Source organism: Hypanus sabinus, chromosome 9 (genome assembly GCF_030144855.1).
Source record: "Hypanus sabinus isolate sHypSab1 chromosome 9, sHypSab1.hap1, whole genome shotgun sequence".
Classification (NCBI taxonomy): Eukaryota; Metazoa; Chordata; class Chondrichthyes; order Myliobatiformes; family Dasyatidae; genus Hypanus; species Hypanus sabinus.
The window spans coordinates 44,474,906-44,763,263 of record NC_082714.1 but is presented as its reverse complement, the minus strand read 5'-3'; the positions used below and the strand labels follow the sequence as shown (position 1 = coordinate 44,763,263).

General features: G+C 41.9%; 1 protein-coding gene and 1 long non-coding RNA gene across 3 annotated transcripts; one reads left to right on the top strand and one right to left on the bottom strand.

The window, feature by feature from the left end:
* Positions 1 to 48,217: 48,217 nt before the first annotated feature.
* On the bottom strand, positions 48,218 to 73,699 carry lfng (LFNG O-fucosylpeptide 3-beta-N-acetylglucosaminyltransferase). 2 transcript variants are annotated; one of them, XM_059979588.1, is made up of 8 exons: positions 73,112 to 73,699; positions 59,805 to 59,853; positions 58,640 to 58,742; positions 56,381 to 56,534; positions 56,048 to 56,133; positions 55,113 to 55,278; positions 54,926 to 55,011; positions 48,218 to 50,200 (listed from the first exon to the last, which is right to left on the bottom strand). In XM_059979588.1, exons 1-8 carry the CDS (start codon positions 73,574 to 73,576, stop codon positions 50,134 to 50,136), a joined length of 1,176 nt encoding a protein of 391 aa, XP_059835571.1. In that variant the 5' UTR covers positions 73,577 to 73,699; the 3' UTR covers positions 48,218 to 50,133. The 2 variants fall into 2 exon arrangements, with proteins under 2 accessions (XP_059835571.1, XP_059835572.1); XM_059979589.1 differs by having other exon boundaries at positions 58,640 to 58,739.
* A 79-nt stretch (positions 73,700 to 73,778) lies between these two features.
* Positions 73,779 to 223,974, top strand: LOC132399335 (uncharacterized). The gene is made up of 4 exons (XR_009513965.1): positions 73,779 to 73,848; positions 78,439 to 79,512; positions 223,120 to 223,218; positions 223,314 to 223,974. It is a non-coding gene; the product is annotated as an uncharacterized LOC132399335 (long non-coding RNA).
* The last annotated feature ends 64,384 nt before the right edge of the window (positions 223,975 to 288,358 follow it).

Below are 288,358 nucleotides of genomic sequence, written 5' to 3'. Positions count from 1 at the left end.
CTGGCTTTGTTAGGGTTGTACTTTCTTTCCAATGCAGAGTGCCATTGCCGCTTGACATGAAAATGTGTCCCAGTAGACATTCCACCTTCTCACCCTCCAGCATCCTGGGATGGCTGTGTTCTTTATTTATGGAGATACAGCACGGAATAGGCCCTTCCAGACTTTCGAGTAACACCACCCAACAATCATCCAATTTATTCCTGGCCCGATCACAGAAAAATTTACCGAAAAATTTACAGAAAAATGATTAATTAACCTATCAACTGATACATCTTTGGAATGTGGGAGGAAACCGGAGCACCCGGAGGAAACCCACACAGTCATGGAGAGTGTAGGTTTTTACAAATTAAGTGGCGGTGGCATTTTATGTTTAAGAAAAATCCTAACAGCTCATTTATTGAATGTCAAAAACTGAGCACAAAGCATGCTAAAAGTCTCTTACATAATTACCTCATCACATCAGACCTGCCTCTAAAAGTGAACCCCAACACAGTGTCGGTGGTTGAAAATTTGGTACATTTCCACCAATTACATTACCCTACTCCACCCCAGAATTCGGTAAAACTGGAATTGTGAGCCTTTCTGGGGGGAGGATCAGCAGGTGCCTTGGGCTCGTCCAGAGGTGTGTGGACACGCTCATGGTGATGTTGTGATGGCAGGGGCATGGTAGTGGAACCCTCCAAATCTTGGAGGGTTGGTTTAAGGTTATCTACTGAAACACATTCGGGCTTATCCTCTTATCTGTGATCAAGGTCTTTTCTCTCCGCTCCAGAGTGCAGAGCAGGCCATTGTAAGGGGGCTTAAGGGATGTTGGTGTGCCTGATGGTGGACACAAACAAATGAGGTAGATGAACAGGAACCCAGGAGTGTGATGTAGGAATAGGTGCAGGAGAATTGAGGTTAGTGAGGAGGGTGGAACACTGTGATAGGTCGACCAGGCAATTGTGGTATCAGGAATAAAATCACCTGGAACTCATAATGGCTGCCCGTGTACCAATTCAGCCACAGAAAACTGCAGATCCTTTTTTGGAGCTGTTCTGAGACCCAGCAGAACCCATGGGAGATGATCATTGGTCAGGGAAGCCCTCAAAGCAGCCTTTATGGACAGGCCATTGGACTGCAGGTGATGCGTCATGTGTGATATAGCATAATGTCGAGTTCCAGGCCATCACAGCCCAGAGGTCTGAAATGAATTGGGGACCGTGGTCAGAGGAAGTATCAGATGGGGTGCCAAAAGGTCACATGGTTCTACGGTCTACCATGGTAAAGGGGTACGTGAACCATTGTGAAGGGGTAGAGGACCAACAAGGTCTACATTGACATGGTCAAGCTGTTGCTCAAGGATCTCAAAAGGTGCCAAAGACGCCTGAACATGATGGTTAATTTTTGCCCACTGGCACTTCACACAAGCTGCAGTTCAATCACACACATCCTTTCTAAGGGCGCGTCACACAAACTTTGGTATAAACAGCTTCTGTAAGGCTTTCTGCCCCATATGTGAGAGGTCAAGCATGGAATCAAAACCAGTCCATCTCCAGTTTGCAGCACCGTGTGGCGAGGGCCACTGATTGAGACATCGCACAGCAGAGAAACCCTAGCTTCCTTGAAGTCAGCCAGCTGCAGGCCCAGCTCTTTGGTAAGCCTAGACCTCTAGGTCGGTAGCTTGGTCGGGTGTTATGTAGGCATAATCAACCCCTATTGTGTATGGCCTCAATGTCTGACCATGAGAGGCAATCGGCCACAGCATTCCTTTCCCCCTTGATATGTTGTATATCAGTTGTGAACTCGGTTATGTTTAAGCCAGTTGGTGTTGCTGCTGTATTGACCAAGGGTCTGATATTTTGGCCATTGCATGGATGAGGGGTTTGTGATCAACAAACACTGTGAAATGACAACCCTCAAGGAGAAAACGGAAGTGATGGACAGAGAGATAGAGACTAAGAAGCTCATGGTCAAATGTGCTGTACCTCCAACTAGCTGTTCATGCATTGCACCCACCGTATAGTCTGAAACATCAGTAGCAATGGCTATGGGTGCTTGGGGAAGTGGGTGTACCAGTACGGTCACGTTAGAAAGAGCTTGTTTAGTATCATGAAATGCCTTGGTTATGCCCATTGATCAGTCAAGTATGTGACTTGGGGTATTGTCTTTAAGTGTACTATACAGGAGAAGCATGAATTCAGCTGCTCGTGGAATAAAGCGGTGATAGAAATTCACCATGCCTTAAAAGCTCCTGTAGATTGTTAGTAGTGTGGACAGGTGGGAAATCCATAATAGTGGCTAACTTTGATGGGAGGGGATTCGCACCTTCTGCAGAAATGCAAAGGCTGAGAAAGTCAACGGTTGACAACCCCAACTAGCATTTAGCATGGTTAACAATCAACCCATGTTGGCTTAAGCATATAGGTAGTATATACGTAATGAGTGGTCTGAGGCCACACAAAATATGACACCGCTGTGTATTAAGGCATTGAAGCAATGCTTTCACTTCCTGGGTTCTGCCTATCAATATTATTGTTATGGTATTAGTTTATTTATTTTATATAGAGCACAGGTCCTTCTGGCACAATGAGCAACAATGCCCATTATCCATCTATTTAATCCTTGCCCAATACGTGATAACTTACCTGACCAGTTAACCTACTAACCTGTACGTCTTTGGACTGTAGGAAGAAACTGGAGCATCTGGAGGAAAGCCATGCATTAATTGGAAGGACCTACAAACATCTTACAGAGGATGCCATAATTGAACTCCAATTTCCAGAACACTCTGAGACGTAATAGTGTTGTGCTAACTGAAGTGTAACAGCTACAAAGAAAGTGCAGTGCAGGTAACATAGAACATAGAATAGTACAGCACATTACAAGCCCTTCGGCCCACAATGTTGTGCCGACCCTCAAACCCTGCCTCCCATGTAACCCCCCATCTTACATTCCTCCATATACCTGTCTAGTAGTATCTTAAACTTCACTAGTGTATCTGCAATAAAGGGTAAAATCATAATGAGGTAAATTAGGAGGTCAAGAGTCCATCTTACCATTCTAGAGAACCATTAATAGTCTTATTACCGAGGGGAAAAAGCTGACCTCGAGTCTGGTGGTACATGCTTTCAAGCTTTTGTATCTTCTGCTCAATGGAAGAGGGGAAAGGAGAGAATATCTGGGGCAAGTGGGGCTTTTGATTATGTTGGCTGCTTTATTGAGGCAGCGAGAAATGTTGATAGAGTCCATAGAGGGGAGGCTGGTTTCAGTGACGTGCCGAGCTGTGTCCGCAACTCTGCGGGTTCTTGTCGTCATGGTCAAAGCAATTGCCACAACAAGCCACCGTGCATCCAGATAAGGACCCTTCCTGTGTGGGTTCATGGTCAGTTTGGAAATCTGATGGCTGAGGGGTATGTTGAGTTTTAAGCCTTGAGATGAGTAGCAACAAGAAGGGGGCATTTCCTGGGTGGTCAGGGTCGTTAATAATGGATGCTGCCTTTAGAAGATTTACTTGATAGTGGTCACGGCGGCAGCACGCTGGGTTTTCACTGCAGGAGCACACTGAATGGCTTCAGCCTGTGCTGCAGCAGAGTCTAGCTATGACGAGCATCTTCCTCCTGGATGCAAAGTAGAGGATTGTACCTGCCCAAATTTTCAGCTGTTGTAGCCTCCAGTTAAATAGGTAAGTGCATGGCAATGTCATACACTGTGTTTGATGTGTGGGCATACCATAATTGCATTGATGGCAGTCTGCTAAGGTAGTGGGCTGAGGATATGAGGCATTTTGACTAAGTGAATGCCATTGGGAGAAATTGTTGATAGTTGGATGATGCTGGTGTGTTGGAGTCACTAGCACTCTACAGTATTTGGAGATGCATTTTCCGACCTTGATTGGTCATGAGGTCGTTGAACAACTTCTAGCTCTTCAGCTCATTCCTTGTGTCATTGACAGCCATGGCTATCTAGCACCAATGCACACAAAGAAATCTTTCAGAAGGCCATCTGACCCCTGTGAGCGAAAGACACCCCCATTTGTCTTCAGCTCCCCCACCAAGCCATGCAGCACAGTGAGAGGAAGCTCCTCTGCCTTTCACCTTTGCTGTTATGTTCCCGGTTGGGAGTTCCACCGCCAGCTGCAAGCACAATGGCACTCCCCTTCATGAGGAGCAGGCAGCCTTTAATAATTGTAACATTTAAAAAATGTTTCAGGCCAACCGCATTGTTGGCCCCCTGCTGAAGCATGCCGCCACTCAACAGTGTGGTAAGCACTAGCTGTACGCAACAATCATGTCCTTTAGCAGATGGAACAAAGTTGCAATTCTGATTGCTGTTGGAAGCAAATGATATAATTAATTTGTGCCTGTTTTGGAGCTAATTCCATTTCATCCCCGCCTGTGAGTTTCAAAAACAATCTGGCTTTCTGTCTACATTTTTCACTTCGTCTTATTTTTCCCGATTCTGATGTAAAATTGTCATCCTGTTCCAGTTTATTTCCATCAATTAAAGCCTTTCTATTAAAAAGAAGGACAATTATACAGGAAATGCTAAATATAATAGAACTGTTCCCAGTTAAAAATTATAAAGTCATTCCTACTTATCACTAAACAACCATTTATATTTTTCATTAATTCAGTATGATTAGAGGATTAATGTTTAATTTTAAAATCAGGGTTTACCTAACAATATGAATAAGTGTTAAAACCTGAGGAGAATTAGAATTTATAGCATTCAAACAGATGTTGGTGTGGAAATTTTTTTGTGCAATGCAGTGTCTTTGTGTGCTATTTCAGAAAATCTACCCCAGCTTTAAATCTGATCCGTTCCTCTGTGCACACACTATTAAGTTCAAAGCACTGTCCTAGGTCTTATACTTTCATGAAGTACTTAATCACGGCTACTCCTGGCCTTGAGCAGAGATATCAAATGGTGCAAATACCAAACGCTCCCAATGAAGGAAATCTTGGCTGGAGAGCTAGTGTCTGTTTTAGTTAAACTAACCTTCCTAGTCTGTGGCTAAGGAATCCAAGATACTGATCTTCTAACAGGAATTTTGCTCGGTTTTCCCTTCACAGGCCTTACATTGCCTACGTTTTCAAGTGCACAACTTTGTCTCGGGCACTGTCTTTCCTGGGTCTTGGTCCAGTCAGGTGGCCGCTCCCCACCACTGCTCAGTCAGCTGTTATCCCATCTCCCGTCCTTCATTCCTTCCATTGTCATGGTGCCTCCCTTTCCCTTTACCACCAATCCATTCCCCAACCCCTGGCTCCAGTTCCAATTCCACTTCTCCAACTCCACCTTATTAAGTGATAACAAATCAGCCATTAGATTTACTAGAATGTTACCTGGGTTTCAGCACCTAAGTTACAGAGAAAGGTTGAACAAGTTAGGTCTTTATTCCTTGGAGCGTAGAAGGTTGAGGGGAGACTTGATAGAGGTATTTAAAATTATGAGGGGGATAGATAGAGTTGACGTGGATAGGCTTTTTCCATTGAGAGTAGGGGAGATTCAAACAAGAAGGCATGAGTTGAGTTAAGGGGCAGAAGTTTAGGGGTAACATGAGGGGGAACTTCTTTACTCAGAGAGTGGTAGCTGTGTGGAACGAGCTTCCAGTAGAAGTGGTAGGGGCAGGTTTGATATTGTCATTTAAAAAAAATTGGATAGGTATATGGACAGGAAAGGAATGGAGGGTTATGGGCTGAGTGCAGGTCAGTGGGACTAGGTGAGAGTAAGCATTCGGAATGAACTAGAAGGGCCGAGATGGCCTGTTTCCCTGCTGTAATTGTTATATGGTTATATGATGGAATGACAGAGCTGACTCGATGGACCGAAAAGCTTAATTTTTCTTCTATGTCTTATGACCTTATGGTCTAGACTACAACTGACCTGATTTTCTCTGACAGCTGCTGTATGGTGAGGCTAGTGGAGGAAAGGTCTGCCCCCCCATTCATGCTACCCCACCCTTGACAGCACTGATTAGTTGTTCTAATGTCTTTGCTTACCTGTTTGGAAGTTTACGTAAACTTAAAGTCCATATTGAAAAACATGTATGTTTTTTGCTGTCCTTTCATGACAATTTTCAATATTTTGAAGTGGAATCATCCTCAAACTGCTTTATTAACCCATTTGTCCTGGGCTCGCCCTGCTAGATATATCTTTTGTCCAGTCTATTCTTACCAACACCTTCCCTGTAACTTTAAAATTACATTCTCATCTCTTTCCCAGTCCTGTCAAAGGGTCTCATCCTGAAACGTTAATCTTGTTTCCCTTTGCTCTAATGTTTTCCCCAATCTGTAGCTTCTCACTGATTTTTACTCCGTTCAGCATTCATTCATTTCACAGCCACATGGTGGCGCTAGAACCCAATCAAACTTTCAACAAAGTATCAGCTGAGTTGCATTGGATTTTAATTGATTAGAGGAATATTTGGGTGCACCAGTCAATAATTTTCTTAGGAGAGCTGCTGCAACATGAAGAGTTCTGTGATTTTTCCTTTTATTGTGTCTGATGTTGAGTAACTTGTGGTGTTGCAACTAAAATGGCTTTCTCACAGTTCATGTGACCCAGATTCCTGTTAATTGGTGCCAGGATGGTCTGCAAATTCTCCCTAGGGAACGACCACATGCGTTTCCCTGGGTGGACTGTTATCCTTCCACAATGCAAAGGTAAACTGTCTTTAGTGCATAGGCGATTGGTAGAGGCTGGGAAGAGTCAATGAGTAAGAGCAGAGGATTAAGTGGAGTGGTGTAAAGAAGTGACTGATGATTGGTGTGGAATCTATGGGCTGAATAGTGTAGATCCATGTTGTCTCTCTCTCTGTGACTCATTGGCTCTGGCACTTTACCTCATGGAAGAAAGCAGAACGTTCCTGTTTGAGCTACATCTACTGAGCCCTGCTCCAGATACATTGGATGTTCTTCTTGACAGTGCTGGCCACAGTTGTATAATTTGTTGAGGCTCAGTGTTCAGAGTTACTAATAAAGTACGGGCTAATAGAATGGTGTGGGAGTGAATGGCTGCAGGGCAAGTCCCAGTTCCTGAGAATATAAAACAGCCAGAGACAAAGAAGGAAAATGAAATGAAAGTGAGTGGGTTAATTTGAATATAGCGATCTCTCGGCTTCTAGATGCATTACCAGAATGAAATTGACCATCGGAGGGATCTGCTGAATAATCTGGTCTATGAATAGTTTCCCTTTTATGGATAACGAAGTAGCATTTTCTGTACTGGGTCCAAAAATAATAAAAATTGAAAATTTTTCCATTTCTCACTGAATGTGTTACAGGCAAAGACATGTCACTTCTATCTTTACCCTGTTGTATTTTGTAACATCTGACTGCCTGGCTGGGAAATTCCTCCAAGAGCTGCTTGGATATAGAGTTACTTTGGCAGAAATCCTGATTTCCACATGTGTTTACTGTTGTGTACTAAGTTATATTCCTGGTGGAATTGATGTAATTCCCACTTTTCCATTTATGTTGTTTAAAACGGACATCTTTGCAATGAACAGGTGAATAGTATTCCTCTCTCTCATCCTTTTAATGCCCTAATGAAACCCAGAGCTGCCTGTGGACATAGGATAATTGCTGAGTGTTAGGTATTAGTAATGGCAGAAGTTAATCCTTAAAGCTGCCATGCTATGATAAGTATTTCTCAGCTCTTATCAATGCTCTGTTGCTATGTCACTTCCAACCTCACTCTCTCAATCTCCTTTCTGACCATCTGCAATAGATAGCCCAGTCTTTCTACACAAGACCAGGGTTTCCACTGCTATCAGTTCATCCAGCAGTTTGTTTGACTTGGGCTGGTTTTAATCTCTGAGTTCTGAGACAATGATATAAAAATGACATAGTTATTTGGCCTCAGCCTCCACATTGTTAAAATGTGGAAGTGATCTTCTCTTTAAATAATGCTTTTTATGAATAGCAACAAACTGAGACTTGTAGGTTAAAAGATCCACTGATTTAGTACTGTGGGGGCAGAGATGTGAATTTGGGACCCAATGATCTTGAATTGATTTTACACTCAACTGAAAGTGAGGAGAGTTTCTGTGTCCTTGTAACTCAAAGCCCAACCACAGAAATGCTAGGTCTAAGCCAGGGTGTGATTCTTCTTGTGAGTTACTTCTTACTTGAGAGTTAAAACATGAAAGAATGCCTCCAACCAGGCTAAAGCTGATTGCCGCTATGTCCTAGCCACGATTAGATGAAGTTAGGAGGACCAGTCTGCCAAACTACAATCTGGTCACTCAAAGGAAGGTCCAACTGCATCAAATTTATGAATGGAAGGGTTACAATCCTTGAACCTAATATCTTTGGGTACTTTTGACTGGAAATGTAAAAGAAACAGATCTTGAAAGTGATTTTCTTTTGTGAGACTCAGATGAGGTGTGTTGTTGAGGGAGCATGGAAGGAAATTGCAGACAGCGGAACATAATCTTTCAAGCCCTGATAGAGTCAGAGGATTGCAAATTGGAAATGTTAAATCCCTGATGAGAAAAGGGATGCATGTACCGATGCAGTCACAACAGACAATCAGCTTAACCATGGCTTTGGGAAAAGTCTCACGACCAACAGAAATAGCAATCACGTAGTCAACTAAAAATTGATTAGAGAAAAGCTGCAAATTGTGTTTACTGACTTGATTCCTTTAAGAAGGAACATCTGTTGTATGAGGGAAATTACATTTTCAAACTCATGAAGCCCCTGACCACAAGGGATAATTTCACTCAACTTCACTTGCCCCGCCACTGAGCTGTTCCCACAACCTATGGACTGACTTTCAAGGGCTCTTCATCTCACGTTCTCGATATTTATTGCTTATTTATTTATTAATGGTATTCTTTTCTTTTGTATTTGCACAGTTTGCTGTCTTTTGCACACTGGTTGCCTGCCCTGTTGATGCGGTCTTTCATTGATCCTCTTATGACTATCAGATTTATTGAGTTTGCCTGCAAGAAAATGAAGCTTAGGGTTACACACGGTGGCAATAAATTTATGCTCAACTTTGAACTTCAAAAAGAAACTTGATAATGTGCCACATATTAGGATTGTCATTAAGATTGAAGGGTGAGGATAAAGTAGGCAGCAGCATCCCTGGTGGAAAATTGTTTAAGAAACAGGAAAGTGAGAGTGGAAATGAAAGGTTGTTTTTTTGTTGTTGTAAGAACTATGAGATTATCTGAGTCATAGTTTCACCTTGGATTAGTCTTTTATCATTTTATCATCACCTTATTACCTTACTCTCCATTGAAAATTTCCCTGAGAACGTTCTTTTTGGGAAATTTCCGTAAAATAAGACAGCTGACTACAAAATGTAATTTCCCTGGGGATTCCCAAATTTGTAACTTGCTAGCTGGAGGAGGGATTAGGTAGCAGCACCAATGGATATATTAACCCCTTTGTAGATGTGAAATTATGATACTGAGTCTGGGAAGGTCATGACATAGTATATCCAGCCAGGGAAACCCCTTCATGCTGTGAACTATTGGCAGGCGACCTTGGAACTTCCAAATCTCTCTATAGTATGTTACATTGTTTAATTTCCTTAGATGGATGGTCAAAAATGAACTTTTCTGCCAAAGTTTGTCACCTGCCACATACATTTTGAGATTATTTCAAAGTATGTATGTAAACTTACCTTCATTTTCTCACAGGCATTTAGAGCAAAAAAGAAATATAATTGAATTTTACGAAAAAAAGAACATACAGGAACAGACAAAGCCTGAACACACCAAAGTGCAAGTAAAGATAACACTGAGAACACAAGTTGTGAAGAGTCTTTGAAAGCGAAACTGTAGGTCACAAAATCAGTTCAGAGTAGTGGCCGATGAAGTTATCCACACCAATTCAGGAGCCTGATGGCTCTAGGATAATGATTGTACATGAACTTGGTGGTGTGGGACCTAAGGCTTTTGTATCTCTTGCCCGATAGTAGTAGTGAGAAGAGAGCATGAACTGAGTGGTGGGGGACTTTGACGACGGGTGCTGATTTCCTGTGGCAGTGCTCTAGGCAAATACACTCAGTGGTGGGGAGAGTTTTTTTTTCTTGTGATGAACTGGGTTGTATCCATTACCTCTGTAGCCTTTTCCATTCCTGGGCATTGGTGTTTCCATAGCAGGCCAGTTAGGATACTCTCCACTCTGCATTTATAGGAGTTTGTCAAAGATCTCGGTGACATGCTGACTCTGTACAAACTTCTTTTAAAAAAAGTAGAGACGCTGTCATGCCTTCTTTGTGATGGCACTTACGTGCTGGTCCCAAGACAAATCCCCTGGCAAATTGATACCGAGGAATTTAAAGCAGCTGACCATCTGCCCCTAATGAGGACTGACACATGGACCTCTGATTTCTTTCCCCTGCAGAGGACAATCAGTTCTTTGGTTTTGCTGACTTTGAGTGAAAGGTTATTGTTGTGGCCCCCCTCAGGCAGATTTTCACCTTCCTTCCAATATGCCAATTTGTCTCCACCAAGTGGCGTCATCAGCAACCTTAAATACTGCATTGGAGCTATACTTAGCCACACAGTCATAAGTATAAAGTGAGTAGAGCAGGGGGCAGAACACACAGGAGCACCTGTGCCGATGGTGAGTGTGGGGGTGATGTTGTTACCAATCCTTACTAGCTGGGGTCTGCCAGGGAGGAAATAGAGGATCCAATTGCATAGAGAGGTACTGATGCCCAGTTCCTGTAACTTAATGATGAGCCTCAGTGGGATGATAGTGTTGAATACCGAGCTGTCGTCAACGAAGAGCATCCTGATGTGTGCATCATCATTGTCCAGGTGCTCCAGAGCTGAGTGAAGAGCCAATGAAATGGCATCTGCTGTTGACCTGTTGTGACGGTAGGCAAATTGGGGTGGATCCAGATCACTCTTCAGGCAGGAGATGATATGCTTCATGGCCAACCTCTCAAAACACTTCATCAGAGTAGATGTAGGTGCCACTTTCCGATAGGCAGGTTGCCACATTCTTCTTGGGCTTGCCTGAACAAAATGGGTACCTCAGACTTTGAAGTGAGAGCTTGAAGATGCCTGTAAACAGTCCAGCCAATTGATTAGCATGGGTCTTCTGGGCCAGTTGTTTTTCATGTATTTACCACCCCCCCCCCCGAAGGATGCTCTCCCTCAGCCTCAGAGACTGAGATAACAGGCTCTCAGGGGCTCATGAAAGTGCCTCCTTGTTCTGTCAGTCAAAGCAAACATAAAAAGCATTGAGTTAATCTTGGAGCAAAACCCTGTTGCCATTTATATTGCTTGGTTTTGCTTTGTAGTAGCTGATGGCATTCAAGCACTGCCAGAGTTGTCGAGCATCATTCTGTGTTTCAAGTTTAGTCAGGAATTGCCAATTTGCATGTGAGACATACTGCCAGATGTCATACCCAGACCTCTTGTACTTTCCCAGATTGCCAGTCCTAAATGGCACAAATCTAGCCCTCAGCAGATTGTGGATCTTATTCTTCATCCAGGGTTTCTGTTCTGGGAATGATTTTGTGGGAAAATACTCCTCCATGTACACCTTTATAAAGTCCATGCCAACTACGGCATATTCATTCAGATCCCCTGGTGAGTCCTTGAACGCAGCCTGGTCAACTGACTCAGAGCAGTCGCACAGCTGTTCCTCTGATTCCTGTGAATTCCCTTTATTGTCCTTGCCTCTGGTGCTTTGCTCTTTAGATTCTGACTATATCCAGGTCTGAGGAGGAGAGTCAGATAGTCAGACTTGCTGAAGTGTGGTCAAGGGATGGAAGAGCAGGCATTCTTGACAGTAGTCTTTTGATGGAGTGTTTTGGGTCCTCTGATACTGCAGGCAATGGATTGGTGGTAGTTAGGCAGAGACTTCTTTAAGCTACCTGACTGAAGTCCCCAGAAAGGATGTGAACGGTGATAGGGTTTTGCTGTTTCTTGCTTGTTTATCATGGCATTCAATATGTTGAACACTAGCTTGACAGCCATCTTTGGCAGCATGTAAACTGCAATCAGGATCACTTACTGTGTAGCTTACAGCATCACTTTGTATGGATACTTTTTTTTCTCATTTTCATGGACGGACTACCAGCCAGTACAATTCTGGCCTCTTCCTTGGACCTACCTAGATTTGGATTTCTGTTCCCAAATTCCATCCAGTTCATTACCTTTCTCTATTCCTTTCAGGCCTTCATTTAATCTTACTTACCTAAAATTTGAGTTATCTGTCCCAATTTCTCCTTGGCATTGTCTCAAGTTATGTTTGATTTTGCCTTTGAAGACTTCTGGAATATTTGATGCCATATTAATGCAAGTCATTGTTATATTAGATTGACTAAGTCTCTACCAAGTGCATTCTGTTTTATTGCACCAATAAAGAGTCCACCTACATTCTGACCCCTACTTTTCTGATTGTATAACATTTCACTGGCTACTGTTCCTCATAATCTTTGTCCAAGTATAATATTTTCCTGCAAATTTTCCCATATCACTATCAGTAACATTTAATGTTTAATTCTTTCCTAAAAATGACAAAACCCAGTATATCCAATTATAACACAGTAACAGATGTGGCCTCATAGCCAGTGTAAGAATAACATGCTGCAGTCCATCACACAACAGTTTACCCTGAAATCAGTATTAGAAATCACTGAAATATCGATAGCAGTAATTTAAAATAAATTAAAGAGTAACATATTTAAAAATAAAAAGTCAAATATTCCCCATTGCTTCCATTCCTCATATTTATAGAAATCCATTTTATTTTTATGTGTCTTTTAATCAGGGTAGATATTAAATTCTTGCTTTTGACTATTATTTGGAATATCTGCATTTTCACTGGATATATTTTGCAGATAAAATTTCACCATATGAGGAAGCGCAGATCAAAATCTCATCATCGAACATTACAGCAAAGTCAGCTGGAAAGTAATGTAGTCAAGTGCAGTGGAAATGTGGACCTGATTCAAAGATAGAGGTGCTAAATCAATTAAGCTCATTTGAAACTCAAGAGACTGAATAGCTAATGCCGTCCTTCTGAAATGGTTACTCTGCTGAACTTGGATGAAGGTCAGATGGTTGATGGTCCTCTTTAGATTGCAGCTTATCTCCAGTGTTTTTTGCTCAGTGCTCAGGATGTTTTCCAGCAATGGGAAAATTTAGGATATCATTGCTAAAAATAGCTTATGCAGAGGGCAAACACAATATGCTGGAGGAATTCAGCTTCATCAGGAGCCTCAGTACAAAATATTGACTGTTTATTCCTCTCCATAGATGCCGCCTGACCTGAAGAGTTCCTCCAGCATTTTGTGTGTGTTGCTCTGGATTTCCAGCATCTGCATCATACAGAAGATGTATTGGTGGCAATGCTGCAGCGCAGGGAGTCTGATGCAAATCATTGCAACTAACCGGCACTCTTGCAGCAATTTCTGCTCATTGTCCAGATGATTCCTACGTGGGCTGGTGTCGGGAAGGGCCAAGGTGAGCAACGCAAGTTCAGGATGGCACCCTGCTCGTCACTGCCGTGCAGATCAATTGCTGGGGATCGGCAACAGCAGCACCCATGGACAGATTGATGACCGAGACTGTAGGATCCACATGGACAGTTAACACATGGAACAGTTGTTGCCAATCCCCATAAAGGCTACATCCTCTGTGATGGCCAGTGTGAAGTCCTGAGCTACACTACTAACACCTCACACCAGTTCACATGGGCAGCCTCGACACACCGAGCCATAGACAATTCTCCACTGGAGGAAGACCAGTGAAGCATAGGGTTCATCAAGGTTTCCATTACAGGATGACATTACCCAATCCAGTGATTTTATTAAGGTACAGCAGGCAGGTAACAATCTGCTGGAAGCCGAGTAGCATCTGAAAAGCAAAGTGGATATTAGCAGTCAGAGCCCCACATCAAGACCCAAGGGCAATTCTTTTCTTTCCACAGATGTTGCTCAACCTGCTAAGTTCCTCCGGGAGATAGTTTGTTATTCTAGATTCCAGCACCTGTAGTATCTTGGGTTTCTATTGTACCTCTGAGCGCTTGGTCTGTAAGACTGAGTGCTCTGTGATGAACTTGTGCTTTCTAGAGCAGCGCTTTAGCAAGCTACCAATGTACGTTTTGGAATGGGTCCTTCAAAAGACAATGCCTCAAAAAGGCGGCATCCATCATTAAGGACGCCCATCACCCAGGAAGTGCACTTTTCTCACTGTTACCATACAGAAGGTACAGGAGCCTGAAGACACACACTTAATGTTTCAGGAACAGCTTCTTGCCCTCTGCCATCTGATTTCTGAATGGACAATGAACCCATGAACACTACCTCATTATATTTTTTCTTCCTCTCTTTATGCACTACTTATTGCATATATATATTTCTTATCGTGATTTATAGTTTTTTTATTATTATGCACTACAATATGCTGCTGCCATGAACAACTTTCTTCATAACCTACGCCAGTGATATTAAACCTCATTCTGATTCTAATTCAATATTCTTGCACTGCTGTTCCAAGCATTTCTGCAGACCCCAGAGTTCAGGTGCTGCCTGTTTTTTGTGACGATCAAATATGCTTTTTGACTGGGAGCTACGTAGAAGATCCCAGGTGGTGCTCCGGAAACAAGCCAACACCTGCTCCCTCCTGAGCAGCAACAGCACCAAAACTTTGTTTTTTTGGCGGTGGCATTGTCAATGCTGTGATTAAAAAGCCCTGGATTTGAGTAAAGCATCAGATTCTCATGATCCTTTTCATGAGTAATCCTTCTCATGACTTTTTGATATTTTTTATCAGTTTAGGATGACATTCATCATGCAATCTCAGACTTGTTTGGTCTGCAGGCTCTGATAATCTAAATAATGCAGAGAACTGATCAAACTGTTCCATCTCACAGAGATATGGCAGAACTTAAGAGGCTTTTTATATGCTGACTGATGTGGATGATTCATACTTTCCCCTTTCACCCCTGTGGCCCAGATTTGGTTACATCCCCAACAGATATTGTTAGTCTAGACCCCAATGCCTAAGCATGTAGTCACACTGCAAAGCTCAGTGGATAGGAACCCACAAATAAATCAATCCACAACTATGTACTGAGTTCCATGTAAAACAGTCAGCAACCCACACAAAAACAAACCCTTAACGCATGGCAGTAGGGTGAAGTGAGCCATGTCATAAAGAAGGGAAATTTTACTACATGGTCCATCTGGTGTTAAACCGTACAGAATCCCAACATGAGATTAATTCTGGTCTTTTGATTTAAGAGCAGGTTTACTTGTCTGGATGACAGAAAGGCAAATGTTCATCTAGAATGATTGTAGGGGTAACAGGATCATCTAATTTGAACCTTAGACCTGAGAGGTGATCTCATTGAGATGTAACATTATAAGGACATTTTCCCTCATGGGGAGCTCAGAAAAAAATAATTTGGTCTCTAGATAAAGCAACGACCACTTTAGACTGGATTAAGGAAGAGTTTGATCTAGGAGGTTTGTAAATCTTAGGATTCCCAGCTATTTTACATTAGATATACTCAGACAAAGAGAAATTGATTTTTGGACTTCAGCAGAGTTTATTGACTACAGTTGATCAACACAATCATACCTTCAGTTCCAATCAACAAAACCTGGGCTTCTGTACCTCCCTCTGCAACTGGATCCTTGACTTCCTCATTGAGAGACCAAAGTCTGTACAGATCAGAACTAACTTCCTCCTTGCTGACAATCAACACACCTCAATGATGCGTGCTTAACCCCCTGCTGTACTCTTTCTACATCCATGATTGTGCAGCTAGGCACAGATCAAGGGCCATCTATAAATTGGCCGACAACACAGCTATTGTTGCAGAATTTCAGATGGTGATGAGGCGTACAGGAGCAAGATAGGTCAGCTAGTTAAATGGTGTCACAGAAAAGGCCTTGCACTCAACATCAGTAAGATCTTTGGGGGAGGGTGGGGGTGGGGGCAGGGGAATTTGAGGAAGCAAACACCGGTCCTCATCTAGAGTGGGAAGAATGAGTAGTTTCAGGTTCCTGGGTGTCAACGTCTCTGCGGACCTAACCTGCGTCTGACATATAGATGCAATTACAAAGACAGTGGCTATATTTCATTAGGAATTTGAGGGGAACTGGTATGTCAACAAAGACACTTGCAAATTTCCACAGCTGTACTGTGGAGAGCATTGTAACTGGTTGCATCACTGTTTGGTATGGAGGGGCTACTGCACAGGATCAGAAAAAGCTGCAGTAAGTTATATACTCTGCTCAGTCCATCATGGGCAATAGCTTCCCCTGCATCCATGGCACCTTCAAAAGGTGATTCCTCAAAAAGGTGGTATCCACCATTAAGGACCTCTATCTTCCAGGACATGGCTTTTTCTCGTTGCTACTATCAAGGTACAGGAACTAGAAGATACACACTCAAAGTTTCAGCAACAGCTTCTTCCACTCCACCATCAGATGGACAATGAACCCATGAAGACTACCTCAGTATTTTTCCCTCTCTTTTTGCACTACGTATTTAATTTTTTCATGTACACTTATTGTAGTTTTTATTATAGCTTTTACTGTTATGTATTACAATGAATGCTGCTGTGAAACAACAGATTTCATGACATGTGCTGGTGACACTAAACCAGATTCTGATTCTGGTGTTGTAAGACTACATAAGCATAAGATATAGGAGCAGAAAAAGGCCATTTGGCCTATCGTGTCTGCTCCACCATTTCATCATAGCTGATCCAATTTTCCTGTCAGCCCCAATCTCCCGCCTTCTCTGCTTATCTCTTCATGCCCTGACCAATCAAGAATTCATCAACCTCTGCCTTAAATATACATAAAAATTTGACCCCTCTATGGCTGCCTGAGGCAAAGAATTCTGCAGAATCACCACTTCTGGCTAAAGAAATTCCTCCTCCTCTCAGTTCTAAAAGGATGCCCCTCTATTCTGAGGCTGTGTCCTCTGGTCCTAGACTATCTCACCATCTGCTCTATTAAGGCCTTTCAACATTCGATAGGTTTCAATTAGGTCACCTCTCATTCTTCTGAATTCTAGTGAATACAGTCCCAGAGCCACCAAATACTTTACGTATGACAAGCCCTTTAATCCTGGTGTCATTTTCATGAACCTCCTGAGAAACACTCTCTAGTTTCAGCACATCCTTTCTCAGATAAGGGCCCCAAAACAGCTCACAATGCTCCAAGTGAGGCCTTACTTTTATATTCTCGTCCTCTTGAAATGAATGCTAGCATTGCATTTGCCTTCCTTACGACAGACTCAACCTGCAAAGTAACCTTCAGGAAATTCTGCACAAGGACTCCCAAGTCCCTTTGTGCGTCAGTTTTTTTTTGTATTTTCTCTCCTTTTAGAAAATAGTCAACCCTTTCATTTCTTCTACCAAAGTGCATGACCATACGCTTCCTGACTCTGTTTTCCATCTGCCATTTCTTTGCCCATTCTTCTAATCTGTCTAAATCTTTCTGCAGCCTCTCTATTTCCTCAAAACTACCTGCCCCTCCACCTATCTTCATATCGTCTGCAAATTTTGTAACTAAGCCATCAATTCCATCATCCATATGACATAAAAAGAAGTGGTCCCAACACAGACCGCGGTTGAATACCACTTATCACTGGCAACCATCCAGAAAAGGCTCCTCTTATTCTCACTCGTTGCCTCCTGCCAATCAACCACTACTTTATCCATGCTAGTATCTTTCTTCCAATACCATGGGCTCATAACCTGTTAAGTGTGTAGAACTTTGTCAAGGGCTTTTTGAAAATTGAAGTACACAACATCAACTAATTTTCCTTTGTCTATCCTGCTTGTTATTTCTTCCACAAATTCCAACAGATTTGTTAGGCAAGATTTTCCCTTGAGGAAACCATGCTGACTACAGTCTATTTTATCACGTGCCTCCAAATACCCAAAAACCACGTCCTTAACAATTGACTCCAACATCTTCCCACCCACTGAGGTTAGACTAACTGCCCTATAACTTCCTCTCTTCTGCCTTTCTACCATCTTGAAGAGCGGAGTGACATTTTCCAGTCTTCCAGAACTATTCTAGAATCTAGTTATTCTTGAAAGACCAATACTAATGTTTCCACAATCTCTTCAGCCATCTTTGTCAGAACTCTGAGGTGTAGACCATCTGGCTGAGGTGACTTATCTACCTTCAGTTTTCCAAGAACCTTCTCCCTAGTAATGGGAACCTCACACCTTCTGATCCCTGACACTTTGGAACTTCCACCATACTGCTAGTACCTTCCACAGTGAAGATTGATGCAAAATACTTAGTTTGTCTACCACTTCTATGTCCCCCAACACTACCTCTCCAGCATCATTTTCAGTAGTCCAATATCTACTCTTCTCTCTCTTTTACACTTTATGTATCTGAAGAATCCTCTTTAATATTATTCGCTAGCTTATTTTTGTATTTCATCTTTTCCTTTTTAAAGACTTTTTTGTCGCCTTCCCACAAGCAAAAGAAAATCTGCAGATGCTGGAAATCCACACAACACACATAAAACGTTCAGCCCAAAACGTCGACTGTACTCTTTTCCTAGACGCCGCCTGACTTGCTAAGTTCCTCCAGCATTTGGTGTCTGTTGCTTTAGTTGCCTTCTGTTGGTTTTAAACAGTTTCCCAATCTTCCATCTCCCACTCATTTTTGCTGTATTATATACCCTCTTTTTGGCTTTTATGTTGGCTTTAGCTTCTCTTGTTAGCCACAGTTGTATCATCTTTCCTTTAGAATACTTCTTCCTCTTCGCAATGTATATATCCTGCGCCTTCCAAATTTCTTCCCGAAATTCCAGTAATTGCTTCTGTTGACTGCAATTTTGTCCTAGAGTCCCTGCCAGTGTTCTTTTCCGATCAATTTTGGCCAACTTCTCTCTTATGCGTCTGTAATTCCCCTTACACCACTGTAATACTGATACATCCGACTTCAGCTTCACCTTCTCAAATTTCAGGGTGAATTTTATCATATTATGATCACAGCCCCTAAGGATTCCTTTACCTTAAGCTCTCTAGTCAATTCTGGTTCATTGCACGACACCCAATCTAGAATAGCTAATCCCCTCGTGGGTTCAACCATGAGCTGCTCTAAAAACATCTTGTAGGTTTTCTAGAAATTCTCCCTCTTGGGATTGAGCACTAATCTGATTTTCCCAATCTACGTGCATATTACAATCCCCATGACTATTATAATGTTGCCATTTTCTATTTCCTGTTGCAATTAATAGACCACATCTTTACTACTGTTTTGGGAGTCTGTATGTAACTCCTATCAGGGCACTGTCCTTGCAGTTCCTTAGCTCTACCCACAATGATTCAAAACCTTCTGACCCTGTCATCTCTTTCTAATGATTCGATTTTATTTTTTCCAACAGAGTCACACCACCCCTTTTGACTACCTGCCTGTCCTTTGTGTATCATTGAACGTTAAGCTCCCAGCTATAATCTTCTTTCAGTCATGATTCAATGATGCCTACAACACTGTACATGCCAATCTGTAACTGTGCTATGAGTCCAGTTTGTACTTTATTCCATATACTGTGTGCATTCAATTATAAAACCATCAGTCCTGTATTCACCCTTTTCAATTTTGTCCACCTTTACCATTGCAACTCATCCTGTTGACTGCAATTTTGTCATACTCAGCCTCTTCTTGCTAGGAATTGCACTGCACATTGCCTTTGTTTGTAAACCAAATAACTCGTCTTCAGCACTATCACTGTGATTCCCTTCACCCTGCCAAATTAGTTCAAACCCTCCTGAACAGCTCTAGCAAACCTGCCCACAAGAATAACTGGACCCCCTCGGGTTCAGGTGTAACCAGTTCCTTTTGTACAGGTCACTCCTTTCCCAGAAGAGATCCCGAAGATCCATTATTCTGAAGCCCTGCCCCTTGCACCAGTTCCTCAGCCTTGCATTCAACGGACAAATCATCCTATTCTTACCTTCACAGGCATGTAGCGCAGGCAGCAATTCAGAGGATACTACCCTGGAGGTCCTGTTTTCAGCTTTTTACCTAGCTCCTCTCTTCAGGACCTCCTTACCTTGTCATTGGTGCCAATATGCACCAAGGCTTCTGGCTGTTCACCCTCACCCTTGAGAATGGCATGGACCTGATCCAAGATGTCCCTGATTCTGGCACCAGGGAGGCATTGTCACCTCCAGGACTTTGTACAATAAATCAGCCTTAATCATTTTTTGAAGTGTAAGAAATGGAGTTCCTGCTATCCTTGAAGTGGCCACTAGATGGGGTCAGTGAGAAGAGTAAGCGCAGTCTTCCACAGCATAAACACAAGAAATTCTGCAGATGCTGGAAATCCAAAGCAATACACACAAAATGCTGGAGGAACTCAGCCTGCAGGTAGCATCTATGGAAATGAACAAATAGTTGACGTTTTGGACCGAGGCCCTTCTTTGGTACTGGAAAGGAAGGGGGAAGACACCAGAATAAAAAGGTGGGGTGTAGGTAAGGAGTCTGGCTGGAAGGTGATAGATGAAACCAGGTGGTTGGTGGGAAAGGTAAAGGGCTAGAGGGGAAGGAATTGGATAGGAGATGAGAGAGAACCATAGGACACAGGAGAAGGTGAGAGGCAGTTGAGAAGATGTAAGAGGCCAGTGGAGGGAAGGAGAACCTTACACCTCCTTTGGTAGAGAAGTATCCCCAACCCACCCTTTGGTGCTTTGATAGTTGACAAAAAGTTAAGACTAAAAATTAAGCATTATGTAGCTTAAAAGTAAATGGAAATCAAATATACTTATGTACTGTAGTGCAAGTGGTTAGCACAATGCTTTAAGTACAGGCAACCTGGTTTCAATTCCCGACGCTGCCTGTAAGGAGTTTGTATGTTCTCTCTATGACCATGTAGGTTTCCTCCTACAGTCCAAAGACATACCGGTTGGTAGGTTAATTGGTTTTTGCAAATTGTCCCATGAGTAGGCTCAGGTTAAGTTGGGGGATTGTTGGGCGTTGCTCGAAGGGCCCGATGGGCCTGTTCCATGTTGCATCTCAATAAATAAACATGCAGCTGCTGGAAACCTGAAACAAAAACAGAACATGCTCAAAATTCTCATCCCAAATTGCTTCAAAGTCAGTGAAGTACTTTTAATGTTTTCTGATGCATGGAATATGTACACACAAAGCATCCACAAACAGAAGTCCGGTTCTGATCTGTTCTGTTTCTTTTTGGCGATGTTATGGAATAAATATTCACCTGGACAGTAGAAATGTAAGTAAAGGCAGTGCCCAGTGGACACATAAAACAAGATAGACGGATTGATACCTGGCCAGAGGTAGGTCAGCTGATGAATAAACTCTTCTCAGTTTTCCAGCCAGGTACAGGTATCGCTTATAACCAACATTTTGATGAGAAACTGTACCATCTTCATCAGGAGTGATGCCTGGGCATGGGCAATACCACCAAACTAGACATGCGAGGCATCATCTCTGATGAAGATGGCAGAGTTTGTCATCAAAACAGTACCTGTACCCAAAAGAGTTTATTTGTCATTTAAGCTGGGAAAGCACAAGATACTTTTTTTTATGTCAGCTGATGTCAACACAGCTGCCAGTAAAGAATGCAAAACTTCTCTGAACTCCTGTACTTAATTATTGTACTATGACAGCGGCCGGATTGGGGCGAATGTTGATGCCCAGATTTGCAGTGATGTGTCTCAGCTATCGGTTCATGTGGACAATGTGATAGTACACACGCACACGCACACACCCACACACAGAGAAAGCCATTTCACAGAGAGAGAGAGAGAGAGAGAGAGAGAGAGAGGAAAGTACTGTTCAAAGTAAAAAAGATAGATCATATAATTATCTGATGAAGCAAATACTTGAGGGTTGGTGGTGAACTATTTTTCGTTAGGTTGAATGGGTATGTTGACATTGCATTGAATAAAGACTGACTGCATAAGAGAGAGTAAAACATATCACAATTAGTAGGGCAGTCCATGATCAAAATATAAATTTAGAACCATAGAACACTACAGCACAGTACAGGCCCTTCAGCCCTCCATGTTGTGCCGACCCATATAATACTTAAAAAAAAGTACTAAACCTACATTACCCCATAACCCTCCATTTTTCTTTCATCCATGTGCCTGTCCAAGAGGATCTTAAATACCCCTAATGTTTTAGACTCCACCACCATCCCTGGCCAGTCATTCCAGGCACTCACAACCCTCTGTGTAAAAAAACTTACCCTTGATGTCTCCCCTAAACTTCCCTCCCTTAATTTTGTACATCTGCCCTCTGGTGTTTGCTATGCATGCCCTGGGAAACAGGTACTGACTATTCACCCTATCTATGCCTCTCATAATCGTGTAGACCACTATCAAGTCCCCTCTCATCCTTCTACGCTCCAAGGAGAAAAATCCCAGCTCTGCTAACCTTGCTTCATATGACTTGTTCTCCAAACCAGGCAACATCCTGGTAAATCTCCTCTGCACCCTCTCCATAGCTTCCACATCCTTCCTATAATGAGGTGACCAGAATTGAACACAGTACTCTAAGTGTGGTCTCACCAGAGATTTGTAGAGTTAAATTTGGAGAAATTAGATTTGGAAAAACATTTGCAAAGCAGTGTGCTGTTCCATTCATACAATAACATACATCACAGGATGATGTAGTAGAAATAAAAACAGAGAATGTGGGACATATTTAATAGGTCAGACTGTGTCTACTTCTGAGCTAACTGGAATTAATGCTTCAGACTCGTGACCTTTCATGAGAAACAGAACTAGAAATAAAATAAGTTTCAAAAACACAAGAAAGGGGAAAGGGGAGGAAAGAACTGGTGTCCAGGAAGGACTTAATCATGAAGAAAGATGTTATGCTTAGTTGTTGTTAATGTTGGAAATGGTTTGTGGCTGTTTTGCAAAACATTCACCAATATGTGTCTGAAGGAAGAGGAGACAACTACCAGAGGAGAAAATGCAGTGCATTAAACTGAAAATGTGAGCAAATTGCAGTTGTCCCACCAAAGAGTGCTTGGCATTAGACAGAGCGGGGGACCTGCGATATAACCGAGTTGTTTAAAATTGTGAAAAGAAAGAGGGGGGTAGACTAAAGCAGGCTGTTTCCATCATCAGATAGGGCCAACAATAAGGCCTATTGATTTAAGATTAAAAAGTAGCAGATTTTAGAAGAGAGAACAGGAGAAATTTCTTTATATAATGATTTGTGAAGCTCTGGAATTCATCTCTAGGGTTCATAGTTGAGTCAGAAACTATGTCAACATTGGAAATTAGTTTGGAGAACTGGATGAAAGACAAGGGGCTAAAGAGATATGAGAACAAGATGAGTAAATGTGATTTGAAGTATTTTCTCACAGACTGATTGGGCTGCCTGTGACCTGTTCTGTACTTTGATGCTTTGTCACTTCATATTGAATTTTCTCTTGATTATGCTTCTGAAGTATGTTTCCCTATGGTATCTACATTACATAAATGCAGACCGTTGCAAGTTGAAGATAACATAGTTGAAGATATTGTGGGGCCATCAGTTACTTTGCTTTAATATTAATTAGTTTGGGATCTGCATTCATTGCCCATTGCTTGTACCCATTCAGACTTAACCACGTCAGGAGACTGAAGTTACAGATAGGCCAGATAGGGATGCCACACGCGGAGATGGTAAATTTATTTCCCTGAAGGGTGTTTGTGATCCTGATGGGTTTTCACAATGTAGTGGCAATTTTCATTACTGCGACTGCAGATTATTAAATAAATTTAAGTTCTATAGTTGCCAACATCAGACTTGAACACCAATCTTTGAATTGTTAGTCCAGGCTTCTCAATACTAGTCCTGTGACATAACCACTGAACTAACACTATGCACAACAGGACGGTTTCTTAAGGGAAATAATTATGTAGCTTGATTTAGCATGAGAAATCATTCTATGATATGAATTCAGTTTATAAACCAACTTAACATATTGAGGCACCACTTAACTTCAGCAAAGCTGCTGATAACTACTAACTGTCTTACTGAAGTAAGTGAAGTTACCAGCAGTGACCCAATATGCACCAACTCCTGGGATATAGTCAGTGCCAGAACATTTTAAAATCAAAAGCTGGGCAGAAGTGCAATTCTAACCAAACTTGTAAAGTTCAAAGTAAATTTATTAGCAAGGTGTGTCAATCATATACAATCTAGAGATTCTGTTTCTTGCAGACATCCACAGAGAAATACAATAGAACATATGAAAAAGCACACACAAAGACTAACAAACATGCAACGTGCGAAAGAGGACAAATCATGCAAATAATAAAAAAGTAAGCAAATAACGTTAGGTGCAGCCTGCCTGAAAGTGAGTCCGCGGTTCAGAGGTGAGTGAAGCCGGTCAGGGCGAGGGCCGCTCCCGATCGTGGCGGCGTGGGACCCGAGACTCCTGAGGTGAGGGAGATGGCTCAAAAGCAGGCAGACAGCGTGGGCTCAGGTGATGGAACTTGGCTGACACAGAGTAGCAGGACTGTTCTAAAATTGTTGCCGGGGAGGCTTTCCGTGAGGACAACTTTGAGTTCACGCTAAATGCAGTATAAAACCCCGTCCATACCAAATATCATGATACATGCCGGTGATAATAAAGCTGATTCTGATATGGTGGTATGGTGGACCGTGAAGAAGATTGTCTAAGATTGCAACAGAATAAAGTTCTGGAAAATAGACATTTATTTGGAAAGAAGGAATTTAACTGAGACAAATCTGAAGAGCTGTATTTGTGAAGTTAAATCAGTGAATGGCAGAGCCCTGGAGAATACTGTTGAGTAGAGAGAATTTAGGATACAGGTACAAACGCCCCAAATATATTATCAGCGATAGGCTGGTGAAGAAAGTATGTGGCATGTTTATAATAAACATGAAAAAATCTGCTGATGCTGGAAATCCGAAGCAACACACACAAAATGCTGGAGGAGCTCAGCAGGCCAGGGAGCATCAATGGAAATGAATAAAAAGTCCTTCACCCCCACCCCCCATCTTTTTAGTCTGGCATCTGCCCTCTTCCTTTTTAGTCCTGAAGAAGGGTTTCGGCCTGAAACGTCGACCGTCTATTCATTTCCATATATGCTGTCTGACCCGCTGAGCTCTCCCAGCAGTTTGAGTATATGGCAAATGTTCTCATTGGCCGAGGCATGTAACTATGTGAATAAGCTAGAGTAGGTGGAGAAAAATCCACAGGAACATTACTTGAATTGAAGGGCTTGAATTATAGGGAGCCCTAGGATAGGCTGTGAATAAAGAAAGGTGAGTGGAGAAAGAAGCTTGTAAAATTATGAGAGAAATAGATGGGGTTGACATTGTCTTTTTTCTCAGGGTGAAAATATCAAAGGCTTGAGGCCATAGATTTAAGATGAGAGGGGAAATGTTTAAGTGAGATCTGTGAGCTATTTTCTTATTTTTACAGAAAGAATGGTGGGTGCCTGGAATTAGATACGACCGTGATGTTTAAGAGGCATATAGACAGTCAGAGAAGAAGGAGAAATGGGTTATGGCAGAAGACATTTACTTTAATTTGGCATCTTGTGGGCTGAAGACAGCTTGTTCCTGTGCTTCACTATTCTATGTTCCAGGTCTTCCAACACTGACACATAGCAGGACAATAAAGAAATCCCATTGTTGTAACTTTGGCCTTACCTAGGGCTCTGAAATTTTAAAACTAAATTGGGCATCTGGATTCCTTCTCTAGTTTTCTATCTGATAATAAAAGGAAATCTCTAAAAACTATTCTCAGTACATCATACTAATGGCTATCAAGAGACCTTTGCACATGTTAAGCTGGTCAGAGTTAGCGCCCTGTGGTAAACCATGTGTACCTGTCTGGACACGCCCCTCTGCTGACTGCTCTTTGGCTCCTCCCACAGACCCCTGGATAAAGATGATTGGGTCACTGCTCCTCCCTCAGTCTTCAACATGGTCGTGCCAGTTTTCGCTGTTAATAAAAGCCTATCATTTTGTACTCTTCTTCCAGTCTCCTAGAGTTATTGATAGCGCATCATCCCTTTATAGAAAAATGTTGCTGATTTTTCAATACTCAGTTAATTGATATTGTAAAATCCATAGATGATTTCATAACTAGACTTCACATGCAATCTAGATTTTGTTTTCTGAACTATTTAAGACCTGTTCCAAGTGCCATTACATTGCAGAGATGAGACGGGAAATTAGTGTTATCAAAATGATTGGACAATGTTTAATCTGTTTTTAGCATACCCCTCTGATCATTATTTTATGGTGGAGGTTAATTTATTTATACTGTTAATCTATTTTATACCGTAAAATACTGGAGTATTGAATACTGTGGATTTGTTATTTCCTAACATCTCCTGGAGGAATTTCTAAGCTTTTATTTTCAAAAAATTATATAATTTGAGAAGCAATTGTTAGGTTCTTTTCTCTGCTACCATTCTGCTACCAAAGCACTTTAAGGACAGTCATTATTGTGTTATTGCTTGTCTCGTGATTATTTAGTGTCAGTGCATTGAAGTTTTTCTTTAACATTGACATTCAATATTATCAAAGTATGTATACTCTTTACAACCCTGTTTCCCTTCAGGCAGCCACGAGACAAAGAAACCCAATAGAACCCATTTTTAAAAAGACTGTCAATGTGCAAAAAAAAACAAACAGTGCAAACAATAAAAGTCAGTAAATAACATTCAGAACTGAAGTTCACAAAAGTGAGCCCACAGCCGCGAAATCAGTCACAGTAGATCCAGGAGCCCGTTAGTTTCAGGCCACATCCTTAGTTCAGCTCAGAGAGGGGTAAATCCGCAGAGCAGCAAGCTGAACCAGCCCATCCCTCACCACCAGCCCTGACAACCTCACCTTCTCAGTCTAGCCTGGTGCTTAAATTGTCCAAAACTTTGGATCTTTTCTCGCTCCTGGACCTGGGCACTGCTACCTCAGTACGTTCCCAGGCCTGGCCCCTGCTGCCTCGATTCAACCCTTTCCCAATCTTTTCAATTCAGTCTGGCGCTTTAATTGATGGACCCTCTGGTCTTCCCTTGCTCTCAGACCCGGGCCCATGCTGTCTGCCTTCACAATTGCTTTCCACTGAAGTTATGTCATCAACTGTTCAATAGTAAAAGAACCATTCAATGCACCTTCTCCCCTGTTAACGAAAAAAATTGATTTGTCTGTTGTGATTTGTCATTATCTGGCAGATTATAAATCTGTGCTTCTTTGCAAGTGAGGTGTCCAACAGACTGCCTTTTTTTTGGCTTCACTGTGGAGATGTGCTTTGGCTCTTCTCACCGTGTCTTTTCCATAACTCTGCCAAGAATTATAAACTGCTCTCTGAACGACCGACCACAGCACAAAGACTTGTCCTTCTATAATGTTCTGAACTGGTGCCATTGACAGCCCATTTATATTTCTTGAGGAAGAGTCTGGCATTGGAATGAAAACACTCTCTTTAATTCCACGGCCATTTTACAGGCTTTGTGAATCCAAGTTAATATAAAGAGGTGTACTTTCTTTCTGCTTGTATAATTTCTGGGACACTCACAGACGAAGGATTCTTCCTGCAAAAATATCAGTGTCCTCAGTGTGAACCTGATGGTGTCAGGGTAGAACGCTTGTAATGAACACTGAGTGACCATTGAACGGGATGCAGAGCTTGAACACGGACTTTCCTGAGGAAAGTTCCAAGTTGTCACGGAAGTCACTGCTTAATTCTTTCACCCATGTTCTGCTTACTTACACCCAGATAGTTCTATTGCAGAGAAACTTAACTGTAAAGAATACAAAACACGGGGGAGGGAAAGGAAAGAACCATTTATCTTTTTTTAAACGATTTTCACTCTTCATCGCCTTGGTAACTGCTTTTTACTCTTTAGGACTATTAAGAACCTGAATCTATTAAGTTTTTTTCATTCAACATTGAAACGTAAATCTGCAAATTAAGAAAATTGTTGCTTTCACTGTGCACACACACTGGACGGCATTGTACGAAAAGTAAACTCTGGCAACCTGGCCTGAATTTATTACCTCACAGATAAACAGACGCCGGAATTTCCTTTGACCAGTTTATATCGTGCTTCAGTAAGAAACTGAATGGGAATTATTTACGCTTGAAGGTCGTCAGCATCAATTCGGCTCTGACTCTGCCGCTGCTGAGCGCTCAAACAAGGCTCTGATTGTTAACTTTGCTGGATCTGTTTAACAGTTCCACAACTGCATTAGAGGGTGATTTCCTTTTAATGCCATCCTTGTGCTACGTGCTAAGAACTAATAAAATTCCACAGAGTGCCCTTGAATACTCCTGTGAGGTTGGTCAGAACCTCCAGCACAAGTGCGCGCTCATGCAAGTGCAGAATTGTAAGTGTAAGAATTGAGACCCCCTACTGTCTGCCTGTGAGGACGGTTGAGGAGCTCTCTGGTTTGGAGAAGGCAGCTCTGCTCATGGTGGAGAGAAGTCAGGTGGATTCCATAATCGTTTCACCTGAACTTTGTTTCTGGAGGTACAGGCAACACCCCAGCATACCATCTAGTGATCATTCTGATTCTGATCCTTATAGGTGCATTTGATTGTAACTTCACACAACATACACTTTTAAATAGTGGCCCCGGAAGGGAAAGGAATGTGGATGACTTCCCCTTTTCTTCTGTTTGTCTCAGGAATGGCCATTTTTTCTTGCCATTTCTCTCCATTTTTCTCTTTTCCTTGATATATTTCCTCGGAATATACAGGCCTCTCCTTCACGTGTTCAATCAGTTTGTTGTCGCCAGTACAATCTTCTATGTGGTGGTGTGCTGGGGCAATGGCATCAACATGGGTGATGTCAACAGACTCAATAAACTGATTAGAAAGGCTGGCTCTGGTATAGGAATCAAACTGGATACTCTATAGGCTGTGGTAAAACAAAAGACCTTACGGAAAATCCTGGCAATTCTGGACAACGTTTCCCACCCCCTAATGCGAGGAGCACTTTTAGTAATAGACTAAGACAAATGCACTGCTCTAAAGAGCATGATTTGAGGTCATTCTTAGCCTCAGGCATTAGGCTCTATAATCAGTCAACCTATGGCCCCCTCCCATTGGACTGTTCGAGGTAACTTATTTTTTTTATTCTTTCTTACTTCTCTTCCAATATTTGTATATTTGTATATCTGTGCAATCGTAATTTCCTTTGTGATCAATAATGTATCTGTCTATTCTATCCTAGTTTATCAGTCTGTACAACATTATACAACGTGGTTCATATGATCCTTTCTTCCCATTTAATGGCTACACTCCTTTACAGCCATTCCCCTTGTTCCATGCATCTCCCTCCTCCACCTTCTCTGTTCCCTAGATTAAATTGTTTTTATCTCTTTCCCAGTTCTGGTGGGTGCCAAAATTAATCAGCAGGTTGAGTAAAATTGCTGAAACATCGAATATTTGTTCTTTTCCATAAATGCTGCCTGATCTGTTGAGGTCAAATGATTGGGTTTATTATCAGAAAATGTATACAACCTGCAGACATTCATACAAACAGGGCCCCAAATGAACGAATGACAGAAAAAGGTCAGAACGCCTAAGCCCTCTCTCCCCCTTCACCCATGCAAGCGGCAGCATAGATCAAAGCGTCAACCCCCCCTCCCTCTGCCCACTTCAGCAAAAAGCGTTCATGCCCACCACCCACCAGGCAACAGCAAGGCAGCCAAATAGAGACTATGATTCGTAGTCAACAAAAACTATGGTTTACCCGGCAGTTCAACATGTCACAGGCTCTCCCTCTCTCTCAATAACAAGGCACAGAGAGACATCACCCATTTTCACAGCGAAACGGGGAGACTAACAGTTGTCACAATATTACACTTGCGCGTCACTTTTTATTCCAAGATTCTCCGACTCGAGAATCGGCAGCAAACTCTCTCCAGCATCGAGAGAAAGAGAGAGAGAGTGTGTGATCACTCGACTACAGAGACCTCCGTCTGTACATCCGCTGCAGCAAAATCCTGATGTTCCTTCTCCCACAATGCCTCAGTCAGCAACATCAGCCTGGAATTGGACCCTCCAGCCTCTTGTGTGAGTAAAAGAGTTATGCTGAAGTTGTATGAGATGCTGGTAAAGGGTGAATTTGGAGTATTCTGCACAGTTCTAGTCAGCAGCTACGTGAAAGGTAACAATAAGCGTGAAAGAATGCAGAAACAATTTGCAAGGATGTTTTCAGGATGTGAGAAGCTGAGTTACGGAGAGAGATTGAAGAAACTCAAAGGTTATTTGTTGGAATGCAGGCGAAAGAGGGGAAACCTCATAGAGCTGTGCAAAACGATGAGAGTTATAGACAGGGAGAACACTTCCAGACTTTTTTCCCTCAGGCTGGATAAGACTGCAACTAGAGGTCATGGATTTATGATGAAAGGGGAAACATTTAAGGGGTTCTGAGGGGTATCGTCTTCACTCCGAGGGTGGTGTGGATGTGCAAGGAGTTGCCAATGAAAATGGTAAATGCAAGTTAAATTGTAACATCTAAGAGGAATTTAAGATAGATACACGGATGAGAGAGGCAGAAAGGGTTACGGTTGGGGTGCAGGTACCTGGAACTAGGCCCAGGACCAGAGTGGCATGCACTAGATGGACTGAAGGACCCATTTCTGTGCTGTAGTCTTCTAGGGATCTAATTAACTGTGATTCTCTTTATATTGAAGCTGACTGGCTTGCTGGATTTTTTTTCAATGTTTCAATATTTACTAAAGGATTACGGTGCATGGTTCACTTTACTCCTCCATAACCATTAGTTCAATAGTTCCATTTAATATCAGAGAATGTATATGATATATAACTTGAAATTCTCGATCCGCACAGACATCCATGCAAGGAGAAGGGTACCGCAAAGAACAAGTGACAGTAAAAGCGTTAGAACCCCAAAGCCCTCCTCTCCCCCCCATGCACAAGCATCAACCCTACCCTCCTTCTCCCCTTTTCTTTCAGCAAAAGCATCAGCACCCTCCACCCACCAAGCAAGCAATAGCAAAGCCCCCAAGAGAGACCATGATCTGCAATACAGCAAAAACTAATTGTTCCACAGGCTCTCTCTCTTTCCCTAATAAAGGGGCAGAGAGGTGTCACTCAGCACGAAGGGAGACATAAACAAAAGAACTCGCTGATTATGATGTTAAAGTCTGCTGCATCGTTTTTTCTTGAGTTCCCTGACTCGAGAATCAGCAGCAAACTCTCCCCCACTAACAGAGTGAGAGACACACTGGCCAGGAATCAGTTCGTCCACAGGGCCGAACCAGGGCCTGAAGTCGATTGTAATGCCACAGGCTGGCCCTGATTAAGATCCATCAATTTCATATTGACTGGGATGAGTTTGATGAAATGATTGAACAGAATAGTATATTATTCATATGTGTAACAATGGGAGTCAAAGCAAAAAGCAAGCTTGTTTTGACATGTTATGAATTGTTCAAGGTTCCCTTTCATCGATCCAGTCTTCAAATATCCAAGTTGAAAGACACCTTATCAGTCCCATGTGGTTATTATGGTGTTTTGTTGTTCGTTACTGTCGGTTTTGTTCACTTTTTTAGTTGAAACACATTGTTTTCTGCATCCAAAATACCTCCCAAGTGGGTTGCTTCTAGATTCATGCAAACATGAGGAAATCTGCAGATGCTGAAAGTTCAAACAACACACACAAAATGCTGGTGGAACACAGCAGGCCAGGCAGCATCTGTAGGAAGAAGTACAGTCAATGTTTCGGGGTCTCGGACAGAAACGTTGACTGTACTTCTTCCTATAGATGCTGCCTGGCCTGCTGCGTTCCACCAGCATTTTGTGTGTGTTGCTTCTAGATTCAATTGTATTTTTTACTGAAAAGTAAAAGCATGCATACACACTAGTTGTGCCTCTCTGCCAGCTCATTACAGCATAAAATGGCTTATCATGAATGTCCTGCAGTATCAAACAGCTACCATTGTTAATGTTTATAAATCCTTTTGATCCAATAGCTGATATTTTACAGCAGTTCCTTTTTTACCTGAAACAGCAATCCTTCCTACTTCTGTCTCCAAATATATCCAATAATAATGGTTAATATTTATATTGAAGTGTTGCAAACTAATATTTTACCATTGTTCAACTGCAGAAGACAGGACCTGCTGTGACTACCATACTTAACCATTGTTCTACTGCAGAGGGCAGGACTTGCTGTGACTACTTTATGTTTAACAGCTCACTGACACTATACTGCCAGCCAAGAACTAGAAGGGCGTTTCTTGATAAAGCAATTGAAGAAAAGGCATTATTAAAGCTATGAATGGGTATAATTTTAAATTGGAGCAAGATCACAGAGCCGAAGTATTCATACAGAAGTAATTTATTTATTTTATTGATCTACAGCCTGAAGTAAGCCCTTCTGCTGCTAAGAAATCCCCCAATTTAATCCTAGCATAAACACAGGACAAGTTACAATGACAATTTACCTACCAACCAGTCTGTCTTTGGACTGTGGGAGGAAACTGGAGCACCCAGAGGAAATCTGCGCAGTCACGGGGAGAATGTACAAACTCCTCACAGGCAACGGTGGGAATTGAACCTGGGTCACCTGTACTGTAAAGCAAGCAAGCAAGCTTATTTATATAGCACTTTTCAAACACAAGGCAATTCAAAGTGCTTTACATAGAACAAGATATAAAAATCGAACATCAAATTTCAGACAATATAAAAGAGAATAAAATCCCACAAGAAATAGATATGTTAAGTAGAAGTTACAGTACAGGAGATTCTAATTAAAAGTTAAAGAGGAGTTTAAACCTTGATTTAAAAGAGCTTAAAGTTGGAACAGACTTCAGATCTGCTTCAGCATGTTTCGTTTTGACTCTGGAGATGGTAAGCAGACCAGTTGACCTGAGAGCTCGGGAAGGTTCATGATGCAGCAGGAAATTGGAGACATATTTTGCCCCTAGACCATTCAGTGCTTTATAAACCAGTAAAGAGTCACACTTACCATTATGCTACCGTACCCTGTTATGCAGCAGGTCAACTTGATAAAGGCATTAAACTACATTAGGAAGGAAACTGGTGCCAGAAAAAGAGCACTGTCACACCTTGGCTACTTCCAAACAGTTGTATGCCTATCAATAAGCATCCCTCGAGCCAAGTCAAAACTTGGCAGTTCTGCAAAAGTACTCAATTGACCGTAAAATCCTAAGGTCATGAAAGATTCTAGGCCAATGCAAATCTTTCTGGCAGTGCATGGATGCTGCTTCGATCTCTCTAAATTGGATCACATAGCATGAAAGCAGATCAGCTAAACTGTGAAAAATTATTGATTAGGTCTTTGATGGAGTATTGTGTTCAAGGAACTACACATTAGAAAAAAATGTCAACACATGGGAATGATGCTGAAGAGATTTATTTTCTTGATACATGGGATGAGAGACTAGACAAAACATGGTGTACTCCGTAGAACAGGAAAAAGTTATTAGCCAATTTCATAGAACTCTTTGTAATTACAAAAGCCGTCATAGTGTATGCCAGCCAAAAGTCTTCCACAGTCATAAAGGTCAGAAAGAAGAAGATTGTTGGAGGTACTGAGAAGAAGTGTCAGAAGTGAGATAAAGATATCTTTTTTGCAATGACTTACAATTATTTTCAATGCACCTTTTGATGGTGGAAACAGACTTAGCAAGGTCTTCCGTCTTTCATGAGGTTGAGTGGGATCCGGGACCGGCCATGATGGAATGCTGGAGCAGACTTGATGATCTGAATGGCCTAATTCTGCTCCTATGTCTTGTGATCGTATGGTCTTAATGGAATTGAATAGATACCAGGAAGAAGTTGCAAGAATATGGAAAACATGAGTGGGAGTGGGGAGTTGCTCTTCCAAGGAGCTAACATCGGTTCTCTTTCTTCTGCAGACTGTAAACCACTCCAGATCTGCGAGTGCTGATGTGTGACTGACAGGAAGGGTGGGTGAATAACTTGAGAGACAGTACTACAATGATGGGCAAACATCCTCCTCCTTCTGCTGTAAAAGCTTAAGGTGCCGTCAAATCCCTTCAGAAAGAAATACCATGACTGAAGGAAAAATTAATTGAAGATCAAGGAATTGTTGCTAAGGTTCACTAGACTTCAATATTCAAACATACTTCAGAGACTAGTCATAAATCTTTTCATTAACTGTTAAAAATAAATTATATATAAGTAGTACGTGTCATAGGCTTAAAGATTTTTACAGGATTTTTGGAGAACTGCAAAATGAGGAATTTGATTTTAAAGAATTGAAAAATATCTGCACTTGTATTTTGTCATTTTCAGAGCTGCTTCTTTGAGTAAGTAAACACACAGGCAAAGTTACTTTAATCATTCTAATCTTGATTTTCCATCTAGTGCAAAAAGATGATTGAAGTTATAATTTTATTTTTGCACCAGAAGGGCAGGGTTCATGTAGCCAATTTTAAGTGAGTTTCTAAATGCTTTCGTAAATAAGACTTTCAAGTGATGATCAGCCAGCTCCCACTTTGACTAAAGACCGAGTTCTAAACAATGCACCTATATCAGTCATGATGAGCAACCACACCCTGACTCCGTGCAGTTAGTTTCAGTCCTATTAATAGGAATCCTATGTCCTAGCCAAAAATAAATGGCAGTTTTGCAGGCTTAAATGAGTTTAAACTATCCTTAAACAAATAGAGGATTTCCCTCAGGGAAGAGTGAAACATGGAAGATATCTCCCAATCTCAGTTTTTCAGGATATCCGGTTCTTTGATCCCCCATACACATTTTACATGGGAGAAAGAAAATAAAGCCGAATTGTACAATAATCAGTACTTAGTCAGGCCTCATTAGGCACAATGTTAAAATCAATTGTCCTCAAATTTCTTGCAGCAAGAGCTCTTTTTGAAAATAATTTGCTATTTATCTTACTTTTCCTGATACTGTGCTTTACAAGAACCAAATAAGAACATAACAACTGGAATAGGAAAGGCTCAATCTACTCTTTGAGTGGGCCTTGGCAGAACTGTGGTTACATTACTGAACTATTACTCAGCGAACAGGTCCGTTGACACAGAGGCATCAGTTTGAATCCCACAACAGCAGCTAGGGAATTTAAGGTCAAATTAATTAATTATGTCTCTGTAATAATAACCATGAAATCACAGGGTTGCAAGTAGAGGACAATTCCCACCCTTACCAGATCTGGCCTATTGGTTACGAGATCACCAACATGTTTATCACTTACCTTGAATTGGAATTGGAGTTGGTTTAATATTGTTGAATACTGTTTATATACCGAGATACACTGAAAATCTGGTCTTGCATGCTGTTCATACTGCTCAATTTATTACACCGTGCATTCAGGTAAGATAAGGTACAGCAGTTACTTTAAAACAAATCAAAACCACTAAGAGACGAAGCAAACACGAGGAAATCTGCAGATGCTGGAAATTCAAACAACAACACACACAAAATGCTGGTAGGACACAGCAGGCCAGGTAGCATCTATAAGGAGAAGTGTCCTGACGAAGGGTCTCGGCCCGAAACGTCAACAACGCTTCTCCCTATAGATGCTGCCTGGTCTGCTGTGTTCTAAGAGACTAAGCATGGGGGTTTGACTCTGTGTGATTCGCTATCCATCAAATAACACAGAAAGTATGTTCGATCCTTTACTGAGAGACTAGCAAAGGCAAACTATCTTGTAATGATAAAACTAGTGAATCTAAGACTAGCAATATAACAAAGTAAGCAGTCTAAGCATATTCAAATGTACTTAAGCTAAGTGTTCTTAAATGTATTTAAATGATATATGAAGCGAAGTGTAACTAAGCAAAGTGGTTAACAAAAAAAAATCTTTTCCAGCACCTTCTAATTCTAACCAGACTAAAATCTGAACTGAGGACAAAGCCTGAATACGTAACTATACTTTTTGCTACCACCACACCCCAACCCATGTGACAAATTACCCGTAATAAATGTGCAGCACAGAAAACAATGCAGGCAGACAGAAAATAGACACGTGGCTCCTACATAAGGTAAAACAATAACATGGTATAATATGTAACAGCTACAGGCAAGGTGCAGTGCAGATAAACAATGAGGTGCAAGATCATAACAAGGTGGTTTGTGAGGTCAAAGTCTATTTTATACTGTAGGTTTTCACAAATAAAATGAAGTGAGGCGTTTTATGTTTAATGAAGCCCATAACATATTTTATTGAACTCCAAGACCTAAGCAGATAAAACTCTTTATCTGATAACTTCATCACATCAAACCCTAACTCAATGTCGGTGGTTGTGAATTATGTGCATTTCTCCCAATTACGTTACCCTTCACATCCCCCTACAGAGTTTACTAGAACCAGCATTGTCTGGAGCTCAGAGGAGAGGTCCGTGTTCCATGGGTGAAGGAAAAGCGGGTGAATCTGGCTTGTCCAGAGGTGCGTTGACTTGCTTATGGCCATGCAGTGACGGCAGGGACATGGTAGGAAAATCCTCCAAAGCTTGGTGGGCCAGTTTGAGGCAAGCTACCAAAATATGTTCAGGTTTACCCCTCTTATCTATGACAAAAGTCTTTTCTCCCCATTCCAAAAAGTGGAACGGGCCTCCGGAAAGGGGGGGGGGGTGGCCTAAGGGGATGCTGGTGTGTGTCATGGCGAATGAAAACAAATGAGGTGGAATGTCGATCAACAGGAACCCAAGAGTGCTGTACACTCTTGGTGGGAGGTAGGAAAAGGAATCCAATTTACTGAGGAGGGTGGAATACTGTTGAGAGGCTGATCAGGCGGTCGTGGCATCTGGAATGAAATCACCTGGCCCTTGTAATGGCTGCCTGTATATCAACTCTGCCACAGCGACTGCAGGTCCTCTTTTGGAGCTGTTCTGAGCCCCAGCAGGACCCATGGGAGATGATCATGCCAACACTCATCAGTCAGGGAAGCCCTCAGAGCAGCCTTTAAGAAGTGGTGAAACCGCTCGTATAGGCCGTTGTATCGTGGGTGATACACTATGGTGTGCTGTAGCCTAGTGCCGAGGTTCTGGGCCATTACAGCCCAGAGTTCTGAAATGAATTGGTGTCCACGGTCAGAGGAAATATCGGATTGGGTGCCAAACCGAGCAACCCAGGTGCTGATGAACGTCTGATCTCGAAAGATGTCAATGGTGCCTGAATACGATGGTTAATCTTTGCCTGCTGGCACTCTACACAAGCTGCAGTCCAATCATGCATGTCTTTTCTGAGGCCATGCCAAACAAACTTTAGTGCAGCCAGTTTCTGTGAGGCCATCCAGCCCAGATGAGAGAGTTGAAAACAGTCTGTCTCCAGTTTACAGGCATGGTGGGGCAAGGGCAACCAGTTCAGACATTGCAGAGGAGAGAAATCCCAGCTTTCTCAAACTTAATGTCAGCCAATTACTGTTCAGTAAGCCTGGACCTCTGGGTCATTGACCTGGTTGGCTGCCACAGCGGTATAGTCAGCCCCTATGTGTACAGCCTCAACAGGAAATCAGCTACGGCATTATTTTACCCCCTGATAAGTTGTATATCAGTTGTGAACTCTGATACGTAGGCCAGGTTGCATTGCTGCCATGCAGAATGATGGTTTGATATTTTGGCCATCACGGGCATAAGGGGTTTGTGGTCACTGTGAAATGGTGACTCTATAGAAGAAAACAAAAATGGTGGACAGCCAGATAGAGTCTGGGAAACTGACAGTCAAACGTGCTGTACTTTCTTTCGGGGGGGGGGGGGGATGGAGCTGCTGGGTGAAGAAGATGAGCAGCTACCACGCACCCCTGACCAACTGTCCGTGCACAGCATAGTCTGAACCGTCAGCAGCAATGGCTATGGGTGCTTTGGGGGAGTGAGGGCACCAGTAGGGTCATGTTAGAAAGAGTCCATTTGGTATCATCATATGCTCTGGTCATGTTCACTGACCAGTCAAACACATGACCGGGGTATTGCCTTTAAGCGCACTATACAGGGCAAGCACAAGTTTAGCAGCTTATGGAATGATGCTATGATAGAAGTTCACCATGCCTAAAATCTCCTGTAGGTTTTTAGTGGTGTGGGGCACTGGGAATTCCTTAACAGCAACTACTTCACACCTTCTGTTGAGGTGTGACGGCTGAGAAAGTCAATGGTTGACAACGCAAACTGTCACTTAGCAGGATTAATGATGAACCCATGTGAGCTTAAGCACCTGAAAAATGTGCGGAGATGAGATACGTGTTCGGCTTTGGACGCGCTGGCGACAAGGATGTTATCCAGGTAAACAAAAAGCAAAGCAACATGCTGGAGGAACTCAGCAGACCAGGTGCCATCAATGGAAAAGAGGAAACAGTCAATGTTTCAGGCCTAGTCTCTTCACCAGGACTGGAAAAAAAGATGATAAGCTAGAGCAAGAAGGTGGGAGTAGGGGAGGAAGAAGTGGTAGGTGATAGGTGAAACCAAGAGAGGTGGAGAAGTGAAGTGAAGAGCTGGGAAGCTGATAAGTGAAAGAGATAAAGGGTTGGAGATGGGGAATCTGATCGGAGAGGATGGAAGACTATGGAAGAAAGGGAAGGGGGAGGAGCACCAGACGGAGGTGATGGGCAGGTAAGGAGGGAAACAGGAATGGGAATGGTGAAGAGGGGACAACTACCAGAAGTTCGTGAAATCGATGTTCATGCCATCAGGTTGGAGGCTATCGAGAAGGAACACAGGGTGTTGCTCCTCCAGTTTAAGTGTGGCCTCATCGTGGCAGTAGAGGAGTCCATGGACTGACATGTCAGAATGGGAATGGGATGTAGAGTTGAAATGGGTGGCCACTGGGAGATCCCACTTTTTCTGGCAGACGGAGTATAGGTGCTCGGTGAAGCAGTCTCCCAATCTATGATGGGTTTTACTGATATACTGGAGGCTGCACTGAGATCTCCAGATACAGTAGATGACCTCAACAGACTCACAGGTGAAATGTCGCCTCTGCTGCTTGGGGCCCTGATTGGTAGTGAGGAGTGAGGGAGGAGGTGTCGGGTCAGGTGTGGTACTTGCTCTATGGAACCAGGTAATGATCGGGGGGTGGGGGGGGGGCTTTGTTAAGGCATTGGTAATCACCACACGGGCAGCACCACCATCGGACTTAGGGACCATATGAGGAGTGAAGCCCAGGGGCTATTCGACCAGCATACAATTCCAGGTCTTTCCAAATTCCCGAACTTAGCCTTCACGGTTACCAGCTCTTTTGGGTCCATTAGCTCCAAAGGCCAAGCATCGGTGAGATCGGGTAAGGAGAGCAAATGTTTGGCGCACTCAGACTCTGATAGGCCAAAAGTCTGTAAGAGATGAATTTTCAGTGATTAGTATTTATCATGTTCAGGCAGACTCAGCACGCTCACTGCTGTGGAATTGCTGAGTGACACTACCATGCTGTAAAATTTGGTGTCGTCGCTGGGGATTTCTCGCAAAGCAAATGGGGCCTCAGCTTGTACAAGCCAAGTGACGTCATTTTGTTCCCAAACCTCCAGCAGTTTCAAAGTGACTGCGTTGGCTGACACGTTCAATAACTCTGGAATGGTCCTGGAGCATCACGGTCAGCAGTACAGTTTTTCTCAAATAAAACGAAGTGAGACATTTTATGTTTAATGAAGCCTCTGTTCGAGTGAAATTTTGGGTTTAAGTCATTCACACTTAGCAAATGGCTTGGCCACCAGTCTCCTGTTTGACAAAGTACTGTGGATTGAGTTCATAACAATGCATTTCCTAAAAGCTGTGAATACCAGATGGTGCTGACACCGTAGTTTGGAGATGCTGTAGTCTCGAAGACAGTATTACCTATACTTTATAAATATGAATTGTCCTCTATGTTAGCACGTAAAACACCAAATAAATGTATTGTAGATTTAACTTGCATTCCTAAAGGCTGCGAAGACCAACCCAGACATGTGGGCATCAGGAGGAAAGGATGAAGTCAGAAGGTGGTGATGTTTTGTATGTAGCTTCAAAAGCTTCAAATTGTCTATGCATTGTCTATACTTTGTAAATACGGATTGCCCTTTGTGTTTAGCAAATAAATATCGACCCCACATTGGGCTAGCAGACCTTTCCACCAAAGGGTTTCTGTATGATGCTTGCTGTACCTTGTTGTGTCAAATAAAGAAGCTGCTTTGTAACTCGCTCTCCCGTGATTTCATCCACGCTACAACATTAATATATAGCACGTTTTCTTGAACTCGAAAACCTACAGGTAACAGCGCGCTAAAACACTTTACGTAAAAATGTCAACATGTCAGACCAGCCTCTTAAAGTGAAACCCCAACTCAGTGTTGGTGGTTATGAATTATATACGTTTCTCCCAAATACATTGCACTACAATACTACTAAGGGACCATTTAATAACCTTATATTAGCAGGTGAGAAACAGTCCTTGAGCCTGGTGGTACCTGCTTTCAGGCTTCATGGAGGGGGAGAAGAGAGAATGTTAGGGTTGCTTGGGGTTTTTGATTATGCTGGCTGCTTTACAGAAGCAAGCCAGAAATATAGATGGAGTCCACAAACGAGAGTCTGGAGTACAGGATGTGATGAGCTATGCTCACAACCGTCTGCAGCCTCTTGTGATCGCATGCAGAGCAGTTACCATACCAAGTGTTGTGCATCTGGATAGGATTGATAACATTTCTATGGTGCATTGGTAAAATTGGAAATGGTCAACTGGGACATAGAAACATAGAAAACTTACACCACAATATGTCCCTAACTTAGAAATTACTAGGCTTACCCATAGCCCTCTATTTTTCTAAGCTCCATGTACCTATCCAAAAGTCTCTTAAAAGACCCTATTGTATCTGCCTCCACCACCATTTTTGGCAGCCCATTCCACGCACTCACCACTCTCTGAGTAAAAAACTTACCCCTGACATCTCCTCTGTACCTACGCCCCAGCACCTTAAACCTGTGTCCTTTTGTGGCAACCACTTCAGCCCTGGGAAAAAGGCTCTGACTATCCACACGATCAATGCCTCTCATCATCTTATATACCAGATTTCTTTAGCCTCCTGAGGAAGTTGAGGCTCGGTCAGGTTTCTTGGCCATGATGTCTACGTGGTTGGACCGAGAGAGGTTACTAGTGATGTTCACACCTAGGAACAAAGCTCTCAACCCTCTCCACCTCAATGTCTTTGATGTAGACAGGATTCTATGCAAATACCTCTCTTCTTGAAGTCAAACACTAGCTCTCTTCCTGACATTGGAGGAAAGATTTTTGTTATTACACCATAAAACATAGGAGGAGAATTAGGCCATACAGCCCATCGAATCTGCTCTGCCATTTCATCATGGCTCATTTATTAACCTTTTCAAACCCATTTTCCTACTTTCTCCCATAGCCTCTGACACCTTGACTAATCAAGAACCTATCAACCTTTGCTTTAAGTGTATTCAATGACTTGCCTCCACAGCAGTTCATGGCAATGAATTCCACAGATTCACCACCTTCTTGCTTTGATTTCCTAATTTCTGTTCTAAGTGCATGTCCCTCTATTCTGAGGCTGTGCCCTTTGGACCCCACTATAGGAAACATCCTCTCCGCATTCACTCTATCTCGGCCTTTTAATATTCAATAGACTTCAGTGAGATCCCCTCCCCTTTCTTCTAAATTCCAGTGAGTACAGGCCCAGAGCCATCAAATGCTCTTCATATGTTAATCCTTTCATTTCCAAAATCATTCTCATGAACTCACCTGGACCTCCTTCAATGCCAGCATAAGGTTCATTAGATAAGGAGCCCGAAATGGCTCACAATACTCCAAGTTGGGTTGGGTCTGTTATCTAGAAAAATTTGGAGATCTCTAAGGCCCTCCTGATTGGGGAGGGAGATGTATAGGGATTGGACGTCCATGGCAAAAACAAGACAATACTCCCTTATAAAGTCTCAGCATTACATCCTTGCTCTTATATTCAAGTCCTCTTGAAATGAATGCTAATGTTGCATTTGTCTTCCTTACCACTGACTCAAACTACAAGTTAACCTTTAGGGAATCCTGCACAAGGACTCTCAAATCACTTTGAACTTCTGATTCGTGAATTTTCTCCCTGTTTAGAAAATAGTCTATGCCTTTATTCCTTCTACCAAAGTCCATGACCATGCAATCACCTACACTATATCCTATCTGCCTGTTCTTCCATTCTACCCAAGTTCTTTTGTAGACTCCCTGCTCGCTCAACACTAGCTGTCCCTCTTGCATATCTTCACATTGTCCACAAACTTGGCCACGAAGTTATCAATTCCATCATGTAGATCATTGACATAAATTGTGAAAATGAGCGATTCCACAACAGTTCCTGGCAGACAACCAGAAAAGGCCCCCTTTATTCCCACTCATTGCCTCCTGCCCGTCAATCCATCTTCTATCATGGTATTTTATTTCCTGTAACACAACATGTTCTTAACTTGTTAGGCAACCTTTGGTGTGGCACTTTGTCAAAGGCCTCCTGAAAATCCAGGTAGACACCATCCACTGATTCTCCTTTGTCTACCCTGCCTGTTATTTTAAAGATCAAGGAACTAAGTGTAACGGGGAACTGGCACAGAAGATGTTAAGACCAGCATAGATCATACTGAATTGGTGGGGTAAGACTGAGGGCTGTCTCAGCTTACTCCTGCTCCTTATCATAGAGTCATAGGAAACTACAGCACAGAAACAGGCCCTTAGGCTTATCCAATCCACGAAGAACCATTTAAACTGCCTAGTCCCATCGAACTGCACCCATACGTAGTCCTCCATACCACTCCCATCCGTGTTCCTAACCAAACTTCTCTTAAATGATTATATCGAAATTGCATCCACCACTTGTGCTGGTTGCTTGTTCCACACTCTCACCACCCTCTGAGTGAAGAAGTTTCCCCTCATGTTCCCTTTAAACATTTCACCTTTCACCCTTAACCCATGACCTCAACTTGTAGTCTCACCCAACCTCAATGGAATAAGCCTGCTTGCATTTACCCTATCCATACCCCTCATAATTTTGTATCCGGCTAACAAATCTCCCCTCAGTCTTCTATGTTCTAGTGAATAAACTCTAACTTATTCAATCATCTCCTTATAACTCAGGTCCTCAAATCCTGGCAACATCCTTGTGAATTTTCTATGTACTCTTTCAATCTTATTCTTTCCTGTAGGTTGGTGACCAAAACTGTGCACTATACTCAAGCCTCACCAGTGTCTAATATAACTTCAACATAGCATCCCATCTCCTGTACTCAATACTTTGATTTATGAAGACCAATATACCAAAAGATTTGCTTAGGACCCCATCCATCTGTGACAACAGTTTCAACGAATTGTGGACCTTTGTTCTACTGCAATCCTCAGTACCCTACCGTTCACTGTGTAAGACCTCGCCTGGTCAGTCCTCCCAAAGTGCAATACCTCACACTTGCCTGCACTAAATGCCATCTGTCATTTTTCGAGCTGGTCTTGACCTGCTGCAAACTTTGATAGTCTTCTTCACTCTCTGCTACACCCAAAATCTTGGTGCCATCCACAAATCTGCTGATCCAGTTAACCACATTATCATTCAGATAGTTGATACAGATGACAAACAACAATGGACCCAGCACCAATCCCTGCAGCACTTCTCTAGTTACAGGCCTCCATCCAGAGAGGCAACCATCTACTGCCACTTGTTAGTTTCTTCCATAAAGCCAATGTCTAATCAAATTTACTTCAATCTGGAATGCCTAGTGGCTCAACCTTCTTGACCAACCTTCCATGCAGGACCTTGTCAAATGCCTTGCTAAAGGCCTGGACATCCACAGACTTGCCTTCATCTTCTTTCCTGGTAACCTCCTCAAAAAAGTCTATAAGATTGGGTAGACATGACCTACCATGTACAAAGCCATAATGACTATCAGGTCCATCTAGTCCTGAGAATACCTTCCAATAATTTCCCACTACTGATGTCAGACTCACTGGCATATAATTTTCTGGTTTATTCTTAGAGCCTTTCTTAAACAACAGAACAACATTTGCTATCCTCCAGCCTTCTGGTACCTCACCTACAACTAAGCATGACTTAAATAACTCTGCAAGGGCATCTGTATTTACTGCACTTGCCTCCCACAGAGTCAGAGGGAACACCTGGGGATTTGTCCACCCTAATTTGCCTGAAGTCAGCAAACACCTCCTCCTCTGTAATCTGTATAGGGTCTGTGACGTTGCTGCTACTTTGCCTTGCTTCTCTAGCATCCGTGTCCATCTCCCTAGTAAATATAGATACAAAAACTCCATTTAAGGTCTTCCTCATCTCTTTTGGCTCCACGCATAGATTACCATTCTGATCTTCCAGAAGGCCAATTTTGTCCCTTGCAATCCTTTGACTCTAACATATCTGTAGAATCCCTTAGGAGTCCCTTTCACTTTGCCAGCTCGAGCAACCTCATGCCTTCTTTCAGCTCTCCTGAATTCTTTCCTAAGTGTTCTCTTACATTTCTTATACTCCTCGAGTACCTCATTTGTTCCTCCCTGTCGATACCTGCTATGCACCTCTCTTTTCCTTAACCAGGACCTCAGTATCTTTTGAAAACCAAGGTTCCCTAACCCTGTTATCCTTGCCTTTTATTCTGACAGACACATACAAGCTTTGTACTCTTAAAACTTCGCTTCCGAAGGCCTCATGCTTTCCAAGTACACTTCTGTCAGAAAACAGCCTGCCCCAATCCATATGTGCCAGATCCTTTCTGATACCATCAAAATTGGTGTTTCTCCAACTTAGGATCTCAATCCGAGGACCAAACCTATCCTTTTCCATAATTACCTTCAAACTAATGGCATTATGATCACTAGATGCAAAGTATTCCCCTACATAAACACCTGTCGCCTGCCCTATCTCATTCCCTAATAGGAGATCAAGTATTGTATACTCTGTCTTTGGGACTTCTATGTACCGATTAAGGAAACTTTCCTGAACACATTTGATGAACTCTATCCCATTTAGTTCTCTTACATTAAGGGAGTCCCAGTCAATATATGGAAAGTTAAAATCACCTACTATCACAACCTTATGTTTCTTGCAACAGTCTGTGATCTCTCAATAAATTTGTTCCTCTAAATCCCAGCAGACTGTTGGGTGGTTTATAATATAGCCCCATTAGTGTGGTCATATCTTTCTTATCCCAGTTTCACCCATAAACTTTACAAGATGAGTTCTCCAGTCTGTCCTGACTGAGCACTGCTGTGACATTTTCCCTGACTAGTGAAGCTTTCCCTTTCATCCCTCCCACTCTGTTGTGTCTAAAACAACAGAACCCCAGAATATTGAGCTGCCAGTTCTGCCCCTCATGCAACCAAGTCTCATGAATGGCTACAGCATCATAATTCCATGCTCTGATAATCTGCCTTCCTACAATACTTCTTGCATTGAAATATATGCAATTCAGAACATTAGTCCCACCATGCTCGACCTTTTGATTCCTGACATTGGTTGAGGTTTTAACAACATTTGTCTCCACAACCACACCACTCTTTCCTGGCACCCTGGTTCTCAACCCTCTCCAATCTAGTTTAACCACCATTCCATGCAATGCTAGCAAACCTTCCTACTAAGCAGTTTAGGTGCAAACTATCTCTTAGGTACAGGTCCCACCTTCCCTGGAAGAGAGGCCAACAATCTAAAAATCTGAAGCCCTTCTCTCCTACACCAACTTCTTAGACATATGTTAAACTGAATGATCTTCCCATTTCTGGCCTCACTTGAGAGCACAATCCTGTCCTTTAACTCAGCACCTACGTACTCCCAGAACTCACTTTGCAGAACCTTGTCCCTCTTCCTACCTATGCCAGTGGTACCTGTATGGACCACAACTTCTGGCTGCTCACCCTACCAGTTAGGAATGCTGAGGACTTGATCCGAGATGTCCTGGACCCTGGCACCTGAGAGCATTCAGAAATATCCACGTCCACAGAACCTCCTTTCTGTTCCCTTAACTAATGAATCACCAATCACCACAGCTCACCTCTTCACCATCATTCTCTTCTGAGTCAGTGCCGGAGATCTGACCACTGTGACCTTCCTCTGCTTGGTCATCCCCACCACACCCCCTCTCCTAAGAGCATCCAAAATGGTATACCTATTGTTGAGAGGGACGGCCACAGGAGTAATCTGCCCTGGTTGTTTGACCCCTTTCACCCTCCTGACTGTCACCCAGTTTCCTATGCCCTGGACCTTGGGTGTAACCATCTCCCTAAATGTCCCATCACCCCCTCAGCTTCTCAAATGGCCCAGAGTTCATCCAATTCCACCTTCAATTCCTTAACGTGGAGTGTTAGAAGCTGCAGATGGATGCACTTCTTGCAGGGGAAGTCGTCAGGGGCACAAAATCTCCCAGCCTTCCCACATCTCACAAGCGGACCATTCAATTATCCTGCCTGGATAGCTATCATCCCTACTACTCTAACAGTGCAATTATATTGGAGAAAACAGTAAAAGAACTGAAAAATATCTACCTACAGCTTTTTGCCTTCTCTCACTCAAACCTCAAATCCCCACTTTAACACTATTTATTCCAACAAAGGCTCCTTATTTTCAATTACCCTTGAATCCTGATCACTTGATTGGCCACCACTCAAACACTGAACCTCTCGCAAAGCACCACTTTTTAATGGACACTCGTTGACCTGAGGTGCACCTCTTCTCGTGATCCCAATCAGATTGCCAGCTGTTCAAACCTGTGCAGATAACTTGGGGACTTTGTTCCCTGGTTCATTCTCCTGGATGAAGCAATTGAAAACAGCCAATATGGATATAATCCTATGCTGTACCAAGTACTCCCTTAACTATAATGGAATGCCATTGTTTCATTATAAAATCGACTCATTTTGCTCTATCTTATCTTTCCCTCCTTAAGTGAAAGGGATCAATTTGAAAGGTGTTTAACAGAGCTGAATCAAAGATAATTAAGATTACGGCCCTCAGACCTAGCTTGAAACTTTAGTAAGCATGGGCATCAATAGTAACAACTGTGATTTTTAAACCCCATTTCACCACCTTCTCCCCATAACATCAAGCTCTTGATCAACCTTTGCTTTAAATATACCCAATGACTTGATCTGCAGTCATCTGTGGCAATGAATTACAGGGATTCATTACCTTATAATGAAAGAAATTCCTCCATCTCTGTTGTAAAGGGGTGTCCTTTTCTTAAACTGTGCCCTCTGGTCCTAGACACATTCAATATGGGAAAATCCTGTCCACATACACTATCTAGGATTTTCAATATTCAATAAAGCTTTATGAGATCACCTCTTCATTCTTCTAAACTCCAGCGAAAACAGGTCCAGAGCCATCAAAACCTTTTCATACATTAAACCATTTCATTCTGGGATAATTCTCAAACTTCTTCTGGACCCTCTTCAATGTAACATATCCTTTCTTACGTCTGGGTCCCAAACTGCTCACAATACTTAATATGGTATACCCAATGTCTTAAAACCTTATGTAATAGCATTACATTCTAGTCCTCTTGAAATTAATGTATTTCTTTTCCCAACTCCACCTGCACTTTAACATTTAGGGAACACTTTGATTAAAATCCCTTTGCGCCTTTTGATTTCTGAATTCATTCAGTTTAGAAAATAGTTTACACCTTTATTCCTGCTACCAAATTTCATACACGGTATTCCATCTGCCACTTCTTTGCACATTCTCTTAATATGCCCACGTCCTTCTACAGACTCCTTGCTTCCTCAATACTACTTGTCCCTCCACTTATCTTTGTATTGTGCAAATAATGCACATTAAAGCACTGGGAAAAGTATTGGTACGAGGCATTCTGTTCCAACCTGAAACTACCTTCCAAGTTCAGACCACTCCCAGTAGGTGAAATGCTATATATTGTCACACCAGTAGGAGGAGCTCCAATGCAATTCCATTCCACTAAGTATAAGAGTTTGAAGACCAGCTTCCAGAGTATTGCTTTAACTGGAAAATGTAAAGAAATCCTCCTGGTCAGGAGAGTGGATGCCCTTCCCGTTAAACAATGTCATCAGCAATAATACATCTGTTTATAATTTCTGTGCGGTCATGTTTAATTATAACGATTTCCCACAACAGTTATATGAAATGTTTATTTCTATACACAAAGTGTAATTTTACTATATAATCCACAGATGCTGGACCTCAAACAACACTAAACAGCAAACACCATATTTGTGTATGGTTTACCATATCCTGAGAGAAGACAAACTATCCCCTGCATTATTCCAGAGATATTGTAAACACAGCAGAAGACCAAGGATATCTTTTAGAGACCATCTCTCAGAAAGTTAAAAACAAAATCACACACCTACTGCACGTTTCACTTTAAGCAATAAAATCCTTTATTAGAAAGGAAAGGATGGGTCCCCATCAGCTTTCACTGTAACCATTCAGGTTCCATCCCTGAGTATCAGTGATTATATTTACAGTGCTTTACAATATTGTTTCCAGATGCTGGAATATAAATAAAAGAAGCAATGAAATCTAAATTCAAACATTACGTTTTTACAGATCAGAACCATTTCTGAATATTAAGGAACCATTTCAAATATACAGTAGTACAAGAGAACAGAAAATACTGTCCATATAAATATACACATCAGAAATAACCCAGTATGGGTCACTGCCACAGAGCATAACACGACTGACACCTCCTGCTCAAAGTGCTACAAACTTGATCAGATAATTTTATGCTTTTCATTTCCTTCCTTTATCGTGAATAAGGAAGAAAGATAGATGGATGGTCACAAATATGCACCATTAGAGGCGAGTGAAAATGTTAGCAAAATATTAAACAATGCTTCCCTGGAGAATAGATTGCCCACTGGAAAATACTCAGGATTAATCTGTGCGAACTAATTGCTCAATTGTGAATTTATCTCGAACTGGAGGAGATATCGCTACAAATAATCTCAAGGCCCTCAGATATGGATGGGAAAATGTAGCCAGGGTTCCAGCTGCTGATCTCCAGCCAGTGCAAGCACAAAAACAGGAGTGAGATCATCTGAGATGCTTCCCCTGGCCAAACGGTCAAATTTAGAGTGTGGTATCCAGAATGCAGCTCAATGACCATGTAACTCTACAATCTACCCAGATCTCACAAATGGTTTTCTGCAGAACCACTGATTTCATTTGGAGAGGGAAAAGCAGAGAAAAGGAGTAAGAGATATTTTCCAACATATAATGCTAAAATTCACTACAGTTTCTTAAATTTTTGTAATGTCTTGTATTGAAAATGTGGCCTTAACCTTTAAGTCTTAAAGTGTGAATGTGTATTCCAGTTTGTAACTCTGCATTTCAGTTAGTAACACTGTTTTAAAGCTACTTTCAAATGTCAGTTTGAAATATTAATCATTACTATCAATAGAATTAAACAATTTTTCATCAGCTAGTCATGCATTAAGTATTAGCACATTTTCTAAATTAATCCCAGAATTGTCTCGAGTAGCCAGCTACTTTGTGCCATTAATAATCATAGGATTTTAATAGTAGGGAGGAAAGTGCTTTCATGTACAGACAGGCCTCAGGAAGAATCAGAAGCCATGCCTGAGAGCCCCCAGCAGCCAGCCTTGAACACAAGCGTTATCCATAATATTCTGAAATGTTTGATGAACACAGTTGTTAAAAGATTAGAAACCCTTACAGGATATCTCAATTATTTTTAATCCTATCTGGCATCATGATAGTTTTGAGGCAATAAAAACTTCCCCAACTTCATAAGTTTTAAGAATGTTGAATCAGTTCCAACATATCTTGTCTGTCATGGAATTAGCTGAAATGGAACCTTTTAAATATTATATTGCATAGAATCTGTATTTATGGTTTAACACATCAGCTTGCTTAACAATACCTTCCTGATGCATGGTCTGAAAGTCACAAAGAAAAAATAGCAAGTGTTTAAAACTGGCTTGAAGAGGAGAAGCTTACATTCTAAAAGATTCACTGATATATCAGCAACACTTAATTTCACACTTGGGGAAAATAATTACATGGCAGAAAGAATTGTTCATTCTTTGTGATGTCTGTCTTCTGCCACTTCCTGTTCTGAATCAGAATTAAAACATGGCTCTGTCCCATAAAAGACAAAGAACAGGAGGAGATACTACAAGACTAATTGATACATCCAGGCCGCACAGCAGCCTTACCACCCAGCAACAAGCTACACAAGAGCCAGGTGTACAGTGGTCCCCACAACCCCTTCAGAACCTGGGGTTACTTGGGACGAGGTTAGCAATTAGTAAATAACAGTTCGAGGACACCATGGCGTATCAGGATATAGGAGACAATGAATCGATCGAAACCTGGAGAAGACAAAAATAAATTATTTGATTAGTTGGCTTTGGCATCAAATAAATTTCAGAGTAAAATAACCTGCAGTTATATCAGTATTGTTTCCACTTTAGGCAATGAAGTTATCCTAAAAGAATGCGGAGCTTTATAATCAAATGGAATAAAGCTTTGTTTATTTAACCCATGTTGCAATATGAACATTTCAATGCTTTTAAACAATTGGAGCAAAGTTTTCAATCACACTAGTTATCAAGATCAGTTACATGGGCAGCAACATTACCTAAAGTTCTTATCACAGCACAGGTATTTGTTTTCTTCCTCTACTAATGTTTGACTTGGTTACTGTGACAACGGCTGGACAGGACACTCCCTGGATTCCTCCTCCTGTGGTTGCTCACGTTATAAAATAATTACATTTCGGAATAACTGTTACTCTCCCTTTGTGAGTCATACTCATGTCAATATTTAGTTAATTGGAAACATAACTGCCTCTGTCACCTTCTATTCTAACACTGTTAAAGAGCACAACTAAATACTGTCAATTTTGTGTACTGATATTGTCTTGGATAAAATCTAATAAAAAGGGACATTTTGAAACATTTCTATCATATTAGTGGATTAGCACCACACATGGCCGAAATTCAATCGTATAGAAAAATGAGATTGTTCTACATGCTCATTAACCATCCAGTGAAAATAATTCCTCCTTTTTAAATGCACATTACACCTTCCACATGTTGCAAATCCACACGACAAAGGCACAGAGTAAGGCCATTCAGCCCATCATGCCTGCTCTGCCATTCCATCCTAGCTGATTTATTATCCCTCAGTCCTATTCTCCTGCTTTCTCCCCTTTTGACTCCTTGACTCATCAAGAACTTATCAGCCTCTGCTTTAAACATATTCAATGACTTGGCCTCTACAAATGTACATGGCAATGAATTTCTCATGTTAAAGAAATTCCTTCTAATCTCTCTCAATGGATACCCCTGAGGTTATGCCCACCAGTCCTAGACTCAGCCACTAGAGGAAGCATTCTTTCCACATCCACTCTATTTAGGCCTTCAATATTTCTACAGGTTTTCAATGAGATCCCCCCTCATTCTTCCAAACTCTAGTGAGTGCAGGCATCAAACACATCTCATATGTTAACCTTTTCATTCCTGGGATCATTCTCATGAACCTCCTCTGGACCCTTTCCAATTCCAGCACATCTTTCCTTAGATAAGGGGCCCAAAACTGCTCACAGCATTCCAAGTGCAGTCTGACCAATGCGTTATAAAGCCTTAGCATTACATCCTTCAGGTCCTCGCCTGTTATTTCCTCAAAGAATTCCAACAAACGTGTCATACAAGATTTTCCCTCACGGAAACGCTGACTTTGGCCTATTTCATCATGTGACTCCAAGTACTCCGAAATCACATCCTTAATGATGGATTCCAACATTTTTCCAACCACTGAAGTCAGGCCAACTGGCCTATAAATTTCTTTCTTCTGCCTCCCTCTCTTCTTAAAGAGTGGATTGGAGATCTAATTGGAGGGCAGACAGTTCTACCTATAGTTCCTGAACATCTAGGTACATAATTGGGAAATGGTCTGGTCAAAAATTCCTCTGGATAGAAACTTTTTGCCTCATTTGAAATCCTTGCTCTCCATCTTCTCTGCATTCTCTTCCTGAAAACAATTACTTCTTACCCACATTTTCAAACTCCAACTCAATTTATGTTCTCCATTTAATTTCCTTTGTTCTTAAGACTTCCTGAATATAAATCTCAACCTATATTAAAGTCTCACTTGATCTTGCTATGCCACTACTTCCTTCCACTTAATTGCAGAGAGGACTGCCTCAGGCTACACCTTTCTAATCAGACTTCCCTTTGAGTCTACTCCTGGGTAAGGCAGCTTCCCAATTCATTTGGTCACACTTCTGCAATCTAAACCAACTGTACTAATCACATCAGTTTTCTAGTCACCAGTCTGCCCCACTACATTACTGTCTTCCCCTTCCACAGTAGAGCCCCATGAAAACCACACTCACTCGAGCTGTCAAAATCTTGAATGAAAATAGCAGGCAAATAGCTTAGCCACTTATCACTTTTAAAGTGAATCTGTAATGAAGAGTTAATCACTGGGTTATGTTCTGTGCTGCTTTTTAAAGGGCATACTCACTTCTCCCTCTCCTCCACCCTTGGCTCCACCAAGTGAGATGCCATCTGGTCAGTTGTCTTTGCTACTTCCTTCTTCAGATCAACTAAGCCAAATTACTGAGGTTCCTGTTCTAAGCTACATCTTTCTTACTTCCCTTTTTCCCCTTCATGCTCCCCAAACTAAATCCGTCCACATCTCAGCTTTTGCACCGCCATGCTTCCCAAACTTCAGACTGTCTAGTCTTTCCGATTCTTAAGATTAAGTTTTCTCCCCTCAGGTATTGACCCTTTCTCCTTATATGCCATTACCCCCATCCTCAAATACCATACATTTGCCCTTGAAGATTACCTTCCTGTCTCTTCCTCCCTTTGCTTTGCAGTAATGACTATGACAACCTGTTTCTTTTCTATCCTGCCTGACCAATCTGCAGCCTGTTGTCAACACACTCCATCAGCCCTATCATCGTCAGAGGCACACATCCGGCTCGCCTCTTACCCAACCAGTCAAATCTGAGAATTGATTGCAATACCTCCTGTCAGCCTATACCATCCCGAAGACCTTTGCTTACCTCCTCATGTACAAGTTAATAACCAGCACCTCTCCTGATCACCAACTGCAAATAGACTGCTTAATTTTCTCTAAATATTCAGAAAAAAAACAGAACAAAACCCTTGGCTCCCTTCCCCAACAAGTACTCCACTCAGATCTCCAGGTCTATCCCTCTCCCTGACAAAATGTCTGATTCAAAACACGTGCAATATGGATATTGTATTTGATAAACAGAAGTAATTCTGTGGATGCCTGAAATCCAGAGTTACACAGACAAAAAGCTTCAGCGTCTATAGAAAGCAATTAATAATATGACGATTTGGGCCGAGACCCTTCATCAAGACTATTCCTTTCCGTAGATGCTGCCTGATCTGCTGAGTTCCTCCAGCATTTTATGCTACTATTATACTTGATCCCAAAATGAGATTCAGACCACAGTTTGCATCTTCAAGAGTGCTTCAAAGCTTGATCACTGCATTTGTTCATATCTAGTTTCCCTTGGTAAATTCAAGGTCACCCAAAGACTTCTGCCCTCACCTTAATTTGTACTTGCTCAGTTATTGTTCATTATTATCCTGCATATTAGCATACATTTCCTCTTGGTTAAACAAGATCCCAATTTTAAAATTCAAAGCTTTGTTTTTGAATTACTCTCCAGTCTAGGCTTCAGAGTTCCTCCTCTTGGCCATTTTCATTTCCAGTTACATCCCACCATCACTGGGAGCTTTAGAACATAGAACAGTACAACACAAGACCAGGCCCTTTGACCCACCGTGTAATGCAAAATCAGCTAAAAAAAAACAAAAAACGAATCCCTCTTACCTATACAATATCCGTATCCCTCCATCATCCTCATTCATGCCTATCTAAATCTCTCTCAAATTTTTCTAATGTATTTGCCTTTACCACCATACCAGGCACACACTCATCCCCTTTGAACCTGTCCCCTCCCACCTTCAATGCATGCCCTCTGGTATTAGACATTTCAACACACGGGGGAGAAAGATGCACCCTGCCTACTCTATCTATGCCTCTTAACCTTATAAACCTCTATCAGAGCTCCCCTCAGCCTCTGCTGCTCCAGAGAAAACAACCCAAGTTTGTCCAGCCTCTCATCCCCTCCAAGCCTGGCTTCATCCTGATCTCAGTTATCAAGGTCTGGAGCCTGTGGAATTCCCTCTGCAAAAACTCTTCAGTAGTTTCCTTGAAGACACACATTACATCTTCTCAGATTAAGTTTTAGATACCTGCCATAATATCTTCTCATGGGGCTGCTAGATTTTGTTTCATAACAGATCACTGGAATAGATTGGGTGTATTTGGCCATATTAAACTTTATCTACATGCTTAAGATTTTATCCAAAAACACCTTTTTTCCAGACAATATTGTTTGCTGTGTCAGGCAAATTGTGCTACAGCATCAGGTTGCCCTGTCTACTCCAAGTGCTTTGAAGGAAATTACATTTGATTAAACTACCAAAAAAACTGTTGACTCTTGTATATTCACTGCCTGAAGCAACAATCTACGATCATATATACAGCGAATTCAAACAAGCCTGCACCTTGGAAAAGAACTTTGCCTAGAGGGTGCATACATTAGAAATTAGAAGAGCATTGTCTACAACAATCTGATTGATTATTTTAACAGGAAAATCATGGCCAATGCACAATGTTTTCACTTTCTAGGGCTTTTATCAAAGAGAATGAATGCAATTTACCCCAAATCACTTTTCCATTCTTCCATTAACCTGCATAATCAGACTATAAAACAGTAGTAGTCAGACACTTGATAAAGTGCCTCAATTGAATGAAAAACACAGCCCATGATCTATCCTAAATATATGACATCACAAATTGTTTCATACAATTTCTACATTTCCTTTTATTAGCTTCTCAGTTAAGTTGCAAATTGGAAATATAATTTCCTAACTGTTTCGTGCATGCTTGTGTTGCGTTGTTGAGAAATCAGAAATGGACCCAGAAAAATCTTAATTACCAATATGTCCACCTAGACAGTGCTGGATGTGAAGAACTCTTACCTAGATGGATCATCTTCAACAGAGAAACCCCCCTTCAGATTAATAGCATTCCTTTTATTTTCAAATGTGCCATAGCTCAGTGTAACCTGAAAGGAAGACCAGTACATTCAAGTTGCTGTTAATCCAAGGGGTAGGTGTGTTACATTTTAAAAATGTCATCAAGCTGTTTCCTACTTATGCGGCTTACCTGGTTGGGAATGTCAGATCTCATTACTTGCTGCAGGTTCTCCAAGTGCGAGTGAAAAAGATTACTCCGGATCAATTTCACTCCCAGTACTGCCTCAACTATGTAACCAATGGTGCAGTCATCAGGGAGACGAATTTTCTCTGCAGTGCTCATGAAGTGACCTCCGCTGTGGAGAGAGCAAGCAGCAATTGAGTGCTGGACTCTATTCATACAGCACACCCCAGCATCTGGCTCAAACTAAAAGGATTGTGTGTGTACATTATATTTAACAGAACCATTTAGATTACATTGCGATTAAGTTCTTTGAAACTTTCAGAATATTTGTAAGTTTGAAGTGGAGACCGGCTTTACCCATCATCAATCAGCTACAACTCAAACCTTACACTGATCCCTCTATTCCTTCAACATCCAATCAGATTCTAACACTCAACAAACTAATGGTCAATTAATCTGTTAACACGAAACATGATTCTGATTTATCTCGGAGAACTCTAAACAAATCAATACACATGTTTGATTTCATTTAATAGAACAGGGTGACTAATTGATTATACAAGACTCCCAAGGAGAAAAAAAAATTGCAGTTAAAAAGCCAATTCACCCATCATAAAGTCGGAAAATTCAGCATAGCAGCAGGCCCTTTTCCCCTCTAAATCCATGCTGACCATCACATTTTACCTTCTTTTATTCTCCCCACTTTCTCATCAACTCCCAGATTCTACCATTCACCTACAATAGGATGCCAATTAACCAATCAGTCAACACGTCTTTGGCATGTGGAAGGAAACCATGTAGTCACAGGGAGAATGTGCAAACTCCACAAGTCAGGATTGAACTCACCCTGCAAAGAAATGTCTCCAGCAGCTGTGTCACTGCGCCACCCTTATTTTCAATGACAATAATCAAACAAGTCCAGTTGCTGTCATAACCCTTACCTTGCCCACGGACTCATCTTCAGTGCCAGTCCTCGGCTGATGCAGAACCCAGCTCCTCCAGTTGCAAACCAGAAATGTACGGGCCGCTGAAAGGAAACAAATTACAGGTACATCGTTAATCACCTTTTTGCCTGAAGGATGCCTGGACTTTCTTCTAGTCTCAACTTTGACAGCTACTTTGTGTACAGCACGTAACAGATGCACAATGCTAAGAAACTCCGTCCTAAATGGAAACCAGGTATTTTGAAACTATACCCCATAGTTCAAAACCCCCATGAAGGGAAATATTCTTTTTTTCCATCACTATATTAATCTGTCCATCATTATACCTACCACTTTATTATTACTGATCCTTTCAGTGGCCTCAATAGGGCGATCTAGGCTCGGCTTCCCAATGTAAATGTCCTGAGTGTGTGGGTACTGCGCCAGAAGCTTCACCAAGGTGCGGGTGTTCACATAATTATCATCATCCACATGACAAAACCATCTAAAAGGTGAAAGTGAACAAATAAACATTTAAAGAAAAGGTGTGAACCTATCGCACAAACCCTGTGGTGATGCCACATTGACACTCATTCGTAATCATTCAAACTCACCCCCACCCCCCTCCCCATGTTCCGCTGCAGTTGCAAAACAACAACATTGATCTGTAATGAAGTTTTTTTTCTGGATTTTGAAACAATGTTGTTGCAGAATGGAAATGTAATTCTAATCAGAGCCGTACTATGTATAATTTTCTATTAAACAATGTTCACCATTTCCCTAGAGTGGAAATCTGTGTCATTTTCATCATGATTGGTATTGGATGCCCCAGGCAGAGCTGGCTGACCACAGGTCCAACTGGCCCAAAACAGTGAATGAGCTTACTTGGGATACAAAGGCACACCACCCAGCCACCCCAGTACCCAAGATCGATGGAAAGATGATCCATTCGCTGACACTTTGTGTTCTCGGGGTTGTGAAGCTGAGTGGAGGAGAAGCACAGCAGGAAGTGTAACCTAAATGAAAATGTTTATCCTGCGATTATTTCCAGCAGATTGTTGATGCTGTACTGTAACGCATCCAACATGACCGTGATGTCTTTCTTACCAAAGCAAGTTATTTCTAACATTGAGGTTTAATGTATCCAGATGCACTACAAGCTAAACCACAAAATTGCCTCCTTTACTTCTGTGTACTGGCTCTCTTCCCTCTCCACTCTCAGTCTTGGTACAGGGTTTCAATATGAAACATTAACCATCCATTTGCCTCTACAACTGTTGTGCGACCTTCATTTTTAAAAAAATGTAAATCGCTAAGGATTCAAATTCTCAGATTCTTTGCCGAGATTTTCGTTCTTCTCTTTCATTCCCCTTGCTGACTCTCTATTTTATTGATGACTTCAACCCTTTAGCATTCTGGCAGTGAAAATTATTACTTACGTGGGCCTAAACACACTTACCTGGGAGCTCTTCTTAGCATAAGTTGAGGAGTTTCTCATCTTCCACACATAATGGAGTCAGTTTTTTTTTAAATAACCAGAAAAGATGGCGGCGCAACGCAGCTTGCAGCGGCCACTCCGGAGCTGATTATCTGTTATTTGTGAAGTGGGGTGCCGTGCGCAATCATAATCGGATGAAAAACGGATGTGGGAGCACGGAGGAACATCGGGAAATCTTCAAGAAGACCTTCTTCGTTGCTGATGCTGCTGTGAGGTCCAGTACTCTGCTGGGAAGAACAGGCCCCCACAGTCCTCGGGGTTGTGTTGCCGATGGCCGTTGGTGGGGCTCAGCAGAGGATGGTGCTCGGAGAAGCTATGCCGGAGGGGATGGTCATCGGCTCGGAGGTTCGACGGAGTCCGCTGCGGTCAGGTTGCTTTCGGTGTCTGCTGCATCTGCGAGGCTGAGTCGGGCGGCGCCATGGAAGTCCATAGCGGGGGTATTCCCTTCTGCCGCTGGCATGGGATGGCGAGTCTGTCGGGACCGTCGGGACTTGTGGAAACTGTGTGGTGATTTCTTTTGAACTTATAGTCCTTTAACTTCTTTGGACTATTTTTACTGTGCCCATGGTCTGTTTTTTTTTATCAATTATGCTATTGTTTGCACTGTTGTAACTATATGTTGTAATTATGTGGTTTTGTGCAGGTCTTGTAGCTTTAGTTTTTGGTCTTGTTTGTCTGGTGGCTTTGGAGCTCCTTTCCAGGGAACGTGCTAAGATGGTAGCGCAATATTAATACGCAGCAGCCTCTCCGGACTCTGGATTAGGGATTGCCAAACATTATGTGGATTTCTGGTGTAGTCTGTTTTGTCATATGCTTTTGTGATATCATTCTGGAGGAACGTTGTCTCATTTTTTAACTGCATTGCATTTGTGGTTTCTAAATGACAATAAACTGAATCTGAAATAAAGAATCCCCACTGGCAGCATTCTACCTTCCTCAAGAACCAATAATAACATTCTAGATATACTACTGATTGGAGATCACATACAGAACGTGAATTTAGGGCCATTGAATCTACATGGCCCAGCAACGAAAGTAATCGGGTTACTTTATCCTTCCCCACCACACCCCCACTCCACCCACGTGACTTGCCTTTCTGCTTTGGTACTCACTTTCTCCCCGATTCAATAAACTTGTCATATTCCACTGCCATCTTGCAGGAAAGCGCCTGTCGACTGTGAGCAGCCGAGCAATTCGTGTTGATCATGTGGCCTGCTGGTGAGAAAGTGAATGCTTTAAACAACAGCACACTTGGGAAGCAGCTGAAGAACAATGAAAACAAACATCTGAAATGTGCATTGACTTCAGAGGAAAGGAGGAGTCAACAATCCCATTCGAACAAATGAAAATAAAGCTTACCAGATCATTTTACAAAAAAAAACTCAGAATAGTCTCATCCCAAAACAGAAGGAAAACTTACTCCACCATTTTTAAAAGGATTTCCAAGATCCATACAAAATGACCCAGGGGTTAACGGGCTTAAAAGTATTTAAGCTGTTGCTTTTGATAACAACATAATTGAATTTGCAGACAGCTGCAGCCTTGTTGTAAGGGGGTTGGGTCAGAGCTCAGCTGGTCTGTGCATTGAATCACTTTTGATGTTCTTCCTCAGGCCCGGAGTCAAGTCAGCCACAATCTCCATGGCAACAAGTCCCTCTCTTCTCTCTCAATCAATTTTATTCAAGGCCATCCCATGCAACAGGTGGCTGATAGTGGGAAAGTATTAATTGAATAGAGACTAAGCAGTAGTAGTTATGAAGCAGTGGCAACCAAATACACTTCAAATTTCAAACAGCAAATGCTGGTGATCTGCTAGTTTACTGGATGATATTAAGAAATCTCAGTAATCCACCAATATAATCCAGATTCCTTCACCGAACCACAGCTTTCATTTTCAGAAGTAACTTTGCACAGGTATTTAATCACGCCTCAACAATTATTTGTAGATTACTTGAAGTGGTCCTATTTAACAAAAATGTCTCATTCCAATCTATTCTTTTTTGGTAATTCAGTACAGATGTACCCTGGGAATACTTCAGTAATTAAAGTATTAGATTGCCACAGTTGCTTACAATCTTAGCAAACTAGATATTGCCATTTAAAATCAAGGGCCACTTATGCCAACATTGCCATAAAATCGCAGGTAACAGATTAACACCGAAAATACCGTGGACATAAGTATTTCTAGACTCATTAATGATTCTAGGACTCCTTCCAGACTAAGGTATGGGAAAAGCTGAGACCTGATGTACCCCATAAAATGATCCCATGGCTCACCTGACTTTTTCTTTAACTCTTCATCATCTCCATCAGTGAAGATGTATGTCTGTGAAATGAAAAATAAACAAAGTTTATTTGTGCTGTTTCTAGTTCCTTTATTGCTTCATGTAGAGTACTGTTGATATAGTTATCACTTATCAGTAACAATTACAAAGAATACATAACAGCAGCTATATTTCATCAGAAGTTTGAAAAGAATTGGTATGACACCCAAGATCCTTGTAAATTTCAACAGATATACCATGTAGAGCATTCTAACTGGTTGTATCACTATCTGGTACGGCGGGGCAACTGCACGTGATTGGAAAAAGCTGCAGAAAGCTGTTAAATCAGTCAGCTCCATCATGGGGATGAGCCTCCACAACATCGAGGCCATCTTCAAAAGGTGGCATCCATCAAAGACCTCATCACCTGGGAATTGCCCACTTCTCACTGCTACCATCAAGGTGGTAGTACAGGAGCCTTAAGACTCAACTTTTCAGGAATAGCTTCTTCCATTCTGCCATCAGATTTCTGAATGGACAATGAATCGAACACTACCTCAGTATTTTTCCCTCTCTTTTGCATTAATTTATTTTGTATTATACTTACTGTAATTAATAGTTTTATTATGTACTGTAATGTAAAACAACAAACTTCACGACATATGCCAATGATATTAAACTTTATTCTGATTACATATATCCTGTGTCTATTATGTTAATTAGACCATCTGCATGATGAATTATCATTTCACTAGCAATACCATGGAAATCTAAAATACCATTATTTAGTGGGCACGTTACACCAGAGAAAACCCGTGCAAGGCAACTTAGATTCCTTCAACTAACCCCACCCCCACGTTAGCAGTCTTAGCATCTTTGGTTATTCTCATTTCCCTCCACTCCTTATCCACCCCCTCCTCTTCCTAAACTTTTCTTCACTGTCTGAACCAGCATAGTTTCCACTGGCTCCGATTAAAGCAAAATTTATTCCAAACTGCTGCTTAAACAAGTCAAACAAGCTTAAAACGTGAAGGGTGGGAGTGGTGGGAGGAAGTTAAAAAAAAGCAAGCCTCACCACAGAAAGATCTGCTGTCTTGCTTTCTGCATTTTGCCGCAGCCTTTCCATAGCAACCGGTTCTGATCTCCCCAGCATCCCAGCCTCACAACTAAAGCGAGACAAAGAGGGTGACCCCTGGGCTCCTTCAACATTGGGGCCATTGTAGTGTAGCCTGTCACCGAGGAATGATGCCATTCGGCAAGAAATAACCCTGCTACTACTGTTTAAAAGTGCAAGCACGTTAACCGCCAAACGACAGGTTGCAATCAAACCCTCTGATCAAGAATATAGTTTTTAAAAAAACAAAGTTCAATCATTTCTCTTTATTCTGGACACAAGAGGTTGAGTTACTTCAAAATAAGGTGACGCCAACTTGAGTCCTGTCACTACTTTGATGTCATTAGGGCTTCTTCAGCCTTGAAACACATTCCTTTGAGACTATTTACTTTGGCTGTGTTTGGAACAGCACCTGGAGTCCAACACCTCAGGCAGTGGCACGGGCCGCCAGCCACTCAGCTCCTTACAGTCAAGCCGGGCATGTTTATACAGCTAACACTATGCATATTTACACAGTGACACGGCCTTCAGAGCTTCTGAATGTCCAAGTGCAGGCTATAAACTAGTTTTAAACTGAGCCCAACTTGCGTGAACCCAATCCAGACGGCCAACACGTTGCAGGTGGGAACAGGGAGAAAACAGAAGGTGCAGTAAGGTAGGGCAGGCCAAGATCCAGCTCCCCAACAGAGTAGAATGCTTATGAAGAATAGGGAGAACCTGTGTTATAGAAACAGCTGTCGAGAACAATGGGCAGAACAATTGGGGAAGCAGGAAGGAACTACCCAGGAAAAAACAAAAAGCATAATTTCTGCTCTACTGCCGCACAAGTCTGTGTATTCAAGGCATGCCGCTACCCACCCGTGTTAAGCGCTCCTCACAATAGCAAGGATTCCGCGCTTGAATTAAGTCGCCAAGCAAAGAAACTTTAAAAAAATGTTTTAACCAATTAGCATACAGCTGAGCAATTTAAACAAAGGAGGGGTAGGGGTAAGGGTAAACTTAGTCTTTAGTTAAAAAGACTCCTTCTGACCACCTGCTGGCTCCATTAACCAGAACACATTTTATTTTGGTCAATAACTGTGCAAGAATCATCATGTCACTCAGCTGCCTTCCTTTAATGGTGGGGCCGACGGAATTTGAAGGCCAACTATTTAAAAGCGTGCACAGATTTAGCTGTTTATGGTCCATTTTCATTCCTGAAGTGCACTAAATAACCCAAATGTCTGCTGCCAGTTTTTCTCCTCCAAAATAAAGGGTTGCCTGTTAAGCTTTTCACACCAGACATAAAATTGCAGAAGAATTACTTAGGAATACAAGATGTCTGCTGGTCATTCACAAGTATTCCAGGATAATAATTTCAATGAAGTTAATGTTGCACTGTGCAACTAGATCTTGTCACAGAAGAACTGGATTACACTAGAGGGAAAATGAATTTCCACAACTGTTTGCCTGTCTCCATAGAATTTGGAAACTTGCAGTGAGACGGCATCAGTAATTGACTGACAACCAGGGTAAGTGGCCAAGGCCAGCACAAAGGGCATCATTACTGAGCCCACATCCATCTTCCCAGCAGTCTGCCTACATACAACTATGTATGATACATACATCCAGCAACAGATGGGGCAGAATTTTTTGAGTGTATTTAGAAAGGTTTCTCAAATCAGGGAATATCTGTTTCCCAGGGTTGAAATGTCTAATAGCAGGCCCAGCATGCCTTGGAGGTAAGGAGAGGGGGCTAGGTTTAAGGAGGATGAGGGGCAAGATTTTTTTAAACCTCAGTGGTGGATATGGTGGCAGAGGCAAAGGCATTAGATGCTTTGAAGAGACATTTGGATGCAAGGATGATGGAGGGAGGGATATGGACATTGTGTAGGTAGGAAGGATCAGTGTTTAGTGTCAGAGTTGGTTTTTAGCTGGTTCAGTACAACATTGTGGGCCGAAGGGCCAGTTTCTGTGCTGTACTGTTCCATGTTCTAAGTATCAACCAGTGCAAGTCTAGCAGAATTCCCAATTGCCTACTGGCTTCTAGAGGTAAACCGGCATTCAAAAACTCATGGCACGTAGTAGCACAGGAGACTATTTGGCCCTATGTAAGGGAAATCTGGTGAGTCTCTCTCCCCAGAACACTATTTAAGTACCTATCCAGCTATATTTTGAATACCAAATTTAGAAATACCTCTACTCTAGCAGCACATTCCAGACCTTAAGATTATTGTTTCTCATATTTATTTCACTTTCACTTGACGTCTCCTGCCTCCAGACGCCTCCAACTTCCTTTCCATTTGCTTTGTTTTCTTCACGACTTTGAATATCTCCATCAGATCCCTTCACAGTCAGTTTTTCCAGGAAAGTAACCCCAGCTCCTTTGGTGTACTCGCTTAAAAGACTCACGTCCTTGGAGATCATTTTGGCAAATCCCTTCTGCCTTTAAGAAACATTTCTCCTGAAGGGTGGCTCCCTACTCTCGGCTTGTGAACAAGTATTCTACAAAAGCTCATCATGATTTCCTTGTTCTTATATTTTTGGCTTCTATTTATATAGCTCAGGATACTCATTTCCTAAGCCACTCTCAACCTCCCCTTCCACGTCCAATGATATTTTTGCCCTTATGGAAATGTGCTCACTCGCTTACATGCTTCACATCCAGCCTAACATTTTGCATTTGTTCGCATTAAACCACACAGACCAATGATCTAGCCTTTATCATGTATGCCAACTGTTGTTTCTGCAAAAAAAAGGCAAGGTTTTCAATGGCATTGTGCAGAGCAAAAAGGAATCCAGCTCAACCAGCAGCTTGTATTAACTGATCTCTTTTGGGTAACAAGGCCTCAATGCACCTTAAGGGGGGGGGGAGGGGGGGGGGAAGTAGGAGAGAAATAAGTCATTTCTTAAATACTAACCCACAACTCCTACTGCAAATTGGAAAACAAAAACTGACAAGGTTGTGATGCACTTCAAAGCTGAATCGTCAGCTTGAAGTCACATAAAGAACATCAAAATTCGGGCAGATCCGTCCGTGTGTGCATTCTAGCACTTTGAGGGAGGGGGGTGTGCAGCAGGCGTAAGGGAAGGAAACAGTTCAGAAAATCTAATTGATTTCAACGCTCTTTAGTTTGGATGAGTTGTCAGAGAATGTATTCCCATTGCAATTCAGAATCCTAGGATGGGCAGTATTCAGGTTTAAGATAGATTTTAAAATGTGGGATAACCAAGGTAAACAAGCCAACTCCACTATGAGAAAGAATTAATCCACACAAGCAAATAATATAATGACTTTCATCCATGTGTTTAAAGCAGTAGGGAGCACTGGTCTCTGACACTACTAGACTGCAGCTCGAATTTAAGGCAGCTGTCTCCACTGCCTATTTTGCATTGATTTTCTGAATCTCCACTGCGGAAGCCAGCAGTCGGGCCGGCTGTCTCTGCCTCGAAAAGACACTCAGCAGGAAAGGCAAAGTCAGCCCCTTTGGAGCCAGTATCTGAGTCCTGCAGTTATCACTTTGCACACTCCCACCCTTCTTCCTGCTCAGGCTTCACGGTCTCTTCGGGCACAGAGCCAGAAATCTCACAAATAACAGCCTGCCAGCTCATTTGGTTTTTCCATTGATACGCACCCCCCCCCCCCTCAGCCACCCACCCACCATTACAAGTTTAGCTCAGTTCTATACCATACAGTCCAGCCTTGCGCCTGGTGAAACACCCACCTCAAAAGCAGTATGGCTAACTCTCCAGTTAATCGCCTGTAATTAGCTCAACTTCAGATCAGTGCAGAGCTTTGTTCTGTTCTAACACTTCATGTTCTGATTCTCAAATACAGGGCTTGATCAATCACGAGCGTTAGAACATCTGTGTGCTTATAATGCTAATCAACTGCAAGGAGGAGACCCGACCTCTTCATATTATGCAGCACTGCCAGCAATTAAATTAAAATTATAAACATACCTTACACTACTGAAGGAATGAACTAAGGGGTATTTTAGAACATCTCAAATTGAATGGAACAACTACACTGAAGTGCAGTCACACACATTATCTTGGCCCATTGTATAATAAATACCTTTACAATTTGTGACTAATATCATTTTAATCCAGAAAGTAGTTTCGTTTCAGCACAGCTCCACCAATCTAGCTCCTTCAAAATCAATCTCTTGTATCACACAAATCCACTCGTAAGATACCCAAATTTTGAACTAAGCACTCATTGTTTTCTGGTCCCATTGTCTCTCCAAACCTATTCTTTTCTTTCAACTGGGAATTGTCTTTGTTTTCTGTCAGCATTCATTCTGACCAACACAGGAAGGCAGGCTGGAGGAACTATGAACAATGCAGTCCGCCAAATCTGAGAAAAAGGCAGGAAACCATTTTCTATTGATAAGCTAAGTAACACAAGGCCGGGAAAGGAATATAGGAAGCTCAGTAATGTTAAAATAATAATTTGTATAGAATTTTAATTTGAAGTATTATTTTAAATGGCCACTACAGCATTGATCAGAAACAATGCATTAACATTGGAAAGAGATTCAGTATCTTTTTAGTGGGCTAAAGACCCCCAGTTTTCAGCCCCTCTCAGATTTGTAATTCTGACCGATAACTGCTACTCCATTCAGTAAATTAAGCACGGGTTACCATAAACCATCAGGATTGTAGGATGTGGAAAACCTATAATTCCAAAATTCAAATTGCACCATGTAGCTATCGACCTCACGGCAACCCGACAAACTTTATTTTTGAGAGTCCATGATATCCAGTCTGAACTCCGGCATGAAAATTATGCTCGTTTTGTAATGGCAATGATACCAGTCGAAGGATGGACAACTAACTCGAAGGTACGCATCAGGACACAGGGAAGATAGTCAACTAAACAGCTAATTGTCCCAGCACAAACTGCAAACGCACCTGAAGTTAAAATGAATATTAATGCTTAAGTGTGTGACCAAAGTCAATTCTTCACCCCTGTGTGACCATTTGACAGCTGAATCATTTATTGTAACAGATTTCAGAGTCTAGAAGAATGTGGAGTGCTTTAAAAGACAAAACATTATATGCACCAGTGGCTGCTTTCACTTGCTGTTCCCAACTTGCTAACACTTCAGTGTGCCCCAGGGTGGAGAGCGTGCCTGTTGTAAGCTGAGACGATCCCAGCCCAGTGCAGCACACGCCAAGCCTGGAGCTGCATGCCTGCCCTCGTCCCCATCTATGACAGGTGAATTGATAGCTCCAGAAGGGAGGCTCCAGATGCTGCCACTCTCACTCAAACAGCAGTCAGCTAATATTCCCTCATGTTTAGCACATTCCAGAGTCCACAAGGTAAACACTGAAAAGAAATTGCCTTTCTTTTGTAGTGCTTGCTCAAGCAAAAAAATCTGTTGCCATTAACCAGTTGGAACAGAGCAAGAACCAGCTCGAACTGGCTCAAGGTGCATTTTGGCTCCTGAGACAGCAGATCAGTGTTTATACTGTAAACTGAATACAGTGGTCCAGCAGCCAGACTTTGAAGAACAAACCAAGAGAAGAATGCAACATCAACAGAAATGCAGTTGGGCTGCAGATGCACATCTTAACAAAAGCTGGTGTGAGGTCAGAGCAATGAAAATATTCAAACTGCAGGTCCTTGTGGGGAGAATAATTTCAAAACAAACCCACAACTTTCGCAAATAGCTATTGCTGATCTGTCTGCACTGGCCATTTCTGCCAGTCCCACAGTCTTCCCAAACAACAGTTTCCTCCATCTCGGCCTCATGCTCCCCATACCCTATGATCAAGCACTGACAGCTCATAGCCCCGAGTTCCCAAAGTCTTCACTAGATTCCTCTTTGGGGATGCATTTACTCCTTGTGTCACCTTTTATCCACTCTAAGAATAAACAATGAAGAATGATTCTTTCTAAAAGTTTCAATCCTTTTATTTATCCTGCTCCTCAGTTTACAACCAGGCCCATGAACCATTAACTTAAGCTCCAGAATTCCTAGCAGAAACTCCATCTTCTCAGTTTCTCTTTAAAATGCACCTCTGTAACATATCCCATTACAATCTCCTTTACCTCAGAGTCACATTTGGGCTGCTTATGATCCCACAAGAGCCTTCAGACTTTTCTGCAAGAAGGGTATACGAGTTATTCATGCTCTATATTGCAGGGATAATTTAGACAGTAAAACATCTGCAATTTAGGGGATGCAACTCCTGTTTACTATCCATTGAATCCTGATTTTAAAAAAAGTCTACCAAGTAACCCTTTCTCATGCCATCCCAATTTCCTGCTACAATAAAGTAGCTTTGTCTAGGTTCACACTTAAGGCCACCTAGGGAGTTACTACAGAATTCCTGGATCCTATAAATCTGCAGAAATGGAGAGAAAGGACAAGACGTGCTCAGCACTTCACATATTCTTTCTGGCACCATAAAGTTCTTTAGAGTTAATCAAGAACCGGCTTATCATAGTATTGTAGGAAATGAGTTTTGCTGACTTGTGCAAAGAAAGCTCCCACAAAAATCTGATAATGACCTGTCAAGGCATATCATCTTAAGATAAAGAATGACTTAGGCACCAATGCTCCCTTGTTCTTCTTGGAAGCAGCATTGTTTTTTCCATTCACCTGACAATGGAAAATTGTCAGTTGAATGGAAATGTTATGATGCAAAAGTTGCATTTCCATGTGAAGCACTTAAACAATTCTGTTCTTGAGCACTAGATTGGACTTTTATACTCCTGCCAATGGAGAGGGATTTTAATTCACAATTTTCTAAGTGGCAAGTGTGCTACCAACTGAGCCGAAAAATCAAATGTTAATAGGGACAGAAGCAGAGATGAAGAAAGGCAGAGACACTGAATAGTGCAACAGTGCAAGGAAAGGGGCATTCACCTGGACATCTACTGCTTATTTTCATAACCACACCTCTTACCCTCCCAAATCTTTGTCCTTTGCTATTTCTACCAGCTGTTTCATCCCAGCAATTTAATCCTTTGTCTGCTGGCTAAGCTAAAATTATCCAGTGCAATTAGTAAATTCAATGCAGCCACAACCTCTCTTCTGGTATTAAACTGACCATTGAGTTTGCTTGTTGAAGGGGAAGGGGAGCACTGAGCAAAGAGCTATAGATTTTCAGCTAACCAACCTCCACCATCCTCTCCTCATCTCCTCACTCCACCCACTTAGTAGGTGCAAACCACAGCATCTTTTACAGAGCAGGGGCTGAAGAAGGGAAAGAAGGGAACAGAAACCAAAATGGGAGGAATACATTTTGTTTGATGAATAGAATGCAGAAATACTTGACAGATGCTTTATTGTTAGATAGTAGAGGAGGCGTTCCCTCAAAAACTAAACTCCATCCCAACACCTGCCCGCTGTTCCAAAAAAACAAACTCAGTTAGCACACACTTCCTGCAGTGTTTTGTTAAACATTGGTGCACAGAAAAAATGCTTTTTGCCTGTACTTTCAATAAAATTAACTTCTGGTTAACTTAAAGTAATAGCTAAAAATAACCTGGACCCCTGCCTATTAATTCCCCTTTTGACTCCCAATACCACTTTAAAAAAAGGGGGAAAAAAAACATTTTTGAACAGAAGTCAAAAGAAACAATACGGCAGTGACTCAGCTGCTGCAGACACTGTATAGATGATACACAGGGGACCACAGGTGGCAGCTGCAAGAATGTTTAGAGTTAGCCTACATGCTAATATTTCACTGGGATTCACTCCACTCTTGTTCAGTAGGTCACTCCATGCGGCTGCTTATGCTGAAAACAGTCATGTGATAAGACTTGCAATTTAGCCCCTTTCATTTATTGGCAACCAATGCTCAAAGTCGAAGTATGATTTCAGGCTATCAAGCATGTGTCAAAATTTAATTAAATCATGGCTCATCGTTGCTCCATATCCCTTAATATTTCTTTTTCTGCCCATTCATTTAGGCCCTACAGCTGATGGGACAAGTTGCCTCCAGCACCTTACTTCCAAATTTAAGATTTGCACCAGTCTGGAGATGCCAGAGGAAATAGTTTCTTCCTCTTTCCTAATTCAAATCTCATTTTGAACAACACATGCATTGGGTTCCTAAATCCAAGCAAGTACAAGTCCATTACCCTGTCAGTCCCTTTGTCACTCTGCTGCATGTACAGTGCAATCCATTTTAGACCAATACAGAGGTGTGGCACGCAGTACTTTGTAAAAGGTCATGTGCAGCAAACCTTTTATTCTCCTGCCCTTGAGATAGATAACACTTCATTAGCTCTTTCTTGAGTTTTGTAACTATCCACAAATTTTAATAATTTCTGTATTGAACTCAGCAAGTCCCTCTGCTCCTCTCTATAGTTCCTAGCTAATCGTATACAAACCCTTCATATCACTTTCTTGGGTCCAGACTAGATGTGCTCAAAATAGACAACGGGAAATCCTTCTACCACAGTCTGCACAGAACCCTGGCAGAGGAACAACATGAGCAGAATGGAGTCAGAATGCTGCAAATATGTAGCAAAGGCAGATGACATCTTTAACTTAATTACCTCACTGCTCAATCAATTTACAATATTTCAATTCATTGACTAAGTTGCATTACAAGTAGATTACTAACCACAGGCTGATAAATTTACACCAAGGCAACGTTAAACACATGGGAATAAGGCGACTCTGTAGAACTAACATTTATTGCTGTCATCATTATTTTTGTCGTTTTACATGTACATTATCCAATTATTTCACAAGTTGACTAGAATGCTATCAGGAAACCCTAGGAATGTTCAGCAGATCAGGCAGCATCTGTGGAAGGCGAAGCAAAAGTTAATGCTTTATGTCGGGGGTTCCCAACCTGGGGACCACTGACCCCTCAGTTAATGGTTGCGGTCCATGACAAACGAGGCTGGGAACCCCTGCTTCAGCTAGCTGGCTCTTATAACTTTGTTTCTCATTCCACAAATCCTGTCAATCTGCTAAGTGTTTGTCATTTTTGGCCTTTATTTCAGATTTTCAGTATTGGATAGTATGATACATTTTTAAAATTGAATTCATGAAGCACAATATTTATTTGGCATATTATATGGCACTGTATATTGAGCCCAAGCTGGGTTATGTGTATAATTCATTTTATAACAGCTACAAATATTATCTCAAACAATAACCAGAGGAAGGTTGATTTTCTGACCAGCATACCTTGTAAAGCCTGTGCAGGAAACTAAGTGCCACTGATAACCATTCTGTGCATTTATATGTTCTTAATTTCTCTAATAAAATGTATGTAAAAAGACCTGACAACCTTGTGTTTCTCTTACAGGATACAATACTGTAGGCTTGCATCTTTTATGACTACTGATATTAAAGCCATCAGCAATAGCTGGCTGTGAAGAGCAGAGGAGGAAACTGTCACTGTCACTCTAAAGATCATAAGCTGGGAAACCTTTCCCATCGCCAGGCAACCTGACCTCAGCTTCTCTTCTTTCCAAATCCATAGCTTCATCCCTTATGTTCCCATGGAAAGCCCAGCACAAGAGGCCGGGGCTCCATTCTCTGGTTTCAGAAAAGGGCTTTGTTAGCCTTCAAGGAGACAGCGTGAGAGCTGAACTACGGTCGCTCAAGCTTGGGATACAAGCTGAACGACTACAAAGCTACAAGCATCACATACAATTTACACCAAGAAAAAAATCTATCACAGGATTAAGAGAGAATCTTTTCAATGGTGATGTCATATCAAAGCAAAGAATCTTACTTTGAGTGAATTTTTGGTTGATTTAGCATGCTTGGATAGTTTCAATATCATGAATGAAAATCAAAATGTGTTAGTTTCAGAAATTACAAGATCAACATTTGTGGGATCCTGCAATATTTTGGGACTAAATGGTTCATCTCTACAGATGTCACTAACTAACTCTGAAAAGAAGCCTGGTCACCAGGTGTCAGGGTCCAAATGCCCAGCAGTAATTCGTTTTATGTGAGCTTCTGTTGATAAATAAACCCCACATACTAATGTGATTACTTTTCAGGTTTTGACATGACTTATAGGGCATCTCAATGACATCAACAGAAAAGCATCCCTATAGCAAGCTATCCCCACATATCCCATACCAGTTTAAGACTAAATTTTGGTAACATTAAAGATTTAAATGCATATGTGCTAGCAATTCAGAAAGCAGAAAACTAATATATTAGGTTTACTATTTGGTTATTAAGAGTTCAATTTACCTTTTGATGTACTTCAAAGCAACTGTCTGGACAATGTTTCCAAATTTGCTACTGAGATATTACTATCCTTAAGGATTTATCTGGTTTTGTATTGACTATGTGATTCAAGTAATTTTCTTTCACCTTTTAAGAAGTGTGCTTTAAACGTTTCGAGTCTGCATGGTTTCTGAATGTACCTGGACTTTGCGAGAACAATCGTCCCACAACATCTTCCCACGGCATGGAAGCTGTTCAAATTCTACCGCCTTTTTCCACGAATACTAGCAGACTCAATGAACAAGAATCTGTTTTACAACTGACAAGTGCGGTCGAGTCAAAGAGTGAACACCATCACTAATCACATTACATGGCTCGATTTTCCAAATTCCCAGGAGGCTGGGAGAGGAGGGAGTCAGGATTGGGGGCAGGGGCAGAAGTAGAAGCAGGGAGAAACAGAACTACACTATGTGGAGGGTTCACCCCAATGAAACTAGTTAGTGGGCATTGATTTTATCTTATTGGGAAAAATCAAAACCATTTGGTAGAAAGTCTAGGTAGACATACCATTGGGATACCAAATTCTCCAGTTATTTTCTACTGCTTCATTCATGTAATCTTCAATTCTGGAAAGTTTGATGTTTCTGCCCTAGTTAGTTGAAATGCTCACTTTCTTTAACATTTCTCTCTCTCTTCCCCCCCCCCCCCCCCATTGTTGTCTTGTTACTGCTCTCTGGGAACACATGCCCAAAAGCTCTGTGCTCCCAGCCTAATTCTGTATTCTGCTCAGGCAAGCTGGTTAAAGCCTCTGGTTTCTGTTAAACCCTCTATTTAATCAGACTAGGGCTGACAAAGCATGGAAGCCCTTGTTTCAAGGCTCCAGAGGTCTTGCAAAGGCAAATATTGTGCTCTCTTTTCACACAATCGCATTAACAAGAACAAAAAAAATTAGAAGATGGTCACTCATTTCCCTACACCCATGAGGCAATATAATTAATGATACAATTCTAATTAGGCAATATAATTAATGATACAATTCTAATTAGGTCAACAATATATCAAAGCAATACATCACAATTGTACGAATATTGGCGATTTTTGGTCATAAAATTGAACATGAAGTTTTTTTAAAAAAAAGACTGAATAACTCCTCTTTAAAGATGTTAATTAAATGATAAAGATACAAGTTAATACTCCAATAATTGTGCATCGCGAGCATTTCAGCTTAATATCCAAGAGCACTGAAAAATCTCAACCCTGAGAATACAATCAGTAAATATTTATAGCCCTGATTCCCCAAACCGGGAAAAACACCTTCTAGCCCTAGAATGACCTGCATAACCTGCAAAGTGTTATCCTCCATACCCGCATGAAATCAGAATGTGAGAAGACTCGGATTATTAACCCGCCCCTTCAAGAGCTCTGAAATCTCACTACAGAAATGAAGGTCTTCAGAAACGCAGTCACTGCCCTTAATGCGGGAAAAGCAAAGCAAGCGCCCACGAACTGCAATGTGATCACGATCTGTTAAGCGAGAGATAAAGACTTGCTAAGACAGCGGGGTATGTCGAACCAGCTGCAATAATCATAATATGACCGGAGCATGGAGAAATGTGAAACGCAAACAAGCTATTGGTTAGGAGGCAAAAGCAGAGAGGGAGCGGGAAGAAAATGCAAAGAGAATGGAGATGCATGTGCGTGTGTATGTGTTTGTGTGTAAGGCCGATTTGGAAGAGCGCCTGCGCCCGCGGAGCAGCCGGCAGGTTCAAACCTTGGGCACGGCGGAGAGGCGGCAGTGCGAGTGCCAAGACCCGCTCTGTAGCTATACCTGTCTGGGCAACAAAGCGAGGGAGACCCCCGCTGACTGCCCAGCGTCTCAGGGAAGCTGAGACCGGCGCCGCTTAATTTGAATTAAAGGAAGCCCTACAACATATATTGACGTTAAGAGACAGCAGCGCCAGATTTGGAAAACTTATTTAGTACAATTCGCCTAAATTACCCATCCGGTTACATTTTGACCGCAACAGCCCTCCTATAGTGTCCCGGGTTTTCCCCTCTCACCTGATCCCGATTGCGGGATATCCAAGTATCGAGCAGCAGCTCCAGTCTGGAGCGGTGGAATTTCTTGGTGGTCTTCACCGCAATAAACAGGTCACCGATAGTGATGTCGTCCCGGAAAGGTGTGGGAGTGACGGCCTCTTCCGAGAGTTGCCGCCTCGGCTTCAGTTCCAGCCCGCCGACGGCTCCCTGCGCTTTGGCCCGGCTCAGATCACTGAAATAGTCCTTGTAGCTCCGAGCCGGTGGATGGACGCCGCCAGGCAGCTGGGAGCGCTCGGTCGCAGCCTCCTCTTCCTCCTCGCCCTGCCCGGTGTCCCCCGGGCTCTGCCAGCTCTGGAGCGAGCGGCTCCGCAGCTCCAGACCCCGTTGTACGGGCTCCTGCCGCTGGTCTACCATCAGCACCAGCAGCCAGGTGAACGAAGCCCCCAGCAGCGAGGCCAGCAGTTTCCTGGTACAGCCCCGCGGCATCGTGATGGATCCTTTGCACCTGCTGGGGGGGTGGTGTGGGGGAACCACACCGGCAGATATCCGTGCGTGAAGCCCGCTGTGACTCCCCAGTCACTGGCTATCCGCACCGCTCCTCTGCCTCTTATAAAACATACGGCTGATGTCAGCCGCGGAGCCCCGCCTCCCGGTCGCTAACGACGCTGTAGCCGCGGCCCCAGTAACGGGGAAACCAGAGCCCGAGAGCGCAGGCACCGCGCGGTCCTCTGAGTGAAGAGCTAAGCGGCAGTGGACAGGTTTGTAATGCGAGGTGGCAAATGCACCGTGTTAGTGTAGCATGAGATTGGTGAAAGCACGCAGAGAGAATGTGCCTTGCGTGTACGCTGGCAGTGAGTGGAGTTGTGTCACCGTGAGTGAACAGAGGAAGACTGTGGAACGAAATTTGCTCAGTAAGTGTGCATAGGGTGCAATTGTGAGACAACCCATGCCATTTAAAAACAAGTTTTTACTTACAATACTTACAATATAGTTCACTATTTATAAATAGAAGCCGCACTTACAAAACATATAATCACAAAGCATTTTCATCTGGTTATTTCTGCCCTGTTTTAGTATCAGTTCTGGTCTGTTAGCTCTTCATTTAATGGCAACTCTTCTGACTTCGAGTCTGAATCCAAACAGGAATGGTCCAAGTATGGAATTTAGAGATTACTCAATTACATTTAGTATTTTCTTCTCTTTAGATTTCAGTTATGGATGTTTGGGGTGTCAAGGGAGGGCTAGCACCTCTAGTGAAGGACTTATCATAGGACAGCTCACTCAGCTTTGGTCCTACTCCACACTCAACTCTCACCTGTGGCTTCAAGTAGCATATGACAGCAGTCGCACCCGGGTACAGTGCTTCGATAGGCAGACTCAACCAGGTGAAGGTAGCTGGTGGATCTCAGACCCCATTGAGTTAGGAATGTGCTTGTTCTAGCATGTGAAGTCGACTCTGGCAGATGAGATCAACAGTGAGATTTAACTGCCAGGAAATCAGTTCTGCAACATTTTGTGGAGAGTGAATGGCACAGTAACACACATGGATCATTCATCGCAACCAAGAAAGGACCCAGTTGTGACGACTACCTGTACCACTGGACCGGGACTAACAGGGTTAAGAGAGTGGAACTGCCCTAGTACAATGGCTTTTCCATTTTAAAAACTCTCCCACATAAATCTCCTGTTATCATTGGATACAACAGACAACCAAAAGATGCCGGTTATATTGAATAAATGATCCTCCAGCTGGTTTGACAGGCTAAGAAATCCTGACAATGTCAAGATTTCCAGTGTCAGTTTTATTTTATTTTTGCTTTCCAGCTATTACTAACTGCACCATTTTGGGATAATCTGTTCATTATTTGATTTTGTTTTCTTTGTCAATGGGGATTTCAATAAGCAGGTAGGTTGGGAAAGTCAGGTTAGTGCTAGATCCCAAGGGAAGGGCTCTGTAGAATACCCATGAGATGGCTTTTTAGAGTGGCTTACGGTTGAGATCACTAGAGCAAAAAGGCAAATCTGGATTGAATGTTGTAAGAACCAGATTTGATAGTGGGTAAAGGATCCCTTAAGAGGCCACGATTATAATATGATAGAATTCATCCTGTAGTTTGTGAGGGAGAAGCTAAAATCAGATGTATCAGTATTACAGTTAAGTAAAGGTATCTATAGAGGCAAGAGAGAGGAGCTGGCCAAAATTTATTGGAAGGGGACACCAGCAGGAATGACAGTAAAGCAGAAATAGCTGGAGTTTCTGGGAGTAATTCAAAAGATGCAGAATTGGTTCATCTCAAAGAGTAAGAAGCATTCTAAAGGGAGGGTAAGGCAGCTGTGTCTGACAAGGGAATTCAAAGATAGCATGTAAGCAAGAGATAGGGCAAGACAATTCAAAGACAGAATGAAAGCAAAAGATAGGGCATACAATACAGCAACATTTAGTGGGAAGCTTTGAAAAATCACCAGAAGGCAACTAAAAAAGCAGTAAGGAAATAAAAGATGAAATTTGAGGGTAACCTTGCTAATGATATAAAAAGAGGATACTGAATGATTTTTCAGATTTAAAAAGAGTAAAAATGGGGGAGGAGTGGACAGCTGGAAAATAGTACTGAAGTGATAGTAATGGGGAATGTGAAATGGCAGATGAAATAATTAAGTATTTTGCATCAGTCTTCACTGTGGAAGGCACCAATAGCATGTCAAAAGTTTGAGAGTATCAAGAGGCAGAAGTGAGTGTAGTTGCGATTACTAAGGAGAAGGACACTGAAAGGTTTGAAGGCAGATAAGTCATCTGGACCAGATGCACTACATTGGAGAGTTCTGAAAAGGAAGCTGAAGAGATTGAGTAGTAATCTCGCAAGAATCACTAGATTCTGGAATGGAAAATCACAAATATCACTTCACTCTTTAAGCAGAGTGAGAGCGGGACCGGAAGCTTTAGCCCAGTTAGCCTGACTTCAGTGGTTGGCAAGTTTGCATAGTCCATTATTAAGGATCAGGTTACCTGGTACAGGGAGACACATGATAACATTGGCAGAGGTCAGCATGGTTTCCCTAAGGGGAAAGATTTCCCCTTAGATTGCCTGACAAATCTGTTGGAATTCTTTGAGAAAATATCAGGCAGGATAGACAAAGGAAAGTCAGCGAATCTTATTTACTTGGATTTTCAGAAGGTGTTTGACAAAGTGCCACACACGAGGCTGCTAAACAAGATAAGAGCTCATGATATTACAGGAAAGATACTAGCATGGTTAGATGATTAGCTGACTAACAGGAGGCAAAGAGTGGAAATAAAGGGAGCCTTTTCTGGTTGGCTGACAGTGCCAAGAAAATAAATCTCAGTGTTTTATATACACATATATATAACATGTAATATAATATATAATATAGATAAATAAATAAATAAAATAATAATATAATATATATAACATGTATGTAATATGTACTTTGATAATAAATTTCCTTTGAACTTTAAACTAGTGGTGTTCTTCAGGGGTCAGTGTTGGGTCCTCTGCTTTTCATGTTTTTTGTTGATGATCTGGTTGACAGAATTTGTGGCCAAGTTTGTGGATGAAGCTTTATAAAAGCAGTCTCTCCAGACTGCAATTGGTATTCTGAGCAGTTTTGGGCTCCATATCTAAGAGAGGATGTGCTGGCATTGGAGAGGGCCCAGAGGAGAACTACAAGAATGATCCTGGAGGGATCATTCTTGCAGAGGGGGGTGGTAGAGGGATATCACTGAAACCTTTTAAGTATTGAAAAGCTTAGATAGAGTGCATGTGGAGAGAATATTTCCAATATTGGAAAAATCTAGATCAGAGGGCAGAGTCTAGGACCAGAGCTACAATACAATACAATACAATCTCTACAATAGAGATCAGGAGGAATTTCTTTAACCATAGGGTGGCGAAACTATGGAATTCATTGTCACAGATGGTTGCGGAGGTGAGTCAATAGGTATATTTAAAGCAGATGTTGATTCGTTCTTGATTAGTAAGGTTACAGGGAGAAGGCAGGAGAATGGGACTGGGAGGGAAAGTAAATCAGCTATGATCAAATGGTGGAGCACATTCTATGGGCCACCTGCCTAATTTGTGTTCCCATGTTTTATGATTTAAGTAGCTAATCACTGGGAAAGCCTGTTTAGTCAGTAGGGGACTTTGGAAATTACTTTGATGGTGGTAGTCACAGAATTTTGTAAACATTTATACATTATTCACAGCTTTCACTTAGTAGAGCTTATAGAAGAAAAGTTCGGGTTTACACTGGACTTTTTATATTCTTAGGTCATTTCAAAACAATTTGTAACCAATTACTTTTGAAGTGTGGTCTCTATTGTAATATAGGAAATACAATCAATGTGTATACAGGAAGCTCCCACAAACTGCAGTGTGTTAATGATAAGGAGATTTGTTTTTGTGATATTGTTTGAGGGGTAAATATTGGCTAGAAAAGTTAAGATTAGTAAGTGATTAGAAGGCAAATGGCATGCTGGGCTTTATTATGAAAGATGTCTTACTGCATTTATCTTGGACCATACTGGCTCTGTAACATTGTAGTGTTGTGTACAGTGTTAGCCTTCTGACCTAAGAAAGGATGTACTTGCCACAGAGTGAGCAAAATGAAGATTAATTTTTCTAACTCCAGTGTAGAAGAAGAAATCCAGATCTCATTGAAACTTCCAAAATTCTTACAGGACTCAGCAGACTGGATGCAGGGAAGTTGTTTCCCTGTGATGAGGAGTCTTGAACTAGGGAATGCAGTCTCAAGTTCCAGGATATACTAAAAGACTGAGATAAGGAGAAATCTCTGCAGAGGATGGTGAATCTTAGGAAGCTGCCACCTCAGAGAGTTTTGGAGTATCAGCAGTGGAACTCCCTTAAAACTGAGACTGATAGGTTTTTTGGGGATAAAGTCAGAGTAATGCAACACAGAAAAGGGCCCTTTGGCTCACTGAGTCCATGTCAGCCATCAAAGCCTAATCCCATTTAGCCTCCCCACATTCCGGCCAATTCCCCCATGATCCTACCTCACACATCAGGTGATAGTGATGCTGACTGATTAACCTACCAACCATCATATCTTGGTGATGAGGGAAGAAACTAGAGGGAAAACCCATGTGGTCACAGGGAGAATGTGCAAACTTCACACAGACAGCACCAGAAAGGAAAATTGAAATTTCATCACTGGAGCTGTGATGTAGCAACTCTGCTGACTGTACAACTGTGCTGCCCAGTGTGAAGAGAATCAACAGATAGGAAAGGGGGATCAGGCCCGATCTTGATAGATGTGAAAGTGGCCTTGAATGGTCAAATGTCTAATCCTCCTCCCAATTTGTTTGACTCTAGAATAAACATATGGGATCAACCTGAAAATCAGACAAGGTCACTGTTCCATTTCTCAGATGAATGATAACATCTCTAACACCTCGACAATCCTGCAGGACCACACTGGAGTAATAGCCTACATTTTCATTTCAACCTGGATTGGGACTTGGGCCACAACCTATGAAAGCAGAGATGGGACAGAGACACAGCTGACATTTTTATGCATGATATCTTCCTAATTAGCCTTCTACCTCTAAGAATGGAATGGATGAAAGACTATCTCGTTTCATTTCAATTGTGGATACGAGGGAGATTGTCAAACCCAGTCTACCATTGCTTCCACTTGGTATGAGCATTCCACTTAGTTTTCTCTCTGTTGCTTTTACTGAAACAGTGAAGGTTCTTAATACCAACATTAAATCTGAGAGATCTTGACAGTGGTGCCGAGCATGGCAGCAAAGAGGCACCGAATGAGGCTAGTAAGTTTCTAGCTGCAAATTTACTGTTTCCTCTGGCATCCCAGGCTGATCAGTGTGATGTACCAGTAGAAAAGCAGTTGAATTAGTTGGGGGTGTCAACAATAATGCTTTGCTGGCTTCAGTCTCTCCCAGACTCTGAAAACATAAAGCTGAAAATCAATTAGGTTTTCACTTTCTGTTCACTATTTTATGATTCCTGCTCAAAGACGTACAAAAACAAACATCAACCAAAGACATGAATGGACTTGGCTGTGATTCCATAATTGAATAGATTTGGGGCTGGTAACCACTGTGGAACATCACACTAGCGCATATGCTTGTCATCAGGGCAGGAGCAGAATAGATTGAAGGACAAGCCGAAATTATATTTTCTTGCAAAACCAATTTATTGCAATTACATTGAAATATCTACAGATGTTATTAAACAGTGGAAGAACTGTTTCAAAGGGCAGTGAAACATATGTTGATGAGCAGCAACAATGCTTGTCTTAAGTAATAAATCTTCCACCACATGTGATTCATTCATTCCTTTCAAGGAGTTTACCAGAACTGTTAAAAAAACAAGCATGAGAAACCAGCCTGGAAGCAACACCCCCTGCTGCCTTGTCTTTTTTGGGTGAGTGGACATTTTATCCTTATTATTTTGTATTCCAATTCCTCCCTCCCCGAATAGTGATCAGTGACTGATCCTCGCAGTATGTTGACAATAGCTCTTGTTAAAGCTCAGACAGGTTGGTGGTTCATTTGCTGTGTAGATTACATCATGTGCATCTTCCAAGGGTCATTGCTGAATTTTTTTCTGACCAGATAAAGGGAAGGATAAATGGCTTTTCCTCAGTGGCACAGCTCAAAAAAATTGCTCCAGTCGTGCAATGACAACAACATATTTGAGAAGGGCAAGGCAAGGATTACACTTTAGTCATTTTAAACTGTTTTTATTCACATATACTCAGTTTAATATAAGTACAAAGAAAATGTCATTACGAGTTTTCAATAAGTAGGGAATCCTTTGTCATAGAGCTATACAGCACTGAAACAGACCCTTCAATCCAACTTGTCTGTGCAATCGTTACTGAGTTAGTCAATTTGCCTGTGTTTGGTCAATGCCCCTCTAGACCTTCCAACGCCTTATATCCAGTTTACCGATTCCGATGCTTTTTAAATGTAGTAATGGTGCCCACCTTTGCCACTCTCACTGTCTGTTTGTTTCATACATTCACCACCTTCTGTAATAAAAAAATGCCCTTTAAATATTTTCCCTCTCACTTTAAATCTATACACTCTAGATTTGGGCTTCACTAGTTTGGGGAAAAGAAGGTTATTCACCTTCTCTATGCCACTTAAGATCTCATCAACCTCTGTAAGGTCTTCAGTCTCCTGTGCTTCATGGAAAAAATTCTAGCCTATCCAGCCTCTCCTCATAACCCTGGCCCTCCAGATCCGGTAATATGCTCATAAATCTTTTTTGCACCCTCTCCAGTTTAATGATATTCTTCTTATAGCAGCATGAGCTAAATATTCGCAGTACTCCAAATGTAGCCATACTTGCGAGAAAGAAAGAAATGGATATGAATTTATTTAGCATGCTTTACAAATTCAGGGTGTCCCAAAGGGCTGGACTGACTTTTGCTGTATAATCACTGTCGTAAACCTGGAATTACTGGATCTGGTTGATTTCATGAACCAGGTTTGTGAATTATAAATTAGACATGAACTCACTATTTGTAATCTTTTATTAAAGGATGAAATTTGACCAGAACAAAATATTTTGCTTACTATCCGGTTGATCAGAAATTGTAGTATTTGCTCCAACCTTCAGATCTTTGTGGCTAGAACTGGATGATAGAAGTGTCTGCAAATTGAAAGCATTTAATACTTAAGCCTGGGCAAGAACAGTTCATTATAAAAGAGGTAGGCTATTATGTTCTTTTCTAGTTAGCTACATGTAGAGACATGCAGTGAACAATGACTGTTATCCATACAAGTGAACCTGACAATGTCTACTATAAACAAGGCATTTATGTCCAATCTTTTGAAAAATGTGAAATTAGGTATATACATGCATGTAATGTTGTGGAGTTTTCCTTGGATTTCATCTCTTGTAAGGATAACCAAATAACAAAACATATCATCAAAAACTTCCCATCTAATTTTTATTAGGACACATGGCCAGAACTCATATAGCGACAACAGGCAAATTAAACCCAGGTCCAAAACTGCACAGCAGCATTCAGATTGCTACTATGGTCATGTGAATTAAAGATCAGGAGGCAGACATGTGTCTCAACTAACAAGGTTATTTCCATCTTGCATTGTCTTCCTTTGTTCATTTTCTGCTGGCAGCCCCAATTCTCTGGAAGATCCTGAGATCTTCTGAACCCATGCATGAGTACACACACACACACACACACACACACACACACACACACACACACACACACACACACACACACACATATACACACACACACACACACACGCACACACACACACACACACACACACACACACACGCACACACATACACACACACACACACACACACACACATACACACACACACACACACATACACACACACACACACACACACACACACACACACACACATACACACACACACACACACACACACACACACACACACACATACACACACACACACACACACAGTAATGCAGCATGAAGTTAGGCTCTTCTAGTTAACTCAGCCATGCTGACCTATATGCCTGATTAAGCTAGTCCCATTTCCTCAGTTTGACCGATATCCTTCTAAACCATTTTATCCATGAAACTGTCCAAATCTCTTTAAATGTTGTGTTTGCATCTGCCTCAGCCACTCCTCTGGCAGTTTATACCTTATGTTGCTTCACAATCTGTGTGCAAAAATTTGTCCCTCAGGGTTACCATTATATCTTTTCTTTATCAACTTAAGCCTATGCCTTCTAATCCTTGTGCTCCAATCCTGGAGAAAAATTATGTGCATTTACTCTAGCCATGCCCTCCGTGATTTTATGTACATCAGTAAGATCACATCTCATTCCTCTAGATCCTAGTCTGTCCAACCTCTCCCTATAATCCAGTACCTCAAGTCCTGGTAACATCCTCATAACTCTTTTCTGTGCGTGTGCGCGCGCACACACTCACAAACATACAAACATGCACACACATACTTCTCTGACAAGCAGGTTATTAGGACAATGATTTGTACATGGGGTCTTTCTTCTGAGTTCATTCAGCATCAGCAGTACAGGAGGAACAATGGAGCTGTATACAAACTGCTTCAGCAACACAGAAGGTCAGGCAGCATCTGTGGAGGGAAATGGACAGTTGGCATTTCAAATCAAGACCTTTCATCTGGAATGAAAGAGTAGAAAGGAGATAGCCATTATAAAGGCTTGCAACAAGAACTGGCAAGTGACAAGTGGATCCAGATGAGAAGGGAAGTGTGGGATGAAAGGCTGAGAGGTGATAGGTAGAGGCATCAGAGAGTCATGGATATGTGATCTGATGGGAAAGGGAAGTGGAGCATGGGACCAAATAAAGGAGGTGGGGTAGGCAGATGGGAACAGTAATGGGAGGGGTGGAGATCAAAGGAACACAGATCAAGTGGGTGGAGGAGTTGAAAGAAATAGGATAATGGGGGGGAGAAGCTGAGGAGTGTAGATGTAGGAGGAACTGCATAGATCGGGAGGAGAGGGAAAAAAGATGGAAGGGGGGGTGGGAGGGAAGGAAGCAAGTTACCTGAAATTGGAGAATTCAATATTCCTGCAGTCATTGGAAAACACATCTCCATTTCTTCCCTATCTTATTCAGGAAAGACACTTCTCTCCCCAAAATAGCTTAAACATCTTTGTTATCGATGTTTCCGACCCAATGGATCTGTGAAATGGTTATTCAAGTCAAGTGCATCCAATGGAAAAATTGTTGCTTCTGAAGAATGCGCTGCTGTGAAGATTCTCTGTTTGCCCTTATTTACATGAAGCTTTCACCTGCTCGTTAGCCCGCAGTGACCGCTTTCAGTACTTTAACCTCCAAATGTCTACACTTTGCATTGTGATGAGTTATGTCCACACTTGTCTGCATATGATAAATTAGTGTTTAAAATTTTATTTAAACATAACAAATATTCACCACAGAACATACGTCATTAAAGATATTAATTGCTGATAATATGATGTTGTCCTAGTTTCCATAGAATTAATCACGGATACTTTTATTTCTCATATTAAGAATTGACATCAGAAAAATTCCAAAATATAACCCAAAATTTATTGATAAACAAAATTATGAATAAAGCAAATAGGAATTTCATGCTAACTAAATCATAAATCCATCTTGGTGCAAACAAATGCTTGGAGTGTTGAAAACTGAAGGACAAATTCCTTCATCATTGAAGAATGGGAAGTAGCCTGAGACAACAATTGGGATGCTTTCTGCTGCATTGCCCAGATTTACTGCTGTTACTATGTCCTCAATATTACTCTCAGTCATTATCCATTACTGGGGGAAGATGGAAAGGAGGTGCTGAAATGAATACATTCTGAGAAGAACATGCTTATTTCAAACAGCAATACTTTGTATCAAGGGCATGCAAACAGGAAGTATATTTCTACAATGGTCTCATTTGTTGTGGTCACATATTACTTTAGATTCTAGGAACTACCACCATCTATCTGTTTGACAAAATGCCTAAAAGCAGAGAAGTTAAATATGAGAGCTTCACATTGTATTGCCTCGTAATGGTCTACTGAAGTTGCTAAGCCTGCTATACCACAGTTTTTTAAATTCATCAAAACCACTGCCATTGTCAAAACATTGTTAAAATATTTTGCAGTGTGTATCATGCTTATGTTGAATGAAAATAGCTATATATACTGCAGAATGGGAACAAACTATGGTAGTTATATGCACTTTTAAATAAAATGCTGTGGAGTAAATTCAAGATTGTAATTTAATCTGAGTTCAGACATAGTTTATGATGCAAACAATATCTCAAGTCAAATGAGAGTAAACCCTCTTTCACATTGTTTCCTTCTGCTATTGCTTGCTTCATTTGAAAATGCAATAAAGAGGCTTTCAATAAGATGCTGTGGGGTGCATGGTCATGTCTGGTACTGCACCATATGAATTGCTGAACAATAAGATTAACTAAATGAGACCATGCGTTAGATTTTAACCAGGTGATGGTGGGAAATATTCCCAGCCAGTGAGAATTGGGTCTTTTTTTTTTGGTGACTACTGCTGAATTGTGTGCAAAGTACCCACAGGTTTCTAGTTTGGATGCGGAGAGAGATGATGAACATAGGATTGACCCACTGGATAATGGTTTATTTAGTAGTCTACGGTGAGGATCCAGGCTGATCTCACAAAATGAAAAAAGAGGATCGGGTCCATGGATGTACACATAAATATAATTCACTGACTCACTGATACTAGGAAAGGTTTTAACCTTCCAGCTAGCCTCCTTCCCCTCTCCCTACCTTTGTATGCTGGCAACTTCCCCCTTCCCTCTCAGTCCTGAAGAAAGCTTGCGGTCCAAAGTATCAGCACTGTTTATTCATTTCCATAGATGCTGTCTGACCTGCTGAGCTCCGTTTGTGTGTGTTGCTTTGGATCTGCAGACTTTCTCGTGTTTATTCTCTGAAATTGATGCCCTGTTTGCCCTCTCCAGCAGATGCAAAAAACTTCATCGCACAATTTCTTGGAAGAGTTTCGAAGTTCTGTTGAATGTTATGGCTAATTTTAAGCCTTCATTCATCACAGACACAAATGTCCTGTTGTTTATTGGACCTTACTTTACTAGGTTTGCTGTCAGGCTTTCTATATTTCAGCAGTGACTGTAGTTCATAAGTCTGTAAAACCCTCAGGGGCATTTTGAAGTCATAAAAGACACCATACAAATGCAAGTCTTTCTTTTGGTCATATCAAATGATGTTACCAGGTCTGCGAGTGCTCAACTTGCTGAAGTCCTGTTAGTTGTTTGGAACTCTGCATTCTTCCTTGATATGGTCACAGTTGTTAAAAAGCTTTGGAATTCACATTAATTGAAGAGACAGGAATGCTACGGCCCAGTCACTGAACTCACTAAACTCCTCCTTGTAGAATTTCTGTGGATTTCAATTCCCACAATTATAGTGCTGTTATCATTCAAAGTTACCTGCTGCTGTTGGAAGTGTGCTTTGTTCTCGGTGGGACTGGCAGATGGCATCTCATTCTGGGAGAGGATGCTACATCACAGGAGGGGAGAAGAATAACTAATCAAGCAATCTCTGCTTGCTGCATCCTGAGAACTGATGGTGCAGTAATGATTGTTGCAGTTATTACACAGAATTATAGTTCTGTTGGGACTCCACAAAACTAATTGTTCAGCTGGTTACAAAAGCACGGTCTATGTGAGTTGTGATTTTCTTTCATTCCGTAGTTACTCTAAGAATCATTAAAACTGAACTCCAGACCCAATAAGATGCACTGAGTTAATCTATTTTTACTTAAAAACAAATAAACAAAGTAGTGAGCAAATGAAAGTTTTCTTTTCTCTTGATGGTTTAAAGGGTTTATTCGTCACTAATTCATTAGGCCACAGATAAACGATTGATAGTCTGCAATGAAAAGAACAGTTGTCGTAGGTTATTCCAGAATATTCTTCATAGTTTTTGGGAAGACTGGAAGGCTGAGGTTTGATCTTTGAATTGTGGTGTTTGCCTCCATAACAGTGGTAAAATATGAGAAGATTAAAGAGATTAGATTGAATTGTCACATGTATATTGAAACATACATTGAAATATGTTTCCTTGCATCAGCAACTAATGCAGTCCGAGGATCTGCTAGGGCCAGCCCATGAATGTCGCCATGCTTCCAGCACCACCATAACATGCCCACAACTTACCTTAAAGTCTTTTGGGAATGTGGGAAGAAACTGGAGCACCCGGAGGAAACCCACGTAGTAAAGGGGAGAACGTACAAACTCTTCACAGACAGCAGCAGGAATTGAATCCTAATCATCGGTGCTGAAAGGCGTTATGCTACTGTGCCCCTCTCATAGTCGCTTCCTCACAGTTCTAGAGATCCGAGTCCAATCCTGACCTTGGATAGTCTCAATGTGAGGTTTACTCATTCAACCTGGAACTGTATGGGTTTCCTCCAGGTGCCCTGGTTGTAAGACCATAAGACATAGAATCAGAATTAGGCCATTCAGCCCATCAAGTCTGCTCTGCCAATTTCTCCCAAGTTCTAATAACGTGAGTTGTTATTTAGATTGGCTTTAATGTGTAGCATTTCTACAGGTGTTGATGAGAATCTAGGGAGAACAAATTAGGATTGCTGTAGGAATAGTTTAAATGTATGATTGATGGTTAACAAGTTTTACAACATACGCTGGTGATATTAAACCTGATTCTGATTCTGGCTTGGACTCAGTGGACTGTAAGGCCCGTTTCTGTGCTGTTTACCTACATGTCCTTCTGCATTTGAGGACGCCCTCATGATAGTAGGTTGGTCAAAGCTGCTCTTGCTGAATGTTAACAAGCCTGAACTTCTAAAGCAATGCACGCAAAATGCTGGAGGAACTCATCAGGTCAGGCAGCATCAATGGAAATGAATAAACAGTCAACGTTTCAGGTTAAGCCCCTTCTTCAGGACTGAGAAGGAAGGGGGGAATTGCCAGAATGAAAAAGGTGGGGGGAGGGGAACGAGGTTAGTTGGAAGGAGATAGGTGAAGCTAGATGGGAGGGAGAAGTCAAGGTCTAGAGAAGAAGGAATCTGATAGGAGAGTGGACTTTAGGAGAAAGGGGGGAAGAGGAGACCCAGGGGAAGAAATCGGAAGGTGAGGAGGTAAAAAGCTCAGAATGGGGAACAGAGAAAGGGTGGGGGGGGCAGGGGGAAGAAATTGGAGTATTGGCAAAGAAATTGATATTCATGCCATCAGGTTGGAGGCAACCCAGACAGAATATAAGGTGTTGCTCTTCTTGGCACAAGAGGAGACCATGGACCGATATGTCAGAATGGGAATGGGAGTTAAAATGTTTGGCCACTGGGAAGTCCCGCTTTTGGTGGATGGACACAAGCCTGAATTTCCAGCTGGGCTTGGCTGAAATAGTCTCTGTGGTCAAACAACACCATTCATACTTTCCGCTCCGATTCACAGATGGCAGCTTGGAAAGATAACTTGTATCAATAATGATCTGGCCCAGTAATGAATTTCTGAGAGGAATTCAGAGGGAGAGGAAAACAGCAAGAGAAGTGAAAGAATGATCTTTCGCTTACTCATACTCTTTTCATGCATTTTGTAATCTCTTGTCTGCTGGACTGCAGCCATGCCCGCCAATGTGAGGTCTAACAAGTCAAGTCTCAGAATGTGTATTGATTCTGCAGTTGCGTGATTCACCACGCACCATGGTTTACTGATGATGTTTGCAGAGCAGCTGTAGAATTTCCTGATAATCTCATCATGGTGGTACAGGATCTTTTATATGAATTTGAGCATCAAGTTCATCCAATATCCAGCAGATAGAAGATTGGCTGACTGGCGGGAGGCGCCAAGTGGGAATAAAGGGGGCCTTTCCCGGTTAGCTTTGCCGATGACTAGCGGTGTTTTGCAGGGGTCGGTTTTGGGACTGCTTCTTTTCACATTATATGTCAATGATCTGGATGACAGAACTGATGGCGTTGAGACCAAGTTTGTGCGTGATACAAAGATAGGTGGAGGGGCAGGTAGTGTTGTGGAAATGGGGTCTCTGCCAGAGTGCTTGGACAGATTAGAAGAATGGGCAAAGAAATGGCAGATGGGATACTGTATAGGGAAGTGTCTGGCCATGCACTTTGGTGGAAGGAATAAAGGTGTAGATTATTTTCTAAACAGGGAGTAAATTCAGAAATCAGAGGGGCAAAGAGACATGGGAGTCCTAGTGCAAGATTCCCTAAACTTGCAAGTTGAGTCAGTAGTAAGGAAGCAAAATGCAATGTTAGCATTTATTTTAAGAAGACTAGAATATAAAAGCAAGGATGTAATGTTGAGGTTTTATAAGGCTTTGCTTTGGACTGTGTAGAAGCAGTATGAACAGTTTTGGGCTAAGAAATAGCTAAGAAATTATGTGCTGACATTAGAGATGGTCCAGAGAAGATTCACGAAAATGATCCGGGGAAGAAAGTGTTACCATATGAGGAGCATTTGATGGCCCGGGCCTGTACTCCCTGGAGTTCAGAAGAATGGTGGGGATGGGGTGGGGGGGGGGATGTCTTTGAAGCCTATTGAATTTTGAAATACCTAGACAGAGTGAAAATGGAGAGGATGTTTCCTATAAGTAGGGGAGTCTAAGACCAGAGGTCACAGACTCAGAATACAAAAACAACACTTTAAAACAGAGATGAGGAAGAATTTCTTAAGCCAGAGGGGGAATCTGTGGAATTCGTTGGAGGCCAAATCATTGGGTATATTTAAAGCAGAGGTTGATAGGTTCCTGATTAGTAAGGGTGTCAAAAGTTATAGGGAGAAGGTAGGAGAATGGGATTGAGAGTGTAATGAATCAGGTATGAAAGAACGGTGAAACAGATTCAATGGGCTGAATGGCCCAATTCTGCTTCTGCGTCTTGTGGTTTTAAGGTTAATTCTCATGGCTGGGCAGCCTGGGTTTTAAATCCAGAGCCGAGTGGGTATAATCAGTCAATATTCTGAATCAACCTATGAATCAACTAAGCCAAAAGCTGATGTTTGGAAGCAAAACATTTTAAGCCTCAATACTCTTCAGAGCTGTGCTGTAATTGAAAAGCTACATGGAACCCCACTGCTGCAAATCCCCAAACTCATGAGGACCCATGTAATATTCCACACTACTCCCTTTGCACTACACATCCAGTTTATGCCACAGCTGACTGGAAAGTAGGATGGAACCACTAGAATGTACTTTCCTTTGGTTTTTAACACAAATAAAATCACCTGCTTGTATGCACTTTGTCAAATGAGCAAATCAATGAAAATAACAGTACTGTAAGTTTTTTGTTACTAATTAATAGTGCATTCATATGATGTTACTGAGACACAATCACCGTTACTACAAAGTCCCACAAACTGCAAAGAGATGAATGACCATGTAAACTGATGTTTATTTATTTATTGCTGTATGAATGAACCTATTTTGCAAAACTGATTTTTAAAAAAATCACTCCTTTACTAACTAGCTTCCGATAATTCATCTTTATCTGACAAGAGTATGGAGTACTGTTTGTTTTTGCCTTATAAGTAAAACCATTGATTTCTCCCTCCATTTAGTTTCTCCAATCTGTTACAATTAAGTTGGACTGAATCTTCAGTCTACACAAAATGTTACTGTTAAATGGATCTAAGATCAATTTCTCAATTACTATTTTATCCTTTTTGCTCTAGTGTTACTTGGCCGGTTGGTTATAATCTCCTGAGCTGTTTCATACTGTTCCTGGTACTGTAGTTTCAATGTTACAGCGTGCCAGAGTTTGATATAGTACGAAGTACAGTTTTGAGGATTATGTTGCAAACTTTAAATATCAAAGCCTGACAATAAAACACTCACTGACCTCCCTGATAATTGTATTCAGCTCATCTTTATGTGCTGTATAATTGAGGGGCCTGTGTGGGTAGAAAGCAAATCAGCCTGGGCCTACACAGTCTCACTTGTCATCTGATAATGGGTAAGCTGGAAAGATTTCCATTCTTGCTATTCTGTGAAGAGGTTTTACCACTGTACCTCCCATATTAGATGTTCATCCCCAGGGAAAGTTCTATGTCTCCCTTTGTAAGGTACCTCTGTGGGAATTCTGCAATACCGTATCTCCAAACAATGTAGGTTTAAGCCTCAATCTATCACATCCATTCATTGAGCAACAATTAAAGTGAATGTCCCAGAACTACTGTAACATGTCTGTATCAAGGGAGTGAAGAGACTGGGTTTCAGCTTTGGCTGTTTATTCTCAATCTACCTTTTTGTGCGGGAATGTTCTCAGTGTTCTGTTATACATGATCTGCTACTTGCTGAGTTTCTTTTTAATGAATAGATAAGACTTACAAAGGCCTGAAACTTCTAAGATGAAACAGTTTTAATCGATCATTCAATGCCGTATGGCTGAAAAGTTATACTCTTTTTATTTGGTGGTGGTTAAAAGTTTAAAGTTTTATTGATTTGACTTCCTTCCTCTTTTGCTGTAAACCTCCTCCCACCTTTCTACTGACACAGCTGGCAGCAGTATAACTTTATTGGTGCATCTACAGCAAGGAAATGCTGCTGTAAGATTGTGGGCACAATTAGTGTGCGGTTTTTAAGTCCTTGCTGTAAGATTTTTCAAAGTTCTTTAAAGAAAAGCCCCGTGCAGATGAGTGAAGAGGGAAATGGAAATAGCAGCAGGTGAGAGGACATGATCTTGAGAAATAGGGAAGCCCACATGGAGATTTCTGCTCCAAGACTGTAAAATATAGAACAGAAAAACAAGGAACAGGCTCTTCAGCCATCGTGACGGTACCATGATGGTCTTGTTCCACTGAGCCATAGGAAAGATGATCTGTGTAATGTTGGTAAAAATAATTATCATTAAGCATGATGGATAATAGTGTAAGGCTAATTACTGTGGTTTATCCAGTTAAACATGAAAGTAAATGGAAAGTTTGCCATCAGTTACTTGTCATTGCATTTTTGATGATATGACAAACTCCAAGAATTGTACCTTTTTAAAAAAAAGTTCATGCAGTTCAAACTAAAACTTAAAGGGCAGTAGAAAGAAAGCAGAAGTGTGTTTCTGCCACCCACTCATTAAAATATCAGCCTGTTTCTCCACACTGCTTGTACTCTCTTCTGTCCACCCATTAAAATCCCTGTGACTCGGCTGTATCTATGCTTTTGCTAAACGACATTTCCTAATTCAGTCCAGATTAACATGGTCGACCAAACCTTTTCTGAACCAATTTACAGGAAGCACAATATTTGTTTCCTTATCCATCTCTATCCCCTTTCAGCATTTTCTATTATACTGCCTACCCATGTACATGATTTCTTGTCCCATACAGTTATACTGTGACCATCAGAGAACACTGAACCCTAGAGCAAAAATATTGTATATCTGTCTTTCAACTATCATACAAAGATTAAGTTTACATTCTCATTAGGTACATGTCCCTTTCGATAGACCACCAACAGAGTCAATTGTGTCTTGCACTTGAGGGAAACCCACAGTCCTAGAAAAGCCCAGGGTCTGACTTGCTGCTTATAGAATTTGAGGGCACAGAGATACAAGAAGGAGCTGTAAAATGCACCTTTTAAAGCCTGTGTTCGTTCAGAGGCATTTTGCACCATGTGAAGTATTTTCTGAAGTGTAGTGACTGTTGCAAGATTTCAAGTATGGAGCTGACTCTGTCTCTCAAAGTCCAACCCTACATCCCCATCGTGAGAAGTAGAAACAAGTAAGGCCAATGAAGCTGCATAGGCCAGTCCCCTGTATAGTGGATACAACAGATTACAGAAACATTGATGAACTCCAACCATACCATCGACTTTGGACATCGAAGATGGGAGGTCATCAATGGACCATGCTCCACTGGGAGCTAAGAGCCCAAGAAGGAGAAGGTAAAGCTTTCAAGCAGCTGCAGTCCAACACTGCTGCTTTGCTGGCTATGGAGACATAACCTCCATAGTGTTGAATGACTGCAGCACAGATGTTCAAGGTCACAGTAACTTTAAGAGCCATTGGCAAACATACACTCAATTGCCACATTTTTACATGCACCTGTACACCTGCTTGTTATTGCTAATACCTAATCAGCCTATCATGTGGCAGCAACCTAATGCAGTAAAGCATGCAGACATGGTCAAGAGGTTCAGTTATTGATCTGACCGAACATCAGAATAGGAATAAAATGTGATCTGAGTGATTTTGACCATGAAATGATTGTTAGTGCCAGATGGGCTTGTTTGAGTATGTCACAATCTGCTGATCTGCTGGGATTTTCATGCACAACAGACTCTAAAGTTTATAAGAATTGTGTGAAAAGCAAAAAAAAAATCCCGTGGGCAAAAATGCCTCGTTATGGAGAGAGGTCAGAGAAGAATGGCCAAACTGATCCAAGCAAAGAGAAACTCAAATAACCACAAGTTACAACAGTGGGGTGGAGAAAAGTATCTCTGAATGCACAACACTTCGAACACTAAAGTGAATGGGCTACAGCAGAGGAAGACCACGAGCACAGACTTAGTGGCACTTTATTAGGTGCAGGATGTAGCTAATAAAGTGGCATTGGACTGTACTTCTGACCTTGTGGTTGTCTGCAGTTATTCCTGCAGCAGATGATGTTGTTCTCCACACAAAGTGCAGCCTTCCTATACACTAATTGTCACGCAACTATTAACAACAGCTCATGGCTCTGTTCTCCACTCAGGGGTAAGAATTTCTGTGAATTCTCTTGCATTGTATCTTCTCCATGGAGCTACAACTTCCTGGAACCCCTCTGATCTCCACAGCAGCCTCAATGAAAGGGCAAGCATCAAACAGTTCAGTAGAGGTTTGGTGGGAGCCACTGGACAAAACCTTTTCTCTTGCATTGTCACTTCCACAAATTTTATCTATCTGTTCTAGCACCAACACTCTTCCACAGCAGCAATATTAACAACAGCAATAATAGTAATTCACTGGGCTCCATTGCCATTTGTTTAAATAGCTGCTCGTGCCCATGGTTTGCACGGCTATCTCTACTGGCAAGCAGCATGCAAGGGCAATTGCACAGGTAACTGGTAATTGATTAACTTGTCAAAGTTTGCTTATATGGGATTACAACGAACACTTAAAAATGCTGGATGAATTCTGTAACACGATGTCAGATGGGTATTTTATGAATATAGATTGTGTTTTCATAAGTTAACAAGTTTTCTTGTCTTCATATTCTGCTCTTTTTTCCTTTTAAAACATCTTGTGTTAGACAAATGCCAGTTAATTCATTGTTTATCTGGTAAAATAATTTAAGCCAACAGTACAATTCAGCACAATGTCTGACAGGGTTTGATCACCAGTAAGCAAGATCAATCCTTCTGCTGCTTTCCAACATGGTGTTGGTCTTCATTAAACCTTATATTGTAATGCAGTGTAACCATAATTCCCACATAAATCCCATGGAGTATGAGAGGTCCCATACAGCTGGCATTAAATAAAGTTGCACCCAATATTCTATATTCTATGCATTCTATGTATTTTCATAGCATGCATTAATTATTACATGGACTTCCATTTCCTGTGTTCTGAGATTAAACTAGCACCAATGACCTTTATCGCTTCTACTCAATATTGAACATTTACATTAATTGGTACGATCTGAAATACAAAGAATAAATATCCAGTCAATGAAACTGTCCCTGTGATCTGTGGTAACCAAGTTCAACTTTCAAATCTGAAAATACAAATAAATAACATCCAATAATTCTTCTTTGTCTATGTTGCCAGTTATTTCTGTTGTGCACTTAATATTTCAGTAATATTTGAGTAATATTGTGGATATATTTTTTGATTAAGCATTCTTCATTGTTTGCATAATCCATTATAGGTTATATATAAAAGTATGCAAATGGCATATGTTATTATGCCACCATATATAAGTGCATGCTTTATTTAAAGTAAAGGAACTGGCATGTTCTCTTGATCTCCCAGTATTTTTCTTTCAATTAGTTTCATGTTTTGGAGTTGCAGAACATAATAGTACTGATGAAGGAGTTTTAAATAAACCTGAGACCACGGCTCACCTGTTGAAATACAGTGAGACATTCAAGTTTTAAAAAACGCAGCAAATTGTTTGAGTTAAAAAAAACACAACACATGTTTCTTCAAAAAAGGACAGAGTTGGATGAGATAAAAAAGGATAGAAAATGGATACATTCAGTGGTTCATAAACAGAAAGTACCTGGCGATAATAATCATTAATATTAAAAAAGCTGAAGTAGCTGGCTACATCGGAAAGATAGATGCATTTGACTGAACAAGATATAACTGAAATAGGTATACTAAGCAAGCTGCGCAATATTTTGAAGCAAATAAAATAGTCAATGTAAAGCAAAACCTTTTCTGAGTACATTAGATGGAAAGGCATTGAGTTGCTTACTGCTCTGACCAAGTTTGCCTGTTCCAAACGAAACCAGCTGAAATGAGCTTTGTTGATATCGTAAAAGTAATGTAAGAACATTTAGAACCAAAACTAATGTTGATTACGGAATACTTTAGGTTTCATAAATGCAATCAAAAGGAAGGGGAGACTTGTTCTGTATACGTGACTAAATTGAAGAGGTTGCCTGAACATTGTCAATTCACTGATTGGCTTAATGCTGCATTGAGAAATATTTAGTTTGTGAAATATTAAACAAAAGCAACCAAAATGGCTCCTATCTGAAGCATAACACACATTCAAAAGAGCAGTTGAAATCACTGCATCAATGGAAACTGAATAGAGAGATGCAATTGTGATGCAAATTATGTTATCATTGTGGCAGGGGTTCACATGCATCAGACCAATGCTGATTTAAGGGTGAACCTTGCATAAATTGCAACACATTAGGACACATACAAAGGACATATCAGGCAGACAGAAATAAATGGACTGCACAGAGAAAAGAAAAAGATTGAAAAGTCCAGTTGCAATTTCCAAAAGAGCACTAATCTGCATGCTGTTGATGAAAATATCTGGTAATAATGAGAATGATACAGGACTGAGTATCCTTGAGATTTACAATGTAAAAACTAATCAGAGACAAGCAGTATGGCTTATATCAGAAATGAACAACAAATTAATTAAAATGGAATTGGATGGTGTCATTTCTAAGATACTGAACTAAACCCTGCAGATATCCAACAAAGAGCTTATACTGGAGAAAAGATAACTCCTTTGAGAATGACATTTGTAACAGTGAAATACAACAACCAACAAGGCAAATTGGGTTTGTATGTGGTGAAAACAGGAGGGCCAGCATTGTCGTGAGTGGCTGATGGAATTGGAAAACTCAAACATTAAAACGGTGTTCAATGAAAATGCCACACACTAGTTTCACAAAGCCAATCCAGTTCCTTATACCATCCTTGATATAGTAGGTAGTTAGCTAGACCACATGGAGGCAGAAGGTATTATCTCCATGGTTGAGTGGAGCCCATGGGCAATACCAGTGGTGTTAGAAGCCAAGAAGAATGTGTTGTCAGGATCTGTGGTCATTTTAGGTCACCATGAACCAAGTATTAAAGTAGATAAGTGTCCTCTGCCCAGGACAGAGGATATCCTTGCAAACTCTTTTGGAGGGAAACACTTCAGAAAGTGGACTGAGCTGAGGCCTACCTATAGATGGGTAAGGACGAAGAGTCCAAAGTGTTTCTCAAATTAAACACAAAGGGCTTTATCGCTATGATAGGCTTATTTTGGATACCACCTGTAGGCCCAGTGTTACAAGGCTGCCCAGGCACTCAGGATGAGTGTTACCTGGATTACATCATTGTAGGATTATCCAATAGGATGACAAGGAACAATTCCAAGACAGTGTTGAGAAGACTAGAGGATTATTGTCACATTATGAGTGATGGAAGTGAACACCTGATATCATTGCATTGCATTCCCTTACCGCTGCAGATTGGCAGAAAGGTGTTGAGTCTAGTTTGGGTGTAAAGCATTTCAACCAGAAAGTTCTTTTATGTGAAGGGTTTACCCTCATTACAGATCATCAACTACCAGTGTCCATTTTCAATCTACAGACCACCAGACAATGGTGCTCCATTAAAAGCAGTAGTATGAATACAGGTGTAAGCATCATTTTTTGGAGGACACAATTTCAAGATTGTATCAAGAGTTTGACTAATCGTGGTAAAGCTGATGGATTGTCCTGTTTATGCTAGGAAAAGGAAATACCGGAGCAATTTACAAAAGAAGACACTCCTCTTGGTGTATTCACCCTCATGCAAATCAAAAGTCTCCCTATTATGGCAGAGATGATTCAAATGGAAACCAGCAAAGACCTCACTTGTGTGAGGTCTACATGGCCACACAAAATGGATGGAATGTGTAGCAGAAATTCCACTTACCCCATTTTTACCAGCACTGGGATGAACTTGCTCTTGACAGGGTTTGCCATACGTGGAGATTGAGAATTGTTATACCATCCAAGCTGAGAGTTGAAGTTCTGGAGGAGCTATATGCTGATCATTAGGCAAGATCAGAATAAAATTATTGGTTTGAAGCTTTGTCCAGTGGCCTGTGGATAGATCAGCAGATCAAGCTGCCTGCCTTGCACTGTTGGGGGTGCCAAACAGTAATGTGCCCAGCTGTCAGGGCTACTTCCTTTAGTCCAAGAGTATAACCACACAGAGGGGGCCCCAGAACCTGGGATCGTTTCACAACCAAATGTGTCTCCTGACAAACAGAGTGAATCCAACCTCACCAGTACAGACACTATCCCACAAGAATAAGACATCTTCCACAGTAACAAAATCTTTAGGCCTGAATGGGGAAATTTAATATTTACTTTGCTATGGACATACCGGCTGGTGGCGTAGTAGCATCAGTGCTGGACTTTGGAGCAAAGGCTCCCGAGTTCGAATCCAGCCGGCTCCCTCGCACGCTTTATATCTGTGCTGGGTTGGGCATCAAGCTAGCAACTTGACCTAGTAAGAATAAGAAAGCCATCACGATGGTTTCCCAATGACTCCACTCGGAGCTACGGGCTTTCTTCTTCTTCCTATGTATATCTACATAGTAGTTGTATTATATAGTATATAATATATTTATATAAGTTGAGATGCATTCTTTATTGAGTTGGAATTTATAGCTAAGCAGAGTGGAGTGTTGTGCGTTTAATGTCTCAGTAAAGTTTGAGTAGTATTGTAGATGTATTGTTTGATTGAGCATTCTTTGTTGTTGGTATGGTTCATTATGAGTTATATGTAAAAGTATGTAAACGGCTTACGTCATTCTGCTACCATGTCATAAACGTGCACCTCGCTTAAAGTAAAGAAATGAAGTGTACATGCTCTCTCAGTTTCCATATGTTTTCCTTTCAATCCGCTTCATGTTTTTACACAGCAAGTGATGGGTGCCTGGATGCACAGCCTGGGGTGGTAGCAGAGGCAGATACATTTGAGACTTTTAAAAGACATTTGGATAGGTACATGAATGTGAGGAAAATGGAAGGATATGGACATTGTGTAGGCAGAAGAGATTAATTTAGTTAGCCATTTGATTACTAATTTAGTTGGTTTGGCACAACATTGTAGGCCAAAGGGCCTGTTTGTTTGTTGTACTGTTCTATGGTGCCTCTCCTCCTCCCGTTTCTCCCACGATCTAATCTCCTCTCCTTTCATATTTCTTCTTCTTCAGTCCTTTACCTTCTCCGCCTATCACCCCCCAGCAAATTACTTCATTCTTCCCTCTCCCCCCCCACTTACCATTCCCCCCTCATCTTGCTTCACTTAACACCTTTCAGCTTGTACTCTTCCCCTCCTCCCTCCTTCTTATTATGGTTTCTTCCCCATTCCTTTCCAGTGCTGATATACTGAGTTTTTCCAGCATTTTCTCTTTTTATTTCAGACTCTTTATGTGTTGTACATTTCTATAACCCCATGACAGGAAAAATACACTGCTTGAAGCACAATTAACTAATCATATTTAGATGAAGTTTGCACTTAGCTGAAACCGGAACAAAACTGAATGCTCGAGAATGAGAGTAACTTCAGTATATCAGTATGTCTGGCACAGCATCCACACCAGGACCAGTAGACTCAAAAACAGTTACTTGCCCCAAGCTGTTGCTTCCACCCATTAACCCACCCCACCACTACTAGATACACATTACCCGGTGTCACTTTACATACAAATAATCCATCTATATATATATAACAATTACTTGTAGATTTTATTTTATAGAATTAATTTATATTTGTGGTGACCCACTTCCTAGCACACTCAAACCGGCTCACAAATAGCCAGCGCGCAGGCACAAAGGCCAGGTCCGCAACAAAGGGAGAAAAGCCTGTGGAGGTTTGTGAGTACGTGTCTCTTGGAGCATCCGCGCCCAGGGAGGGCGGGATGAGGGAGGCTTTAAAGCAAGGCTGTAACGTTCGAATAAAATTATCTTTGACTGCAGTTTACCGACTCCGCGTTGTTATTTTAGCGCTGCGTGTAGCACACTGCTACAATTGGTGACCCCGACGGTCCAAACAATTTTGGACCGGAGATGAACGACGCCGCATCTGTTCATGCGGTTTCGTTGAAACTGCCAAGCTTCTGGACGCTACGACCTCACCTATGGTTCCAGCAAGCAGAAGCCCAATTCCACGTTCGGCAGATAACCTCAGAGGACACCTGTTACTACTACGTGGTGAGCTCCCTCGACCAAGACACAGCGGCCCAGGTTGCGGAGTTCATACAGTCTCCCCCGGCGGACGGCAAGTACACGGAATTCAAAGCCCTGCTCCTAAGGACTTTCGGACTCTCACGGCGCGAGCGAGCTGCCCATTTACTGCACCTGGATGGCTTGGGCGACAGACCTCCATCAGCTTTAATGAATGAGATGTTGTCTCTGGCCGACAGACACACACCCTGCCTTATGTTTGAGCAGGCATTCCTAGAGCAGCTGCTCGAGGACATACGCCTGCTGCTGTCCGACATGGATTTCAGTGACCCCCGGAAGGTGGCAGCCCGGGCGGACTTGCTGTGGAATGCCAAGAAGGTGAGCGGGGCATCCATCGCACAGATCACCAGGCCCCGCTCCCAGCAGCAAACCAGTCCAGGCCCGGCCGCAGAGCCCGCTAACCCCAGAGGCAGGGGTGGGGAACCCAATGAACAATGTTTCTACCACCAGCGGTGAGGCGCAGAAGCCCGCCGTTGTCGCCCGCCCTGCCGGTTCCCAGGAAATGCCAGGGCCAGCCGCCACTGATGGCTAAGGCGGCTGGCCTTCGGGATAGCCTCCTGTATGTGTGGGACCAGCGGTCAGGACACCGTTTTTTGGTCGACACTGGTGCCGAGATCAGCGTCTTACCTCCGACGAGTTACGACACCCGCAGCAGGGCACCGGGTCCCCCCCTGAGGGCCGTGAACGGCAGCACAGTAAGGACCTATGGCACCCGTCAGGTGCAGCTACAGTTCGGCTCCAGCCAGTTCACGTGGGACTTTACACTGGCTGCCGTAGCCCAACCGCTTCTGGGTGCAGATTTTTTGCGGGCTCACAGCTGACTGGTCGACCTGCCCAGGAAGAGACTGGTCGACGCCGAGACCTTTCAGACGTTCTCCCTGAGTGCAGCCCAGTTGCCAGCCCCTCACCTTGACTCCATCATGCTGTCCGACAATGACTTCACCAGGGTCCTGGCGGATTTCCCATCGGTTCTGGCACCACAGTTCACAGCGGCCATGCCCCGACACGGCGTACAGCACCACATCCCGACCCAGGGACCACCCCTCCACGCCCGTGCTCGGCGGCTTCCCCCAGACAAGCTCCGACTGGCGAAGGAGGAGTTCAAGAGGATGGAGGAATTGGGGATCATCCGGTGGTCCGACAGCCCATGGGCCTCCCCCTTGCACATGGTGCCCAAAGCGACAGGGGGCTGGAGACTGTGCGGCAACTGCTGCAGGCTGAACGAGGCTACCACGCCAGACTGCTACCCTGTGCAGCACATTCAGGACTTTGCAGCAAACCTGCACGGCGCACGGATCTTCTCCAAGGTAGACCTCGTCCGGGGATACCATCAAATCCCGATGCATCCGGACGATGTCCCCAAAATGGCTCTCATCACCCCGTTTGGCCTTTTTGAGTTCCTCCGCATGCCGTTTGGCCTGAAGAATGCCGCACAGACATTCCAGCGGTTAATGACGCGACCTGGACTTCGCATTCATCTATTTGGACGACATCCTCATAGCCAGCAGTAGTGGTCAGGAGCACCTGTCCCACCTCCGTCAACTCTATGCCCAGCTGAGTGACTATGGTCTAACAATCAACCTGGCCAAATGCCAGTTTGGGCTCGATGCCATTGACTTCCTGGGCCACAGGATTACTAAAGACGGTGCAACCCCTCTGCCCGCTAAGGTAGATGCGGTCCGCCATTTCCCCCTACCCCCCACGATCAAAAGCCTTCAGGAATTCGTAGGTATGGTCAATTTCTACCATCGCTTCCTCCCTTCAGCTGCCCGAATCATGCGCCCCCTGTTCGCCCTGCTGTCCAGTCCGGGCAAGGACATTACCTGGGACGAGGAGTCCGCCGCCGCTTTCGTTCAAACGAAGGAAGCCTTGGCGAACGCTGCGATGCTAGTGCACCCCCAAATGGACGTCCCTACCGCCCTCACAGTGGACACATCTAACACGGCAGTCGGTGGGGTACTGGAGCAGCTCATCGAGGGTCACTGGCAACCCCTGGCGTTTTTCAGCAAACACCTGCGGCCACCCGAGCTCAAATACAGTGCTTTCAACCGGGAATTATTGGCGCTATACCTGGCAATCTGGCATTTCAGGTACTTCTTAGAAGGTAGGCCCTTCACCGTGTTCACGGACTGCAAGCCGCTTTACCTTTACGTTCACGAAGGTGTCCAACCCCTGGTCGTCCCGTCAGCAGCGCCATCTGTCCTACATCTCTGAATACACGACGGATGTCCAGCACATCTCGGGTAAGGACAATGTCGTGGCGGATGCGCTCTCTCGCCCTACCGTTCATGCCCTTTCCCAAGGGGTAGACTTTGAGGCACTGGCAAAGGCACATCAGGCAGACAAGGAGATCCCGAGTTACAGAACCGCAGTCTCCGGTTTGCAGCTCCAGGACCTCCCCATAGGCCCAGGTGAGAGGACCCTACTCTGTGACGTCACCACTGGCCAGCCCTGTCCCGTCGTCCCGACAGCCTGGCGGCGCCGTGTTTTCGACTCCATTCATAACTTGGCGCACCCCTCCATCCGGACAACTGTCCGGATGGTCTCCAGCAGGTTTGTTTGGCACGGACTCCGTAAGCAGGTCAGTGAATGGGCCTGAACGTGCATGCACTGCCAGACGGCCAAGGTGCAGCAGCACACCAAAGCTCTGCCGCAGCAGTTCCACCCCACCTACCGGCGTTTTACCACATTCATGTGGATATCGTGGGCCCCCTGCCAGTGTCGCGTGGAGCGCGGCACCTCCTGACTATCGTGGACCGGTTCACAAGATGGCCAGAGGCGATCCCACTCACCGACAACACCTCCAAATCTTGCGCCCAGGCACTGATCGCTACCTGGGTGTCCCGCTTTGGTGTGCCGCCCCACATTACCTCCGACAGAGGCGCCCAGTTCACCTCCAGACTGTGGTCAGCTATGGCCAGCCTTTTGGGGACTCAGCTGCACCACACCACTGCCTACCACCCACAGTCGAACGGACTAGTGGAGCGTTTCCACCGTCACCTGAAGTCGGCCCTCATGGCCCGCCTGCGAGGAGCTAACTGGGCGGACGAGCTTCCCTGGGTCCTACTCGGCATCCGCACGGCACCCAAAGACGATCTGCACACATTGTCGGCTGAGTTGGTGTACGGCGCACCCCTGGTTGTCCCCAGCGAGTTCATACCATCCCCAAGGGGGCAAGAGGAAGAACCCGCAGCAGTCCTGGGCAGACTATGCAAGAGGCTCAGTGACCTGGCCCCCATACCCAATTCGTAGCATGGGCAGAACCCGACCTGCATACCCAAAGACCTGCAGAACTGTAAGTTTGTGTTTGTATGAAGGGGCGGGCATCGGCCACCTCTGCAACGGCCCTACGAGGGGCCGTTTACGGTGCTCCGGAACAATGGGTCCACGTTCGTGCTGGATGTTGGGGGGAGAGAGAAGGTTTTCACGGTGGACCGACTCAAACCGGCCCACGTGGACCTGGCGCAACCGGTCGAGTTTCTGGCACCGTGACGCAGAGGCCGACCTCCTAAACAGGGTCCGGCCCAGACTGTGGACATTAGGGGGTGTATCGCCGGTTTTGGGGGGGGGGGTTATGTGGCGACCCACTTCCTAGCACACTCAAACCGGCTCACAAATAGCCAGCGTGCAGGTACAAAGGCCAGGTCCGCAACAAAGGGAGAAAAGCCTGCGGGGGTTTGTGAGTACGTGTCTCTTGGAGCATCCACGCCCGGGGAGGGCGGGATGAGGGAGGCTTTAAAGCAAGGCTGTGAACTTCGAATAAAATTATCTTTGACTGCAGTTTACCGACTCCGTGTCGTTATTTTAGCGCTGCGTGTAGCACGCTGCTACATATTTATGTTTATTGTGTTTTTTATTGTGTTCGGTATGGTTATTGATCTATATGGTTACTGCATCAGTTTCAGAGTAACAATCATTTTGTTCTCCCTTACATTCATGTACTGAAGTATGACAATAAACAATCTTGAATCTTTTATTATTTTTGCAGCTTGTCAATCAAGAGTGTATCTAAGTTTGGATTCATCTGCAGCCATACTTTCATGCAGTGTGTTCCCTTATTCATGAAGATTTTCTGCTCATCAATCTGAATGTGTTCAGTTGGAGCATACCATGTGAGTGACAGCTACTTTACCAAACTTCAGCCAACTTCTGTACACTCCAGTACCTTTCCTTTAATACCATGGGCTCTTAACTTATTCAGTAGCCTCATGTGTGGGACCTTGTCAAAATCCTTCTGAAAATCCAAATAAACAATAACCACTGACTCTCCTTTGTCCATCTTGCCTATTACTTCCTGAAATAATTCCAACAGATATGTCAGGCAGGATTTCCCCTTAAGGAACCATGTTAACATCTGCCTTTTTATTCTATGTTTCCAAGTAACTAGAAACCTCATCCTTAATAATGGATGCAAGCATCTTCCCAAAGTCAGGCCTACTGCCCTATAATTTCCAGTCTTTTGCCTCCCTCCCTTCCTAAAGAGTAAAGTGACATTTACAATTTTCCAGCCCTTTGAAACTAATTCTTGTAGGATCACTACTAATGCCTCCACAATCTCTTCAGCTACCTCCTTCAGAACTCTGGGATGTAGTCCATCTGGTCCATGTGACTTAACTGCCTTCAAAACTTTCAGGCTTCCAAGTACCTTCTCCTTAGTCATAGTGACTGTACTCAGTTCTGCCCTCTGACACTTGAGTTCCTGGCATCTTCCACCGAAAAATACTTCGTCAGTTCATCTGCCATTTCTTTGCTCCCTGTTATGACCTCTCCAGCATCAATTTACAGCTGTCTGTTGACCACTCTTGCCCCTCTTTTACTCTTTATACATCTGAAAAAAATTGGTAACCTCTCTTATATTATTGGCTAGCTATCTGGGGGTAGAAGGGTGGGTTAGCAAGTTTGCAGATGACACAAAAGTTGGTGGTGTTGTGGATAGTGTAGAGAATTGTCGAAGATTGCAGAGAGACACTGATAGGATGCAGAAGTGGGCTGAGAAGTGGCAGATGGAGTTCAACCCGGAGAAATGTGAGGTGGTACACTATGGAAGGACAAACTCCAAGGCAGAGTACAAAGTAAATGGCAGGATACTTGGTAGTGTGGAGGAGCAGAGGGATCTGGGGGTACATGTCCACAGATCCCTGAAAGTTGCCTCACAGGTAGATAGGGTAGTTAAAAAAGCTTATGGGGTGTTAGCTTTCATAAGTTGAGGGATAGAGTTTAAGAGTTGCAATGTAATGATGCAGCTCTATAAAACTCTAGTTAGGCCTCACTTGGAGTACTGTGTCCAGTTCTGGTCGCCTCATTATAGGAAGGATGTGGAAGCATTGGAAATGGTACAGAGGAGATTTACCAGGATTCTGCCTGGTTTAGAGAATATGCATTATGATCAGAGATTAAGGGAGCTAGGGCTTTACTCTATGGAGAGAAGGAGGATGAGAGGAGACATGATAGAGGTATACAAGCTATTAAGAGCAATAGATAGAGTGGACAGCCAGCGCCTCTTCCCCAGGGCACCACTGTTCAAGACAAGAGGACATGGCTTTAATGTAAGGGGTGGAAAGTTCAAGGGAGATATTAGATGAAGGCTTTTTACTCAGAGAGTGGTTGGTGCTTGGAATGCACTGCCTGAGTCAGTGGTGGAGGCAGATACACTAGTGAAATTTAAGAGACTACTAGACAGGTATATGGAGGAATTTAAGGTGAAAGGTTATATGGGAGGCAGGGTTTAAGGGTCAGCACAACATTGTGGGCCGAAGAGCCTGTGCTGTGCTGTACTCTTCTATGTTCTATGTTCTATCTTCCTACTCAATCTTTTCAATCCTTGTTGCCTTTTCAGTTCCCACTGTTGGTTTTTAAATGCTTCCCAATCCTCTTGCTTTACAGTATTTTTTTGCCATATTGTGTGCCCTCTCTTTTGCTTTCATGCTGTCTTTGGCTTCCTTTACACCATCCTTCCATTAGAATGCTGCTTCTTTTTTGGGATGATCTAATCCTGCATCTTCTGAATTACTCCCAGAAACTCCAGCCATTGTTGCTCGGCTACCACCTTTGCTAGTGTCTCCATCCAATCAACTTCGGTCACCTCCTCTCTCGTGCCTCTGTAATTATTTTCACTCCATCGTAATACCAATGCATCTGATCTTAGCTTCTCCCTCTTAATCTGAAGGGTGAATTTTATTATACTGTGTTATGATCAGTTTTCCTTAAGGGTTCCTTTGCCTCAAGATCACTAATCAAATCTGGTTCATTGCATAACATCCAATCCAGAGCTATCTTTTCCCTAGTGGTCTGGATCGCAAACTGCTATACAAAGCCACCTTGTAGGCATTCCATAAATTCCTTCTTTTGGGATCCAGCACCAACCTGATTTTCCCAATCTGCTTGCATTTTGAAGACCCCTGACCATTGTAACATTACCCTTTTCACATGCCTTTTCTATCTTCCATTCTATTTTTTACCCCACATCTGGCTACTCTTGGAAGGCCTGTATATAACTCCCATCAGGGTCTTTTTATCCTTACAGTTTTTCAACTCTCCTCACAAGGATCTGCATCTTCTGATCTTATGTCACTTCTTTCCAAGGATTTGATTTCATTTTTTACCAACAAAATCACTCCACCCCCTCTGCCCACCAGCCTGTCCTTTGGATATGATGTGTATCCTTGGATGTTAAGTTCCCAGCTGAGATCTTTCAAGCATGACTCTGTGATGCCCGTAACATCATACCTGCCAATTTCAAACTGGGTTACTAGATTATCTATCTTATATTGAATACTGTATGGCTTTCAAATATAACACCATCAGTCCTGTATTCACAACCCTTCTTTTCAGTTTTGGATCCATGTTGCCTGAAGTCAAATTCTTAATCCTTTACAAACTTCTCTTTTTATTCTTTAGTCTAAAGACTTCCATAACTTCCCCTGCTCTTTCCATACCTTCCAGTTTTATCCATAAATTTCCAAGCTGTTGGAAAGCTTGATAAAGCCCTATCCAGGCTCATAATTATGAGATTTGCCAGGACCCTGGTACCAGCATTTTTCATCTGGAGCCCATCCCATCAGAACAGTTACCTCCTTCCCCTATATTGGTGCCAATCTTCCATGAATTCACACCAATCTCTGAGCCATGCATTTAGTTCTCCAATATAATTAATCCTGCGGCTATTTGCACCTGGCTCAGGTAACAATTCAGAGATTATTATCTTTTTGGCTCTGCACGTTAATTTAGTCCCTAGCTGCTCAAAATCCCCTAGCAGAACCTCTTCCTTGTTTTTCCTACGTCATTGGACTATGACAACTGGATCTTTCCCCTCCACTTCAAATTCAGCTGTTGGTCAAAGTCTATCCCCCTCACTTTTGACTCCTCTATTAGGGGGAGCGGACCGTGGCTCTCTGGTCTAGCTATGCCTCTCATAGTTTTATATACCTCTGTCATGTCACCCCTTGACCTCCGTACTTAGCCTTATCCAATCTCTTCAAGTTCTACGATCTAGAATCATTCCATTCTTGCAACGTCCTCAAAATAAATGTCACAAGATGTTTGAGATGAGCAAGGATTGCAGGTAGAAAACTACTCTGATTGTCAGAGAGCTTGCCAGCCTTAACCTGATTTTTTGAAGCAAACAGCAAAAGAGAACCGAAAAAAATATATGTTGAAAATAAAAAATTTAAAAAAAGAACAATTGCTGGAAATACTGGAGGATCAGTGGACTCAGAAACAGAGTTCGCATTTCAAATCAATTACCATCCATGAAAAGATATTTTCAAAATTGGACAGGGTGACAAGGAGAATTCCTGAGAGTGAGATTGAGGTTGGTGATAGTTTGCCAGAACTCAATGATTTTCAGGCACTGGGAATGCCATGCGTGCCAGTGGCCACTGCTGTTTTATTGTTGAATTACAGACATTGTACCAAGGGGACTTAAGGGAGAGTTAGGAAGTAAGGGCATTTAAAGGAAAAGGAGTTTGAGTTGAGGTACATAAAGTGGAAGATAGGTAGATTGAAGTAATGTTTTAGGGAGATAATTGACAATGACAGTTAATAAGAGTTGACTTGGGTTTATATCTGAGCCAGCTGCACCACATCAAAAGTAAACATTCTGGGTATTTCCAGTGGATCAAAGGACAGTGCAGCTGAGAAGATCTTAGCTGCTATTTGCTCTGTCGTGACTGTGTTGGTTAACCTGTGTAGGGTGACAGTGGAGTTGTTATAATTGGTTTGTTGTTTTGAATGGAAAATGTTATTTATGACTGAGATGATGTGACCTGATTGTGACCAAGATTTGATTGTGGAAGGCAGACTGAGCAAAAGCTGAAGATGTTTCCATTGGTAGAAAGGTGGAAATTGTTTTTTGTTAGTTTCAGCTGGTAAAACCACAGCTTGAGAAGCAAAACTTGTATAAGGCAGAGACTTACCTTGTTTCTGTACATTGTTTTTGTATATTGTCAAAATTCAGACCTGCTTTCAAGAGATTCATAAATGTTGTAAAAATCAGCTGACCCATATTACCCTCAGGTCATGCTACAGCAATTTTTCTAATACTATTAGATTAAGACAATGCCTCTTTAAAACTTTGTAGGAAATAGATGATCCTTGTTGAATTGCTGTCCTTCAGTCACCCAGTAAATTTAGTTAGTCTAAGTGAATATATAATTAAAGTACATGTGACAGCCTCCTTGATACATTATTCTGTTATTTAAAACACAAAGAGCATGAGGGTCTAAAGTTTAAATAGAATCAGGTTTATTACCACTATCATGCAGTACAGTACAATACATAAAAATACTATGTTACAATAAGAAATATAAAATAAATACAGTAAATCGTGCAAAATGAGACCAAAATAGTGAGGTGTGAACACTACTTCACAATCTGAAGTCTGAAGGTGGAGGGGAAGAAGCTGTTTCTAGAACATCATTGGAATTCTTACTAGAATGTCCCATACTGATCATGTCAATTTTTATCCTTATCGAAATGCTTTGCTCCCTTCAGTTTCAGTTGTACCTCTGTGTATTCATACATGCCTCTGAACCTGAAGTTCCAGGTTTTGAGCACAAAAATCTAAACCTGACGCTTCTCTGGCATACTGAGAGAGTGCTGCACTTAGGAAGTGCTGATGTTCAGACTTTAAAATGGACCTGTCTTCCTTGTTAGATGGCTGAGGCAGATTCTACCTTAGAGAAACACGAGACATAGTCCGTGTTTCACTAAAAGCCAAATAACTCGATCATTATATCGCTGTTTGTGGAAGCTTCTTGCGTGCAGTTTAGCACCACCTTTTCTACCAACACATTTGGGACCAAACCACAAAACTGCTTTATTGCCTGCACTATTCATTATGAAGTCATCAGTATGTGAAAGGCAACATATAAATCCTTTTTTACTTCTGAAGATCTTAGATGCATTTTAGACTTGATTCAACAATGTGACATGAATAATGTAACGGTCTCCCACTGTTTGTACTTTTCAAAGGGAGAAAAATAAAATGGATGCCTTCACCAAACGTTATACAGAATTACACAGGCAGAAATTTCATTGTCACTGTGAGCCCTGCAGGCCCATAATCAAAAGACTAATTTTATTTTGTACTCCCGTTTAGGGCAGATGGGTGGTGATGATCCTAGGCTAACCTTTAGCATGCAAGGATGGAAAATTTGTCTGATTTGTCTCCTAGTAAGGAGCTTTACAAACAAAGGGTTGAACTTCAAATGGAACATAGTTTATTACTTACATCCTCGATTGAAAATCAATTAATGAAAACTAAATCTGATTTTTATATACATAGTGATAAATCTGGTAAACTGTTAGCTAGTCAATTGAAGAATGCTCTGGTTAAACGTCAAATCACTAAGATTGGTCAGCAGAATGGGAATCTGACAGTTAATCATGATGAGATAAATAAGGCATTTCAAGATTTCTATACCTCCCTGTATCAATCTGAATTTCCTCAAGATTATAATACCATGTCTGATTTTCTGGGGAAATTAAATTTTCCAAGGTTATCATCTGATGATCTTTTGATATTGGATACTCCTATTACGGATGTAGAAATTAAAGGGGCTATTTCCTCAATGAATTCTGGGAAAGCACCGGGTCCAGATGGTTATACAGTTGAATTTTTTAAATTTTTTTCCGCTACTCTTTCCCCTTGGTTAGGTAAGGTTTTTGAGGAGGCCATTAGATTAGGGAATTTGCCACAATCTTTTTATAGAGCTTCCATTTCTCTAATATTGAAGAAAGATAAAGACCCTACTAATTGTGCTTCTTATAGACCTATATCTTTATTGAATGTAGACTCCAAGATTTTTTCTAAGTTACTGGCATCTAGATTGGAGAAGGTATTACCCAAAATTATTTCAGATGATCAAACTGGCTTTATTAAAAATCGTTATTCTTTTTTTAACATTAGGAGATTGTTGAATATTGTTTATACTCCCTCACATGATACTTCAGAATGCGTGATTTCATTAGATGCGGAGAAAGCATTTGACAGAGTTGAATGGCCTTACTTATTTAATGTGTTGGAGAAGTTTAATTTTAGTCCGATATTTATATCATGGATTAAATTGATTTATCATACTCCAGTAGCCTCAGTGGTTACCAATAATCAAAGATCTCCCTTTTTTCGCCTATTTCGGGGCACTAGACAGGGATGTCCTCTTAGTCCATTACTATTTAACATTGCCTTAGCACCTTTGGCAATTGCCATCAGACAATCACAGGATATTTTGGGTATTAATCGTGGGACAGATATTCATAAGTTATCTTTGTATGCAGATGATTTATTACTATTCATTTCTAACCCAGAGAAATCCATTCCAGCAGTTTTATCATTATTGGCTCAATTTAGTGAGTTTTCTGGGTATAAGTTAAATCTTAATAAAAGTGAATTGTTTCCATTAAATAAACGGGTCCCAATTTATGGAAATTTATCCTTTAAATTAGTTAATGACTCTTTTACTTATTTAGGGATCAAAATCACAAAGAACCATAAAGATTTGTTTGGATTTAATTTTTTACCCTTAATTGATCAGATTAAAGGTTTGTTTACTAGGTGGTCACCTTTGTCTCTATCTCTAATAGGCAGGATTAATGCTATTAAGATGGTTATTTTACCTAAGTTTTTATATATTTTTCAAGCAATACCAATTTTTATCCCGAAATCTTTTTTTACTAATGTTGACTCTAAAATTTCTTCATATATATGGCAGTATAAAAATCCCAGGTTAGGTAAAACATATTTACAGAAGACAAAAAAGGAAGGCGGGTTAGCATTACCTAATTTCAGATTTTACTATTGGGCAGCTAATATTAGATATTTGTTATGCTGGTTGAAAGATGGGGGTGGATCTTTTGGCCCTCGTTGGGTGAGTTTAGAAACTAAATCGGTATCAGCTTATGCTTTGGGTTCTATTTTAGGGACTTCTCTCCCTTTTGCTCTTTCTAAATTGCCGAAACGAATTGACAACCCGATAGTTAAACATACATTGCGTATATGGTTTCAATTTCGGAGATTTTTTGGGTTGACTCAATTCGTTTTAAATAGTCCTATTGTATCTAATTGTTTTTTTCACCCTTCCATTATAGATCAAGCTTATTCAGCTTGGAAAACTAAGGGATTACTAAGATTTTCTGATTTATTTTTAGATAATTGTTTCATGTCTTTTGAACAATTATCCAACAGATATAACTTGCCGAGATTTCATTTTTTTAGATATTTACAGATTAGACATTTTTTAAGTTCTGTACTCTCTACGTTTCCAAATTTTGTGCCTTCAGATACTTTGGAGAGTTTATTTGAATTAGACCCTTTTCAAAAAGGGCTTATTTCAAAACTTTATAATATAATTATGAAGATACGTTCAGAGCCCCTTTATAAGACTAAACAGGATTGGGAAAGAGAGCTTAGTTTTAGTATTTCTAGTGAGAATTGGGATAGAATTCTTCAATTAGTTAATACATCATCGTTATGTGCCAAACATTCACTAATACAATTTAAGGTTGTACATAGGGCCCATATGTCCAAGGATAAATTAGCTCATTTTTACTCTCATATAAGTCCTATTTGTGATAGATGTCATTCTGAAATTGCGTCTTTAACTCACATGTTTTGGTCGTGTTCATTTTTGGAGAAATATTGGAAAGATATTTTTGATATTATATCTGCGGTTTTGAATATTGATTTACAACCTCATCCTATTACCGCAATTTTTGGTTTACCAATGTTAGATTCACAGCATTTATCTTCTTCAGCCCGTCGAATGATTGCATTTCTAACTTTGATGGCTAGAAGATCTATATTGTTGAAATGGAAAGAAATTGATCCTCCCACTGTATTTAATTGGTTCTCTCAAACTATGTTATGTTTAAATTTAGAAAAAATTAGAAGTGGTACTTTTGAGACTTCTATTAAATTTGAAAAGTTATGGAGACCATTTATTCAACATTTTCATATGATGTAATATGACCCTTTGCCAAGTACATTTGATTTCCCAGCTTTTAGCTTATGTATTTTGAGAGGACCGGAAGTGACGGCATTGATGAATACTTATTTTTGTGAGATATTATAAACAGCCCACTTTTTTTTTCCTTCTCTTTTGTTTGTTTTTTTTTCTTTTATATTACTTATTAGCTATAGTTATTAGATTAGATTAGTTAGTTCTGCATTATATAATTTTTTTTTGTTTTTTTTTCTTTTTTCTGTTTTTTTTATATTATACATTATGAAATATTTAGATTTACTATGTCCATACATATATCTTATGGCTTATGTCTTGGTAAACTCATTTATATTGTAACTATTATGTATGTTTTTTTTTCATATGTAATGGAATGTGTATGTTGGTAATTTCTTTATCAATATATCATCTGTATTCTGTCCATATTATTAATATTAATAAAAAGATTTAGAAAGAATGATTTATAATTTACTTGCATAGATTTAGGGCACTGAGACCAAACATTACTTGCCATTCCTGCTCAGGGTAAGATCAAAGATGACATTTTCCAGTCTATTTGATTTAATACCAGACTGGCCACTTAAAGAAGTGGGAATATCTGTTTTTTTTTGAATAGGCAAGGCAGTTATGCTAAAACATTCTCACATCGGATTTCAGTTCACACTAGATTTCCCAATTTTGTTGTCCGGGATTATAAAAGGTGGTGACACATCAGTAGGATTACTAGAGAACACCGTGTATGCAATTCACTCAGCCATTTTCTGAAAGCCTCTCTCAATATCGCACATCATTGCTCGTTGAAATCCCACAGTCTGGTCACAGATCCAAATGTCCACACTGTATCTTGTTTGCCTCCTAGTTTCTGAAAGGCGGGGCAGCCTATCCTATGTTGTAATGTAGGTGCAGTGGAGCATAAATTGGTCTCTTTTGAGTTTGTTAAATCTTTTCTGACAGGCTTAATTGCCCCTTTAAATTGAGTTTACACAAGCACTGTCATTTACCAGTGGGATCTGTCCTCCTTCACAGTCACATTCTGTTCAAACGTCAGAGGGACTGGCAAAATCAGACCAAAGCTTCGAATGACTTAAATTTGAAGAAATAGATTTCTCCATGTAATCTTACAGCATGAACATTTTCATATATAAATCATCATAAACCAAAAAGCAATGTGCAGCTTTGTTAAATACCAAGTGGCCAAGCAATAAATATCAGTCATGTTGACCACCAAAGGGCATTGTTTGATGAGTCTGATTGTGTACAAGTTCTGCTCATTGCACACAAATCAGCTGCAGGATCAATCATTGAATTTGCTTCTCCTCTGCTCCCAAACCACAGCACCAAATCCAACTGCAGAAAATGAGCAGATGGTGCAATTGCAATCAGTTTAAACCCGAGGCTTCTAGTCTGTGTGGTTTAATGCCAGGTTTACACACTGTTCATAGAGGAAGAGTGAACAGTTCAGGTTAATGAGTGAAAGATGTCCTTCTAGTTTGCCTTTTATCATCCTAATAGATGGATTATTGTCAGTCAGTTTGAATAAAATCACAGATGAGAGGAGCTGAAAACTTTGAGAATCATCAGCCAGATGTCATCTTTTCTTCTGTTACCAAGTATCAGATTACTTGTATACTGTATCCCAGGATAATATTCTACAACCAACTCCTAAACAGACTATTTGTTTAACATTTTTACTGATATTTAGGGAGTTTGCCATATAGTATGATTTATGCGTGCTTGGAGGGGAGTCTGTGGGTGGCCATGTGCCTAAACTTCTTGTCTTTCTTGGTGTTAGAGGCCATGGAGTTGGAGAGTTAGAGTTGGATGGCAATGTTGGAACAATCCAGGTGAGTAACAATGGTTAGAAGGTCAAGCAGACAAGACAAGTGTACCATCAGCTATGGGTGCATTAAATAGAAATTTTGCCAATGGAAAATTGAGGAATAATAACCTGTCCAGTGAACTTGTAAATATCAGGAAAAAGTAGCAATAACTTGCATTTGCGTAGTACTTCCAGCATAATGAATACAGTTTAAAATGCAAGCAGTTTAGTGTGTCAGCATGACCCTGTGAACCAAGTTTGCGATTTGTGCACAAACACAAAAGTTCCAAACTAATTGTCTGCCCTTCTCCAGACTCCACCTGACAGCACTAAGTTACCTGACCTGGAGACCATGGGAGAGTGCAAAGGACAGGTGGACTATGCTGGGGAATTGTCCGCAGAATCTGTGCTGGGTTAGATCGGGTGTAACAGAATGGCTGTGCGGGGACAAGAAAAGTTTTAGATCATTAGCATTCTTCTGTATCACAGTACAGGCACTTCAGCCCACATTGCTATACTGCCATTTTAACTTACTCAAAGATTTATCTAACCCATCCCTCCTACGGACCTTTCTATTTCTCTATCTTCTTTACTACCACTCCTGGCAGAGCATGCATGCACCCACCACTCTGTTTAAAAAGAAAACTTACCTCTGACATCCTCCCTTTATACTTTTCTCCTTTCACCTTAAAATTATGCCCCCTTGTATTAGCCATTTCCTCCCTGAAAAAATGTCTGTGACTATCCACTCAATCTATGTCTCTTATCATCTTTTACTCCTCATGAGAAGTCACTTCTCATCCTCCTTCACTTCTAAGACCAAATTGACCTTAGATATTCTTAATGATTTTAAAGGCATTATTATTTTTTTGTTTTTAATATTTCTTAATTATTTTATTTTTAACTGTTTGAACATTTCTGAGAGCTAGAGACATTGTGAAATATTCTAAGTATTTGATGAGTTTGAGGCATGGTTGCAGCTTAGCTGTTTTTTCTAAACGTGAATTGGTTGTTTTGTTTCCTGCTCACTATCATGATAGCAGCTATGTACACTGATGGAAACAGATACCCACAACTCTTACTTCTTCAGGGGCTCCCTGATTACAAACGACCTGCGTTATGGAAATTCGGCTTTATGCAAAATCTCCCATACATTTTTAAAGCACAATTCCCAGTAATAATGAAAATAATCAGATGTTTCATGGTGCTCTTTAATTACTGGATGCAATATATATATATCGTTAGCTTAAATATGTGTAGTGTTCAGGTGATTATTGAATGAAATGAAAAGTCATAGCAAGTGTATGTAGTGGGATATGATGTGGTGGCTACAGAAAACGGATATTTCTGACAAGGAGAAATCAGCTAAACCCACAGATGTCTTGCAATGTTGGCTAAAGGGAACACTGAGGGGCAATTCTATGCTATTGAAGTGTCAAAAAAGTCACAAAGTTGGGTAAGAAACTATTTATCTCAATGTTTCCATTATTTATGAGACAGATTCAAATTTTGCTGATTTTATATTGCTTTTCACATTTTTGGTTTATTAAAACCAGTTCAAAATCAGAATCAGAATTGGGTTTAATATCATTGGTCATGAAATCTGTTCTTTTGTGGCAGCAGTACATCCAATACATAATAATAACAACTATAAATTACAATAAGATGTATATATAAAAATTAGATTAATTAAGTGGTGCAAAAAAGAGAGGAAAATATACTGACGTAGTGTTCATGGATTCATTGATCATTCAGAGATCTGATGGTGGTGAGGAAGAAGCTGTTCCTGAAAGGTTGAGTGTGTGTATTCAGGGTTTTGTAGCTCCTCCTTGACATTAACAATGAGAAGAGGGCATGGCCTGGGGGATGGGGGGCCCTTAATGATGGATGCCGCCTTTTTGAGGCATCACCTTTTGAAGGTGGCCTGGATGCTGGAGAGGCTAGTGTCCATGATGGAAATACATTACTTTACAACTTTGTACAGCCTTTTCTGATCACGCAGTGGCCCCTCCTTACCGGATGGTAACGCAATCAGTCAGAATGCTCTCCATTGTACATCTGTAGAAATTTGCGAGTGGCTTTGGTGACATACCAATTCTCCTCAGACTCCAAATGAAATATAGCCGCTGTCATGCCTTCTTTGTAATTGCATCAATATGTTGGGCTCAGCATAGATCTTCAGAGATGTTGACACCCAGGAACTTGAAACCACTCTACTTTCTGTTGTGTATTTAATATTTGAGTAGTATTGTAATTATATTATTTGATTAAGCATTCTTTCTTGTTTACATAATTCATTATGGGTTATATGTAAAAGTACGTAAATGGCATATATCATTTTGACACTATGTCATGTGGGCATGCCTCACTTAAAGTAAAAATGAAGAGTAAACACGCGTATCTCCAGCTCTGTGTGTTTCTTCGATTCATTTTATACTTTGGAGTTACAAAACTTAACAGTGGTGACAAGGAAATTTAAATGAACCCGAGGTGACCACCTACACGTTGAAGAGCTACAAGATGCTTGAGTTATAAAAAAGCGCAGCACATTTTGTTTTCTTCACAAGGAGAGAGAAAGACAGTCAAATTAAAGAAAAAACAAAAGAATGGAGGAAATTCATAGGTTCATAAGTAGTGAGTATCGGGTGATAATAGTGTAGGTATGTGTATATGTAGGCCTCCGTTAGTCTCGATAGACCATGGATTTGCATCTTGGAAAGTTTCCAGGGCGCAAGCCTGGGCAAGGTTTTTTTTATGGAAGACCAGCAGTTGCCCAAGTTGTAAGTCTCCCCTCTCCATGCCACCAATGTTGTCCAAGGGAAGGGCATTAGGACCCATTCAGCTTGGCACCGGTGTCGTCGCAGAGCAATGCGTGGTTAAGTGCCTTGCTCAAGGGCACACACGCAGCCTCAGCCAAGGCTCGAACTAGCGACCTTCAGATCACTAGACGAATGCCTTAAGCACTTAGCCATGTGCCAACACAATAATAATAATAATAAATAAGCAAAAAGCTGAAATGGCTGGCTACATTTGATTTTGTAGAACGTTTGATTTTGTAAAAGGTAATTTGGATGTGGTACACTGAATAGATAGAGCATTGTTTTGAAGCAATGTAACTAGTCAATAAAAAATTAGTAATAACGTTACAGAGTGCTATTGGTGGAAGAGCATAGAGCTTGCTCAGGTGTTTTGACTGCTCCAGCTAAACTAGCCAAGATGAGGTTTGCTGATATTGTGGCAGTAATGCAGGAACATTTACAAACTGACACCATTATTGATTGCAGAATGCTTAAGCTTTCATAACCAGAATGAAAAGGCAGGGGAATCCATTTCATCTCACATGCATGGCTGAATTGAAAAAATTGGCTGAGCATTGTCATTTCAATGCAGGGTCTAATGACATTATTTAGTTTGTGGAATCTTACAAGAAAGCATTCAAAAATGACTGAAGCACAACTCACATTTAAAAGAGGAGTTGAAATTATTGTATCAATGGAAACAGCAGTCAGAGACGCAATTGAGTTGTGGCCAGGAATGAAAGTGAGCGTGAACAGCTTTGCAGTGCTTAGACAGACACCTGCCTGATTGATATTACCATTGTGGCAGGGGCTCACATACACCAGACTAACGCAGGTTTAAAGACAATATGTGCAGAAAATACAACAAAGTAAGACACATTCAAAGAGCATGTTGGTCTGCACAGGAAAGAGAAAAAGATAAAAAGTAAAGTTGCAGTTTCAAAAAGAGCACTAGTCTGCATATTATTGATGAAAAGTCTGATAAGAAGAAAGACCCAAGACTGGGTAGGCTTGAGATGTATGATGTGAAAATTTACATGAAACAAGCAAATCTTAAACACGAGAAATTCTGCAGATGCTGGAGATCCAAAGCAACACACACAAAATGCTGGAGAAATTAAGCAAGTCAGGCAGCATCTATGGAAATGAATGAACAGTGGTCATTTTGGTTCAAGACCTTTCTTCAGTATTGGAAAGGAAGGGAGAAGATACCAGAATAAAAATGTGGGGGAGGAGAAGGAGAAAAGCTAGAAGGTGAGTAAGAAAAGGAAACTCGAGAAAGGAGATTGAATGACATTTCAAAAATACTGAACTGGAGCCTGCGGATATTGAACTAAGAACGTATACTGAAGAAAAGGTAACTCCTATGGGAATGACATTCATAACAGTGAAATACAATGCCCAACAAGCTACATGAGGCTTGTATGTGGTAAAAAAACAGGAGAACCAGCATTGTGGGGCCATACCTGGCTGAGACAACTACAATTTGATTGGAAATCTATCTACCATTTACATGCCACGTGCCTTGCAAAGGGTCAACTGAAAGCAAATTAAGGAAGATACTGGATGATGCCACCTCAGTGTTCATGGATGGCATTGGAAAACTCAAACATATCAAGGGTAAAATAGTGTTAAATTAAAATGCCACACCCAAGTTTTACAAAGCCTGTCTGGTTCCTTATACCATCTGTGATTAAGTAGCCAGTGAGCTCATGGAGATTGAAGGAATTCTTTCCAAGATTGATTTGAGTCTATGGGCTTTGTCAGTGGTCCCAGTAGCCAAGCAGGATGTGTCTCCATCAACCCTGTACTGAATGTAGATCAATACCCTCTGCCCACGATAGACAATATCTTTGCAAACCTTTCAAGAGGGACACACTTCAGCAAATTCGACTGAGCTAAGGCCTACCTACCGGTAGGGATGGAAAAAAAGTCCAAAGTGCTTCTCACCATATATACCCAAAAAAAGGCTTTTTCGCTATAATAGTGTCTATGCTTTCACTCTGGCAGAAAGCTATGATCAAAGTGCTTCAAGGCACTCGTTGTTACTGGTGAGGAAGACAAGAAATAGCTCCAAATTTCACGACAGTGTTAAAAGGATTAGAAGATTATGGGTTCAGCACGTAGCGTAACAGGTGTGAATTCTTTAAACTATGCATCACTTTATGTGGTAACACCACTGATGCAAAAGTTCACCCAAATGCACTGAGAAAATTCATGCAGTGGTGGATACCCAAGGCTAGAGGACGTGTCATGTCTGTGGTCCTTTTTAGAATTTCTCAGTGACTATAGCAGGTTCCTGCCGTACAAAACTAGCATGCTCCACCCCTTGAGCTCATTACTGAAGATCAGGAAAAATGGCAATAGATAAAACAGTGTGAGGTGGCTTGGAAAAGGCAAAGGAAATGGTGGCGTGAGGCAGAGTACTCACACATTCTGATCCACTTAGTTCCGTGAAGCTTGCCTGAGACGCCTCGCCTTATGGCATGTTATAACTGATGGAGGTGAACACCCCAAAATCTTTGCATCACGTCCCCTTACCACTGCAGAGAAAAAATATACACAGATTGACAGAAGGGTCTTGAGCCCAGTTTGGGGTGGAAAACACCTCCACTATTACTTGCATGGAAGAGACTTTACCCTCATTATTGATTGTCAACCACCGGCGTTCAGTTTCAATCCACTGAAGGGTGTTCCACTAACAGCAGCAGCATGAATGCAGAGATCGGCTCTGTTGTTTGGAGGACACAATTACAAATTCGAATTCAAGAGGACAACTAAACATATGAATGATGATGGATTATCCTGTTTACCCTTTGAAATGGAAATTCCTGAAAAATTCACAATAAAGGACACTTCTCTTGACATATCCTTACTAATGCAAATTGGAAATCTCCCTATTATGGCGGAGATGATTCAAAGGGAAACCAGGAAAGAATTCATACTGTCTCAGGTCTACCCTGACACCCAAAATAGCTGAAATGTGCAGCAGGAATCCCAGTTACCCTTTTTTTTTACCAGCGCTGAAATGGACTTGCCCTTGATGGAGCTTCCTTATGTAGGAAGTGAGAGTTGTACCATCCAAGCCAAGAGCTAAAGTGTTAGGGGAACTACATGACTGCCCTCTAGGTGTGGCCAAAATGAAAGCATTGGCTCTAAGCTTTGTCTGGTGGCTTGGGATAGATCAGCCGATCGAGGAGTTCACCATGCACTGTATGGGATGCCAACATGTCCAGAAGATGCCGAGAGCAGCACCTTTTCTCCCCTGGGAATGGCCCACTTTGGACTAGCGGAAGATTCATGTGATTTTTCCAGAACATTCATGGGCGCCGATTTCTCAGTAGTAGTGGATGCAGCTGCAAAGTGGCCAGGAGTGTTCCCAATGGCCTCCACTACAACCTCGCATAATCTTGACATGTTGAGAAGCCTCTTCTCAAGGACTGGTGCTCCAGAACGTTCAGTCAGTGACAATGGACCACATTTTTTGAGGAATTTGTTTTAGTCATTCCTGAAAATAAATGGAATAAGACTTATTACATTTGCACCATCCCACCCAGCTACAAATGGCTTGGCAGAAAGTTTTGTCCGGTGTGTGAAGAATGCACTGCAAGCAATGTCAGCAGTACACACTATACTGACACTGAATCAGAAGCTCGCCAATTTCCTCTTTGCATATCACAATGCGGTGCACTCCACAGTCAACACCTCACAAGCTATGCCATTCCTGGGTTGTCCCTTGTGCTCCGCTTGGACCTCCTCAGACTCAATCGCAGAAGGAGTATGCAGGATCAACCGTTGAGACAAACTGAAGGCTCCTCAAACAAGGAAGTTCAATGCTTCTCTCCTGGACAAGCTGTTGAACAAAAGTGGGTAAAAGTTCAAAGTTCAGAGTAAATTTATTATCTAGGTACATATATGTCACCATATACAACTTATCCTGTGGGCATACTAAATAAATCAATAAAAGAATAATAACCATAATAGAATCAATGAAAGACTGCACCAACTTTGACATTCAACTGTGCAAGTACAAACAGGAAGAAGTAATAATAATAAATCAGTAAGCCTTAAATATTGAGAGCATGAGATAAAGAGTCCTTGTAAGTGAGTCCATAGGTTATGGAAACATTTCAATGATGGGACAACTGAAGCCGAGTGAAGTTATTCCCTCCATTTTAAGAGCCTGATATTTGAGGGGTAATATATTTTCCTGAATCTGGAGTTGTGAGACCTGAGGCTCCTCTACCTTCCTGGTGACAGCAGTGAGAAGTGAGTATGACCTGGATCGTGGGGTCCCTGATGATGGATGCTGCTTACCTGTGACAATGCTTTGTGTAAATGTGCTCAGTAGTGGGGAGGGTTGTATGGATTGGGCCTTATCCACTACTTCTGGTAGGGTTTTCTATTCAAAGGCCTTGGTGCTTCCATACCAGGCTGTGATATTGCCAGTCAATACACTCTCCACCACACATCTATAGCAGTTTGTCAAAGTAGCAGATGTCAGGCTAAATCTTTGCAAACTCCTAAGGAAGTAGAGATGCTGCCATGTTTCCTTCAAAATTGCACTTACATGCTGGACAGATCCAAAAGGGTAACACCAAGAAATTAAACATTGCTGCCCCTCTCCTCCTCTGATCCCCTGATGAGGACTGACTCATGGACCTCTGATTTCCTCCTCCTGAATTCAATAATCAGCTCCTTGGTTTTGCTGACAATGGGTGCAAGATTGTTATTGTGGCATCACTCAGGTAGATTTTTAGCCACCCTCCTACATGCTGATTCATTACCACCTTTGATGTGGCTTCTGACAGAGATGCTATCAGCAAACTTAAGTGTGGCATTGGAGCTGTGCTTACCCTCACAGTCATAAGTGTGAAGCGAGTACAACGGTGGGCTCAAAAATCAATGATCCAATTGCACAAGGAGCTATCGAGGCTTAGGTCTTGAAGCTTCCTGATTAGTTTTGACAGAACGATGGAGTTGAATGCCGAGCTGTAGTTAATAAAGAGCTTCCTGATGTATGCATCTTTGCTGTCCAGATGTTCCAGGGTTGAGTGAAGAATCAATGAGATGGCATCTGCTGGGTCCTGTTGCGCCGGTAGGCAAAATGGTATGGAGCCAGTCACTTCTCAGGCAGGAGTTGGTATGTTTCATCACCAACCTCTCAAAAGATTTCATCACTGTGGATGTAAGTGCTATTGCACCCCAGTCATTGAGGCAGATGACCACGCCCTTCTTAGGCACTGGTATAAGTGAAGACTGCTTTAAGCAGGTGGATATCTTACATTGCTGGAGCGAGGGGTTAAAGATCTCAGTGAACACTCCAGCCAGTTGTTCAGCACAGGACTTTAGCACTTGGCCAGATACCCCTCTGGGCAGCTTTTCTTGGGTTCATCCTCCTGAAGGCTGCTTGCATGTCGGCCTCAGAGACTGAAATCACTGGATCATTTGTGTCTGTGGAAGTTCACGATGGCTCCTCCGATGATTTGAAGGTCAAAGTTAGCATAGAAGGCAGTGAGTTTATCTGGAAGCAAAGCCCTGTTGTCGTCTATGTTACTTAATTTAATTTTATCAGAGGAGATAGCATTCAACCTCTGCCACAACAGTCGAGCATCATTCGTTGATTCAAGTTTAGTCCAGCATTGCCACTTCACCCATGAGGTGGCCTTCCGGAGATTGTACATGCACCTCTTGTTTCTTGGTCACCAAAATGAATTGCCTCTGATCTGGCCCTCAGCAGACTGCACATCTCATGGTTCATCCAGGGCTTTTACTTGGGGAAGATTCTGAATGATTTTATTGGGACACACTCATCTACAACTGCTTTAATGAAGTTTGTGACAACCATGGTATATTCAGTGAGATCCACTGATCAATCCTTGAACACGGCTCAGTCCACTGACCTGAAGCAGTTCTGTAGCTGTTCCTTTGCTTCCCATGACCACATTTTTGTTGTCCTAATCTCAGGAACTTTTGCTCTTTAGCCTCTGCTGTATGCAGGTTGGAGAACATCACTCAAGTAGTCAGACCTCCCAAAATGCAGTATTTAAACTGATTAAGTTGAGGAGAGCAGAGTCAATTGTTAGAGAAGTAAGGTCCCTGGAGCATCAGAACCCCCTCCTGCAGTCACAGGGTCAACTTCTACAATTATTATGAAGGAGGACCCAGAACCTGAGATCCCTTCACAGCCACATCTCAGCTGCCAAGAAGAGTGACCCCTTGTCAGGAGAGACGTCATCGCACACGAGTAAGAAATTGCCACAGCAATTAAGTCTTTAGGTCTGAATAGAACAATTTAAAATTTACTATGCTGTGGATGTATATGTAGAATCTAGGGTGCATTCTATATTGAGTTGGAGTTTATAGCTAAGCAGGAAAGAGTGTTGTGTATTTAATATTTGAGTAATATTGTAAATATATTGTTTGATTAAATGTTCTTTGTTGATTACATAATTCATTATGTGTTATATGTAAAAGTATGTGAATGGCACACGTCATCACGTCACCACATCATATATGTGCACCTCATTAAAATAAAAAGGAAGAATACACATGTGTATCCCTGGCTCTGTATTTCCCTTTTGTTTAGTTTTACATTGTGGAGTTACAAAACGTAACACTTTCCACTTCTGATCCCTTAATGAGGACTGGTCTGAGTTCCCTTGACTTCCCCTTCCCCTGAACTCCACGATCAGTTCTTTGATCAATCAATCAATTTACATGATATAGTCACATTGCTTGTTTGATCAATAAAATGCAGTGCTCAAAATACCAAAATAATAAGTTTTCCATTGCTCCTAAAGATGCTCAAATTAGATCCATTATATTTAAAGACAGATTCTTTGTAGTCCCAGTCACCTAGTTGAAGCCCAGCAGAGCTGGCTTGATTTTGCTGAGTTAAATCTTGTCCTTGCATATTTATTAATATTTGGGTCAGATCTACCTACTCTTGGCAAGAGCAGGTGTAAAGGCACAATTTCAATCTGTAGCTATCCAATATATTATTCAGACAGTGGCTTTCATTCCTATAGGTTTTCCCCTCCATGTCTGTCTTAATCAGCTCCACTTAATTCAGGACAGCCTACAGAGAGAGAGGGCCTGTGGGAGTCTTCTATTGTGCGCACAGCACAGTGCACAGATTGAAAAGGCCTGGTCACTGAACCTTGTAATTCTCTATCATAGTCTGTCACCATGCTGGTTCCCACACATCCCCTGAGCCAACTGCCCAGGGGAGGGTCACATGACCTCTCAGTAGACCTGTTGCTACTGTGGGAACACTGTTCTGCAGTGACCTACAATTCATGGCAATTGGCCGGTACCAGCCTGTTGGCCTGTCCACTCACTCTCTCATCCATTCTCACACCCTGAGGCTCCAAGGGGGAAATCATCCATAGTTAAACGAACCCTGATAGCTTCACTAATCAAGGCTGAATACAAAACCAGTGGTGTGCTTGTCTGTACTGGAGTATGGTATTAATGCTATACATGGTCGGTCTTTCAGACACAACAAAAGTGGCTATTGTCTCTGCTTCTTGGTTCAATCTCCAGGCTTTTAAACTATTAACTTTCAAGTAAGAGCAGATTGGTTCAAAACCATCCCTGTTTTCTTAAGACTTTAAAGGCGGGATTTGAAGATCAGAGAAGCTTTTCACAGAGTTTTGTGTTAGGTCACAGATGACCACTTTTCTTGAACCACAGGAGACAATTAGAGACTAAATGAATCCCCTAAAACCAAGGAGCGAGCAGCAATTCTTTTGCAGCCTGGAAGACTTTTATTTCATCTAGTCACACCTTGTTCCAAATTGCAGTCTTTAGAACTCTGATGTCTCTAATAGATTTAGATATACAGACTAATTGAATTGTTTCATGGTGATGACATTTATAAAGTGCTTTAAATGAAATATTGTACCAAGACACTTACCAAGAATAACTCCAATAAAAACTTTGCTTGACATGGACAGATAATCAAGAAATATATTTAATGGAGCACCCTAACAGAGGAGAGAAAGGGAAAGAGGAAGAAATTCAATCCATTGTGCTTCTTTTCTAAGAACATCTGTTCAATGACTTGTTTATTTTTTCTATGTCTTTGTAATTTTGTTGTGTGCTTTTTAAATAAATATCTATTTTCTGTAAGTAAGTCACTTTAGAATTTTCTTACACTAACTCAAGAGGCTGTGAATTTCAAAATGATACAACGGACTCATTTTCCTGTCCCAAGTCCACACATAGAAAGGTGATGTGCTTCACTATATGCTTTCTGTTTCCTGGCCTATCCAATTTAAATAGAATCAGGCTTTTGGACATGTTTGAATTGTTCTAAAAGATGTACTTCCATTGGTTGAAGAGGAACTGTGTCATTTTTTAATTCAGCACATTTATAGGTCTTAGACCAAATCTCTGAGGTTCTCTCATATCCATCTTTTACGTGGCCAGTCAGAGGCTCGGAAAAGTTTGGTCTTCCATGGGGTTAAGCCAGAAACTGCTGTTTGAAATCTACCTCTAAAGAGTTAGCAACTTTTGAGTAAATTCTAACTGTCAGTGAAGTAAGCTGTTCTGCCAGACACCCGTTTCCATTATTCAGGTCCTGAATTTCTAATACTTTAATTCAACGTTGCAAAGGAAATCCAGCTGAGGATCTGGATCAGGATCTGTATTCTATGTACCAGTCACAGGTAAATTTAACCAGGGGTAGATTATGTTGGTGATTATTTCTGGGTGGTATCATACCTCACAGGATATTGGACTGGGCATTTTGAGTGTGCCATTCATGGTAGTCCATCATGTTTTTCTGATGTCCTCCAGAAAGCGTAATACTTATGTAGTACAAAAAACGTTACAGTTTGTACTTGCACTCACCTCTGCCCTTATGGCTGGTAGAAGCCTCCTATGCAAAATACAACCATTCTTGTCTCCATGGTGGACACTGCTTGCAATAATCCATTACTGAGGCATCAGTGTGATAATGACCAGCCATGCAGCCCAAGTAGACAATCTTAGAAAGGAAGAAAAGGCATGTTGATTTGTGAAGGACTTACTCCCACTGATTCTTGAGAAACACTACATCTTATCTCTAGATTTCTACTGAACAAAATAGTGTAGATTTGGATTTTCCAAGGACGTCATCTCCGATATAGAGGATGTGACACTTTTCAAAAACTAGTGCAACTGAGCAGTGCTCTGAGAACCTTATCTGTGGTAAAAACATGCAAAACATCACTGTTATTTTTCAAAATGAGATCCCAGTGCCTGCACCAATCCTGGGCTGCCCAGCAGGTGCAGAAACTTTGCTGTTGTGTATGATGTACAGCCTAGCAGATCAACGCTGCCTGCTATTGTCAGAAGAAGAGCAGGATACAAAGCCGGAGAATAAGGAACATGAAATGCTGGCTGGAGCTGCTGGAAGATATGGGCTGCTACTGGGGAGATTTCCCAGCAGAACATCACTGGCCTCAGCTCTCAATCGAACACGGGAAAAAGGAAGAGTGCAAGGGTTATTACAGCCTCCCTTACAGGGTTACACAAGGGTTAACAATGCAGACAAATTTACCTTAAACACACTATAAACCTTAATATCAACATCGTTCACTACTAAGCATCAGAGAGCTTCTTGATGCTACATCATATACTATCAAATGCTTTTTGTAGGACCACCTCGGTGAACAAATCCTTGATCTAATTTGTGAAGTAGTTCGATACCACAATGTTCAGTGGCATGAACTCACTCTGACTTAACTTGATGTGTTACACAATTTATCTCTATATTGTTGTAATGAGTGGGGATTCTCACACCTGGAGGAGAAAGTTGGAGCTGCCACCTCCGGGCCCTTCCTATGGTGGCCCTGCTTGTTCTCCTTTACCTCCACCTCCATTCCAGCTGCACTCATCCCAACCCCTGCAGTCAAAACTTTGTTCTTGCCATGTTTCTTTCTGATGGAGATATCATGTCTTTTTGAGCGAAAGCAGGAGTACTTTTTTCTCTGTCTTTCTCTCGCTACTGGACCCTCTTGCATCTCCACAGCTGCCACTGTATCCATTGCTAGTGTTCGGCTGTCGGTGGGGAGTGTGACTTTAAGTGTTAAAGCTAGGGCCAGTTTGGTGCACAGCGGATCGCGGGAAGTTGCATTTTATTGGGTCTGGTCCCAATGAAAAACATGAAGGCCCTGTGTTAATGGATGATTCATGCTATAAATCAGACCAACACTGTTGCTAATGTCTAATTCATGATTTGCAGTGGGGAATCCCAGTATGGCACGGATACACTGTATCAATAAGCGTGAAATCCAATTCACAAGCACACGAATTCCATACTCATGAATCACAGCAAGAGTTCGTCTGAGAACAGCAAGGATGGAGAGTTGGGTCACAGTGTGGCTACACTGAGGGATTCAAAAGGGAAAGGCACTCAATTTTGCTGTCACTGAAGTCAAGGGAAGTGTTTGTGGGAATGTACTCCCCACAAGCCTAGCTGTACTGCATTCCACAACTTGGGACATATGTGGAGGCCAGGATCCTAATGGGGACAAAGCTAGAGCCAGTTGACATTGACAAGAGCCAAAGAGGAGAGCTTTGCTTTCAGTAACATTTATCTGCAGGAAATGTTGTTTCAGCCAGTCAGTTGGAGAGCGTAACCAAAATTGTAGGATCCAGAGAGGAGCGGTCCCTTCGCAGAATTGTTTTCTCACCCTTACATGCATGCTGTTTGCAAATGTTTTTCTTGCCATACAACTGCAGTGTTCATCATAGCTCTTATAGGCTAGATTCAGAAACATGGGTTTTATTGCATGTCACAAGGTATAAAACTGCTTTTAACTTTGTATAGAGAGAATGCAGATGTCAGATGTCAGGACCTCATGTGCCAGAGAGCGAGGGACATCACTAATAGAAAAAGAAGTCACAGAGGGGTAGCAAATGTCAAATAACCATATGCTGAGCTCCTTCAGTGGCAAGTGACATGCAGGCTCTGCTCCTCTGGAACCTTTCTCACATCTCTTCCACTATTTCGTGCGACAGCAAAAAGGCAACCAGTGACATTGACTCTAACTTTCTCATGCATTCATTGCAAGATATCCAACCGTAAAGGTGGAGAGCATCAGAGCAATTAGATAAGGAAAGGTGGCGTGGCACTGGGATTACTTGGGAATGTGGCTATTGGTTTGGTTTCCCCCAAACTATGTGTATTGCTTGCTTGATGCTGCTGGAGGGTTGTGCGGGAGTCCTGGGTCTAGGGCAAGGTTTAATTGATGCAGTTTGCAGATTGGACTCTGCAGTACACTTTATAATGCTTCTGCTTTCTTGTCATTGCTTTTTGTTTGTTGCTATTTTGAACAATTTGATTGAGGAGTTCTGCAGGAAATGAATGATACAGTACTAGATTGAACTGAACTGAAAATGCTTGGACTCCCTCAATTTTGTGTTTTATATTTCTGGGGTTCTCATTCATTTTTTCCCCTTTTTTTGCCATTTGTGCTTGGGTGGAGGTGCTTAATGTTTTTCTTTGAATGGCTTCCAGGATTTTCTTTGCTTTGGGGCTGTCCTGAGAGAAGACAAATCTCAGGGTTGTACGCGGCAGATATACATTGATAACATATGTACCCAGAACAAAATAGCAGTGCAATGAATTATAATCATGTAGCTCATTCTTGTTTAATAGAAAACTGTAAAGCCTATACTTTGTACAGGCAGGTGCTGGTGCCATTTATAGAAGTTATTAACTTGAGGACACCATGAATATATGAACTTGATAACATTACAAATATAAAGAAAGTCTTGTATTTGTATTTTTTGTATTTCTTGTGCATATATTTTTATGGATAATGTTTATTTTTGAAATATAAAAAGCAAATGCTGGTGCAAGGAGGGAATATGCAAAGATTTCAGCAAGTATTTTGCTTGTATTTTTGTTGATTGTTTTTTACATAAGTAGAATATCTTCGGAATGTACAGTATAGAGTCATAGTCATGGAGCACCAGAGCAGAGGAGCAGACCCTTTGGCCCATCTAGTCTGTGCTGAACTGTCTAGTACTATTGACTCACATCTGGACTATAACTCTCCTTATCCTTTCCATCCAGTTACTTATGCAAACATTTTTTTAAATGTTGCAACCGAACTCGCATCCATCACTTTCATTGCAGCTTGTTCCACATCAGCACCATCTGTGAGTGAAGTTTCTCCATCAGGTTCCCCTTAAATATTTCACCTTTCACCCTTTACTTATGGCCTCTAGTTCTAGTCTCTCCCAATCTCAGCAGAAGAAGCCTGCTCGCATCTACCCTATATATATTTGCTCATAATTTTGTATTCCTCTAAAAAATCTCCCTCCTTCTCCTACAATCCAGGGAATAAAGTCCTAACCTACACAACCTTTCCCTATAACTCAGGTCCTCAAGTCCCAGCAACATCTTTGTAACTTTTTTCTGCGCTCCTTCAATCTTATTGATATCTTTCCTGTAGTAAATCTTCAAAAGGCAATGCCTCAATGAGGCAGCATCCATCATTAAAGACTCACACCATCAGTGACACACCTTCTTCTCATTACTACTACAAGGGGGGAGGTCGTACAGGAGCCTGAAGACACACACTCTGTTTTAGAAACAGTTTCTTCCCCTCTGTGATCAAATTTCATGAACAATGAACATGACCTCATTATTTTGCTCTGTAAGCACCTTAACAAACATAACCCCCAATAACTTATGAAAGTACGGATAATATTTGCAGATAGATTACACATAAATAAATGAACTGAAGTGCATAAACTAAATATTGTAAGGTACAGTGACATGGCAACAAGCTCAGAATCCTAGAGGCCTGAGGGAAGAAACTGTTTGCCATCCTGTCCTTTCCTGTCTTAATTCATTGGAGTCTCCTGTCTGATGGTAGAAAGTCAAACAGCATGCTGGATAGATGGGTGGGATCCTTAATAATACCAAGGGCCCTGTGTACTTAATGCTCCTGATAAATGTCCCTGATGGATGGTAGGGAGACTGCTATGATCCTCTCAGCCATTTTCACAATCCTTTGTAGGGACCTCCGGTCTGACGCTTGGCTGCTCCCAAACCAGAAGGAGATGCAGCCTGTCAGGATGCTTTCAATTGTGCATCTATAATTTACAGTCAAGATGGGGAGGTGGGAAACCTTGCTTGCCTCAATTTCTTTAGGAAGTGGAGATGCTGCTGTGCCTTCTTGTTCAGGAAGGTGATATTAAGGGACCAGGTGAGATCATCCGTGATGTGAACTCCCAGGAATTTGGTGCACTTAGCTTTCTCTATGGAGGAAGAGTGAGAAGGGATGTTCCAGTCTACATCAGGGAATCTGTGGTGGAGAGGATCAGCAATTTTAAATTCCCGGGCATTAAGATGTTAGATGGCATACATCAAATTATGATTGCATATAGATGTAATTAGAAAAAAAATATGCACCAATGTCTTTACTTTCTTAGGATGTTAAAGAGGTTCAGCTTGCCATCAAATACCAACATACTGTGCTGTACATCTACAGATTGCACCATAGTTTGGTATGTCAAGGTGTAGGAACGTACGTAGCTGCAGAGAATAGTGGACTTTGCCTAATACATCATGAACAGATCTCTCCCCATTGTTTGTATCTACAGGAACCACTGCCTCAAAGATGCTGCATCCATGATCAAAAATCCCCACAATCCTGGCCATACCATCTTTTTGCAGCTACCATCAGACAGGAGGTATAAAAACCTAAAGTCTCACATCACTAGAGTCAAGAATAGCCACTTTCCTACAACTAGTTCAGTTCTTGAACTAACCAGCCAAACCCTAATCGTCACCGCAGTTTAACAACAGTGTGACCACTGCAATCACTTTCCACTAATATGAAATGTTTTTGGTGTTTTCTTGTAAAAGTAGTGTATAATTTATATTTAACTTATGTTTTTATTGTGAACGCTGTTTCTCTGATGCCATGTGCCTGTGACACTGACTCAAGAAAGCTTTTCATTGTGCCTGTGCATATCTGTACTTCTGCATATGACAATAAACTTGACTTTGACATCAGGGCTAGAGGCGCAGTTCATTTTGTATGAACATCACTTCATGTACATAATATCATTTCCTGTGTGGATTACTTTGGATTAAGTTTAGCTTGCTGCACAGCTTTTTATACCTGCACTGCAAGGGCATAGAGTGAAGAGATAACTCACCTTCAAAGCATTGCCTGTGGATTACAGATGCGTCTGAATGCTGTACATGACAATGTCAGTAATATCAATCGTCAATATCCGGAAGTGAGATCAGGGTGTGGTGCATCAATCACATCGTTGTGGTGCTTGAAAGAATCCACGATTAACATAGCTACAGGAAGAACCTGTGGCGAGAATGAGAGCAGCTTATGCTAAATGTGAAACTGAGATGCAAACAGAGAAAGCTCAATAGACATGGCGAAAGTATGTATAGTGATGGAGAGGGTGCGTGTAGAGGCTACATTAAGTGCAGTCAGTGAATAGCATGAAGCTGTAGCTGCCTCAGCAGAGGCAAAGGTACGTGGAGCAGCTGCTGACTTAGACAGTGGTGAGTCTACAACCAGAATCAGTCATACTTTGTCATCACAACTACCAGAACAGCTGTATTCAGCCAATCCTGCATTGAATTTAATACACATTTTACTTAACTTTCTGCATTTTCACAAGTAAGAGCCCATCAAAACACTGAAGGAAGCTTCTGTCTGGGGTGGTTTTTCAGGAGTTTAACTCACTGCATAACTTTGCTTATCAGCACTGCGAGGGCAGTAGAGTGAAAAGATATCTCATCTTGAAAGGCATCACCCGCGGACTGGAGACACACCTGAACCTAAAACACAACAATGTCTGCTTCTGACTTGAGGAACGTCGACTGGCCAGGTCTGGAAGTGAGGTCAGAATGTGGTGTATCAATCATATCATTGCGACACTTGAACAAATCCATGGTTGGTGGGCATAGTCGCAGCAGGAGCTCACACCAAGGCTGAAGCAGCAGGAATGAGAGCAGTGTATGCTAACGCACTAAGTCGAGATGCAGAGAAACCTTGCACAGAGAGATCATGTATAGACACGGAGAGAGCACGTGCAGAGGCTCCATTAAGTGCACTCAGGGAAGCGCGTGAAGCTGAAGTTGCCTCAGCAAAAGCAAGGGTGTATAAAGCAGCTGTTGACTTAGACAATGGTGAGTCTACAAGCAAGATGCAGCTCTACAAGGAGAAGCTGTCCACACCATGCAGCCAACATGCCTTTCACATAGTCCAGGCATTGACAGTCAAGGTCTACAGCAGCAAAGGCCCACACCACCACTTTCTACAGTTCCATCACAGCAAAGTCTTCAGACTAAAGTTGCCACTGATGGAAACTCTATCTGCACAGACATGGACAGACTGAACTTCCATCAAACCCTGGGCACATATTTGAAAAACAAGTTTCCACAATTCCCTCATTCAGGAGCTGCAGGTGCATTAGATTTAGCTTGGTATCCGGCTCATTGAAAACTAGTCACAGGAGGATTAAAAGTGCTGGACAACCATTTTGCCAGTTATCTGCCCTGGAAGTCAAGTTTTCACACTGCTGTGGAAAGACAAAGTCTCAAACTTAGAAAAGAGCTAGACCTTCTCTGCAAGTGTCTTGATAGCGAGTCACTGCAACATGCAAAAATGCTTAGGGCAGTTTACATTAATAATTGAGTTATGGTTTGCAAATGCTGAGGCAGAGGCTGGACAAATGCTATGGCCCTCTGGAGGAAATCAAAGAATCTCTCTTCAGCAGACTGGATAATTTTTCAAAGCTCTTACACTGAGAACCACAGAAGCCTCTGGAGCTTGCTGATCTGTTGTCAGATTTGTAAGCTATAAGAGACGAGGGATACTTACTAGGCTGAGTTTCTTGGATGCAACTAGAGGAATAGCGGATAACCTAATGTTTCAGGTACAAAATGATGCATCGTGCCCAATACGCATTGTTTTAATTCTTTGTGGAATTCCTGTACCGCCACATAGAAATGCAAAATGACCGTAGTTTTATACTGACAACTTCCAGTAACACATCATTCAGAGGTCTTCAGCAAAAGCATGGGAAACCAGAACTCCTGTCACAAAGTTCAAAGTAAAAAAGTAATACTGCTCCCAAAAGGATGAACAAACAATCGATGTGTAAAAGACATCAAATTGCAAATACAAGAAAAAACCCAGAAATAATAATAATAAGTATTAGTGTTGGATCACAAGGGAGGGAATTTGTTGAATGCCTACAAGATGGCTTATTAGAGGAGTTTGTGCTTGAGCCTACTTGGAGAATGACTATCTTAGATTGGGTATTGTGTAATAAACCTTATTTTATTAGGGTGCCTGAGATAAAGGAACTATTAGGAGGCAGTGAACATATGGTTGAATTTATACTGCTGTTTGAGAGGGGTAAGCATGAGTCAGATGTATCAGTATTGCAATGGAATAAAGGGAATTACAGAGGCATGAGAGGGGAGCTTGCCCAGGTGGATTGGAGGAGGATACTGGCGGGGATGACTGAAGTTTCTGGGAATAGTTCACAAGACACAGGATAGATATGTTCCACGGAGGAAGAAGTTCTCAAGTGGTAGGGGTAGGCAATCTTTGCTGACAATGGAGGTTAAGAACTACATAAAAGCCAAGGAAAGGGCATATAAGGTAGCAAAAGTGAATGAGAAGTTGAATGACTGGGAAGTTTTTAAAATCCAACAAAAGGCAACTAAAATAGCTATAAGAAAGGAAAAGATGAAATATGAAGGCAAACAGCCAATAATATAAAGCAGGATACCAAAAGTTTTTTCAGTTATATAAAGAGTAAAAGAGAGGTGAGAATTGATATTGGACTACTGGAAAATGATGCTAGTGAGGTGGTAATGGGGGACAAAGAAATGGCAGATGAACTTAATAAGTATTTTGCATCATTCTTCACTGTGGAAGACACTAGCAGTGTGCCAGAGGCCTGTGAGTGTCAGGGAGCAGGAGTGAGTGTCATTGCTATTACAAAGGAAAAAGTGCCAAGAAAACTGAAAAATCTTAATGTGGACCACATCCCAGAGTTCTAAAAGAGATTGCTGAAGAGATAGCACATGCATTGCTTATGATCTTTCAAGAATCACTTGATTCTGGCATGGTTCAATGGGACTGGAAAACTGCAAATATCACTCCACTCTTTAAGAAGGTGGGAAGGCAAAAGAAAGAAAATTATAGGCCAGTTAGCCTAACCTCAATGGTTGGGTAAGTGTTGGAGTTGATTATTAAGGATGAGGTTTCGAGGTACTTGAAGACTAATAACAAAATAAGTCAAAGTCAGCATGGTTTCCTTAAATGGAAATTTTGCCTTTACAGTGTTCTTCAAGGAAGTAACGAGCAGGGTGGACAAAGGTGAGGCAATGGATGTAATTTACTTGAATTTCTGGAAGGCAATTGATAAGATGCCTCATGTGAGGCTGCTTAACAAGATAAAATCCAGTGGCATTATAAGAACAATACCAGAATGGATAGAGGAATTGCTGACAAGCAGGAAGCAGCGCGAGGGATTAAAGGGGGCCTTTTCTGTTTGGCTGCCAGTAACAAGTGGTGTTCTTCAGGGGTCAATATTGGGACCACTATTTTTCACATTGTTTGTCCTTGATTTAGATAATAGAATGGATATCTTAGTGGCAAAGTTTGCAGATAATATGAAGATAGGTGGAGGGGTAAGTAGTGCTGAAGAAGCAATGCAATTGCAGAAGTCTTAGACAAAATGGAAGAATGGGCACAAAAGTGGCAGATGGAATACAGTGTTGGGAAATGTTTGATAATGTATTTTGGTAAGAGGAACAATAGTATGGACTGTTATCTAAATGGGGAGAAGGTTCAAAAGTCAGAGGTGCAGAGGAACTTGGGAATCCACATGCAAGACTCCGAGAAGGTTAATTTACAGGTTGAGTTTGTGGTAAAGAAGGCAAATGCAATGTTGGCATTCATTTCAATGGGATTAGAATATAAAAACAAAGTAACGCTGAGCCTTTATAAGACACTAGTCAGGCTGCACTTATAGTATTGTCAACGGTTTTGGACCCCATATCTCAGGAAGGATGTGTTGTCATTGGAGAGAGTCCAGAGGAAGTTCATGAGGATGCTTTTGACAACGAAGGGTTTAACATATGAAGAGTGTCTGACAGCTTTGGGCCTGTACTCACTGGAATTTAGAAGAATGAGGGGAGATCTCATTGAAACCTACTGAATGTTGAAAGGTCTAGATAAGATGATGTGGAGATATCCAGAACTGGAGGATGCAGCCTCAAAATTGAGGACAACCCTTTAGAACAGAGTAAGGAGGAATTATTTTAGCCAGAGGGCAATGAATCTGTGGAGGCCAAGACCTTGGGTATGCTTAAAGTGAAACTTGATAGTGTCTTGATTGGTCAGGGCATCAAAGGTTATGGCAAGAAAGCAGGTGTATGAGGTTGAGAGGGATCTGGGATCAGCCATGATGGAATGGGGAGCAGGCTTGATGGGCTGAATGGTCTTTTTCCGCTCCTATGTCTTATGGTCTTATGGTCTAAGTAAGTAATAAATATCAAGAACATGAGATAAAGAGTCCTTGAAAGTGAATCCATAGGTTGTGGGAACAGTTCAATGATGGGGCAAATGAAGTTGAGTGAAATTATCCCCTCTCGTTCAAGAAGCTGATGGTTGAGGGGTAATATCTGTTTTGAACCTGATAGTGAGGGTCCTGAGGCTCCTGTTGGCAGCAGAGAGAAGAGTGCATGGCCTAGATGGTGGGAGTTGTTGGTGGATGCTGCTTTCCTGCAACACTGCTTCTTGTAGATGTGCTCAGTGGTGGGGAGGGCTTTACCTGTGACTGACTGGACTGTATCCATTATGTTTTATAGGCTTTTCCATGCAAAGGCGTTGTTTTTTCCTTACCACGCTGTGATGCAAACAGTCAATATATTCTCCACCACTCATCTGTAGAAGGTTGTCAAAGTTTTGAATGACATGCCAAACCTTCATAAACTTCTAAGAACATAGAGGCCTTGCTGCGCTTTCTTTATGGTGGTACTTAGTGCTGGACTCAGGACAGATCCTCTGAAATGATAAAAACAAAGGAATGTAAAGTTGCTGACCCTCTCCATCTCAGATCCCCGATGAGAACTGGCTCATGGTCCTCCTGAAGTCAATAATCATCTTCTTGGTCTTGCTGACATTGAGTGAGAGGTTGTTATTGTGGCACCACTCAGCCAGATTTTCACTCTCCCTCCTATATGCCGATTCATCATAACCTTTGATTCACCATCAACAAAACTGAAGTAGGAAACTCCATCCTGATAGACAATGCCATGTCCCTAAGAAACTTCACCCCTTAACGAAATACAGTGGATCCAGAGAAAAAACATTTACAGATTGGGAGTGCTTATTAAAAGAGCACTCAATATGTTTTGAATATTGAGCTTCAACAGAGCATCAAGCAAAAACAGGTAAAACCATCACAAACTGTTCTGAGTGCAACAGTGACCAGCACGTATCAGCATTTCATTCAGAGCCAGCACCTTTGACTACCGTGGATTCCAGCACATGCGCAGAGCCAGCTGAACGTCCATCATGCTACTTCCTCATGCACAGGGGTACGTGGATAGGCTTCTAAGACAAATCCTGCTCTAAAACATCTCTAGCTAACATCTACTCAGAAGAATATTCTGAGCAAAAAATAAACGCACATGCTTTTGTCCTGTCTTGTCCTGGTGACACAGGACAAGATCGGACAAAGTCAGCATGGTTTCCTTAAGGGAATATTTTGTCTGATGAACCTGTCGGAATTCCTCAAAGGTTTCAAAGGTACATTTTAATGTCAGAGAAATGTATATAATATACATCCTGAGGTGCTCTTTTTTTCGCAGCAATCCACAAAAACAGAGGAGTGCCTCAAAGAACGAATGACAGTCAAATTTTAGAACCCCAAAGTCCCCCCCCCAGCTCCCTCCTCCCGCACATAAGCAGCAGCAAGCAACAATCCCCACCCACCACTGACAAAAAAAAAGCAATGGCACCCACCACTGAGCACTCAAGCATGAGCAAAACAACAGCAAAGACACAGGCTTGCAGTTACCCCAAAGACTTCTCGTTTCACCCGGTATTCAACACACCACAGGCTCTCTCTCTCACTAATAAGAGATAAAGAGGTGTCTGTTTTCACAGTGAGCGGGGAGACATAACAAACAACTCATTGGTTTATATGTTAAAAGTCTGCCACATTGCTTTTTTCAAGCTCTGTGCCCAAAGATCACGAGTCTCTGGCCATAGATATTCTGACTCCCCCAATGACCCACGTATCTCCTCTCGTGACACCGACCCTTGATCCACCTGTCTCCAGAACCTCGAGATCCTAGGCTTCCAAATCCAAGCCAAATACTTAGGCCAAGCCCTTGGTGTACTGAACAACGGCCAGTCATGAAACCCTGAGAGTGGGTCCGATTCCCTCAAAGAACCATAGTCAGCGTGTCAGGGTCTTCAAAAGAACCCTGAAAGGGAAAAATAAGGATATTAAAGAAGGAAATAGAGCTGTTTACAAAGATACAAGCAAAGAAGTCGCTGCTTAGTGCCATCATCACTCCTCTCAGCCTCCATTCAGATATTACAAGTAAAGATAGATAAAGGGGATGTAGTGGATGTTGTATATTTGGACTTTTAGAAGGCATTTGACAAGGTGCCACACATGAGGCTCCTTAACAAGTTAAGAGCTTCTGATATTACAGGAAAGTTACTAACATGGTTAGAGCATTGGCTGATTGGTAGGAGGCAGTGAGTGGGAATAAAAGGATCCTTGTCTGGTTGCTGCCAGTGACTAGTGGTACTCCACAGGGGTTGGTGTTGGGACCACTTCTTTTTATGTTGTCTATATGTTCTTTTTATGTTGTTTATGTTTTTATGTTATGGGCAAGAAAGTAGAAAATGAAATACAATGTTGGAAAACGCATGGTCATGCATTTTGGTAATAGAAATAAATGTGCAGACTATATTCTAAACAGGGAGAAAATCCAAAAATCTGAGATACAAAGGGACTTGGGAGTCCTTGTGCAGAACACCCTAAAGGTCAACTTGCATGTTGAATTGGTGGTGGAGAAGGCAAATGCAATATTCATATCCATTTTGGGAGGTGTAGAATACAAGAGCAGGGATGTGATGCTGAGGCCTTATAAGGTACAGGTGAGGCCTTGAGTATTGTGAACAGTTTTGCGCTCCTCATCTAAGAAAAGATGTGCTGCCATCGGAGAGGGTCCAGAGGAGATTCACAAGGATATTTCCAGGAATGAAAGGGTTATCATATGAGGAAGGTTTGATGGCTGTGGGTCTGTACTCACTGGAATTCAGAAGGACGAGGAGGGGATCTCACTGAAATCTTTTGAATGTTGAAAGGCCTAGACAGAGTAGATGTGGAAAGGATGTTTCTCATGATGGGTGAGTCTAGGACAAGAGAGCATTGCCACAGGGTAGAGGGTCATTCATTTAAAGCAGAGATGCAGAGAAAGTTCTTTGGCCAAAGCGTGGTGAATTTGTGGAATTTGTTACCATAGGTAGTTGTAGAGGCCAGGTCGTTGGCTGTATTTAAGGCAGAGATTGAGAGGTTCTTGATTGAACATGGCATCGAAGGTTATGGGGAGAAGGCCGATGAATGGGGTTGAGGAGGGGTAGAAAGTGGGTGAAGCCTGTTCCAATGGTACTCATCTGCCCACTGTCATTATATTTAAGACTAATATCCTGGAGAACAGGTGCACAAGTAATTTCAGTGCTTGTGGAAGTAGAATCTGTATGAAAGAGAAGATTGTCAATAAGCTAACCAAGTACTCTGTCATACTTACTGCTCAGCCAGATTTAGACAAGCTGGTCCTTCTGGCACCCAGAAGATGATTATAGGCTGGCACCTTCCATTGAAGATGAAGTCTTTCTTCGAATCACGATCAAATAATTTAGCAAAGACAAGTCAAACAGTTGGGTAGCTCCCCTTCCGTCTTGCTCGCCGCCACAACTCCTACCAAACAGCAGTTGACTCATGTCCTTCAGTCGCACATTGAGAAGGAAACAAGAAATGGAAGATCATTATGTGGAGTTCATAGAGAGACTCTTCAGGAACAACTATGTTGAGTTAGCGACTCCAATAGATCCCTAAAAAGAGAACTGGTATTTACCCAACTTTGGAATTCACCACCCCAAAAACCTGCACACATATGAACTGTCTTTGATTCAAGTGTGCAGTTCAGAGGTGTATCACTGTGCTTTTGTGGAGTCCAGATCTCTAAAGCAGTCTGCTTGGGGTCCTCATACACTTCAGAACTGAGTCCATCACAGTGGTAACAGACATCAAATAAATGTTTCACATCTTCCTAGTGACGGAGGATCATCTGGCCAAAGCTCTACATAATCCTGATTTTGGATAAGATTTCCCTTCTGTGTAGTGCAGTCCAGGCTTTGGATGGGGTCTCGTTACTGACACCTTTACTTTCCAGTTTGCTAATACACATTATGGCATTCTATCAACTATTAGCAGTCTATCTGACCCTGTTGGGTTTGCTCCTCCAGTCAGTATCCAGGGACACTTCATATTAAGAGAGTTGACCTTGAACACTTATGGATGGGTTGTTCCACTCCCTAAAGAGATATATGAACCATGGTGCTCTTCCCTTCAGGATCTTAAAGGTTGGAAATTCCAAAACATACTCAACAATTCTGCTTTCTGCAGCTTAAAAGAAAAAGGTTGTCATCTTCTGCGATGCATGAACTAAAGATATTGCTGTTGCATACCTGAAGCTCACAGACACTGCCAGTTATAGTGAAATTGGATTCATTCTGGACAAGACAAAACTTGTTCCCAAATGAGAATTCACCTAACCAAGGCTTGAACTTGATGCTGCTATCCTAACAGTTTAGACGGCGGTGATAATAACCACAAAGCAGGACACAGAACTAAATGGCACCAAGTTCTTTACCAACAGCAAGGTTGTGCTTGGTTATGTATTTAGCGAAACAAGGAGATTCTATGTTTATGTGCATAATAAAGTCCAATGTAACCCAACCCTAACCCTAACCAATCAGAAGAGCCAATCAAACTATGTTCCTACAGATCTCAACCCAGCTGATCATGCCAAGAGAGAGCTCCAAGCTAATCCACTCCCTCTGTCCTTGTGGTTATCTGGTCCAGCATGTTTCCCACTCCCCAGGAAAATCGTCAAGGCCAGTATATTTAAAATGAGATATGTTAAAGACTGTGTAATAAGACTGCTTTCAAAACTAGTCTCTGAGATGGTCCTTCGTTAGCCAAAGACTTAATGAAATAATTATTAGAATTTTAGTCTCAGTTGTTAAATGTGATGTTCTATAGCCAGGTGGGGAGTGATCTGACCTCTCAAGGTGCAGTTCATTGTGTATGTAGTATGTTTCATATGAACATCACTTCCTGGTTGTAAGTTGCTTTTTACATCATTTCTTGCGCAGATTAATTTTAATTTCAACTTGAAATATAGGGGGAAATAACATCCTTCTTTTCACAAGTAAGGTCTCATTAAAAACCCTGAAGGAAGTTTCTGTCTCAGGTGACTTTTAAAAGGTGTTTAAAAGGTGTGTAGCTTTGTATATCTGCACCGCGACGGCAGTAGAGCTAGTGTTAATTGTCCATTCCAAGTTGCACGTGAACCGGGGGTATTAAGTGTTGTTCTTAAACTACTGCAGTTTGAGTTGTGAAAGAACATTGACGGAGCTATCATAAGTGGCACTTCTGATGTTGCACTACCCTCTCAGTAGGCAGTGAGCCAGGAAGTTTCATGGCCAAGACTCTGAAGTGCGCCAAACTAATAGAATTATTAGAATATTTGCTAATTTTGCCTTGCAAACAGGTATATGCCTATATTCCTTTGCTTCGGGGAAAGATTAAAACTGGAAGCACTGTGGAATGTTCTTGTGGAGAGGCTGAGCAGCTGGGAAGGGTCTGGGAGAGAGAAATTACAGCTGAAAGGAAGACATCTGTGATAACACAAAGAAAATTTCAGTTTGTAATAGACCTAAAGCATTGCAACTCAAAATTCTGCATAGAGCCCACCTGACTCTAGATTGTCTCTCAAAATTTAAGACGGGGGCTTCTCTAATGTGTTTTAAATGTAAAGTAAATACTGGAACTTTCACCCACTGTTTTTGGGCTTGTCCCAAACTTCAGGCACACTGGAGTGATATTTTGGGTGAAATGGAAAAGATTCTGAAGATGGAGCTTGAACTGGACCCAGTGTCTTTTCTCTTAGGCTTACCCAGTGGTCGTGTTATTAATGCACATCAGAAAAAACTTTCTAACATCCTGACTTTTTGTGCAAGGAAGAACATTTTACTTTGTTGGATATCCGATAAGCCCCCTGGACTTTCTGGTTGGCTTAAATTAATCATGGAATACATTCCTTTGGACTTTTTGACACGTATGGTACACTCAATGACACATAGTTTTCATAAAATATGGCAACCTTTTCTGTAGTATGTAGATGTAAACCTGTCTACCATATTACTAAGGGCTTTTGGAGAGGATGTTGTGGTGATGTCTGTATTTTGATGGAAGTGTTCTGATAGCTGATATCTGTGAGGGGAAGAAACGTATCTGGAAATTGAAAGTTTTGTTATGCTGAGCAAAAATAATTAAATTAAAAAGAACTGGAAACACTGTAACATAACATTCTTCAAATGAAATCCATCACAACTTCTTCAGTGAGTCAGTGCTGCATAATTTCATTAAGCAATTGGAAATCCTTTCTACATTCTAGTGTTTGTAAACAAATATACCTTGATGGAGCATTAAACAAAGAGAAACAGAGCCTTACAGGACAGTCAACACTCTAGAAGCAAAAATTAAATCCCCCCAGCTATAGAGGCACTCAGGATGGGACAGCGGTTGGTATTCCTATCAGCTGAACAGCCGGATGATTCTCATTTGTGTGTCAGGGAAATTGATAGCTGCTAAAAATTAGCCTGGCAACAAATAAATTTTATGAGAGGAAACTGGCAACAAGAAAATTGGCGGATGAAAGAGAAATGGAATAAAAGCAATCTGCCCCACCTAATTCCAGTGCTTGATCCTAGAAAGAGGATCAGTCTGCTCAATCTACCTAGGTCTGTGCTAATTATAGCGTGCAACCAATTAAGTGAATTGGTTTGAGAATAAGGAGTAGGTCATTTAGGACAGAGTTAAGGAAAAACTTCTTCTCCCAGAGAGTTGTGGGGGGCTGGAATGCACTGCCTCGGAAGGCAGTGGAGGCCAATTCTCTGGATGCTTTCAAGAAGGAGCTAGATAGGTATCTTATGGATAGGGGAATCAAGGGATATGGGGACAAGGCAGGAACTGGGTATTGATCGTAGATGATCAGCCATAATCTCAAAATGGCGGTGCAGGCACAAAGGGCCGAATGGTCTACTTCTGCACCTATTGTCTATTGTCTATTGATACTTGACAGGAGACAGACAAACATATAGTTTTATGGATAAGCACTCTCTGGCATAGTAAAATCCTATTATGTACGAAGTGATCATATGCTGGTAACATGGGTCCTTCAGTTGAATATATCCCGTTGCAACTTAATATTTAAGAACACTTTTGGCTGAATTCCATATTTCAATTCACCTTTTCACAGCTTACCCTGCAAAACGTGATCACTGAAGAATGACCGTTGTTATTTTTTTGCCATTATCTTGAATATGTCAGATGACAGAAATGTTGACCCTCAATGCCACACAGTGACCCATGCTAGCAAGCACATTTCAGACAGGTGAGTGCAGGATCAGACCTGCCTTTAGTGGCTACTCACATACTCTATCCCGGATCAGACAGAAGTATGGCCATTAAGATCAAAAAGTGAAACATGGGCTTTAAATCAGACAGAGATGACGATCATCGCTGAACTCATTAGAAATACAATCAGGTTAATCTTTTCAGAAAATAGACCAAGCTTAATTTTACATAACATTATGTCATATAATAAAACCTTTAGGAAAAATGACATTGAGAGTGGTGGGTGTGTGGAATGCACTGCTGGTGGCAACGGTGGAAGCAGATTCAATAGGGTCTTCTAAGAGCCTCTTAGATAGGTACATGGAGCTTGGAAAAATGGAGGGCTATACGTTAGGAAAATTCTCAGCAGTTTCTAGAGAAGGTTACATGGTTGGCACAACGTTGTGGGCCGAAGGGCCTGCAATATGTTGTAGATTTCTATGTTGTATGTTCCCTGTTCTAACCTACCACTAGCACAGCAAGGAAGAATGAATTAGCTTTGTTATACTTGTACATGTTCATTATAAGATCATAGTTCACATTTAACAAATGCTTATTTGGGCTCCTTTAAAGCTTTGCTACTGGTTCAGGCCGGCCAGCTCCATTTGTAAAGATTACTTTTAAACTCATCAATAATCAAAATATTTCTATAACAGTACAGATTTGTGAGTGGTGTACCATAAATATCCTGTGACCTGAATTTGCTCGGTTGATGAAATAGAGAGAGCAACAAATTTATATAAATAGCACACAAGTGAACTTGTAAACAGAAGGAAAAGCACTGTGGTCTTTCTGTGGGGAAAACTGAACACAAAGTGGGTCAATGTTGAGATACTGTAGCTTAAGCATGTTTTTTAAAATTAATTTGAAAATTTGAAGCTTCAATTAATAACCAGTTGTCTTAGAAATGACTGGATTTAAATGCCTAGCATATGTTTTATCACCATGTTAGTGCATACATTTTAGTACTGTGATGCCTTTAATATGCATTTTCCTTTTGGTGTTTAAAAGGGTCTTCTCAAGAAATTTTCAACATACGGCCTAGCAAATGTTTAGCACAGCAGAAAGGGGAAATCAAGGTAGATTTCTTGAATTAATTCTGGCTTTTCCATTCACATCACTACTTGGCAAACTGAACTGTCAAGTTTCAACTGTCAACTGTCAAACTGAGATGCTGAACTGTCATTTTTTGATGAACACTTAATTACTCTTGCCCCACTTGCCACATTGTTGAAATGTACCCACAACCAATGATCTGACTTCGAGGACTCTTTACCTCATTATCTCATGTTCTCATTATTTATTGCTACTTATTTATATTTGCATTTGCACAGCTTGTTGTCCTCTGCACTCTGGCTGATCTTCATTGATCCTGTTATAGTTACTATTCAGAATTTAGAACTTACACCCATCCCACAACGCGAGGGACTAAAATTTTTTGCGTCATGACTCGGTTGCAGTGTAAAATCATGTGATCTTAAATGTCTAATGCCTTGTAGAAAGAAGCTGTCCAGTAAAGATTTTTACTCCTCACATATGTGAAGGATGCAAGAAATAAAGTCAATTCAACACTAGAATAGTCCGAAGGTTCCTAGCAATTGACAAATGAGCATGCTTGGCTACGTCTGAACTTCAGGTTTTACCAGCTTGAGCTGGGAAAAAATAGATAATAATGATAATGATAATAATAATAATAGACAATTATTTAAATGTACAAGGACAAACCTGTAAAGAGGAAGTAAATCCTAGCACTGCTTTGTGATCATGGTCCTTTACTACATATTGATTCCGCATATAATGAGAGTTATTTTGGATTAGAGCAAGAATATTAGTTGGATGATAGTGTATCACAGGAATCTGCGTGCATTTCTGTACAAGAGAAAGTCAGGACGATGTAAGACAAGCTGTCGTTCTACTTTTGTCCATTTTGCACAATCACACAGTCAAAATTATCTCCAGTATTTCAAGCTAAGTTTGTACTTACACTATCCAAAAATAATCTTGCCTAATGCAGAAAGAGTACAAAAGCTTGTATGTCAAAATATCCATTACACAGTCATTGAGGATATTCTACATCATTGATGTTGGCGCATGGCCTAGTGAAGGTTACTGGTTCGAGCCTCAGCTGAGGCAGCGTGTTTGTGTCCTTGAGCAAGGCACTTAACCACACATTGCTCTGCGATGTCACCGGTGCCAAGCTGTATGGGTCTTAGTGCCCTTCCCTTGGACAACATCGGTGGCGTGGAGAGGGGAAGGCCTGCAGCTTGGGCAACTGCCGGTCTCCCATACAACCCTGCCAAGGCCTGTGCCCTGGAAACTCTAGGCACAGATCCATGGTCCCTCGAGACCGACGGATGCCACCACATCATTGATCCATGTTTATGGCAGACTTTCGCAGCAGCAGTTTTCTTTCTGAAAGTTCACAAGCTTTGAGTAACAGGTTCATAGAGTTAACGAGTTGTACAGCTGTGGTGAACTACATATACCTGTCTGGACAAGCTCCTCTGCTGACTGCTCCTGTGGCTCTTCCCACAGACCCCTGGATAAAGGCGATTGGAGGCAATGCTCCTCCCTCAGTCTCCAGGATGTTGTGTGATGTCTCTTGCTGCTGACGGTGCTTTCTTCCAGCTAATAAAAGCCTACCTCGACTCACATCTCTGAGAGTTATTGATGGTGCATCAACAGCACAGAAATAGGACCTTCAACCCGATTCATTCACATTGACCAAGATGCCCATCAGCGCCAATACCATTTGCTTGCATTTGGTCCATATTCTTCTAAACTGCTTCTATCCATGTACCTGTCCAAACGTTTATTAAATACTGTAATGTACCACATCTTTTAAACACTATAATGTCCCATTATTAAATCATTTGGCAGCTTGTTCTATATACTGTGTGAAAAACATGCCCCTTGGATCCACTTTAAATCTATCCACTCTCCTCTTTACCTTTGCACTCTAAAGATTAAAGATGAACTTTATTTGTCTCATGTATGAATATACAGTGAAATGTGTCATTTGCAACAAATCTGCAAGGATTATTCTGGGCAATTGTCATGCTTCCAAGTGTTAATATAACATATCCACATCTCACTAACTCTATATCCTTGTAATGTGGGAGTGCCCAGAGGAAACCGCACAGTCATGGGGAGAATGTACAAACTCCTTATGGACAACAGCAGAAATTGAACCCCGACCTTACGGTTGGCACTGTGATAGTATTATGCTAACTGCTAGTGTGCTGCTCCTTCTAGTTTTAGACTCTACTGCCCTGGAAAAAGGACTGCAACCATGTACCCTATCTATGCTCCTAATAATTTTATATATCACTTCACTCAGCTTTCTTTATTCCTGGGAAGACAGTCCCAGATGATCAAATTGCTCCTTATAACCCATGCCTTCTGGTTGAGGCAACATATCTGTAAATCTCTTCAGCATCCCCTCTACCCAGTCATCTCCTTAATAGTGAACACCAAAGAAATTGTGTAAGTTTCTTGTGAAAGTATTGGGTAAAAAATTGTTATTAACAAACTGAGAGTGTTCCAGGATCCATTTCTCAGTGGTATAGTAAAATTGTGGCAGGGACACAAAGTTGGCTGGTGGATCATGAAATTCTGGGACTCATCTAACACGTTGTCAGTCTTCCTTCTTCCTCTCCTCGTTGTTTATAATAGAGACTACTACTGAAGAAAGGTACATTAAATGGCTTTGTTTTCCAAATTAGTATTGAATCTGTTAGAAGTTACGTCTCTATGTGGAGGCCTACTTTTGGTACCATTTGGGAATGATTCATTGATTCAAGTCGATGTATTATTCAACCATTCGAGAGGCGGTACTGTCGGGATTGAAAAACTTACTGCCACAGGTGTTTAAAACAATACACCTCAAATGATTCACTACTTTGCAGTCATAGTACATAATATTTGTTTCAAATGGATTGCCATGAACCCCAGTCACAGCATCACTCTCTGTCCTGGAATGTCCTTTGTTAACTCTGCACAGCAGGTGAGAAAGACAGAGACTCAGAGATGCAATCCCTCCATTGTGAACTCATCCTTCCAATCCCACAGCAAAGCAATGCTGGCAAGGCAGATGTGCAACAGCAGGGATCTGAGGCAGAGCTCTGCCAGCATCTGTCACGACCACGGATTTGGCAGCGCAGTAGATACGGCAATTGCACTTGTGAATTTGCACATGTCAGCTAATTATTATTTACTCATGGTAGTATTTAACTCCATACTTGTTGTCATAGTGCTTGTTGAGACTTGGACAGAGCACAGCAACGCTTCGCTGCTGTTTGTTTTTGGCTTTCCCTGAGAAATTGGACTGTTAAGTCAACTGACTTTGAAGATTAGCGGTATTCGTTTAATTCTTAGTAGTTCTTTTCATCCGCAGTTTTCCATTTGAGAGTTTTAGTTAACGGCCCTGTTTGGCCTAGCATTTATTGTTTTCTTTCACTTTAACATGTTGGCATTAAAGTCTATGATCTATTGACCTGCTTCAGTGTCACTCCTCACTTGGGCCATATCTGAACTAGGTAACAGCATCAGGCCATATGTTGAAAACTGACTGTGCGTTCTGTCTATATGATCACAAATAAATGTACACCTTCATTGAAAGCTGACAAAGAGAATACAATAGAAAGCTGAACTGAAGCAAATCCAGTTGAGCTCATTTTCACAGTTTGCAAAGTTAGCACACTTACAATTATATACTGTATAACCACTGATACCCAGCTTCTTAATACCTTTTGTGACAAAGAAAGATCTTCTCCTTCGGCATTCTCATGGGATTGGGGATGACTTGCTCCACTCTGAATCTGTGGGTTTTGATGCGGCTGACAAGGCCAATGTGGGAACTGCTGACTCTTCTACAGAAGGGTTGACTGGATGGGTGAATGGTACTTTATGAGGGGCTAACCTCTTTCCACTTCCTTTTTCTTCATTCAGCTCGTAACTTCCTCCCTTGATAGAGCTCGAAGCAGAGCATCTGTTTTGGGAATATAATATTAATAATACAAACAATGTGACCAGCTCAATGCTGCTGACTGAGTGTAACCTGGGCCACAGTGCTGAGGAGTTCGTCCATGGAAAGAGGGAAGAAAAGACGGCAAAGGGGGAATACTGAAGTTCTTTTGTTTACCTTCCGGTGAATTTGGATGATTTTGTGGAATTTTCAATTGCCTTCGGTACTTGCTATAGGAATTCCAGGTCTCAGAAGCATAAAAGAGGGCAGTGATCATTGCTGCCTGGGAGACTATGCCTCTTGTACCAGATTTAGAGGCCCTGACCATCAAACACCCTTTTCCTCCAATCATCCAAAGTTTATACTGACATGTCGATGGTGATGGTAAATCTAATCGCTGAAAACTATTTTTGGGGAGTGGTTTGGGAACTGGTTCACCTTCTCCAGTGTCTGGCCCTGAACCTTCACTGCAAGAGGACAAAGCAGTTCAGGGATCAAGGGGTAGAGGACATTGATCTCATGGGTGTTGACTATAAACTTCAGTGAATGAGTCGATGACTCTCTCCTTGACATGAGTGCTCTGGACTCCATCATATGGCAGCCTATTTGGGCCAACTTTGCTGACCATCCTGTCCAACAAGAAGCCAAGAAGGCCATACCACAGCTCAAAAATAACAGGGATTTTGGACAAGTTCTCCACCGAAATCCTAAATTTAGAGGCGTAGAACTCCAGTCACAAATCCTCAACCTCACATCGAGGAAGGGCATGGTATTTTAAGGACCTCAATGATGCAGTAATCATAGCCAACTTCAAGAAAGGACATAGGCCTGACTATGGCAATGACAGTTTGTGCTACCTGCTACAAGAATTCTAGGTCTCAGAGGCATCGAGGAGGGCAGGAATCACTATCTCCTTATCGAATACATGAAAATCACCATAATGTTCCTTCTTAACTGGCTCCCTCCAGTGACTGAAGAGCAGTCCCCATGATTCACAATGTGCACTCTATTCATCAGGAGGCATGGGGCGCATGTTCCTCACTGCATGAAAATGCCAAGAAAAATGCAGTGAGCATCATTGCCTACTGCATGTATCTATAATGTATCAGTATCAGGCCTCCAGCTCTTTACAGACAATGGGGCAAGGAAGAAGTTTTAGAAAACTGTCTTAGGTGAAACGTAGAAAATGAAGAGGCCTATATTCACACAGCAGAATGCTACTGACACCAACAAGACAGCGAATAGACAATCTATTTTATTGATTTTGTTGAAAAGAATCAAATCAGAATCAGAATCAGGTTTAATTTCACTGGCATATGCTGTAAAATTTGTTAACTTTGTGGCAGCAGTACAATACAATGCACTATAATAGGGAAAAAACAGTGCATTACAGTAAGTACACAGTACTTACAAAAGTCTTAAGAAAGAAAATCTTAAGAAAGAGATTAGAAAAGCTAAAAGAAGATACGAGATTGGTTTGGCAAATAAGGTGAAAGTAAATCCAAAAGGTTTCTACAGTTATTTTAAAAGCAAGAGGATAGTGAGGGATAAAATTGGACCCTTAGAGAATCAGAGTGGTCAGCTATGTGTGGAGCCGAGGGAGATGGGAGAGATTTTGAACGATTTCTTCTCTGCAGTATTCACTAAGGAGAAGGATATTGAATAGTGTAGGGTGTGGGAAACAAGTAAGGAAGTTATGGAACCTATGACAATTAAAGAGGTGGAAGTACTGTCGCTTTTAAGAAATTTAAAAGTGGATAAATCTCCAGATCCTGACAGGATATTCCCCAGGACCTCGAGGGCAGTTTGTGTAGAAATAGCAGGAGCTCTGACGGAGATCTTTAAGATGTCATTAGAAACGGGGATTGTGCCGGAGGATTGGTGTATTGCTCATGTGGTTCCATTGTTTAAAAAGGGTTCTAGAAGTAAACCTAGCAATTATAGACCTGTCAGTTTGACATCAGTGGTGGGTAAATTAATGGAAAGTATTCTTAGGGATAGTATTAATAATTATCTGGATAGACAGGATCTGATTAGGAGTAGCCAGCATGGATTTGTGCGTGGAAGGTCATGTTTGACAAACCTTATTGAATTTTTTGAAGAAGTTACGAGGAATGTTGACGAGGGTAAGGCAGTGGATGTAGTCTATATGGACTTCAGCAAGGCCTTTGACAAAGTTCCACATGGAAGGTTAGTTAAGAAGGTTCAGTCGTTAGGTATTAATGCTGGAGTAATAAAATGGATTCAACAGTGGCTAGATGGGAGATGCCAGAGAGTAGTGGTGGATAATTGTTTATCGGGATGGAGGCCAGTGACTAGCGGGGTGCCTCAGGGATCTGTTTTGGGCCCAATGTTGTTTGTAATATACATAAATGATCTGGATGATGGGGTGGTGAATTGGATTAGTAAGTATGCCAATGATACTAAGGTAGGAGGTGTTGTGGATAATGAGGTGGGTTTTCAAAGCTTGCAGGGAGATTTATGCCGGTTAGAAGAATGGGCTGAACATTGGCAGATGGAGTTTAATGCTGAGAAGTGTGAGGTTCTACATTTTGGCAGGAATAATCCAAATAGAACATACAGGGTAAATGGTAGGGCATTGAGGAATGCAGAGGAACAGAGAGATCTAGGATTAACAGTGCATAGTTCCCTGAAGGTGGAGTCTCATGTAGATAGGGTGGTGAAGAAGGCTTTTGGAACGCTGGCCTTTATAAATCAAAGCATTGAGTACAGAAGTTGGGATGTAATGTTAAAATTGTACAAGGCATTGGTAAAGCCAAATTTGGAATATTGTGTACAGTTCTGGTCACCGAATTATAGGAAAGATATCAATAAATTAGAGAGAGTGCAGAGACGATTTACTAGGATGTTACCTGGGTTTCAGCACTTAAGTTACAGAGAAAGGTTGAACAAGTTAGGTCTCTATTCATTGGAGCGTAGAAGGTTGAGGGGGGATTTGATCAAGGTATTTAAAATTTTGAGAGGGATAGATAGAGTTGACGTGAATAGGCTGTTTCCATTGAGAGTAGGAGAGATTCAAATGAGAGGACATGATTTGAGAGTTAGGGGGCAGAAGTTTAAGGGAAACACGAGGGGGTATTTCTTTACTCAGAGAGTGATAGCTGTGTGGAATGAGCTTCCTGTAGAAGTAGTAGAGGCCAGTTCAGTTGTGTCATTTAAGGTAAAATTGGATAGGTATATGGACAGGAAAGGAGTGGAGGGTTATGGGCTGAGTGCGGGTAGGTGGGACTAGGTGAGATTAAGAGTTCGGCACGGACTAGGAGGGCCGAGATGGCCTGTTTCCATGCTGTGATTGTTATATGGTTATATGGTTATATATTAAATAGTTAAATTAATAAGTAGTACAAACAAAAATAAATTAAAAAGTATCGAAGTAGTGTTTATCATTTCAATATCCATTCAGAAATCAGTTGGCAGAGGGGAAGAAGCTGTTCCTGAATTGCTGGGTGTGTGCCTTCAGGCTTCTGTACCTCCTCCTTGAAGGTAGCAATGGGAAGAGGGCATGTCCTGGGTGTTGGGGGGTCCTTAATCATGGATGCTGCCTTTTTGAGCCATTACTCCTTGAAGATGTTCTGGATGCTATGGATGCTAGTGCCCATGATGGAGCTCACTAAGTTTTCAGTTCTCTGAAACTTACTTTGATCCTGTGTAGTAGCAGCACCCGCTCCCCCCCCCCCCCCACTGCCATACCAGATGGTGATTCAGCCAGTTAGAATGCTCTCCAAGGTACATCTCTAGAAATTTGTCAGCGTTTTAGGTAATGTACCAAACCTGCTCAAATTCCTAATGTACCATAGCCACTGTCATGCCTTCTTTATAGCTGCAACAATATATTGAGTCCAGGTTAGATCCTCAGAGATACTGACACACAGGAACTTGAAATTGCTCACTCTTCCCACTTCTGATTCCTCAATGAGATTTGGTGTGTGTTCCCTCGTCTTAGCCTTTCTAAAGTCTACAATCAGTTCCTTGTTCTTATTGACATTGAGTGCAAAGGTGATACCACTCGAATAGCTGGTATATCTCGCTCCTGTATGCCCTTTCATCACCACCTGAGATTCTGCCAATAATGGTTGTATCATCAACATATTTATAGGTGGTGTTTGAGCTGTGCCTAGCTACACAGTCATGGGTGCAGAGAGAATAGAGCGTGGGCTAAGCACATATCCTTGAGGTGCGACAGTGTTGATTGTCAATGAGGTAGAGATGTTGCTTCCAATCCGTACAGATTGTGGTCCTCTTGTTAGGAAGTTGAGGGTCCAGTTGCAGAGGGAGGTACAGACGCCCAGGTTCTGGAGCTTTTCAATCAGAACTGCAGAAATAATGGATTTAAACACTGAGCTGTAGCCAATAAAGAGCATCCTGACATAGGTGTTTGTATTTTCCAGATGATTCAAGGCCACATAGAGAGCCAATGAGATCACATCCGCCAAAGGCCTACTGTGGTGATAGGTAAATTGCAGTTGCTCCAGGTCCTTGCAGAGACAGGAGTTGATTCTATCCATAATCGACCTTTCAAAGCACTTCATCACTATCGATGTGAGTGCTACTGGACGATAGTCATTAAGGCAATTCACCCTGCTCTTCTTGGGCCCAGGTATAATTGTTGCCCCTTTGAAGCAAGTGGGAACTTCTGACTATAGCAATGAGAGATTAAAAATGTCTTTGAATACCCTTGCCAGCTGGTTGGCATAGGCTTTCAGAGTCTTACCAGGTACTCCATCAGGACCTGCTGATTTGCAAGGGTTAACCCCTTTGAAAGAGAGCCTGATGTCGGCTTCCGAGACGGAGATCAAAAGATCGTCGGGTGCTGCAGGTATCCCCATAGCTGTAGTTTTATTCTCCCTTTTAACGCAAGCATAAAAGACATTGAGCTCATCTGGGAGTTAAATGTCATTGCCGTTCATGAACTTGGGTTTCTCTTTGTAGGAAGCAATGTTCTGGAAAACCTGCCAGAGTCTCTGAATCAGATGGTGCATCCAAAGTTGCTCCAACCTCGCTTGGATTTGGTGCTTAGTTCTTGAAATAGCCCTGCGCAAGTCATACCTGGATTTCTTATACAGACCTGGGTCACCGGACTTGAATGCCACAGATCTAGCCCTCAGCAGACTACAAATCTCCTAGTTCATCCACGGCTTTTGATCTGGGCACGTACAGTAAGTTCTCATAGGATGAACATTGGCTGGAAGATCAAGTAGTCCTCCGTTTTTCAAATTAATGTCTTGTGATCTTTTTATTTCCAATTCAGATGGAAAACAAGTTTCTCATTTCATCTGTCTCTCTGATAACAAAACACTAGAGTAACAGTCTAAGTTTTTGATGAAGTCTCTGGAGTGAGATTTAAGCCTACAACCATCTGATTCAGAGATAGGAAACAACTCCTTTCATGATTTGCATTCAATTTTCAGGATGACTCACTACTAAGTAAGTGAAAAATAAAGCCCAGATCTCCAACCTATTCTCAGAAATTTAATCTCAATTAGGATTGTACTGATGTCCCTCTGTATTGTGTAATTTATAGTCTTGTTAACTTTCCATAGAGTTGTGGTAGAAAGTAGTTAAGAATGTGGTGTGAAGACAGGATCAGGTTCAGCTGTGAATGTCACTGTGGTTCAGACAGGCCCTGCTGCATCACCTGGCAGCAGACACAAAGAATATTAGAAAATGGTGGAAATACTCAATGGGTCAGATAGCATCTATGGAGAGAAAGCAGATCGGAGAACTTTTGTTATAGCTCAGCAAAGCTGGAAAATCAGGATGTCTATATTGTGAAGACAAGGGAGGGGTTAGAGAACAGGGACAATGCCTGCTGACAGCAAAGGACTGGATTTTGTAAGTAATGGCAGTGATGACTGAGGGTGGGTGCTGAAGTCTTGGTAATTGCAACGATACAAACTCTTTCCAGATGGTCAATCTTTGAGAACTGCCCAAAAATCAGGCATGCAGGACTTCACTGCATAATTAAGGAATAAATAGTTCAAGCTAACAGCAGCAGGAAACATTCATCATACACACACAAGCTGTGACTTGTATCTATTAGGCTTAACAAGCCTTCAACGCCCACCTTCAGTCAACAACATCTCATTTTCTGTAATACAGTCTGTTGTATTTTCTATGTCATTTTGTTTTATTTTCCATCCTTTCTTGTGTCTGCCACTTGCTGTCAGGATCGCGGCCGGATGGACCCAAACGCAGGACGCAGACACTGAAGTACTAGGGGCAGGACAGGATGGGGATACCATGGCATTTAAGGGTAGAGCTGGGGTTCAGGTAGATAGAGTGTCAGGCAGGCAGAGCGGAGGGGGGTCCCGGAGTTCAGGCAGGCAGAGTGGAGCGGGCTCCCGGAGTTCAGGCAGGCAGAGTGGAGGGGGGTCCCAGAGTTCAGGCAGGCAGAGCGGAGCGGGCTCCCGGAGTTCAGGCAGGCAGAGCGGAGCGGGCTCCCAGAGTTCGGGCAGGCATGTTCCCGGGGGTTCAGGCAGGCAGGCAGACAGGTCTAAGTGGCTAGATAGGCTGGCAGAGAGCCTTCCCTGGGCATATATCCTGGGAAGGGCCGCCCCCCAGGCGGAAACACCGGAGGCCTGGGCACGACGCGGACCCCTAGGTGGGTGCGGGGCACGATCCCGGGGTTTGGGCGGAAGAGGAGGATGGAGCAGAACCCCCGCCGGGCAGCGGCAGACCGGCCAGGCCTGCCCGACGGAGGCAAGGGATAGGAATGGGCATAGATCCAGGGTAACCAACACAACAGCCATGACAACAGGAAATTCAGAAACGGCCAGCAGACAGCGCGACCGCGTGAACAAAACAAATGAGCAGAGAAGCGGGACCAGCTCATGTGATGAAAGGTGGGGGAGAAGTCCAATCTGACAGTACTGGTACAGGACAGAGAAGCATGATGAGGAGTGGATCTGAGTCCGGGCAGGATAACAGAATGCAGAGAAGAGTTCGGAGCCGGCGGAGAAACAGAACAAAACGACCACCCGCCTGGTCCCAGTCCCAAGGCCCCTTATAAACACCTGCAGCTCAATGAGTCAGAGGTGTGCCTCCTTGAGCCAGGAGGGTGCTAACTAGATCATGGGTGATGGGAGGGACAACTGCAGGACCCGGAGTCTGGAGCCCTCGGACCAGATTGAGACCCGGAACGCGGCTTACGGATTGGACCGGACCCTGACACTTGCAATGTTCCTGTTTCCTAATTTCATCCATTTCTGAGAAAAATCATTCAGAAATGCTAACTCAAATTCTCACTTCACAGTTGCTGCCTGACTTTTCAACTACATCCAATACTTTCTGATTTTAGTTGCATTCCATGTCAGTAAGCCTGTCTAATCTATGAAGGGAAGCACAGAATGAACTCCACTCTCACTTCACATCATAGCCACACCTACGAGAACTCAATGGAAAGCAACCTTAACAGCAAATACTTATCAAAGTTTGCAGCCCTGTGATAATGAGGATAAATTTAGCTTTATTTTCCCTATCCCTCTCTGTCCCTTGTTAGTGAGAGAGAGAGAGAGAGAGAGCTTCTGTCATTTTGAATTGTCAAGTGAACAACCAACTTTTGTTGGATCGGAGATCACGGTCTCTCTTTGGGGGCTTTGCTAGGTGGGTGATGGGTGCTGATGCTTCCTGCTGAAGTAAGTGGGGGAGGGTTGATGCTTTGTTGCTGCTTGTGCATAGGAGGGGGAAGAGGGGGCTTTGGGGTTCTATCAATCTTTGGTATTCGCTTCTATTTTTGTGGATGTCTGTGTAGAGCAAGAATTTCAGATTGTATACCGTATACGTTCCCTTATGTTAAATTGAACCACTGAACCATTGAATTATCTCAGTTGAAGTTGCCTAACTGAAAATAGATAAGAAATATTCAATGATGTCTTTATTTCTTTACCTTACCATACCTTTATTAAAATACTTGAAAGGATTTTGTGGAATAGAAAGAGAGGGATTGTGCTAAATAATATATACTATTGGTAACCAAAAGGGAAGCAGAAAGATGAAACAATTTAAACAATGTTTTGAAGCAAGAATTGGTAAGATTAGGGTGGGATAGCTTTGGAATGCAAATTTTAAAGTGCAGTCAAGACAGCTGAAGGTCTGGAATTGCCAGTATTCAAACTCAGACTCTCCTGTGTGATCTGCAGTGTAGGTTGTGGTCTGTGGTCTGAGGCTGCAGAGAGATCTGTAAACCTGAAAGAAACAACATGCATTTAGGTAGTAGCCTTCATAACATTAGTGTTCCCCATTTTTCTTCACATCCAATAAAGTACTTCTGAAGAGTAGTCCCCAGGGGAATGTGACAGCGCTGTCCCATAAACCGGAAAGATAAATTGAGGTGTTTTGGTAATCCTGGGACAAGATTAAGTGTGAGCCAAGCACCAAACAATATTCTTTTGATATGACGTTGAAATGTTGGCCTACGTTGTGCAATCAACCATCTGGAATAGGCTTTAAATCCTTTGACCTTCTAATCTAGAGATGAGTGTGCTATCGCTCAGTCAAGGTTGGTACCTAATAAGGACAAGGAATTAAACCTAATTTGCATTTGTTTGGGAGTCTGGATGAAAAGGAGAGATAGTCAGCTTTTAAAAAACATGTAATCTCTGTACATTAGCCCCTTCCTTTCTTCTCCCCCACTATGGAATATGGAGGCAACATAAATTATATGATGTTACTGTGGTTACTGACAACCTATACAAAATTAACCACTTATATTGGATCTTGAGCCCTGGAAAAAGGCATGAGTCCTGTTTCACCCCCAAATAGTGTCAGTCAGTACCAACAGAAGACAAAGGGGAAAAATGAACCAACTGAAGCAATATTAAATGTGGGGAATGCAATATTTCAACAGGGCATTGCCCTTCCATAGAGGAGCACAAGGAGGCAAGAACTGTGAGAGTGCAGCTTTTTAAACCAGTATTGAACAGAAAATGAGACATCCTGAAATTCACAGATTTAACAATCAAAATCAAGTGTTGGGATGTGGCCTCTTAGAACCTCCAATATTGTCCATCAATGGCTGCACAGACAGAGTAGAAGTTAGTTTGCCAGCAAAACCAAGGCAATGCTGTGTGCAAAAGGCAGTAGGAACTTTGAGGAACTGCTGGGTTCACTAACCACCAGTGGGAGAAACACTTTTCCAACCCCCAAGCACATACCCAAACATACTCCTGTATAGTACTTAGAAAAAAAACATTTTACACTTACTTGGCACGTAGCCAATTGGTTAAGATGTTGGTGATCTAGTGATCTGAACGTCGCTAGTTCAAGCCTTAGCTGAGGCAGCGCGTTGTGTCCTTGAGCAAGGCACTTAACCACACATTGCTCTACGACAACAATGGTGCCAAGCTGTATTGGCCCTTGCTCTTCCCTTGGACAACAACGGTGGCATGGAGAGGGGAGATTTGCAGCATGGGCAACCGCCGGTCTCCCATATTACACTGCCCAGGCCTGCGCCCTGGAAAACTTTCCAAGGCGCAAATCCATGGTCTCTGGAGACTAACGGATGCCTATATGCTTACTTAAGAGGAGATTCCCAATCCAAACCAGAACCTCACATCACCATCTATCCTATATTATTGACATGCCTCTTGGGACAAAATATACTTACCTTGTCCCAAGGCAAGCTGCAACTTGAGAGGACTCAGATGGAGGATAAACTGTGCTTATGAACAAAACAAAAATAAAACTACACTAAGGCTTTGTTTAACTGCAACAGGATATGTACCAGAGCTGAAAAGTACTTCAATTAATATGCATCCAAAACATTCCTCAGATGCTGGGATGCTCTGGTTAGATTTATCTGCCTGGTGTTTCTACACATCATTTAACAAAACTAATGCACTCCCACAAGTGAGAGTGAGTTGTTGTCCAACGCTTTTCCCTGCTGCAAAGACTCTAAGTAAACTGACAAGCCATCTGTAGGAGTGTGGGCTTTGGCGTGGGTGGACTTCCTGTCATACGAGGCAGGATGTGCCAGTCACCATGTGTCACTCTGTTAAACTGTTATTCTGATCCCAAACAGCTTTCTTGCACATTGTCACAGAGTGAGAGAGAGAGAGAGAGAGAGAGAAAGCGAGAGAAAAAATGGGAGAGAGGACCCAGAAAAGGCCAATTTACTTTGCAGATGCAATTTGTTTTGGATATGTAAGTACTTGCTCGAGAAGGAAAGATTTGCATTTATAGAAAGATTGGTGTCTCCATAAAACAACAAGTACTTAGTTGCCAATGAAATCCTTTTGAAGTGCAGGCTCAATTCTAATGTAAGAAATCAACGCAGCACAGCCCCACAAATAGAAAGGTTAATTCTGTAACATTCAAAGGTTGCGAATAGTGTGAGCTATTCACTGGTCTTATCTGGAGAGGCTTGCTTCAGTGATAGACAAACTGCCCCACTGTAATATCCACTGACTGCAGATAGTTTTTCCTCCATGCAGTTGCTTTTCTATTTCCTCCCATAACCATCACCCTGCACTCTTATTCTCATCAGTACCCTATGTATGTGTTCACTTTTCTGGCCAAACCCTCCAGTCCTAACCATGTCACTCGATAGTGTTACAAACCCTGTAACTGGGTGTCTTACCAGCAAAGATAGGAGTATCCGTTGAAGTCTGATGATACTATTTTTAACAGTATTTATTAGTAAAAATACACAAAAATAATATCAATGCAAATATACAGATAATATATGACATCAATACTAAACCTAAAAGTGCGGGTATAATAATAATCAATAAGAAATAAGCTCTATCGTTGTCTAGGGGATAATGAATTGTCCGATGGAACTATAAAGTTCAGTTCAGTTCATGCAGGCTGCGGTAGTTGCTGATCACTGTGTTGCAATTGTTGGAGAGAGAGAGAGAGAGAGAGTAACTTGCCGACTTTCCTTTTACGATCTTGATCCGTCGATGCGTTGTTCTTGTGGCCATTCACGTATGACCCCTCCGTCCTTTAGCTAGATCGTTCCATGGAGGACTCATCACCCAGGCAAGGGTGGACACACACACAAACCCCCACCGGTCTCGTAGCGTCTCTCCTGGTGTGTCTGAGGGGTGTTTCCCCAGACCCTACTTTTATCCCCACTCATGGGGTCTCAGGTGTCAATCAGGTTGGGATGATGCAATCCCTCAACCAGACCACTCTGGTTGCCCCCTGAGGGGTTTCAATGAATAGAGCATTACTCAATACACAATTCCTTCTCCAAGAGACAATAGCAGTAATCTTTCTCTTTGTCATTAGGAGACATTCCAACCTTTGTGTATCCCTGCGTTGTCTCTCTCTCATTACTGACACGAGCTGTTTATCTCTCTCATTTCCTGGGTATCAGACCCGAAATAATAGCGATTTTGCGATTCTCAAAAGGGGGGGGGCACTTTGCACCCTTCTGCCTATCAGAGTTGCTCCTCATTCGTAACAATAGCACTCAGCACCAGGTTGCTTACTCAAGTTCCTCCAACCCACATGCTTCTGTTGATCCTTTCCCACAACTTTTGTAAATATCAACTCCCGAAAATCTGGACCTCCATAACTTAATCTATGTTTTTGGGTACTATGAATAGCTTTTAATAAATTTTCATTGAAAGATAAATATCGGCCAGGACATCAGGAGAAACTTCAAAATGAAACCATGCGTCCCTTACCAGTCATCTACAAATAGATGGGGTCTTAGTTTCATATCCCTTCATCTCTACCAATGAAGCTTTGGAGGGTTAGACCACTTAGAGAGTTCACGTCTTTGGGATGAGAACTGAATTCAGTTAACTGAGCCACAGCTCTCATCTGATGATTAAATACTGAAGGACAAATTAACCACTAATTTGTTCCAATTGCAATTCATGACATGAAAACCTTCTTTGATATCAGAGATAAACTGGTACAATGGAAGACTTGCCTGAATACTTTTTATCACCTCCTAAAGGGGAAAAACTTGATATTTTGGTGGACTGATTATTCATGGCTGAATCTATGCCTCCATCTTTCCACCATCATGGAGATGTGGAGGTGTTGTGATGCCATGAACCACTTATGTTGTGTATATTATTTTAAAAGGCTTAGGAAAATAATATGAAAACATCATGTTGGATTTCACCTGATACCATTATCAGATTATACAGAATGAATGTAAGAAATGTTAGCATATTTGCACTGAAATATTCTGAACATTGGAAGGAGGCAATAGGAAATAATATTGAATAGTTGTGAAATTCCATTCTGTGCAGCCACTTGCCCTGATGTAAAGGATCATTTTACTCTTATAGGGAGAAGCTAAGAAAGAAGTATGAAGATGATAGGATAATGTGCAAACTTCTAATATTTGCATTACAGAATAAAGTGTAAATTATTAAGATTTCCATCTAAAAGAACAATCATCTAATTGTTAAGTAAATACTTCTGGAGTACACTCCCAATGACAATGTAGGAAACCTAGTATGGAGATGTTGTGACGCTCTGGACAATACTGTGGAGCAAGACATGGATTTATCACCTCAACAACTGAATGCAGTTTGAGCACCAGATTGATTAGCGAAGAAGCTCCTCTATATGTTGCCTTAGCAAAAAGCAGGATATGTGGATTGATTTCAGAGCAGAGCGCAAACAGTGGCATAGGCAATTACTGCGCAGTAAAAGTGATTTTTAATAATGGAGTGTGTTAAGAAGTCTCAGCCTACTTCTTCCCAGCTGAGGATCACATAACAAAGCAGGTCAAAAGATAACAGGCTGACCCACAGACTTCACAGTGTCACTGATATGGGAAAAGAAAACTATCACACTGGTAAAATGGAAGGGTGGGCAGCTGACCTTGAATCTGAGATTATAATGAGATAGAGAGGACTGTGTGATGCATACAGCTACATTACGATCATTATAATCCTTGCCAGATGCTGACACTGGTATGCAAAGAAGGAAAACGTTCCTTTTCCCAAAACTGATATGCACGACTTTGATGGCTGCAAAACCAACACTGAATGATTTTATTGGAATGATTCAATGTCAGTGCACAAAGCCAAGATTATAATTTTGTAGCTTATGTAGAATGTAAATTAAAATGACAATATATTTTAATAATATATTTCCATATTTCCTTACAGCATAGAAGGAGGCCATCTGGCCCTCTGTCATTTGGCTCTCAGTACATTCCAATCAACTCCAATCTTTCAGGAAGAACCTAGTGTATGGTCAAAAACCAGGGAACAAATACTTAAAATAATTGGTAGAGGGATTAAAGAGAAGAATAAGAAGCACTGTTTCACTTGAGAGGTGGAGGTGTTAAGACATGCACCCAACTGTGCTCTAACATTCCAGAATATGGATAGTTGGTGCAGCCCCTTGAAAGATTGAGGACTGTCCCACTGATTGGCAACCATATTTTGGGCACCAAGAAGTGAGTATTTAAAAAGCACCTGAATGGAGCCTCAGTGCTCATTCATAAGCCCTACTAGTGATATCATCTAGTGTTTGTTTTGTGCTCAGTTCTCAATCCAGTTTGATACTGAGTCTCAACCCTTGCTTTGGATACTCCAGTATTTGGGTCCAAACCATCCTAGTCAAGGACTCTTGTCCCAGGAGGGCTTTGGGATTCAATTTTAAACCACACTGTATGTGACCTTGAAGAACAATAAGTGCTGGAAGACGTGAAATTAGGTTGAGTAGATCTTTTTATGACTCATGTAAACACAGTGTGCTGAAAACTTCTTTCTGTGTTGTAAACCGTCTCTAAAAATAACCAAACCAGACTGACAAATGAGATTGTGAGGTTTGCTGGTGGATAAACAGGCATTTAAGCTTTGCTCGCCAGAAGATGTGCAAATATGGGGTGAAAGCGGTTGGGGGGGGGGGGTGTTTGGGATCACTGGAAGAATTGGATCAGCCCATGATTGAATGGCGGAGCAGACTCGATGAGCCGAATTGCCTACGCCTGGTCCTATATCTTATGGGCTTATGGTCTTATAATATCTAAAGTAATGGTGTCTTACCCCTTCCTTCTCACCCCTGAAGAAGGGTCTCAGCCCAAAACATTGACTGTTTATTTGTTTGCATAGATGCTGCTGAGTTCCACCAGCATTCTATGCATATTGCGCTATAAAAAATGTTTCCAGAATTCTCAATGGATGTACATTCAGAAATACCAAATCAGTGAGAAATGTATGCCATTCCTGAGAAATAAACAAAATTAAAGAAGAATTATATTAAAGTTGGCAATGTTGCTAAGGAGTGCAGTAGGGCAGAGAATTGGTATACGTTTAGATAGCAGCAACAAATAATCGACAAAGAATAATAAAGGGACAAGACAGATTATGAGAATATTTGAACAAGTGGCTTAACAAAAGGTTGTAAGGATTTAGACAACAATGTAAAATTGAAGAGGAAGGCAAGTGTGAAACCAATTGAGTTGATGAAAGGAAAATCTGTAATGGATAATAACAGAGTAGCAAAGAAACATTGTATCTGCTTTGATTGCAGAAGAAATGGAAGGGAACGAAAAGTCTAATGCTAGGAAGTACAATATTAACTGACATCATTAAAGAAATAGTAATGGTGAATTTAGGGGGAGAATAATCAGAAAGAAATTTGGATCTGATTTCACAAAGGTCCTAAAAAGTTGTCACTGCAGAGATAACATAACACAAATAGAAATCTTCCAAAATTAACTTGATTATTCTGTTACCATTGTTTAAAAAATGTTCAGAACAAAAATACAGAATTACAGATCAGTTAGCCTGATGTCAATTAAAAATAAGAAGTGGTAATTGGAGTTTGTTAGGTGTGTTCAGGAAGGTTTCTTGACACAGTATGTAGATAAGCCTACAAGAGGAGAGGCTGTACTGATTTGGTATTGGGAAATGAACCTGGTCAGGTGTTAAATCTCTCAGTGGGAGAGCATTTTGGAGATAATCATCATAATTCTATCTCCTTTACAATAGCATTGGAGAGAGATAGGAACAGACAAGTGAGAAAATCATTTAATTGGAGTAAGGGGAATTATGACACTCTCAGGCAGGAAATTGGAGACTTAAATTGGAAACAGATGTTCTCAGGGAAAAGTACGGAAGAAATGTGGCAAATGTTCAGGGGACATTTGTGTAGAGGTCTGCACAATTCCAATGAGACAGAGAAGTTATGGTAGGGTACAGGAATCATGGCGTACAAAGGCAGCAAAACTCTAGTCAAGAAGAAAAGAAAAGCCTACAAAAGGTTCGGAGAGTTAGGTAATATTAGAGATCTAGAAGATTATAAGGCTAATAGGAAGCAGCTTAAGAAGGGAATTAGGAGAGCCAGAAGGGGCCATGAGAAGGCCTTGGCAGGCAGGATTAAGGAAAACTCCAAGGCATTCTACAAGAATGTGAAGAGCAAGAGGATAAGATGCGAAAGGATAGGACCTATCAAGTGTGACAGTGGAAAAGTGGGTATGGAACTGACGGAAATAACAGAGGTACTAATGAATACTTTGCTTCAGTATTCACTATGGAAAAGGATCTTGGTGATTGTGGTGATGACTTTCAGCAGACTGAAAAACTTGAGCATGTAAATATTAAGAAAGAGGATGTGCTGGAGCTTTTGGAAAGCATCAAGTTGGATAAGTCACCAGGATCAGATGAGATGTACCTTAGGCTACTTTGGGAGGCAAGGGAGGAAATTGTTGAGCCTCTGGTGATAATCTTTGCATCGTCAATGGGGACGGGAGAGGTTCCAGAGGATTGGAAGGTTGCGAATGTTGTTCCTTTATACAAGAAAGGGAGTAGAGATAGCCCAGGAAATTATATACTAGTGAGTCTTAACTCAGTAGTTGGTAAGTTATGGAGAAGATTCTGAGAGGCAGGATTTATGAATATTTGGAGAGGTATAATATGATTAGGAATAGTCAGCATGGCTTTGTCAAAGGCAGGTCATGTCTTATGAGTCTGATTGAATTTTTTGAGGATGTGACTAAACACATTGATGAAGGAAGAGCAGTAGATATAGTGTATATGGATTTCAGCAAGGCATTTGATAAGGTACCCCATGCAAGGCTTACTGAGAAAGTAAAGAGGCATGGGATCCAAGAGGACCTTGCTTTGTAGATCCAGAGCTGGCTTGCCTACAGAAGGCAAAGAGTGGTTGTAGATGGGTTATATTCTGTGTGGAGGTCTGACACCAGTGGGGTGCCACAGGGATCTGTTCTGGGACCCTTACTCTTCATGATTTTTATAAATGACCTGGATGAGAAAGTGGAGGGATAGGTTAGTAAATTTGCTAATGACACAAAGGTTGAAGGTGCTGTGGATAGTGTGGAGGGCTGTCAGAGGTCACAGCGGGACATTGATAGGATGCAAAACTGGGCTGAGAAGCGGCAGATGGAGTTCAACCCAGATAAGTGTGAAGTGGTTCATTTTGGTAGGTCAAATATGATGGCAGAATATAGTATTAATGGTAAGACTCTTGGCAGTGTGGAGGATCAGTGGGATCTTGGGGTCCGAGTCCATAGGACGCTCAAAGCAGCTGCGCAGGTTGACTCTGTTGTTAAGAAGGCGTACTGTGTATATGCCTTCATCAATCATGGAATTGAATTTAGGAGCCGAGAGGTAATGTTGCAGCTATATGGGACCCTGGTTAGGCCCCACTTGGAGTATTGTGCTCAGTTCTGGTCGCCTCACTACAGGAAGGATGTGGAAGCCATAGAAAGGTTGCAGAGGAGATTTACAAGAATGTTGCCTGGATTGGGGAGAATGCCTTATGAGAATAGGTTGAGTGAACTCGGCCTTTTCTCCTTGGAGCGACGGATGATGAGAGGTGATCTGATAGAGGTGTATAAGATGATGAGAGGCATTGATTGTGTGGATAGTCAGAGGCTTTTTCCCAGGGCTAAAATGGTTGCCACAAGAGGACACAGGTTTAAGGTGCTGGGGAGTAGGTACAGAGGAGATGTCAGGGGTAAGTTTTTTATTCAGAGAGTGGTGAGTGCGTGGAATGGGCTGCTGGCAACGTTGGTGAAGGCAGATACAATAGGGTCTTTTAAGAGACTTTTAGATAGGTACATAGAGTTTAGTCAAATAGAGGGCTATAGGCAAGTCTAGTAATTTCTGAGGTAGGGACATGTTCGGCAAAACTTTGTGGGCTGAAGGGCCTGTATTGTGCTGTAGGTTTTCTATGTTTCAATGTTTCTAACCCAACATTAATGTTGTAGTAACAAGGGACAGAAACTTCTGAAAGATGTAGGCAGTGTCAACATAGATTTATGACAGGACTATAATGCTAGGAAAATCCAACAGAATACATTGAGGATTGAGCCAGTAAGATAGATAAGGAAGGATTAATATAGCTAGGTTATGAAATTCATAGCACCATGCAAAAGAATGATTACATAATGTAAAAGTTCACAGGGTTGGTGGTAATATATCAACACAAGTAGAAGTTGGTTAAAAGAAGAAAAAGAGAAATCAATTAAATGGGTTATTTTTAGTTTGGCAGACTATAACTAGTGGTAGCACAGGGTTCAGTACTGGTTTATTCTTGACATATTAAAGGCCTAGGTGTAAAGAGTGGAATTTATCCAAGTCTTTGATGACTCAAAGTTCCATGAAAAATTGAACCTGAGGAGAATGCCAAGAGTCTGCTACAGGATATGGCCAAGTTAGTAAAGAGGCAAGATGTACTGTGATTTGGAAAATGAAATCTTAGGAACTTTGGTAGGAAGGATAGACAAAAGTTTTTTTTCAACAGTGAAAAACTAGTAAATGTGCAGAGATGAATATTGTGTATTCATCAGAGAAAGAAAACATGCAAAATACAGCAAGAAGACAGGTAGAAACTTGCAGGTTGATATTTGCAGGCAAAGGGCCTGTAACACAATTTTGAAAACGTCTTGCAGAAGTACTTCAGGACTTTGATGAGACCTCATGATGACCTAAAGAAGGATATACTTGACTTGGAATCAGTAAGGCAGAAGTTCATTAGGTGGATTCCAGAAAAGAATGGGAATAAGAATGGTATATATTCACTAATTGAGATGATTACATTGAAAAGAATTAACAGTATAGATGCTAAGCAATATCTCCTCAAGATAGAAAGTCTAGCACTAGGCATAATCTCAGGAAAAGAGGCAGCTACTTACAGAGGATAAATTTCTTCATACAGAGAACCTAGAGATTGGAGATTGGAAGGAAAGTGGACAATACACATGATCTACCATGCCTCTATTGCCAGTCTTCACTTTGTGGCTTCAATGCTTAGGTCTGAGTTTGATGAACTTTTGTTTGGATAATTATGGGTTAAGGCACCAAGTTATTTTGTAGGATTATGCTATACGCCAGGCATAATCTAATTGAAAGGCAGAGAAGCAGTGAGCATCGATTGCTTCCTTCCACTCCAGCTCCTAGATAAAAAGGATGCTATAAACATAAACTTGGTGAGATCACATGCTGGCTGGATCATCTGGATGGAGCTGTATTTATTTCATGGTTCCATTAGCCAACAGTTTCACATCACAATTTAGACCTTTTTGGGGGTCTTTTGGACAACTGACTCTATCCAAATTCTTACTGATCCACTAAATTAGTAATCAAGCTAAAGCCTATCCTGGACATTTAGAAAAATGTTTAATAAGAATTTCTACTTTCAACAATAGAGCATATTTGTAGGAAACAATGACAGCTCATGCATGCAAATAGGCTGGCAGGACAAATAATTTTTATACTGAAATGAACTGGACATTAGCAACACATTGGGCCACCATTTATGGTGTGCCAGCAATAGGGAAGTTGCTATGCCTTTTTCTGCAGAGAACTTAAGAATGCTCTGATCATAGTGTTGTTCGGCTTCCCTTTCCTACCCCCTACCAATTACTGGTGCGGTTCCCAGCTGCGTGATGCACAAGAAGCCAATCTCAGCATTGTATGAATTAATAATTACAGCAAAATTCAGGGTACAAGAGATTTTCCATTTTAAACTATAGTGATGCCTCATTCCTTGTATTCTCCTATGGTTGAACAAACTGCAAGACAAAAATTGAACCCACATTAGCAAATTCTTACTGAAAGGTCACAATCTTGTCAGTAACTGTGATGCTGTGTTTATAAAAAAATGCATTCTACATTCCCTCACACAAAAATTTACAGGACTTGAATCCTGATAGTGAGGATATTTGGAACAAAATACTCCTTTCACCCTTTTGAGTCTATCCCATTACTCAACTAAGTTTTGGCTGCTCTACCCACCTTGGTTGTATATTCTGAAATCTCCCTAAATCAAATTTTAGGATTAGGCCCATATTCACTCAGGAAAATAATTTCTCCTTATCTACCTAATCCTCTCCTGAAATCACCTTGCATGTGTCAGCTAGGTTAGCCATTAATCTTCCACAGCAGACTATATGATTCGTCACATAGACCAGCAATTAATGAGGTGCTTCATTTCAGGATTTAGTGTTGTACGTAGTCAACTGGTGGATAGATCGGAGGTGTGGCTTGCCAGTTACCAAGCTAGCCATTTCCTGACTACCAATGAAGCTGGACCCACTTTGCTGTGAGGTAGAACATCCCAATGTTTATGTCAGCAGGCAGGCCTGTCATTAAGTGTTGTGGACGTTGTGAAGTGTAATCACTTGAGTCAAGTTTGATGTTCTCCTAAGGTGTTACTTCCTAAAGGAGGACACCTGAGTGTGATTTTGTTTATGGTGGGGAGGTTGATGCACAGGTAACCAACACATAGTCCTTGATAGATTAAGGCCAGGGTCCAGTGATATGGAACCCCTCACTGCTGCAGCCTTTGTCATGGGATTGGTCCACTAAACCCAGTCATTCCTCATGTCTTTGTAATGTTGTACATTTTGACAAATAAGGACATGTCTAATACTTCAAAATATACAAATGAAAGCAAAAGGAGCAGACAGGATGGAAGATAAATGTTGTGTCTGTACAAATAAATAAGAGCACGCATGCAGAAGATGGCTTTAACAAGAGAGAGCAAGAACTGATCAATGACCATGCATAGACAATAGATCGTTATGCATAGGTAAATTATCCATCCATATGTAGTGCTAAGGTGAGTCATCGCTCTAAAAGAAATAGAGCCATACATTATACTTCCTCCCCCTCTAGATTAATGTAAGATAACATTGCATTTTTCTTGATCAAACCAAAGGCAAATAACAGACATTCACAATAGCAGTCCATAAAATGACTTAGATCATAAGACAAAAGAGCAGAATTAGGCCATTCAGCCCACTGAGTCTGCTCCACCTTTCCATCATAGCTGATCTCGGATCCCACTCAACTTCATATACCTGCCTTCTCACCCTATCCTTTGATGCCCTGACTGATTAGGAAACTATCAACATCTGCCTTAAATGCACCCATGGACTTGGCCTGCACCACAGTCTGTAGTAGAGCATTCAACAGATTCACTACTCTCTGGCTAAAAAAATTCCTCCGTACTTCTGTACTAAATGATTGCCCCTCAATTTGAGGCTGTGCGTTTTAGTACTGGATAACCCCACCATATGAAGCATCCTCTCCATATCCACCCAGTCTAATCCTTTCAACATTCGGTAGGTTTCAATGAGATCCCTATGCATTCTTTTAAATTCCAGTGAGTACAGGCCCAAAGCTGCCACACGTTCCACATATGTTAACCCCTTCATTCCCAGAATCATCCTCATGAACCTCCTCTGGACTCTCTCCAATCCTTTCAGAGATATGGTGCCCAAAACTATTGACAACACTAAAAGTGCAGCCTGACTAGCATCTTATAAAGCTTCAGCATTATCCCCTTGTTTTTATACTCTATTCCCCTTGAATAAATGCTGACATTGCATTTGTCTTCTTTACCACAGACTCAACCTGTAACTTAACCTTCTGGAAGTCTTGCACGAGGATTCCTAAGTCCCTCTGTACTTTTACTCCTTCTCGCTGCCTCCTGCCTCTCAGCCGTTCCTCTATTCATACCAGCATATCTCCTGTAACACCATAGGATTTTATCTTGTTAAGCAGCTTCATGTGTGGCACCTTATCAAATGCCTTCCAAAAATCCAAGCAAATGACATCCACTGCCTCTACTTTGTCCACCCTGCTTGTTACTTCCTCGAAGAACTCTAATACATTTGTCAGGCAAGATTTCCCTCTACAGAAACCATGCTGACTGATTTATCATTAGTCTCCAAATACCCTGAAACTTCATCCTTAATAATAGACTCCAACACTTTCCCAACCACTGAGGTTAGGCTAACTGTCCTATAATTTTCTTTCTTTTTCCTTCCTCCCTTCTTAAAGAGTGGAATAAATTTTGTAATCTTCCAGTCCTCTAGGACAATACCAGAATGAAGTGAATCTTGAAAGATCATGACCAATGCATCTGCTGTCTCATCAGCAACATCTTTCTGGACTCTGGGATGTAGTTCATCTGGCCCAGGTGACATATCCACCTTAAGACCTTTGAGTTTGCATAGCACTTTTCCCTTTGTAATAACAATGGCACTCACTCTCACTCCCTGATATTCTTGGACCTCTGGCACACTGCTAGAGTCTTCCACAGTGAAGACAGATGCAAAGAATCCATTAAGTTCATCTGTCATTTCTTTGTCCCCCCATTACTATCTCACCAGCATCATTTTCCAGTAGCCCAATATCACCCCTCACCTCCCTTTTACCCTTTATGTTACTGATAAAAACTTCCAGTATCCTGCTTTATATCATTGGCTAGTTTGCCTGCATATTTCATCTTTTCCCTTATTATAGCTTTCTTAGTTGCCTTTTGTTGGATTTTAAAAGTTTCCCAATCATCCAGCTTCCCACTCACCTTATATGCCCTTTCCTTGGCTTTTTTGCAGTCCTTAAGTTCCCTTGTCAGCCATGGTTGCCTACTCCTGCCATTTCAGAAGAACTTCTTCTGTGGGACATATCTATCCTGCACCTTGTGAACTATTCCCAGAAACCTCAGCTATCTCTGCTCTGCTGTCATCCCTGCCAGTATCCTCCTCCAATCCACCTGGACTAGCTCCTCTCTCATGCCTCTGTAATTCCTTTTATTACGTTTCTCCCTCTCAAATTGCAGTATGAATTCAATCATATTATGATCACTGACTCCCAACGGTTCCTTTACGTTAACCTCCCTAATAAGATTTGGGTTATTACACAACACCCAGTCTAAGATAGCCTTTCCAGAGTAGCCTCAAGCACAAGCTGCTTTGAAAAGCCAACTTGTAGGTATTCAACAAATTCCTTCTCTTGCGATTCGACACCAACCTAATTTTCCCAATCCTCTTGCATATTGAAGTCGCCCATTACAATTGGTTCCTTACCCTTATTGTATGCCTTTTCCAGTGTAATCTCAGCCTCTCATCTTGGCTACCATTTGGAGGCCAATATAATGGTTATTTTACCCTTGCAGTTTCTTAACTCCACCCACAAAGATTCAACATTCTCTGACTCTATGTCACCTTGTTCTAAAGATGTAAATCCACCTCTTACCAACAGAGCCACACCACCGCCTGTGCCTTCCTGCCTGTCCTTTTGATACAAAGTATATCCTTTGATGTTATCTCCCAACTATGGCTTTCTTTCAGCCACGACTCAGTGATGCCCACAACGTCATACCGATCAATATCTAATTGCTCCACCAGTTCGTCTACCTTACTCCGAATGCTATGCACATTTAAATACAGCACCTTCAGTCCTGCATTCTTTGCTCTTTTGAATTTTTTCTCTGTGGTACAATTTATCTTTTTGCTCTGTCTGCATTTGTACCCAATTGTTGGCTTGTCCTTCCTTACATTCATGTTACACCCATCATCTACTTGTCAACCTGCTGGCTCATCCTCAGCTCTATCATACTGGTTCTCATCCCCTTGCCATATTAGGTTAACCATTCCCAACAGTTCTAGTAAAGACTTCATAATACTAAAATTTCAGTCTTTTGGTTGGTGCTCTGTTTCTTTCAGGATAGTGCCTTTGGACCTGTGGAATGGCATCAGGTTTGGCAGGTGTCGTGTCAAAGACAACTTACTCTGTTGCAGGGGTCACATTGCTGTTAGTGACATAATCATCTCTGAGAGGCAAGTCCGATGGCTGTAATGCGTCCATCTTGTTGGTTGCAATCAGCTCAGGTGTGTTCTTTGGCTGAGCATCCAGTATCTGGTCCACATGATATCTCCATGTATGATTTCCAACATCCACTGTGTAAATCAGTGCTCCAGATCTTGCAGCTATTCTACCAGGCGTCCACTTGTCTGCTCGGTAATCACACACTAAAACTTATTGTCCAACCTTGAAGTTCCTTGCTGATTTACACGGAAACTGGCTGAATTGTTTATTTTGCACTTCCCTCCATGGATCTGTTTTCAGGAGGTCAATGTGTAATCTCAGATTCCTGCTCACAAACAGCATTGCAGCAGTTTGATTTGTCATCGCATGAATAGAGTTCTGATACACAAGAAGGAATTTGTCCGCCTTGTGCTGAAGAGAAATGTCCTTCTTCTCCATAGCTTTAATGGACTTCTCAAAGGTTTGGATAAGCCTTTCAACTAACCCATTTTTTGCTGGATGGTGAGGAGCTGACTTGAAATGTCTGATGCCATTTTACTTCATGAATGGTCTGAATTCTTCCGACTTGTATTGTGGTCCATTTTCACTCACAATTTGTCTTGATGAGCCATCTCTGGCAAAGGTTCTCCACAAAGTGGAAACAGTCTTTTCTGAGGTGGTTGATTTAATTGGCATGACGTCCAGCCACTTTGAATGAGCATCCATAGCAATCAGAAACACGGAGTCCATGAATAGCCAGACAAAGTCAATATGTACTCTTTGCCATGGTGAAGACAGCCACTGTCACAGCAGTAATGGTGCCTGTAAGGATGCATTTTCAATGTTGTGGCATTCCAAATATCTTCTGGTCAAGTCTTCAATCTGTTTATCTATTTGTGGCCACCACACATAGCTCCAGGTGGAACTCTTCATCTTGACTCAACCCAGGTGTCCTTCATGCAGATTTGCAAACATTCTGGTGTGAAGTTTAGAGGGAACCACAACATGAGATCCACACATCAGGGTTCTTTATATACCAGCAGTTGGCCTCATCTCACTGAGAACTCTGGAAACATAGGATTTCCACGAGCTGGCCATCCTTGCATGGTGCTGCCATACACTTTTGACAATGTTGAGTCATTCCTTGTTTCTCTTTTGTATTTCAAAATTTGTTCCCGGCAACAGGTCCACCAATGCTGTGTGAAACACTTCTGTTGTGTCACAGTTTGAAGACATCTTCAGTTGCCGATAGTGGAAGACGTGACAGGCCATCAGCATTGCTGTGTTGTTTGGTACCCTTGAACTCTAGGTCATAAGAGTGGGCTCCAAGGAGAAGTGCCCAATGTTGAACCGGGTAGCAGTCATTACTGGCATTCCCTTCCTGGGATCGAAAACGGACATAAAGGGCTGGTGGTCTGTCATTAGCCTAAACTTTTGTCTGTAGAGATTATGGTGGAACTTGTTTATTCCCCATACCAGACGAAGGGCCTCGGTTGATCTGTGCATAGTTGCATCCTGTGCTTGTCAGTGATCTTGAAACAAATGCAACCGGGCGTTCAGATCTATCTTCCATAGTGTGTGACAAAACAGCACTATTGCCATAAGGGGATGCATCACACACCAGTCTGGGCAAATATGGGTCTTAATGGGTGAGTAGTTCATCTTTTGTCATTAGTCGCTTTGTTTCCTTGAATGCTCTTTCATATTTTTCTGATCATTCCCACTTTGGTCCTGTCTGCAACAGTGTATCACTGGGTGCAGCACTCCAGCAACACTTGGGAGAAACCAGTGGTAGTAGTTTACAAGGCCCAATTATGATGTGAGCTGTGATACATTTTCCAGTTTGGGTGCCTGTAGCACTGCTTCAGTCTTCTCTTGTGACTTATGTAACCCATGCTTGTCAGGGACATGCCCACAATATGAGATTCCATTCTTGGAAAACTCACATTTCTCTCTCTTTGTGCACAGTCAATACTCACTCAGCCTGATAAGCACTTTACCAATGGTCTGGAGGTGCTGTTTATCATTCTTGCCTGTCACAATGATGTCATCAAGGTTACATTGTGTTCCTGGGATTTCTTGGAGCACATGGTCCATTGCCCTTTGCCAAATTGCTAGAGTTGATGCAACATGAAAGACGAGATGATTACACTTGGGAACAGACCCTTGTGAGTGTTGATTGTGAGAAGCTTCCTGCTTGACTCCTCAATCTTCATTTGCAAGTAGGCTTGTGACAAGTCAATATTTGAAAACCTTTCCGATCCTGCCAAAGATGCAAAAATGTCTTCTATTTATGGCAGGGGATACTGCACTGTACACAGCACAGGGTTGATGCTCACTTTGAAGCCCCTGCATAGGCAACAGCTCCGACTTTCCCTTTCTTGATCACCATGACAATGGACATGGCCCAATCACTCTGCTCAGCTTTGGACAGAATGTGAGATGCCTCCAAGCTCTGCAGTCCAGCATCCACTTTAGGACACTTTAAGTACTGGACGGGCTTTATGGAATTTTGGTTTTGCTGCTTCATCCAGTTCAATTCTGGCCTTCATACCTTTGAGTTTACCAATAACCTTCTCAAACACCTTCTTATTAGCATTAAGAAGCTGTGACAGTCTTTGGTTAGTGCTACCATTTGGGCTTCAGTTGCCTGCTGATGACACATTAAGAGCATTGATTATGTGGCAGTCTAATTGGATCTTTCTCAACCATTCATGTCCGGAAAGTGCTGGCCCTCCACTTTTCAGTACATAAAGCTTTATCAGCTGTGTTTGGCATCCATACATCACATTTACTTTCAGTTTGCCTTTGGGGGACTCCTTTTCACTTGTGTAGGTCTTTAGCATCACCAAGGTCTTTTCTAATGGTAGCTTAGAAAACAGTTTGTTGTAGTTAGCCACTGAAATTATAGACAACACTGACCCTGTCCTTTTTCAGCTTTACACCAGACACACCTATTGTAATCTATATGATTTTGCGATCTGCTTCAGTAATGCAATGCAGTTCTAGGCATTACAGCTCACCTTTGCCAGACTCTGATTCAGTTGCACATTGAGTCACTTTATGCATTTGTTTGTATTTGTGTTTGACACTTTTCATTCTGTGTGGTCTTTCTCCTTGGTTTACTTTTTATCTGAATTGCACACTCTCTCCATGTGACCCTGACTGTGACACTTTCTGTAAACATTTTCTTTTAACCAACAGTCATTTGCGTCACAGGAGGATGTGCAACATCGATAACATTTTTGGCTTTTTGCACCATTCAAGGACATTTGTGTGTTTCATGTTCTAAACTCTTTTTCTGTAGTTCTGCTGCATCCTTTGTTGTAGTCTCTGAAGATATTGTAATGGTCAAAGCCTGTTCTAAGGTTAGGTCTCTTTTTGACAGTAGCCTCTTTTGAATGCTTTGGCTATGCAAGCCACATACAAGCCTTAATGCATCAGAAAGTCCATCTCTAAAGTCACAGCATTGGGAAAGTTTGTGCAGTTCTGCAATGTATTCAGAAATGACTTTTTACTTTGACTGGCTCTTTTTGTGAAATCTGAATACCTCAGTTATTACCAGTGGTTTAGGGATCAAGTGATTTTGTAAAATTGTAACTATTTCATCGAATGTCTTGCTTGCTGGCTTTTCGGGAGCTACTAAGTTGCATAAAAGCCTGTATGTTTTAGTGCCCATTAAGCTAAGAAGCATGGAGACTTTATTTTCCTTATCCATGTCGTTCGCATTACATTACAGTTCAACCCTCGCCTCTTTAGGATGATCAAGTTTGTCAACTTTCCTGATTAAGGCCATCATCATGTTATTTTCACTCTAACTTTGTTAGTTGAACATCTTTCACTGTGTACTATGCAGTTACTCATGTGCCCTTTGTTAGCATCCATGGCGGCCTTCTCTGTACTAATTAACCCTTCCCTCTCACTGTCTCCAAATTCTGTTGTGTAACTGTCAGTTCCATTGCTGAAATTTGCTGACTTTCAGCTTTGCACTCATCATCAATTTGTTGTGTCTGTACAACTACATATAAAGTAAAGCATGCATGGGGGAGGTGGCTTTAACTGGTGTATTCACATTGCAGGGAGGGAGAGAGAGAGACAGAACAACGCACATGTGTAGACAATAGATCAATGCACATAGGTGAGTTACCAGTCAATACTTAGTGCTAAGGAGAGTCATTATTCTGAAAGAAATAGATCCACTCGTTGCAGTAAATATGTCCAGTCCAGGTACAAACAGGAAGAAAGAGGAAAATATTTAAAGCTGGAGAATTCAAAACAGTTCTACAAACTGTAATGCACCCGGATGAAAGGTAAGGTGTTCCTCAAGCATGTATTAGGCCTTGTAACAATGCTGGAGCCCAGGGACAGGGAGATCAGAGGAGTGTGAGTGGGAAAGAACGTAGCAACAATTGAAAATTCAGGGTCCCTCCTGCGATCTGAACTTCAAGAAGTCCATGAATTTGTTCCTTGGACATTGTCTTGAAGATTTGTTCCTTTTAACCCATATTTCCATACTTCATGATATCAAATCTATGTCAGTTCTCAAAGCCCTCCTATTCCCCGTTAACTTTTCCTTGTACCCTTATCGCCCTATTCCCGCCAGTAGCCATCAGATTTTCGTTGAGTTTATTGCCATATGCACAAGCACAGCGAGCTACAGACACAAAGGAAAAGCTGCTTGTAGCATTATCACAAGCATGTAGCTGCAGACAATACACAGAAAATAAACTATTGCTCAATTATATATAATTTACTCAACTAGACACCATGAGTAATTTATAGTGCTCAATTAATCTAACAACCTGCACCAAAAATCAGGATTAGAATCAGATTTAATATCATTGGCATATGCCGTGAAATTTGTTGACCTTGCACAGCAGTACAATGCAATACATAATAACAGGGAAAACAGTGAATTACAGTAAGTATATATACATTAAGTAGTTAAATTAAGTAAGTAATGCAAAAATAAAAATAAGAAAGTAGTGAAGTTCAATGTCCATTCAGAAAATGGATGGCAGATGTTCCTGAATTGTGTGCCATCATTCTCCTGTACCTCTTTCCTGATGATAGCGATGAGAACAGGGCTCCTAAATCTTTGGTTTTGGGGAGAAAAAAATAGAATATATGGAAGAAACCTACACAGCTATAGAGAGAACATGTAAACAGGCAGCAACTGGAGGTTAGGATTGAACCCAGACTGCTGGAGCTGTGAGACAGTCGGTCTACAGGCTACACAACTGTTCTGCCCAATCTCAATCTGCCAATGAAGATTGCTCTCCTAGGTCATTTATTGTGTTGAAAATATTCTGTGCATTTGCATTTATCTTCTCATTACTTAATCAACACCATATAAGCAGACATTTACACAAGACAGAGGCATCCCATTGCAGAACTAAGGCTTTTATTTTTGCTGTTAGCTGGTTGTTCATCAGTATGTAGGAATTTTCTGCAAAGCATGATCAGAAGAATTTTTAGCAACTTTAATGGGAAATCCTTAAATGGAAGAACTAAGAACTGGAAGTAATAGATTTTCCATGAAGCAATACGAGTGAATATGGAAACTGCGCAGCTAATTAATCTCGAATTCTGTTACAGAAGGTTGGTGACAGATTTAAATTAAAAGGGAGGGGTCTTTTAATGAGAAATCTTTTGGCATTGCACTCCCTGTGTATAATTGTTAGGAACGGAAGGTAAAGTAATGATTGATCCCAGCAATTGTCTGGACACTCCATTCTGCTCTCTCCTCCTGATGCCGAGAGAATAACTTGCTTTGCCATCCAGCACCCTTAAGATAGGCTGAGAGTACTGGATTGGGACCATGATGGGAAACTCCCTGACGGACTTTGACGCAAGGAAAAGTTAAGAAAGAATTTGCCTCTTGCAAAGCAACTTAAAAATTTTAAAGAGGTCGCTGATAGTCAGATATTTAAAAACAATTAACTTAAAAACTTACTTTGTAAGTTTAATAAGTTTTGTAACTTGTTAATACTTAAAAATATCAAACCAATAAATTATCTAAATATAAATGTAATAAAAGTAAATTTAAAAAGCAATTTAACAATTAATTTAAAATAGGAGTCCGGCATGATTAAAATGATTCAATTAAAGGACAAACATTTTTAAAATTACTTTCCTTCCCTTTCGTTTCCTAATCTTCAGGCTTGGAATTCCATTGAACTAGTTTCTACTTCCATGCCAGGGCTGTGCTGGCATCGGAATGAAAGGACAAATCCTCAGAAGACCATTGGGAATCCCAGCAAGACCAGGTTTCGCTGTCAGACTTCATGCTGAGTGCAGCAGTGGTGCAGAGCGACAGATGTGGTGCCATCTGTCATCATCTAGGAGAAGTCTGAGGCTTACCGAAGTTTAAATGCCTGGGGCTTACTGAATGAATCCACTGACTGCAACCCGGCAACACTCATCGCAACCCTTAGTTACTAGTGTATGTCAGCCTGCAGTGCTTTTCCTTCAGATACAATTCTGGAAAAAAAACACTCAAACTGCTTGCTACAAACTGCAAACAGTACTATTTGCTACTATTCAAGCAGCTGTTAAAATTTATTTTCAAAAACACCAAGTCAAGCCTTCTATAAACCGAAGTAATGGAATGTATATGGGCTAACCTGGCCTTGTTTAGGTAGTCCAAATAAAATGGTTTTAAGAACAATAATAAACATTTTAAATAATAGTTTTCCCTCCTCCATATATGAATGTGATTTCAAACCACTTACAATTATTTACTTCCCAAACTGAATCATATAGTAAACCTGCTGATGAGCACCTGTTAAATATGTTGTAAGTTAAATATTTTTCAGTGCAATTTATCTTTTAAGAGGTGCCTGCCAGAGATTTTGCACCAAAGAAAATCAGGTCATTTCGAATAACCATCCCAGTCCAGGGCAATTACAGGAATCCTATAATTTTGTTTTGAGTGTGTGGCCAGCTTAGTGTGCAGAACCCAAGTCAGACAGATCAAATCTTGAACAAGAGTAAAAGTTCTTGCTGGAGGTAAAATCAAGTGGGTTTGACTCAGGTTTTAAACTCTCAGTTTGTGTTAGTTATGCAGAATTTGCCTGTTTTGCATTTGTATGACAATTGGAAGCAAGAAGATACTCTACCCCCAGATGCCTTTGGTCCTCTCCTTTATGCAGGGCACAAAATTTGCAAGTGAATCCTTTCAAAAGCATGCACTTTGAAGATTTACACTTTTGCTTGGGGGCTTAGAACTGTCACACTTTTATTATTTCTTACTTGTAATACAGCAGGGTGAACAGATCCTTGAGGTTTCAAAGCCCTTCTCTGTAAAATGCTTAACCTGGCAAAAGAAGCCTGTTTAATGCCAAGCCAAAATCCAATCCCACACACTTTCAATATTCAGAGTTCTAATATAAATCCATCTTTGCATGGATCTAAAGGGATTTCTCCTACTTAAGGCTGCAGTTGTCCATAACTAATTGCATTTGCTGCACTCATGCATAGGCACTTAAGGCAGTAAGCCAAGGATTCCCAAGGATAAATAAATGGGAAGGCACCGAGGCATGTAACTTCAAAAGAGACTTGTGTTAACTAGTCACCGACTGTCAAAGTTAACAAAAGTGGACTTTTGTTTAAGCTGTTAGAAAAAGAGGAGAATGTACCATTTTCAGGAGTTTTGTGCATGGGTCAGAGGTTGTACTTCTTTTTGTACAGCCTGCAGCTGGCAGCCTGGCCACTGTCTCCTCTCCCCTTAAGCTCATACGCTGTTGTCTTTCTCAAAAGGCAGGAGTCTTTTCTAAAGGAGAATGATTGCCACACAAAAGAATTCCTTCCGCTGATCTTCCAAGGACCACCAGAACTTGCCCGAGCTGCTTAAAGATTCCAGTCTCAAAAACATCTTCGTTCCACCGCGCAAAAGCAACTGAACCTTTCATTGTAGCATATCATATTGCACAGCCATATTTGTGAGGCTGGGGTGCTAATGTATCTGCTGTGCTTACATTTATGTAGTGCCTTTCTTGAAACTGAAATGTCCCAAAGCACTTTACAGTCAATGGAGTATCCTTTGAAGTATGCATATGCAGGAAAAGCACAGCCAATGTGCGCACAGTAAAATCCCACAAAGATCTATCGAAATAAAGAAACAGCTCATCTGCTCTGATGATACGGATGAGAAAAAGATAATGGCTTCTCCAGTGGAGGGCATTCACTTTCCTATTTCATAAACACGAGCAGGCATAGTTTTAAGGTGCTTGGAAATAGTTACCGAGGGGATGTCAGGGGTAAGTTTTTCACGCAGTGAGTGGTAGGTGTGTGGAATGCAATGCCAGCGACAGTGGTGTAAGCGGATACGATAGGGTCTTTTAAGAGCCTCTTAGATAGGTACATGGAACTTAGAAAAATACAGGGCAATGTGTAATTCTAGGCTGTTTCTAGAGTAGGTTACATGGTCGGCACAACATTGCGGGCCGAGGGGCCTGTAATGTGCTGTAGATTTCTATGTTCTATATGTGCCCTGGGTTATCTATTTCTGAAAGGGGTCTCAGGTTTAAGGTCTCATACTATAAATGGGACATCCACCAAAGCACTGATAACTTCATCACTTTACTGGGGTGCCATGCTGAGTATATGCTCAAAGAACTGCTTCACAGTTTTCTCACCCGAAGGCAAGAGTGGTGCTATCGTGCTTTGTTACACACCTATGGCAGCCTACAACAGTAGATTGCAGAGGGTGATGGTGTAACGGCATTGGCAGTGCGCAAACTTTATTTTTGGAGCCATTGATGAGAGTTCTTGCTTCTTTCCAACCCATAAAAATAAGGAACAGTGAACTTTTGATGTCTTCCTTCTGTTCCCTAGCCATGGGACGTGATTGATAATGGCATGATGAACCCTTTGGCCTGTTTTGACTAAAAATAGGCCCTATTTACCACCTCGGATTGGGCAGACCAAAACAAGGATCCTACTGTACTTAAACTTATTTGATCTCAGTTCGCCTTTAAAATGTGAGCGCCTATTTCACAAAGACAACAGCAGATAATACGAGTAGAATGTAGTAAACTGAATCATCTCCATCTAGGGTAGCAGCCTCTGTAGTATCCAAGACATCTTCAAAGAATGGTGTATCAGAAAGGCAGCGTCCATTATTAAGGACCCCCATCACCCAGAACATACCTTCTTCACTGAGTTACTGTCAGGAAGGAGGTACAGAAGCCTGAAGGCACACACTCAGCAATTCAGGAACAGCTTCTTCCCCTTGGCCATCCGATTCCTAAATGGAGATTGAACCCATGAACACTACTTCACTTTAATTAATTCTGCTTTTACACTATTTTTAATTTAACTATTGAATATGCACATATATATTTACTGTGATTAATTTATTTATTTTTTCCCTGTATCATCATCTATTGCATTGTACTACTGCTGCTAAGTTAACAAATTTCACGACATATGCTGAAGATGTTAAAGTTTTGAATTTTGGGGTCATGAAGTATTCAGAATTTTCACCATTCATATTAAAAGAGTCGATATCCTAAAACAATTGATTGCTTTAGTTACCCACCAATCGGCCCCCTTCCAAATGAGGGCTCCTGCCAATAGTCATAGCAAGTGGAATAGTTAGGATCTGGGTGAAGATGGTGTAATTTGACTCCCTGGGTAAAGTGTTGTTATGTATCAGTGGAATAGCATGATTGAAGCATCCAGCAAACAGGCAGGTATGTAGAGTGAGGCATGGATCTGTTCCCAAACTGTCTGAAGCATCAACTTAGGTCCAGATCAAAGGTTCAAAAGATTCAGAGGTTCAATGGTTCAAAGGTTCATTTATTATCAAAGTATGTATGCAGTATACAACTCTGAGATTTGTCTTCTACCAGATAGCCATGAAACAAAGAAAACAAACAAAACCATGGAGGTCGTTTAAAGAGAAACATCAAGCCTCCCCGCACAAGAAAGACAAATCTAACTAACCCCAAACCCCCAACCCCCAACCCCCTCCCAGACACAAAAAAGCATGGAAAGCAGCAACTAGAACATCAAACCCCGAATCCCGAACCTCCTCCCTCACACAAAAAAAACTGCAGATTGTCCACATGGAAAACAGCAACTAGAACATCAAACCCCGAATCCCGAACCTCCTCCCTCACACAAAAACACGGAAAACAGCAAATAGAACATCCAAACCCCCCACCCTCCTCCTTCACACATAAAACTACAGATTGCCCACAACAGCAACAAGGATATTAAACTCCCTTGCACAAAAAAACGAACAAATTGCTCCACATAGGGAACGGCAACAAGGACATCAAACCCCAAACACCCAGCCCTTAACACACCAATCAGCACAAGACAGAATTGCCATATTTGACAATGAGGCAATGTCTTCATATAATTGCATTTCCCTTAGTTACAACAGCCTAGTGCCATGACATTCCTGATATTTAATCAAGATTACATTACTCCTCTAAAGTGCAATGGTGTTAATTGCTTTGTGAATAAGTTAACCTTTATGGAATAGAAATTATACTGAGCCTGAACTGTTTACAGTGCACAATGCATTTCACTCAAGTAGTTGGTGGCAGGGCAATGATAAGTTGGTCTGTCGGTCTTGCTTTGAGTCAAAGTCAAGGCTCTGGAGGAAGCTGGTCTCGGAGAAGCATGTGGAAGTCATTCAGCTGGAGTACGAACAGCAGAAGGTAAGTCTGCAGAAGTGGGGAACCACTAAGTTTGCTGTCGTAATATAACAAAATGGTACTCATGCCTCTATGGTGATAGAAGGAATATTTCTGAGCATGTTGATGTGAAAAATGAAGGTTCCATTATGAACTATTGCTCACAGGTAATGAGACTTACTGTATCCTATTCAGCTGAGGATGCTCATTAGTCCCAGAGTCTACAGTCAAGATTAAAGACAGCCTCTTCTCCTCCACCATTAGCTTTCTGAACGATACATGAATCCATGAACACCATCTCATAATTTGGCTTTTGCATTATTTTTTTCATAACTTAGAGTAATTTTTACATTTTGCGATATACTGATGCTGCAAAACAAAAGAAAATTCATGACATATGTCATTGATGATAAACCTTATTTTGATTTTCATTCTGAAGGTGCGGTGCACGTTTTCGTTTGCATATATTCTACCAGCACTTTTAAATATCCCTGAGGTGATAAAAAAGAACCTTCTTCAGGGCAATTCCACGCCTGCTTTTCATGCCATTCTAATTGGTTTAATCCTTGCAGTAAAGTTAAGTTTTATGTAACTATGGTACGAAGGCTCTGGCACAAATACCCCTAGGGTCATATGCAAATCCTGTTAACCTAGAGTAACACTTCCATAGATCTGATGGCATTAGTGTGCTTTTTGGTTTGGAACATCCATGCACGAAACAGACATAGAACTAAAAACAAGTCTTGTCTCAATCCAACTGGAAATATAAGTGTATCCTGGAATGTAGACCCGAGATGAGCTACCAACTGCCAAGCTGCTTGGATGACGCTTGACAATACTCCCAGGCTGCCCTGAGTATGCGGATCACATGCAAATCATGGCAATAGACCACCAAGCACTGGATATGTCTCGCAAGACCACCAACAATAAAATAAATAAAAGCCGATATTCAAAAGAATGCAAAACTTTCCAAACACGCCACGGCTGCTGGGAAACTCAACTTAGCTTTGTACCTACTTCATAATTTGGTTTATGTTTGCTCAATTTATCCCAGCAAACATTGTTTTGGATAAAGTTTAATCAAAGTAAAAATGTCAATTAGCTAATTCATATTTACAGTAAAAGGGGTAACTGCAGACATGAGATTAAAATAACACTTATCTACAGGAAACTGGCACAAAGTCCCATCAACAAATAATAATTTTGATTCACGTTTCTTATAAATATGAAAAGGAGTGTTAACCTGCAGGAGCACATAGATGCTTTGTGGGAATGTGTAGATAAAGATAGGTCCAAGGGTCAGTTTTTCAGATAAGTGGTTCCCCTCCACCGACCTGCAGTGTTTTGGAGTGGAAAAGTCAGATGGGGTTTCTATTGGTATTGTTGATCAAGGGATATTGAGGATGATGCAGGAAAGTTATGTCAAGCTGGAATGGCAGAGCCAGGCTCAAAGATTCTATTTCATAAGTCCATAATCCTAATAATGGTCCCCAGGTTCCAGATGAAATGCTGGTGAAAAGGATTAGTATAGATGGACAAGATGACCTTGGCAATGAAGGGCCTGTTTATAGAGTCATAGATCCACAGAACACTACAGCACAGAAACAGGTTCTTCAGCCTAGCTAGTCTGTACTGAATCATTAATCTGCCCAGTCCCATTGACGTGCACCCGGACCATAGCCCTGCATACCTCTCTAATCCATGCACCTATCCAAATTTCTCTTAAATGTTGAAAGCAACCCCACTTATGCTGGCAGCTCAATCCACACTCTCACCACCCTCTGAGTGAAGAAGTCGCCCCTTATGATCCCCTTAAATGTTTCAGCTTTCAGTCTTAATCTATGACCTCTAGTTGTAGTCTCACCCAACCTTAGTTGAAGAGGCCTGCTTGCATTTACCCAATCTATACCTCTCATAATTTTTGTATACCTCTTTCAAATTTCCCCTCAACCTTTTATGTTCTAGGAAATAAAGTCCAAACCTATTCAACCTTTCCCTATAACTCAGGTTATAGGGAACACCCTTTTAAATTTTCTCTACATTATCTCTATCTTTTTTACGTCTTTTTTGTAGTTAGGCAACCAAAAGTGCACACTTGAAATAAGGTTGCATCAATGTCTTATGCAATTTCAACATATCTTCCCAACTCCTGCACTCAAATATTGCCTTATGGCCAATGTGCCAACATTCTGAACAATCCTGTGATGCCACTTTCAAGGAATTACAGATCAATTTCCCCAGATCCCCCTAGCACTCCTCGGTGTCCTACTGTTCATTGTGTAAGTCCTACCTTGGTTGGTACTTGCAAAGTGAAACACCTCACATTTTCTGTGCTATATGATTCCAAGATGCAGTTGGAACAATATTTCAACACACTTTCACAATTCCTGCTGTACTGAATTAAGGGGAGAAGATTAGGGATTTGGGGGCTGAATCAATCTCATAGAGTTACAATAAATTTGCAAGGCTGCTTACTTGCTGACTGCCTAGAAATGATTTTACCTCTGTTAGTTGACTTCCTGTACTTTGAAAGTTTACTTAATCATAGCAGCAGAGATGGTTCTTTATTGCCCCAGAATGGACTTTGGAGGAGTTCTAAGATGGCTTTACCCTCAGCAGCCAATGGTCCATATAATCTGAATCAGAACTGGAGTCAGTTTTATTATCATTGACATTTTGTATGCTTTGAATTTTGTTTGTTTTGCTGTAGCAGTACTGTGCAATACATCAAAGTTAATTTAATTTACAAAAATGAACAAATAGTGCACAAGAAAGTGAATGGGTTTATGGACCATTCAGAAAGCTACTCCTCCCGCCTTTTATTGGCTTCCCTCTATCTTGTCCTGTTTAAGTCTAGAGAAAATAAGAAGTCAGACATTGGATGCATCCTATAAATTTGAAGAAATCTGGCAACCTTTTATTCAATATTTTCATAGGATCTGATTTTTGTACTGATTCTCTTCCAGCTATTTTTTCAGAACCTTGGGTTTGATCAGAGTCTCTCTTCTCTTGGTTTTCCTCCCAGGATGGACTGCCCAGTCCTTTTTTTCTCTGTTTAGAGTAGTGGTTTTTTTTTTCTCTTTCCTTTTATATAAAAATTCTAATAGTCCTTCCTTTCTTCATAAATTGATAAGAGGAGAATTATACATTCTATATCAAATTTATACTTTGTAGATCAACACTATGTGCTATTCTGATATTATTTATTTTTACCTTCTGTATGTACTACTATTGACATATATACCAGAGATATCCCCTCTTGTTTGTATACACACTTTTTTTTAAATCAATAAAAAGATTGGAAAAAAAAGAAAGCTGATGATGGAGAACAAGATGTTCTTCCTAAAATCTTGTATGCGGGCATTCAGGCTCCTGTACCTCGCTCCTGATGTGAAGAGGTCATGTCCCAGATGCTGAGGGTCACTATTGATAGATGGCACCTTCCTCAGGCACTGCCTCTTAAAGATGTCCTCAGTGGTGTGGAGGGTTGTGCTCATGATAGATCTGGCTGAGTCCACAAACCTCTTCAGTCTCTTTCAATTCTGCACATCCGCACCAGGTATGAAGCAACCGGTCAGACTGCTGTCCATGGTATACATCAGGAGATTTTCAAGAGTCTTTAGCGACATATCAAATCTCTTCAGACTCCTAATGGAGTAGAGCCACTGGTATGCCTTCTTCATGATTACATCAGTTGTTGGGCGCAAGGTAGATTCTCTGAGATGTTGATGCCCAGGAACTTGAAGCTGCTCAACCTTTCCACCCCTGACCCCTCAGTGATGACTGGTGTGTGTTCCCATCACTTACCCTTCCTGAAGTCTACAATTAAACCCTTGGTCTTGCCGCCATAGAGTGTGAGGCTGTTGTTGTGATGTCACTCAACCAGCCAATTGATGTCACTTCTGTACACCTCCACACAGCAGTAACGTGAGAAATTGAGAGTGGAGCAACAGAGGGAGCATTAACAGAGAGAGGATCAATGCAGAGAAAGGTAACCTTGAGGGCTACACTGGAGAGCAAAGTATTGGGGAGGAAAGCAATAGAAAAGACAGGGACAAAGACTTCAGGGGCATTGGGACTTCAATGGAAAGGAGAACATATAAATATTTGAATGGGAACAAAGTAACAAAAGAAATATTGAGAACCAAAAAATGGGAAAAACAACACACTGGTATCATGTGTATAATTTACACTTTATTTTAAATGGTACAGAAGTTAATCTGCAAGTAGAAATGAACCCTGTCGCATTCATAGCTAATAGTGTGAGACCCAAACCTTTGCTTTGCCGATGGCTGAAGCCTTTTATAAAAAGACCAAAGCTGATTGACACAATGTCAAATTCTAATAGACTTTGAAGGCATGTGAAACCAAGCCAGGTCGTCAACACTTATGAACAATAGCCTTTGTTTTACCAGCCACTGGGCACTACAAGAGTTGAAGCCTTTGATCAGGTTAAAAAGTGACAGGTGATACAATAGGTCTCTCTTTCTTTAGGAGATAAAAACTATAAACCAAGTAGGTACGGGAGAGAAGCAGATGATCGAACCCACTATGGCCTTAAGGTGTAAGGAGTGAAGGACCTCATGCCAAATCCTGAAATCAATCATGGTGATGTAACCTGCAGCCTCACTTCATTAACTTCTAAATGGTTTTTTTGTCTTATATTTTTCTTTACAGCCTGGGAGGCTGTTTGGCCCATTAAGTCTATGCTGGCTCTCTGAGCCATTCCATCAATCACGCCCCCCCCCCCCAACTATTTCCCTGTGACCTATTCTTGATCACATGCCAATCAATTTCCCACACATTTATATAAAAAATAATTTGCAACTAACCTACCATGTGTTTGCGATGTGGGAGGAAACCAGTGACTCTGGCAGAAGCATGCATGATCAGAGAAAGAATGTGAAATTCCATGCAGACAATATGGAGGTCATGATAGAACCTGAGCTAGTGGAACATTGACACAACAGCACTACCTGCTGCACCATTATGCTCTCTTCAAATCTAGGTCCCAAAAGTATTGTATTATTTCACCACTGTCATAACATGGAGTCCATTAGCTTGGATATAATTCGGAAGATATGCAGCTTAGGTGGTTGAATTGAATTGAATAACCTTATTACTTACAACATTCATATACATTAGGAGTAAAAATCTTTATGTTATGTCTCCATCTAATGTGCAATGTGCAATTTATAGTAATTTGTAATAAATAGTATGTACAACAGGACAGTCAATATAACATAGAAATACAATTGTGTCAGCTTGAATTAATCAGTCTGATGGCCTGGTGGAAGAAGCTGTCCCAGAGCCTGTTGGTCCTGGCTTTTACGCTGCAGTACCGTTTCCTGGTTGAGAGCAGCTGGAACAGTTTGTGGTTGGGGTGACTCAGGTCCCCAATATTCTTTTGGGCCCTTTTTACACACCTGTCTTTGTAAATGTCTTGAACAGTGGGAAGTTCACATCTACAGATGTGCTGGGCTGTCCGCACCATTCTTTGCAGAGTCCTGCGATTGAGGGAAGTACAGTTCCCATACCAGGCAGTGATTCAGCCAGACAGGATGCTCTCAATTGTGCCCCCATAGAAGGTTCTTAGGATTTGGGGGCCCACATCAAACTTCTTCAACTGTCTGAGATGAAAAAGGTGCTGTTCTGCTTTTTTCACCACATAACCAGTATGTACAGACCATGTAAGATCCTCAGTGATGTGTATGCCAAGGAACTTAAAGCTGTTCACCCTGTCAACCACAGATCCATTAATGTCAATAGGAGTTAGCTTGTCTTCATTCCTCCTGTAGTCCACAACCAGCTCCATTGTTTTTGCGATATTGAGGGAGAGGTTGTTTTCTTGACACCACTGCGTCAGGGTGATGACTTCTCTGTAAACTGCCTTGTTATTAGAAATATAGAAAAACTACAGCACAATACAGGCCCTTCGGCCCACAAAGTTGTGCCAAATGCATCCCTACCTTAGAAATTACTAGGGTTACCCACAGCCCTCTATTTTTCTAAGCTCCATGTACCTATCCAAAAGTCTCTTAAAAGACCCTATTGTTTCCGCCTCCACCACCGTTGCCAGCAGCCCATTCCACGCACTCACCACTCTCTGAGTAAAAAACCTTGCCCCTGACATCTCTTCTGTACCTACTCCCAAGCAACTTAAATCTGTGTCCTCTTGTGTCAACCATTTCAGCCCTGGGTAAAAGCCTCTGACTATCCACACGATCAATGCCTCTCATCATCTTATACACCTCTATCAGGTCACCTCTCATCCTCCGTCGCTCCGAGGAGAAAAGGCTGAATTCACTCGACCTATTCTCATAAGTCATGCTCCCAAATCCAGGCAACATCCTTGTAAATCTCCCCTGCACCCTTTCTATGGTTTCCATATCCTTCCTGTAGTGAGGTGACCAGAACTGAGCACAGTACTCCAAGTGGGGTCTGACCAAGTTCCCACATAGCTGCAACATTACCTCTTGGCTCCTAAATTCAGTTCCACAATTGATGAAGGCCAATATGCTGTATGCCTTCTTAACCACAGCGTCAAACTGCACAGCTGCTTTGAGCATCCTATGGACTCGGACCCCAAGATCCCTTTGATCCTCCACACTGCCAGGAGCCTTACAATTAATACTATATTCTGCCATCATATTTGACCTACCAAAATGAACCACTTCAAACTTACCTGGGTTGAACTCCATCTGCCACTTCTCAGTCTAGTGTTGCATCCTATCAGGTCCCGTTGTGACCTCTGAAAGCCCTCCATGCTATTCAGAACACCCCCAACCTTTGTGTCATCGGCAAACTTACTAACCCATCCCTCCACTTCCTCATCCAGGTCAGTTATAAAAATCACGAAGAATAAGGGTCCCAGAACAGATCCCTGAGGCACCCCACTGGCACACCACCTCCATGCAGAATATGGCCCATCTACAACCACTCTTTGCCATTTGTGGGCAAGCCAGTTCTGGATCCACAAAGCAATTTCCTCTTGGATCCCATGCCTCCTTACTTTCTCAATAAGCCTTGCATGGGGTACCTTATCAAATGCCTTGCTGAAATCCATATACACTACATCTACTGCTCTTCCTTCATCTATGTGTTTAGTCACATTCTCAAAAAATTCAATCAGGCTCATAAGGCACGACCTGCCTTTGACAAAGCCATGCTGACTATTCCTAATCATATTATAGCACTCCAAATGTTCATAAATCCTGCCTGTCAGGATCTTCTCCATCAACTTACCAACCACTGAGGTAAGACTCACTGGTCTATAATTTCCAGGGCTATCTCTACTCCCTTTCTTGAATAAGGGAACGACATCCATGACACTCCAATCCTCCGGAACCTTTCCCGTCCCCATTGATGATGCAAAGATCATTACCAGAGGCTCAGCAATCTCTTCCGTTACCTCCCACAGTAGTCTGGTGTACATCTCATCCAGTCTCGGCAACTTATCCAACTTGATACTTTCCAAAAGCTCCAGCATATCCTCTTTCTTAATATCTACATTCTCAAACTTTTCAGTCTGCTGCAGGTCATCACTACAGTCACCAAGATCCTGTTCCATAGTGAATACTGAAGGAAAGTATTCATTAAGTACCTCTGCTATTTCCTCCGGTTCCATACACACTTCCCACTGTCACACTTGATAGGTCCTATTCTTTCACGTCTTATCTTCTTGCTCTTCATGTACTTGTAGAATGCCTCGGGGTTTTCCTTAATCCTGCCCGCCAAGGCCGTCTCATGACCCCTTCTGGCTCTCCTAATTTCCTTCTTAAACTCCTTTCTATTAGCCTTTTAATCTTCTAGATCTCTAACATCACCTAGCTCTCTGAACCTTTTGTAAGCTTTTCTTCTTCTTGACTAGATTTACTACAGCCTTTGTACACCACTGTTCCTATACCCTACCATAACTTCCCTGTCTCATTGCAGTACTCCACACAAATACCCCCTGAAAATTTGCCACATTTCTTCCATACCTTTCTCTGAGAACATCTGTTTCCAATTTAAGCTTCCAAATTCCTGCTTGATAGCCTCATAATGCCCCTTACTCCAATTAAACGCTTTCCTAACTTGTCTATTTCTATCGCTCTTCAATGCTATTGTAAAGGAGATAGAATTATGATCACTATCTCCAAAATACTCTCCCACTGAGTGATCTGACACCTGACCAGGCTCATTTCCCAATACCAAATCAAATACAGTCTCTCCTCTTGTAGGCCTATCTACATATTGTGTCAAGTAACTTTCCTGAATACACCCAACATACTCCATCCCATCTAAACCCCTTGCTCTAGTGAGATGCCAATCGATATCTGGGAAATTAAAATCTCCCACCATGAGTGCTCTGTTATTATTACACCTTTCCAGGATCTGTTTCCCTATCTGCTCCTCGATATCCCTGTTACTATTGGGCAGCCTATAAAAAACACCCAGTAGAGATATTGACCCTTTCCTGTTCCTAACCTCCACCCACAGAGTCTCCATGGACAATCCCTCCATGATGTCCACCTTTTCTGCAGCCATGACACTATCTCTGATTGACAGTGCCACACCCCCCCCCACCTCTTTTGCCTCCCTCCCTGTCCTTTCTGAAACATCTGAAACCCAGCACTTGAAGTAACCATTCCTGTCCCTGAGCCATCCAAGTCTCTGTAATAGTCACAACATCATAGCTCCAAGTACTGATCCACGCTCTAAGCTCATCCGCTTTGTTCACAATACTCCTTGCGTTAAAATAGACACATCTCAAACCTTTGGTCTGAGCGCGTCCCTTCTCTATTATTTGAGATTAGGCCAACCAATATAGTGTTGTCAGCAAATTTAATTCACAGATTGGAGCTGTGGGCAATGACACTGTCATAGGTATACAGAATGTAAAGGAAGGGGCTTAGGACACAACCCTGAGGGGCACCTGTGTTGAGGGTCAGAGGAGCAGAGTTGAGGGGGCCCACTCTTACCACCTGCCAGTGATCTGACAGGAATTCCAGGATCCAGATACACAAGGCACGGTGAAGGCCGAGGTCTCTGAGCTTCTTGTCAAGCCTGGAGGGAATTATGGTATTGAATGGTGAACTGTAGTCCAAGAACAGCATTCTCACATAAGCATCACTCTTCTCCAGAAAATGGTTGACGGTTCGTTTGAGTTTTCTCCAATCTCGGCAATTTACTTGCAGACAGTTTGTCGCCATGTAAGGAGACGTTGTCAGTGCGCTGTTGATTGTGATGTGTCCAAGCATTCGGAGGACACACCACAATCAACAGCTGCAGCTCATTGGATGGCTTTTACAGGTTTATTTCTTCAACTCAGTCGGATCAATGGCACAAAATGTTGATAGGGAGAGTAAGGAGTGACCAATTCAATACTGCCTATCAGGCAGGAAGAACTCCTAGCCTACTCTTTCATTTCTCAAGCATTCTTCATAGTTTAAAGGTGAAGGAAATTGTCCTGGTTTCTCTGCACTGAGTAACTGAGACAGCATCTATGGAGAGCCGATTTCCCCTGCTCGCCATGATGTTCACTCCTCTCTTCAAGGCATCGGAGCCTTTCACCGTTGAACTGCTTGGTCAATCTAAGCACTTGCCCAGTAGAGTGAAAAGTCAGGGTGTTGAGATGGTTGCTCCTCTCTCCATCGCACTGAAGCTATGAGGACTGGCCCTGGCTGCTCTGCTCCGTGCCCGCTAATGTGAGAAACTGATAAGTGAAGCTTTGGGCTGACCGCAGGCTGTTCCGGGGTTCGGATCTGAGGACTCAGTTTGGTTCTGAATGTTACTGTTTGCTTCAATTGTTTGCCTGACTTCTGTAGTTGTTTCCTGTCTCTTGCACGTTGGCTGTCGGTCTTATTTTTTTTCTCTTTAATTGCGTTCTTTCAGGTTTCTTGCTTTGTGGCTACCTGTGAGCGAGCAAGTCTCAAGGTTGTATAGTTTATACATTCTTTGATAATAAATGTACTTTGAATTTGAATGGTTTACTCTAACATCTGCACATCTGTTGAGGAGAAGCTACCAGCAACCTTCTCCCTTGTGGCTTAAATTAAATGAAGAAGGGAAAAACAAGTACTCATTTTCAACCCATTGCTTGCTCCCTGGAAAAACTGATGATCAAATATTCCATAAACTGCCAACTTTGATGCTTAGCAACCAGTTGCCCAGTCCCAGGGATGTTAGTGAATATGTTAATACTCCTGTGAATCATTTTGGGATGTGCTAGGTTTAAAGGTGCTACATAAACTATAAGTTATTGTTACAGTAATATTCCAATAGTTGCAAACAAGAAAACCTTAAGCAGGGCACATTTCTTATTTAGCCCAAGTTGTGCATTCATTGAAGACAGCAGAAATTACGCATCTGATCCAAATTTATCAACTTCAAACAGTTCAAAATGTATTATTTTTCAGCCTGTTCTTGTTCCACTAGCTTTTTATAGAATGTGTAGCCTTAGGCAGAGAGTTTTGAGGCATTACGTAGTGTTTTGACTACTGAATTCTTTAATAATAACACTACACTATCACAGGGACCCACTGCATACAGGAAATCCCATGTCACCAGATATTCCTGGGTAAAGATTTTAAAAAGGAAAAAAAGCAATAATTTTTTCCTATTGTTTTTAGTCAATGAAGGTAATTTGTCATAATATTAAATATGACATAATGATTGCAATTCTGAAGATTGTACGGCGTTCAACAATTATTTCTCCATTCCAGTGCAATTTGATTTTCATCACAAACTCTTTGATTCTGTTTTCTCCGAGGTATTCTTGTTTTCATTCTCCTGTGCTACTTGCTTCCCGGTGGCAGAAACATGGCATAAGGTCCAAATAGGCTTTTACAACCTTGTCTGTCTCTCAGCTCTCAGGAGTCAGAAGGAACAGGAGCGATTACCACAGGAAAACTTTGGCCTCCACGCTCCTGGACTCCAGCCCAATTTGCCCAGACTGCAATCAAGCCCAGAGCCTATTCTGTCTGCCCCTCAAGGTTAATCCTAGAGCCTGCCTCTTTCATGTCTGACTGTCAGAGACTGCTTCCATGGGCCCGATATTCAGCATCCTGCTGTAAAGTCACCTTTTCAGCATATAAGACCATACGCCCAAAGGACCTAGGAGCAGATTTAGGCAATTTGACCCTCAGGTCAGCACCATCATGCTGACTTATTATTCCCTCTCAACCCTATTCTCTTGTCTTCTCCCTATAATATGGGACACATAACTAATCATGAATCCATCAACTTCTGGTTTATGATGGCACTACTGAAGACAGGCAAAAACTTACTGGCAGCTTACAAAGCAAGAAGTGCAACAAAATACTTTATTAATAACACTATTTTATGGAAAGTTGTGGTAACAGATTTCCACAAGTATTAAAGAGGTGAGCAAAGGTGAGACGGACTCGCGGATTGAGGCATGAGGGTGCATTGCAAACTCAGATCAAAGTTGAGGCATCTTCGAGGAGAAGTGGTCGGAGTGGTGTCGAGATGGAGTCGGGGCGTGTGAAGTGGAGAAGGGTCAATGCGGAGGAGTTTCAGAGCCCATCCGCCTGAGCTGAGAGTGTGGTCTGATCGATCAAAGCACTGGGCTGATGTAGAAAGGTCGAGGCAGGGCTGCAATGTGGTAGCAGGGTCCAGGCCCAGAGCATATCGATGCGACAGGGCCTGGGTCTTAGAGCGAGGAACAACCTGGTGCTTAGTCAATTTAAATGCCGGGCCAGATGGATTCGAAAGGCAGGGTGTTGGGACCAGAGGCAAGCATCGGGGTAGTTCTGCTCCCTGCTTCGTGACATTTGCTCTGCTCTTCGCTGTATTGAGGCTGAGGCTGTGGATCTGCTCCAGCTGCTCTGGCTTTGTGTCTGCGAGCTCCACTGTGCTATAAACTGAGGCCGAGGTTGTGGGCCTGCTCCAGACTTCATGTGTATGGACTCACTTTCGTTCTGAGGGCCGGCGCTTCCTTTTACTGCTTGCACGATGATGCACCATCAATAACTCTCAGAGACGGGAGGCGAACACTAGGCTTTTATTAGCTGCAAGAGCCCACCACACAACATCCTGGAGACTGAGGGAGGAGCAGTGCCTCCAATCACCTTTATACCGGGGTCTGTGGCAGGAGCCGCAGGAGCAGTCAGTGGGGGGGGGGGGGGGGGGGCGTGTCCAGACAGGTATATGTAGTTCACCACACATGATTTGTGTCTTTTTCTTTCTCTCTCTGTATAAGATGTTTGTTGGTCTTTTTTAAATGGGTTCTTTTGGGTTTCTTGCTTTGTGCTGCCTTTAAGGAGACAAATCTCATGTTTGTATAATTTATACATACTTTGTTAATAAATGTGCTTTTGAAATTTGAATTTTGAACTTTGAACTTTGAATTGATCTCCACAGCCCTCTGAGGCAAGGAATTCCATAGATTTACCACCGTCTGGTTGAAGAAATTCCTTCTCATTTCTGTTCTAGAAGGACATAGAGGTTGTGTCCTCCAGCCCTAGACCCTCCCAGAATTGGAAACAACCTCTCCATCTCCGCTTTATCTAGCCTTTTTAATATCTGCCCGTTTGACTGGGTAATAGCTGGTAATGAGTAACTGTTGCTTATTGATAACCATCTCTCTCTGAAGCCAAAAGAAACTGCAGATGTTGCAAGTTGGAACAGAAAGCGAAACACTGGAAGAACTGAGTGGGCCCAAGTCACATTTATAGAGGCAAATGATGTAATTGACTAGATGGATCGAGATACTGCACTAGGTCCTTCATCTCTAGACTTGACTTGACCTATCATGCTACACCTACTGCCTCTACATATGCCCCCTGACCTGCTGAGCTCCTACAGTGCTCTGTTTTGTTTTTAAGACCATAAGACTTAAGACATTGAAACAAAATTAGGCTATTCAGCTGGCCATTGAATCTGCGGAGTTCATTGCCACAGATGGCCTTTTGTTCTTCTTCATGCCTCTGCATCCCTGACTGTGCTAATGTTGATAGACTGCTCCCTCTCCCTTAGTATCAGGGCCAAATATCTCTGACCAGAGCAATGCTGCATGTGCCGTTGTGGTTTCTATAAATCAGTGACATTGCCAAGTCATCATTACAGCAACACAAATTATTGTCCTCAGTTTTATTTCATAATGGAATGAGACCAGGAATCTATGAGCATTAGCAAGACTCTGTAGACTTCTGAACAGTTGAAGATAATGGCAACCCAACGTCCATTCCCAATCCCCACAGACACAGAGTCCTAGATGTTCTTACCTGGTTTGGGATCCGCACATTCATCTGATCTCGAGACATGCACAGGCTGTGAGAGCCAGCTCAGCTTGGGTCATCAACTCTGCAGGCTTCTATTACTCCATGCACAACCCAAAGGCTGTGGCCTAGAAGGTCTTGTGGTTAGCTCGTTGGAAAAAGTCCTCAGGCATGTTTGCATCTGGAGTCAAGGAGAGGATTCCCCTGGAATTAAGTCCTTCAGTCAGGCAGGAATAAATGACGACAGAGGAAAAACATCCTCTATGCTTTTGCCAGCATAGGCCACATTATAAAATTTGGAATTCAACTCATGGCTGCCAGCACGCCACAATGCAAGGCGCAGGAGAAGAGTGATTTGTAGCATTATGAGAACTGGGAAATGAAGACCTCTTAACCATCCTGAATAATACAAAGGAGTTGTCCAAGTCATTGTTCCATCTTTGTGAAATACACTGAGGGCTGCAGACTGTAATTAATATAAATACCATCCGTGGAATAATGATACTTAACCAAAATAACTGCTCCTCTAACCTACATAGTCACAAATATTTCACTTCTACGTATTCATTGTATAGTATATGAACCATCTTGGGATATACTGGTGGATTGTAACGAGCTTCCGTATAAATGCAATCACTTCATTGGCTGGTGTACTCCAGCTTGAGATATGTACCAGGATGCTACATAAAAGCATATTCTAATGTTACAGAACATCACAGTCTCCTAAAATGCTTCATGGTTCTTGAAGCATAACCAGTGCTAGGGAGTATTCTGGAGTTATGTGAATATAGCAAATATCAATCTAAACAAGAACCAGACTTCAGATTAAATGATTGCATATGCGAGAGCCAAACATTAAGACAAAGGGATTGTATTAATTACCCTGCATCAAACCAGGCAACGTGGCTAAATTATCTGCACCATTGTAACTGGAGTGCAAACTGGCAGACCAGGCAGTTGTTGTCACTTAGTGTATCAAACATGGTCTCAAGAATAGGCCATCGATAGATTCTGTGTGCTTGTCATAGTTGTGTACTCAGAGACAGTCCCAACAACATTAACTCTGGGTGTCTGGCTCTCCGTCACCAAAACTTTGTTAGTTAGTTTCTCTCAAAGGTGCTTGGACCTTTAGAGGTGTCTAATCAATTACAACGTGGTTCCACTTTGTATCTCAAAGGAACCAGTTGTCAACCCAATGTATTGAAGTAAACAGCATCATTGTAATTATTGAAATTGCATTGAATCACCTGCTGTTGCTTTTGATCTTAAGGGTATAAAAATGTAACGTATTTGTGAGCCTCTACTGAGAACATCTCTATGAGAATGCCTGCTTGTTGTGATGTGTAGAGACTTCGATGTCACCGGCTTCAGTATCTCTCTGCTGACTTTGATAAGAGTCACAACATTTGGGGGCTTGTCCAGAATACACTCCTGACCCACTGTGTGGCCAGCTATCTCAGTAGTCTAAGAGGCTGAGTATTCTCAAAAGTTGCACCCATGCTTAGATCAGGTCAACGACCGTGGGATCATGATGTATCGATAACGTGGCGGAGAGCAGAAGGAAAAGTTTCCAGCCACTCCTTACTCCTTCAGGGTCAACAAGAGGACAAACATCATGAGGAAACACTGGAGATGGATTGGGCACGTGATGAGAAGAGAGTCTAACACTATCATCAACACAGCACTTCATTAGACTCCTGAAGGGTGGAGGACACGCAGGAAACCAAAGACAACTTGGTGCTGTACCATAGAGACACAATTGAGGGCCCTGAACCACCCCTGGGGCACAATAGAGAAGATGATCAAGGACAGACAGAGATAGAGGACCTTTGTTGCTGCCCTAAATACCAAAGGCATAAAGGGCAGTAACTAACTTTGGGGTAACAGACCTTTATATGGAAAGGATCACACCAGGCATCATGGGTTCAGCAGCACATAAACGAACGATTGTAGAATATGCAGATTGTGGTTTTAAGCATGCATTGTTTAATTTTTACCCATTCTTTATATTTGGCTTAGTATGGGAATTAGTGTGGAAATATTTGAGGGAGAGGTTATACCCAGATATATTTGTTGGGATGGCACCTATTGAGGTCAGACAATGTCAGGTCAAGATGGCTTGAGAAAGCCCTTGACCCTGGTTACTGACACTCTCAAGCCCTTCACCCCCAGGGAGATTCAGAGCATTTCGTCAGAACGGCGCTCACTTAACTTCAGAATTCTGGCACAAGCTCAAACAGATGATTAAAGTTCACCAAGTGCACACAAAAGATATAAAGTACATATATTAGTTAAAGTGATATGTCTGAGGAATGTGTGGGACCGTATGGCCCAGGGAGTGTGGAATGGTAGATGGGCAACTACAGGGAATGCCAGTAATGAGGAGAGATATCACGTCTTTAAGGGGAAAATGAGGCAGTGACTGGGTGTATGTGAGAGTAACTGGAGAACAATAATCCCAGTGGTTCAGAGAGCCGATGAACCTAACATGGAATACACAGAGCGTAAATATCAAGTATATGAGGAACATTCAGGGTTGGACAATCCAGGGAAGGGTGATTCAGTTTTCCTGAAAATGTTGAAGAAAGCCTGAGCTTAGCCAGCCAGGAAGTTTGAGATTTGTTGATAGCGGTGGGATTGACTGACCCTGCAATAGTATCATGCACCAGTGAGATAGACTGGAGGGGAAAGAGACATCACTAAGTGCTGTAGTGGATGTAGCTGCTGTGATGTCACAGAGGATTTGTTTTGTGTGCTTGCAACCAGGCCACATAGCAAGGAACTGCCAGACTCGACACAGAATGGTAAAGGAGATGAGATAATATTATATGTTACAGCTGTGGCCTATTAGGCAATGGTTGGAAGCAGAGTCCTAATAAAGGAGAAAGCTAGAGAGTCACTCACTAAAGCAGATAATACCCATAGCAGTGTTGTCTCTGTCAGATTTGACTGCCAACTATATTATAGAATTGGTGAGGATAGCATCCAGGTCCAAGAAACAGTTGGCAGGAGTTTCTATTGCCACTGCAGGTCACCCATGAAAGTGAATGGAAACGTGAATGCAGAAGACTTGCCAAAGGGTATCAGGGTATCATTGACTGTACTTTTTTCCATAGAAGCTACGTGGCCTGTTGAGTTCCTCAAGCATTTTATGTTGCTTGATTACCAGCATCTGCAGACCTTCGCTTGTTTGTGAGAAATATTGCAGAGTTCTTTAAGCATCACAAGGTTGGTATGCTGGAGCTTGCTACCCACCAGCACTGTGGGAACACCATATGGACTACAGGGGTTCATGACGGTTCTTTGCCACGGATGTCACATGGAATGGACATTCAAATTCTGTCCTTTTGGGAACAAACAAATCAGTTCTGGGCCTCTTTATAAATTTTCTGTTCCTCTCCATTTCTATAGCCTTGCTGGATCTCTATAACATTTTTTGCCTTAACTTTATTGGTGACAGAGTGCCTATACCTAGAAACACTTTGCATGATGTTGCACATAAGATGCCCATAATGTCTGAGTCAAGGTTGGGTTGACATTGGATGGAGCTAAGTAGTTATTTGATAACCGCCTCTGCTTATTGCACAGAAAGTGGGAACTGAATCCTGGTCTTCCTTACTGAAATCACGAGTACACAAGCAAGGAAGTCATGTTAAACTTTTATAAACCACTGCTTAGGCTCCAGCTGGAAGTTTTTGTCCAGTTCTTGGCATCATACTTTAGGAAGGATATTGAAGCCTTGGAGAGAGCACAGAGGAAATGGAGCAAAATAATTGCAGTGATGAGAAACATCAGTAACTTAGAACGGACCTGGTAATCTCTCTCCATGGAGAAGAGAAAGGGGAAGAGAAAATTATGGCACTTCTTAATAAAATAGGCAGGGAGAGAAAGCAAGTAATCAATAGCCAAAGGGCACACATTTGGGATCATTAGAAAAACATATAGGAGAGAAATGAGAACCTGCTGTTTTGGAGGAGGTAAAGATGTCCCTGTGACCAGAGAGTTTTGGTACTCTGGGAGTTTAAAGTCCAATTCAGCAACTAATGAGCTAGGTTGTTTATCCTGAAGCAAAATCAAAGCGATGTCTCCTGAAAGCCTCTTTGCAAGAGCACAGCAGCAGAAGTGGTGGAACGGCTCAAGAAGGCAACTCGCCTACTCATTCTCAAGCACAATTAGGGATGGGCAATGAATGCTGGCCTTGCAATTGATTGGATATAGCCAGCCCTGTGCATGAAAAATAATTGGAAAGATAAGAACATGCTGTTTACAAAGCAGGCTATTGTGTAAATAGAATACTCTATTGAATTTAAAGTATTTACAGTAGCTCATATGTGATTGCAGATGAATCAATATGGTTCACTCTTCACCATCTCATCAATTTAGACCAAATAGGGATGGACGATAAGTGTTGGCAACAGTGATCAAATTAAAAGAAGCTTTCTCAAAGCTAGATGACAGCCATTACGTGTGAGATTTAATGACAAAATTGGGTAAAGAATTTGGAAACTGGAACATGGTTAAGTCAATAAGCTTTACAACAAAAGACTACAATGTTTCAAAAACTTGGAAATAATAAACATGTTGTGAAAATGTTACCCTGTTTTGATCAGTCTGCTAATTCATGAAATCATGAGGTCAAAGTGGAGGGTGGAGGTCTGAAGCTTGGCACACTGTCAGGAGGAAGTATTGAGCTCATGCTCAGGTATACTGCATTGATAGGAAACACAGGCTGGGTGTGGTAGAATAGATCTGATAATGTTTGTGCAGTGGCCCAGTATTCCAGACTCCACACAAATGTCTACAGGAAAGCCATTTGTCAAGAACTAATGCCAACACATTATTCTTCTGATATCTTATTTCCCTCAAAAAACAATTTAGAGAGGTTTCGAAATGGCTGATAACAGGAACTTTCAGATTAAATTTATCGCGTGAAAAGCGGACATCTGGTGCAGTGCACCCTAAAGAGGCTCACTGCTCTGATGAAAGGTCACGAAACATGATTGAGATCTTTGAATGACCATGATAAATTATCACAGCAATATTTTTTTCAAATCATTTAGGATATATTGCTTCAGAAAGTCACCTATCAATTCCCTGGTCAAATGTTGAAGCAATTAACACCCACATTTACATTGTTCATTGGTTAGTGACTAATTTTCCACATAAGTTAATCAGCATCAGAATCAGGGTTATTATCACTGACATACGTCATGAAGTTTGTTGCTTTGTAGAAGCAGTACAGTGCAAGACATAAAAATTACTTTAAGTTACAAAAATAAACAAATTGAGTAAAAGACAAACAATGAGGCCGTTTTACAGGGTTCATGGACCAATCAGGAATCTGAAGGCAGAAGCAAAAAAGCTGTTCTTAAAATATTGAGTGTGGGACTTAAGGCTCCTACACCTCTTCTGCCATGGTAAGAGGGCATGTCCTTGATGGTAAAGGTTCTTGATGACGAGTTCTGTCTTGATGAGGCATCACCACTTCAGGGTGTCCTCAATTGTGGGAAGAGTTGTGCCTGCGAAGGGATTGGCTGAATTTACAACCCTCTGTAATCTCTTTCGTTCCTGCTCTTTGGAGCCTCCATTCCAGCTGGTAATGCAATCAGTCAGAATGTTCTCCACCATACATCTGCAGAGGTTTTCAAGAGTCTTTGGTGCCATATCAAATCTCCTCAAACTCCAAATGAAGAAGAGCCATCGGCATGTTTTCTTCATGATTACATCAATGTGTGTTTTTTTTTAAAATCAGCTTTATTTGTCATGTGCATGGAAACACTGAAGCATGCACTCTCTGGCCAGTTTATTAAGTACAGGAGTGGAACCTGGCAATGGTCTGCTGCTGTAACCATCCAATTCAAGGTTTAATGTGATGTGCATTCAGATATGCTCTTCTGCACACTACTGTTGTAATATATGGTAATTTGAGTTATTGTTGCCTTCCTGTCAGCTTGAACTAGTCTAGCCATACCCCTCTGATCTCTCTCATTAATAAGGCATTTTTGCCCACAAAACTGCCACCCACTGGATGTTTTTTATTGTTAGCACCATTCTCTGTAAACTATAGAGACTGTTGTGGGTGTAAGTCCCAGGGCACCGACAGTTTCTGAGATACTCAAACCACCCCATTTGGCACCAACAATCATTCCACAGTCAAATTCACTTAGATCACTTCTTTCCCATTCTGAAGTTTGGGCTGAACAACAACTGAACCTCTTCACATTGTCTTACAAAATGCTGGAGGAACTCAGCAGGCCAGGCAGCATCTATGGAAAAGAGTACAGTCAACATTTCAGGTTGAGACCCTTCAGCAGCCCTTATGAGTTCCTCCAACATTTTGTTTGTGCTGCTTGGATTTCCAGCATCTGCAGATTTTCTCTTGCTTGCCCTTGACCTTGTCTGTTTGTTTTATGCATTGAGTTGGGGGCCACATGATTAGCTGATTAGATATTTGCATTAATGAGCAAGTGTACAGAATTACCTAATAAAGTGGCCACAGTGAAATGTAACATTCGTGTCAATGGCCAACACATTCTGAGAACGTGCTAGAAAAAGCCTGCAGGTGCCAACATAACATGCTTACATCTTATTAACCCTAACCCATTTGTCTTGTGGGAGGAAACCTAAATGGTCACGGAGAAAACATACAAACTCCTTACAGGCAGATGTGGAATTTGAAACCTGAGTCACTGGCATGGTAAAGCATTGTGCTAACTACTATACTACCATGCCACTGTGCCCAAGATCTAATCTGGTTGTTGAGACACAAAGGGAGGCTTGGATGTCTCAAATCAGGAAAAAAAAGCTTCAACTCTTCATCGACCTATATAGTTCAAAGGTTTCAAAGGTACATTTCATGTCAGAGAAATGTATACAATATACATCCTGAAATTCTTTTCCTTCTCAACCATTCATGGAAAACAGAGGAGTGCCCCTAAAGAATGAATGACAGTTAAATGTTACAACCCTGGAGTCCCCCCCCAGCTCCCCTCCCTTCTGCTTGTAAGCGGCAGCAAACAATGATACCTCCCCCACCTGCAAAAAAAAGTTTAGCACCCACCACCGAGCGCTCAAGTGTGAACAAAGCAACAGCAAAGACACAGACTGACAGTGCTCCCAAGACTACTTGTTCACCCGGTATTGTCATACCACAGGCTCTCTCTCTCCCTAATAAGGGAGAATGAGGTGTCAGCGTTTCACAGTAAGAGGAAAGACATAACAAACACTCACTGGTTTATGATGTTAAAAGTTTGTTGTGTCACTTTTACCGAGCTTTGTGCCCAAAGATCTCAGGTCTCTGGGCACACAGCCTTGGATCTTCCATCTCCCATGATACACTGATCTCCTGTCCGTACACCGACCTCCGATCCACCCATCTCCAGAGCCACGATATCGCAAAACTCTCAAGCCGTGCTCTTGGCTTGCTGAATAATGGCCAGTTGTGAAACCCTGAGAGTGAGTCCCATTCCCGCAAAGAACTGTAGTCAGCGTGTAACTCCAGGTCAGAGTCTTCAATAGAACCCTGAAAGAGAAAAATGGGGATATTAAAGATGGAAATAGAGCTGTTTCCGAAGAAGCAAGCAAAGGAGTCACTGTTAGGTGCCATTGATTCTCCTAAGCTCCTCCTCTGTGTAGAAATGGAGAGGATTGTATCCCAGTTTGTTCTTGACGCTGTTTGTTGCTGTTGTACAGAACTGCAGCTGGAGCTGGGTGACCTCAGAAACCTCATTTTTGACACTCAGGCTAGTCAAAACCTGGCACTCCAGCCCCCTAGATTATCCCGAGGCTGGATCTGCTGAGCTCTTCAGATCTTCAGGGAAGATAGAAGGGTTTGCAAAGATAAAGTAGGCTGAGGACAAGCTCAAATGGGTCACAGCCACCAGCATGACTCCAGTAGGTCAACCCTATCTACATAAACCATTGACTAAAACAGACTCTCTGGTCTTAATCACAATGATACAAGTGGAATCCTATTGTGTGCAGTATTTCCCACATTATAAAAATGCACAAGTACTTTATTGCCTCTGACAGGAACATCCCAAGCTTAGGAAGGATACTATTTAATTGCAAATATTTCTTCAGTTTGCACACTTTTTTCTCAGTATTACTATAAAATTGAATGGCCTTGAAGCATTTTTGTCTGAAAGGGATGGCTCTTTAAACGTATGACTTAAGGCAGCAATAATCATTTTTAACATTTACATATTGCAGACTGTGAGAAAGAAAGAAAACTGTCCTCATTTCTTTTGCCCAGGCAGACAGTCACAGGGCCAGAGCTCTGGTTAATTGCCAGGTTTTAACGCATGGCTGAGATTGTCTGCCCTCAGTCTCTGGGTTTGGAGGTGAAAGCCTTTGATTTTAGCAAATTAACTCAAGGCAGATTTTAAACGGTCACATGTTAAATCATTTGGCCTCACATTAATCGAAATTCTTTACCACTCTGACTAATTCTCTGTCAAGCCACTCACAGCAAATGCACGGTTTGAGAATAAAATGCTCCTCAAGGAACTGATAGGTGTATAGAATGTTGAAACCTGTAGGAGTTCATTCTGCTCCCATGAGTGGGGGAAGGGGATCACCTAATGAGTTAATATGTATGTAAATGTTAGGAGCTGTGCTTTACAGTTGTTTTGTCTGAGCAGATGAAGTACGATAGAAGCCCGCAGGGCCACACATGTTTGTGATAACCGACTAGCTTACTGCATCACTCTTCCCTCTTTTGTGCTTCATGTAGTCTAACAGTCTCCCACAGCACAAAACATCTTTTTTAGCCTGTTCTTCTCCTTTTCATCATGGGGCATGTTTACAAGGGCACGGGTCACCATTTCTCCCAATCGAATGTTATTCAGATTCGCTTCTTGGCAGCCTCTTCCATCACAGAGAAAAATAGAGCAAAAATGGGTTTGCACTTCCATGGCATCTTCCATAAATCCGGACGTTCCAAAGTACATTGTTGTAATGCAGCTGAATTAATGCACTAATCCTCAACAAAGAGCAACATGAGAAATAACCAGGCTATCTGATTTGGTTGTTATGACAAAAAAAGTTGCCTGGTTTTGAGGTATAGCCACATTGCTCTTTGCAAAAATGTCATTCAATATTTTGCCTATATTTGTGCGAGGAGATTTGGCTTCAATTTAAAGCCTTGTGCAAAAGATGGCACTCCCAACAGAGCAGCACCCCTGTACTTCAGCACTGAAGTATCATTCTAGGTGTTTTAAGCTCAAGTCTCTGGAGTGGTATTTGAACTCTTTTTAAATGTAATTAAAATAAGCTTTGAACATCATTGCCCAAAGAGATCATGACTGCCCAACCCTCAAATGAAAGCAAATACATTTATGTTTCCAGCAAAAGCCTTTAGATGGAAATCGGGAATCAGAACCAAGTTTCTCCTTCACAACCTAAGAGTTCTGAGACCAACATAATATTTTCATGTCTTAGCTGAGATAAATTTGCTTATCAGAAATCAAAGATAGTAATTCTCTTCTCTTTATAAGTAAGCAGCCATTTAAACAAAAGTTAACAGCAGGCAATTTCTGGGTAATAAGCAGGTTCCATTTTACAGATGTCCATAAGTCAATTTGGTTTGTAAGTCAGAAAATACAAAAAAAATCACTTGATATGGTAACCACACCTCCACAGTATTGAAATGAATGACATCAAAGGAATAGAAGAACGTTTACTAAAAGTGTAGGCCATTCTAGTTCTGCCATTCATAGTAATTAATGTGTACTTATGTCCACCTTCTGAATTTAAGAACATTACAAGAGCCCATTTGTGTGTACGGGTGTCCATGAGTAGGAAGCTTGTAACCAGCGATGGCACATTTTGCGGATTAGAAATAAAATTGAAGTCGTCAGTATTCCGATGAAAATTTATTGGCCTGAAATGTTAACTCTGATTCTTTCTCTCCAGACATTGCCTCACCAGTTCAGTGTATTCGTTTTCCTTTCGGTGTGTTTTGAAAGGATAGATAAATAGATAGTTAGATAGATAGATAAATAAAGGTAGATAGTTGGATATAGATAGATAAATAAATAGGTAGATAGATGGATGGATAGATAGATAGATAGATAAGACAATAGATAGAGAGATAGGGATAGATAGAAAGAGAAAGAGAGAGAGAAGAGGAGGCTGTGCAGAACACGTCTGGAAGTAGACATGGACAGGGGTACTCTGAAGATTTGTGATGTGATCAAGGTCTATAAATTTCATGCAGTTAGTTTAATTTTCTTCCAGTCTCACATCTTGCCACACAGTTTTGACTTAAAGTTATGCGTTGGATTATGCTGGATTTATGACCTGGCATGCCTGCCAATCCAAGCCTTTTCCTATGTGTGTAAGGCTGAAAAAGCTGGTCCTTGCTGCTGTTAAAGGCTTAGAATTGTTTTTAAATGTCTCTGTTGTAATCAAATAGATTTGCATTATTTGAATATACATACGCTGGTTTAAAAAGATATAAAAAGAATTAAAGCATCTCACAGTTACAGTAAGACACAAAATGGAAACATGCACTTCTGCGTCCATCATGCACCCATTTTTATATCAGTCCTACCCTCACATTTTTCATTTTCCTCACATATCCATTAAGTCGTCCCATCTCTTGCCCTTCACCAATATTCTACACAATGGCCAGTTAACCTACTAACCCACACATGTTTGGGATGTGAGAAGAAACCAGGTAAACCCATTTGGAGAAAACATTCAAACTTCACAGGTCACTGAAGGTCAGGATAGAACCAGGTCAGAGAAGCTGTGAAATACCTTAAAATGTGAACAAGTAATTAAAATAAAGTATCTTACCTTCTCACTCACTAAGTAAGCAACTAACTTACTTAGTTGCTTTTCTCTATAGGATTAACAAATCCATACATTGTTTTCTGTCCATGTGCCAGGGTATAAAGAAGAGGGGGCCCCGTCTTTACACTACATCAGTTCTCCACTACAGGGCTCAATAGTGAGTCAAGTAACAGAGGTGGGAGGAGAGATGCACTGACACTTCATCCCCGACCTGCTCCAGTTTTCCACATTTCACCAAACATGTCTGAGACTTGATCAATTGGAAGCTGTCGATTCCCTACAGAATGATCAGCTCAGTTTAGCCCAATGTGTCTTTCTCCATGGATAAAGGGGACTTGCCCAGAATTTGAGTTGTGAAACAATAAAGTCAGCATGATGGTTTTCAAATGTAACACATTATGAATTGTGGAAGTGGTTACGCAAATGCATGAATCTATGGATTCTTTCACAGTTAAAACTGACTAACTGGTGAGGATTACATACCCTAATGCCACTACTGGGGCAGTGCAGTGGCTGAAAGAATTGGTTTGGGGGCAGATCAGACTTGATTGACATACTCCAATTTGCATTGCCATTTACAAAACACTCAAAAAGAGTAACAAAATCTATTTTGGAAATATAAAATTTGAGTAAGCGAGTTGCAGTCAACATTTGCCAAATTCTAATAGACAAATTGGCTGGCCTCAAATGGACATGGGGTGTCATGACCCTTCCTGACCCTCCAATGAACCACTATTGTCAGGATGATCAACATGTCTCTGTAATGCTCACTGTGTCACGTATACTGTTATCAACTATTTCATAGAGAAACAGTATACTTCCATGTGTTGCTAGCAAATTAAACTTGATAAAATACCTTTTTTAAAAATACAAACTGGCCAATAATTAGAGGTTTGATATGATGGATAAGTTATCAAGGAAGCTTTCACAGACTGATGATTAAAATGATTCAATTAAAGCCTTGCTCATTTATCTACATCTTCCAACATACTGTGTTTGTATATTTGTCTTAATTCAAAGCCGGATTTGAATTTTACTCCTGGCAATGATTTTGTTCCACTTTTTAAGACAGCTCCACTTCTGTATAAACATTACAGGTTTCAATAGGTCACTCTCAAATATGGTCCTTTGCCAACTCCTGTAAGCTGCATGCAGTGGCGGCAGAGAAATCTGGCTTGTAAAATTGTAGTTGATTTCCTCAGAAGCACTAATATTTTGCCCTTCTTCCTACTGATGCCACCTGGCAATCTAGCAATTATCTGGAATTTTATTGGGAAGGATCTCAGAAATGGCTCACTTGAGAGCTGTAATGAAGGTGTAGAATTTTTTTTTTTGAAGTGGGAGGGTGAAAAACCAACCCGGGTACCACCCCTTGATTGTTCTCACTAGGAAATGAGTGTCTTTAGAGTCTAGGCATGGACAGGGTCAGACTTGAATCTGTGGCTGGGATTATGCATTTATATTGATGGCCTATCTGTCGGCACTTGTCAGTATTGAATAAAACTGACACCATTTCTGGTGTCCACTGTTAGATGGGGAAATCTTTGAAATTTATATTTATTCAATGTGTTGAGAGGGTGCAGTTTCTGCTCTATTTCAGAAAATTCCTCAGAATTGTGAGAATCCTACTTGAGAATTCATTAGGGTGGCTTTTACTCTGTTCCTTCAAGTTATGTCAAGTCACTTTTATTGTCATTTCGACCATAACTGCTGGAACAGTACATAGTAAAAATGAGACAACGTTTTTTCAGGACGATGGTATTTCATGACACAGTACAAAAACTACACTGAACTACGTAAAAACAACACAGACAAAAAAAACTACACTAAACTACAGACCTACCCAGGACTGTATAAAGTACACAAAACAATGCAGGCATTACAATAAATAATATACAAGACAATAGGGCATTAAGGTGTCAGTCCAGACTCTGGGTATTGAGGAGTCTGATAGCTTGGGGGAGGAAACTGTTACATAGTCTGGTTGTGAGAGCCTGAATGCTTCGGTGCCTTTTCCCAGTTGGCAGGAAGGAGAAGAGTTTGTATGAGGGGTGCATGGGGTCCCTCATAATGCTGTTTGCTTTGTGGATCCAGCGTGTAGTGTAAATGTCTGTGATGGCGGGAAGAGAGACCCCGATGATCTCCTCAGCTGACCTCACTATCCGCTGCAGGGTCTTGCGATCCGAGATGGTGCAATTTCTGAACCAGGCAGTGTTGCAGCTGCTCAGGATGCTCTCAATACAACCCCTATAGAATGTGATGAGGATGGGGGGTGGGAGATGGACTTTCCTCAGCCTTCGCAGAAAGTAGAGATGCTGCTGGGCTTTCTTTGCTATGGAGCTGGTGTTGAGGGACCAGGTGAGATTCTCCATCAGGTGAACACCAAGAAATTTGGTGCTCTTAATGATCTCTACCGAGGAGCCGTCAATGTTCAGCGGGGAGTGGTCGCTCCATGCATTACTGTATTGCATGCACATCTTCTGAGAACAGCTGCTACTCCATTCCTCTACCAGCTACTTGGGATTTAATGCCATGGCAGTCAATATACAGTGGAACATAGACTGCCATGAAGATGAGGGGACAAAGTGTTGGTGGGAAGGGGCTGGGTGTAGATGGTATGTATATGTATGGATGCGAAGGTCTGGCACCTTTGACACTCTTGTAATGCGTGATCCCAAAACACTGAAAGATACAGATTCAGTGAGGAGCCAGTGATCCTAAGATCTTCCACTGAGATCATAAAACATAGCTACTGGGATCCTTATCAGCAGTGCCAGTGAACAGAATTACATAAAAGGGAAGAAGCAATGGCTAAAAGATTGACGTTCCCACCCAACACTCCCACAGGACCAATTACTTCACATATGGATCCCGATTTGTGATGGGGTTTGATGGTTTGTGATGGGGTTTAGTCTTTGTTAAAACTGAGAGTCAGAAGTTGTACATATTGCTCCAACTTTTGTCAGCAAGGCAGAGACAGTTTCCTTGAACATAACTAATATCATTCCATTCACATCTGATGTAGGAGAAACCTCAGCTGCAGTAGTGAGCAAGCACAAGATAATTTCTCATCTATCACTATTCAGGCGATGGATACCCTCTTCTCATTGCTAACATCAGGGAAGATGCGAAGACCCACACTCAGTGAATCAGAAACAGCTTCCACCATGAGATTTCAGAATGGTCCATGAACCCATAAACACAACCCTTTGCACTGTTTATTTATTTTGGTAATTTATAGTAACTTCATGTCTTTGCACTATGCTGCTGTTGCAAAACCACAAATTTCTCGTTGTCTAAGTCTTGATAACAAATCTGATTCTGATCCTGATCTCTTTATTAAAAGCACTTGGTAGCTGCAGCACTTTCTGTATGACTGTTCCTCTATAGAATGGATCATTTTGTAGGTTTCTCCAGAATCATCCTGAAAAATTAATAAACTGATGAGAACTTTTGGTATTTATGAATGATTTCTTATTTTAAATGTCTAGCAAATGTCTAGCATATTCTACTGTAAGAATTGTAACTGAACATTTCATGGCAAACTGAAAACAATGGTTGCTTAAAGAGCCTAGTTTTACACATGTGGATTATAATTTCCCCCATTTGCAAGATATAATTACTTTAAATAATAAAGATAACATATATTCCATTTTCTAAATAGTTTGTTCATAACATTTAAGTTTCTTTCTAAATCTTAAGCATGTTCTAATCTTAATTTTACCCTGCAAATTGAATTAACTCACTTTAAATTTAATTGTTGCTGTTTGTGAGAATTGTTCAATATGATTGGCTGCTCAGCAGGCCAATGGACATCATTGTACTGAGTGAGAGGGATCTGTTTGAAGATGCCGGACAGTAATCAGTTAGAAACAGGGATTGTCAGAGATTTGTGGGCAGTTTTCTGCCACATGGTTTGTGACAGCAACATCCAGGCAAAATTACTTTGGCTGAAGAGTCTGTAAACAGTCAAAATTTGGAGTGACTATTTCAAAAAGGTGCTGGAGGAAGGCCAATTCATGTGAAACTGTACCAACATCAACAAGAATCAGTACTTCTGCACTGGAGCTGGAAAGCAGAAGGGCGACATTTCTTTTTCTCTTCGGCTGGGCAGCCAGTATCCTTGGATAATAAGGCACAGATCCAACGTTGTAGAATTAGAATGGAATCAAGGGAAGTGTTTTTCACTTAAAGACAGAATCTGTCATCACATTTAAGATCGTGGATTAACTTTTGAGCAGTCATTGTGACTACTGAGTGGATGCTAGAAGTATTTTTTTTCTCAGGTAGTCCCTTGGAATTGGGGAGGACTTGCTTTCAGCTTCAGTGTTGTGGGATCTGAGAAGGCGTATGGTGCTAATGTAGCACCTTGTCAGGGTCCAGTCCGGTCCGTAATCCGCATTCCGGGTCTCAATCCGGTCCGGGGGCTCCTGACTCTGGGTCCTGCCGTTGTCCCTCCCGTCACTTGTGATCTAGTTAGGACCCCCTGGTTCAAGGAGGCACACCTGTGACTCATTGAGCTGCAGGTGTTTATAAGGGGCCTTGGGACTGGGACCAGGCGGGTGGTTGTTTTGTTCTGTTTCTCTGCCCGCTCTGAACTCTTCTCTGCATTCTGTTACCCTGCCCGGGCTCAGATCTACTCCTCATCATGCTTCTCTGCCCCGTACCAGTACTGTCAGGTTGGTCCGCTCCCCCACCTCTCTTCCCATGCGCTGGTCCCGCTTCTCTGCTCGTTTGTTTTGTTCACGTGGTCGTGCTGTCTGCTGATTTTCCTGCTATCATGGCTGTTGTGTTGGTCACCCTGGACCTATGCCCGTTCCTACCCCTTGCCTCTGTCGGGCAGGCCCGGCTGACCTGCCGCTGCCCGGCGGTGGTTCTGCCCATTCCTATCCCTTTCCTCCATTGGGCAGGCCCAGCCAGTCTGTCCCTGCCCGGCAGGGGTTCTACCCTGTCCTCCTCTTCTGCCCGAACCCTGGAATTGTGCCCTGCACCCTCCTAGGGGTCCGTGTCATGCCCAGGCCTCCGGTGTTTCTGCCGGGAGGTGGCCCTACCCGGGACATATGCGGCCCACCCAGGGAGGGCTCTCCTCTGCTCTGTCCTCCTCTTTCGCCCAAACTCTGGGATTGTGCCCCACACCCACCTAGAGGTTCGTGTCGTGCCCAGGCCTCCGGTGTTTCTGCCTACCCGGGATATATGCGGCCCGCCCAGGGAGGGCTCTCCGCCAGCTTATCTAGCCACCTAGACCTGTCTGCCGGCCTGCCTGCCTGAACCCTGGAGACTTGTCTGTCTGTCTGCCTGAACCCCGGGGACCAGTCTACCTGCCCACCTGCCTGAACCCCGGGGACCAGTCTACCTGCCCACCTGCCTGAACTCCGGGAGCCCGCTCCGCTCTGCCTGGCTGTACTCCGGGAGCCCGCTCCGCTCTGCCTGGCTGTACTCCGGGAGCCCGCTCCGCTCTGCCTGGCTGTACTCCGGGAGCCCGCTCCGCTCTGCCTGGCTGTACTCCGGGAGCCCGCTCCGCTCTGCCTGGCTGTACTCCGGGAGCCCGCTCCGCTCTGCCTGCCTGAACTCCGGGAGCCCGCTCCGCTCTGCCTGCCTGAACTCCGGGACCCCCCTCCGCTCTGCCTGCCTGACACTCTATCTACCTGAACCCCAGCTCTACCCTTAAATGCCATGGCATCCCCATCCTGTCCTGCCCCTAGTACTTCAGTGTCTGCGTCCTGCGTTTGGGTCCATCCGGCCGCGTTCCTGACAGACCTGAAGACTTGTGTATTGATGGCGTGAGAGGAATTGTATTCCTTTTGCTGCTTATGATGGGCATCTGTGTGTTCCTGCCTGGCCTTAAGGTTCTCTGCACCTTCCTGAATGTTTATGAGCAGTTATGGACTAGAGGTTGAGCTTCTTCAAGGAATATATGACCACATCCTTGAGTTCTTTCCTCTCTCCACTTAGGTAACCTTTTTTATAGTAGAGCTGGAACTGCTGTTTCAAGATTCAGGAAATGAGCATGAGAATAATATCCCTGTTAGGTTAGTTGCAAGAGAGTAACTATGGCCTTACATCCAAAGATGCTAGTCTGGGTGAGGATGCTGCGTTAATTTTCTTATTTTTCTAGTGAACCTGGAGGTATTTTCAGAAAAAGTGCTGATGGTTTCAATGCCTTTCTTTATGTGCCCCAGGTCTCAGAAGCCTATACAAGAGCTTGGGTCACTGCTCTCCTTTAGAGTGTGAGATCTGTGCCAGGTCTGAAGTCCTGATCTTCAAAAACTCTTTTCTCAGTCCACCAGAATCTGTGCTGGCACATTGATGGCGATGGTGGATTTTATCATCAAGGTCTAATGGCCAACCTGCTCTGTGAGGTGGCTCCCACAAGATGGTAAATGGTCCATTTTCTCCAGGGTTTTGTCATGAGCTCCTAGTTTTGGAGGACAGTGTTGTGCATCGGGCATAGGTTGGTTGGACCTTAGTCTTGCATTCATTGTGTAAAAGGGCAGTCTTCTTGTATGCTCATATTGATGATGACTTGATGTTTGGCCTCTGAACATCCACAAAATATTTAAATAGTTCTTTTTTTAGACAGTGGGGGACATGATAGTTAGGATACCTTCTTTCTGTGCTGTTCTGAGCCCAGTGATTTAAAGCAGAATTTTAATGAGAAAAGACACTGCCTTAGGAAATGAAACTAAATTTTCAGAGATGAAGTTAGACAAACTTGCATAATTTATTTACTTTTTCTCAACTTTCCTTTATTTGAATTGTATACTTGCCCCTCAATGCAGATTTACAAAAACGATTTGCACAACATGGCCCTTTAACATGATAAAATATTCCAAGGCCCTATCACGAAATTCGATACTCAGCTACATAAGGAGATATTAAGGCAAATGGCCAAACATTGGGTCAGAGGTAGGCTTTTGGGTAAATCTTGAAACAGAGGTAGAGAATATCAGGGATGGAATTTCAGAACCTGGGGCTCACATAACAGAAGGGGGCGAGAGCAGCATTAATACAGCAATGGAGATGGCAGGAGAAGGCATCTATTTTTTGAGGGCAGGATTGTGCAGCAGGGGTAGGCATTTGGATGTTGATAGGACATAAGATTTTATGAAGGGTAGTCCTGCTAGTTTAGATCCTTTTGTGTTTTGTTTAATTTTCCAACCCAACAATCAAACTCATTTCTTCTTGATAAAGCAATGAGAAAATTAGTTTGGATTACTTTGACAGCTGTCATGTATGCTAATTATGTGAAAGTGGAAAAAAAAGTTCAGAAAGATTGCTTAGTCATGGCAGCATAGGGTGCAATTCTTACTCTACCATCTACCAGCAATTATAACCTTGAATGGCTCAGCTTGTCCTGTAGGCCGGTGAGTAAGTTTCACCAGGAACAACCAATTCATGGTATACCACCAGTCACAGCCAAAGAGGGCGAGCCCTAAACCAATTTGTGCATTCAATCAATCAGACTGCACCCACTCAGCATAATCTTGGGACTATTCAGCTTCATGTCTGTACCATTTACTATTGTGATTATTGTAAATATGATGGCAAAAGTAACAGATTGCTTACTGGTATGGTTGTATCTCCAACATTTTTAATTTAACACATTTACACTGATTCCATGGGCAATTTTCTTATTGATATGACATAACAGCCCACACCAGCTTCATTTTTACCTCTTTTTAAGCAATCACTGATAACCATGCTGTGTTGTAAGTAACTAGCAAAATCGCTAGCTGCTATCATCACCGAACAGTAGTTAAAGGAATCTAGCCGCCCCTAATGGGAGGCTGCAGATAATGAGATTACTGGGATTAAGGCACAGTTGAGCATGGGGCACTACATACATCAAGGTTTTTCACTGCTGCACAGGGGAAGCAAAAGGTGGGAGAAATACGTTATATCCCTGGAAAGGCAGGAGGTCCTACAAACACATGATGGAAATGGGAGCTTGCAATTATGGAGGCCAGAAACCTATTGTCAGAATATGGAATCAAAGCCACTGGATGTTTTGTATCTGTACATTAATGGTTTTGACCTATTCTAGTGGCTAACCCCACAAACTGACCTACCAGCCTCAAACAATTCATTGCATCCTGATCGCTCACATATCAACTACTTTTCTCAGTTACATGCTTCACCTTCTATCACACATACACGTTCATGCACAAGGCCTCATAATCCGGACTTCTTTGCCCTGTTGGTAACCACATTGAAACACATTGCTCTGCGTTCACAGGCATAGCTGTTTCTCTTGCAAGAGTTGTCATCTTCCGACTGGAAGCTGGAGAACCAAGTAGATCGAAACGTGTAGCAGAGAGAATATAGAAATCAAAGTTGACTTTTTGGAGTATACTACCAAGGGGCAGTACATAGAAAAGAAAAAGGGAAAGGCCAAGGATAGATACTTGTGGGGACTCCAAGGATAGTCTGGGAGCAGGGACAGAAACTTTTGTATCTGATTCCCCGGCTAGAGCAGGATCAGGAAGCTGATGGAAGATAGTGAGATCTATTGAGAGAACAGTGTGCTGAGAAGGTATTGCTTACCATGCCCCTCATAGGATGTCATTCTTCATCCGTAATCTCTATGATATAAATGCAGAATGCAGCCAACTCTGTACTGGCCAGACCGAATCTCCAGAGACAGGAACAATATTAAAAGTGTAAGTGTAGGACTTTTCATCAGAAGTGAAAAAGATGAACAGCTATTAAATAAGTGCCCAAGAGTCAGGCAAAAGAGGCAGGAAGGGCAAAGGAAAGATGTGTGATAGAGTGGAAGACATGAGTGACAGGAGAGGAATTTCAAAATAGATGATGGGAAAGAAAATGGTACAAGAGAGAAAAATTAGAACAAGCAAAATTGTTTCCAAATGTCTAACAGTAAATGAAAGAATGAGGTTTAACATTTAAACAAGGGTTAAGGCTCGACAACTAGAATAGGCTGCAATCTTTGATTACAGTTGATATAAAATCACTTTTTACTTTCTCCAAATACTTGAGATATTGCTCCAATTATTTGCATGGGGAAGTCTGCTTGAGGATTTGAGCAATTCGGCAAGAGGTTAAAAGGTATCTTTCTGTGCATAACTTCTGCCTTCTGTGGTCTCGCTGGAAAATGGGATGATTTTTATTCCATTGCTGAACAATTTACAGACATGTTTGCACAAAGAAAGGTCTGTAAACCCGACTCTTGTCTCCAAGTTCCCACACACCAGCAGCAAGTTCCCAGTTACAAGCATTTCCATACCGGGGCTCCCTGAGGTTATGAAAATGACAGTGACCCTGAAAGGACCCAATCAGAAAATCTAGCTTGGGCTGTCAAGTACAAAGTTCATGAACAATTATGGCATTGTAAATTAGCACAGTTTTTCAAGCTATTAACATGTTCCATTCCACTCATCCACTTTTAAGATTCCCCCCAGTGTCAGGAAATAACGTTCTGCTTTTATTTTGATGTTTGAACATTTGGTGCCATTTTTGAACAGAGGCTGCCCAGCTGTCTTAGTACAAGCCAAAGCTGGGTAAAAGAAAAAAGGTTCTGTTTTTACATGTCTGTGTTGATCTTGTCCTTAAGTTGGAAAATACACAAAAATCACTTGATACTGTAGCTGTACTTCCACAGGGGTTGCTTCTGACACCGGGAGAGATTCCTGGATCTCACTGGACAGCTACTGCTCGCCTTAAGCTAGGCAGCCCCCAGTCAAAAAGGTGCTGCCCTGCCATGGTCTGCCTTCCTCATTGTGTGCGTGGGGATCTGGTATTATCCAAACTGGAGATGGAAAACACTGCAGCAAGCAAGACAACACAATGAAATAGACCAGCTCTAAGACTGGAACGTTGGGTTGTTTGGACAATGATGACTGGCCTCTCTGATATCGGTGATGTCAGTAAGACAGCTGTAATAAAGGAGAACCTCAAGAGACTTACCGTGGGCACAGCTGCCCTCCAGGAGATGCATGTGGCTGAACTGTCCACAATAAAGACTATTCCTTTTTCTGGCAAAGGAAGGACCCTGAGGAACCTCGAGAGCATAGAGTAGGCTTTGCAAAGAGGAACACATTGTTGAAGATGGTGGAACCAGGCAGCAATGGGGATGAGTGACTTCCTACTCTTCACCTCAGTGTTACCGAAAGGCCAGTTACTCTTGTTAGTATGTACACTCCCATGTTGTGCTCCACACTTGGAGCAGAGGATGCGCTTCATGAGAACATTGCAAGCATCATCAGGAATATCCCCAGCAAGGAACATCTTGCTCTCCTGGGTGACTTCAATGCCAGAGCGGGTGCAGATCATGACTCAAGGCCCATCTGCCTAGGTCACTTTGGTGTGAACAAGGTGAACATGAGTGGACTGTGATTACCTGAGTTCTGCACCTAGCATATCTATGCATCACCAAGCTTCAACACAAGGTTTCCTGGAGACGCCCTCACCCCGGACACTGGCACCAGCTGGAGTTGATCCTGGTCAGGTGCTCCTTCCTCTGGATTGTGCTTTTCACACGTTTCTACCACAGCGCAGACTGCAACACAAACCATTTGCTGGCGTGTTGCAAGATCAGACTGCTGTCAAAGAAGTTCCATCACGCTAAACAAGAAGGGGATCCTCACATTGATGTCAACAAGATGTCTCACCCAGACTTGCTGAAACAGTTTGATAAGCCCTTCGATAAAGAACTGAGCACCAACAGCCTGAAATCTTGATTACAGAGAAGGGGAACTACTGCGGAATACCATCTACCTTTGCAAAGAAGACCTCAAAACAAATAACTGACCAAATCCAATGAGACGACCCCATCATTGGAGCCAAACATGCTGTCCTAGCCAAGTATAAGTGTTCACCAACTGAGAGGTCCCTACAAATCCTCAGAGCAGCTGGAAGTAAAGCTCAGCAGACTTCCTGGCACTGTACCAAGGGCTATTGGATGAAGCTCAATGATTGCAGCACTGACAAGCAATATCAGGGGTATAAGATGATAAGATATAGGACCAGAATTAGGCCATTCATCCCATCAAATCTGCTCTGCCATTCCACTATGGCTGATCCCAGATTCCACTCAACCCCATACACCTGTCTTCTCGCCATATACTTTGACTGATCAGGAAATGAACAACTTCCACCTTAAAAACATGTACGGACTTGGCCTCCAGCGCAGTCTGTGGCAGAGCATTCATATATTTATGCTCTCTGGCTAAAATAATTCCTCCTTACCTCTTTTCTAAAGGTTCACCCCTCAGTTTTGAGGACATGCCCTCTAGTTCTGGATACCCCCACCATAGGAAACATCCTCTCCACATCCATCCTATCTAGTCCTTTCAACATTCGATAGGTTTCAATAGGATCCCTTTGCATTCTTCTAAATTCCAGTGAGCAATAGGCCCAAAACTGCCAAACACTTCTCCTATGTTAACCCCTTCATTCTCGGAATCATCCTCATGAATCTCCTCTGGACTCTCTCCAATGACAACACATCATTTTTGAGATATGGGGCCCAACACTGTTGACAATACTCCAAGTATGGCCTAACTAGTGTCCTATAAAGGCTCAGCTTTATCTCCTTGCTTTTATAATCTATGTATGATTTATGAAGAGCAAGATGGCTCCCCTCAGGTCCATCATTGGGGAAGTAGTCTCAAACAGAGGCAAACAGATGAAGAGATAGGTAGAATATTACTCTGACCTCTACTCCAGAGTGAACATTGTCAACACCTCAGCGCTGGTTGTCATTGAGTGGCTGCTGACAATGGAAGGACCTATTGATTCCCATGGTGCTCTTGACTACAGCTCTTCCTAACCTGCCTCCAGTAAAAATGCTGTTTCCTTCTCTCAGTTCCTTTGTCTCCACCACATCTGTTTCTAGGATGAGGCTTTCCTTTCCAGGGCATCAGAGATGTCCTCCTTCTTCAAAGAATGGGATTACCCCCCCTCCTTCATCGATACTGCCCTCACTTGCTCCACTTCTTCAATGTCTGCACTCACTGTCACAGAGTTCTTCTTTCCACTGCCTTCACAGTGACAGAGTTCTTCTCGTCCAAACCCACCACCCCATGAATCTCCATGTCCAATACATTATTCTCTGCATCTTCTGCTATTTTGAAAGGTATCCTACCTCCAAGCATATGTTTACCTTCCCCCCCACAAGAAGTCTTTTGTTAGTGCTGGCAGAAAGGAGTTGTACCACAGGATATGAGGGACACCCAGATCATTTCCCTCTACAAAAGCAAATGCGAGAGAGTGACGGTAAGAACTACAGGGCATCTCTCTCTCGAGTGTTGTTGGCTAGGTCTTTACCTGTGTCTTCTTCGTCCGCCTACAGAAGTTGTCTGAATGAGTCTACCCGGAGTCACAGAGTGACTTCCTTGTTGGAAGCTGGCTTCCAACTGTGGACATGATTTTCTCCCTCTGCCAACTTCAGGAGAAATGCAGAGAACGAAAGAAGCCCTCAATGTTGCATTTGTTGATCTCACCAAGGTGTTTGACTAAGTCAGCAGAGGTAGGCTCTTTCAGATCCTCTCTAAGGCAAGCTGTCCAGCAAGATGAAAGAGCATAATCAAATCCGTCCACAATAATATGAACAGTACAGCAACAGCTCTTTGGAGACCTTAGACATAAACAGTGGCGTTAAGCATGGCTGTGTTCTCGTCCCAATGCTCTCTGTGATCTTCTTTGCCCTTCTTCAAGGCATGCATTTGACACTGCAACAGAAGGGATCTATCTCTGCACTAGATCAGATGGCAGGCTTTTTAATCTTGTTCACATAAAAGTCAAAACCTAAGTGTGCAAGGCTATGACCCAGAGACATGCTGTTTGCTGATGATGCAGCAGTCACAACCTAACTCCACACTGTGTCCAGAAATTGATGGACCACTTATTCCAGGTCTGCAAGTAATTTGGTCTAACTATGAGCCTGAAAAAGACAAACATCTTGGGACAAGATATGAAGGCTCCACCAGTTATTATTATTGATAACTACAAACAGGATGTTGTTCATCAGCTCACAAACCTGGGGTCTATCATCAGTGACATCTCCTTAGCCACAGAAATCGACAAGCACATTGCTTCACCATATGAGTCTGGGAGAACTCCAAGTTCTCAGTCAAAACAAAGATAGCAGCGTGTAACACTTGTGTCGCCAACACACTGATGTACGGCAGTGAGACCTGGACAACATTCGCTAAGCAGGAGAGAAGGCTCAACACCCTCCATTTAAGGTGCTTTCATCACAGCTTGGGCATCTCCTGGACCCAATGCTGAGCTTCTCTCTTGTGCCAACCTCCCAAGCATGTACACCTTGCTCAGGGGGTATAGGCTGTGCTGGCCAGGTCATGTGCTGTTTGCAAGATGGCCACATCCCAAAAGACATCCTTTATAGTGAGCTGGCTTCATGCAAGAGAACAACTGGCCATCTGGAACTGTGCCACAAGAATGTCTGCAAGTGGGACATGCAGTCACCAGACATCAATATTGAATCCTTGTAGCCGACTGCACCAGGTGGAGAAGGACCCTGAAAGAAGACCTTAAGATAGGCAAGGGAAAATTCCTGAAAGCACAAGAAGACAAACAGGCCCATTGAATGGAATGATGCATGTCCAGCTGAGCCCCGTGCTGCACTAACAACGAAGATACTTAGAAAGCAACGTCCATTGGTCAAGCTCGACCAACAGAGGGTTGCAGGATTGCAATGAATAACATCAAAATCACATCAGGCTGGAGAAAGGAAATAAAACCTGCTATTTGTAGGAACAAAGATATTTACGTACAGTACTACAGACGTTTAATATTTAATTATATTATGGCAACTAGCTCATATGATGGGATGTTCATAAATAGAGCATTAGTAACCAGCCTGTATAAATGACTACAAGAGGCACGTGAGTCACATCTGATGACTTGCTCTCTAAATTTCCTCATGCTTGATCATTACTTTACTTCCCTCCTTGCATGTAGAAATGATGAGGTGAAATCAGGTGGGATTGCTTTATGATTCACTAGGCTGGGCTTAGGGCATACCATCCAGCTGTGTTATGCTCCTTGTTCCTCCTGACACAGTGTTTCCTCTACCTTTTCCAGTTGGTCCTTCTAGTGGCTGTGAACACAGATGATGCCTTTCGCTGAATCATGTAACAGTACAGAATAGAAGGGAGGTTATTCGGGCCATTGAGTCAGCACATGCTCTGTTAAAGAACTCCAGTTAATCCCAATGCTTGGCTCCAGTTCTAGATCCCTGTAATTTTTTTCTCCTTCAGTTTTTTTTTGTGCAATTCTCTTCTGAAAGTTGCTGCTGAACCTGTTTCCATCACTTTAGCTTTCTAACACACTCAACAAGCCACATTTGTTGCTTCTGGTTCTTTTGCCAATCACTATTAATATCTGCCATCTGGTTATCAATCCTTCAAACTCTGCAAACAGTTCCTCTTTACTTAATCTAAAACTTTTACTAATCTAAAAGCCTTGTTGTCCATGATTGCAGTGAATTTAATGTTGTCTTAACTTGGTCATGTTTTCAAGGTCACTCTATCGTGATCAGAGCATAGTTGTATTTTGGACTTCCTTTCCCTTGTCTGGGGAGGAGTTGAGACTGGAGCCAAACTTTGTGTCCCCACCATAGGAATTAAGGATCAAACGTTGGTGTTATGTTTTGTAACTTCAAAACAATAAACTAATTCAAAGGCAAACAAGAGAGCCGAGAGATGCAAGACTTTGTTCCACTTTTTCTTTAAGTGAGATGTGCGCAGTTATCGCGTGGTATCGTGCTGATGTAAACAATTGCTGTATTTATACATATAACCCATTATTAATTATTTAAACAAAATAGAATGCTTAATCAGATGATATATGTGCAGGATTACTCCATATTACTGAAATATTAAATACATAACTCTCCTCCCTGTTTAGCTATTGACTCCAAATCAATAGAGAATGCATCTTAACTATATACACAGTATATTATATAATACAACTACAGACTTACGCAACATGGTAAATTGTGTATTGTCCCATTCAGGCTGGAAGATTTGATTGCTCTGGAGGCTTTCTTACTCCTGTGGGCTAACACCTTTCCTGATAGCCACTCTGCTTGGCAGATGAGATTTGTGGCTGTGAAACAATGTCAGGACCTGGGCCTCCTCTATGGTAGTTGTAGGAGTGTAGGAAGAGGCTCTGACAGCTCTGGATACCTTTCTTGTGCTTTTTCTTTTCTTTGTTGACATTGGGAAGTTCATGAGATGACTCTCTTATTAATTCTTTTATTGCTCCCTTTACAATCTGACCTCTGCTCTTTGTTTCCTTGTCCATGACATTATCTGACAAATCCACTGCTTTTGTATCTCCATTGACTCCTTTCTTTTTGCCTTTCCATTCATCTAGATGAATCTACTTTTACAAGCAGCATTTTGTCCCCCCACTTGAAGTTTATACGATAACCTTAAGGCATGTAGAATAGATTCTGGTTCTCTATACTGACAAAAACTGAATGCTTGAACTTTCCTGAAGCTCCTTGAACTCTCTTCCAGCTTAAAACTGAGCCACATTTTGCAAGTAACTGCCTTATTAAGATATCGGAGGTTTTCTCAGATATATTGCCTACAAAAGCTGTTGCAGTCGGTCTACTGCTTTTGTCATGTTTATGATTCCTCTGAGAAGCATGGTCCTTGCTTCGTCCAATATGTTTTCCAAACAGACGCACGAGTTTAGCACCAACCGCTGTTTGCCCCCCAATGGGCAATAGTTTATGGGGTACAGCATGGAGACAGTTATGGCATCATCCAGTACCTTTTTTAATTCACTTCTGGTTGGCTCTATTGCAGAGGGTGTGGCATGCAAATAGTGGATGGATCTCCAAACAAGTTCTAGTTGTCTCAGTCTCTCACGTCCCCACCATGTCAGTCGTCCTGTTTTTACCACATGCAAGCCCAATGTGGCTTGTTGGTTGTTATATTTCATTGTCAGGAAAGTTATTCCCGCAGGAGTTGGATTCAGTTCAGCATCTTTGGAATGTCATTCAAACTCATTTTGTGAAATGACTGAAACAGCCAAGCCAGTGCCCAATTCATTTTAATTAATTTGTCATTCACACCTGATGAAAGCCATATTGCTTGTCCTGATGAAGGGTCTCGGCCCGAAACACCGACAGTGCTTCTCCCTATAGATGCTGCCTGGCCTGCTGTGTTCTACCAGCATTTTGTGTGTGTTGCTTGTCTATTGTTAGTTTTCACATGTAAATTTCAAAGTCACTCTCATTATTATCTGATATTTCATCAACAGCATGCAGATTACTGCTCTTTTTGAAACTGCAACTTGACTTTTGAACTTTTTCTCTTCCCTGCACAGACCATGTATTTTTGTTTGCCCAACATGCTCTTTGTGTGTGACCTACTTTGTTGCATTTTTTGCAGGTTTCACCCTTAAACCTGCATTGGTCTGGTGTATATGATCCCCAGCCACAACGGAAACATTACTTGTTCAGCCAGGTCAGCTCTTGCTTAGACGATGCAATTTTGTTGACGCTTGCTTTCATTCCTGACGACAACTCAACTGTGTCCCTGCCCGCTGTTCCCATTGATACAGCAATTTCAACTGTCCTTTTAAATATTTTGGTTTCATCCTGTGACAGCCCAAATTTGATAATTTCTTTAACCTTGAAAATAGACCCAACTACAAGGTATATCCACTGCATACTTGATTCAAGGTTGACTCCTTGCATCTTCCCCCACCATAGTATTAAAAATGAAGTGTGTTAAATTGTGTACTAGTAGCTATTGGTTGTAGATTTCCCACTGCGGTCTGTAAGGAGTTTGTACGGTCTCTTCATGACTGCATGGGTACCCTCTAGGTGCTCCGGTTTCATCCCAGAGTCCAAAAACATACCAGTTGGTAGCTTCATTACTCATAGTTAATTGTCCTGTGATTAGGTTAGGGCTAAATCGGGTGTTGGTGGGCAGGGTAGCTCAAAGGGCCTGAAGGGCTGTATCTCAACACATAAATAAATAAAATTGCATGCTGAGGATATCTCTTCTGGACAAGTCTGGCACAGTGGACACCATCCAGTACCTGGATCACTAAGCTACATATAACATTACGACATTCTGATTTGGCTTGATCTGCATCTACAAGAGGAACAAGGTGAAGAGATCACGACCTCCTTTGATAATGTGGAAAAGGAGGACTTTTAAAAAAAAAATGCCTGTTTGTGTTTGGGCAAGGCTGGCTATTATTGCCCATTTGTAGCTGGCCTCATAAAGTAGTGGTGAGGACCCTCAATGGCTGTGCTGCTGCTGGGTAATTTAAGTTATATCAGTGCTACCATCTCCCTAGAAAATAGAATGTCCCTGATCACCCAGCCATGCTCTCTGCCCTCACCACCTCAAGGCTGCTAACACAAGCACTTCCTACAAATAAATGACCGTAGTCTCCATCAATGAACATCATCACCTGAATGATCAAAAACATCACACCTAGCACTTAGAGTGGGCAAGCAAATGATAAAAATGAAGAACCCTAATATGAAAAGGTGAAAGCTTAAGAAAACATCATTTTTCAGATGTTGCTTGTGCCTACTCAGCTTCATTCACAAAGTTTTTCTTCCAATAATCATGCACGATAACTCGATCCAATGTTTGTGCAATCACATCCATCAAGGACATGTTCAGTGGGTAATGTCTCAGAAAGGGGGCATCCATCATTTAAGGCCCTGTACCACCTTCTTGTTGCTGCCACCAGGGATAGGGTATAAGAGCCTAAAGACACGCTCTCAGAATTGCAGGAACAGCTTCTTCCACCTCACCATCAGATTTCTGAATGGACGATGAACCCATAAACAGTTCCTCACTTTTTTCTCCTTCTACACCACTTATTTACTTTTTATATATCTTATTGAAACTTGCAGTAATTATTTATATATTGTACTATACTGACATCACAAAACAACACACACCATACTGTATGTCAGTGCTAACAATAAACCTGATTATGATTCTAGTGTAGTTAATGTGGCTCCAGAAGAAGTGGAGGCAGGCTGTTTAGGTCCTGCTTGGATCATTGTTCAGTGTTGGGAATTAAAGCAAGTAAGGAACCAGCCAACTCTGCTACATGAACACACGTGTAGGGACAAACTTGGCCACTGGGGGATAAGCAACACGTGGCTTATTGACTGGGGGTGGGAAGAGCTTTGAGTGGATTGTCCATTTTCACATCCCAGTCACTTTCATCCACCTTAATGTCCAATCACACATCCCAGCTACCATTATTGTGAAGAATGCTTTGGTAATCATAGTTATGGTTCCTGCAAGGACAATACTAAAGTACTACTCAAGTGATTTGAAATATCAGAAAGGCCAATCCAGAGCCTGCTTGGTGGCATTGAAATTGGAGCCAGCTAATAGGGATAAATGTTGGCCCATTTTATTAGAGAATGAAGACACAGAAGAAGGCTTCTCCTTCTCATTATAAGAGGATAGCACCTCTCTTCAATTCTCACAGCCTCCCGCAGCCTTCATATAGAGTTACATCAGAAATGAGCTGAACGTTTGTCCATCTGGAATCCACTTTAGTTACTTCTTCCAAAGCTTAACGTTTGTTAGCTCACGTCTGCGGAGCTTTAAATAGTGGAACTGAAAATGCACCGTTGGGGGTCACATCTAGCCTGATTGAGCAGGAAGGAAGACATGGGTTTAGCTGAGTTAAAAATTTGTTCTGCATTATTTCATGGGTTTGTTTCTGTGTGCCATCTCCTCCTGTTCCATCTGACTTTGATAAATTTGCTCACATAAATTGAGCATTCTTCAGTTTGTTTTGAATCCATCAGAAATAACCTGAAATGTATCCACGTACAAAGATTATCCTTGAGCCAAAGTCTTAAATATTAACTGACACTCATAAAATGTGGGACTACTATTTGTCACTGATGTCATTTAGCTGTTTTTAAAAGGTTTGTACAATATTATTTATTGTTCTATTTATTTCACTGAATAGCAGCTAACATTATGAATAAATGGAAAATAACTTTTGATAACATCTGACTGCTTTAATGTGCAAGCTTCCAGTCAATCCTATTTCAGGATGTCATTTGTAGATCTGTCAGATGATATTTATATTCCTATTTCAGTTATTTGACTCATTTCTGAGGGAGATGGACCATTCAGGATGTTTCCAGAAAGAGTAAAGGCTAAAAGGAAGACTCTCCCTGTAAAAATGTTATCAGTGTCTTAAGTTGCTTTTAATCAGAGAAAGAAAAACAATCTCCTCCCAGGACATTAAATACACTATTGACACTAGCCAGTGAAAGTTCAAGCATAGTACCACTATGAAAGAATTATAATTTCCGTTTTTTTATGTTGGGTTAATTGTAATCATTTTCTTAGACCTCCAGGACATGTCCCACCCAAGTGAGCAGGAGACTGGCTGAAGTTCAGGGAAGAGCCTGACTGGAAAGGAGTGAGGCAAAGATGACCTATAAAAAGGTTTACTTTCTAAGTTTATTAGAACTTTGTTGGCAAAGATTAATAGTTGATATTTGAAAATAGTAAATAAATTTGTTGTACTATAAATTCTTCAGAAAAATATCAATCATCAGCTGCACAACAGATTAAGCTGGACGTAGTTTCAAACTCAGTGGGAATGCACATCCTACATAGCATCTCATGGGTCATCCTCCACAGTCAAGAAAGCTCACCAACGCCTCCATTTTCTGTGGAAGCTAAAGAGAACTGGACTACGCACAACATGATCTTCTACAGATACGCGGTTGAAAAGATCCTAACGTGCCTCACCACAGTACGGTATGGAATCCGCACTGAGATGGACGGAGGGACCCTACAATGGATAGTTAAAACTGCCTCATGTCTTACCAGCCCCAACCTATCTGCCATTGTGGACACATATGCAGAAAGGTGTCAGAGAAAAGCCAGCAATATCATGACGCATTCTGCCCACCCTACTCAAGGACTGTTTATCTCACTCCCATCAGGGAAGAAATTAGGCAGCATCTATGCCAGTACCACTAGACTCAAACACAGTTACTTTGCTCAGGTTGATAGGTTGATTAACCCACCCCACCACCACTATTTTATCATTTGCAGTCAGTCACCTTATGCACAAATACTCCTGCATTTAGTGTTAGTTTATGTACATACAATCAGTCTATGTACATAAGCTAATCTTGTGTACTTATAATTACTGCAATTTTATTTTGTACTTTATGCTTATTTTTTTATTCTCTTACCTTGCATCTAATATTTGTATATTATCTGTGCACTTGTAATTCTACTGTGACACTGATGAATAAAGTATCTATCTATCTATCTCTTGTGTTTTTTATATGCCGCATCAGATCTGGAGTAACTATCATTTCATTCTTCTTTACACTAATGTACTGAAAAATGACAATAAACAATCTTGAATTGAATTGAATATGAATAAACCTATGTGTAGAAATAGTGAAGGAGAATTTATTTTACATGCATGGAATTCTTACCAATAACAAAAGAAGACAAATTATAGATACGGAAAACTATTTTGTACACTTCAACCAAATTTAAACTATGCCAGGTGAGCATATTGATTGGTTATAATACATGACCATATCAGAACATAGGGATCAGGACCTGGAGTGGACCTGTTCTGCCTTTCATCTAGATCTTGGCTACCTCCATGTCATTCCTTGCATTTTCCCTATAGAACACAGAACATAGAAACATGAACATCCACAGCACATTACAGGCCTTTTGGCCCACAATGTTGGGGTGACCATGTAACCTACTCTAGAAACTGCCTAGAATTTCCCTACTGCAAAGCCCTCTAATTTACTAAGCTCCATGTACCTAACTAAGAGTCTCTTAAAAGACTTGATTGTATCTGCTTCTACCACCATTGCTGGCAGTGCGTTCCATGCACCCACCACTCTCTGTGAAAAACTTATCTCTGACATCCCCCTATTCCAAGCATCTTAAAACTACACCCACGATTATTTAATATTCATAAATGTATCTACCTCTGTTTTAAATGAATTCAATGAGTGAGTTTGCACAACTCTCCAGGGAAGAAAATTCTGAAGTTTTACTACCCGGCTGATTTATTACTTTAACACCACTTTGCATCATTAATTCTGGATCTCTAATTCCCTTAAAACCTTAAAAATGATCTCCATTGAATATTCTGAAAGACTGAAACGCCAAAGCCCTGCTGGGTAGAGAATTTCGAAAATTTACCAGACGCTGGATGAAGTAACTTCTCCACATTTCTGTCATGAATATTCAACCCTTTGTTTTGAGACCGTGACCCCTGATGCCAGACATCCCTCTTTGTAGAAACACAAGAGGCTGCAGATGCTGACATGCTGACTCTGGGCTGCAAGGAGTCAGAGTTGGGTGTCTCATCTCCTGTACAAACATCTTCTTGCAAAAAAAGCCCAATGTACTATTTGCTTCTGAATGCTAAAAGGAGTCCCCAATGACTGCTTAGAATCCCTGCATATTAATAAAGTTGTTAAGTAGATGATCATGTCATCTGTGTCATAAAAGAAGTCTGATCAATTGGAAATGGTAGGAGTAGAAGGGAAAGTTCAGAAGGCAGTCTTCACTGGGAACCCGAGATGTTGCTTGGTTGATAATTTTTTTAATAATTATTTTTATGTAGCAGGAGCAAAGTGATATTCAAATGGCCAGTTCTACTCTCTACACATTCTGTAACCACATCTCTGATGGCAGCACAATGGGAGAGCCATTGACTCACAGTGCCAGAAACCAGGGTTCAGTCCTAATTACCTCAACGTGTTGACTGTGCAGAGTTTGCTCAAGCTCCCTCAGGTCTGACCGCATGAAGGTTTTGGGGATCTGGTTCAGAGGGACTGAGGCGTGCGATAAGAACTGGCAGGAGCAGACACAAAGATGAAACAGAAACTGGGGCTGTGGGGAGGGCACTCCCTTTTGATAACGGACAAGGATCTTGTCATCAGGTGTGAGGTGCTCTCAGGTCTGTTGTACTTGGCGCCGGTGTGGCCCATCCCCCAATCCTGCAGCTCGGAAATCACCAGAGCCATCTTCAGATTCATCTGCGGATCGAGAATTGAGCGAATCAGATGGGCCGTCATGCACAAAGTCCCTGGACAATGGAGGCAAAAACGTCCCCAATGTCGCCCTCACCCTGATGGCCAGCTTCGTGTGTGGCTGCATCAGGTTGTGTGTGGATCCCAGGTACGTGGGCACAAAGTACCACTAACTGCCCAAGTTCTACCTGTCGCCCTGGCTGCAAAGGATGGCCCCTTTCCCGCACAATACACCTGTCAGCTGGTCATTGCCACCTTACCTGTCCTTCGTAGAAAAATTCTTGCAGGTCAACGCCTTTGACCACAGAGCTATCAGACAGTGGTCGGCGTGTAATGTCCTGCAGGCACTGCAGGAGAAGGATGAGATGGACACAGTGGGGTGGTTCCCTGAGCAGACCGTCCAGTTCATCTGACAAAATGCCTCATCGCCAGACCTCACCAACAGGCACCAAGACCTCACCTAGCTGGCGATGAGAGGGGCCCTCCCAGTCTGATCCCTCCTGTACGCCCAGAAAGTCATCTCTACACCCCACTGCCCACAGGAGGACTACAATGAGGTGAAGTCAGTGACTCACCTCTTTGCACACTGTGGGTTCGCGAAGAAGGTGTGGAGGAGGATGGAAGGGATGGTGTCAAAATTCATGCCCAGCAGCTGCTCCCTGATCTACAGGCTGTTTCCAGGGACACACACGAAGACAAACATCCGGTGCTGCTGGCAGATCATCTATTCGGTGAAGGATGCTCTTTGGTCAGCCTGAAACTTGGTGGTCTACCAGCACATGGAGATGTCCGTGGCTGAGTGCTGCCGGCTGGCACATTCTCGCCCGCAGGAATACGTGCTGAGGGATGCACTCAGGCTTGGTGCAGCCACCGCGAAGGCCCGTTGGGGAAGGACCGCTGTTTAAGGTTCGTCACCCACAGGAGCGGGAGGGGTCGGCTGGGGAGGAGAATATCCCTCATCAGCAGTGTGGATAGATGAGTCAACATGGTGCCCCAGGAGTGGCTGGAGATGTATAGACTGTAAAGGAACTTCAGTAAAGGAATGAGAGTCAACACCTGGTTTTTATTGTTAATATGTTTTTTTGTAAATAAGTTTTTAATCCTTGACTAAGGTTTAATAGTCAATGAATTATTTATTGTAAATATCTTTAATTTGAATATGGACTGAGAGTCATCACATAATTTATTGTAAATAACTTTATTGAATAAAGGCCACACGGTCAACGAATGGTTTTTACGTAAATAGATTTATTTTGTAATATTTCTGAATAAAGCATGTTTTTTGGAGAAAAATTGTTTCTTTTTATTTGCTCTTTCTTTCCAATGTATGTTTTAGTAAGTTATTTGGCCACTGGGAATTATTTCTAGCATATAGCTGAATGGTAGAATTTGAGGGAAAATGATGAGAATGTTGAGAGAATTGACAATGGATTAAAGTGGGTTTAGTGTGAATGAGTAGTTTAGTGTCTCTAACAGAGGCATTCTCAGTGATAATTAGTATCAAACAAGGCCTTAACACCTTTCTCAACTTTTATTGTCAGAGTGTTCAATCTCATCTCCACAGGAGAGGATCTGATCTTCAGAACTCATGTGAAACTGTTCAACCTACAATGACTACATCTAGAGCCAAGGTTACTGAAACCTCAGCCCTGCTCTGATGTCACAGTGTAATGGTATTTTACTGCTGTGATATTGCAGTGACCTGATATCACAGTGATGTAATATCATTATGAACTGATATCACAATTACCTTATGTTACAGTAGTCCGATGTTAGAGTAACCTAATAATGGACTGGAATGTGTGGCAATGACCTGATAACATCGAAGCCTGATGTCGCAATGAGATCATACCACAGTGACCTGAGTATGTAATGACCTATATGATAAGGTAATAACATATTGGCCTGATATTGCAATGTGTCGTTATTAAGGAAGTTAATCTTCTATTAAGGGAATCATAACTTTCTACAGAAAAGTGACACAGAAGAAAGGGATAGACATATGAGCATTTGGATAGACAAGGACGGATTAGTGATAGTCAACATTGCTTTGTGCGTGGTAGGTCATGTCTAACCAATATTATGGAGTTTTTCAAGGAAGTGAGTAGGAAAGTTGATGAAGGCAAGACAGTGCATGTTGTCTACATGGACTTCAGCAAAGCATTTGATAAGGTCCCACAAGAGAGGGTGGTCTAAGCTCCATGTACATATCCAGGAGTCTCTTATCTGCCATGAGTTCAAGAGCCGAGAGGTAATGTTGCAGCTATATAGGACCCTGGTCAGACCCCACTTGGAGTACTGTGCTCAGTTCAGGTCACATCATTACAGGAAGGATATGGAAACTATAGAATGAGTGCAGAGGAGATTTACAAGGATGTTGGCTAGATTGGCGATAGGTTGAGTGAACTCAGCCTTTTCTCCTTGGAGCGACGGAGGATGAGAAGTGACCTAATAGAGGTGTATAAGATGATGAGAGGTATTGATCGTATGGTTAGTCAGAGGCTTTGTCACAGGGCTGAAATGGCTATCATGAGAGGACACATTTTTAAGGTGCTTGGAAGAAGATACAGAGGAGATGTCAGGGGTAAATTTTTTACACAGAGAGTAGTGAGTGTTTGGAATGGGCTGCCATCAACATTATGTTGAAGTTGTATAAGACATTGCTGAGGCCTAATTTGGAGTATTATTTGCAGTTTTGGTCACCTACCTACAGGAAAGATATAAGTAAGATTGATAGAGTACAGAGAAAATTTACAAGGATGTTGCTGGGACTAAAGGACCTGAGTCATAAGAAGGGATTGAATAGGTTAGGACTTTGTTCCTTGGAACATAAAAACTGAGGAGAGATTTGATCGAGGTATACAAAATTATGGGGGGAATAGATAGGTTAAATGCAAGCAGATGTTTTCCACTGAGGTTGGGTGGGAGTACAATAAGAGATCATGGGTTAAGGTTGAAAGATGAAAAGTTTAAGGGGAACATGAAGGGAAACTTCATCACTCAGAAGACCACGAGAGAATGGAATGAGCTGCCAGTGCAAATGGCGCATGCCAGCTCAATTTCAACGTTTAAGTTTGAATCAGTATGTAGATCGGAGGGATATGGAGGTCTATGGTCCCAGTACAGGTCAAAGAAAATAGGCAGTTTAAGTGGTTTTCACGTGAAGGGCCTGTTTCTGTGCTGTCACCTTATTGAGAAACGAAGTGGACAGAGTGGAAGCAGCTGAGTGGCTAGTGTTACATTTTCCTGTGCTAGTGATTGGGGATCAGTTCCCACCACTTTGTGTGACGAGCTTATATTTTCTCCCCGTGACTGCATAGATTCAATGGCAGCACGCCCACTTGCAGCAGCCTCTCCAGGTCCAAACAAAGGTGTAATTGTTCATCAGTTTTACAAATGGCAAGGCACTGATGGATATTAAGGACATTAAGTACTGCAGGTTCCCCCCACTGCTGAGTTGCTCAGTGACAGTGGAGCTGGATTTGTTGCAGATTCTGCTTGCAACATGAAGGTGTCAGGTGGACCAGCATTCAACAAATGGTGCGAATGATTGTCTTGGACATTTTTATTGTGATCACAAGACCCCATTGGGCATTGTTAATGTAGAATATGGTAAGACCAGTTCTCTGGATCCTTGGAGAGATGGGCAATGTGGAAATTGCGTGACCACGGTTGTTGTGTGGACCAGACCCTCATGTCACGGAGTCATCTGTTGCAACTGTCCAGGGAAGTAGATACCAGAGGTGGTGTGGTGCGATGGGTTGGGGGCCGACCCATCCTGCTGGTGTTGCTTTTCCATGTTCGCTTAGCGGAAGACCTGAGTTAGTCTGCAGCTGCATTACCGCATGACGATTGGACTTCTGTGGGCTTGTTCTTGCCGACAACATCCCATGCACTGTCAATCTACAAGACGTGACACTCAGGAATATGGGCTATATTATGCTTGTTTTGTTTTTGTGTGACTGTGTTTACTGCTATTGTCATTATATGTGCTATATGTGTCTTGTGCATGACTGTTTTATGTATGGTTGATTTGCAATTAAACTTGAATTTGACTTTTCTCCCACCTTCCAAGAAGAAGCACAGGTTAAGTATGTTGTGGGCAGGCATGCTATGGTGGCATTGGAAGCATGGCGATACTTGTGGGCTGTCCACAGCACGTTGCAAATGGTGCATTTTATTGTAAAGGAAGAAGAGGCTGCCAGCGAGCAATGTCACCAAAGACGACATCCTTCAAACAGTTCACAAAACTACTACTTCTACTTCTTCTTCTTTCAAATATGATTCTGCAGCTATTGGAACCTGCAATCTATATTTTGATGGTGTATTTTTGGGCCAATAGAGTGATCCGGCCTTTTGCTATCTCCAAGAGATTTTGGTGAGGTTTTGAGCAAAGTGTGCACCCTGGAGATGGGGCACGATCCCATGATTGACTCCATTTTTTGCCAATATCACCAATTAAAGCTTTGAGTAAGAGTGAACTCAACAAGGACAGGAGCGGAAGGCGAGCAGGTATTCAGCGTCATCTGCCTGCACGTTACCGTTCTCTCTCTTCCTCTCGGAAAGTGACTGCATGTGATTGGTCACTCTCCCTCTTGCTTGATGCTGCTAGAGGACGGTGCCGGAGTCTCAGTTCTTGGGCAAGGTTTAATCCACATGGTATATGTCGATTAAATGGATTGGACTATGTAGCTCATATTATGACATGTTTATGGTTTCACATAATAACATGGACTACAGAGTCCAATCCATGTACCTTGCAATTCTGATCGGGGCAGACTGCTTCTGCTGCATGCAGTCAATGAACAACACAGTGTGAAATTGAACTGAATTGAACTAAACTGAATATCCCAAGACTTCATGGTGTGATGTTTTGTATTCTGTATTTTCGCTCATTTTTTTTGTCATTTGCACAATTTCTTTTCACTTGCATGTTGAGGTTTGATGTTTTTCTTTGAACGGGTTCCATCATTTTCTTTGTTTTGTGGTTGTCTGTGGCAAGATGAATCTCAGGGTTGTGTACTGTCTATATGCTTTGACAATAAATGTACTTTGAATCTTTGAATGTTTTGATGGAGGTGTCATAAATAAGCTAATCTAATATTAGAACTTCTTATGAAGTGACCTGATATCACAATGATTTGATATTGCAGTGAACAGGTGATATGATGACTAATATACTAAGACATGATATCACAGAAATATTACATCTCAGTGATCTGATATAATAAATTGACAAGGTGGTGAATTGGTGTCAATATGACATGACAGCAGCCAAATAACAATGTGTAATGCACCACTGGAGTCATATCTAATATCCCCTGTAACCTGAAAACACATTCATATGATGTTGCATTCACCAGCAGTTGCAGTGATCTGTTGATTGTTAACCATTGTGATCTGTGGTGTCAGATGCACCATAGAAAACATCCTATCCAGACGTATCATGCTTGGTATCACAACTGTTCTGCCCATGACTGTCAGCAAATGCAGAGAGTTGAGGATACAGCTCAACATATCATGGAAATCAGCCTCCCCTCTACAGAGTCTACTAACACTTCTCACTGTTTGGTACAGCAGCCAACATAAAGATCACACCCACTCTAGAGAATTTCCTTCTCCCCTCTCCCATCAGATAGAAGACACAAAAGCCTGAAAATATGCGTTGCCAGGCTCGAGGGGATAGCAGTCACCTCACTACTTCTGCTTCTTCTTCTTCACCTGTCTATCAATTTCGATGTTGACTGAAGCCTGGGCAAGGTTGTATGGGAGACCGGCAGTTGCCCATGCTGCAAGTCTCCCCTCTCCATGCCACTGATGTCGTTCAAGGTGTTACAGTACGGCTTCGGCAACAATGAAGATAGAATTGAGACAGTTTCTTTATAAACAAATGAACATTTATTTAACTCTGCTCAACAAAACTGAAAAGTAAAGAAACAAGTAACTTAACCGGAAGTTAACTGCTATATGGCAACTCGAACAGTTCTTAAAGCGATAAATGTGAACACAGTTCTTAAAGTGGTAAATGCGAAAGTCCAAATGATTTATACAGTCAATTAGGAGAGACTTTTCTGAAGTAAAAATTCCTCGACAATCCCAGCCAAAATATGCCTTGCCCAAAAGACTCATGATGAAGGAAATAAAAAACAGCTTAAAGGAACTAACCTTTTCCTTGGCAAATAACACTGCCCCCAACCCTTTCTGCTCTTACTATTTCCTGAACGAAAACCCAGTAAGGTCGATCCTGTATTAAACCGCTGACGACACCAACTTTACTCAATCCTTCGGGTTCCCGTACTTTGGTAAATGCTTCACTCACCAACTGAATTGCAAAGGTAGAAACCCAAAACTGGCAGCATTTGGCGAAACTGCCAGAACAACAATTCTTACAGTAGAAAGTAAAACCTCACTTTAAAACGAAACTGCATCATGAGACCAAATACACAGCATAACAGAGTAACTGATGAATTAAACGATGAACTAACCTGCGTCACAGCAGGCTTTCTCATTTTATACCTGTTGGAACAGGCCATCACATGACCTCACACTGGTGGGAAATCACATCACTCTACCATCACAAGACCATTACATCATGCTCACCAGATACTCAATTGCAACATGGTCATGTGACAGTCACAAGATACCCATGGGGTATGTAACAAAGGGAAGGGCACTAGGCCAATACAGCTTGGCACCGGTGTCATCACAGAGCAATGTGTGGTTAAGTGCCTTGCTCAAGGACACAACACGTTGCCTCAGCTGAGCCTTGAACTAGCAACCTTCAGATAACTAGACCAATGCCTTATCCACTTGGCCACACTGCTATAAGAGTATTGAAAGGTTCCCTGGTATGACAAAATGGACTCTTAACCTCATAATCTACCTCATTGTGACCTTATACCTTAATGTCAACCTGAATTTCACTTTCTCTGACTGTAACAATTTATTCTGCACTGTTACTGTTTTACCTTGTACTACCTCAATGCACTGTTGTGTATGAATGGAATGCAAAACAAGTTTTTCACTGTATCTCATTATAAGACCATAAAAACATACGATATAGGAGCATCATTAGGCCATTGGCCCAGTGAGTCTGCTTTGCAATTTCATCAAGCCCGATCCATTTCCCTCTCAGCCCCAATCTCCTTCCTTCTCCGTGTTGCTTCATGCCCTGACTAATCAAGCATCTATCAATCTCTGCCTTATAAATACCCAATGACTTGGCATCCACAGTCACCCATCTCAATGAATTCCACAGATTCACCGCTCTCTGGCTAAAGAAAATTCTCCTCACCTCCATTCTAAATAGACATTTCTCTATTTTGAGGCTGTGTACTCTAGTCTTAGGCTCCCCACCACAGGAAAAATCCTCTCCACATCCACTCTATTGAGGCCTTTCAACATTCACTAAGTTTCAATGAAATCCCTTCTCATTCTTCTAAATCCTAGTGAGTACATGCCTTGAGTCATCAAACCCTCCTCATATGATAAGCCCGCCAATAATTTTTGTGCCCCTTCTTTGAACCTTCTCCGGTCAGCACATCCTTACTTGGTTAAGGGGCCCAAACTGTTCACAATACTTCAAGTGAGGCTACACCAGTGCCTTATAAAGCCTTAATATTACATCCTTGGTTTTATATTCTAGTCCTTTCAAAATGAATGCTAACACTGCATTTGCCTTCCTCACCACCAGCTCAATCTACAAATGAAACTTTATGGAGTCCTGCCTGAGGATTCCCAATTCCCTTTGCACCTCAGAGTTTTGAAATTTCTTTCCATTTAGAAAATAGTCTGTGCTTTTACTTCTTCTTCCAAAGTGCATGATCATACATTTCCTAGCACTGTATTCCATCTGCCACTTCTTTACCCATTCTCCTAATCTATCTAATCCTTCTACAGCCTCCATGCTTTTTCAACACTACCTGTCTCTGTCATGGTCCCAACCGTTAATTCCCCATTTTCTCCTATTTCTCTTTGATGGCAGCACACCTGGTTTTCATCAAGACCTGCAGCATAAGAACCCCGGCATTACAACCACTAGTTGCCAGATCATTGGTTTTGCCTGTGTGGTAATTAATGTTTCTCGACCATTTAGGATTGCGTGTTATAAGTTTTGCTTCAGTACTGAGATTTACCTGTGCAACTCAGTCTCTCCGAGTCAGGATATGTTTTCTAAGTTCAGCTCCAGTTCCGAGGTTTACCTGTGAAACTTAGTCTCTACGAATCAAGATAAGGATTGCAAGTTTACCCCGCTACTGAGTTTTACCTGTGCAACTCCATCTCTCCGTGCTAAGAAAAGTTTTGTCTGCCGTTTCCCTTTCTACGTTCTGTGTCAAGATAAGTTCTGCCTGCCTCCTGCATTTCTGCACTCCCTCCTGTTTGCCATTCAATGCTCATGCCCACGTCTGCATCCTAACTCAATCTCCGTGCCTGTGTCCTGTGTTTGGGTTCGCCTCACTCGTTGCAACAGTCTCCCTACCTATCTTTGTATCGTCCACAAACTTGGCCACAAAGCTATCAATTCTATCATCTAAGTCACTGACATTTGACCCCCCCCCCCTTACCAGGCATCTCTAGAGACACAGCTCATTAGTGCAAAAAGAAGTAGTCCCAACACAGACCCCTGTGGAACACCACTGGTCACCGACAGCCAACCAGAAAAGGATCCCTTTACTCCCACCCTTTGCTTCCTGCCAATCAGCCAATGCTCCATCCATGCTAGTATCTTTCCTGCAATACCACAGACTCATCATAAGCACCTTGTCAAAGACCTTCTGAAAGTCAAAGTACACAACATCTACCAATTCTCCTTTGTCTGTCCGGTTTGTTATGTCTTCAAAGAATTCCAAAAGATTTATCAGGGAAAAATTTCCCTTGAGGAAACCATGCTGCCTTCGACCTATTTTATTATGTGCCTCCAAGTACCCCAAAGTCACATTCTTAACAATTGATTCCAACATCTTCCAAAACACTGAAGTCACACTAACTAGCCTATAATTTCCTTTCTTTTCCCTCTCTTCCTTCTTGAAGAGTGGAATGACATTTGCAATTTTCCAGTCTACCAGAACCATGCCAGAATCCATTTATTCTTGAAAGATCATTACCAATGCCACCACAGTCTCTTCAACCACCTCTTTCAAAACACTGGAGTGTAGATTATCTGGTCCAGGTGACTCATCTAGCTTCAGACCTGTCAGTTCCCCAAGCACTTCCTTCCTAGTAATAGCAACTTCACTCACTTCTGCCCCCTGACACTCTCAAACTTCCAGTATACTGCTAGTGTCTTGAACACAAAGTACATATTCAATAATCTGCTATTTCCTTGTTCTCCATTGTTACCTCACCAGCAGCATTTTCCAATGGTTTAATATCTACTCTCATCTCTCTTTTACACTTTGTATATCTGAAGAAACTGTTGGTATCATCTTTAATATTATTGGCTAGCTTAGATTTTTATTCCATCTTTTCCTTTGTTATGACTTTTTTAGTTGCCTTCTGTTGGTTTTTAAAGGTTGCCCAATCCTCTAACCTCACTATTTTTTTTCTCTATTATCTGCCCTCTCTTTGGCTTTTACCTTGCCTTTGACTTCTCTTTTCAGCCACGATTATGTCATCCTACCTTTAGAATACTTCTTCTTTGGGATGTATCTGTCCTGCACCTTTGGAAATGCTCCCAGGAACTCTAGCCATTGATGCTCTGCTGTCATCCCTGCCAGTGTTTCCTTTCAATCAATTTTGACCAGCTCCTCTCTTGTGTCACTAATTTTCATTACTCTACTGTAATACTGATACAGCGGACCTTAGCTTCTCAAATTGCAGGGTGAATTCTGTCATATTAAGATCATTCTCCACCTTAAGCTCTCTAACCAATTTCGGTTTATTGCACAACACCCAACCTAGAATCGTTGGTTCCTTCGGGTGCTCAACCATGACCTGATCTAAAGATTTATTATGTGACAATAATAAACCAATTTTCTAATTTACCAGTTTATATGGATTTATATTGTAGTAGGCAGCTATGAATGTGGACTGTCTATTAATAATGTGATATTTACAGCAATGTTTTCAACATGATCTGATGATGCAGTAGCTTGCTGTTGTAGTGGTTTTGTGTCACTATGGGTCGAGGTTGCTATGAGCTCACAATGACTTGAACGCACATATTTGGGCTCAGTGATAAACCCTGCTGACATCACCTGCTAAGCCTTAGAAACTACCTTAGGAGAAAATATACCAGAAGATTTTATATATAAATGGGAATCCAAATGGATACGGGAAAAGAAAGAATCTCCTATATTAAGACATTTGATTGATTTATGGAATAAGGTAAATATGGACGATGAGATAAAGAAATCTTTATTAGCAAGAAGAATCTTAATTCAAAATAGGCTTATTCCTTTTACAATGGATAATAAACTTTTACATAACTGGTTTCAAAAAGGGGATTAAATATATAGGTGACTGTTTTGAAGGAGGTGTATCGATGTCGTTTGATCAATTAAAAAATAAATATAAAATATCAAATAACACCCTTTTCTGTTATTTTCAATTAAAGGCCTATTTACGAGATAAACTGGGTCAAACAATGTTAATGCCAAAATCTAATGAAATAGAAATATTAATTCAAAAAGGAAAAATGTAAAAATTTACATCTTGTATGTATAATTTGATTCAAAAACAATTAAACCAGGAATTCATAAATCAAGACAAAAATGGGAATCTGATTTGAATATTAAAATCGATGGAAAAAATTGGTCAAGATTATGTTTTGATAGTATGATAAATACAATTAATGTCCGACTTAGATTAGTACAATATAATTTTTTACATCAATTATATATAACACCACAGAAAATAAATAGATTAAATTCAAATCTATCCGACCAATGTTTTCAATGTAATCAAGAAATTGGTACTTTTTTACATTCTACTTGGTCTTGTTTTAAAACTCAATCATTTTGGATAAATTTAAGACTTTTATTGGAACAAATTACTGGAGTACAACTCCCACATAGCCCAATATTATTTTTACTAGGTGACATTGAAGGGACAATGCCGAAACTTAAATTGAACAAGTATCAGAAAAAATTTATAAAAATTGCATTGGCAGTAGCCAAAAAAGTTATTGCAGTTACTTGGAAATCAGACTTATATTTAACTATAGATCGTTGGAATAATGAAATATATAGTTGCATTCCACTTGAAAAAATTACTTATAATCTAAGAAATTAATATATATTTTTGAAAATTTGGCACCCATATCTACAAAAGATAGGATTAAATACACAGGTCCTTTGAAGATAAAATTACAAAGTAATGGGGAAAATAAAAATAAAAATTAAAGTTGTTTTGAACTCCATGGAGCATGTGGGGAACCTCCGATATTCAGGCAATCTTTCTTTCTTTCTTTCCTTTCTTTTTTTTAGATAGGGTTTAAGGGGGAGAGGGTTAAGGGGAGGGGGGAGGGTCAATATTAATTTTTTTTACTATTCTATATTCCATTCATTCTATGTAATCCTCTTAAAAATGTAATAAATTTAAAAAAAAGAAACTACCTTAAAAGTGAAATCACTATAATCTAAGCAGGCAATTTAAATCTTTTATCAGCCTACAATTAGCAGCTCCTTTCAGTATTTACAAGACCATATTTATACACAATATTTAACAAGATGGCACTAGCGACCGACGCAACCAATAGCAACATCCTGCAGACAGCTCACAAAACTATTTCTTCTTCTTTTAAATATACTTCAGTGGATCGCGGTGTGTAATTTCTATTTTGGTAGTGTAATTTTAGGCTGATTGAGTGATTTGGCACATGGGGAATTCAGTGAGGTTGAGAACGGAATGTGTGGCCATCATTTCCAAATGGTGCAATGTGAGCCCATAGTCGGCTCCATTACTCATCACTGATTAAAGCATCAAGCAAGATGGAAATTGACGAGGACAAGATTGGAAGATGAGCGGGTGTTCAGCATCATCTGCACGTTTTCCCTCTCGCTGCAGCCGGAGGAAGATGCAGGCTCGATTGCCTCAGTGTAGCTGGCGGCTGTGGGACTCTGCATGTTTGATTACCTCAGCACTGAACACGCTCCGTGGTTGTGAGCTGGTTTTTGGAGGACTCCGCAGTTCATGTTCCATGTGTTTCTGGTTATTCTCTTTTCCCTATTTGCATGATTTGATCAAAGCTCTTCGGCGTGGAATTGGCTCTGTAGCTGAGGCCTGCAGTCATCAACGCAGTGCTAAACCAAACTAACTTGGCTGTGGCTTCTGGACCGTTTGGGGGAATCTGTGGTTTGAAGTTTAATATCCTGAGTGTTGTTTACTCATTTTTTGCTGTTTGTGCAATTTGTTTTTTTTTTTTTTTTGGTGCGTTGGTGTTAATTTTTTTTAAGTGGGTTCAGTAGTGTTTCTCTGTTTCATAGCTGTCTGCTGGAAGCCAAATCTCAGGTTGTATACTGTATGTATACTTAAATGTACTTTGAAACTTTGAAATGTACTGTAATTCTAAAACTGAATGCTTGCTTATGATTATATCTTATTCAACTGGCTCTGCAGGCAATGAAATAAAAATTAAATAAAAATGATTGAACTTTCCATCTACATCATTTTTTAACCTTTTCAGTACCTGTTATCTGCCCTCTTTGGTTTGTGTAGCAGAGCACAGATCTGAAGATAAAGATTTGAAATAGTGGAGTTGGTGAATCACGTACCACAGTGGTCCCCAACCACTGGGCCGTGGATGTACTGCATCAAAAGGGACATGCGTTTGATTATTTATGAGCAACGGCCTTACCAGGACAATGCACAATGTTGTCATACATAGATGCCATCCAGTTGAACCAGGTTTATTAAATCTCTGTTTAAAGAGTGGCAACATAACTGGAAATTTTTTTGTTGGATCAGTATTGCCAAGTGAAATGGGATGAATTGTGCTGTGAATATAATCTGTAGATTTGGCACAGTCCTGAGGGACTGCAGCCCCTAGCTAACAGTATTGGCCTTGTGCTGGGTGCACAGAGACACAATAAATGAGCAAAGACCCACTGCAGGCCTCTAATAAGCAAACATCTGTTTCTTGTTCTGCTGTTTCGACTGCTGTTGGTAAATGACAGACCACCATAGAATATGCTACAATCAGTATCAATGCCTCCTTGTATGAAGCATTTAGATCAATTGGATCTAAGTTAGTCTCCTTCCACTCAGCAATTTGGAAACAATGCTTTTCTGGTTGTCACTGTGTTACTGATTGTTTGAGTTTGCAGTGAGCTCACCATGATCATGTGTCACTATCAGCATCATCACTCACTAGAAAATATGACCATTGTAGACGAACTACAACATCCTTGTACAATTAACTCAAATAGTATACTTATTACCTTGTACCTCATGGCCAAGAGTAGTTTTACATGCAACTAAGCATCAAAATGATTCTTAGGTAACATTATATTGGAGTTGGAGAAAGTGGTCTTCAGAATTGGGTTTAATAGCACTGGCGTATGTGGTGAAATTTATTGTTATAAAGCAGTAGTACCTTGCAATACATAATAAGCAAAAGCTGTAATTTACAGTATGTACACTGTATATATTTAAAGAGTTACATTAAATAGTTAATGCAAAAAGAGAAAAAATGTAGTGAGGTAGTGTTCATGGGTTCAATGTTCATTCTGAATTCTGATGGCAGAGGGGAAGAAACTATTCTTGAATTGTTGTGTGTGTGCCTTCAGTTTCCTGTACCTCCTCCCTGATGGTAGCAATGGGAAGAGGTCATGTCCTTTGTGATGGAAGTCCTAGAAGATCTCCAGAATGCTGGGGCAGCTAGTGCTCATGATGGAGCTGACTGGGTTCATAACTTTCTGTTAGTTTGATCTTGTGCAGTGCCCCCCACCCCAAACCAGACAGTGATACAGGCAGTTAGAATGCTCGCCACGGTGAGAGACTTTGGTGACATACCAAATCTCCTTGAACTCCTAATGAAATGTAGCTGCTGTGGTGCCTTCTTTGTAGCTGCAGCAACATGCTGGGTCCAGGGTAGATCCTCAGAGAGGTTGACACCCAGGAACTTGGAAAAGGAACCTGCTTCAGGAACAGTTACAACCATCAGACTTGTGAACCAGCGAGGATAACTTCAGTCACCAGCTACTCTGAAACAATTCTGATGTGTACAGACCCATTCCAGGATACTTTACAACTAATGTTCTCAGTATTATTATTTTATTTACATCTTGTTTACATACTTACATCTTTTGCACATTGGTTTGGTTATTTGTCAGTTTCGGTCTGATTATGTATAGCTTATTTGTAAATTCTATTGTATTTCTTTTTTGCCTACAAGAAAATGAACCTTAAGACAGTATATGTAAACATAGGCATACTTTATTAATAAATTTGCTTTGAACTTTGAGTTGCTTGATTTTTCTGTTAGTGTGCTTTTATCCGTTTAGTATCTGCTCAACTAGATGCTAGTTTCACAGTTGCTAAGGAGGGATTTGAACTCATATCAAAGACACAAGAGAATGCAAGTGCTCGAATCTGGAGCAACAATCTGCTGGAGGAACTTAATGACTCAAGAGCATCTAAAAGGAAAAGGAACTGCTCATGTTCTCCCAAAATGCCTACAATTCCTTTCTCCCCGGAGATGCTGCTCAACCACACAGCTTGCCTATCAGATTGTTTGATCTCAGATTACAGGATTGTAAATCTACATCTGGTAATTTAACCATTCCGTTGCCACTGCGTCTCTGGATGCTAGCAAGCACATTTGCTCAGCTCATCTTGGAGTATGGAAATGAATGACAGCATTTTGGCCTGTTCATGTATAGCTATTTCACATTTATTATCTTTTGAAAAAGCATCTAATGCTTTCCTGGTGTATATGACAAATAAACTCTTCTTGGGCTTCCTGCCGGGTACAAGTATTGATTATAACCAACGTTTCAATGACAGATTCTGCCACCTTCATCAGGAATAATGTTTGGGGATGTTTATTCCAGTGGTATGTATACCCCTGTTGTCCATCCCTCCTGATTGGTTAGTCCTCATCCACTCAGGTTTCTGCTCTCCCACCTTGTTTACAATCAAATTCCAGTTCTTACTTAGAACAAGACCCTCATTTTTGTTAAAATTCTTCTGTTTTATTTCAATGGCTTCCTTTACCAGGTGGTCCTTAAAGCCATTGGCGTGGTACAGTAGTTTTGTGTTGTCAAGGTCAATCCAGAGAAATCAGTGATAGCAGATCATTGCACTTGCCATGGCCATAGGACTGACTTTGATGGCACAAAACTACCGTGCCGCACCAATGGCAGACTATGAGGGTATAAATACCACCAAACTAGACATGGCCAGACATCATCCCTGATGAAGATGGCAGAGTTTGTCATCAAAACTTCAGTAATAATCAATACTTGTACCCAATGGGAAGTCAAGAAGAATTTCTTTATTTTCTTTTAGTTGACTTTTAGAAATTGTGTCACTTCAGATAAACCAGAACAATCAGTTATGTTATTCTGTGAACTCCATGCCAAAAAACAAAAGATTGCTATTTCCTGAAGGTGTTTTAATAAAGAAACTGTACTTTGAATCACTGTTGATGTATATTCCAAACTCATTTATCTTCTTTAGAACAAATAGTGCTGTGAGTGGAAAGTGCTTTCTATAGCTGGAGGTCGGAAATTCTAAACAGTCAGGCTTGACCTGCAGTACCTGCCCCTCATTAAGATAAAACATGACGACTATGAAGCCTTGTGTAAGCACTGATAGGAGTCTTTTGTCGTTTGGCTTTCTGTTTGATGGCCTCTTTACAAAACAAGCTGACCCCTCTTTTGCTGCCGTCATTTTCAGATGGGCTGGTTGTTTTGTACAATGGAGTAGATATTAATGCTATCAATCTGAAAAGCTCAGAGTGACACTTGCCGACAATGTTGTCAATACAACCATCAGCCCTAAGTAAATCAGAAAAACTGGAGAGGCTGGGAATCTGAAATAAAGACAGAAATGATGAAAGTACTCATCAGGTTAGTCAACATTTGTGGGAAGAGAAACAGAGTTTGCAGGCCCTTCACCAGAAATGGGAAAGTAAGAAATAAAAGTGTGTTTAGGTTACAGATAAGGTGGAGGAGGAATGGATAGTACTAAATGAATAACTTTGATAGGTGAAGGCGGGGTTAATATGATGACTGTTTATAGAGATGTTTAGTCAATAGATTAATTAAGAACCTTGGAGAGACAAAACAAACAAAGGAACATGTAAGAACTACATATGCAGGTCAGAATCATCCCCATTCTTGGCAATCCATCTTCTTAACTGTGGGGCCCATGGTAAACAAGAAAGGACTCGTCTTCTGCCTGTACATGGCACAGCTGTCAGGACTCAAGTATTGAATTCAACAATTGCAGGTAATTCTTTTGCATTGGAACTGGCTGGTTCTGCTGTGGAGCATTCACCTGTGTCAGGCCTACACTGACAGGCACAACCCCCCCTCCACCACCTTGTCTCTACCCAGCTAACAGGAATCACCTGCCACCCGTATCCAGCTTATCACCCACAGCCTATTTAAACCCAGCTCTCATTCACAATCCTTGTTCACCAATCGAACTAACCAATCAACCAATTGCTCCTTGCCTTCAGCTACTTTGTTGATTTGTCATGCTGAGTATCCATTCTCTTTTGCTTTGTGGCCGCACGTGACTTGTTGTTTTGTAGTTTATTATTAAAGTTATCACACACAGCTAAATTGTCTCTGTTGCTCTGTGTTTGGGCCAAGCTTCCTCTGCATTTCCAGTGAGGACAGTTAAAACCACGATCACCCAGCAGAGTATGCTTACCTGAAGGAAGTTTTCCGTTGACATGAACATGCAGTTCAGAGGCAGCTGAAAACCACTTAATAACTGTTTGCCACTCTCTTCCAACTCTGTCTCATTATAACAACCTGCTCCCTCTGAGCCCTGGGTTCTGGTACCTGAATGCTTCAATGAATCTCCAACCTGATGCTGCAACTTCTGGTCCCGCTTCAAGCTCCAGCTATCTCTGTTTTCTAAGGACGGAGCCAAGATTGGCTTTTTCATCTCTCTCAAGTGGGTGAGCTCTGACTTGCGCCAATGCTAATGGCAAGAATAAAACAACCATTTGCAATAAATATGAGGAATTCACTGCTGAGATGTTGACCATCCAGGCGGTGGAAAGGGGCAGCAGATTGGATACTTCACACTGGGTGCTGGATTACACGGTGGAATTCAGGGCCCTCACAGCAGAGTGTGGCTGGAATGCAGACAAGCTGCTGACCCATTACCATCATGGCATCTCAGAGCACTTAAAAAATGAACTGTCTACCAATGCACACCGACCTCAAAAGCCTCATCACTCTGGCCCTCAAGCTTGATAAGCCTCTTTTGGAATGACACTCTAGATCATTAGCTAGAAGTAGGACTCTCATGACCTACGCCTCCAGAACCCAGGCGATTAGGGAGAAATCCCCTAACTCCCAAAAGTGTGAGCATTGGTGGAGAAACAACTTGTGCACTTGCTGCGGAGACACTGATCATCCATTAATTAAAGGCTCACTGTGTCCGGGAAAACAGCATCGCCAGGTAGAGACAAGGGGCCTTCTGTCTGACGTGCTTCCCCAGCCCCTCATTTCAGCACCATAGCCCAACTCATTCTCTCCGTCTTCCTCCGCACCCTGACAGCTCTACACACACGCAGGGGGATCCAGTGGATTCTGGTACAGCGGATAGCTTTCTGGACTGGATTCTGTATGTGCACCTTGGACTCCCCATCAAGCCCATCTCTCACCCCTTTTGCATGAGGGATATTGATGGATGTTCCTCGGGGTCTGGGAAGATCAGAGCATGCACATGACCATCAGAGAGCACCACAAGTCCATCCAGTTCCTCCTGGTCGACTCGCCCATCACTCGCCTCATCTTGGGTTTCCCCTGGCTCTCCACTCACGGCCCTCACTTCACCTGGTCATCCAGTTCACCGCTGAGTTGCAGTCAGGTGGGTCCCCAACTTCAGCTGACTTCACCCCATGAATCCATGGAGATGGAGGAACCCCTGACATCACCAAACTCCCACAGGATTTCCGTGACTTAGCCACAGCCTTTAGAGAAAGGGAACCAGCACCCTGCCGCCTCACAATTCATATGACTGCATGATTGACCTCCTTCTGAGCACCACCCCTCCCTGAGGTCTTCTGTTCTCCCACTTCCCTCCTGAAATCCAAACCCTGCATGACTACATCACCAAAGCACTACAGCATGGCTTTATTTGATCAGCCCCCAGCCACAGCAGGATTCTCCTTAGTCAAAAAGTAAGATGGAAGATCTTTGTACCTGCATTGACTGCATGCACCCAGCAAAATCACCACTAAGAATGGCTACCCTATCCCCTAGATGGATAGCACATTCAAAACACCCTGCAGAGCCCAGATCTTTACCAAACTGATCTACGGAGTGCATACAACCTGATCCACGTCTGCTAGGGGTTCGGTGGAAGATGGCATTCATTACACTCACTGGCCACCATCAATACTTGGTGATGCCCTTCAGATTTTCCATCAGTCCAACTATTTTCCAAGCCTTCATTAACGAGGTCCTCCAAGACATTCCACATGGGTGTGCCTTTGCCTACCTCAATGACATACTCATTTTATCCAAGGACCCCCAAGACTACATCTGTCCAGTACTTCATTGTCTCCTTTGAATCTAACTCTACTGAAAGTTAGAGAATTATGAGTTCCACACCCCAGTCATTTATTTCCTGGGTTATGTCTGCAGGCTAGCCCCTCCAGACCTTTTGTGGTAGAGGTGAACATATCTGACGTAGTTACTGTGGCCTTTCTCTCCGAGCGAGGACCAGACAGGAAGACATACCCTTGTCCCTTTCTCTCTCTAGTTCATCTATACACAGTGCCATTATGGAGTGGGAGATATGGAGCTATTCACCACCAACTGGTCCTTGGAGGAATGGAAACTTTGGCTGGTGGGAAACATCGAGCTCTTCCTGATCTGGACTGACCACCAGAAACTTGTATCTGCACAATAGACCTGCCAGCTCAATCCATACAAGGCTCACTGGTTCCTTCTGAGCTATTCAACTTCACCATCTCCCAATGACCTGGCTTCAAGAACACTAAGGCAGACATGCAGTCACAACAGTTTGAGTCAGCTGAAAAAGAGTTCAACCCTCACCCTATTTCATCTTCCCAGATTCTCTCCCCTGAGACACCTGAGACCTTGAGAGCCAAATCCCCCAGGCCTTACAGCATGAGCCTCCTCTGACAACCACATATTCATGCTGGCAACTGTGTGCTCTGAAGTACACCAGTGGGCCCACTCCTCACTCCCTCCAGCCATGCAGGTCCATGATGGACTCAATTTACTGCAGTGCCGATTCTGGTGGCCTGCCATGATCACAGATCACCGACCCTCAATGTACCCAATCCAATTCCTCAAACCAGTGGCTCTCTGGGCTCATACAGCACCTAACGATCACTTGACTCCTGTGGGCCCACATCGCCATGGATTTCATGACGTGTTTTTCACCTTCCGACAGGGCCACGGTGATCGTAACAGCGGTGGAGTGGTCCTCCAAGGCCCTCCCCAAACATCCATCAACTTTTGAGATGGTGATCTCGGTTCTCCAACTTCCCTCTGCACACTTGGATTGGGGCTCACAATTCATCTCCCCCTTCTGGCAAGCTTTCTGCTCTCTCCTCCACTTCATTGGGGGGGTGGGGGGGGGTGGAAAAAAGAAAAAAGTCCTGTCCTGTCCAGCTTACACAGGCAGGCACCTCCCAGTCTCCACCTAGTTCAACTGCAACCTATTTAAACCAGCTTTCATCCCCAGTCTTCATTCACCCATCAGATCAGCCAACCTCAATGAGTTGCTCCTAGCCTTCAGCAACTTTGCTGCCTTGTTAAGGATCTGTTCTCTCTCACGGCTTGCTATTTTGCAATGTATTATTAAAGTCATCGCGCAGTGCTAACTTGGGTCATGTCTCCTCTACATTGCCTGACACTTGTAACATACAAGTTTTCTCTCTCCTCAGATATAGCATCATGCCTTTCCCTTTCCTATTTAAGCAATTTATCCGCTGACCATTCCAGCACAGCTCTCAAGATTCAACAAGGAACTCAACTTTTCTCTAGTAGCCATTTCATAGGAGAGCAGGCCAGATTTTATTTATTGATTGATTTATTTATTAATTGATACAGTGCAGAATAGGCCTTCCAGCCAGCAACTCCCAACAAACCCCATTAACCTTAACCTAATCATGGGGCAATTTACAATGACCAATTAACCTACCCGGTAAGTCTTTGGACTGTGGAGGAAATAAGAGTCCCAGGAGGATGTACAGAGACTTCTTAAAGAACGACGCCAGAATTGAACACTGAACTTTGAACATGCCGAGCTGTAATAGCATCATCCCTACTGCTACACTACCATGGATTCTGCTCAATGTTTATCAGTTTATAACTTCAACACTGTTCTTCTGTCTCCAAAGAAGCAGCCTGTCTGAGCATTTTCAACATTCTGATTGATATCAAGATTTAAGGAAATACAATGTTTTGTATCTTTGAGTTTTAGCACTTTTTCCCTCTCTTTTCTCTGCTTTCTTCAGTTTCTTCTATTTACATCTTTTCTAGACAACTCAAATACAGTTATCAAGCAAGCACCACCTTCTCCCAGCCAGCACCATCACAACTTGCATCAGTCAGTCTGTCGTGGTCTCCACTCAGTCACAGATATTCTCTTTGCTCTCACCTCCCTCTTCTTTCTCTACAAGCTAAAACTGTTTGATAACCAATTTGTGTTTATGAAAATTCCTTGATGTGGAATGTTAACTGTTGCTGCCTGATCAGCGTTTTTTTTCCTGTATTTATTACTGACAGCATGCTTTCTGTTTAATGAATTATATCATGTAAACACTCAAAATTCACGATAGTAGTGTGAATGTTTTGATGTCACAAGATGCAGATTTGCACAAGCCTCAAAATAACCGGTGGGGAATGTAGAATTAAACTAATAAGTATTTATATACAGATCTGGATCAGAGAATCATTGGAGTGCAATTCCTGTGTTGAGACGTTACTTGCCAAGATTGATTTTTCAGGCCATATGACTGCAGCGTGCTATTGAGCTGAGGAGTGGCAAACAGAATCAGAATCTGGTTTATTACCATCAGCATGTGACATGAAATTTGTTAACTTAGCAGCAGCAGTTCAGTGTTATACATAATATAGAAATAATAATAAATAAGGAAATCAAATACAGTCTACGTATATTGAATGGATTAAAAATCATGCAAAAAGACAAATAATATATTAAAAATTTTGAGGTAGTGTTCAAGGATTCAATGTCCATTTAAGAATCGGATGGCAGAGGGGAAGAAGCTGTTCCTGAATCACTGAGCGTGTGCCTTCAGGCTTCTGTACCTCCTACCTGATGGTAACAGTGAGAAAAGGGCATGCCCTGGGTGCTGGAGGTCCTTAATAATGGACGCTGCCTTTCTGAGACACTGCTCCTTGAAGATGTCCTGGGTACTTTGAAGGCTAGTACCCAAGTTGAAGCCAACTAAATTTACAACCTTCTGCAGCTTCTTTTGGTCTTGTGCAGAGTGCCGCCCCCCCCACCCCCACCCCCCATACCAGACAGTGATGCAACCTGGCAGAATGCTCTCCACAGGACATCTATAGAAGTTTTTGAGTGTATTTGTTGTCATACCAAATCTCTTCACACTCCTAATGAAGTATTGTCGCTGTCTTGCCTTCTTTATAACTACATCGATATGTAGGGACCAGGTTAGATCCTCAGAGATCTTGACACCCAGGTCTCTCTCCACTTCTGATCCCTCTGTGAGGATTGGTATGTGCTCCTTCATTTTGCCCTTCCTGAAGACCACAATCAGCTCTTCCATCTTACTGACGTTGAGTGCCAGGTTATTGCTGCGACGCCACTCCACTAGTTGGTATATCTCAGCTCCATCTGAGATTCTACTAACAATGTTTGTATCATCAGCAGATTTGTAGATGGTATTTGAACTATGCCTAGCCACACAGTCATGAGTACAATGTGAGTAGAGAAATGGGCTAAGCACACCCCTGAGATACACCAGAGTTGATTGTTAGCAAGGAGATGTTATCATCAATATGCACAGATTGTGGTCTTCCAGTTAGGAAGTCGAGGATCCAATTGCAGGGGGAGGTACAGAGGCCCAGGTTCTGCAACTTCTCAGTCAGGATTGTGGGAATAATGGTGTTAAATGCTGAGTTATAGTCGATGAACAGCACCCTGGCATAGATGTTTGTGTTGTCCAGGTGGTCTAAGGCCAAATGAAGAGCCATTGAGATTGCATCTACTGTTGACCTATTGTGGCAATAGGCAAATTCCAATGGGTCCAGGTCCTTGCTGAGGCAGGAGTTCAGTCTAGTTATGACCAACCTCTCAAAGCATTTCATCACTGTAGATGTGAGTGCTACTGGGCAATAGTCATTAAGTCAGCTCACGTTATTCTTCTTGCGCACCGATATAATTGTTGCCTTTTTGAAGCAAGTGGCAAGTGAAAGGTTGAAAATGACCTTGAATACTCCTGATAGTTGGTTGGCACAGGTTTTCAGAGCCTTACCAGGTACTCCATTGGGTCCTTCCACCTTGCAAAGGTTCACCCTCTTTAAAGACAGCCTAACATCAGCCTTTGAGACAGAGTTCGCAGGGTCACTGGGAGCAGCAGGGATCTTCACAGCTGTCAAAGCGGGCATAGAAGGCGTTAAGTTCATCTGTTAGTGAAGCATCACTGCCATTCATGCTATTGGGTTTTGTTTTGTAGTAAGTAATGTCTTGCAAACCTTGCCAGAGTTGTCGTACATCCGACGTCACCTCCAACCTCGTTCGAATTGTCTCTTTGCCCTTGAAGTGGCCCTCCGCAAATCATACCTGGTTTTCTGATGCAGGCCTAGATCACCAGACTGGATCTGGTATGCCACAGATCTAGCCTTCGGCAGATGATGTACCTCCTGGTTCATCCACGGCTTTTGGTTTGAGAATGTACAGAAGGTCTTTGTAGGCGCACACTCATCCACACAGGTTTTAATGAAGTCAGTAACAACAATCATCCAGACTCAAAGATGAATCCCTGAATACAGTCCAGTCCACTGATTCAAAGCAGTCCCATAAGTGCTCCTGTGCTTCCCTTGTCCAAACCTTCTTGGTCCTCACTGCTGGTGCTCTGACTGTACTCAGGGAGTCTCTGTCTGTACTCAGGGAGTAGATGTACAGCCAGGTGATCAGACTTCCTGAAATAAGGGTGTGGAATAGCACGGTAGGCATTCTTGATGCTGGTGTAACAATGGTCCAATGTGTTGTTTCCTCTGGTATTGCAAGTGATCTGTTGATGGTAATTGCTTAGTGATTTTTTCAGACTGGCCTGGTGAAAATCCCCCAAAACGATGGTGAAGCCATTGGAGTGCATGTTGATCCCATTGCTCAGATCGTCTAAAGCCTGATTGATACTGGCCTGAGGTGGAATGTATTTAGCTACCAAAATTATCCCGGAAATCTCTCGCGGTAGGTAAAAAGGACAGCACTTAACTGCTGGATATTCCATGTCTGGTGAGTAAAATTGGGACAGCACTGACATATCTATATACAAGTTGGTCATGAGGCATACTACTCCATCTCTGCTTTAGAAGGACTATATAGATCTATCTATCTTATCTTATCTATCTTATCTAACCCGTCAATCTGAATCACTGCATCTGGTAGGGAAGGGATTAACAAGGATTCTGTGAAACAAAGAACACACGCAGTCCTAATGTCCCTCTGATTCAGCATCCTAGCTCTGAGATCATCGATTTTATTCACCAGAGACTGCCCATTTGCCAGCAAGATAGTCGGTATTGGGAGTTTAAAACCCCATTTCCTTAAACACACTTGTAGCCCCACCCTGCAACCACATTTCCTGTGTGGAATCCGTCCAAAATCGCCATTGTTTCCATCAGTTTTAAGCAGAGATCTTTAAGACATCTTTGCTGACTGAACTGCTTCCAAAAATCGGTAGTGCTTTTTAGCTGTATCAGGCAGAAAGGAGAATATTTAATCAAATCCATTGAGAGTTCTGCTGCAACATGAGTCGCCTCGAGGCACCCCAGATGTTAACATAAGCACATTATTGCAGGTTCAGCTGTATGCCACAGAAAAGATATGATTAGACTGGGAAGGGCACAGATGAGGTACACAGCAATGTTGCCAGGAATGGAAAATTGTATCTGAGGAAGTGTTGGGTGGTTTGGAGTTGTTCTCTTCTGAGTCCAGATGGTTTAGGAGAGATATCAGGGAGGTGCTTAATTAGGAATGATGAGAAAAAAATAGCTGCATCAACTTCAATAAAAGAAGCCAGTAGAGTCTGATTCTGCTGCTGTTCACAGGAGTGGATTTGGACAGGAAACACCAGAAATAAAAAGGCCAGCAAGCTTTGCTTTTGAATTGAAATGCTCCCAACATCTTCCAATTCAGTGTGTCAGATTTCTTAAAGGTTCACAATAGGTGCTCCATGACCAGCAGTGTTAAGGAAGCAGATGAGTTAACAGTCTCAGATCTGGACACATTAAAAATCTGCAAATCCTTCATTGGTAGCCTGGACAATTGGATAATAATTGACACCACAGATCCCAGGATCACTGAAGGCAGCATGATAGGTAGATTACTAATAAGGCATATGGAATACTTACCTCCATTAGGGCTTTGCATCATTACCTACCTGATTCTGTGATGCTATGCATCTGCAAGCAGCTCAGATTGGCCTCTATGGCTAGAGTCAATCAGAGCAAAATCAAGACCTTGCCTTTTGGCCTCTGATCCTATCAACTTGTTTTCTTCATTGCCCGGTCCAATTACAAAGTTTGGAGAAACAGCGGCAGGTCTAGCGATTCCACAGAGGAACTCATACATAAAAACACTGCTGATGGAGCTCAGCAGATTAAGCAGCACTCGTGGAAGGAAAGCAATAGTTGCCTCTACGGATGCTGCTTGATCTGATGATTTCCTCCAGCATCTGCAATCTCTTGTCAACCTATAGCACATAATGGAAGATTGCCCAAGATGAAAAGGAAGTTATCCCTCAACCTATACTGCTTAAAGATAATCTACGAGCTTGTTGTGCTTAAATTAACGACTGTGTTTTCTACATTTCCATTGCAAATACACTTCCTATATTAGCTTCCAATGTGAAATTACTTTATAAATGCATCTTTCCTTCATGTAAAATAAGTAATAAACCATAGCTATTGTGATATTACACTTACTAAGCTGAATAAGATTTCCACCTGCATTAATAAAATTTTCAAATGGTTTATGGTTACATTGTTGCAGATGTTTGCTGTTTAGCTACAATTACTAGTTTCTCTGAAGGGATTACTGCAACACTTTTGCCTTAAGGGCTACTGAACAGGTAATAAAGTGGATACATTATCTATCTTCCAACTTATTGCCAAATAGGCAATTTCATCAAATTAAGCACTGGGAGCCAAAACATTAACACTGTCTCATTCAACTCCTGATATCAATTATGTGCTACTTCCATAATAGTGATTCATCCCAGTTTTTGCCTGGATTCTCCTCCGCCATTAATTAGAGATCAGATATGTCATTGCTAAGTTTCACTAAGTATTTTGATATTTAAAACCCTTGTAGTAAGTGGCTTGGAGGATGTCTCAGGGAGAGAAAAAATGACATTCTTAACTACAGCAGTGAAGCTGCAAACTGAGTTAAAGAAAATGGATTAAAGATAATACCAAGTGTCAATGAAGCATCCGTAATCATTTAAAAGGTACCTTTGATAAATGTAGCTCATAACCTGGAATGACTGGCAGATTGTTAATGATTTGACAAGATGTTCAAGATTAGAGATAATCACTTAGATTTTCTGGATGAACCCCTTTTTCCGTATCATTACCAATGAGAGTGCTTTGAATATAGACATTGCACTGGCAAGTGAAGCAGTTGGAGAAAATTACAGCCTGTATTTAAAGTGAAGCTAAATAAGGGAGTAAGAGAGAAAAGTAGCTGTCCATTGCAACAAGTAGCATCGTTCAAGTTCACCGCCATCTGACAGCATGTGTAATATATATATATATATATATAAAATAATACACATAACCAAATGAAACAACTTTCCTCTAGACCATGCTGTACCTACAACACATATCACACACAAAAGCCAAAATGTTACAACAAGTTAATAAAGTGTAATTCAAAATGAATTTAGGGTGTAGCACAGTAAGATCACTGTCCTAATGATGAGATATCAGTGGTGGCATGGTATTCATTACTCTCTCGGCCCAAGAAGCTGTTATCCACTCTGGTTGTCCTAGACCTGATGCTCCTGTACTTCCTTCCTGATGGCAATGGGTCAAAGAGATCATGAAGTGAATGGTAGGGATCCTCAACAGTGCTTCTTTTGCAGATCTCCATCTGCAGCACTCCCAGTAAAAATATTTCTTTCATACTTCAGCTCTGATATTGAGATTTGGCTAGTGTTGATTGAGGACCTGTAGAAACAGACTGAGCAGCTTCCATTAGCACTGGACAGTAGATGCCATAGTTTTCAATAAAGGAACAGCGGCAGCTGTTGTGCCTGTGCTAGCCTTTAAAGCAACTGTTAGATTTATTTTCATCCCCAGCATTTGCCCCAAAATCAAACCTGTTCATTGCCTTTTGAAAGTTCCTATGGCACCAGATCCTGCCACTTTCCTAAACAGCCCACTGCATGTAACAAAATCTTATTTCTCTCTCCACCTTTGTTCTTGAACTGGCCGCCAAAGGAAATGGTTTCTCACCACTTCCATTTAATAAAAATATAGTTTTGGATGTACAACTTATTAGGACACAAGGAAATGTTGAGACATTTTCTTCAACTCTGTTACTTCAAAAGACATATTGATGTTAATCAGACATAATTTAAATGGCAAACATGCTTACCTCAGACATTGAATTTATCCCATTTTAAAGAGGACAGGACATTTATAATTCTTCAGGCCTCTAGTACAACTTCCATATCTATCAGGACGCTGGAGTAGGGATCCAATCACAGACCCAGTACTGTGCACACGGTAATATTAATTGAGTAACAAATCCTGAGGTGCAAACAAAGTCTGGTGTCAAAGTTCAGGCAGAAAGCAAAATATCCAGAGAAATCCGAAAACCAGAATCAGGCAGAGTCAATATTCAGACAGATAGAGTACAGATACAAATGCTGGAAAGGCTCAGGAAAATTCACTGGTACAATCTGGCAACAAACAGGTGAAAACACAGGACTGAAATAAACAGAGAGACGGATGATAGGTGGAGCACAATGAGACACAGGTGGCAGCAAAACAGGTAATGATGAGAAACAGGTGAGAGGCAGAATACTCAGTAATACAGGGGCCAGAGCAGAGCAGGAGGGGACAGGAGCACATGGCAATACAAAACCACAAACTGTAGGGGGAAATACACAAAAAAGACAGAGTTCAACTGGAGATACTGAAAGTATTCCAGGAGTTCTGGAAGTTTGGTCTGACTCCTGCTGTCTCCAACTTGCCTTCCTAAAACAGCCTGAAAAATCTCATCAGGATTGAAATGATTCATTAACTCTGATTGAACCAAACGTCTGTGAATCTCCTGCCTTCTCAGTATCGCTGTGTGAACATCATCTTCTGCACACACAAGCAAAGCCTTCACTCAGCATCTCACCCATGCCCTAAAGTAATTGAAGCAAAAATCCAAGGGACGAGGAGATTGATAGAAAAAATCTTTTTCGATCAAAGTGGTTGGTTTCAAGGGAAGTCAGCAGTATAGACCTGCTATCCAAGAACAGAACATTGATCTTTTTGTCTACTTTTTCTGCCTAACTTTTTCCTACCGACTTTGAAGTAGTGAGAGTGAGAGCTGGGCAAAAGTGGAAACGATTGAAAAGAGTAAATCTTGTTTCATGTGAGTTTCACTTGGGCCAATACAAAGAAGCTTGATTTAAGTGGAGTGGTCATAGTTGGAGAGAGACAGAGTTCGAGTTAGGAACTGAGGCTTCATCAGAAGAGGTGGAAATCAGAGTCCTGGAGGCCATTTTGGAGTGGCCATTGTGTAACTGGGCCAACATAGGAGTTTGAGTTCTGAGGCTTTGGCTTGAGAAGATTTGTCAAGAAGGCACTGGTGAGTAGCAGATAAGAACAGGCATGATTTTTTTAAACAGTAGTTAACTAAAAAGATACCAAAGTGCAACTAATTCAATATAGTAGGGATGTGTCATAGTCGCATGATGTGGGAGCTGGTGGACCCATTGTAAGTCCTGATGACCACAACAGCAGCAAGTATTGGTTACTCGAGGAATTCAAGCTCAAATTTGATGACCAAGAATCTGACCCCAAACACTGTGATGCATTGGGCAGGAAGAGAGTTGAATCACAAACATGAGAAAGTCTGCAGATGCTGGAAATCCAAAGCAACACACACAAAATGCTGGAGGAACTCAGCAGGCCAGGTAGTATCTATGGAAAAGAGTAAACAGTTGACACTTCAGGCCGAGACCTTTCCCTGTGGATCGTTCCCTCCGTGATCCCCTTGTCCATTTGTCCCTCCCCAGTAATCTCCCTCCAGGGACTTATCCCTGCAAGAGGCCTGTGCTACACCTGCCCATGCACCTCCCATGACTGGAAAGGAAGGGGAAAGATGTCTGAATAATAAGAAAGTATATTTTAGGAGAGGAGAGTTGACAGTAGGAGAAAGGGAATGAGAAGAAGTGAAAAATCGTAGTAGGGCGAAGAAGAAGGGGAGGAAATTTGTTCATTGGAAGGAGAATACAAGGTGTTAATCCTCCATGCTGAGGGTGGCCTCATCTTGGCACAAGAGGAGGCCATAGATTGACACATTGGAATGGAGGTGGGAAACAGAACTAAAATGCCTGGTTACCGGGAAGTCTTGCTTGTGGCGGATGGTGAGGAGCTGCTCGACGAAGCAGACCCCCAATTTACAATTGGTCTCACCTGTACAGAGGAGGCCACATCAGGAGCACTGGACACAACAGATGAGCCCAACAGATTTGTAGGTGGGGTGTCGCCTCACCTGGAAGGGCTGCTTGGGGCCCTGAATGGAGGTGAGGGAGGAGGTGAATGGGCAGGTGTAGCACTTTGGCCATTTGCAGGGATAAGTGCCAGGAGGGAGATTTGTTGGGTGGGCTGAATGGACAAGGAAATAACGGAAGGAACGCTTCATAAGGAAAACAGGTGGGGTGTGAAGTAAAGATATACTTAGTGGTAGGATGCCTTTGGATGTGGCAGATGTTGTTGGATGCAGAGGCTGATGGGGTGGTAGGTAAGGACAGGATGGGCTCTATCACTGTTATGGTGGCAGGAAGATGGGGTGAGCGTGAATGTACGGGAAATGGAAGAGTTGTGGGTGAGAGAAACATCAATAGAAGAGGAAGGGAAATGCTGATCTTTAAAAAAGGAAGACTGCTCAGATGTCCTGGAATGGAATGTCACATCCCGGGAACAGATGCAGTGAAGGCAAAGAAACTATTTTTACAGGAGATAGGGTGGGAAATGATACAGTCAAGATAACCGTGAGATTCAGTAGGTGTATAAAAGATGTTGGTTGACAATTTGCCTCCAGAGATGGAGTCAGAGAGATCAAGAAAAGGGAGGGAGGTGACAGAGATGGACCAGGTGCATTTCAGGGTAGGGTGAAAGGCAGAAGCAAAACTGATAAAATTGACGAGCTCAGCTTGGGTGAAGCAGCTGCAATGCAGTCATCAGTGTAGTGGAGGAAGAGGTGAGGAGTATTACCTGGATGCTGTGTTCCAGGAGGCAGTCACACCCATTAGATTAACTACTTCAAATTGGGTTTGTGGTCAGGACAAGTGGGTGTGAGTATGAGTGAGACAGCTAGTAGCATCGAAGAGGTAGTACTGGATGACTCAGCCCTTGAGCTTTACCAACAGGTCAGAGAGTGTTGCTCCCTGTGAGGATGAGAGTGGGGGTTGTAGGAAGGATGAGCAACCGAACTATGGCACTGTGGTTCAGGATGTCTTTCAGGAGTTGGGAGAAAGAAGAAAAATGTGGTAATTTCAGATAGTACAGTCAGGGCAATAGACACTACTCTCTGTTGCAAGAATCAGCATGTAACGAGATCTTCAGGCAAACGAACCCAGGTGAGAAGTAAACTCAAGACTCGCAGGTAGAAAGTAACAATGAGAATTTATTTGAAGAATATCACAAAGGAATAATAAATGACTCAGAGCATACTTACTTGAGAGGGTTAATGTACACAGAACGATAGTTTGCTCAGAACAAAAATTCAGGACTCAGCAATAAACGCCGGTCATGATGAATTTGAATAGTGCATGAGGCACTGAACCCTGTGTGTATTAAAATTAAACCTCAATAAATTAAAAACAGGATGCATGAGGAACCTACATTAAAAAAAACAAACAGAATGAAAAACACGAAGGAAGCTTAACAACTAAACCAGTCCCTTAACAAGTTCTAGTTAAAACTAGTCAATGATTTTCAGCTTCATTGGAACGCCAAAGCCTGATACTCCCCGGCATCCTGCACTGTTTTTCAGAGATCATGACACAAGGGTGTCGAAGGCTGTGTTGTCTGCCTGGTGCCCAGGTTCAGAGTTGTCTTTGAAGCTTCTTGTTAAAATACAACATTATCCATAATTCTTGGGAACCCCTGGCCTGTGACCACTCAAGGTGGACAAGGGAGTATGTGAGAAGAAGAGGAACCTTCGATGCTCTTAAACAGTTTATGAAAGCCAAAAGGAAATGGTAAAAGGAGCAAAGTACCTCTCAAATTACCCTCCTGCCCATGATGCCAAACAACTCTGATTCCATCCGTAGCAAAAATCTGTGAAATCTATGGTTTATTGGTTATACTCAACACCTTGGAAACTAGAGATCTGAATTATAAGGAAATCTTCTCAAGGATAGCCTAAGAGAAATTATTTCTATTACCTTTGACATATATTGTCGACTCCCTGTAAGAGGTGTAAATGAAACATTGGGAAACAATGGGGAAGATTTTTTTATCCTGTTGCATAGTTTGCTTGCCCACACAGAACTTATCCCCATGAAATAAAAATCAGGCTGGCTTGAAGTGGGCGAGTTGCCAGTGCCACAATTATCATTCTGACACTGCGAGCAGAATGATCACAGGTGGCTGATAAACTAGCAAGTTAATGCTTTGGGGAATATTTGATGAATTTCGAAAGTTGGTCTATTGAAGGAGTGGTTTGGACAGAGGTGGCAAATACATGCCGAAGAGTTCATTTCTCACTTGTAGTCATATTTAGAATGTTTTTGTGCTATTTTTAGAGTCTTTAAGGTAGATCATTCTTTTCTTTTTAGCTTCAAGCTACACTGGTGTACTGCATGGCAGTGAAAATAATTAGGAACATTTGCAGATGGAAGTGACTAACAGACTCTTATTTGATTATGCTCAATTTGATTGGAAATGACTGATTATATGGAATCTTCACATGAGTCATCACACAGAATTTTTTAATGTTAAGATCTCCGACAAGCTGGGCTGACTCACTAACTTGCTAATTAAGAGCATGATGTGTCTCATGTCCAGCAATTTACATCAGAGAACTGTGCATTGACTAATATCTGTGGAATTTAGTACCAAGGAGAAACATAAAGACAAACCAGTCTAACTCACACAATTAAAACTGAGACCATGGCAGTATCCAATTCTGTTAGGCACATTCGCAAGTGTCAGAGCTATTTGTTATAAAACTGAAATGTCAGAAATGTAGATAGTGATTTAAGAATGGCTTGCATAATAGAAACATTTAAAATATTACAATAAAGAAGAGTCCAGTGTTCTGAAGGGCTGTGATTTGTGTCTTGAACTTATGGACTGAATACTTGTGAATAAATTTTATCTTATTTTGCAGAAGCAAGTCGGTATTAAAATCATATATTGAGAATGATCTAGGTAGAAGTTAGATATTTGACAAAGTATTTATGCATGATCGTAGCATTGTAAATTTTAATTGAAAATAACATGATATAATCGCAATTAACAAACTTCCAAATTTTTCCCTACATACAATGAGGCTATTCAACCCATTGAGAATATGTCAGGTTTCAGAGCAATAATGTCAATCCCTTTCAACACTGGAGATAAGTACACTATCTGGGAGAGTATTTGATTTGGCTACAGATTTCTGGCTTTACGTCAAGGTAGTCAATCTCATCCAGTAAAACATTACTTTTGCTACTGCAATTTCTTCAGTGCTTTAAACCTGAGAGACAAAACTTCATTGCGATTTCCTTCTCTTAAATGCCCTCATTTGTGAGAGTTTACTAGAGGCGAGGTTAGGCCCAATCAGGAATAGAAGAGGAAACAGCAGCCGGGAGTCAGAGGACGTAGGAGGTAGGGGAGGTCTTTAGTGAATATTTTGCTTCAGTATCCACCAGTGAGAAGGGCTTTGGCATTAAAACAGACTGATATGCTAGAACATGTTGAAGTTAAGAAAGAATATGTGCTGGAACTTTTGAAAAACATTAGGATAGAAAAGTCCCTGAGGCCATATGGACTATACCCCAATTATAGGGAAGAGACTAATGTGCCTTTAGTGATGATCTTTGCATCTTCACTGACCACTGGGGTACTCCAGATGATCGGAAAGTGAAAATATTACTCTTCTGTTCAAGAGGGGAGTGGAATTAACCCAGAGAGTTATAGATCTATGAGTCTTACTACAGTGGTGGGCAAATTATTGGAGAAGATTCTTAGATGCTGGACTTAACACTTGGAGATGCATTGTCTGATTAGGGATAGCCAGCATGGTTTTGTGAGGGATACATCATGACTCGTCAGCCTGATTGAACTTCTTGAGCATGTGACAAAGCACGTTGATTAAGGTAGAGCAGTGGATGTGCTCTATATGGGATTTCATAAGGTGCTTGACAAGGTTCCTCATGATAAGCTCATTCAGAAAGTCAGAAGACATTGGATCCAGGAAAACCTGGATTCAGATTTGACTGACTCACGGAAGGCAGAGGGTGGTAGCAGATGGAATGCTTTCTGACTGGAGATTGATGACCAGTGGTGTTCCGCAGGGGTCTGACCGGGACCCCTGCTCTTTGTAATTTTTATGAATGACTTGAATGAGGAAGTGAAAGGGTGCGTTAGTAACTTTGCAGGTAACAATGAAGGTTGGTGGACTGTATAGAAGCTTGCCATAGGTTTCAATGAGACATTGACAGGATGCAGAACTCGGCTGAGAAGTGGCAGGTGGAGTTTAATCCAGAAAAGTGTGAAGTGATTCACTTTGGAAGGTCAAATTTGAAGGCAGAATACAGGATTAATGGTGGATTTTTTTTAGCAGTGTGGAGGAACAGCGGGATCTTGGGCTCCACGTCTATAGATCCCTCAAGGTTACTGCACAAGGTAGTAGGATGGTGAAGAACACATGTGGTGTGTTGGCATCATTAGTCAGGGTATTGAGTTCAAATAATGTTGCAGCTCTACAAAACCCTTGTTAGACCACACGAGGAGTACTATGCTCAGTTCTGGGCACATCATGATAAAGAGGATGTGGAAGCTTTAGAGAGGGTACAGAGGAGATTTAATAGGATGCTACCTGGACTAGAAGGCATGTCTTATAAGCATAGGCTGAATGAGATAGAGTTTTTCTCTTTGGAGTGAAGGTGGACGAGAGGTGTGTTGATAGCAGTATACAAGATTATGAGAGGCATAGACCAAGTGGATAGTCAGAGACATTTTCCCTGGGTGGTAGTGGTTATTACAAAGGGGCAATAATGTTAAGGTGATGGGGAGGGACGTCAGAAGTAGATTTTTCACACAGAGAATGGTGGGTGAATGGAATGCCCTGCCAGATATTGTGGTGGAGACAGATACATAAAGGACATTTAATAAACTCGTAGATAGGCACATGGATGATGGAAAAATGAAGGACTATGTATGAAAGAAGGGTTAGATTGATCTTAGAGTAGGTTATAAGCTCAGCACAACACTGTGGGCCAAAGAGCCTGTATTGCGCTGTAGTGTTCTATGTTCTATGTTCCATGTGTTATGCAGAAGAATAATGCCTGGCCTATTCACCTGTAGATTCCACCTCATTCATTACACTCACCAGAGAGAATGACCAGTACAACAGTAGCTACCTGTGAACTGTTACATTTGAAGGTTCGTGGAGTCACTTTTAAAATTGAACTTCCACTGATAACACATGTAACGTGCTATAAGGTTTCACTGCTGATGTAATGGCTTCTTTGTAATGATCATTGCTGAGGTAATGGTTTCTCTGTAGCAGCAATGTTTGGGTTATGGCTGGAGATAACAGGACTGTAGTATGCAAGTTAGCCAATCGGAGATTGTTGTTTTGCCTTGTGTATCTGGAAGGATGTTTTCTCACAGTCTTCTGTCGAGGAGAGATGAAGAGGGATGAACACAACCTGGGTGAGCCTAAGGGTTACACACAGGTTCATACTTCCTTTGAACTTGTGCTTTCAAATAGTAAATGGGACCTAAATCTGAGGGAGGGATATCACCTGTGAGTTAATCATGTATGGTTCCACAAAGTATTTTAGCTGGACATAGTATTGCATAATTTTAACACATTTTGTCAAACTCCCACAAAAAGACATTTCTAAATTTTAAAAATAGCAGATTCTGAAGATCTAAAATTTAAAAAAAAACATGCTGGAAATGGTCAGCAGGTCAGGCAGCACATGTGAGAAGAGAAACAGAGACTGCATTTCAAGTCAGAGAACATTTTTCAGAATTTGTGAGAGATATCTCTGAGAGGGTAAAACTATAGTGACCATGGCGATAAGCTGTAAAACATTGTTATCTAGTCAGTGTGTTAATAGGTGTAGTCAGAACACAGGCAAACAAACATAGCCAAAAGTTGTAAAATATTCATACAGATTCAAATTGGTTCACTACTATATGCATCATAGTACAATAGAATTCCTTGCTTGTGTAAAGCTCACAGAGTAAGCAGTGTACAATATATAGTAATAAAAATATAATAGTAAGACCATAAGACATAGGAGCAGAATTAGTCCATTTGGCCCAGTGAGTCTGCTCTACCCTTCTATCATGGCTGATTTATTATCCTTTTTGACTCCATCCTCCGGGATTCTCTCCATAACCTTTAATGCCCTTCCTAATCAAGAACCTGGGTAAAGAAATTCCTCTTCATTGCTGTTCTAAAGGTAAGTCCTCGTATTCTGAGTTTGTGCCCTCTGGTACTATTCTATGGCACTATAGGAAATACCCTCTCCACATCCACTCTATCTAGACTTTTCAATGTTCAATAAGTTTTAATGATATTATATTCTTCTAAACACCCAGCGGGCACAGGCCCAGAGCCATCAAATGATCCTCATACGCTAACCATTTCACTCCTGGAATCATTCACATAGATATCGTCTGGATCCTGTCCCTCTTCAATGCCAGAAAGTCCTTTCTTAGATAAGTGCCTCAAAACTGCTCATAATATTTCAAGTGTGGTCTGACCAATGTCTTAGAAAGCCTCAACATTACATCTTTGTTTCTTATACTCTGGTCCTTTCAAAATGAATGCTGACATTGAATTTGCATTCCTTATCACTGACTCAACCTGCAAGTTAACCTCCAGGGAATCCTGCACAAGGGCTCCGGAATCTCTTTGCACCTTTGATTTTTGAATTTTCTCCCCATTTAGAAAATAACCTAGACCTTTATTCCTTCTGCCAAGGTACACAACCATACACTTCCCTACCTATATTCCATCTGCCACTTCTTTGCCTATTCTCCTAATCTGTCCAAATCTATCTACAGCCTCCCCACTTCCTCAACACTACCTGCCGCCCTAAATAGCTTTGTATCATCCACAACCTTGGCCACACAGCTATCAATTCTATCCTCAAAATCGTTGATGCATGAAACCCCTTTTTACCACGTGTGTCTAGAGACACACTCATTAACCCTTGTTTCATTAACCCTTTGTGTCCACGTGTGTCTAGAGACACAGCTGATTAACCCTTTGCTAACAGCCACTGAACTCAGCGGTGAGAAAACCACCTTTCTCAATCTTCATACATCACAGGTCTGTCTAAATCCTTCTTCAGAATCCCTGCTCCTTCAACATCACCTGCACCTTTTTGTATCTTTGTATCATCTGCAAACCTGGACAAAATGCAATTAATTCTGTCATCCAAATTGTTGGCATATAATATGAAAGTAAGTTGTCCCAACACCAAATCCAGCAGAACACTACTAGCCACTGGCAGCCAAACAGAGAAGGCTTCCTTATTCCTTTATACCCACTCTTTGCCCCCTGCCAGTCAGCCAATCTTCTATCCATGCAAGTACCTTTCCTGTAATACCATTGGCACTCATCTTGTTAAGCAGCCTCAAGTGCGGAAACTTCTCAAAGCTCTTCTGAAAATCCAAGTATTCAACATCCATTAACTCTCCGTTGTCTATCCTGCCTGCTATTTCCTCAAATAATTCCAACCGATTTGTCAGACTAGATTTCCCCTCAAGGAAACAATGCTGACTTTGATCTGTTTTATCATGTGCCTCCAAGTTCCCAAAATCTTATTCATAATAATGAACTCCAACATTTTCACTACCACCTTAGTCAGGCCAACTGGCTTAGAACTTCCTTTCTTCTGCCTCCTTCCCTTCTTAAAGTGTTGAGTGACATTTGCCATTGTCCAAATCGTTGGATGCATTCCAGATCTAGTAATTCTTGAAAGATCATAACTAATGCCTCCACGATCACTTCAAAACTCTTTCAAAACTGTGGGTTGTAGTCCATCTAGTTCAGAGTCTTATCTACCTTCAGAACTTTCAGGTTCCCAAGACCTTCTCCTTAGTAATGGCAACAACACTCACTTCTGCCCTGACACTCTCAAATTTCAGATATACTGATAGTGTCTTTCATAGTGAAGCCTAATGCAAAATACTTACTAAGTTCATCCGCCATTTTTTGTCTGCCATTACTACTACCCCTCCAGTGTAGTTTTTCAGCAGTCCGATATCCACTCTTGCCTTTCTTTTACACATTATATATCTGGAAAAAAAATTTGTATCCTCCTTTACATTAATGGTTTGCTTACCTTCATATTTTGTCTTTTCTCTCCATATGGCTTTTTTAGTTGTCATCTGTTAGTTTTTAAATGCTTCCCAATCCTCTTAACTTCCCACTAAGTTTTGTTCTATTTTTTAACCATTTCTTCCTTTTATGCTATTTTTCTCTTCACCAGTCAACCAAGGTTGTGTCATCATCCCTTTAAGATATTTCTTCATCTTCGGGATGTATCTATCCTATGTTAAATACAGCTAAACAACAGAAATGTTCAAAAATTGTAGTTCTACCAGAAGTAGTGCAAAAAGTGCTAATGGGGCAACAAAGTAGCAGCACTACGAAGCCTGGGAATTTAAATTCTAGACATCCATTCTCAATCATACTAAGAATTTAGCATCTCTCAATGAGATAACCTATCATTAAACTCCAGAGTGTATAAACCCTACTTCCATGTCTCTCCTCAAAAGGAAAACCTGCCATACCTGGAATGAAGACACAAGAGAGACTGCAGGTGCAGGAAATCTGGAGCAACACACAAAAATGCAGAAGAAACTTAGTGGGTCAGGAGGGAAATGGGCAATCGACATTTTAGATCAGGACCTTTCATACTAACTGGAAAGAAAGAGGCAGAAACATGAACAAAAGATCAGGAAGGAGAAGGGAGATGGAGAAGAGGGAGGAGGATGACAATGAACTTGTGGATGATAGGTGAAACCAGGTGAGGTGTGAAGATAGGAAGGTGGAGGTGAGGGATAATAAGAGAAAGATGTGAGAAGCTGGGAGGTGATAGGTTGAAAAGACAATGGACTGAAGAAGGAATTTGATATTAGAGGATCATAGATCATGAAATAGATGCAAGGAGGTGGGAAACAAGAGGGAGGAAGGTATGAGTGAGTAGGTTGTGAGGGCAGGGAAAGGAAGCGAGAAATGTTAAAGGAGGGGTAGAGGGATAAGTGAAAGCAGAAAGTGGTAAGGGGAATAGTGGAGAGTGGTTACCAGAAGTTAGGGAAATTAAAAGTTGATGCTATCAGGTTGGAGACTAGGTGTTGTTCCTCCAAACTGCACCTGACCTCAGCATGGCAGAAGAGGAGGCTGTGAACAGAATGTCACCGTGGGGATGGGAAGTGGAATTAAAATGGCTGGCCACCAGGAGATCTCGGCTGTTCTGATGGAAAGAGCAAAAGTGCTCAACAAAGCAACGCCCAGATCTGTGTTGGTGTCACCAATGCAGACGGGTTGTACTGGGAGCACCAGATACAATAAATGACGATGGTAGATGGAAGACGTGACATACTTCCTCTCACTGAAAGGACAGATCGATACACAACTTTCCAGATGCAGTCACACCAGACCCCTGTAGTACTGGTGCCAGGCGCTTCTTCTCTTAAACTGAAATCCTCTTGAAATAACACCCAGTAATGCCATTTGTTTTTCTAACTGCTTGTTCTATCTACATGTTAGGCTTCAGCGATTCATGGGGGATACCTAGGTCCCTCCAAGCACCAATATATTTTTTAATCTTTAAAAAGATTCCACCTTACTCTTCTTTATTATATCAAACACCTTTCTGGCTAGAGAATGCTGTAATATTTTAGGGTCATAATCAGATGATGATCTGGCCCTTGCTTTATGCCCATTCCTAAAACTGCTCGGGTTTTCTGTTGTCAGATGCAGACAAGATGTCTTTAAAGGGATTCCTGGAAATTGAAATTAAGGCACAAGAGAAGCTGCAGGAAATGATGTTCAGATTCTCTATCTACACTAAAACTGAAGACCACTGACACATCGCGTCTGCTCTGTATCGATCACTTCTCCACAAGGGCACCCTTCCATAGTTGTGTCCATTGAGTCTGCTCCACCATTCAATCATGGCTGATCTTTCCTTCTCAATCACATTCTCCCAATTTATTCCTATAACCCTTAAGCCACTAACCAATCAAGGACCTATCAATCCCTGTCATAAGTACACCCAATGACTGAATTCAACAATTCACTACCCTTTCTCAAAGGAAACCCTTCTCATTTCAGCTCTAAGAAGAAGTCCTTTTATTTTGAGACTGTGCCCTCAGATCATAAGGTCTCCCAATTGAGCATATTCACCACATCCAGTGTATCTGGACCTTTCAGTATTCAGTAGGTTTCAATGTGACTTCCAACACCCCCCACACCCTCATCCTTGTGAGTAAAGGCCCAGAGCTATGAAACATTCCTCCCTTGGTCACATATTACAATATAATTTCAAAATGTTTATTCATATTAAATGAATACTTTAGTCAACATCAGTCTCCCTGAACAAGATTATTCTTGTATTCCATTGCTCAGAATGTGTCATATATGTAGTGTTCTAGATCAAGAACTGGTAAATGTAGGAGGCAAAAAGAATTTTTCAAGAAAAGGATAATTATTAAAAATAATTACAAAGCAATGTGTTGATGTACCATTATACAATTCCCAGAACAGTCTGAATGTTGCCAGGAAATTCAAACTTGATACATATCCATCTGACAGAAGTGAACTAATTGTCAGGTATCAAATTATCCACAAAAGTTCGTGTGCTTTTACACTGATTAAAAACTAACAACTTCAAAGCTGAATGTTACCTTGCGCCAAGAGCAGCTTCAAAAAAATTTATGTAGGTTTCTTCAATTACACAAATGCATTTAAGTCAAGAGCACCGGCAAGCTGAGGGAATATACCATTTCACAGCCAAAGAAAAATGCATCAGACAGATCTTGGGAATAACTAAGAAACATGACAGGAGGTGAGAGGGAAATGACACAGTGAACGTATCTTGTGAGCACCTTTGAAATGTCAGGGTCAAAGTTATCAGTTTGGTTTTGTCATGCACGTTTGCCGGGATGATTCATGATCATTAATTATCCTGACAATGTTTGCAAGCTGTTCAATTCTTGAAAACATTTCAGTTGAATAATTTTCAACACAGCCTTTTTATCTGAGGTGGTTTCTATGGTCTGAGTTGTAGCTGTGTGTATGAAAATACAGAACACTTGTCAAAAAAGAGACTGCAGATGGTGGAAATTTTGAGCAACGCGCTTAAAATGTTGGAGGATAAAAAAGTCAATATCTTGGGCTGAGGCCTTTCTTCAGGACTTTGGTCTACAGGAAATACAGTCAAATCTCAAAACATTTTTGAAAAATCTGAGTGAAACTCGTTTCTACATTTCTAAATTAATTCTATATTTCTAAATAACGTTCCTTAATTTCTATGTTTCTAAATTAATATATTTTTGGTTTCCTCTTTCAGTGAGGTATTGTTCACCTTTGTTGACCACACTTTGTTTCTTTATTTATTATTTTGGCCAATACTTTCCATCTCCTCTTCCCCTGAAGCTATTGTAAATGGAATTGGCTTAAATTAGTCCCTCAAATTGCACAAGAGTGAAAAGAGTAACGTTTTTCCTACCCTGCTTTGGTGTCAGAGGACATAAAATATAGAACAGTAACAGACTGGACAGGGCATTCAAACCAAGAGATTGTGCTCCTCCTGTGTATCATCTATATCCCTCCATTCCTTCACCCGCAGCCATTTTAATTCCTGAACCAGTGTGGATAACTTCACTCACCTCTATGCCCTGAACTGTCTCCACAACCTATAGGCTCACTTTCAAGAACTTTACAACTCATGTTCTCAGTGTTATTTATCTACATTTTTATTCCTTGCATAATATATTTTCTTTTGTACATGTTTATCATTCTATGATATTTATACTTTTTCATAAATTCTATTGTATTTCTTTATTTTCCTATAAATGCCTGCAAGAAAATGAATCTCAAGATAGTATGGGTGATGTGTAATGTACATACCTTGATAATAAATTTACTTTGAACAATAATGTTTCCATCTAAAAAGCCTCTTATACTCCACCAAACTGCTTGCCTCTGGTAACTCATTCAAGGCACCTTCCACACTATGTGTAAAAAACTTGTTACTCATATTACCTTTAAAATTTGCCCCTCGAACCTTGAAAGCATGTCTTCCAGTGATTGATATTCTTCCCTGGGGAACAGATTCTGACTGTCTACCCTATCTATGCTTCCTATAATTAAAAAAAAATCCTCTATCTGGTCTCTCCTCAGCTCTGACACTCTGGGACAACAACCAAGTTAGTCCAAACTTTATTTTAGCTCATACCTTCTTATTCAGCACCATTCTTTCTGCAGCCTCTCCACAGTCTCCAGATACTTCTGCAATTGAAGTGATAGCAACTATTGTTACGAACCCCGTAACTGGGTGACTTACCAGCAAAGATAGAGAGGTCCGTTGAAGTCTGATGGTACTATTTTTAACAGTATTTATTGGTAAAAATATACAAAAATAATACCAATGCAAACATACAGATAATATATGTCGTCAATACTAAATCTAAAAGTGCGGGTGTAATAATAATCAATAAGAAATAAGCTCTATTGTTGTCTAGGGGATAATGTATTGTCCGATGGAAATATAAAAGTCACTCAGATCATTCAGTTCATACAGGCTTCAGCCTTTTGGTTGGAGAGAGACAGATTTTAGAAACTTGCTAGCTTTTCCTTTTTATGATGTCGATCCTTCGAAATTTCGTTGGTGGTGACCTCTTCGTTAGCTAAGCCATTCTTCCGTGGTAAACCCGCCAATTCCTAGGCAAAGGAAAAGGACGCATGCGGGCCCCGCTCCGGCTGTTGCTATTAAACTCTGTCACGGGATTTCTAGCGTTTCTCCTGGAGCATCTGAAGGGGTTGTTCCCCAGACCCTCTTTTATCCTTACTCATGGGTTCTCAGATGTCAGTCAGGTTGGGATGATACAATCCCTCAACCAGCCCCCTCTGTTCATTCCCTGAGGGCTTCAATGAATAGTACAGTACTCAATACACAATTCCGTCTCCAAGAGACAATGGCCGTTATCCGAGGCTTTGTCTTGCTGAGGGGCCAGGACACATTCCAAAAACCTTTAGGATTCTCTCTCATTTCCTGGGTCCCAGACCCGAATTAATAGCGATCTTGCGATTCTCACAAAGGAGGGGGCGACTTTGTACCCTTCGGCCCCTCAGAGTTGTGGCACATTCGTAACACTATACACAATACTCCGAGTGTAGTCTGACTGAAGTCTTATATAGCAGCAACATGATATCCTTACTTTTACTCTACCAATCAAGGCAAGCATGCCATATGCTTTTTTTACTAACATGTCCACTTGTGTAGCTGCTTTCAGTGGACTATGGACCTAGTTCCCAATATCCTCAGTGCTATTAAGGGGTCTACTATTAACTGTCTACTTCCATTTGATCTCCCAAAGTGCAACATCTCACACTTGCACAGATTAAACTCCATCTGCCATTTCTCTGCCCTTATCTGCAATTGATCTACATCCCAAGGTATTGTTTGATAGTCTTTTACACTCTACAAGTCAACCATTCTTGGTGTCATTTCGATCAAAATCATTGATATATATCACAAAAAGAGGTTTCAGCTCCAATCCTTGTGGAACACCATTGGTCACAGATCTCCAGCCAGAATAACATCCTTCCATTCCTACACACTGTCTTCTTTGGATAAGCCAGTTCTGAATCCAAACTTACAATTCACCCTGGATTCTATGCATCTTTACCTTCTGAATAAATTGGACCTTATCAAATACCTTGCTAATGTCCATGAAGATATTCTTGATTGCCTTAACCTCATCAATCACCTTTGTTATCTCCTTAAAAACTCAGTTGTTTGTAAGGCATAATGTGCCCCACACAAGTTCCTGCAGACTATCCCTAAACAGGTCATGTCTTTTCAAACATAATCCCTATCCTTCAGCACCGTACTGACATGAGGCTCACTGGCCCATATTTACCTGGATTATTCAATTTCCTTTCTTGAACAAAGGCATAACATTTGCTACTGTCCAGTCTTCTGGGACCTCACCTGTTCCTAGTGAGGACATAAAGGCCTTTGTCAAAGCCCTTGTAACCCCCTCACTTGCTTCTTTCGATATTGGGATGTATGCCATCAGGCCCTGAGGACTTAACTACCTTCAAAGCACACCAAATGCTGCTGGAACACAGCAGGCCAGGCAGCATCTATAGGAAGAAGTACTGTCGATGTTTCAGGCCAAGACCCTTCGTCAGGACCCTTAATCACCTTAATGCTTTTAAAAAGACCCAGCATTACCTCTTCCTTAGTCTCAAAATATCCCGGTGTAACAGCATGACACACTCTGCTTTTATTATCATCTAAATCTTTCTTCTCAGTAAATATCAAAACAACATATTCATTTAGTACTGACTCCGCACACAAATTTCCTCTTTTATCCCTGAATGGATCTGCCCTCTCCTTAGCTATCTTATTCTTCTTTGGGTTCTGCTAGCTCCTGCTAGCTCCTGCTTGCCGAGGTCATTTCACGACCCTTTAACCTTCCTATTCATCTGCACTTGTAACAACTACTATGTGAGGCACTTGTGGATTGCCCCCAGGACAATCCTCAGACATCTTTAGTCGTTGATACAAACGATGCATTTCACTGCATGTTTCAATATTTCAATATGTGTATGTGTGACATGATCCTGAACTCACATCAGCTGGTCCTTAAACAACTTCCTCATGTCAGATGTGAACTTATCTGACAGCGGCTGCTCCAAGTCAATAACCTTTAGCTAATGTCAGATCCTCTCATAATCTGCCCTCCCACAGTTTAGTTCTTCCTGCAAGATCCAATTTTATCCTTACTCATTAAAAGATGAGTTGTGATCACTATTACCAAAACGATCACTGTCTATCAGGTCTGTAACCTGGCCTGGCTCTTTCTCCAAAACCAGGTCTAGTACGTTCTCTGCACTAGTTGGACTCTCCACATACTGTTTCAAGAATACCTTTTGGATATACTTAAGAAATCCTCTTGTATTAAGGAAGCTTCAACCAACAATGAAGAAGTTAAATCAGCCATGATGACAACCCTATTGTTTCTGCACCTTTCCATAATCTGTCAACATACTGTTCCTCCACCTCTCTGTGGCTATCGAGGGGCATATAGTATACAGTAATCCCATCCGTGTAATTGCATCTCTCTTCTGAGTTCCACCCAAATTGCCTTTGCGGATGAGCTCTCCAGAATGTCCTCTCTGCGTACTGCTGTGACATTCTCCTTTAGCAGTGGTGCAAATCCTCCACTTTTTTTTATTGCCCTTTCTATCATGTCTAAAGCAACAACCCCTAGAACATTGAGCTACCAGTCCTGTCTTGCATGCAACCATGGCAACATCTTTGCTTTGGGGAAGAGGAGGTGAAAGGCAGGGGAATGGAGTGGGGATATAGGACAACAGAATTATTGCAGCCACTTTACTGTAAAACACCTGATTAAATTCACCCTCCAAGTATCTATATGGTGCTGTTTACCATCTAACGTCCCATTCAAGTGACCACAATGATTGTGAACTTAATTGTGAGGGACATGCATAGCTAAGGTTGATTCCATCCACATCTCATGGCAAGCCTCATACCAACATAAACCTTTGAGAAGCAATAGGATAGGTTTCCTGCAATGCCTCTGGGAATGAGGGTTTGCAGCTGTAAGCTCAGACTGTAGAAACAGGAGCTCTTCCTCTTGCAGCAAAGAAGGTTTGATCAAGATGTACAAAATGGTGACTGATTTCAACAGAGTAGATTGAGAAGATCTACTTCTATACAAGCTTCATTACAATATCTACAGTATCTACATGTTACGCAGCTCAGCACAAGTTGCTGAAATCACTGGATTCTTGCTGACCTTGCACTTCACAATGATTTGCAATGACTCGTGGGTTTAGAATGCAGTAAATGTCAATGAAGCAGCCATACAGGGGCCCTGTCACACCGTCATTTACCCCACACAACCACTAGTTACTCCACACAAAACTGTTTGTTTCCTTCATTGAAAGGTGTGATTGAATCTCATGAATCTTACCCCAAGCAATTGATTACACAACGTTCCGTCACTCATACAATCCCACAGATATGCTGAATATGATAGTGCAGCCATCAATGTGTTATTGACTTTAAGAAAAGCAATCTAGGAATCTACAATCACTAAAAAGCAAAACATTTCCTTTATCTGAAACACCAGAGATTCTGCAGATGCTGGAAATCTTGAGCAACACGCACAAAGTGCTGGAGGAACTCAGCAAGTCAGGCAGCATCGATGGAGGGAAATGAACAGTCGACAGTTCGGGCTGAGACCCTCCATCAGGACTGGAAAGGAAGGGGGCAGAAACCCGAATAAGAAGGTGGGGTGTGGGAAGGAGTACGAGCTGGCAGCTGATATGTGAAACCAGGTGGGGGGGAAGGGGAAGGTGGGTGGGTTGGGGAGGGGAGGTGTGGAATGAAGTCAGAAGCTGAAATGGGATAGGTGGAAGCTGAAAGAATCTGATAGGAGAGGAGAGTGGACTGCAGAAGAAAGGGAAGGAGGATGCGCAGTGAAGTTTGTGCGTGTTGTTCATTTCCATTATCGTTTAACCTGGTAAATTTGTCAAAGAGCAGATGAACTTTGCATATGTGCTCCCACGTGTACATAAACACTATTTTTACCTTGAATTATGTGTTTAAATATCATTCAGCTAACTGATCAGTACTTACATTGTTTATTCTTTCCTTCTCTCAAGGACTAACCTTAAGCTGTATGACGTGGTTTGCACACTGAGGAAGTATACAAAGGTTGAGGCCAGATACTTCCCATGATTGGGGAGAGCACTGGGTGAGCATTGTTTTGCGTGATCTCTGGTACAGAATAAAAGTTGTAGAGTATTGGATAGTCCATGGAGAACTAATGCTGTTTCACAACAGGCCACTTGGACAGACTCCTGCTGATATTGTTTGATCCAAACACTATTAACAACACTATTGGTCTGCAAACTATTGGAAAGGATTCTTAAGGATAGGATCTGCGAGCATTTGGAGAAGTACAGTCTACACAAGGATAGTCAACATGGCTTTGTGAAGGGAAGGTCGTGCCTCACAAACCTAATTGAGTTTTTTGAAGAGGGAAGAAATTGATGAGGGTAGGGCAGTAGATGTGATCTACATGGATTTTCGCAAGGCATTTGACAAGGTCCCCCACGAGAGACTCATCCGGAAAGTCATGAAGCATGGGATCAGTGGAACCTTGGCTGTTTTTCATTTAAAAAATTGGCTTACAGGAAGAAAGCAGAGGGTAGTAGTGGAAGGAAAGTATTCTGCCTGGAGGTCGGTGACTAGTGGAGTGCGCAAGGATCTGTCCTGAGACCCATGCTCTTTGTGGTTTTTGTAAATGACCTGGATCAAGAGGCGGAAGGATGGGTGAGTAAGTTTGCGGATGACATGAAGATTGGAGGAGCTGTGGATGGAGCTGTAGGCTGTTGAAGGTTACAAGAGGATATAGACAGGATGCAGAGTTGGACAGAAAAGTAGCAGATGGAGTTCAATCTGGATAATGTCCTTCAAAAACAATTGGATAGCTATATGGACAGGAAAGGGATGGAGGGTTATGGGCTGAGTGCAGGTAGGTGGGACTAGGTGAGAGTAAATGTTCAGCACGGATTAGAAGGGCCAAGATGGCCTGTTTCTGTGCTGTAATTGTTATATGGTTATAAGCATGAGGTGATGCATTTTGGAAGGACAAACCAGAAGGCTGAGCACAGGGCTAATGGTCAGTTACTTAAGAGTGTGGATGAACAGAGGGACCTTTGGGTTCAAATCCATACATCCCTCAAGGTTGCTGCACAGGTTAATAGGGTAGTTAAGAAGGCCTATGGGATGCTAGACTTAATTAATGGGGGATTGAATTCAAGAGTAGAGAGGTCATGTTGCAACTCTACAAATCTCAGGTGAGATCACACTTAGAGTATTGTGTTCAATTCTGGTCACCTCATTATAGGAAGGATGTGGAAGCTATGAAGAGGGTAAGAGGAGATTTATCAGGATGTTGCCTGGATTGGAAAACAAGTCTTATGAGGCAAGGTTAGCAGAGCTGGGACTTTTCTCTTTGGAGCACAGAAGGATGAGAGGGGACTTGATAGAGGTCTACACGATTATGAGAGGCATAGATAGGGTGGATAGCCAGTACCTGTTTCCCAGGGCATGAATAGCAAACGCCAGAGGGTATATGTACAAAGTTAAGGAAGGGAAGTTTAGGGGAGACATCAGGAGTAAGTTTTTTTACACAGAGGATTGTGGGTGCCTGGAATGACTTGCCAGGGATGGTGGAGGAGGCTAAAACATTAGGGGTAATTAAGAGCCTCTTGGACAGGCACATGGATAAAAGAAAAATAGAGAGTTACAGGGTAGTGTGGGTTTAGTATTTTTTTAAGGAATATATGAGTCGGCACAACATTGAGGGCCAAAGGGCCTGTACTGTGCTGTAGCGTTGTAGTGTCTAGTGTCTAGCACAGATACAGTACTTTGTGAAGTCACCATATATTATCCATAAAAATTAATTTGGCTCTTTTAGGCAGGCAACTAATAAATGAAAAAAATGGGGATCTTCATTGGAGGTCGGGATCACTTAATAATAGTCCCTGGAATTAGGCTGAGCTAAGTCTGTTAAAACTTTTTAGTGCACTGCTCGGGGTTGTTAATTTGTAGCTTCCTGTTAGTGTCCTTGGGAAGTGATGTGTGTTTGTGGGGGAGGTGTGCGGCTCATGCAGTCTTTCAGGGAGGGGTCCGAGACTGCCTGGTATGCTTAATCTGGTATATGTGCATCAGCCACTCTGGCTGGCATATGTCCCACAGATGTTTCACCCACTGGGTTATTATGGCGAGGGTCACACAATGTCACAGAGAGCAACTATTGTTTTGTTTTGACCTCCGTGTAATTTACAACATACAGTACATTCCTGATAAGGTCTGAAGAAATAATGGTTTTGTTTCTTTAAAAACTAATAGCTAGTTTTAAATAAAAACAGCTGTAAATAATTTCAAAATGATTGCTAGTGTTTTGCTACTTGATAATTGTGATGGTGTCACTTGAATTATAAAATCCCACAACAGAGACAGAGGCCATTCTGGCACACACTCTGATGATATTCATTGAAAGAGATATTTAATCACTTCCATTTCCCTGCTCTTTTCCTACAGCCCTGCAGATATTTCCTTTTCAAATATACCATATATCCACTTTTTTTAAAAACAAACAATTACTGGATCTAGAACAACACAAGCAAAGTGCTGGAGGGACTCTGCAGGTCAGGCAGCATCCATGGACCCATTTTGGGCTGAGACACTTCTTCAAGACAGGAAAGGAAGGGGGATGATACCAGAATAAAAACATGGTGGGGGGGTGGGAGGGGAGGAAAGATAGCTAAAAGGTGATAGATGAAGTCAGATGCGTTGGGAAAGTAAAGGGTTGGTGAGAAAGAAGCAGGAGTGAATATACCAACTAGTTGAATGGCGACACAGCAACAACCTTGCATTCAACATCAGTAAGTCCAAAGAACTGATTGTGGACTTCAGAAAGGGTAAGAACAAGGCAACACACACCAGTCCTCATAGAGGGATCAGAACTGGAAAGAGTAAGCAACTTCAAGTTTCTGGATATCAATATCTCTGAGGATTTAACCGCAAAATTTACCACCCTCTGTCTAAAGTAATTTCTCTGCAACTCTGTTCTAAACGGACATCCTTCAATCCTGAAGTTGTGCCCTCTTGTCCGACACTCCCCTACCACGGAAGATAACTTTGCCATTTTTAATCTGTTCAGGCCTATTAACATTCAGAGTGTTTCTATGACATCCCCCCTCAATCTCCTGAGCTCCAGAGAATACAGATCAAGAACTGCCAGACGTTCATCATACAGTAACCCTTTCATTCCTGGAATCGTTGCCGTGAATCTTCTCTGAACCCTCTCCAATGTTAGTATATCCTTTCTAAAATAGGAGCCCAAAACTGCACACAATACTCCAAGAGTGGTCTCACGAGTGCCTTATTGAGCCTCAACATCACATCCCTGCCCTTATATTCTCTGCCTCTAGAAATGAATGCCAACATTGCATTCACCTTCTCACAACCAGCTCAACCTGGAGGTCCTGCACAAGGACTCCCAAATCCCTTTGCTCTTCTGCATTTTGAATTCTCTCCCCATCTAAATAATAGTCTGCCCATTTATTTCTTCCACCAAAGCGCATGACCATATACTTTCCAACATTGTATTTCATTTGCCACTTCTTTGCCCATTCCCCTAAACCATCTAAGTCTCTCTGTTTCCACAACACTATCCGCTCCTCCACCTACCTTTGTATCACTGGCAAACTTAGCCACAAATCCATTAATCCCGTAGTCCAAATCATTGACATACTGTACATCATTAAAAGTGGCGGTCCCAACACCGACCCCTGTGGAACTCCACTGGTAACCGGCAGCCAGCCAGAATAGGATCCCTTTATTCCCACTCTCTGTTTTCTGCCGATCAGCCAATGCTCCACCCATGCTAGTAACTCCCCTGTAATTCCATGGGCTCTTATCTTGCTAAGCAGCCTCATGTGCAGCACCTTGTCAAAGGCCTTCTGAAAACTCAAGTACACCACATCTACAGCATCGCCTTTGTTGACCCTGCCTGTAATTTCCTCAAAAAATTGCAGTAGGTTGGTCAGGCAGGATTTTCCTTTCAGGAAACCATGCTGGCTTTGGCCTATCTTGTCATGTGCCTCCAGTACTCCATACTCTCATCCCGAACAATCAATTCCAACAACTTCCCAACCACTGATGTCAGACTAACAGGTATATAATTTCCTTTCTGCTGCCTCCCACCCTTCTTAAATAACAGAATAACATTTGCAATTTTCCAGTCGTCTGGAAATACCAGAATCTATTGATTCTTGAAAGATCACTCTTAACGCCTCTGCAATCTCTCCAGCTTATTCCTTCAGAACCCAAGGGTGCATTCCATCAGGACCAGGAGATTTATCCACCCTCAGACCATTAAGCTTCCTGAGCACCTTCTCAGTCTTAATTTTCACTGCACATACTTCACTTCCCTGACACCCTTGAATGTCCGGTACACTGCAGATGTCTTCCACTGTGAAGACTGATGCAAAATACACATTCAGTTCCTCTGCCATCTCTGCGTCTCCATTACATCCTGGACTCTACTTATTGATGCAGCTACAGAAAAGGCACAACAGCAGCTGAAACACATACAAATTTCTACAGATGTACCATAAAGAGCACTCTAACTGAATGTATCACTGTCTGGCATCGGGGGGAGGGGGCTACTGGCTACTGCACAGGATTGAAGTAAGCTGCAGTGAGGTGTAATCTTCGTCATCTCCATCATGGGCACTAGTCTCTGTAGTATCTAGGACATCTTCAAGGAGCAGTGCCTCAAAAAGGCGGCATCCATCATTAAGAATCCCCTTAACCCAGAAAATGCCCTCTTTTCATTGCTACCATTAGGAAAAAAATATATACTATAAATCAGTTTTTCCTCTGTTATTATGTATTGAAAATTACTCGGACAGAATATGAGATGTTTCTCCTCCATTCTGAGGGCGGCCTCATCGAGGCACCATACGAGGTCATGAACCAACACATCAGATTGGGAATGGGAATGGGAATTGTTTGGCCAGCAGGAAGTTCCACTTTTGGCAGATGGAGCTGAGGTGCTCAACTGACTGGTCTCCCAACTTATTACAGGGGTGCAGGAGTGTTGACAAAAATCAACACGAGTGTAATTATTGTGCAAAAGGAGGACCTTCTGCCCAAGCCTTTGCTGATTATCAAAAACCCAAACCCATACCATAGTAAAACTCAGATAATCTGCTATCCGACTGTATGACAATCCCGATAGTTCAACATCTAGCTTACCAGGTGATGACCACTGCATTCCATATTGACTCACCACCAACCCTGGTTCCCAAGCTCCCTGAACATTCACCAGACCCTGGGCTCTACTTCCATTCACTACCAAAGGCACAAGTACTCTATATTAGCAGAACTTTCCTGAAATCCTAAACTAATCTCTTTTTATTCCTTCCCCCCCCCTCCACACCTTTGCCCTCAATACTTAAAATCACCTGGTTCTGTCAGCCACTCTCTCTTTAACTTGAGCAGCACCTTTCTTCCCACACTCCCTTGAAACTTACTGGGTTCAATGGAAAATTTATTATTCTATATACTCAATATTACCTAAAAATATTTGATGAAAAGTCTGGTGTAAAATTAATAGCGTTACATTTGTTTGTTGTTGTTCAGTCATTGTTCAGTCCAACTCTTCGTGACCTCATGGACCGCAGGGTTTCATGGCAAGTAGGTTGCCAGGCCTTTCTTCCGTGCAGATACTGCCGCTGCTGCCCGGGATGAGACCCAGCTGGGTTTGAACTCAGGACCGTCTGCCTTGAAGTCCAGTGCTGGTGCCACTACACCACCAGCTAGCCCTGATAGAGTTACGCACAACGTGGAAAATCCACCAGTCTAGCACCACATAGGACGCAAGTATTTCAAATGAATAGCGTTTTCTTGAAGTCCTACACTTTGAGGTCCTCCATGGGTCAGGTCGACCATGCATGTTGCATCTCAGCTATCTATCAGATACGCAAGCTGGGACAGTACAATATCAAGAGCAAGCTGTTGTTCATGTCGTGGACTCCCCTCTCTCCAGGCATCTGACGAATCCAAAGAAGCAGCAGAGACAAATACAGTTTGTCACCAGTGGCATCGCAGGAGTTGCCAGTCAGCATTGAACTCAATGTAAGACTGTCTTAGGGACTCCAGCTCTGGATTTTTCCACAGTGTTTACTCCTAAAGCCTTCCTCACTAAGGGGTTATATCCTCAAGGCAGTGGAGGTTTGAGATCAGTTTTCCTTCTCCTGGATGAGCTGCCAATGACAGCTGATGAGTCCCATCTGCCCGAAGTGACTACAGTGCCAGTAACTCACCTTTGTTCCTTCTCTTGTCAATAGAAACGGTTCTGTCGCTGTTAGCAGCTAAGCCATTTGTGAAGGCCAGGAGCACAAATTGGTTGTCAGGGGCTATTTGAGACGAATGTCACTGGGAGCATTTAATGGCAGTAGGTGTTATTTCCCACTACAACCTTAACATACCTACACTAATCCTGTTTTATTCCTCTCACATTTCCTTCGCTTGGCTCCAGGTTCTACCACTCACCCCACACTACGGCAAATTTATAGCAGCCAATTAAACTACCAGCTTGTGTACTTTTGGTATGATGGAGGAAACCAGAGCACCTGGGGAAACCGAAGTGGTCACAAAGAGAACATGAAGACTCCACGTCAACACCAGAAGTTTGAATTAACTCCGAGAGCTGTGAGCTGGTAGCTGTACTACCTCAGAATCGGAATCAGGTCGAATATTGCTGGCCAATGTCATGAAATCTGCTGTTTTGCAGCAGCAGTACATTGCAATACATAATTTGAAAACTATAAATTATAATAAGAAATATATATAAATTGAGTTAGTAGTACGAAAATAATTTTAAAACAGTGAGCTGGTGTTCATTGTCCATTCAAAAATCTGACGGCAGAGGGGAAGAAGCTGTTACTGAAACGTTGAACAACTCACACAAAACTCCAGAGAAGCTCAGCAGGCCAGGCAGCATCTATGGAAAAGAGTACCATCAACGTTTCAGGCCGAGACCCTTTAGCAGGGCTGGAGAATAAAGATGAGGAGTAGATTTTAAAGGTGGGGGAGGGAGAAACACAAGGTGATAGGTCAGGCCAGGAGGGGGAGGGGTGAACTAAAGAGCTGGGAAGTTGATTGATAAAAGAGTTAATGGGGCTGGAGAAGGGGGAATCTAATAGGAGAGGACAGAAGACTGTGGAAGAGAGAACAGGAGGGAGGAGCACCAGAGGGAGGCAATGGGCAAGCAAGGAGATAAGATGAGAGAGGGAAAAGAGGATGGGGAATGGTGAATGAGGTGGAGGCATTACCGAAAGTTTGAGAAATCGGTGTTCATGCCATCAGGTTGGAGGCTACACAGATGGAATATAAGGTGTTGTTCCTCCAACCAAAGGGTGGCCTCTTTGTGACAGTAGAGGAGACCATGGATTGACATATTGGAATGGGAATGGGAAGTGGAATTAAAATGGGTGGCCACTAGGAGATTCTGCTTTTTCTGGTGGAGTGTAAGTACTTGATGGAGCAGTATTCCAATCTGTGTCGAGTCTCACCAATATACAGGAGGCCACACCAGGAGCACTGGACGCAATATATGACCCCATCAGACTCACAGGTGAAGTGTTGCCTCACCTGGAAGGACTGTTTGGGGATCTGAATGGTTGTGAAGTGGAGGCATAGAGGCTGGTGTGGCACTTGTTCTGATTGCAAGGATAAGTACCAGGAGGGAAATCTGTGGGGAGGGACAAATGGACAAGGGAGTCGTCTAGGGAGTGATCCCTGTGGAAAACAGAAATTGGGGATGGAGACGTGCTTGGTGGTGGGATCCCTTTGGAGACGGCCTACACTAAAACACTGAGTGTGTGTCTTCAGGCTTCTAAACCTCCTCGTTGATGGTGCCAATGAAAAGAGGGCATGTCCTAATTGATGAGTGTCCTTAATGATGGACACTGCCTTCTTGAGTTACCTCCTTTTCTAAAGCATCCTCGATGCCCATAATGTAGCTGTCTGAGTTTATAACTTGCTGTGGCTTTTTCTGATCCTGTGCAGTGGCCCCCTCTATATCAGATGGCAATGTAACTGGTTAGAATGCTAGCCACTGTCCATCTGTAGAAATCTATGAGAGTCTTTGTGACATACCAAGTCTCCTCAAAATCCTTACGAAATATAGTCACCGTCACACCTCCTTTGTAATCGCATCAATACCCTGCTGTCGATCCTTTGTCATTTGTCCCAAATCATCTTAAGCTTTGCTATTTAGTTACTGACTATTTTGTCAATGTGAACAGCTTTTCCTTAGTTACTTTATCTAAGGCTTTCATGAGTTTGATTTCATCCAGTTCTTGGGGCACACAGAAAGCATGGATGAGGAAAACAAGGGCATCAGGAATTATTAATTATATAATCTCATTAAAATTATGCCTTTGCAAACCGAAAGAAAGCATCACATTGGTGAAAACGGAAAGGCTTTCATCACGCACAATTGTGTTTAGGCAGGAACATAAGTGGAATGTTATTTTCAGCGATATCATTTGCTGATGATCTGAAGTAGCGGTACCTCCTACACCATTGTGTGCCGTAGCTGCAGACAGATGAGGAAGGATTTGGCAGAAAATAAAGCCTTTGTGAAAAATGCTGCCCTTTTGAAAATTAGAAGCGTTTTCTGTAAACTACCTAGGTGCTATCTGACCCACTCATAGCCTGGATTTCCATGTAATTCAAGCCTCTGCAAGCAATATGAGGTCAATTCCAAGTGACTAGAGATTACCAGCAGCCCTGCCCATTGAAGGAGAACATATACAATGCCTGTTTTTTGTCATTTAACATTCTGTGAAATTAATCTGAAAAGGGAAAATCTTTGTGGCCTAGACAGGGTGGTGGATTGTGAATTAGCAGCTGGTTTCCCTTCTACCACGATTTGAAATTGATATACATAAGGACAACTGAAGGTGAAGGGGCTGGGGTGGAGAATGGGAGGGAAGAAGTAGAGAAGATGCATCATTAAAGTAAAATTGCAGATGTTTAGGCAACAGATGTCACTGTAAGGCTGCTGTACCATGCCACTGGATCCCAAGCCTGCAACTCAGAACAGATTCCTGAAATTTGCTGGTCTCTTTCATTGTGTTAAATGGGAAAATCAGCACACCCTGACAAGCTGTTTACTCACGGAAATGCATTTACTTTCTTTATTAACGAGGGGTTAAAGCTAAACTGCAGTAATACCCACTTACGCAAATGAAATCAATTTAGAAATCCAGGATTGAATCTACTATTACTTCCGGTACAATTTTAAAGTATCTGCAATGCATTTTTTCCTCTAATTTGTCTTAAAATCTGCTTTTTAAAAAACATTGTCTGTCTTTAAGTGTCAAACAATAACTTACCCAAAGTCGTACACAATATTAAATTTAATCTCAGTTGAAAACAATGTGCTTTTTTTAACTCTGCAGTTATGTGACTTGGTCTGTGGAACCTCTGTCTTTATCTGGCAGAATGATACCTCTGCTTAGGGTGGCAATCAAAGTGATAAAGCCTCCACTGAATACAGACCTGCTCTTTGATTTCTGCTGCACCTTGATGTTTGTACCACATGCAGGAGGGTAACAGGGAATGCGTCTGTGGTTTCATTTTTACAAGGTGTACAAAATTCAACACTTCTTGTATTACAAGTAATTTCTAAGACTTTTCTGTTTCGTAGCATCGCAAGGATCAAAGTTGTGCTTTGATGTAGTTTGCAATAGACTTAGAATCTGATGGGTTTATGTGCGATTAAATTGCCCCATCTCCACCTCCGCTCTCCCTTCCCCCCCCCCCCACCCCGCCAAAGTAAATGAATTACTCAAGCCTGTGAACTGATAGCCCGGGCAATCATTATCCCAACCCAGGTCTCAGGGTGTAACATTCCATTTGCCTGAGGCCACTTTTGCCATCTGCTCTGGAAGATTCCTCTAGGGTCATGTTCTTGGTTAGAGTTTCACCCCATTATAGTTCCCATTTGAAGCGTGAACTGGCCATAGTCCATTACTTACATAAGTTGGCCTTGGGGACAGGGACACAACACTAAGAGGCCCCTTCTGGTTCTCAGTATTCCTTTCAGAAAATAAAACCCACAATAATGGACACATTGATACACACAAATACTATTTGGATATTTTGGTTGGAATGCCTTACAGAGATCAGATAATACCAGGGACTTCCTGTTGCTATTGACAATGCCTTAGGAATTGCATTCCAATAGACAATAGGTGCAGGAGTAGGCCATTCGGCCCTTTGAGCCAGCACCGCCATTCAATGTGATCATGGCTGATCATCCACAATCAGTACCTCGTTTCTGCCTTCTCCCCATATCCCTTGACTCTGCTATATTTAAGAACTCTATCTAACTCTTTCTTGAAAGCATCCAGAGAACTGGCCTCCACTGCCTTCTGAGGCTGAGCATTCCATAGATCCACAACTCTCTAGGTGAAAAAGTTTTTCCTCAACTCTGTTCTAAATGGCCTACCCCTTATTCTTAAACTGTGGCCTCTGGTTCTAGACTCCCCCAACATCGGGAACATTTTTCCTGCCTCCAGCGCTTAAACTGGAGGTTTTCCAAACTATAGAACTATCCCTGAATGATGATTGAATTATATTGTGCATCACAGTTCTAGATTACAAAATCCTAACCTGCACAATATAACACAAAAGGAAGCCTTCAAGTCCATGCCAGTTCTGATTTGAGCTATCACATTAATCTATCTCCTTTCTATCCTATTACCATGTCACTTTCCTACTAACTCTCTCTCACTAATCCAATCTAAGGTGCAACTTACCGTAAGAATTAATGCACCAGTACCACTTAAGGATGTGGGTGGAAACATAGGGGCTCATGGAAATTATAGGTAAACTGCGCAGACAGGATTTGCATGTTAGGATTTTGAACCAAACACTTTGGAACTGTGAGGCAGTAGCTTTGGCCAATGTGCCACAGCATTCCATCTGCTACTTCTTTGCCCATTCTCCTAATCTGTCCGAGTCTTTCCATAGACTTCCTGCTTCCTCAACACTACCTGCCCTCCACCTATCTTTGTATCACCTGCAAACTTGGCCACAAAGGCATTAATTCTGAAATCCAGATCATTGACATATAATGTGAAAAGTAGCAGACCTGACACCATCACCTGCAGTCCACCACTAGTCAACCCAAACAGGCGTCATGCCCTCTCCTTGCCTTCTGCTAGTCAGCCAATATTCAGTTTATGCTAGTAAAACACCCTTGTTTCCTTGGCTACTTCCTTATCTAGGGAAGATAACCTCTGGCCCCACCAAACTCACGAGACTGAGCAGGGCTCAATCCCACACCAAACCCCTCTTTGTTTGGATGCTGGGTCATTTGCTACCATGTTACAAATTAATGCCATGAAATAACAGACAGTTCACTGCATACAATTAAAGGAATTATATTTATGAATCTTAACTAAAGGGTTAGTAAAGAATAGCAAAAAGAAAAGGGCCCATTCTAATTAAACAGTCAAATGTGCACAAGTTGGAGCTCATCTTGAACTTCTCTGTCACGCACACACTGGGCCCTCGGTCAACATGAAATCACACACCAAACGTCACTCACAATCCATCTCGAACAAGCAGTCTCCCGCCGGATGGTATGCTATGACTGGTTCTCCCCAGTGTCTTCCCTCTCCATCTCCTTTCAAACAACATCTCCAAGCCCAACCTTAGTGTCCCTCCCCAGAGAAACCTCCCCTTAATCCGACCATCCTAATTGGATGGTTCACATGCCTCCTCATCTCTCATCTTCCACAGGAACCCAAACAAGCATAAAACAGCAAACATGAGGAAATCTGCAGATGCTGGAAATTCAAACAACACACACAAAACCTGGTGGAACACAGCAGACCAGGCAGCATCTATAAGGAGAAGCACTGTCGACGTTTCGGGCCGAGACCCTTCATCAGCATAAAACAGAACAGACAGCTCTTACAGAACTGCCAAAATGAAATACATACAGCATAACAGTAAAACTATGAACCGGGGCATTCCACTGACCTCATTCCTGTAATACCATGGGCTCTTATGTTGTTTTGATGTGTGGCACCTTGTCAAAGACGTAACTTTTCTCCCTCTCACCAGGCAGAAGGTAAAAAAGCCTCAGAGTGTATTCCACCAGACTCAAAGATAGCTTCTATTGCACTGTTATAAGACTATTGAATGTACTGCTTGTACGAAAAGATGGATTCTTGACCTCATAATCTACTTCATGATTGCCTTGCAACTTATTATTTGGCTGCATTGCATTTTCTTTACATTGTAACACTATATTCTGAATTCTGTTATAACTTTTCCCTTATATTATCTTAATATACCGATGCGATGAAATGATCTTTGTGGATGGTATCCGTAGCAAAGATTTTCACTGCATCTCAGTGCGTGTGACAGTAATAAACTAATTTATCAATTTTAAGCAATAACAATGTCATCTGTGGTTAGTAAGTGCAGGTGACATGAGTTTAAAATGTACCACCAACTAAATGTGCAAAAAATCCTGATGCAGGGCCTCAAACAGAAATGTCAATCATCTTCCTTCCTCTACAAATGCTGTTCAACCCAATCAATTCCTCCAGCAGATTGCTTGTTCCTCCAGATTCCAACATCTGCAGCCTCTTGTGTTTCCAAAGTACAAAGAATGCTTAATTTGACTGATAGGACCTTTTTAAAAATAGAAACTTGATTCAAATAATGTAAAATAAATATTTATATTAAACTTCCAATTTAGCAAAACGTTTCAAACTATTTTAATCCATAAGCGTACCAGATGAAATTTGATATTCAGTCCAACAGTGAGATAAAGAATAGGTGATCAAAGGCTTGGTCGAAGAGATAGGTTTTAATCTGCATCATAAAGGATGTGAGAGAACAAGAGAGGTGAAAGAGTTTAGGTTGGGAATTTTGTTTATAGCCTGGGTATTGAAACACCAGCTGGTGTGAAGAAATCAGACATAGGAGCTTAGAATTAGAGGAAGTCAGATGCCCTCAAGCATTATAGGGCTGGGAGGGATTAGAAAGATAAGGAGTACATTATCTTTACTGGATTTGAACACAAATCTTTTGCTGGACCGGGAACAAGTGCATGTTACAGTAAGATCTCAGAAAACAGGCTTTCACTGGTGCCATTCACGATGGAGTAAGAAACACCTGCAAAGGTTAGAGTTACTCTCGCCATAGAATCATAACATCAAAGAAACTTCGAGCACAGAAATGGGCCCTTTCTGCCCAGCTCATCCATGCTAGCATAATGTCTCTATACACCAATCTAATTTGCCACTGTTAAGTTTGGATCCCTCTATGTCTTTCCTATCCTAACAACTGCCCAATACCTTTTAAACATTGTAAATATGTCTGCCTTCACCACTTTCTCTGGCAACTTATTCAAGATATTTTCCACCATCTTATCTCTCAATACACACAATGTGTTGAAGGAGCTCTGCAAGTCAGGTAGCATCTTGGATGGGAATAAACAGTCGATGTTTCAGGCTGAGCTCCTCCAGCACATTGTGCATATTGCTCTAGGTTTGCTGCATCTGGAGTATCCCTTGTTTCTGTACACCCATGACTGTGTCGCCACTCACAGCTCTAATATGCTAATTTGCCGATGACTCTACATCGATTGGCCTAATCTCAAACAATAACAAGGTGGCCTACAGGGAAGAAGTCATCTCTCTAACACAGTGGTGTCAAGAAAACAACCTTTCCCTCAATGTTGTAAAAACAAAGGAGCTGGTTGTGGATTACAGGAGGAATGGAGTCGGGCTAACTCCTATTAACAATCAATGGATCTGGGGTTGAGAGGGTAAACAGCTTTAAGTTCCCCAGCATCCACATCACCGAGGACCTCACGTGGCCTGTACACAGCAGCTGTGTGGTGAAAAAGGCACAACAGCACTTCTTTCACCTCAGACGATTGAGGAAGTTTGGTATGGCCCCCAAATCTTAAGAACTTTCTACAGGGCACAATTGAGAGCATCCTGACTGGCTGCATCACTGCCTGGTATGATCCCCCTTAATCGGAGGATTTTGCAAAGAGTGGTGTGGACCGCCCAGCGCATCTGTAGTTGTGAATTTCCCATGATTCAGGACATTTACAAGGGCAGGTGTGTAAAAAGGGCCCGTAGGATCATTGGGGACCCCAGCATCCCAATCACAATCTATTCCAGCTGCTACCATCCAGGAAGCGGTACCACAGCATAAAAGCCAGGACCAACAGGCTCCAGGACAGCTTCTTCCACCAGGCCATCAGACTGATGAACTCACACTGATCTGAGTATATTTCTATGTTAAGTTTACTGTTCTATTTATTATATATTATTATAAATTACTATGATTGCACATTGCACATTTAGATGGAGACGGAACGTAAATATTTTTACTCCTCATGTAAGTGAAGGATGTAAGTAATAAAGTCAATTCAATTGTGTCTATAACTTATCCTTCAAATCGCCTTTAAGTATTTCCCTTCTCACCTTATTCAACCTGTAACTTCTACTCCCAAATTCCCCCGACTTATAGTTTATCATGTCCTACCAGAATTTGACTTCCCATATTCCATTAGCCACTCTTGCTAAACTTTCCAGCTGATCTATGTCCCAGTGTAATATCGTGCAACCTTCTCCGTTCTCGGTGGAGAGAGTCAGGAGCACCAATTTCTTGGACGTCATGGGTGACCTCTCCTGGTTCCTTAACACCATCTCTTTAGTCAAGAATGCACAGGAACATTTCCACTTCCTGAGGAAATTGAGGCAAGCAAGTCTCCCTGTCCCCATTCTAACCAAGTTCATTTGGAGCACCATTGAGAGTGCCCTGACCAGCTCTGTCGCCCCCTGGTATGGGAATAGCAAGGCATATGACTGCAAGATTGTGAGGATTGCTGAGAGAGACATTGGGGTCACCCCCCAAAACCTAACGAGGGTATATACCAGAAGTGCTGCATTTGCAGAGCCCTCAGCATTCTCAAGGACCCCTACCATTGGTCCCACCATCTCTTGTCCCCTGCTGTCAGGCAGAAGGTAAGGCAATAAAGAGCAAAGACTGTTAGGCTTCTTCCACCAGGCTGTGAGACTTCTGAACACCGGGCTACCGCCTAGTACGCTTTATCTAGGAAAAGCACCAGCTGCAGTATACCGTTATATACTTAACAATAATCATATATGCACTCTTTGTTAACATGAAGATCTACTGAATAGCTTTTTATCTGTTAATATTACTGTGTTAATATTATTTAATGAGCTGTATGTGATATATGCACTTTGGCCCTTGAGGAACGTTGTTTCATTTACTTGTACACATGAGTTGAATGATAATAAACTTGAACTTGACTTCACTATTTTCTGGGTTGTCTGCATACTTACTAAATCCATATCATTTACTGTAAATGTGCTGCAAACATCATTTACTGTATATGTTTTACAGACATCAAAAGTCCCAGCTTCAGTTCTTGCAATACACTAACTGTTACAAATTTCCAGTCAGGATAACATCCATCCACATCTGCCGCCTACCACCAAACTAGTTTTGAATCCAGTTTGCTAACAACATTTGTGCCTTCATCTTTTGGACCAGCCTATCATGTGGGACTTTGTCAAGAGCCCTGCTAAAGTCTACATAAACTACATCTACTCCTTTGCATTCATTAACTTTTTAAGTTACCTCCTCGAAAAAAAACTCCATCAGACTTGTGATTTGTGACTCAGGATTTCCATCTTTAACGAACACTCTGACTCCTCCTAATTGATCCTTGCTTTTCCAAGTGAACATGACACATGTCCTTCAAAATCTTCTCTAACCACTTCCCTAACATTGATATCAGGCTCACTGGCCTGTATTTTCCAGGTTTATCCGTACTGCCATTTCTGAACAAAGAAACGATAGCCATGTTTCAGTCCTCTGATTTCTCATCCTCATACCACAAGTTCAATTGTCCTCTCTTCCGATTTCAAATGCCTAAGAATTGCAACCCTGCCAGATTGATGAAGACACAACGAGCAATGTCAACCTCCTCCATCACAAATCCTGGGTATTTCTCATAGCATTGGCAGAATGGGCCACTAGATTTGACAGCACAATGGTAAACAGGGTGAGTTGTCCTTGAGAGTCTACTTCATAAACTCCAGAGCCAGCTACTGTAAGTCTCAGGTATCAAGGGAAACATAAATAAGGAAATCTTCCTCAGATCACACTCTCTTGAGTGATAAATCAGTCCATGCTCAATACCATTTAGAAGAAATTCTGAGAATAGCAAGGACACAGAACGCCTTCTAGATGGGGGCATCAGTGTACTGTACATCACTGTGGATGATTTACTGACGAAGTTACCACGTCCTTAACAACAAATGTACCAAGCTGGGCAAGTGATCAAGGGCAAATATGTACACTGTCTAACTCTAAATAATAAATTATGTTATTTACCCAAATTAATCCAACTGAAGTGTAGAATCACCAGCATGTGACGTGAAATTTGTTAACTTAGCAGCAGCAGTTCAATGCAATACATAGTCTAGCAGAGAGAGAAAAATTAATAATAATAATAAATAAACAAGTAAATAAATTACTTATGCTCAATAGATTTTTTTTAAAAACACGCAAGAACAGTAATACTGTATATTAAAAAAAGTGAGGTAGTGTCCAAGGATTCAATGTCCATTTAGGAATCAGATGGCAAAGGTGAAGAAGCTGTTCCTGAATCACTGAGTGTGTGCCTTCAGGCTTCTGTACCTCCTACCTGATGGTGACAGCGAGAAAAGGGCATGCCCTGGGTGCTGGAGGTCCTTAATAATGGACACTGCCTTTCTGAGACACCGCTCCCTAAAGATGTCCTGGACACTGCTTCGTTGCCTTTTTATCCCGCTTCTAGCCT

What these genes read in the sequence shown, in the direction of transcription:
- lfng (XM_059979588.1), bottom strand. Translation starts at nt 73,576, where the DNA reads ATGCCGCGGGGCTGTACCAGGAAACTGCTGGCCTCGCTGCTGGGGGCT. An exon ending in AAGATGAGTCCGTGGGCAAG is followed by an intron (nt 55,279 to 56,047) that starts GTAAGGGTTATG and finishes CTCTCTCCACAG; the next exon opens with CGGAGGTCACTTCATGAGCA. An exon ending in GATCTGACATTCCCAACCAG is followed by an intron (nt 55,012 to 55,112) that starts GTAAGCCGCATA and finishes TCTTCCTTTCAG; the next exon opens with GTTACACTGAGCTATGGCAC.